This window comes from Stegodyphus dumicola, chromosome 8 (genome assembly GCF_044657685.1).
Source record: "Stegodyphus dumicola isolate Sdum_Otavi_A_Nest chromosome 8, ASM4465768v1".
NCBI classification, from domain to species: Eukaryota; Metazoa; Arthropoda; class Arachnida; order Araneae; family Eresidae; genus Stegodyphus; species Stegodyphus dumicola.
In genome coordinates, this window is record NC_140775.1 from 48,297,098 (window position 1) to 48,540,890 (window position 243,793).

The following is a 243,793-nucleotide window of genomic DNA, read 5'->3' on the forward strand; positions in this document are numbered from 1 at the left end:
TTTATACTCATATCTCATATTTACATTTTACTCCAAAATCAAACCATTTATCATGACCGTGGAAATAAACTGCTTGTATGTAAAGCAATATATTTTAGAATATTCGTTTGAAATTCAAACGGCGTGAAAAATGACACTGGTAGGAATTTCCTTTTCCAATTAAAGTTTATGAGAAAATACAACCACAAAAGAAAGGAGGTAGTCAGTATTCTATCAGAACTTTTTTATTTTTTGCTTTTTCCAGAGAAGGTGGAAAATTACGTGAATAACCCTTCCTTAAAGAAAAACTCCTCTTAATTCAGAATCAAGAAAAGAAAATTTTACTATCATTTACTATTCAGTTATCTATCTTCTTTTTTTTTTTTTTTTTTTTTTTTTTTTTTACGATTTTCCTTTTCACAGATATTTTCTGATTAGTTACGACTATTCATTCGTTAGTTACATACTTTCTTCTTCTGCACAAACTTTTGAAACTATTTTTCTCATTTCATCAGGGACTTTACATTGCAGCTATATGGTTTATATATTGCGACACAGTAAGGAGAATTTTACTGCAGCTACGTATACCATGTGTTTGGAAAATTTAGCTACGACTGTAATATATTTAGATATTCATCCAAAGCTAAGCTTCAGATTGAAACTTTCTTTAATTAAGGTGCAAAATTTTATGGTAACAGTCTTGATGGGCAAGGATTCTGTAAAAATAAATTCTGAATTTTGATGTCTTCTTTATAAATTAAAAATTCTTCATATACTGTTTACTGTGCTTGAATTAATTATGGTGTTCTACAAATTAAAAGCTATAAATTTGAGTTATTATTTAAATGCCATCATCTTGTTTAAAATGTGCATAAATTGTTGCGAAGCTTTCATGAGAGTTCAAAGATATCTATGTAAAATATTTTAAGATTCAAGCAAATATTTATCTGCTCATACATAATTTTACAACAATATCTTATTCTTAACATATTTTTTCCTAACGAGATTTTTAAAATTATATCGTGAGGTAAGAATGTTTTAAAAAGTAACAGAATATTTATCTTGAAATTACACAGAAAACATAAAATACTTCTCTCAACTTATTTAACTTATTTAAACTTTTTTTACGGTTACTTTTGTTACGGTTTAAATATGAATAAATACAAAACAATGCTCAATACATAATACAGATGCGTGCTATAGATCAACAAATGGAGGTTATAATGCAAAATAAAATAAAAAAATACGTTTAATATTCATTCCATATTCAATTTGGTATAAACTACACGCAAAAAACCAAAACCAGAAACATAGTGACAAGCTGTAAAAAATGGGGGGGGGCAACGATCTATTTCTGAACATATTACTTTGCTAGTTTCTCTATTTTAAAATCTTAAACTTATGCCTTTGTCGGTTCACAGACAGGTTGTTTTATTCATTTATAAGGTATTTCTCCCGCCTTCCTAGCACGCCTTTGTGATGTGGTGGTCTGCACGCTGTGTGGAGGTCCGCGGTTCGATTCCTGGCGAAGGCGTTGTTCCTTTTTCATCTTGCCTGCATCCAAAAATATCTAATGTCTCTAGACATTTACTCCTTTAGTTGACAGAACCTTGATGACGATGCAGCGAAAGATGTAAATTTCCTTTTCATTTTTGGTTTGGCATATTTTGCTCCACGATTTCCTGCAGTTCGTCACTGTGATTCTGTTTCTTACTTTTTGCATGTGATTTATTCAAACTGAGTACGGGAGAAATTTTAAACGTAATTTTTTATTTTATTTTATTTCATTATATATATATATTATGTGTGTGTGTTAAGTGTATATTGTATGAATGTAAAATGATTCATCTTTAATTTACACAATCTTAAAACGAAATTCTCGATGTAAGAAATAACATAACCTCCATAAGTGTAGGCAAATAGGTTCATTTTATCGAAAGTCATTAAAATTTCACTATGATAAAATTTCATATCTGTGCGTTCCAAAGTTTTCCACAAAGTAACAAAACAAAAGAAGTAGCGTTTTAAGAAAAATTAAGAAACAGTCATTTAATTTTTTTAAATGGTACATACCTCTTCCAAACTTTGTTCCAACATTTTATTATTCTCCGCTTTTTCCTCTTCCTTTGCTTTAGTTAATTTGTTTTTGAATGCAAACTTCTTTTGATAGATTTCAAAATCTATCAAAATTTTAGCTTATGTATTCCATATGCAATCTGTCTCGTGTTGTTTCTAGGTACAAACTCCATAGCCTGTATATGGTTTTTACTCGTAAGTCTAGTAAAAGAAATGATATTGGTAAATAGTTTAGGGTTCCAAGAACTGAAAACAGTTTTTATAAACAAAAAACATTCGAAGTAAATTTAAGTACGCAAATTAAAATTAAAACTATATATACCATCATTAAAGCGAGTAACAGCATCTTTTACACAAGTAGTCAGAGCAGTAATACGCAGTTTGTTTGGATACAAATAACTATAAATAGCTATTAAAACTTTCTTCAGATTCCGCAAATCATTGTTTCTAAATATTTTTTGTCAGTAAACATTCTGAAGACTGAATGTATTATTGATTAAATATATAATTAGTATTCATTTACTCTTCAAATTCACAATAATTTCTTTTAAGGAGAAAAAGGTAATAAATTAAGCAGCAGAATCTCTCATACAAAGTTTAAACATTAAATGAAAAAATGTATTTTTCGAAGTAATGTGTCATAACATATGTGACAATCTCAGGAAAATAAAACAAATAAACATTTCAGCAAATATACATGAATTAGCTATTAATTCGATGGAAAATAATTTTTTCTTCAAGGAAGCATATTTAATCTTCAAAACAAACAGCTTTTGTTTTATTAGCTTTTGTCTGAGTTTAACCTTATTCTCCAATACCCGAAATTTAATCTGGTAACAGGCATTTGAAAATGGTTAAAGTCACGACATTCGTTCTCGAATATACGAAGGGATTTCATGTACAAAAGTATGGAGCATTTTTCTCTTAAATTAATTAAAATGTAATGAGTATTTTGCTAACTGGTATTTTTACTTAACCGGGATATATACAAAAATTTAAACTATTTTTACAAAATGCCTTTCATTTTCGTTTCGCTAACTGAGTTTTAATAGCAGACACAACAGATCATTAGCTATTATTGCTCTTACAACGTATTATTGCTTAATTAAAAATCGTAATCACAAATAAATGTTTTAACTATTAGCACTTATCACTATATTTCTTTTAACACTTGTTGTTTTGAGATCTGCTGTGGTGAGAACTTATCCAGGATAATTCCAAATTAACCTGAATCCTTGGCAAGTAGCTAGATGTAAAGGCTAGACGTTAATTTGAAACTAAAAAAAATATTTGAAGACTAACCACCTAACATATTAAAAGGTAATTTTTTATGTAAACCATACGTTTAGTATCTCTATCTTATCTGTCTTCCTATTAATGGTTATGCAGATGAGCTATCGCCGTAGATGACATCAAAAGACTCAAGCTAAGAACCCACATCGCTGTGAATTACACTAACCACTGTTTCATTTATTAGTTTCTAACATATCGCCATTTTCTTTAGTCATATCAGATGCCTTCAATTCTCTGTCGTCAAGCTGTCTGAACTTTGAAACGCAAACATAAGCATTTAAGAAGTGTTTGGGAACAAAACACAAGCAAAGCTGATTTAGTGTTTTATTTGATTACGGCAAAGCACACGAGGACTATTTAAGGGAGGTGATACCTTCGGAAAAGCTTTGTAAAAGAAACTGATTCATATCCAAGTTACATATGGGAAAACCACTGAAACGCTCATGCAGCCAGCCTACTAAAACTACCAGTGTTCAGCTACTTTACCATTGGTGGGCAGCCAAGTTAGATTTCGCCCGAGAAAGTATAATACTACCATGATTAATATAGAAAAAAGAGCAGTGTTTAACACTAACATACCCGCTTTATAGTTTTTAGGATGTATAATAGGCTAATAAATATTTTTATCGCTTTTACATTGATAATAAACATATCACGACTAAAATAAGTTGCAGTTAAGATACAGTGTATTTTTTCATGTCATGAAAGGCTTAGTTTAAATACGGTAGCGAATAAAGTTTAAAATACCTTTAAATAATTGCGACTATTTAGTCGTATTACTATAAAAACATAGTTAATGTCTAATAGAAGTCTACTTATTTCATGAAGCATTCGAAAGAAGTATTTATTATTTTATCCTTGGCTGGGTGGCTTTCCTAAAAATTTTCTGCAGTTTTACAATTTCCATTTTGAACAGTAGTTAGGCATTCATTTGGAGCAGGAAATATAAAGAATGAGCTGTGTCTTCAACGGGTTTCGAACTGCAAATTTTTGGATTGCTGGCTGGGTGTGTTACCAATTACACCACGAGTGGACTCGGTGAGAAAGAATGCGATTCCTCACATTCCCACATAAGTGGGAAAGAGAGAAAGAGGAACAAGGTTCAGGCATCAAATCAGATGGTGACGAATTATAGTCCACCAATCACATATTAGTCGAGCTCCAGGATCGAGCTATTATTTAGAATTTGTGAAGCGAGAGAAGTAAGAAATTAGTTGGTTCTTGACGGATCAATAGATCTTCTGATTGCAAACTGTATGAGCTACCAAATGAGACCACGTAGTAGGGAAGGCGAAAATTCCCTATAAATTTCCTTCCAAAGTTCTTCCAGTTTACCAAATTTATATAAATAATAGTTTTCAAATTGTCTAAGGCTGATAATAGCCTGCTTTCTCTTTTGATTAACAGTAGAATCAAGTACTGAGATAAATGATGTTTCAAGGACATTTTTATTTATTTATACATTTTTATTTCTCTCTCTTGAATAATTGAAGGATCTTTAAAATGTTAAGTTTTAACTTTCATTAGAAAATTACTGATTAAACCTTTCAAACAGTTTATTATTAATTTATTTTATCGAATTAGTATCATTTACTGACGATTGCATTCGTCAGGAAAAGAACAGCTATTCTGTAAAGTTTTTTCTAAGAACTTGTGGAATTGATTACAGATATTCACTTGGAAATCATTGATGAATTTTGGGAACCATATTTGTTTATCTCTTGAGAATGCGTAAATACCGTTTAATAAAATGTGGGTATATTGGAAATTAAATCATATTTGTAGGTATGCAGATACTTAAATTTTTATTCGATTGTATTCCTATTTGAGAGTTCTTTTCATAGCTTACTTTCGATTTTAAAATTTTTACATCAAAATTCCAATTAAACGTAATCACAAACCTGTCTATCATCTTTAATAATGTATACAAATTCTCTATACTATTAGTGCAAAAGAAATTTAAGTGAATTTGAAAAACCGTCCTATAAAATTAACCTGCAAATTATAAATGGAATGTATTGAAGCTCTCTGGAGCAACTTCTCTTTTCACAAACATATAATGTTAGTTAGATTACCAAGAACCATACATAATGGGCAAAAGACAGAGGTTTTTATTTATCGCTCGAAAATGGAAAGCAGAGTGGATGCAGCTTTCGTATGTTAAAATGCAGGAAATAAATTCACACCCAAATGTTTCGCTTAAGTGGTTCCGCTATTGTATTCTACGTTAGCTTCACGCAAGGATGCATTATGGCTAAAAGTAAATTCAAGAGAAAAGTGATATGGCCAAAATTTACTCTGATAACCAAAGTATGCTCCAGCCTCTTTAAGAATTTAAACTTATAGTTCCACAAAAAGTTCTACACTATTCTTTTTTAAAAGAAATAATAAATAATGTCAACAAAATATTGAACTACTCTTTTGATGAATTTGAGAAAACTATCATCTAATTAGAGATGAACTGGTTGAACAGTCAGCAAAAAGTGCAGCATTAAAAGATAATAGTGATGTAGTTACTATTCTCCGAAAAAGCTGTGAGCAGTCTCTGAATATTCTCGGAAACGTCATGAGTCATCTCTACACCCTTTGTTTTATTTATTACATAGTTATCATCCAATTATTACAATACGGAGGACTAATTAAATGTCTGAAAGTGGAAAGAGAGTTTAGTACAGAATGTGTTCGATGCATCCACCACCTTGTTTCAAAACTTCCTGCAAGCAAATCTTTGCATTTGTCACAACCGTTCCGAAACTGCACGGTACAACTGTAGGATAAGAACTTTGAGTTACAGTCTTTTGCAGGTTTCCTATCAAATGAATTATATTAAAAAAATTCCTACGAAAAGAAATTGATATCCGCTTTACGGCGGCACTGTCTTGCTCGTTTGCAAATTTCAAGATACCAATGTGACAATAAACTCTCCTTAAACATCTCGTACAGGAACTCAAGAATAATATCTTCACTATGTGTGAGAGGGGGGAGAGAGGCCCCATTTTGAATAACCTGTTCAGTGTATAAATTGAGATTTGTTGCTATTTTCAGAGGGAAGGACACTTTATAGACGACATCGATTCTTCTCCAACGCAGAGTCAGTGACTTCCAGGTGTTGACATAGTCGATTCGTCTCATAGGAAAAATAACAATATATAAATGCTCTGCTTGCAAGCAGCCCATCTTGTTGTACCCAAATGTGAACGAAAATGTCTTTATGTCGCTGCTAAACTCTTCGTTTCTTCAAGAAGAATTACATTTGTTCAACACTCAACCAATCGATATCCGTCATCTTGAAAACAGCTAATTTTCAGAACAACTAATTTAAGTCCAGTATTACTTTCTGATATCTACGGGATTTTTCATGAACAAGAGTACCCGAATAGGGGCTTAACATTCAATATACAATATTAAAATTTTTATAGAGTGATTGAATAGTATGTGATTTTAGGCGCGATTTTCCATGTGAAACAAAAAAAAAAAAAAAAAAAAAAAAAAAAAAAAAAAAAAAAAAAAAGGGGGGGGATTTAAGAGAAATGACAAGATTTATCTACAAAACCTTTTTAAAGGTTAATACCAGAAAAGTTAAGACAGGGTTTTTCCATTTAGTTATTAACCACTAATCATGATAAATTTCTCACATACTTCCAGAGCTTTTTAATAAACACTTTAGTTGTTGTTGAGAAAGGCTGTCTTTTAAGGAATTGTTCTACGCTATATATTTTATGGTCCTGTTTTGGCTAGAAAGGAAAAGATATTCTTTCATAAGTCACTGTCAGTTTAAGGGGGCTCATACACCTTAAACCCCTTATGATCTTTGAATATGTGACTGTTGCAAGAATTGAGATATTTTATTTATTTAAAAATCAATTACTTCCAACGTGATTTTCCGCACTTCCTGCTACAAAAACAACCTGTTAGACTCTACAGTATTCCTGCTGCTTATTCATCTTACCTATTGTTGTATTTATATTGCAATATTTATGGTTGTGTATGATAGAATTAATCAAGCACTTAACGAACTGTTTGATTATAAGAAGTGCGAACAAGTAAAAATTTATTAATTGGTTAAATCGCTGTTTCTTTTACGAATAACCAGAGCTATGCAATTTACTGTAGTTGAATTTGTGGATGGGGAACCAGTGAAAAAGAAATTATTTTTTTCACAACAGCAGCTAAGAGAGCATCATTACCATTAGATAAGCTTAATTTGTCGAATGAGTATTTTTAGGTTCTTAATATTTTTATTAACCTTTCTTTCTAAAATAACAAGCAATGATTTCTTCTTGAAATTTTTATTCATCTTTCTTCCTTAAATAGTCAGCAACGATTTTGCAGCAATGACTATAAATAACTTAGATTTAGTTTAAAACTTCAGTTCCTAGTTCAAGTACTAATAAATTGAAGTAGGTATGGTAAAACCTCAGTTCTTTAATGTAATTCATTCTGGAAGGCCATTAGACATCCACATTGTTGATTTAAACTATTAAACTTGTGCAAAGTGTAAGATTAACTTCTACTTCACACACCTTTAACTTAGAACTGAAGGAAATCTTAGCTCTGAGACGAAAAGATAAGCGCAATATTAAGCAGACAGAACATAAGCAGAAACATTAAGCATAACCTAACGATGATTTTATGGTTTGCTGATTCTCTGTATGATTACATTAAGCATAATTAAATTTGATCGTGTTGTACTAATGAAAGTGGAGAGCATAAAGAAACGAAAGAGAAGAAATATTATTATTTAAAAGCAAGCTGTTTCATAATAACATCAGAAAACTAACATTTTGATTAATATTCTTTTATGGTTTCTTTGCATCTTAGGACACTCGATTCCTCCTCGATTCACAGGGTTTTGCTCAAAATTTGCCCAATGTGATTTGCTGTCTACATTTTGAAATATTCCTAAAGTGAGATACGGTATTGTCACAAAAAATGATTACGTCGTAAGTTGATTTTGCTTTATTAGGGTGATACTATTACACGGAAATTTTGCATCTTACCTCATTCCAGACATATATCGAGAGTGGATCAAAAACAAGAATATCATTTTTTCCTTGCTCTTCCCTTGAAGGCATCTCATCCAGAATCGTCTTTACTTACTTGCCACTTTAGAAGCTGTTCCAGTTCTATTTTGTTAAGCGCATTTTCATGGTCTTCGAATAACTCCTTCATTTTTTTAAGTACTAGCTTCCAACATACAGTTTTGCCTAGAGGCAAAATATCATAATTAACCAAAACATTCTCATTTTAAAGCTCTGAAGTATCTCTGCCTGCAATATAATTTGACCATAATATCCTTCCGGTGGAATTGATGGTCATCTAAATCCCTTGCTGCCAGAATTTGTAAATGGAAACTAAACAATGAAAAATACTCAGATACTTTCAGGAGTCCTTAAGAGCTAAATCTCTGTTAGAGATTATTTCAGTTTATCTTTCCAAATCATATGTTATGGTACGGATATTTACAGTCATTTATCCCTTTCCATTTTTCTGCGAAAATGCAAATTTTAGTTCGTGCGTATTAAAAGGAGATAGAAAGAGAGAGTATTTTAAGGGAGGTTTTAGATTGCTTAAACAGAGCGGGTTTTGCCTACTGAAGGCCACGTCATTGGTTGAAATGATACGTTAGCAGTCTGTCTTCTGTATTTCTTATTCTTGCCAAAAGTTCTTGTTACACCGGTGTAGGTTCCAGCAATTTGCGCGCTAATTATTTCTGTGTAGCGTTTGGATTAACTTAAGATTTAGCTTAATTTGAAGTTCCTTACTTTTGAGTTACGCCATAAATGCTGTTGGTTTTGTAAGCACAAAAAGTGCCTTCTATTCAACTCTTTAAGTTCTTAATATAAAGGTGTTCCATACACCCTTCTTACGTTTCTATGTAATTAACTACACATATCGGTAATTCGCTTAAGATTATTACAGGCTTAACTTAGTGTACATTATCTAAAAGAGTGGGACTCCACAAGTATTACTTCAAATGATTATGATTTAAAAACATATGCAATACAGCAAAGTTTTAATGTGCAAGATTTAACTAACAGCATCACGGAGAATAAATAATACTATTTATAATTCATATTTTTATTTCTTAAGCTTAAACATCTCTTTTGAAAATGGATGTTTTGCGAAATTGGTAGTACAGTTCTTTCTTCATTGAAATCACATTGTTAATGCACAGCTTCTTAAATAATTCCTGAAATATCTTCCTGCTCTGCATAGACAACAATGGAATTCCCCAACAAACCGCATGCATCGTCTTGTATGGTAATGTGCTATCTCATACTGTAGCTTCTGGAAAGAATCTATGAGCTTAGTTACTGTGGCTGATATTCAGACGTCCATTATATCTTTCAGACATAAAACCCATGAAACGTTGACCATTTCCCCACACTAAAAATCATTGAGTGAAATATTTTTAGGACTAGAGAAGAAATTCAGCTCCCGTGCATTGACATTACCACAAAATGGAACTCTGGAGATATCCACAACCTTTTTGGCAGTGAAGTAGACGTTTATAAATATTAGAAGAGGATACTGCATTGAAAGACTATAAATCTCTTGCGTTGCCTGAATATATGTTTTGTCACCAACGAACATGTTGTCAATATTTTACAGTGAGCTTTGGAATTTACAAATATAATAATGTATAATTACAATTTAGGTAGTTATTCTCTAAATAAATGCTAATTGGAAAATTTCGAAAACTACAGCTAAGTTTTTTAATATTAAAAATAACTACTTAATTTTAAAAACGATAAAACATGTCATCTTATCCTCATTATCAGATTTCACTGTAGCTATTGAAGAATTCTGAAATAGTTAAAATAAATTTTTTAATAATTAGAGATATAAATTTCAAGATACAGAGTATAAGATCATACATTTAAAAGGAAAGTCTACAGAACAGTAGTTTCAAAGGTTTAAAATAACAGTTTTTGATATTGTTTCGTCATAAATCAATGCTACATGGAAAACTTAAAAGTTTTTAATCAAAAAGGATTGAATTATTCCAAATGTAGCTGTGACTTGTTTTCTTTTTATCCCTTGTGAACAAGGTTTGCAATAAATATTTTATCAACATACAGAATCTCGCATAATAAAAATTAAAACATCTTCTAAGAGGGATTAAAAGAAAACGGTACAGAATTTCTTGTACTATTAGATTGTTCTTCTCATTATGCAACGTTTGCTTCATTTAGAACGATGTTTTCCATTACATCAACAAAGTGCATTCAGGATTTCTTGACACTGTAAGAATGGATTTTGTTTCGTGACGAAGAAATCAATCTGGCATTGCTATTTAAGCAAAGTCTTTTTTAGGAAACTCGAAAAGCTTTTACAGTTGCTTGCACTGGCATTCAGTCGTCTTTATTTGAAATTATTAAACATGGTCCACTTTCTCTTTATATGAAAAACTTCCACAGAAATCGTAACAGTACATTTTTATATTCTTGGCATAAAAAAATTAAAACATTAAATCATAAATGGATGAATTATTACTACCATTATGAGATCTTTAATATAGCTTTTAAACTGTGAAAGTACATTATTTGATTAAAATTATTAACATAGTAATACTTTGAAATTTATCAGGAGAAATAAGATTATTAATAAAATATTTACCTTTCTAAACAATGGTTCATACAGCAGCTCCTTTGTTCACCGATGAAGTGTCATTATTATACCTATTTATATTCTTCAAATACTACAACATAAAATTTTGTTGAAGAATGAAGAGGATTGATTTTTCAGATGAAGATAAAGCTATCCCAAGCGGTCGGGGGCGTTCCACCGCCCACAAAATTTATAACTAAATATCTCACGATAAGCATTAATTTCATTTAGATCTTGAAAATATTCGTTTCACAATTGCAGCAAGTTTTTTTTAGAAAGGAAGAGATAAACGTTTCCGCGTTGCCTTAGTGCCCATAAAACCTTTTCCGCTTAGTTAAACTTAAAATTCTTTCGTAACAATATGCCAATTAATCAGTGACTTAAAAAACTGAAGCTACATAGGATTTTTCTATATATATTTCTCTGTAAAACTGTACGTTTTACTTTTTTAAAGCTTAAATCTATAAAATCAGCCTGCTATTTCATAATATTTTCTTCAAATACAGCACTTTGATGTAAAAGTTAAAGAAGTGTCTATTTTTATCCCCAAAACTGTGTTTGTATACTTACTTAATCTAGCAGTTTCAGACGAGCAGCCCGATGAAGAAAAATACTTTTGTTGCACATAAAACAGTTCTTTTATTTGAGTTTTCCTTCTAGTGTTCTTTTTTGACGAGTTTATCTCATTATTCTTTAACAGATAATATTACAAAATTTTTTTTTTCACATTTATAGAATAATTTTGATGAACCACGTTCCATAATAATTATGTGACAATGATTTATCATTCTGAATCTGAATTGAAATTTGATGCAATTAAGTTGTGACTTTAATGATTCACGTTTTACTCAAAATTAGCTATATGTTAGTTTCTTTCCTTATTTCGACGCGTACTCACTAAGAATAAAGGCTTATGCAAATGGTACAACAAGGGGCGTAAGTTAATCTTTTTATGGTCATCAATGAGCTCAACTCGCATTCCAGTTACGCACCGCAGTGGGCGCAAATGAAGACAGCTCACATTACAAATTTACGACTGATATCGCTCATATTTGGAAAGAAATACTTACCTTATGTCGCAACGGCCGAAAGCCTGAAACTAGAATGAAATTTTAACGGAGTTATGGAGTTATGAGTAGAATTCTTGCCGATGCACGTTGCACAAGAGACCTAAAATTAGACTTTAATTTCTAGACGTCTTAAAATGTTTGTAAGGTATTTCCTGCTTCCTTTCCGCGTGCTTCGTCGTGACCCTGAAAGCACACTCGATTCTTGCTCCGGAGTTCGAATCCCGACGAGGGTATTGCAGATTTTTTACATTCTATTATCGATATAACCTAATGACTCTACATCTTATTTAGCGGAGTTAAAATGGTTTCAAATGATATTTTATCTATAAGCAAATAATTTAACACATTTTTAAGTGCTTTATTATATATAAGCTAATTTATTTTTCAGTGTGGACAGTTAGTGCAAAACAGAAGTCATTTGGAAAAAATAAGGATATTTTCACTATATCTATTAAATAACAATATAAACCTCCTTTTTGCATGCTAAATGTTTAGAATAAATCAGATATTTGTCCGAAAAATATCTTACATTTTCATTCATTTTGTATTATATACAATCAAAGTTTTGCATCATAACAACTGGTTATCAGTGGCTTTGTATAGCTGTCCCACCGCGAGTAATAAATCTATAAAACCTCGACAAGCAGATTGATATAGAAATCAGAGAGTAAAGGAGCCTGATAAGTGCAGCTATAATTTGAAAATTTGTTATTTTATGTTTTTGTGGCTAATTCTTCTTAACACTAATATTATTTTTAGATTACTTCCTGTTACCTTGATAGTTATTCGAATTGGATGTCGTAATTCGGCGCTCAAGTATACAGGCTGAATAATCCATCAGAAAGTTTTTTTGTCGTGGCAAAAATTTATCAAGCAGATTGTAGCATTTTAGTTGAGATTTCAAATACAGTGTGAAATTTAATTGGAAAATAAGGAACAAATGCGTACCCATTATAAGTGTATTAAGTCAATGTTTGGGTGTACTACCGTCGCGCTGGCTTATTTCGCGCTGCTTATCGACAAAATCAGAATTTCTAGACGATTAGGCTTAGTTAAGACTAAATTCTAGTTTTTCCAATCTAATACTTAAAGCCTTGATAAGAAATTAGTAATCAATAGATCTGAAGTTCCAGTGTTAATTCTCTGTGGAATCCAGGGGACTCGTATAATTTTGATATTTGATATTTAAATTTGATCCTGAAGAACGAAGAGTTAAAACAATGTTTATCTGTTTATTTTACTGTGCTTTCAGCATTTGGTTAAGCTATCAGCGATAACTTACACCGTAGTTTTTTCATAACATTTAGGGATGAGAGTTCAAATAATTAAGGAGTTAGAATTAGACTCCAAAATTGTTATAAGAGGTTCACTAAGATGTTTTCCTCTCTTAAGCTGTGATTTATTTCCCATTTATGTCCTATTATTTTCAGAGTCTGAATTTACTACATAAATGTCACACTGTATTCCAAATTATTCAAATTTCTCAAACATAAGAGTGTATGCTGTCTTGAAATTTGTAGTACTATATTTACCCAAAGTTTCAATTTCATTGTCCTAACCCTGTAAATATGCATAGCGTTCTTAAGTAAAAGCCTTTTATTAGGAGTGATGCATTTGTTACCGTGAAAGACAAAACTTAGAGAATGTCTGCATTCTCCGGTGAATGTCGACGGATGCCAAATACATCTGTGAAACATCAAATATTTCTTTATATTTTTAACATTTGGATCATCGTTGGTATATGTCGACAAGCATAGATAAGCTTTGATGGGACACAAAATGGCAAGCTGAGACAGAAGCGACAGACTTAAAAGGTATTTCTCCCGCCTTCTTAGCATGCCTTCGTGGTGTAGTGGTCAGCACGCTCGACGCGCATTCAAGGAGCCTGTAGTTCGAGTTCCGTCGAAGGCGTTGCTCATTTTTCATATCTTCTGCTTTCAAACTAGCCTAATGACTCTACAAACTGTTCAAAGCGGTGGTATCTTACGAACGCAAGTTCGTGATATCGGCCATGCTCGTACAGATGCCGAAATGTGTTGTCGGTTATTGTTGATACAGAAAACTGCGACGTCTATAAATTATTAAACAAAACTTTTACCCTCAAGCAACTTTAAACCCATAATCAGTTCTTAATTAGCAAAATACTTTCCATACATGAGGTTTCTTCTCAATATCGCTAAGAGATGTAGCTGCAACTAGTTCGAGAAGGGGGGGTAAGGCTATATACACGTTGAAGTTTAAGAAAGAAAGTTCCATGAATAAACGCACTTGTAAAAGCAAAGGAAACTTGTTCAATTCAAAGTGTCATAACAGTTTAAGCCATTGCAATAAAGAAGATTGCATGACGATAATCATATAATTTAATATTGACATTATTTTCTTATCTGATTTAAAATGTAGTGTTTGTTTTAGGTTCAACAGTTTGTTTACCTGTCCTTTCACTTAAGCTTTCTCCTAATTTGTCATATATCATAGTATGTTTTAATACTAAAGAATGATTTAAAAAGTTGTATTTTTGTCTTAACGTAACAAAATACTTTTATTCAGCATTCGCCATATGCTGATGTTTGTCGGTGCAAGTGAGAAATAATGATATTTAGCAAGTATTTTGGACAATCACCAAGTAATTATGTGAAGGCTAACATTCATAGGAGAATATCGACATTTACCAGATCTTGGTATTTCACAGTAACAAATATATGTTACCTAAAATGAATGACCTCTTGAACTTTTTTCTCTTTCGAAACACTTACAAGCAACTTCGTCACGCTATGATTTGAAGAAATTTATATTAACCGATACACATTCATTGTTCTTTGTAACGAAACATAAAGCAACTTTTTATAACTCAAGATTTTCTTTCGTTGTTGCGTGTTTCATACTGTTGTAAAGTGTCCTCTGCTTAAATGAAACGACGTTTGTTGCGACTTCTATTAAGTTTAGTATTTCCCGTTTATTAGTATTTAAGAGTTTGTTTTGTAATTTTGTTTGATGTGTGAATCTGGCAACCAGTTTCGAATGTTGTGATCGGGGAAATTCCCGTTCTTCTAAGCAAGCAGCAGTTAAGTTAGTTACGATACTGGAATACTGAATGCTTTTTCATTATTAAGATGTATATATACTAAACTGTACATGTAAATAATCGCATTTATCTATGTGTTTGTAAAGTGAAATAAATTCGATATAAAACGAAGTCTGATTTCGAATCAAAACAACGTTTAAATAATATATTATTATGGAAGCAGTGTAAATAGCCAGTTTTATATCTCTTTCATGACTCTATCTTTCTGTCTGATAAATTTTAACGACTAAAGTGCGGAATCGCCCACTTATTTGTTTGGCGCTTTTTACATGAGAAGAGTTGGACTTTTGTCAATTTTCTTTGACTCTAAGTGAAAATAGATCGATGTGTACATGGATAATGTCAAGAGTGTGAGCAATGCCGTTTTTGTGCAATTCTGGGATGTTTTTTTAAGTGAAAATAGGTCAACGTGTACATGGATACCGAGTATGTGCAATTCTTAAAAACGCGCCAGGCAGTGGCCGATTCTGCACTTTCCCCATTTTAACTATATGTTTGGTTTTCGTTTAAGCAAATTTTGGCTGTGTAGGAATTTACTGTACTGATGAAACATTAGAAAATGTGGTTACCTAAGTCATAAATAAGAATATACGCAATCGGTGGTTTGTTCTGTATTCCATTCAATAAACTAAAAAGTAAACAAATCTTACAATGTTTATATATTTTACAACTTGGCGGCAGGCATTTATTCAACATCCCGATATCTCATAAGTTTTGTTTCTTTTTTCTTTTATTCAGCTGCAGGATTTAAGCTTGTTGACCTGTGACTATTAATGTAATTTTTCTTCGTCTATTACATTAAAAAAGAATGGAATAATTTAACTAAAATTGATAGTTTTACAGTCTCTGAATTAAGGCCTGTTGCCCTCTTTTGTATCTTTCAGAAGCAGCATGATCTTCATAAGCATTAACGCTTCAATAGTTCACTCGTATCAAAATAATTTCTCACAGAAAAGAAAGGTGATATACTACAAACAGAATGATTTTGATAAATAAAGCATATACAGTTGCATTCAAATCAAAATAATTACCTACAGAAAATAAATGTGAAATGCTATGGTTCTTGAGAAAGGAAAATATGTATGTATGTATTGTAAATGCTCAAACATCTTGTAGCCTAGGAAGTACTTACACTTCAGAAATTAATCGAAGAAAAGAAACTCTCGATCTACACAATGCAGGACTAAGATTCCTCTGCCCTGCACAATGCTCCTTTTGTGAGTTTCTTCTTTTGCAGTTAAATGAGTAAATGATGCGGGCAAGATACTTAGTGAATATGTATACAAAACTAGAGAATGATAGAAACCTAGAACCATTAGTGTTTGATAAGATTGATGATGAAGTTTATAAATCAAATGAAACACCGAGGTTGCTTGTTAAGGGGACTCGGTACCCCAAAAATCAATGAAATTACCGATTTTTCAAATTTTGCTGAAAACGTAACTTAATACACTTACTACACTGAAGGGGATTTTGAAATGATCTGACTATAATAAATGCTATAAAAAGGTTTTTAAAATTTTGACACCCCTTTAAATGCCACACCCCCTCAGTCTTTTTTTTTTTTCAGTAACTTACTAAAAATCAGTGTAAATGAAAAGGAGTATAATTAAATATGACTCCAACTATCAAAAAACTCTATTTAAGCGTATATACTGATTTATTTAAATACAAATTGAAGTTTGAAAAAAAAATTTTTTTCGCCTTTAAACTGGCAAGTTTATATATTTATACTGAGCTCAGCAAATAATTTTATATGTATTATCAGTCAACAAAAATGCTATGTTTATTCAAAAGTTGAAATTATCTGTGATTAGATACGAACAGAGAGAGGTGATGTAATGAAAGTGATAAAATTTCTGACCGTAGCATTATTGAAATAGTGCTGGAACAAACATTAAACTTTTTAATTAATTAAAATGCACATAAATTAATTTTAAATGGAATTTATATACGAGAACAAATGGCTAAAACAAGAGAAGAAATCATATAAGCTGCTGAGTGCTTTTAAATAAAATGTTTTATGTCCGTTAAAATTTCAAATTTTGCTTTTTAAAAAGATGAAACCACAAATTAATATTATTAATAATGATTATAAGCGTTTTAGAAAATATATTATAATTAATTCATGCATTAAAATTGTTTTGAGCGTGTTTTAAAAAACAAAAACAGTTAAAGGAAAATTCTACTTGCATTTTATGATATTTTTGCAATATTTCTAGCCAGATAAGGTTTAAAACAAAAGCTTGTAATTTATATTAGTATTAAGCAGTACTAAGTTTTATTATAAATATATATATATATGTATTGAAATTCAGTAATAAAATTTTTAAGAAATTGGAAATGATTTAATGACCGTCTAGACAGTTTACATTGTTTAAACTGAGATTTCTCAGTTTGCAATTTTTTAATATATCCTTTTACTTAAAGTCCTAAAACTTGTTCAGATATGGACCAAATTATTTAATGAATTTACTGCTTATTTAAAATTATATACTAAATAGAATCAAGGATGGGATTTGAAAAATAGTGAAAAGAAAAATTATTAGAAGTAAAAATGTTACTCAAATCATACTTTTTTAAAGTTTTTATATAAAAATGTGCTTTTTATTTTTTTCTCAGAAACTAATTCATTAATTGAAAAATAGATCCGTAAAGTTATTAAGAACACTATTATGAACACAATAAAAAAAATTTGAAGCAAAAATATTGAAAATTGGGGAAGAAGAAAGAATTTTTAATTGTTGAATTTTTTTAAAAAAACATTCAAATTAAACAAAAATTAATAGCAATTTTTTTTTCAGCTTAAAACCCTTTTGGCTCATAAAACTATTTAATATTATTCGTAAAAAGTAGATGAACGTGCTTAAATAAAAAAAATCATTCAAAAGGTGCCGAGTCCCCTTAAATGTAATCTTCTTTACTCAATATAGTAAATACGCATCCTCTTGCACTGTCTTTATAAAATTAAAAGCTTCAAAGCCATTTTAGTGGTTAATGGTTATTAGAACGTGGCAAAATACATAAAATGCTATCTGCTTAAGAGGAGAGACGCTTTCGTGAAGGATTTTCTAAAGAAAACTGAATCGAATTCGCATGATACATGAAAACAAAACGACCATTAAGCTAGCTTATTCGCCTGTGATCGAACTCAGGTCAAACTCTTAGTCTTCAGCGGTCTTAACCACTCAGCCAGTAGAGAGGCTAAAAGATGGATTAAGCCATCTGAAAAAAATTCAGTAAATTTAGTGCGTATCAGAAGAAAGCTAATTTTTTTTCATTTTAACAATGTCATTTTTTTTCCTTTTAACAATGTCATTTTTTTATTTTTATATGCAAATTAGAATAGATATTTCTCTTAATGAAACTTATTACAGTTAACGAGAATGATTATAAGATTAAAGGATCCGAAAAATTTAGAAAAATTAAAAAAAAAAAAAAAAAAAAAAAAAAAAAAAAAAAAAACTGCTTGCTTGAACAAAAAAAGCATAAGAGGAAATCTATTGGTCAGAACTCAAGCTTTTTAAATATGAGTCGCATTTTGTTTCCAATGAAATCTTTAATGCTTTTATTAATTAAAGTCGTTATACTGTAGAGGAATACAATTGTATTCTTCTAGAGTATAATTATTTTAAAAGGAATTGTTTCATTTGTAAAGATGTAGATATGCATTATCAAAATTTTTCTTGTTGTTTTACATACGAACTTTCATGACATCTCTTCAAAAGGCATTTATTTGTAAAAATTCGTTCATACCTTTGCGAAATCCCTATCTGCGGCGAGATAGCTTCAGCGCAAAGCGGGATTAGGGTTGCCAGTTTTAGCGCCCATGGTGATACGCCATAGACGAAGCGAGAAATTCTAGAACGCATTCTTAGCAGTTTTCTTGGGAATATTATTGAAGGTAGATTTATGACATCATAGAACCATCCATGAATCAATGGGTATCTCCTATTGTTCATATTCGGAAGAAAGACGACTCAACAAGATTTTTGTGTCGACTACTGGAGACTAAATAATGTCACTACGAAAGACTGTTATCCTCTTCCTAGGATTGATGATACTCTACACACACTCTCAGGACACAATATCTTTCCAATGGACTTCAAGAACAAATACTGGCAAGTGGAAATTCCACCTGATGATAGAGAGTAAACTACGTTGACTACCGTCCAAGGAATCTGGAAGTTTAAAGAGTTATGCAATTTGACAATCCTGCAAATTTTAACTTCTGATCGAGTCAGCGTTTCGTGGCCTATCTTATGAATCCTGTCTGGTTTACCTAGATGAAATCATTATAGTGGGCCGTAGTTTCAAGGAACATCTATAAAATATCAGGACTGTGTTGCAGAAATTGAAAGACGCCAATCTCAAGCTGAATCCTTCGAAATGTTAATTGTTCCGTAGTGAAGTCACCTGTCTGGGACACATCATCTCCTCCGAAGGTGTCCGCACAGATTCAGAGAAGGGATCGGACTGGGAATGTGGATATTCTTTAACTACGGAGCTTTCTCAATCTTTGTACCTATTATAGAAAATTAGCGAAAGGCTTCTTTAACATGCTCTGCATTAATTAAAGAGAAAACAAACATTCTTGTGGAGTAAGGAGTACAAAAAATCCTTTAATCAGTTGAAGGCGGCATTAACATCTACACTTGTGCTCGCATATCCAAAGACTGACAAACAATTCACATTAGACACAGATGCTAGCAACGAAAGTGCAAGACTATGCTCTGACAAATGATTGATTTTCAAGAGCGAGTAATAGCCTATTGGAGTAAGTGTTTGTCCAAACCGGAAAGGAATTATTGCATCACTCGTAAAGAGTTGCTCGCTATTGTAAAAGCGTTGAACATTTCCAGCATTATCTATGTGGCAAAAAATTCTTGTGGCGGAGAAGAAATAGCCAGATGGATGCAAAGACTCCAGGAATATGACTTTGAGCCGAGGCTAAGTACAGGTTGGTGAATCCCAATATCCCGCAAATAACATCTTCAACATCAGCTTATCCAGATCCGTGGAGTGAGGAAAGATTTACAGGAGATCAATTGGCCGATCCTGACATTAAGCCAATAATAGAGCTGAAGAAATCATCCAGTAGAAAACAACAGTGGCAGGACATTTCCATCTTCAGTCCTGCAACTAAAAGGTACTAGGTTCTCTGGGGCTCACTCCATTTCCGAAATGGAGTCTTATATCGACTATGGGAAAGCGACGATGGAACTAATAAAATGGCAGTTGCTGCTTCCTCGAAATCGAATACCGGATGTTCTGAAAGAAATACATAGTACTCTAACAGGAGGGCATTTCGGCTATATGAAGACACTAAACAAAGTTCGAGAGAGCTGCGTTTGAAGTTCGGCGAGAACCAATGTTGAGAAGGGGTGTCGATGTTGTGATGCTTGCGCTGCCAAGAAAGGACCAAAGAGACGCAGTCGGGAAAGGCTACAGCGATACAATGTACGAGCAATTTTTGAGCAAATTGCCCTCAACATACTTGGACCATTGCCGGGGACCACATACGGAAACAAATATATCCTCGTTGTAATGGATTATTTTACGAAATGGCCCAAAGCGTACCCAGTTCCAGAACCAGAGTCTGCAACGACAGCTGATGCTCTGTTACAGAACTAGGTGTGCAGGTTTGAGATTCCAGATTCATTCCGACCAAGACAGGAACTTCACTTCGGCTGTGTTCAAAGCGATCTGCGATGAAACCCGCAGTATGATGGCATGGTGGAAAGGTTTAGCCATACAAGCCTGAACCAACATCTGTTCATGGTTTGTAAGATCGAAGAGGACTATAATAGCAAGCTGCCTCTGTCCCTGCTTGCATAAGGTAGTACAGTCCATGAGAGCATCGACTGTTCTCCATCCCAGGTGCTCTTCGGTCGCGATCTCCGTCAGCCAAGTGACCTGCTCCTCGGCCGCCCTCCGGATGTACATTCCTCTCCTGAGGACTACGTGCAAGATTTCCAAGCCCGGTTGGAAACGATATACAGGTGTTCCCGGGAGCGGATCAACATCTCGACAGACAGGATGAAGAAGAGATATGACGCAAAAGCCACAGAACATCAGTTCTAAAAAAACGACAAGGTGTGGCTGTGGAATCAGAGTCGCCGTAAGGGTATTTCTCCCGAACTGTAGTTAAATTAGGAGTGTCCCTATAGAATCCTCAACAGACTGAGCGACATTGTGGTTCGGATCCTTAAGTCCCCCAATTCCAAACCTAAGGTCATCAGCTATGAAAGATTAGCTCCATACTGTGGCCATAATATATAGTAGTTCTCCTTCTTAGGGGTACCCATAATTCTTATAGATTAATTTTCCTATATAATTTGCGTATATAACTTGTAATTAGTTACTTGTAAATAGAGTAAATATTTGTTTCTTTTACTTTTGCTTACTTTACTTGTTTGTTTTTTTACCTTTTTGATTGTGTTTGTTTGCACTGAATTTGGCTTCTGACCAAGGATTGTACTGCCCTGGGATGTGCAGTCCTTGGAACGGGGCAGTGTTGCGCAATACCCAGCTGCGGTGCGATAGCTTCCCCGCAAAGTGGGGTTATGGTTACCAGAAAGTAGCAGATTTGTCACAAAATTTCCCATTTGGCGATATTTGGCGACAAGAATTGGCGATATTCCATAGACGGAGCGAGAACATTCTAGAATGCATTCTTAGTGGTTTTCTCTGGAATATTCTGAAGAGTAGTTTAAAGCTATATATACCTGCCTATACGCGGAGAATTTACTGAGTTTTGAGTTCAGAGATTTGCTTAAGAGCGATCGATTGAGTTGGCAGCTCTACTTTAGTGCTTTGCCGTGAAGCTGTCTTCACTATTATAGCCTGAGGGCTGTGCTGCTGATCGTTTCAGCGAGTTTGTCGTAGGTTTTGACGAATGTAAACGTGTCTTTTGACCTGTCCTGCATAATAGTGCTTACTACCAAATAAATTGAGTTTTGATTCTTCATCAAGTGTCGTCATCAATTAATCCAAACTCAAGAACCCGTAAAACGGAGCAATACTAATAACATGCGCCTGCAAAATTTGATTTGCGAACACTTTCTTCCAGATTTATAATTTTTTATAGTTTTGAATTGGAAAATGACCTTGATTCCCTTCTTAATCATTTCTTGAATGGAGTATGCGGGCTTCAAAGACGCAATCAGATATAAAGCTTTTAGGAGAAAATATTACAAGCGTAGTTAAAACGTTTTTAAGTACTAAAGTTTTAAACGAAACTTTTTAACTCCTTAAGATCTTAACATAGTATTGAAGTTCTAAGTACATTTATTATGTCAAGCGATTTAACTTCGCAGTGTAGGTTTTTAAGCAGATTTTTGAAATGAAAACAGCTAAGTCTGCGATGATGATGTTTTAAATGATTTTATAGAATGAATCATTCACTTCAGGTAGCATTTCAGTTTTCCAAAAACTATCTGAAACCAGCGCTACATCCATTGAACTACTGCTCTCTGAAGATCATATTTTTTTAAGTATGAAAATGAAAAGTTGCTTCCTGGGATTTCAACTATATACCTAGAATAAAAACTGTTCTTTCATTTCATTTGACTGTCAAGGTTTCGCTCAATTATTTCATCGAGTACCTCTGTGACGAAATTAATTTTGCAATGGACTATTTATGCTTCATTTATATGTGCGGGCATTTGTAGTTGTTTATGATACTAATATAAACTTTCCCACAATGTATTAATGTTCTTCGTATACTAAATAATATGCAGCCACTGTGCCTTATTCTTTGAGTGTAAAGTTGTTTGCCTAGTGATATTACTTATTATGCAGTGAAAACTATTATTTATGGTTATCTTACTAAAATTGTGTTTTCTTTAATATACCAGTTTTACAATTTTGTTGGTATTGTTTTGTTTATGGCCACTACTATATGCCCCTCTCCTGCTTTTTCAAACTTTTCCTGTCTAGAGACAGAACTTATTTCATTTATGACAATCACAAACTTGTTGAGGGTTGCCCTAGTTAGGACAGTGTATAATATAATAATTCATGATTATTGGGATATCATTTTAAAGATTAGTTAACCTAAAACTGCAGAGAAGGGAAACAAACTTAATCTTTTATTAATTCTATTCGAATTACTTCTAGCAGAGAAAACTGAAATCACATCACTAAATGTGAATGCCAAGCAATTTAAGAATATGTATTTGAATTTCGGAGCCTATTAAAAGACTCGACCTGAAGATGTTTATGCATACAGCTTTGTTTCATGTCTCTTTGGACAGCAACTCTTCCTTCGCCAAAGAAATTTAAAAGAGCTTTTTACTCTTATTTTTAGCCCAGAGGAGCGTTAGCCCGGATTGCCTCCGTTCACTATAAACGGGGTATAATTTTAAAATTTTTGCCACTAAGTATTATCGCCCTGTATTATAGTTAAAGAAACTAAATAATGAAGAACCTGCATGAGTGTACGCATGTTTTTCGCATTGTGCAAAAACGACGGAACTTACATACGGACCTTGCTATAATTGCCAAAGTCGTCATTTAAAGACGCAGCGTACTAGTCCTATAGTTTGTTCAATCTTTAATGCATCTCGTTATTTCAAAACATTTACCACATCAGAAAAACATTGCTTAAATTGTGAAAGAATTGCTCAAACGAATGCTTAAATTGTAAGATGTCGAGCGAGCGAGGGTTATTGTCAGGTATACAGAGACCTTACAAATAGCAACATTCTATTCTCAAAAAAATAATTAAGACTTTATAAATTAATTTTCAAAGGTCTCATGCAGAAATCTGATTACTCCTACAGCAAAATGTTATCAGTGCATATTTCTAATTTACATTAAAATGCAAAGCATTTTATTCTAAAGCTAGAAAAGCAGTCATAGTCTACGAAGATTCAGTCTTTACTTTATAAGAGCTCTTTTACTTTATAAATTTGACTTTGCTGTTTTCATCCTCCTAGAAATTGTTTTATTATCTTTTGAACTCATTTCAGAACTTAATACTCTCAGTTGTTGATTTTGATCTAGCACTGCTGAATTTTCATAACGCTAAAATTTCAGAATGTAGGCGTGTAATTATAGCTGACGATTTTAATACTATTTGTAATTTATGAAGTAATCGCATGCAAGCTTTTAAAATGATGTATTACTCCACTATATTTTAAGTGAAATATAGCGTTAATTCTCCAATATCTAGATTAAAATTCTGCAGGATCTCTGTCATTCTGCATTTAAATTTAGATGTCTCCTTTCAAAAATTTCTGCACCATGATGGAAAGAATGGCTGGCAAGTAATAAAAAACGATTTAATGAAATTAAGGGTACATTTCAAAGATACCGAAAACATGACGTACATCTTCAATAGCTTATCTAGTTAAAGCTTGCTAAAGCAGAGTATAGACGTACTATTATGCCTGCTAATATTAACTCTTAGCCTACATATTGTACAGTATACAGTGTACTCTTAGCATTTTTTATGGAACAAGGCTCCGTCTTCAAGCCTCCATTATTTACTATCATTATGTATTCTGAAATTAATAATGTATAAAATTTACCTGATCGTGTTTTAGAATTTTACTTTGGTTTCTGCTAATACAGACTTTTAATTTATACTTATTTAATGTAATTTGTTTCATTTTATTGTTAGCACTTAGCATTGAACTAGTTATGCGTTTGCTGTACGTTAAAATAAGAATTTTTAAACCCGTGTTTATTTAATTTTAAAAATTATTTTTATTTTCGGTTTTATATTTTGTTTTAACTGTACAAATTGTTGTTGTTTTGAACATACAATTGTTAATTATATAACACATGAAAACTCTTAATAACTGCTTTTTATTATTTATTTATTTATTTATATTAAATTATTATTTATTTATTTATATTAAATTATTATTTATTTATTTATATGCTTTGCTACGATGAAGTCCTTATGCTACTAAGTTGAGCTTTTTAAAATAGCATACAAAATTATAAGAGACATTTAATTATATAGCTTGTGGATCGTCGATGAACTGTTTCTAATAAAATCTGAATATCATTACGCTTCTTTTCTCCAAGTGCAAACCTTTTTAAACAACTGTCTAAGACTGTAAAATCGTATCTGTATTTATTATTTTTATTTTAGCCTTTTGTTTTGTTGCTGATATGGACTCTCAGTTACATAGCACATAATGGTCTGATTCTTTAATCCTTACTAAAGTCTTAAAAGTCTTAAAAGTCTTGCTGATATGAAATTTTTAAAACAGTGTACCGAATAACATATTGTGGGAACTGTAGCTGTAACTAAGATTATGTAAGAGCGCCATCTAGATTAGGGTGTGGTTAGATGAGATGAGACGTGAACGATAGTGAGGACAGATGTGTCCAAAATGCTTTGACGATTATTCTTTTTACTTTTCTTTACATTATAATGTAAATAAATAAATCCTAGTTTAACTGCATGAGTTGTAGTTATGCTTTTCATCAATCCTTCCCCATAATATTATCAATTATTTAGCAAACTGAACTCAAATGAAATTATTTTGAAAAATATTTAAGTTTTACTATTGGCTATTTCTCTTTTAAAATCAGCGTAGAGCATTTTTAGATGTTAGCATCTAACATGTATGATTAACATTTTTTTTACAATTGAATTACAATATATATTTTTGTATTACCCACAAAGTTTTTAATATCGTTTCACGTTTTGACTCCCGAACACAACACAATCTTTTAAAACTTGTATATTTTTATACAGAGTGAGTATAATTGTAATTATTGTTTAACACGTTTCGCCAATTTAGTAAGAGTTTTAAAGTTTTAATATAAATCTGTTGTTACTTACAATTTGTACATGTATAAGGTAAATGTTAATATAATGCTACTTCAAAATTTAAGTAACTCGAAAGTGAGATCTTGAATTCCTTGTTACATGTGTCACCAATCGAAAACAGATGGGAATAAGTAATTTGCAGAAACACATCTGACAATTAGGTATATTTAAAATTAGACTTGCACAAGGTAAAATTTAGCTGTATTAATTACTCACAAAAAACGACCTGCAGGCTTTGATTTCCTCCGATATTGATCCTACGCATGAACTTCTAGACAGTGATTGTGTTTTTCCGAGCTTTTCTGTGTTCTCGAAATTCCTGAACTACCGCTTAATTAGTAATTAAATTATAACTTGTGATTCGAGATTGACTTTGGGAAATTCTTGACAGTCTCGAGAATCTAAAGTTCAAACAAGACTATATTTAGCAACAAAAAACAAATGAGATTATAAGGTATTTCTCCCGCCTTCTTGGCATGCCTTCGTGGTGTGCTGGTCTGCACGGGTATTCCAGAGGTCCGAGGTTCGATTCCCGGAGGAGGTATTAATTTTTCATCTTGCCTATTTCCAAAAAAATACCGAATGTCTCTACAGTGGCGCTCGAACTAAAAGGGTGGTGGATGATGATTCTCCACACCCAGGAGTTGGCGATTGGGTCCCATAAAAACCTCAGTCGCCCTTTAAAAAGGGGAATATATAAGTAAAATTTCTCCCGCCTTCTTGCCATGCCTTCGTGGTCTGGTGGTCTGCACGTTGCGCGCGTATTCCAGAGGTCCGCGGTTCGATTCCCGGCGAAGGCATTGGTAATTTTTCATCCCTTCTGATTAAAAAAAACAACCTAATGTCTCTACAACATAGAAAAAAAAACAAATAAAAGCAAACAATTCTGTTTCCTTTATTTTTCTTCTCCACTTAATCTCTTTAATTATGCATAATTAAAACCTAATAACTTTCTTATTCATATACTAATAGTTCCATAAACTGAAGTTATTTTAATAGCTTTCCAATATTCTCATTCCAGTGCGTTGATTTATTTTATAATCCTTCCTGTGTTTTGACACGAAAATTCCAAAAATGGAAGTGGGTGGCCGGTTGATTCAATTAAAGCAAAGTACGCGAAGGCTTGCTTTCAAGGAATGCCTTTTTAGAAGAAGTTTCAATAGAAATTTTGTGGTACCTATATTACGCATTGTTAAATGCAGAAATTAGTTCCTGGTTTACTTGATTTCTTTATAAAAATTAGAGTATTTTCGTTCTCTAACTTTACATTAGTTTAGAAAAGCCTCATATTGATTTTTATACATGATGAAATTAATAGTGTCCTCATTCAATGTGTTAGACTTATATTCTTGTATGTAATATGTACACGATATCGCATTCGTTTCCAATTTGTAATAAAATCCTTATTTTCTCGTAAAGCAATTACTAATTCTGTTTATTTACTTATATTACACAACTCTGGGTCTTATCTAATGTCATCGAAAAGATATAGCTTTAAAGTCTACTAATCGATATTGATCTACAAATTGATCAAAATTTTTGTGACTTACGATTTCAAATAATCTAATTATTCGTCTATCAAGGAGCTGTAGTCGACACTGGTTTATACAAAAACATCACTTTAGAAATGATTCATGTGAATTTTAGAAGAGAAATTACTTTAAATTTGCGAAACCTAAAATTCACATTATACCTGGACCCCGTGCCCATCAGTCGTCATCTGCAAGAAAATCAGATGCATATTATATAGTTACATCATCACAAGGGCGTTCTGTAGTGTGCCAAAAAACGCTACAAGCATGTATTTTGAACGGAAAAAAATGCTCCATGTACATTGCTTTCCGGAATACCATGGACACTGAGAAACTGCTAAAAAGGATTACATAAAATTAGTGTTTTAGAATGTTTAACAGTTTTTGTGCTACTGGTTGAAATCCCATGCGCTTTCTAAAAGATAAAATATTTTATTTTTTATTGGTATTTTACATTTTAAAAATCACATTTATGCACATTATGTATATTGTTAGTCAAGCTTTTGTGTGAGTGTAAATTTGTTTTTATTGTTTCTTTACAGTTTTTGCTTTACATTTCTTATAACATAGTACGCTAATAAAAAATTATGTAAACTTTTTTAATGAATTTTACTTAAATTTTAGTAATTTCACATTAAATTGTTCAGTAAACCATTAATACAGCATAAAATTTTAAAAGATCCATCATACATGTCTGGTGCGAAAAAGCAGTAAGAATTTTTTTCTAGATTCGAGACTCCCAAAATATAACAAAAATAAAATCTTCAAATTCAGAATTCGAGATTTTGTCGTAAATCTAGCGATTTTTCCCGAAGTGAGTATAAAGCGTAGCGGTAATTCATAATTAACAAAGCTTACTTAATGTAACATACAGAACTGTGTGAATAAAAATCTTCCTCTGTACATGAGTAATGTTGTGTAAAAGAAAATTTAATCTTTTATACGCTTGCGATAGAATAAATACCTTCAGGTCGAAAATATTCACAACGCTATAAATAATTTTAAGCACATATTAACATATCTTTATTTCACGGAGAAACATTCACTGATGCAAAATAAGGTAATGAAGATTCCCATCAAAAATAAAGAACGAGCAGTCTATTTCGTTAGAATACTTTTTTTTAACCTAGAACCAAATCGCATCGTCAAAACAATCCCCTTTGTAGATGCTCACCAAATTTGCTGTACTATTCGATTTAAGTAAATGCTCCATGCTATGAGACTCTCCTGTTACCGTCTGACATTAGATCTGAAGGAGCCGCCATAACACCCCAAAAACGTTGCTGTTTTTCTATACATTCATTTTCAAGTTTATTAAGTTTTTCTTTAGGGTGTCTAATATTCGATTACCACTTCAGACGGATGGTCAAAAGTTTTAGAGTGAAATCTTATATGTAGTGTTCTTACATGTCGCTTGTCTAGGCTTAATATCATGGTTTGTGCTTTGGTTCCTAGATCACCAGCTTATGGTTTAGCAACCAGTGTGCTAGTAGATCAATGGCAGCTTGCACATTTGTTTCATAGTCTTCCTTTGCACGGCCTAAATTCATATGGAAGTTTTTTTATAACGCCATTTCCATTGTATAGTGAAAGCGTTGAATCTGCTGCTATGATCCATAGCAGCAGACCCGAACACAAGCCTCGAGAGAAGTGTCTATTAATTTGAGTTGTGTAAAAGCCTTTGTCAGTGTAGCCTGGACGTAGAGATTATTTAGTTAGCTATAGATAACACCTAGCGGTACCTTAGAACACTCAATCTCTAGTACTTGCTTGAGCACATCGTTAAAACCACATTGAATGGACATCCAAGCGAATTATGACAGGTGCAATTTATTACAGTTGTTTGTGCTATAAGGGTTCTTGGGTGACTCAGAATATGGTCTACTGATAGATCAGTTCAAAATTCGTACAAGTGCTCATTCAAAAGATTCAGTCTTTGAGATATGAGCCTTTCAAGGACTTTTCCGATAGCGGAAAAGAGACAGATGAAGCGGTATCATTTTCTATTCGTAGAAGATTTGTCATTTTTTAAGAAAAATATAGCCTTTTCAGTTTTAGGGGCTCTATGGAAACACTGAAGCCACCAGCATGCTGTCTAGTATGCCTTTAGAAGAAAACAAATTTCTGGAAAACAACTGAAATGGCTCACATAGTGACAACAAATCATACTTAGAAATTCTCCTCAACGCAGGAAAAAAATCGCTAATTCCTTCGTAAGAGAGAAAGATCATTTTAATTGAAAATTATAAAAAATGTGGGATAATTGTTCAGTATAAAACAAAGGCAAAATGATTGGTCTGTAAATTCAATAATACTCCAGTCTACCAATAAACCAGAAAAATTTTTTAAAGACCACAGCCTTCTATTTGTACCACATTCAAGATGGGACGAGCACTATCAGAGCATAATAGAAACATCATTCCCAGGATCTTGAAAATGTGTTATCTGAAAAATTTGAAAATGTTGTTAAAATGGCGACAGAAATTTGTAACCAAGATACGGAAACTTCACCAGCCAGTCTCTCAATGAGCCATTTTTAACCGTTTTCCTTCTTTTATAAAAACTCATTTTCTTACAGATGAAGTAAATACATTCTCACATATGGTATTGAAAGCATCTGCATAAAATTCTGAATTTTATATTAGAAAACTTAGTATCTGGTAATGCATGTCTAGTATTAATAAATAACAAATGCAAAATTGCCGGAACTGTCCTTTATATATGCTCTGAATAGTATAATCATTTTAACATTCATCTTTTTTGTCATTAAACACATTGCTATCCTTTTTCACTGCTTTATTTATGCTGTTTATAAAACCATTTTAACTGTGACTATTTATTAGAAGCAAAATTAATAATTCGAAAAAAAAATATTTCCAAGAAAGATTAATTAAACTCACGATATCTATGAATAACTTGATGAATACTATAAACTAGAGATTTAATTAACTGCAAAAAAGCCGAAACACTGCAATCGGCCTGTTAGCTTTTGTTAAAGCTTAGCACAGAATTATAAACAGATAGCTCAGAAATACTTTTAATTATTGCTTAAGGACTAAAAATGCAAAATAATCAACATGAAAAAAGTTCATTTTGGATTAAGAACTCTAAAAGTATTTTTCGTAATATAATAGCACAGCTTGACGTCTTACTTATCAGTCATGCGCGCCTACCCGTATTAACTACTTATATTTCTAACGCTCTTTAAATCAAAATTTCCAAAGTGATTTAAATCTTTATCTCGATACGAAAACCTACGCAAAATTTTTACCTACGCAAAATTTCATGCAATTAAAATGTTTTGGGTCAGAAAATGTCATTAATCTTTCTCGCAATTAACATAGCATAAGAAATTTCTGAAATAAGAGTGTTAATTCTAATTCGTAATGTAATATTTAAGGAAACAACAATCTTAAGATAGTTAGTTTAAGTTGTCCTTCCTGAATACGTCGCGAACTTTAAAGACGTATGGTATCCGTTGATTAAAAAAAATAATAAAATTCCTAGCATTAGCAATTAAAACACATTTATAAAAAATAAAATTAAAGGTGTAATACTTGAGAATAACACGTGGTGAACTATTTATTATTTTGTTTCAAACTGCATACTATATGGAGTTAAGAAATAAATTTATTACAAAAGAATTAATTATAATTCTTTTGTAATGATATAATCATCATTAGGGTATGTATAATCTAGATAAAATAATTCATTAACATTCAGTTAAAAATTACTTTAATCTAGCAAATTATAAAATACATCTGTAAAACATGATGTATTTTATAATTTGCTAGATTAAAGTAATTTTTATAAAAGTAATTTTTATAAAGATATAAATTACTAAAAAATACCTATATTGCTTTCTGATCGTCCAATAAGTTATTAAATGTATTGTTTTACTCGGAATAGTTGGAAGATAAACGAAAGATCTTATAGTGTGCGCCATGGCATTACGGGCAAGAACTGCCGATTCGTTTGACTGAATAGATGATAAATTTTCTAATAGAGTGGGGCTAAGTAATGTTGAATCCATTGGTCTTTTAGGCGTAGCTTCACCGGCATCATTGCCCAAAATGCAATGTAGACCTATCTAACTTCCCCAAGAAGGGAGATGTTATATCTGAAAATTTTATGTTTTTTAATACTTTAAACTTGGATTCATGGTGCCTGACAAAATTAACAAAACAAAACAAAAAAAAAAAAAAAAAAAAAAAAAAAAATCCAATATCAAATAATTCATAATTCAAAATCTAATTAATAATATTCAAAAGATGAAGGTCACGGCACCATTGTTAAATAGAAAATTTTTATTTTGGTGTTTAAATACCTTTTAACTTTGGACTTTGACTGATGGTGCCGGACAAAAATAACAAAAAAAATCAAATAACAAATACATTTAAAAACTAATTCATAATATTCATATATCATATCGACATTCTTATAAATATTCGTATAGTAAATCTATCAATCAATCGTATATCATATCTATCAATCAATCAATCGTATAGTGGTATAGTACAATTTACTTTTAGGTTTGCGTTGTGAGTAACCTATGTAAAGGGAAAATCAATAACTCCAAATTCAATTAAACTCCATGTTTCTTAAAGCCTCCCGGCTCAAACAAATGGCGGGACATGACAGACCACAGTAAAATATACACTACATAAATACACAAATGCAATTAAATTTTAAACACACATTTATTAAATTCTTGAATATATATTATATAATTAAAAAATGGATAACTGATCAGCAATACATATTTTTTCTAAGCAAAATAACACATAATACTACACCAAATTACAGCTTATATTAATTAAGATTAACATTATCAAATTCTACTGTATCATAAGTGTAACACTAGTATTTTCTCCCATTTCATCTTCTAACTTTAAGTATTTATCATGGTAATTCACTTTAAGAACACTGATAATTTCCACATCGATTAATTAAATTAAGTAATTGCTCAAATTTCAACAAACATTAAAATGACGACTCTTGCTTGAGTATTAAGATAATTATTGAAGTAAAACAAATAAAAAAAAATCACTCACGGGGTGAAGTCCAAACTGCAACACTCACTTTACTCGGGAATACCTTCGTATACTGATTTAATAAGGTGATTTGACAGCTCCACAGATCGTCCAGCGTCCAAAGTTTACTCGAGCACCACATTATTCCTGCTGTCCTTTATTCACAAAATCATCGTTAATGGAGGCAGACAGTTCTTGCGAATTTTAAAGATGACTTGGTTGCAACACTATTGAAGCTGTCCTTACAATAAATAAATTCCAGAGCATGTATGATGAAAAAAAAAATCGACGCAGCTGGCACAGGCAGAATAAACAGCAATGCACACCTTAGAAGGGTCCTACACGAGTCTCTTTCATTCTGGAAGCCCCGAAACTCACCATAAGCGTAGAGCACCTTTGGAACAAAATCTAATTAGGAAGTCAAAGCCGGTAAAAAACAGGAATACCGCACCAGGATGTCAGGATCATCAAGAGAATCTGCCGTACAATTCTTGGGATAAGAGAAATCGAAATTCTTCTGCTGAGCTCTATGCCTTATGCCAACGCAAATTCTCGCCAGCTAAAAGCCTAGAGAAAAATCATACCCTCTGCCGGCTGTTCACGCGGCTCGCGAGAAGCAAGACCCGAAGGGTCAAGCCCCCACCTTTTCTCCTCTTACTCTTCTTGAAAATCAGAATTAGAATGATCTCTAGCCTGGTGCAAGCACCCAGGCCCGCCTCTGTGAGTTCATAGGCTTTCAAAAAAATCATAAAATTAAATCTTACTAATCCCAGAATTTTAAGTTATCTAAATTGAGAAAATGACACACCCATGACGAATCAAACACCAGAAAATCTGACAATGCAATCCGAAAAACATTTGCACTCACATAACGTGAGAAAAAAAATAGACCCCCCAACTAACAAGCGAAACTAGCTTTTACGAGTATCCAATTATTTAACTTAGTACACCTCCCACTGTCTTGAAGTAAGAAAACTGCCAAAGCGACAGGAAAAACGATTTCCGTTTCACACGCATTAGCTAAAAGGCGACAATACATACTACCTTCATTGTTGGAAAGGCCATAAACCAGATGTGTGTCCTCGCAACCGTCTCTCGCCTTTGTTACAATTCCCACTCAAGAATAATGAGTTAAATAAAACCTTAAGAGCTTAAGAATCCTTTTTTTACCAGATTAAAATACACATGAATACAAATAAAAATATTAGAATAATAATAATTTAAAACACATATTAATAATTGAAATTCTCGACATAACAGAGAAAAGGACACAAACATGCAGCGAAGTCTTAGCAGGTAACGAACTCTCAACCTTGGCCTTGAGATAGCAATCAGCCTCCACTAACCACTATCTTCTAGGGCTACTGTATAAAAATATGTTTTTACCCGAAAAACATGTTATGGATATATAGGTTGTACCTTGTATAGGTTTCCTAGAAAAAATGCAACAACTTTAAACGGTGGGATGATGGGATGATAGAAGAAACGACATGCCTTAAATGGTTTCGGTTCAATGCTACTTTCAGGATGCATGCGATATCAAAATCCCATGATGTTACTGATGTTACATGATGTTACTGATGAACAAAAGACTTTTATAATTTACTCTTGGTTCTCGGATAAGCCATAATTGAAACGCATTGATTTTTCTTGTGAAACCATGCGAAACGAAGTGTGTACAGGGAATTCTTTTGAAACTAAAGAGAAATTTATTGAGTCATCTTTTGAAAACATTCGGACCACGACATGTATCTTTGAATGCATCAGACACTCTTTAATCCAACGACACAGCGTGACTTAACGTCAATGGCTTGCGAGAGCAGCATATATGTCTGTGAGTCCGTATCGTTCAATAACGCAAAGTAATGCGTGTTGCTATATTACAATAAGTATACCATGGATTATTGCGAATAGTGAAGAGCATATAGTGATCTGTTGTTTGATATGCGTGACGTTTCATTAATCTTATATTTATAGCAGTTCTAAAGATTGTTCAAACACAAGCCCTACTTTCGCACTTCAGTCACAGTTACCGACAGACAAGAATCGCTTCCCGGGCGAACCTTACTTTTGTCACATTATTTCCGCTTGCTCGCGTCCGTAAGATTTTCTAGTACGGATGGAGGTTCGAAATAACAGCACCGGTTTCGGACACGGGACAGCATGAGTTCTTCATTCGTTTGGCCGAAAAGATGGCCATAAACATTTCCTGGAACGAAACCGTTCCAACAGCATTTTGTTTCATTAACAATTATATATGCCATTCATTAACAATTCTAAAATGAGTATTGTAGAGCATTAGGTATTTTTTAAAGCAGGAGAGATGAAAAAGGAGCAATGACCTCGCCGGGAATTCGAACCACGTCGAGCGTACTGACCACTACACCACGAAGACATGCTAAGAAGGCGGGAGAAATATCTTACATACTCCCCCGTTTAAAGGGCGACTGGGGTTTTAGGGGACCCTATCGCCAAATCCTGGTGGTGAAGAATCATCATTCACCACCTTTTAATTTGGGCGCCACTGGAGAGACATCAGGTTATTTCAAAGCAGGAGACGTGAAAAATGAGCAATGCCCTCGCCGGGACTCAAACCACGGACCTCTTGAATACGCGTCAATCGTGCTGACCACTACACCACGAAGGCATGAAAAGAAGGCGAGAGAAATACCTTATATTATAAATAGCTAATTTGACAATATTTCGAACTAACCTTTTGCTAAAAATATCGATTTTTACAATATTTCACAGGATTTAGAATTCACATATTTATCTGCGTTAATACATATAGAGAATAAGTAACTCGCATGAAATATCCTAAATCGAAACAAGTCTTAGCCATGGGACAGTATTGTCAGGTGGGCGGACCTCCTTTAGTTTGTACCGAAACAAGTAAAAATGCCACTGTCTGTGCGTACAGGTAATACAGAATCAAATACTTTCTAACATATAGATTCACCGTAGGTATTCAATGATTTCTTGATCCCGTCGGCTGCGCTATTATGACTTAATCACCATGCTTTCGAATATTGAACACTGCTCAGTATTCGGGATACGTTGGATTTTATACTCAGTATTTGCTGGGTTTTGTACTCCGCATTGAAGAAACCCGAAGTGACCGTAAAATAAAATCAATTATATCCACAAAACTCAAGGAAATTCACAAAAACGCTTATTTACAATATACATGTCACACAAAAGTGTAACTAATTTTTATATAGTAAACCAAGAGAAGATTTGAACTGCCCTCACCTTGCCACGCTTTTCTTTCAACTTCCGAACAGAACTGTCCTTGGTCGCCAGATTTTAATCCTTACCTTAGCGATAGCTCCTACAAGTTGGTTAAGCTTTGCTCTTCTTGACGCGTTCAGTCGAATCTTATACGAAGGGAGAAGTGCATCTGAAATCAAATGTTGTTTTTAACTGGAAGAACATACATTTTTTAATTCAGCTGTTGTGCATTAAAGTTTTTCGTTAATCTTTCAAACTTTATTTAAAATTTCATTTTAATCCTTCAACGAACTATTTTTAATCTTTATCGTTAAACAGCATATAAAACCAATCTGACATAATGATCCTCTAGTCAGTTCAATAATGAATCACACATTTTTTATCACTGCTACTAATCCTTCTATAAGAAATGTACTACTAAAATTTAATGAAAGAAATGAGTGAAGAAAATAATAAAGTTCTGTAAAGGGCGCCAACAGTTGAAAGATATTAAGCATTTTACCCATCTTCTCTGTACTTGTATAAACGAGCAGATAGAAACTGATAGTTACAGATGTAAAATATTAAATGAAATAATTCTAATTAATTGCATCATAGGCATTACTGTACCAAGTGAGAGTCTATACTAAGCAGAGCCAAATTGGGGCTTGCAAAACTGATAAATTTGGTTCGAATTGAAACTAACAATAGTTCTATTTTTAAATATTATTTGAATCATATATGCTCTATGTTGCTCTTTTCTTCGATGAGTAATTTGAGTTTTAAAAAATGAACACAATTATTTCAAAATGTAAACTATACGCTATAATAAACAAAACGCAAATAATTCCGTTTCTCTGACATAGTGCTGCGGGATGTACTTTGACGCATGTAACGACTATTGGAACAGCAAAAGGATTAATCATGTAACTATGTACTTTAACCACACAGAACTACGAATTTAAATAATTATTGTAACTTGCATTTTGGAAGACAAAATGTACCTTAAGACCTAGTTCTTAACTAACTAATTAATTAAATTATTTTAAGGTAAGTGTGGCCTTCGTATATCAGTTATAGAACTAGCAGTCTTCGAAAAGCTAAACTACATTTTACATCGAAATCCTGATAAGTTAAAAAAATATTGAAACGTAATTTTCGTGTAGCAACTGAAATTTCTGCAGCATATGCTATCGGACAGCCTTGATGTTACTCTTGTCAAGTATACGCATGAAAATTAAAAGAAAAATAGATTATTGTATTTTTCTATTCCCTCTACTATTATTCATCAGGTAAGCAAAAGTATTTTGCATTATTAAAGAGACAAATATGTCATCTTCCGACTTACAATGTACTACTTTTAAAATTAGTTCACTGTAATATTCAAGGAAAAAAGTCAAAATCAGAAAAAAATGCTTGGTTGGTAAAAGCATGCCATATATTATTTTGATTTTCTAAATACTCCAAGAACAACACAGACTGCTAACTTATTTTTACAGATAGTACTTTTATTTAAAAGTGATAACATTTTTATGAATTTTATTTAAGATCTTTTTTAATTCAAAATTTGTTCGTGATATCTCTAGATTATAATAATATGCTGTTCCTATTGATATGAAGTTTGACCATCCCTGATCTAGATATATATTCTGATAAATACTTTTATTTCAAAGCGCTAGTGAGTTCTGTGAAGACATGAGAGAAAGTGTAATATTTTATATGCAAACAGTGCGATTGGTTACCTTCCGCGCACGCGTAAATGTGCGCTATAACATTTCGGATGGAGGGCTCAAATTTGCTTGTCGCACTCCGCGCCAAAATAACGCGAGAAGTAGAAGTCTTATTCGAGCCTGTTGCGCCTGAGATCTCCACTTTCCCGCACAGATTCCGTTGTCATTGCTCAGTCACGGGTAAGTTTATGTTTATTTTACAAAATATATGAGTCTTACCAATTTAGTACAAATATAATTTCAGCGTAAAATATTTTTAAAGAAATTCTTAATAATTCTTGTAACATATCTTTTTTTTCATAGTAAAGTATACAAGAAATTACTTTCACTTTCCGTATTTCAGAGAAAATTATATAGAGGAGATTTTTGAACAACAGGAAATCAAAATGCATGGTTCCACTCATTCACAATTCTTTTTTAATAATTTTTGTTTTATCTTTATTAACTGAATAATTAATTTTTTTTGATTAGCAACTCAAAGTGAAGCTTGAACATGAACAGCGTAATCTAGAAAGTTTTGGAAAATTTAATGAAAGTTCAGTATGTCATTATCGCTTAATTTAAATATATAGACTGAACTCCAAAATATACTCCAATTTAATAAAAAAAGGTTTACTCATATGTTTAGTTGTGCGTAAACTTTTAGCTGCAGTGTAGTTATATTTAAGACTTGCACAATGTTTTATATCATTAAAGGCAGAATTGGTATGGATACAGACTGATAAATACAGAATTCACCTTCCTTACAAGTACATAAATTAAATATAAATGAATATACTACTCTACTATAATCGAATTTCTTCTTCCGAATGATTTTCGTAATGACAACTAGTTTTATCTAGTACGCTTCAATATAAATTTCTGTATCTTGCGCATGTAAAATAATAAAATGAATATAAAACAACTTTTTGTATTATCAAATTATTAATGCTTCTATTTAACGGAAGAACTTAAGAGTTATGTTTGACTATCTACGCACAAATTTCTTACCATCACTCTACACTACACACGTAAATTTTTTACTATGTTGAAGCTCATAATGCTTCTGTCATTCAAGAATGAAATGCAATCTCTGTAATTAAAATTCCTATAACAATATAATTTGAACGTTATCAGAGTAAAATTAATAATTCATTACTTTCCATTTTTGATGCTACAGTTGTGCATTTTTCCAAAAAATATATTTTAGGTAAAAATTTTTGATTGATTTTTAATGTAGAGAACCTTATTTTTTGTATGCATTATATTTTAAAATACATCTTTCTGGAAATAATGGCTCAAAAGAATCTGTATATGTCAAAAAACTGGAGTACTAAGAGCTTGAATAATCCGAAGTTATATATATAAATATATGAATAAAATAAAAATAAATAAATAAATAAATAAAAAGGAGAAAATTAAAAAAAAAAAAACTAAGTAATTCCCCTTTAAAGAAATTCTTAGAAAGATTACTACGGATCAAAGGTTTCTCAGATGAAATACTCTTTGTAGAATTTTAGATAAATTTTCCAGGAAGTTTCATCCAATCTTGGCATATTGGGGAATCATTAAATGAATTTAGGAAATCAACTGTGTATAGGTATTCGACAGAGAGGTAAACAGGTATTTTCACAGATTCAATTCTAAATGTGGAACAGTGTTTGAAAAAAAGAAAAGACTTACTTTTTATAGTGTATCCTTAGGGTAAAACGTCCAATTAACAAAATGCTAAGTTTTCGCTAATAAATTAAAAATTTCGTAACGACTACTGTTTTACCCAACAAGGATACACGCACCGATCATAATTTTTAAATAAAATTTGATATTACGTAAGATTTGCATTTAGTTACATTTCCTTCTACCAGTAGATCTCTCATGGGCATCGGCTGCTACACTTTTTCGATCTTTCATGACTGCAGCTGAATGGAGTTTTCAATGAATTTTTTAATGAATAAAACTATGATGAATAAAAAAATTCAAATTATTAATCTTTGTTTGGTAATGATAAGATCAAGATCCGTAGCAGAATTTACGCAGTTGTCCCAGCATTTAAATGGTAACACGTAACTTTCAACGTATTCTCTCATTAATTCACGCCCCCAAAAGCGATTTCCTGTACTGAAAAAAGTAATATTTTTGGTACTCAACAGATTTATCTTAAAGCTGTAATTTGTATATATAATTATGGTTGTTTTCTAATATGGAAAAATGCCTCACGTGGGTAAAATTCCTCGCTAGTTAAAATTTCATTTCATTAATTACTTAGTTTATTCCTTTTCCGTCAGGAATTCTTTTGCATCATTGGCCTAGTAATTAATGCAATCCATTGTTTTCGAGAAACAGCGGATGAATATTTGTAATTGTCAGGCATAAAACACGCAAAAAACTATGCTGAATAGAGAAAAAGGAAAAGGGGGGTAAAAGAAAACTCACAGTTAAATTTATATTTCTTTGCGGGCAAACTAGCGAATGAGCAACGGTAAAATCGATAAACACTGGTAGTTAGGTCCGCGGTTCAAATCCCAACGGGCAGACCAGTTGCCGGGGCGTTTTTGCGGTTTTTTTCCATGTGTAACGTATACACGGGTCAGTTTCCCTTATAACATCCTCCACGAAGGCATTCCTTCCCTTCAGCAGATAGTCTTCGAGTGCTGCGTCGTAATCAAATAAACCAAACCATGCATTTCTTCAGATTGATTGAATAGATTATGTAATCACTCATAAAATGCTTCGAATGTGCTCTTGATCTTATTCTAAACTAGAAAAGCTTGAAATTGATTGTATAAAAATTGTGCAGTAATTTAAAATAAGATCTTATCGTTTCACTTTAATAAGGCTGATTGTATATTAAAGTCCAAGTACGCTTAGCAATTCATTTCTAGATTTAACATTTAATAGGAATGTAACTGTAGACATTACATCCGAAATCTTTTCTGAAATTATCTTAAATCTTTTCACTCAAAGTATCCACAAGCAGCAACTCAAGATTGACGGGTGTTATTGTGTTACACGAAGGTAATGCTCCTTGTTCCGCAACAAAGTAAAGTGCAGAATGTCAATGATTTTGATTTAGTTTTTCATAGTACCCTATATTACGTTCTTTTTGCAAACGCATTAAAGACATTAAACATTTTATTCATTTTGTTCTTATGTTTGTTGGATATTGTCATACCGTTTATTTTGTTCTGCTTCTCTTTGCCTCAATCGCCTTAATTATTATTTCTTGAACTTATTATTAATTACTTTTGGGGAAATAAATTAAAATACAACAACATCACTCAAACACATTGACTGTCTACCAGACCACCTTGTCACTTGTCGAAATAAACTAAAGTACAGCAAACAACACACGAATACGCAGACTATATACGCGCGACTGTCTACCAAACAACCTTACCACTTGGCGAAATAAAATACAGTAAACAACACCCGAACACACTGACTGTCTAAACGCGCGATTGTCTACTAGATAACCCTGCTACTCACCGTGGTCGGAGATGTGCACGGAGCTTTAACGTCTCCAAAATTTCGCTATTTTTGACGGGTTTTTATGCGTTTAGACTTTGTTCAATTTTTAATTAGTGTGTGTGTTTGCTAATGTGCTCTTTCCATCTATCTAATGATGTATTTAGATTGATTGCAACACTTGTAATTTCGAAGATTCGCCCATACCTCAAACAGCGTCTTATCTTTTGCTTTACTATCACAACATTATGGAGGAACGTAATCCTGCTTTATAAACCGTTCTAGAAACTTCCATAGATACCTATTACTTTGTGTACGTATCGGTGGTTTTGATTAATGATGAAAATAAGTAGCATTACTATGTATTCTGTGAAGCTCATCTGTACCCCCGTTTTTGATACTTGAATACATAATTTCTTAAAATATCATTCTTGCATAAAGTATAACCGGCCTTTCAACTTATAATTTTTATTAACAAATGTATTTTAAATTTCGTTTCCAAACATAATATACTTCAGTCAAAAGTTTTATTGAACACAGATCACTTACATTGTTTTTAGTCCTAAAAGATATGGCTTTGAAGAAATCCATATGAGTAACTTTTTCACGTAAATCAAGCGTAATAATTAAAACAAATGATAACGATTCTGACTTTAAAAGCTCTTTAAAATTAACCTTTTTATACAAACTTTTTTCCTTTTCCGAAAGGGCGTGCCTTACACTTTAATACCTTAACTTTTGATGATTTAATATGCTTCAGAAAGATGACACGATTAAACGACCTCTAATGACTGGCTATAGATCCATGGTTTCAGCTTATAAAATGAATCAAATACAGTAGGCCTTCAGATTGTAATATATCTAGTTAATCGACTTTTTTTACTAAAAACTTACAAGATTTAAAATTTTATACATCTCTTAAAGAAAACGTATTTCGGTGATAGTTGTTTCCTGCAGTAGAATTTAATCAAGCTATGAAAACAAAATTATTTGAGATATCATTAAATAAAATTTTTATGGACCACACAATTATGCATGTTAATTTTACAAATATAATTTTTTAATATATCATAGAAAAATACTTTTTCAAAGCACTGGTTTCAAATTACCGCGTCGAGTGAGCTACCGTTACACCAAGAAGGCATGCAGAAAGGAGGGAGAAAATACCTTGTATACTCTCCCTTTTAAAGGGAGGCTGGGGATTAGGGAGCCTAATCGCCAAATCATGGCGGTGAAGAATCATCATCTACCATCTTTTACGCCACCGTAGAGAAATTAGGTATTTTTGAAGTAGGAAACAAGAAAAATGAACAATGTTTTCGCAGGGATTTGAGCCTGGACCTCTCGAATACGCATCGAGTCATTAGCCCATTTTGAAAGCAGGAGATATGAAAAATGCTCAGTGCTCTCGCCGGGACTCCAACCTGGATCTCTCAAATACGCGGAGTGTGCTAATGTTACAACACGAAGGCATTCAGAAAGAAGGGAGAAAATAATTTATAACCAAATACTAAAATGATGAAGTAGGAAAATAGCATTTAATGAACTTAATTTTAAATCCTAAAAATTCGATCTTTTTTCATCTGGTGAATTGGTAAATATCGGTTTGAACGAAAGTTTCCCGCCACCGCAAGTATCATCTGTACAAACAGTTTGCAATGGCGTGTTTAATCACACTGTTACGAAATGTCCAGCCGTGGTAAGATAGCTTCCCCGCAAAGTCGGTTTTTGGGTTGCAGAAAATGACAAGGGAAACCAGGGTTGCCAGATACGAAATCACCATTTTGGCGAATAAATTGGCGATATGCCATAGAAGGATGGACAGCATTCTAGAATGAATTCTTACCGGTTTGCCGCAGAATGATCTTAAAGGCAGGCCAAAGGCTATATAGACCCTGCCTGTACGTGGAGTGAGTTGGTCATCAGTCTAGTTTCTAAGTCTAGTCTAGAAGCGTCTCGTCAGAGTAGTGCATTGAGAAGTGTGCATCCTTGAGGCTATCCTTGATCGAGTGTATCTTGAGTGTCTCGTCAGTGTATCGCGAGTAGTGATCAAGAGTGTGCGCAGTTGAGGCTATCGTCGAGTTCGTCGCGAGTTGTTGCGCGAAGAGCCTCGATAGGACATTCAGTTCCAAGAACCACCGAACCGAGTCGGAATCTGTATTCTGGTGCTTTGCCGTGAAACTGTCTTCACTGTTATAGCCTGATAGCCAGAAGACTGTGTTGTTAATTGTTTCAGCGTGTTTATCGTGGTTTTTTGACGACTGTAAACGTGTTTTTGGAGCTGTCGTGAGTAATACTGGCTAATAAATTGTTTTTCGATTCTTCGTCAAGTGTTGTCATCAATCACTCCAAATCCACGAACCCGTCCAAATGCAACAATATTTTGTCAAACAAATTTTGGCGTTTGAAAGAAAGAGATTTGTTTTAGAACACTGAGTTATGAAATTTGTAAAAAAATATCGTTATCATTATGTACAGGGAGTCTGAAAGAGAACTATCATACTACCAGATTAGAAACATCATTTTCTTCCAGTTCTGTTGCAAAACGTCAGCTACAGAGTGTCACTAAATCATGTGTACAACTTTAGGTACTATGTACTATATGACATTATGAAGATTTGGTAACGAAAGTTCGGAAACAAGGACTATTAAACATTTTAAAAAGCAGAGCACTCTGGCAGGCCTACTGATGTTGATGAGGCCCACCTGCGAGAACTTGTGGAAAAAGATCAATATGCACAACTCGAAAGCTTGCTAAGGCGTTAGACGTTAGCATCATGTCCATTAATTACGCTACGCATCTCATGTAACTGACGTACAAGTTTAATCGCTGTGTGACGCACTAATCTGCTCAAATACCAACGCAAGGACAAATGAAAAGTGGATTTATTTCAACAACACAGGGCGTAGGAGGAATTTCAACAACACAGGGCGTAGGAGGTCTGCGTCAGGCGATCCCGTCAGCAGCGTAGCAAAAATGCAATTTGGATAACGAAAGATCATGTTTTGTATCTGACGGGATAGTCGTGGTATTATCCACGAAAAGTAGCTGAAAAAAAGTAAAGCTGTCGACTGGAAGGCGTACAGCAAAATGCTAGTCCTTGTTGATGCTGCTGTCAAGAAAACATCGAACTGAGCTTCGGCGCAAAAAGATAATGTTCCATCAAGATAATGGAAGACCACATGTGTCTGCATTCATCGGCGGGACTCTGTACGGACTCGAATGGGCAACCCACCATGTAGCCCGATGTCGCTTCTTCGGACTTCTACCATTTTTCTGGCTTTCTGACCGAGATTCTGGGCCGAAGGCTTTGAAAAACTGCCAAAACGTTAGCATAAAATCCCAGATTTGGGTGGTGATTCTTACCCGCACTGAAGGTACTGCTTTCATGTTCTTTTTAACTCTATTAAGAACGTTTTTTGGCGAAAAACATTCGTTACAACCAGATATAATTTTTGACGAGTTGTTTTCGGGCATAGTTTCACCTGTTAAGACTATTAGCCCGTGTAATGTGTTTGATAGAATTAGGGTGAGATGTGGATAGCAAACTGAAACCGTCTCTGCAAAAGGCCTGTATAAAAATTAATTTTTTTTACATTTTCACTAGAAGTTGTTAAGTGACCAAAATCTACACTGTCTAATAGCTTGCATTATCTCTTAAACTGGTTTGAGTTTATATCGTAAACTGGGTCTAAGACCAACTGCTTAGCAGATATTTAGTCTTATAATCATTTCAAAATTAGTACTCATACATTTTTAGGATCAGCAAAGTGCACTCTATTTCTAAACACATGATTCTTCTCACAGAAACACTAAACGTTTTTGGTACATGATGCAAAATAAATTTCTGTATCAGAGTATTTAATATAGAAATGCGAATCCTGGGTTAGTTCGCCGACCACTGAACGTTTAAGATAAGTAAGTAGATTAAGTACGTTTATGATTTTTTAAATCGGCTGTGTAATGCAATGTTAGGTGTTTCCATGACAATACTTAAGTCTGCTACATTCCACACTGTTAATAGCCGCACTCTTATATGTTATATGTTCTTTTTTGACATGCATTCTGTTTGATATTGCTTAAATCTCAAGTTATGAAAGAAAGGAGTTTAGTAAACTTTTGTTTATTTCATTTGGCTTTGAAATAGTTGTATTTGAGGCTTTTAACAATTTTTTCAGTTATGTAGGATCAGCAAATACTATGTGCAAATACGATATTCGGTTTCTACAGTACTAGTTAAAATCAGTTGTACAAGGATTTCCGAACTTTTCCATTAGCAGAATTTATTTGCTCTCCAAATACAACTTCTCGGGAAACAAAATAAAGAAGCGTTCTCCAAACCGTTTTTCAAATTTCCAACTTAATGAAACTCAATTGACCTTCAAATATTTCTAGTCCATTCATTACAGCAAGTTCATTTTTTGTGTACAGAGCTTTAACTTTCCAGTTTTGCTTTGGTATTGCATATAAATAAAAATAATGCATAAAATTGGATTGCAAATCCTTTTTACTTGCTTGTACGAAGTAAAGGAATTAAACCGCAAAAATTTCGGGTATCATGTTTCAACGAAAATATCCATTCTGACCGCTCTCCAATCCATTTGAATGATTATTTTTTGCATGAAATCTGTACATACGGACAGAAAAAAGGACTCGTTTTCCCCAAACGGATTGTAAAATACATTTAAAGTGGTTTCAGAAGATATTTCTTTCATAACGTCTGTACACTTACGTACATATGTATGTATCTAGCATAACTCAAAAATGACTAGCCACAGAACGTTGAAATTTTGTGCATGAGGCTACTATAACATCTTGCTGCGCATCTCCCATTTTTGTTGTAATCGGCCGCACCAAATGCATATATATATATATATTCCCAGCCTGTTACCCGGCTAGGTGAACTCAGAATTTTTATTCTTATATGTTGGTAAATTGTGGATTTTTTGCTTTAAAAGGAACTGAATTATGTTTTTGTTATGTTTCGGTTACGGTGTTTATGACTTTACTTAATTTGCATGCAATAGTCGTAGAATTATCAAAAATCTAAAAGTTTAAGTGACTCTAAGTCTAACGAGGCCATCAGTTGTTTACATTTGAAACCCTTTGTAGAATGGTGAATTAATCATTTGATGCACCAAATTCAGTGTCTTTTTTGCGCAGTGGGACCAAAAGTTAGTTTTCAGATTTGTTCTTAAAAAAAGTCATCCTACCCACTAACAGAATTGCTTGTCTTGGCGTAGAAACTTCAATTTTAATTGTAAACATTTTTTGAAACTATTTTTAACTGCACTTGGTGTTTTAGGTTCATCTGTATTTTACAGTTTTTAATGAAGATTAAGTTTTCATGTATTTTTGCTTTGCCGTGAAATGAGAATTGAATTGATTCAACTAGAAGTATATTTCTAATGAAATTCTAAGAAATAAGTTTAAATGAAGTGTAGCAAAAACTTTGTATAACTTAAAAGGCCGTGCAAGGAAGTCACGAGTTGCCCGCATGAAGTATTTAAATGGGGATTCCAAAAGCCAAGCATAGGAACTTCTCGTATTTGCGTAATTATATTTTTAAAACATTTTTCTGCTATCAAAATAAAACCTACGATATGAGATAGATATCCACATTTGTTTCCAAGCCCTATGCACTTGAAAAAACTTTTTAACTACTTATTAAATGTTATTGTTTTGGATATTTTCTTGAACCTCACTGAAAACCATCTCTTCCGCAGACAACAATAAAAGAAAAAGGCTGATGTGTACACGACATGATTTCCTTGTACGAAATATTAAATTATACGCCTTTTTTCCTGAATTTTATTTAAACTTATTAAATTCAATTAAATCTACTTCGTCGATAGCGCATAAACCACAATAGAATAAATGCAATCTTTAAAATTCCCTATATTTGCTTACTATAGCGACACTCTGCCGCTAGGTTCACATCACAGCGTTACATTTCATTCATTTTATAACTCAGAATGCACAAAAATTATAACATCGGAAGAATTGTATAATCGTTGCCTCGTGTTCTATTCAAATGCCATAATAAATCTAAAACGATATATAAAAGAAATTAAACAAATAAAAAAGAAACAGTTTTTCACAGACGATTTAGCGCCACTTACCTAATGCGCATGCGGTACTCGTAAGCATTTTCCTCTGTCCGAGACAGACTAGGGACAATATTTGATGCTAATACGAAACACTTATTTCCTCGAATTTCATTAGAGATATATTTCTCATTCAATTAATTCGGTTCTCACTTCGCGGCAAGGAAAAATACATAAAAACTGAAAATATTTTTCGTGACCGGAAGTTTTCGTCATTACGATACTTCCTTTATTCGTACAAGAAAGTAAAGAACATATAGAATGATTGCAAAGTTAGAAATACAACAAATACGCATTAAACGGAAATTGTACGCTGAAATAAGTCAAAACAATAAAATTCAAATCTGAAAAATCTTTGTTAATTGCACAATTTAGGCCAATTTTGCCTCCCAGAATTTTCCTACGCTATGCAAACATACGTGTAGTATTTAATGAAAACAATCATAACAGCTTGAGCGAGCTGCTGCACAATAAAATATCACAATAAAAATTAGTTTTCAGACTTCACTGGCTTAAAATTTCTTAAAACTTGAAAACGATTGAAAAAATAAAAATACATGTTCTTACTTCATAAATTAATTATAGTTTCCGATATTAATAGTTCGATGTCTTCCCTTTTGTCTAAATCGTTTTATCAAACTACATTCCTGTCTTGATTGAACTTTAGCATTAACAGCATAAATTTTATGACGACAAAATTGTTTAATTTTTTATATCACGGAAACTGAATTCAGCTTTTATACTCAGCTATTTCTTTATGTTGCATTTTGTTAATATTTACGCTCATATTTTCTATAGTATTTGAAAGGATTACATTGCATTTCACCTAATTAAAAATAAGATTTGACTTGAAAATTTAGTTTTGCTTCGCATGAAACTAACAGAAAAGATCAGAAACTATCTTAATCTCCAAAGGAAACAATGCAGCAACCACCACCTAAACTTAAATTATCGTAGGTGTTGCTGAAAATTCTCAAATTATTACATGCTTAATTTTTGTGAATATTTATTCGTGCATTTCATAATTTCGCGCATAATTTAATATATACATATACAGGGTGTCCCGTAAATTTTGCGAAAAACTTCTGGGTAAGGTAGGGCACATCATAAGGATTAAAAATTTCATAGGAACCCATGCCCTGAATTGTCAGGGGTAAGTGGAAGCAGAGGTAGAAGATGGGAAGGGAAACAAGCGAGTGATTAATTTGAAACATTTATTGGACATGGATACAGATGGTGTATGACAACTGAATGTTACAATAGATGTTCGAAAACTCCAGATGTTCCAGGCGTGTTTGCACCATCAGATGCCAAACACGCCTGGAACGCCAACGGACCATTGATTGCCGGACATGTTCAAACACACCGGCAGTTTCTTTGATTGCAGCAGCTGCGCAGGCGAGTTTTCCCACGAGATCCATTTCAGACACAACGGGATCGTGATACACGATACTTTTGATGGCTTCCCATAAAAAGAAATCAAGGCTCGATAAATCCGGTGAGCTTGGGGGGACCAGGAAACCGGTCCACCACGCCCAATCCACCGATGTATGAATGATCTGTTCAAATGGCTGCGAATATCCAATCCAAAATGAGCAGGCGCCCCATTATGTTGGAACCACATGTTTCACAAGCTCTTCGTTCGTATAGCGTTCCATGCTCTCCATTCGTATAGCGTTCCATGCTCTTCGTATGGTGTTTACCGCTCGAATGAGGCTATCCTCACTTTTCACTAGCACTTTCCTGTACAACACCCTCTGGCGGAGTACAGTGACGTTTCTGTGCAGGGTTTCCTATGCAATTCCTAATCCTTATGATTTTCCCTACCTTCCCCAAAAGTTCGTCGCAACATTACGGGACATCTTGTATATATATTGCTACGAAATGCCAAGCCACTTCCTCGCAAGGCGGGTTTAGGGTTGCCAGAAAATAGCAAGGGAAGGCAGGGTTGCCATATTTGGCGATAAAGTTGAAGATATACCATAGACGGATGGAGAATATTCTAGAATGAATTCATACCTTTTTGCCCCAGAATGTTCTAGAATGCAAATCGAAAAGTATATACCCTGCCTGTACGCGGAGTAGTAGTGCATCGTCGAGTTTTATTTTCATTGACGCACTGGGGAAACGGTGTAGCACCAGGGTGCCTGGGTCAAGGACCCTACCCCTTGTAAAACAGATATGTTATTTCGAATACTGTCATGAGTATATTTAGAATTATATATATATATATATATATATATATATAATTAAATCATGTTTTTAACATTTTTTTAATTATAAGAATAGAGATAAGATAAGAAATAAATTAAAAGAAAAATTTCTAAAAAGGCTAAAGTGTGCGTCAAGGTTCAATAGACCTGAAGTGCTATCTGGGAAGGCCGAGAAAGGAGGAATGAGCTGGCTATAGCCTGATGCAGAAAAACATTCGTATAAATAATAGGCAAAGTAATGTGAGTTTCTTGGTGCACTAGTAATAATTAAACCTTAAATCTATAACACAATATTAAGAGGTACATATTAGACTAAATAAGTTATACAATATGGGTACTAAGTATGGCCAAAGGCAGTTTACTGTTATTTGAGTCATTAAAGTCGTAATCGTAAATCCTTATAACTGGGTTGTTGATATTAACAAGATTGGCATAAAAGTTCCGGGTGAGCCGGTGTTTTATCTTCACTGTGTTGAGCTTCGAGAGTGATCAACTAAGTCGGGAGCTGTAGTTTACTGTTTTGCTGTGAAGTGGCTTCACCGTTATAGCCTGATAGCCTGAAGGCTGTGTTGCTGATTGTTTCAGCGTGTTTGCCGTAGTTTTTCGACGCCTGTAAACGTGATTTTGGAACTGTCCTGAGTAATGCTGCCTAAATAAATTGTCTTTTGATTCTTCATCAAGTGTTATTATCTATCACTCCAAATCGACGATATATAAATATATATATATATTCAGGATTATTTATAATTTTGTAAAACGCCCCAACGATATCTATATAAAGGAAGGGATAGTTTTATGGAAGATAGTCTAAAAAAGTATATTTTGTTGAAAACGAAAAACTTGTTCGCATTAACCTTACACACAGGGAAAGCCACAGATCCTTTCAAGCAACACGACTGTTCACTGGAATATGAACTCGAGTCAGTCGAACTATCAGTATTCAGAGTTTTCTAGCATCGTTTCAGTGTTGGAAGTAGAATGTAATCTATACGTTGTGCAGCGTGTTTGATTTAGAAATTTCGCGACTTAAGCTTTAGTTGAAGTGGCACATTAAATATTGCATCGGCGAAGAACACAGTCAGTCAGATAATGGTTAAATTTCCCAAATCTCCCAAACATAAATTTTTCAGAGTTGGTTAACGGGTCTAATTAGATCAATCGATTTCATAACATGTCTTCGGAAAGGTCTTGACCGAGTCTCAGCTTTGACTAGTCTAATACGGTGGCATCTGTTGAAGCGGAGCCCTCGGCAAAATTGAATGCCCCTCCACCACCGTTTTATCTGGTTTGAATTAATCCATCAATAATTAGTAGGCAAGGATGTAAAAGGCCTGTCCTGTCAATTTAAAAGCAAATACCATTCAAGTTCATATTGTACCATTCTCGTGGTTAACTAGATATTAGCTAGATAATTAACTAATAAATGGCCTTAATGGAAGAAAGCAAGTCTTGGGTCAAACGTTGGAGCTCTATCTCTAAAACGAAACTTTTGAGACCCATCTGCGACCGAATGAATAACAGCTCTAAACATTTATTGTTCTCTCTGCATTCATTTCTCAGAAAACAAACTGGCTGTGTGAGATTTAAGTTAATGTAAGTATTAACTATATTCTCTTAGAAAGTCCTTTAGGCATCCTTCTTAGAAAGAAGGTTTTTATGAAACAGTTTCCACATAATTACATATTATACAGTCTCAGCGTAGTTTGCCATTATCAGCTAAATTAGACTAACTAACCTGCACAAAAATAATGAATTTCTGCTTGCACAACATGGCATGCAAATGAAATAAATTATTGTCTTATTATTTTTAAAAAATAAAATATTTATTCTTCGCATTTTGCCTGCAAAATATCTAGAATAAAATAAACATTTAGTTGGAATTTTTGTAAAAATTACTGTGCAAGTTAGAAATGGTATCTTAATACTTGGAACAAAACTTTACCTCAAAGTTCATTTCTGATGCATTTCCTCCCATGTTTCTCCGTTATTTGCAAAGTATTTCAGTAATCTATGAGAATCCGTTATACCGCTGTTTTATTTTACAGCTATAAAATGTTTACAGCCAGCTGTCTGCATATGTCTCCGTGAGAAAGAAACAGATCCATTGATTCATTTCTCTGTCCGCTATTTCAAATCACACGTGGACTTTTTTTTTCACCAGAAAAATATGAGAAAAGTATCAGATTCAATTTTATTTTAATCCAGGGTTTACGTCTTCCATCATGCATTATAAAAAGTGAGGAATTGTGCAATTTTTGGTGAATTTCAAGAAAAATGCTTGAGTCAGCTGCCAAGAATATCATTTGAACCTTTTGACGATAAGACTGAAAAAATATAATTTAGTGCTTTACAAAATGTTTTGAAATGAAAAACTTTACATCTATTTTAATAGTTTAAATAAGGATATAAAACTGCTTCAAAGAATTAGTCGCATCAGTAGAACCTCCATCAATAAAAATATCAAATGATTGTATGTAAGTGACTCTCCCTTATTGTTCCTTTCTTATCGTTATATTTATCGTAATCTTAATTTTGTTCCTTAAATATGTGCAATATCCTTTCTTAAACGCATAATATTAACATAAAATTGAAAAAATCTTACAATAACTCATTACGAAAGAGAGCATATTAATATACACTTATATTATACGGAGTATATACAGCAAGATGCCAGTATATGCATATATAAGTATATACATGCATCTTGCTGTTAAGATACAAGTGAGACAGTAACAATGTCCAAGTGATGAGATGTAGCACATTGAAAAACATAATACACACCATCTTTATGCATTGTCACGAACTGCTGATCAAATGGCATTCGTTAATATAGATTATGGACGGCTATCTGTGGGCAATTTACATCCACAATACGTCACTGAAAGTTGAAAATGCTAACATACATACGACCTTACACACCAGCTAACATACATACCAGTAATCATATCACACACGTGACTAATTGGGGGAAATGATAATGAAGGGCAAGTAAGAGTTCTTACACGCAGGTATTAAGATGCAGGAGATACGATAAACATTGCTTGCTCTATTGTTAGTATCTTGGTTCTCTTGAAAGTTAACTTCGGATAGATTCTACAGACGAGGCAGAACTTTTGATTTCAACAACTTCACAGATGTATCGTTCACGAACGCATGGGATTCGTAGAAGGCGAAAGCCTGAATGAAAGGAGATGCTATCTCAAATTATGACGCTTTCTCTTAATCCATTATACAGCAGCGAATGAACACCCAGCCATATTAGATCCAGAGATTGTACCACGTTTCGTCGGAGATGATGTGCTCACACTTAGTATTTAATAATTATCATCCTTTTCACCACTGAAATGTTGGTGATAAAAACTCAAGGCACAGAAGCAGACAACAAGTTAAGAGCCTCGCTGTGTAGCAATGGAAAGTTTTCCCAGTGTTTCCTTTCTCTTGAGCCCTTAAACACTTCTTTAAGGTTCCCCTTTCTTTAATGCTTTGAGCGCGTGCTTATTGTATTTAAAAATTAGTTCATCTCTGCCCTCTACACAATGATATTTCATGACGAAAACGTTTACACACCGAATGGTATCTTTATCAAAAATTTACAGCAGTGAAATATTACAGCAGATTATTTACAGCAGAGTTATAAGTTTCGTATAGGAATATGATCGAATCATCAAGTTCTCCTTTATAAACACAATTTTCAATCTCGCATCAAAATCAATAATTGAACAATGAGCATTAATTTTGCTTCTAAAAGCTTTCTTCACTGCTTCAAATGTATCATAGCCAGGTTTGATTTGATACAAAAATTAAAAATTTATAAACTATTCTTAGATGACTTGACCCTAATCTTGGAACTAAATACCTTCATAAACACTGATAAATTATTAATTTGATTTAAAAATACCACTACATGCATGAAGGAGGTGAAGAGCACTTACATGTCCCAACACAGACATAGGGGCAGGGGCAAGTGGACGGAACACCAGGACTTCGTCAGTGACTTTTACAGGTATTGCTCCGCCGCACTACTGTACCCGCTGGACGTTCGGTTGGCCCGCATCAGAAGCCAGCCTAACAAGACGTTTGCTCTATTGTTACATTCAAATTCATTTTAATCAAACCTGGCTATGAGGAACTTTACATTAATTATAGACTTACGTATTGAATATACAATTACAAAAGACGGTATACAATTATTACAAAGAAATTAATCGATTAACAAAAGTTGGATTAAGGCATATTAATATAGCATAATTACTTCGAACATACATCATACAAACATTCATTGTATATCGGACATTGTATTGACACAAACACAGCAGAGAGACGCATAACATACATGGGTTTAGGTTCTCAGTCCCTACCTAGAAAAAGGTTCACATTGGTAGCTAACGAATACATCGCACGGATCGTCCTACAGTGGTCACATTCGAAAGCCGAGGCTTTATGTCATCTAAGGTCGAACGTTTTCCCACTCTCGTCCTTCTGCGCAACCATTTATCGTTGCTGAACAGCATTTCTGTTGATTATCATTTATGGAGCTATAAATTCAGCATTTCGCTGCGACGAACCTGTCGCAGATAGAAACGCTGCCCACAGATCGTTGCATAATCTTCGCAAGCCGAGTCTTTACGTCTTCTAAGACTGAGAATTTACAAGCTCACGTACTTCTCCGTCATCAGACATCTAATATCATTCTCCAACAGTGCTTTAGTTGATCGTCATTCACAAAGTCATGCAATCGATATTTCGCTGTGTCCAAGATATGGTAGTTATAAACATCGCACTAGGATCATTGCACATCATAATAGTCGGAGGCCAATACTCTACGTCCATAAGTCTAAAATTTGCATCTTCATGAATGTTTTCTTCTTTCACTCATTAAATAGCAGTCTTGAACAAATTTTTTGTTGATAATCATTCAAAGAGATTCGGTATTTCATCGCGTTCAACGCATAGTAACACGAACATAACACAGATCGTTACTACCTTAACTACACAGATCGTTACAGATCATATTCTAATTGATAATTCCTTTCAGTTAATCACATTACTCCTCCAGCAACGAACTTGCTTACTGTATTTTCCAACATTTCCTAGTTTTTAGCTCTCAGAATTTTCGACAATTCACGTGCAAGAAAACCTTTTCTCTCAAAGAAAAGACCGTTCCTCTAAGAAACACCCCACGGTTACGAAGCGATTTGCGACACTGATGACAAAAGAACAATTTATTCACAATCTGTTTATCTTTCAACCACTGTCTGCAGCTTAGTCATTTATATCCAAAGTTACTAACACTTCCTATCATGGAACTGAACAACAAATCAGTCCTAAAGTCAGATAGTTGCATAGCAGAAGAAAAATTTCAAACTCGGCATTCGGAAATGCGCACCCTTTTTCGAATGCTTGATCATTTTTTTTATGTTATAAATTTAGTGCCAAGAATGATTTAGAGCTTGAAACTGGAGTTACGTAAGAATGGTCACTTATCTGTAGCAAACTGTCAGTTCAGTAACTAAGTGCTCCATAATTTAGCTTACGTTATTCTATGATGCTGCACACTTTCATGCATTCATTATTATACCAGTTGTGAACTGTTCATGCTTCAAGTTCTTGTGAACTATTAAAATACCTAAAAGGAAAGTATTTAGCATTCTTCAGCTGACATACGAGTATTAGATTACATGAAGCTTCAAACGAAGAAGACTGCTCTACTCAGAAAAGTCTGTTATATTACCAACACCTTTAATTTTGAGTTCTTTTGCCTGATATAGATTTTTAACTTTCGGAAATAAAATAATAATGGACTCAAATATTTTCATTTTATTATCAGAATACAGGGAGATAAAAGTTTCATTCTAATCTTCTATAGGGAAGGCTTTTAAATCTGTAAATAACGCTTGGCTTTAACAGTGCTGCCGTATACTATCAAGAATGAACCGTCAGTCCAAAACGGTGAAAAAACATAAAATTCAGAATATTTAATTAAATATTAATATATTTTATATTAGAATCATATTAAAAATAGTTCAGCATCTAAAAGCATGCATTGTAAAAAGTGTTTAAATCAATCTGGAGTTCCTTTTGAAACGGTATCATTGCTTAGAGTGAAATTCTCCCATAAACTCCCGATTTCGGACAGGAATCTCCTTTTCGTTTCATATTTCAAGGTTGGAAATTATGCAATCTTTTTTTATTTCATTTTGAGAATTCTGCGAATGCAAATATCAGAGTTATTTGCATTCACAGCTTCTCTTAGATTTAATAGTTCTATTTCTTTTTTCATATTTCATTGTTGGCAGCTATGTAATATTTTTTTATTGAATACCCGACCTACTTCCTAAAACAATTTTCGTAACTAAATCAATTATTATCATTTCATTACATAAAAGTTTCATTTTTTCCTCACAAATAAAGACTTCGCAGCTTCTCTTAGATTTAACAGAATTGCTACATGATATATTCTAAGCAAAATTTTCCTTTAAGTTTCTTTGTAGTTGTATTCTAATTTATGAGATTAAATAAATTTGCATTTATGTTTTAATCATGAAACCTCCTTGCAATTCCGTTGAGAATTTCTACCAGATCCCATTCGATTTAGATTCTTATAAAAATGTTTAACGTTTGGAAACGAACTAAAATCACTTTTTTTATTGCATAAAAAGTACACGATTGAAATTAAAGTACGCGATTGAAAAGAAAGTACACGATTTTTGACCACAAACAGCGTAATTATAAATGTACATAAAAGTCAGAGGACTTTAAAAAAAGGACAAAATGTGACTGAGGATGAAGCAAGATTTTCGGTAAAAGAAATAATTTTAAATTGCAAAACATCTTTGGTATTTTTCGAAACTAAAATTACATCCGTAGAATACATTGCAAAATATCTCTTGTAATTTTGAAAACATGGGATTCCCCTATATTTGAATCATCCGTATGTTTTCTCAAAAACATTTTTAATGATTAATTAAATACTAAAACTCAAGGAGAATTTATTGAGATCATATTGGCCCAATACTGATATTAATTAAGTTCTAATTATCCAAGTTTGATTGTATTTGCATATATAAGATACAGATTATAACAGATTGACCACCTGTTATTATAGAATAATTTAATTGAAAATAAAATAACCATTTTAGAAATTTTGATACAAAAACTGGGTCAAGAAGGCTGTACTTCTAGAACAGCATGACGCTCTCAGCACGATAAAACACAATTATCCTTTTATGTTGAAAGATTAAAAAAATGTACTGCGTGTTTTATTTAGTTTAGATAACCAGTAATATATTAAAATGTTAATATACTTAGCAACGTATTACGCTTTATCCACATACCTCAAAAAAGTATGTTGCATTCTGTAAAATAATAACTTTCGAATAAACTAGTAGATGGTGAATATTGAATCAAATTTAGATCGTCTGGTTGGAACATTAAAAAATTCAGTAAAATTAAAATACGATATTCTCTTACAAAAACATTTGAAAATACGATGAGATAGCTTATTGAATATCAAATTTTGATATTGCATCGCTTAGTTTTGAAATATAATAATTTTGTGACAATCACAAATGGTTTCAGAATCAAAAACATTTTTCTAAGCTATGTTCAAATTTCCAACATTTTCTGTTTAATAAGATAAAAACCTCCTGTTTTCGTAACGGGTAACATTTGTGCCTTTTAGTTGCAACCAGAGAAGAATAAAAGGAGGTAAGGAAAACTGATCACTTTGGAATGCTGTCATTTCATTTCTAATGTTTGTAATCTACTTAGACTCGTGTACTAAACTTTGGTTTAGTAAATAATTTTTTAGTTTTTAGAACTAAGAATTTAGGGGGGCTCATTTGAGCACGCCATCTGTGTTAAGATATTCAAATTTCCCTTTAGCTCTTTTAAATAATTTTACTGAGTGCCAGTTCATCATACGAATGTTATTTTGAGGTATACACCGAAATACAATAAAATCAAACATTTTTAAGCTTTCAAATTAATATTTCCTATACTGTGCTTACACTGTGTTCGAAAAATCTTATTATGAGCTTTATTTCCTTGATCCGAAGGGCATGCATTTAATTACAAAGTTTGTAAAAATAATTCAAAAAGTTTCATAAAAAACAGATTCAATTCCGGGGTGGAAAGCGCAGGGCCCGATTTGCAAAACTGAAGAGCGAAGGTACCTGTTACCAAAGCCAAAATATTTCAGATTTTTTTTTAACATAGTAGATGCCACTGATACAGATTACTATATACAAAATGCAATCCATATAAAGCGTTTCGTGAAATAATTTTATGATTTAATATTTTTCATTCAAAGTTATATAAATAAAAAATTACATTTTACCACTTTATACGTTTTGCTTTCATAGATTCAGTTTAGTAGATGCTGCATAACGTATTGTTACGAAATGTACAGGATCGGACTCTATTCGCAACAAGTGGTGCCAGAAGAAAAAAAAACGCAACAATTGGTGTCAGAAAGTGGGATTTGCAAGTGAATGCCACTGACCCGCCTGCAGAGGAAAGCCATGGCGGAGGAAACGAAGACTTTAATGGACTTCTTAGCCGAGATCAAAGCCAGACAGGAAGAGATGAAAGCCGGAAAACCGGACTGAAAGATAAGAAAGCTGGGCGAGAAGAAATAAACGTCGGCCAAGAAAAGGTGCGAGAGCAACTCCAACAGGTGAAAGTGGAGCTTACAGAAAAAACTGAAGCTATGAAGACGATGTGGAAATGAGAGATGCGGCTTCTGAAGAATCAAAGGATGAAGAAATGAAGGAAGTAACTAACTGCCTGAGAAAGATCAAGAAATGATGGATGAAGCATCTAACGGGACTAATGAAAAAGAACGAAAACACGAAGAAATAAAAGACGGTAAAGAAGCTTTTGATTCCCAAGTGCCTGAAGTGGAAGTAGAAGAAAGTGAAAATGCGACTGTTGAGTTCTTCGAAACTGATAGTGAAGTTATGAAAACGCAGTTAGCAAGTGTTGAACTATCTGAAAGTTCATGTAATTCTGAGATTGAAGAATCTAATGTACAGCTGAAGCAGTGTGCTCCAGTATTGCAAGAAAATTCACTTACCTCACAAACTATGTGTGCGTCTCATAGTACTGATTGTGCAGACAAGGACTTGATTCTAAACCTGGATACTTGTGTTTGTGAAGAATCGGGTTCCGTTCATGACTCTGATGCAGAATTCGGAGCTAGTTCCCAGGGAACGGAGGAAAATAAGCATATACCAGCTGCTAAAAATACCGAGGTGAACTGTATGCATGCTGAGAATGAACTACGGAGTGGTGAACAAACTGTTCCACATTTTCCTGTGGATGAAAAGTCTGAAAGGACTGTATCTTCAGATTGTGATATGCAAAACAGAAATGCATCTGAGAATTGCAGCGCAAAAGTATTTGACCCGGGTATATTTTAATGAAAAGACTGAGACTGAAATTCATTCAGAACTTTAATTTGTATAATTTAAAATCGTTATGTGTTTAATTTGTGTATATAACTTGTACATAGTGTAAATATTTGTTTCTTTAGTTATGCTACTTGTTTATTTTATTATGTTTTGTGTGTATCGAATTTGGCTTCTGACCAAGGGTTGTACTGCCCAGGAGTGCAGTCCTTGGGAGAGGGCAGTGTTACGAAATGTACAGGCGCGGTAAGATAGCTTTCCCGCAAAGCAGGTTCACGATTGCCATAAAATGGAAAAGATAGGCAGGGTTGCCACATTTGACAAGAAATCGCCCATTTGGCGACAAAATTGGCGATATACCATGGACGGATGGAGAACCTTCTGGAACGAATTATTACCGGTTTAGCTTAGAATGTTCTCGAACACGAGCCAAAAGCTCTATAAACCCTGCTGGTCCGCAGTCAGGAAGAGTGCGTGCCTAGTCTAGAGTGCGAGATAGTTAGTATCAAGTTGGTGTCTCGTCTAGCGAGTCAATCCCTGCGGAGTCGATCGAGTTGACAGCCGGGCAGCGAGTGCCGATTGGGTAGTCGAGTTCACCGAAGGAGTCTGTTAGTGTATCGCGATTAGTGCATTGTCGAGAGTACGTGTTAAGCTCCGGGAACGACTGAACCGAAGAGTCAGGAGCAGTGCTCTGCGTGCGTCGCGAGTTGTAGCGGGGAGAGTCTCGAGAGTACGAGGAGTTCCAAGGACGACTAAGAAGAGTCAGGAGCTGTACTCTGGTGCTTTGCAATGAAGCTGTCTTCACCGTGATATCCGGATAACCTGGATGCTGTGTCGCAGATCGTGTCAGCGTGTTTAAAGTAGTTCTTGTACGACTGTAAAACGTGATTTTGGAGCTGTCCTGATTAATATTGGCTAAATAAAGTGTGTTTGGATACTTCATAAAGTGCCGTCGTTATTCACTCCAAATCCACGAACTCCGTACGAACGCGTGAAGGAAGAAAATAACGTAACAACTGGTACCAGGAAAAAAAAAGTAACAGTATTTTAAACCGTGATTTTGTTCTTTTCTGATAGAAAATTTAAAAAAATACTGGAACAGCCTAAATACTTCTTTTTCATTTTATACAAGCATTTTTAAGTTATAGAGATGAAACTAAATTAATTGAATTAATTTTTTTTACCAATTACCTAATCAATAAAGAATTTAGGTCTTTCAGGCAGATAAGAAATCACTTCTTCTGGTGGGTTCTGTCTTTTCAGCTATTTAATGAACCCAAAAGATTTAAATTTAGAATTTAAATCTGCAAAATTTTAGAATTACAGGTGGCAAAAAGACTAGCGTCCTCTCTAACACGGTGCTATATTTATGTCAAACTAGAAAGAAAGAAGCTGGTCAAGAAACATACGAGAAAATATCACACGCTAAGGTGATTTCGCCCTCATCAGTATGCCGTATATTGATAGAAACTTTAACTGCAAAGTTTCTGTTAAATTACGGCAGTGTATCCAGTTGCTTCCTCATTTTTTAATGCAACGTTATTGAAACAAAGAACTGATTATGAAAGTGAAAGCTTTCTAACTCGAATAACAATTACTGACAAAATGTGAATTAAGAACTTTAACCAGAATTGTAATCGTTGTCAAATCCATTATCCTCGCGACCACAAAACTTCAAGATTCTCAAACATTTCAAAAATAAATGATGATCTGTGCCTAGGAGTACTGGGGAATTATTACGAAAGATACGGTTTCTGTAGCACATTACTCTGAGTGATAGCGAAAATAGTAAAGAAACTGAAAAGAAAAATAAATAAATAAAGTACCAATCTTGCTTAGGAATGGGGAATTGATTTTGAAGGACACTCTCAAGTGAGAAAGTTGTGGAAAGTCTCCTAACGAGAGGTTAGGTTTATACAAAATACTCAGTGTCCGCCGAAGACATCGCGACAAAAGCATCGCGGACTAAAACGTCACGGAGTACAACGCAAGGCGAGAACGTCGGGGTACAAAACATCGTGCGAGAAAAGAAAGCAAAGAGAAAAGATCGCAGTTCTAAAACATCGTGGTACAAAATATAGTGGTCGAAAATAAAGCGATTAAAAAACTTTGCAGTTTAAAACTGCAAACATCGTCGTCGAAAATATCGTGGTAAAAAATAAAGTACCTGCAAAATCATCGCATGACGATAACATCGCACACATGCGTTTTCAGGTTTCAAAAGTTGTAAATGCATGTTCGCATAGTGATTTGCGAACGCAAAAGGAACGGAAGTTGATTTTACTTCCATGTTTCATATTTTTGAATGAATTAATAAATTTTGCTGAAAAAAATAAGAAGGAAACTTAAGCATTTAAAAGCTGAAAATGAGTAGAAATTAACGCAACTTATATAACTTAAGAGAATTTTAAATTTACATTGTTAATTAACAAAGATTAATAATAAATTAACCTTTTTTTATAAAGTTGTATTGATAATTTTTATGACAAATAGAGTCTAAAAATGCCTATATAAAGGAAGATAAATAACTGCATAAGGTTACCTCTATAAAAACTGCTTAGTTAATCATCAAATTATTTTCTTTTACATTTGTTAAATTGATATTGTTTTAGTGAAAATTATATTTTGTTTTGTTTCTGTTTATTCTTAAAGTGTCGTTTACATTTCCATGTATAACGTGAAATCAATTTTTTGAATGTCGATTTGCTAGTTATGATAAAAGTCAGTTACGTGATATGCCAGTATGGAATTTATGAAAAACGCATGTGTGCGATGTTAACGTCATGCAACGATTTGTAGGTACTTTATTTTTTACCACGATATTTTTAAACTGCGAAATTTTTGAACCACTTTATTTTCGACCACGATATATTGTACCACGATGTTTTAGAACTGCGATATTTTCTCCTTGTTTTATTTTTTCTCGCGATGTTTTGTACCACGACGTTTTCGGTTTGCGTTGTTTCCTTCGCAACGTTTTCGGCTGTAACCAAACACTCAGCTTTCAGATTTTTTTTTCAAAGCTGAAAGAAAGCCTGTGTGAAACAAATTTTGAAAATTAAACGACTATTTGTTGCAGAAAATCGCACTTAAGATGCCAAAGGGCTGCAATTGGCTAGCCTAACGTATATTTATGCGAGGTTCGATAATATTACATGACGGACAACACATTATTGGCAGTTTCAGAATAAAATTCTCATACTCTCTGTTTATTTATTTTTAAGAATAATAATTGCTAAGCTATAAATAAGCTGATCGGCTTAGTGAAAACATTCTACAGTGATGCCATCAATATCCTATGTGGCTTAATGGTTTCTAAAACTAAACTCAGCGCAAATATTTATCCTTAGGTTAATTTCAGAATAGGAAACAAGAAAGCGATACCCTCGCCGGCATATCGAATTCCAGACCTTCCGATTGCAACTGGACATGCTTTCCAATTCAAACATGAAGGCACGCAGTAATTAAGGAATAAATTCTTTATATTCTTCCTTACCTAAAGGGTGGGTAGGGAGTCACCAAATCCAGGTTGATGAAGAATTATCATACATCTCGTGTTTTTAGGGAGGTACTTGGGGAGTCATTAATTTTATTTCGAAGAAGGAAACATGAAACATCAGCGACGCCCTCGCCAGGATTCGAATTGTAAACCTTTTGAATGTCAGCCAGATGGGCTTGCCAATTACACTATGAGAGTACGGGAGACAATTTCTTACATATTAAGCGGAAAGCAGACATAAATGGATAGTTCCTTTTTTACCAATGCTCTCAAATTAGTTTTGCATCGAAAACGATAAATTTATTGGTCCTGTAAATAATGTTTTTAAATTTTAATTTTAAATGTAAAATGTTTAGTTTTAAATCTGTAATTTTTTGAGAAAATCTGAAGAAATTTTAACTCTATTTAGAAAATTTGAAGAAATTTGAATTCTATATTAGAATTGAACTGAAAAATGTAAACTTAAAACTTTCCATAAGGAACATTTTACTAATAACCCTGAGCTAAAAACAGAATATAACGGTAAACCACAGTTACCCACCCGCTTAAAATACCAAAGATAATGAAATTTACTCATCGTTTACCAATTAAAAACTGTACAAATACTGATATACTGATCAGATCTTCAAATCATGCTTGAATGATTTCTTTAACGATTATAAAGCAATTATAAATACATTTTTAAATGCTATAATAATTTTAAATGCATACGTTACATTAAAACTGTTTTTTATAGTTAAATTTGTTACGGAGAATAATAAAGAATAAGAACTTATGTAAAATTTTGATTTAAAAGAAGTGCTTTTGATTAATTTCATTAACTCTATTCAACTTCACTGCAATTCTGTTTGACTTTAAGATTACCGAATGTTCACTCTTCGTTAACTCAACATTCTAAACGTTCGCATATTCCTGATTCTGGGACATGATTTTGAATAATAATATTGTTTTAGAAATGAAATTGATTCTGAAAGAGGAACTTACTTTTTTCAGTAATTTGTATTGCATTTAGTTACAACACCCTCAGGATATTGCTGATAGTTAAAACTATCATATTACTAAGCCAGTCAACTGAAATGGTTTTAGGAAATCCTTTCGTTATTTATATATTAGAGACTGCAACTATTTTATACATAGCCAAAATGTAAATGCTATTTTATTTTTATTTTAATAGAATTTTCTCACGATTTCAACTTGCTTGAAGTACTATTTAAAAACATTCCTCTCCTGATCCATTATCAATGATTAGTTTGATTATCAATGATTAGTTTGTCTTTAAATGCTATTGGTGTAAGACTGAACTGGAGAACACTGAACTGAAGAACACTGACAGAAAGATGGAAGTTGTGTCATGAACTAACATAAAAACAATAATAATGGCTCTTGTAAACTACCAAATATGGAATTTTTGCTTCCGCTTTCTTTAGCTTATTCACTTTCACAGAGATTTGTTTCGTAACTTAAATTACCTCGACGAAAATAGGTTTCTACGAGATCAAGAATCTATACGCAATCAGAAGCATCGAAGTTCATTTGAAGGACATAGAATTCACATATTTTTGCATACAAATGTACTGCAAAGCCTTTTATACTATAAAGTATGATTAGGAAAGGAAAGAATTATAAAAAAAAGACTGGTGTTAAGCTTACCGATTCTGCCTTTTCAAAGAAGGAACATGACCTGGAACTCTCTGATTTAGCCTCACCCAAGTAAGAACTCGGAGGGAAAAAAGGGAAGGAAATTGAGTCTAAAATATTTTATTATTTCAATAACTTTTTTGTCGAATTCTCCGATAGTGTTATAATAAATTGCTATGAAGTACGAATTTTCACTTCAAATTTCACAACAGACGGCTGTGCTTTAAATTAAAATAATTCATTCATTCATTCATTTTTATATTAAAAGAAAAACAATTAATGGACTAATGTGGAAAAGTAATCTAACTTTTTATGAATATCTGTTTGCATAATAATTTATAGTACTTCGAGTTAATATATAATTTGTAAATTTTTTAAGTTCATCATTAAATTAATTATACATAATATTTAAATCCAAAAGGCATTATGAGGCATGGACAGCATTGAAACATTTTGTTGCCCTTGACGTACTCTTGTTACTCATGCCTACTCTTATAACAGATTCACATTTTCTTTCCTACAGACTGTTAGGTTTTTCGATACCAGGAAACGTGTAAAATCATTTATGTCTTCGACGGGATTCGAACTATTGATTTTGCTACTGCTGAGTGGATTTGCTGATTACTTACACTGTAGAATTGTTAGGTATTTTCGGAACAGAAGACATGAAAAATGTTCAGTGCCCTCGCCGGGACTCAAACTGGACCTCTCGAATACGCGTCGAGTGTGCTACCGTTACACAACAAAGGCATGGAGAAAGGAGGAAGAAAATACCTTATATACGCCTCCCTCTTTTACAGGGCGACTGGGGATTAAGGAAACCATTCGCGAAATCCTGGTGTTGAACAGCCATCATCCACCAGATCATACTTTTAGTTCGGCCGCCACTGTAGCAGTCATTAGGTATTTTTGAAGCAGGAGATCTGAAAAATGTGCAATGAGGTCACAGGGACTCGAACCTGGACCCCTAGAATACGCTCCGAGTGTGCTGCCGTTACACCATGAAGGCATGCAGAAAGGAGGGAGAAAATACCTTATAGCAGCATGAGAACATGCATTGGAAAAGGCAATAATTCTTTATATTCTTCCTCATTTAAAAAAAGAGGGACCACACTTAGTCAACCAAATTGACCTGCTGAAAGTTTATCGTCCACTGCATTTGTAGTTCGGACACCACAGTACGGAACATTGTCTTTTTCGGAACATGAAATGTGAAAAATGAATTGTGCTGTCGTCGGGACTCGAACCACAGCCTTCCATTTTCTAATTGGACATGCTAACCTCTTACACCACAGTGACACTACAGGGGAATTCTGTGATTCCTTACACCTCTCGAACTTCAATCATTTCCCCCTTGCAAAAATTTAAGTGATTCTGATCATTCTTGATTTTTCTGCAGCGTACAGACTATTAGTTTTAAGTATCAGAGCTTTCTATAATTTAGAAAATAGATTTCTTTATATTTGAGGTATTGAAATATATTTTGCGAAATGAAATTTGTAATAGTGAAAGTACAGATCTATGAAACGTTGTAGGCGATTTAGGGAGATACGTATTTTCACAAATATAAATGAAGTCTGCTTTTTCCTTGATATCTGAAAGCGAAGGTGCTCCGGTAAACATTTTAATTTATGGTTAGCCAGGATTTAATCAATGAACTTGATGCCAAAATAAGTTTTTAATATTTTATGATTAAAATAACTAAACATTGCCTTTTCTACGAAATTTTGCTATATTACTTTTCGCGTTACTTCTTTAAAACATTTTTTATCAATAAGTTTTGTTTCAAAAAGAAGTTGAAAAATTACTTATACTGATAAAAGCAGTAACAGTAGTACCAGCTGCGGATTTCGAACTATTTCTGAAGTTGCACAGTTAGGGTTATGCTATAAGGTCGACAAGAAGACTATTTATAATAACATAAATGCTGCTTAAAACTTTTCACCTAGATTTTCTTGTTTATACACTGGTTATCATAAATTAAGGAAAAATCACAATTACTGAAAACGTTACATGTAGAATTTTATGAAACTTACCCACAATATACACCACATTGTAAGGTATCAAATAACATAAAAATAAATTATCAGACAATTACGGTAGTACAGAAATTAGCACATGTTTAGAATGAACAAATCGAAGGTGTCAGTTTGCTATAGGAAAAATACCTTCAATATGGAATATGATCGCCTCTAGAAGCAATACAGCACATACAGCGATGTGTGATACTTTCAATTATGCGGTCTATCAGTTCCATAGGAAGCGACAGCCATTACTCTTGCAAAGCAGTTGCAAGCGTGGCAAGGGTCTGAGAAAGCGGATTGAGAGCAGCTAGACGTCTCCCTAAAGCATCCCAAATGTGCTCGATAGGATTCAAGTCCGGGGATCGAGCTGGCCACTCCATGCGCATAATTGGTTTCTGTTGAAGATAATCATCTACGATGCGAGCCCTGTGGGGTCTTGAGTTGTCGTCCTATAACAGGAAGGCATCACCTATTGTCCCGGCATATGGACGCACATAAGCATCAAGGATGTCATATAAACCTGAGCATTCACGGTTTCTGTTGGAAAGACATGGAGGTCTGTGCGTCTATCCAAAGAGATGCCATCCCAAACACAGACACTACCTCTTCCGTATGCATCTCTTTTACAGATGTTTGACGGACGATAAGGGGTTCCAGGTTATCTCCATATCAAATAACGCCTACTATCGCTTTCTAGACTAAACCTGGACTCATCCGTGAAGAGAACAGCCCTCCATTGATCAGGCGTCTCGCGGACATATTGCCGTGCCCACTGCTAACGGTGCTAACGGTCCCTCCTATGGAGTGACGTGAGCGGTGCGCAGATGGCTGGTCGCCTCGCAATCATGAAGCCTTCTACGCACTTCTTCACCTTCATGAAGCCTTCTACGCATAGTTGACGTTGACAACAACCTTTCGGGGGGTGCAGCAAGAGAGGTTGTAAGAAGCGTCAGAGTAGCGGTTCTATTCCTGCATGCACATAATGTCGAATATCGGTCATCGGCGCTCGTCGTAGTAGTGGCTGTCCTTGGCTAAACCTCTTAGATGCCGAATGTGTAGTTTGAAATTGCTTCCAAAATCTATGAACCACAGAAGGACTCACAGTTATCCATCTGGCTACTTCTGTTTGACTTTGTCCTGCCTCTAGTCTCCCCTGCAGGCAAATGATGTCTGGAGGGCATTGTTACCAATTGTTTATCTCAGATTTCTGATGTCACTATCACAGTGAAATATGTAGGCTTGCTCTCAAACATGGACTTTCATGATCCTCGCAGATGACGTATTCCGAGTGCAGCGCCTCTAATTTGCATATTGCAGTTTTACTCAGCTACTCTTACTTGGCAACATATTCAAAGTTTACACGGTTTGGCTTATTTTTGAGGGAGTTATCGCTATATTTGTGATTTTTCCTTAATTTATGATAACCAGTGTATTTGATAAGCGCGCAATTCATTATCATGTTCTCTGACATTAAGCAAAGTTAGAGCGAAATCGATAAATCCAAGATTGTTAGTTCCTCTTGTCATTTATTTTGACATTTCGATTAAGTGGGATTCATTTAACTGAAGGTGGATGAAACATTGTTTTACAGTAAAAGAACACGTCGTGACAAAAATAAAACTTTATGGAACTGTAAACATGGCAAAAAAACCTGCGTAATGATGGGATTTATTAATTCTACTGCAATGGAAAATCTCCATTGAATGTAAAATGGATATGCGCATATACTTTCATACTTTAAAAGAAAATGTGCTTGAAAATACTATGAGAGTTTACCTTGAGTACTATGAGGGTTTATTACTTTTTTAAAGATCCAAAACATGCAGCTCAGGCTCTTGAAGAATAGTAACTATTCAAGAAGCCTAAGTAATTGAAGAGTTATCCATTGCCCAAGCTCGAGTTACTATCAAATACATAACGAAAAATATCAAAACTGTGAATTTGAAAAGCAAAATATTAAGAAGAAATGCAAATTTTTATTTTCTATATTTACATTTTGGATAAAAACCCTACCGAAAATAATCCAAAGTACTTCGAAGACTCATAAAATATCCTATAAAGGCTAAAGAAGATCACATTGACTTTTAAATCAATGACTGACGAATGACCCATTTTATAATTTTAAATGCCTCAAATGTCCCACTTGGGTTCCAAAAATAAATTACAATACATAAATATAAATTATAAAGCATAAATATAAAAACGAGCACATGAATAACACACAAAAACATAAACCAAAAATAAATAATAACATTTTTGTTTAATTAGAATGTTATAGTAACGAACATGCATTTTATAAAGTTTAGCATAATTTCAAGGATAAATCGATATATTTGGAAATACCGATCCATAATCCATAATACCAAAAAAATGGTTTTGCAATTTTTGTCTGCATTATGTTCTACTTGTCCGAGCAAATACTTTTACCTATGAAATTTATTTTAAGAACAGGACCAGCATCAATACCGAAAATTCAGATCTTAGTATTCGTCTTAAGATGACAAATTATAAGCCAGACCGAACTAAATTGACATCACAAGTTCATCATCAGGAAAGCTATTGATATCGAAGAATAAAGCAAAGTTCGTTTAATTATATATGATTGTATAATAATTAGAATGATAATTTTAATTTTTATGTTTAAAGCATATTGTAATTATTTTCTCAGGAAAATTTATCTTATTATTCATCAAGAAAAACTGTTCTAAAATGAAAATACCACTGGCCCGAAACGTCTTCTACATGCATAACATTTTTGCTGAATTTTACCTGCAGCCAAAAATGGTTGCTGACGCCTGATATAGCTGATAATAATTTCTTTTCATCAATATTGTATCATGTTAATAATTTGAATTACTTTTTTTACTTTGCTTAAAGTAAAATTTCGATTCTATTTCAATGAGAAAATTGTGCATAATTTTGCTCGAGTATAATATTTAGCAGAAAGCAGTAAGGTCGTGCAGACATTATTTTTACCCTTTACCCGGTGCACATGAGAACCAAATGGCATATGCCGGCAGATTAACTAACTACGCACGAAATATAAGCTAAGGTTATTTAATTACAGAGAAAGGCACCTGGTAATAGAAAGCCTTCAGTGCTTTTACGTAATTAAATAACTTTACCTAGTAGTAACTGTCAGTTTACGAAGACATTAACAACCATCTCTTCTCATAAAATTTCCCATTCTCAGCTCTTTATTGATAATTCATTTTTAGAATAAAAGTGTACAAAGTTGGAAAGAAGAGGAGATTGGTGTGACAGCTGAATGACAAACCTCTCTCATCATCTATCGTTTCAGTGGAGAATGGAAGCGTTAATGGTCGAGAAATCCGTAACATTAACTCGTATCGTGTGATTGACAGCAACAGTTCAAATATTTGTGCCTGAAACATGGATTTAAAATGGTGCAGGTAAAATCAATAGATGACAGTAATGACAGTACACAGCTTAGTGTCATTTTACCCGCCATTAATATGTTCCAAGACTGACCGAAAATTCTAGCGAAGTTTATAGGTAATGCAATATCCATGTAATATCAATACATACGTTTAGTTTAGTTAATGAATCACATGCAATGAAGCAATTAATAGCGTTAAATAAAATAATAGCGTTAAATATAATAAAGTACTATGCGTTGCATTACACAACAGTGTTCTATGCACAGTGGTGATGCATTTTCGTATTTACACGTGAAATCAGAAAAGTTTTACATTTCCACTTAAGATATGTTCAGGAAATGGCAAATTAAACATCGGCACAATAATATAACCTCGCATATCATTTCAAAGCATAAAATATTTATAAAAAGTCAGAATTTCTCGAAAGCATTCCATAAGCAATTAAACATTTGTCTGAATTGTAAAAGTGGACTGCAACTGGGACTGCCATTGAAAGATGTTACAGAATAAGTTCAACTGACCGCATATCCAGGATTCCAATAATCCAAATTGTTTGTTTTTCTATTACGGTATGCTTTTAATTTGACATTCATTAAAATAATGTTGAAAATAGCACATTCATTAAAATACATATTTATAAATAGCTTTTAAATTAATTTAAATGATTGTATATCACATGTAGATTAGCCTACAGAGTTGAAGAGATTATGCTGCTTTTAATGGGATAGGGTTTACGTGCTTTGTGAACGTTTTTTTACGTAATCCGTAAGCTACTGGTTATTTTCTAAGGATAGACTAACCAAATGTTATGTCGTTACATCAATTTACGTTCCACATAAGGAATTTTTATATCGCATTTTATTATTTTTTTATATCGCGTTATGTAGTACAGTTACAATTAGTTATTCCTTTATTATCCCTTTGGTGCAGGTCACTGGTTTATATTTCTTATATTTTATCAAAATAGAGTAATTGTGTCATTTTTATTTAAATGTAATCTACAATATTTTTATTAATATTAGGTTACTTTTCAGTTGTAATATCACTGTTTAAATAAACTACAATAAATATAAATTTCCTCCTTTAGTTACTTTAATGAAAAAGGACAACCCAATTATGCGGATATTTTGAAACTCGAATACGTTGTGGTTGAAGTTCATACAAACAACTAAAGTTTTTCAGCAGTTTACTAAAATTGATAGTGCTTTAATTGCCATCTTATGGGCTATTCACAGTTATCACGTATTCTTAAACTATTGAAATGCTTACTTCTTTGATCTTCGCATTTCGGTAATATAAACTAAGGATAATTGAAACAACTCGTTTTGAATTTGAAAACTGGCGGAACGACTCCAATATTCATAAGCTAATACAGCTTAATATAACCAGATTCTTAATTGACAGTTTTATTAATCTTTTAACTTACATATCACAGACTTAAAGTTACAGTACTAAATAATTTAACGAAGTTTAAAAAAAGAATAGAAACATTCCGTAGAAATAATTAAGTGTCGCGCTGTATCTGCAGTTTCAGATGGTTTTAATTTAATTCATAATCAGAAGAAAGTAATGTGTATAAAGACAATCTTTTGGTTCAATATAATCATATAGGATATGAATTTATTGCTTGCATTTATAAATAAAAAACGTAATTAATTACATCCAAAATTTATAGCGGCAGATTTTAAAACTTTTATGGCATCGCATAAATATGCTGCTATAAAGTTTTATTGGTTCTAAATTTTATGGTTGCTAAATTTTACTAGTATTAAAATGTTTCTTGAAAAAAGTGACAAGTGGGATGCAACTGAAATTAAGAAATGGTTATAAATTTCCAAATTATAGTATTTGAGAAGTTTTTTTGAAGTATCGAAAACGTTCTAACCAGAAATCAGGGTATTTATAGATATTTTTCGTTTTTAAATTTCTATTATTAGCCCAAAGGGGCAATTTGCCCAGAAGGGCTATTAATTTTGTTTTGGCATTTTGCGTTGATTCACTATAAACGGCGAATCACTTTTTAAATTGTTGCCACCACATGTTAGAGCCCTGTATTATATTTAATTAAATTAAATAATGGAGAATGTACATAAATGTACGTATGTTTCTCGCATTGTGATAAAACAACGGTACCTAGAGCCATTAAATTTTGAATAACGTACCTCTCCACCCGAATATGGACATCTGGAAGCCCAGATTTGGAACTTTTAGATATCGTGTATCAAATATTTTCATATTTCATATCAAGCATTCATGAGTTGTGATTAAGAAACTCAACGATTGGAAACACTTTACGGAAAAAAAAATATCTCCAGCGCGCAAGACTGTGTATCTGAAATTCTAAAGATATGCTCTTTTAAATATTTTGCGATATTGCTGTTGAATTGAATTTTATGGTTTATGTGCGAAGAACATGATATTTAATAAATAAAGGTAACACAAAAAACGTTAAAAAAATGCCCTTTTAGGCCTATAATTTCTGAAAGCTCCTGAAAGAAATCTTGAAAGCTTTCAGATTATTTAGTTTTTATTATTATTATTTCTTTTTTTCATCTTACATCATTTTTATAGTAAGTTTTCATAGAAGTTGCTATAAATATCTTTTGCTGGAAAAATTATAAAAGTATTCTGTTTTCTAAATCTAAATTTTTATGGAAAACAATGAGATTTTCCGAGATTTTAATTAAAATTTGTCTTACCTAAAAGAGACCTAATTTCTTTGAAGTGAGGGAAAAAATAAAATCTACCTAAAATCCGATTTCTTTAAAAATTTTCATAAAATTTTAAAAACTCTTTTTAATGCTGTATTACATAAGTTAAATAAAAAAAAGTGGAAATTTAAAAACTGGGCGTTTTTAATGGAGCAAAAGTACTTTCTAATGAGGAAACAAAAGTTTTGAATTCATTTTGCTTATTTTAATGCTCGGTTGAACTATCATTTTTGTTAAATTTTCCTTATATTAACCCCTCAATAATGGCCGAGTTTATGATTAAATTAAATTCAATTAAAATGAAAAATGATTACTTGTTGATCACTCAATATTTTTCTAATAATTAGACCTACAAATGAGAAATAGATCAAAGCTCCAGGCCTAAGTGCCGAGCGGTAAAATCGCTGTACCCGGATTCGAACCCAGGTGAAACAGCTGGTGGTATGGCAATATGCAACAAAATGAAAAGATATTTAAAAAATGCTCTGAAATATTGCTAAGATACGCTTCAAGATATTGAGTTTGAGAAAGAGATAAATAAAATGAGATTTTTAATTATGGACAATTACACAACCTTACAGTATTCATATACACATTTATAAATACTGTAACTTTATTACATTCTAATAATTTTATATAATTATTAACTTTATATTATTATATTATAATAAATTTATATAATTATATTATAACTTTATATAATTATTAAATTTATATTATTACATTATTATATTATAATAATATACATAACTATTAAAATTACAAGGCATCCGATATTCTCGTCATAACGATCGTTGAGTTTAATAGATGTAACTCTGTAAAGACCGTAAAATTTCGGTCTCAATTTTAAACCTGTGCCGTACTGGATTCTCTGAATATCGGCTTAGTTATTTATCTTGTAAAGTTTAGGCTTCCTTGTCTTCTTGTTGAATCGTTTCTAATTTCTTCTTGTAATTTCAAATATAGTTGAAAATGACATATGATACAACTTTGTTGTATCATGTGTCATGTCATCAGTTTCCTTACCACTTTCATCTTCATAAATATTTTACGTAATACAGATAAATCACATAGTAAAGAGATAGTTCGAATAGCTATTTCTATTTTTGGAACTTTCCAGATTTATGCATAGCGCATTACAAACTTTAATAAACTCATTTAAAGTATACTGGTTTTGTAACGTGTCTATATTTTTAATGAATTCTTCCGAACTTGAGTGAAATGTCAAACAAGTATTCGCGTACGCTTTTCCTGTTGTTTCAGTCACCATCATCATTAAAAATTATTTTGCGCTGCAGAGACATTAGGACCTTTTTGGAAGCAATCAAGATGAAAAATGAGCAAACGCCTTGGGCCTTCGCCGGGAATCGAACCACGGACCTCTGGAATACCGGCCCAACGTGCAGAACCAGTACACCACGAAGGCACGCCAGGAACACCTTAGAGCGGAAGAAATACCTTATAGCGCAGAGTTCGTATTTTCGAAATTTTCTCATTTTATTAAGCGGGTTCTTATTCTGTTATCTCAACTTATTTCATGTTCTCCCTCCCCCCCCCAAAAAAAAAGTTTCGTACTCACCAAACAAGTAGGATGGCATGATGGTCATTGTGTACTTGGAAAGTTAAGAATTAATCCATAACAGTCCTTATTTGAGAATATTTCCATCCCACTTATATACTATATCAAAAACTTAATAAATAATAAAGTAATATAAGAAACTTACTAAAGATAAAATATATGAAACTTAGCAGAAAGTCTGCGGGAAAAGAACAAACAACATCCTGTAAAAGTCAAAATGACACTGTTCCTCATACCTTGCTGTGAACGCATGGCAACAAAGTTGCAAGGCTGCCATTTTCTGTGAAAGTCACCTAACTTCGTAATGTCAAAACTGACATGGCAATTTGCATAAGAAAACCTTGCCAAAGTAGCCTAAGACAGACGTAGGCTAGAATGTTAACTTAAGCTGCTAGTCTAGCATTACGCTTTAGATTTGAATTTATTGTATAACGATTCTTAAGTTCCACCATAAGTTATCGGTGTAATTGTAAGGCACGAAGTACGTGCCTTTCTATTCAGAGTTGAGAATAATAAAGGGTTATTTTCACCTTCTGTGCTGGTATTATTTCACGCCTGTGCGAGAAGCCGCCATGTTCCTTAGTAGAGTTTATTTGGCCAAACAGGGTAAGATCTTATAAATTAAATAAATGAAACAAAATAAAATAAATTCTGACAAAGCTTCAGGAAATATTTAATATAAAATATATATGTATATGAAATGTAATTTCTCATACATTATTTGTTTTGTGCAGCCGGGGCAACAGGAATGAGACAAATTTTGGAATATAAAGTGGTAGGTTTATTTTAGCATCCATCTCACAAGCGTTTCTTCTCGTACCTTGAGCAGAAGCCCTATTTATCCCTATGTGTGCGTCACGAAGCTCCTCCAATCAGCGATATTAATTGAAATCGCGAAGTGACGCTATCCTCTCATCAGGAGTGTTCTAAAGGACTTTATGTAATATGACAGATTTATGAGTTTGGCGATTTGGCGGGCGCCAACAGGTTAATATATTTTATACTAAAGAAAGGAATTCGCCAAAATTTAGGAACAGGGATGCAATTTAGGTAGAGAATCGCCAACACATTATTAAGCAATATTATTAGAATTTAATTTAATCAATTGATTTAAAAATATCATTACATATATATATGTGTGTGTAAGATATAAAATATGAAAATAAACTTCTAACGTTAATATGGCAAGAGTGTTTTTAATTTGGCTACGTCTCCTTCCCTTCCTAAACTGCTAATTCTTTAGAATATATGAATCTAAAGTACGTCATCCGCATCATGTTATCTAAGCGTATCAAAGCGGATATCTTTTATCCAATCACACATAAAATTTCAACAAAGAACCGAATCTGTATCTCTCTGAATCTCTCTGAACTGGCTTAATACGTATTTACTTTACTAATTCTCCTTACTAACACCTGCTGTCATCTCTCCGCTTCGTCCATTGTCCAAAGATGTGCTAATCTATACAAAATTTGTAGATAACATATCGTACCCATAATGATGTGTGATTGAGAATACGTACCTCAGGAATCTCCTGCAAGAAACATGTGAGGTTTATCCTACGTTTTTAACAGTTAATGTTTAGTTTAAGCCACTTTCCTATCGCTTCTTCATTTCAGCTTACCATTTCCGGCCAGAACTAGTTTTTAGAAGCTCGGTTAAATGCAAATGAAGGAAGAACAAGTATTTAAAGTTGAAGTTCTACTAACTTCGTTAGAGAGTCAGAGATTCTGAGCAGCGCGCGTTCGTCTTTTGGCTGTACTCTCTCTCTCTCTCTTAAGCTATTAATACGCTCGGCCGCAATTTAGGTCCTTCATAGCTTCGCCGTTAGTTAGCGTTAAAGGGCCAACTCTAGTAGAAGCTTGATAGCTTCAGCTATATCTCTTTAATTAAGTTAAATTTTATTTCTTAGTATTCTTGAGTTCAAGCCCAAGTGGAGGTTTTGCAGTAAACTCCAAGAAGGAGTCGACTGTTAAATTTATTTTGAATAATAAAGGGTATTTAACCCTTCTTGAGTTCTGCTCTTTATCTACCGAACTAAGCGATTATTCGCATACCAGTTCTTAAACATTCCTCATTTTTAGCTGTAACTTAAGAGTAGGAATCTTACAAACTATATCTTGTTATCTTCAGCCATGTCTGTCTGTGAATGTCATCTTATGCATCTATCCAGCTATCTTTTAATCATCAGGATATTTAAAGGATTTATTATGTGTATACTATGTGTGAGTAGTATACACACACATAGTATACACATAATAAACACATAGTATACACACACAAATATTGTGTGTATATAATAATTTGATATAAAAATTATAAAATCTGTTAGACTTTTATAGCACAAAATGTAAAAATTCAGCTATATTTTGGCGGAGAGTCAATCCACAGATATTTTAACTGCTAACCGCATGTGTTATGTTAACCTCTTCCCCACAACACCATGCATGGGAAAATTACCATAATTTCTTACTCTATCACACACTTAATAGGTGCTTCAGGAGAAAAGATTTTATCCAGGCGAGAAAATTTAAATTATAACACGTTGTTTGCTACCTTATACTTCAAGTGCCACTCTAAAGACTTTTAAGATCTTTGGAACGAAAAACGTAAAAAAATCCTTGACTTTGCCATGAACCATGAATTTCTCAGTTGCTAGCTAAATAAATGTCTTAATAATTACACCATTAATCATTATCCTTACGAAAGAATGTTTAAACGTAATTCGAAATGATATAAATTAGAGAATTTTTAGATAATAATATTGTAGAGTCATTAGGTATTTTTGAAGCAGAAAATAAGAAAAATATACAATGCCCTCACCGGGACTCGAACCTGGATCTCTCGAATACGCGCCGAGTGTCCTACCGTTACACCACCAAGGCATGCAGAAAGGGAGGACAAAATACCTTAAAATATTTTATTTGAAATTATTACATACCTTCTCTTTATCCGAAATTTAGTTATATGAAATAGAACAGTTTCACATTGCTTTCGATCATTAAAACTGTATTGGGAATCATGGATTGTTAAAGAACTGTTATTATTAAAATATTGATAATAACTTTATTTATTGTATATTACTTGGAGCTTACCAAAAAAATCTGATGTGAACACCATAACTTCCTTGTATGGCCTGTTAAATTGTATACATTTTTTCCTGCATTTCATTTAAACTTATTTTCTCGAATTTCCTTAGAAAAACACTTCTCATTCAATTAACTCAGTTCTCACTTCGCCGCAAAGCAAAAATACATAAAAACTCAGAACATCTTTGTAGAGACATTAGGTATTTTTTGGAAGCAGGCAAGATGAAAAATTAGCAACGCCTTCGCCGGGAATCGAGCCGCGGACCTCTAGAATACCGGCTCAGTGTGCAGAACCATTACACCACGAAGGCACGCCAAGAAGGAGGGAGAAATACCTTATATCTTCATCAAAAATTGTAAAATACAGAAAAACATAAACACCAAATACAGTTAAAACATTTAAAAAAGTAATTTTTACAATTGAAATTGGTTTCTTCTCAAAAACAAACAATTTGGCCAGAGGGTAAGATGGCAGATTTTTCGGTGCACAAAACTGAAAATTTAATTTTTGGTTACACTTGGATAAAAGACACAGAAACTGACTTAATTCACTATTCTGCTGAGTTTCAAATGTAAACAAATGGCGGTTCGTTAGGCTTAACTCCCCACTTAGCCTTTTAAATTGTTGATAATTGTACAAGTATTGCATGCAGATTAACTAAAGGCATAAAAACGTTACCGGAACGTAAAAACCGCATAACTCAATCACTTTTAAAACAAAAAATGCACTTTACCAACGTATAAGAATAAACAAACTAAGCAAACGGAGCCAGGTAGCAGAGTGGAACTATATATATATATATGACTAGTCCAGCCGATTGCAATGAAAAAAGGAGGTACACAACTACGCGTTTTTATGTTTTTATTCCGTCATCTTCGATACATGCTCTCTCTTCTCAAACTGAGAAATGACGGCTACAAATCTGACAGTCTTTTAAAGAAGAGGAACCAGCTATGCTTATTAAGCCTATAAACTAATAGTAGTTTTTAGATACTTGTTTTAAACTAAGTTTTGAACAGCTAGCCCGTTTATCATAAGATTCACGCCAAAAAGCTTTATCTACTTATTCCAACATATAATATACCTAGATATGATACATGTCAAGATTTGTTTCTCCTTTCGATGAAAATATAATTACTTCCGACGTTTAGAAAAATATAAAGATACCAAAAATGAAATTCTGTAGGTAAGAAATATTTTGATGCATTTTTTTCCTTGCGAAGTCTCATAGCTCTTCTTTATTAGACGTAAGATAATATAGTAAAATTTAGAATAGCGCAGTAATGTTCCGTCTATCTGAATTAATGAATCGGAGTATAATTGGATAAAATTTTATTTCAAATAAACTATGATGAGTGTTTAACTTTTTTCTTCAATGGAAGTTAAAAATATTATTAAGAAAAAATTATATCGCTGCTAGGGAAAAAAGAATAGAAGTTAAGAATATTACTGTTAAGTAAAAACGTATTACATTGCTGTATATGTTTAAAAAAGGCTACAGGCGTTCTAGTTTACTGAATTTCGGTTAAGTAATGTTTGGTTAAAGGGATTTACTGGTCTGACTTTTACCGAATCAGGGATACCTTTATATGGTATCCCTGATTCGGGATGGAATCTAATGTTTAGTTTAAGAAATGAATTTCCTACTTGGTTATTAAAATGTTATTTTAAATTTAACTAAACAATGACAGTTTTAATAAATTTGTCATAAGAACTTATGTCGTGAGAACCACTTGCTTATCTTCTAAGTGACAACTGTACGTGTAGAACAACTGTACGTGTAGACAACTGTACGTGTAGTACTACACAGGAGAAGGGTTAAAAAAACCCCTTATTAAACTCTTTAAAATTCACAATGCGTTAACTTGATGATAGCATACTACGCCTCACTTGGGCGGTAACTGAAATTACAGAACTAAACTAAAAATTCGAAGATATTCACAAGTAGTAGAAATTAAGCTACAGGGCTCAGAAAACTCCATTTAATTAAAAACGGCGTCGAAACTAGTGGCAGCAAAGTAAACGCTGTTATACCACGCAAACCAGCAATAACTGTGGAAATAGAAGGTCACCTCTACAGAGGTGACGGCAATAGCCTATCTCTCCAACTTTCCTTCTAAAACTTCGGTATTTAAACTTTTTCTCCTGAAAGCAGAATTTGCATTCCTTCACGCGCACTACTGACATTGACAATTACGGGAATGAAGGCTTATAGGAAAGAACTTAAAATTAAATAAAAATGGTTATTTAAAATAAATATAAATCCCTACAATGTTATAAAAATAAGACGAGTAGTAAAACTGATTTTTTTTTCACTGTAGGCAAAATAATTTTCCTTTCCTCATGCCTTCGTGGTGTAACTGAAAGCACGTCCTAGAGGTACAATGTTCAAATCCCGACAAGGGTATTGTGGATTTCTTCACATTCCTGACATCGAAAAAATGTTGAAGACTTTACAAACAAAGCAGTAATCCTTCCAACAGCAATATCTCTTTATATGAAGAATAATCTAGTTTTTCAAATCCTAAAGGAGGAGTCAAATGAAACGGAAAATTATAGAAAAGAGAAAGACGATGTAGAAAAAAAAGACGTACATTCAGACAAAAAGCTACGCGTACGTTATGCAATGGCTCAAATGTCATAAAATGGATTCCATCAAACCTGTGCATTTGCCTGTAAAGACTATTAGACATTTATAATTAGGAAACATGAAAAGTCCATTAAGCCCTCGTCGGGATTCGAAGCAATGATCTTCCAATTACTGAATGGATGGATAATTACTTACACTGCGAGAACACGTACAGGGTAGTGTTATGATTTCTTATATTCTTCTCCAGTTAAAGGGCGAATGGCGAAAAGCACGAGACCTAATTGCCCAAATCCAGGTGGTGAAAGACTATCATAAATTATATTTAAGTTTGAGCTCCACTATAAGGAGTGCTAGAGATTTCATATCAGGAAAGCTGCAAAATAATTGTTTTCCCACCGTATTCAAAAAAGTTTCTCTACTCATAAAAATGAAAGGGCTAACCACTTACACCATGAGACCGCGCATGGGCTAACGCAATGATATCTTACACGTCTACAATCAAAAATTGAATTTTACATAAAGGTTCAATTACAAATGATTGCTGAAAATTTTGGATATGCTTAAAAATGATTTTACAAAATATTCACGCGTGTTTCATATGCCTCTCTAATAAAAAGATGTATATGACATAATTTTGATTCATATATTCAGACATACTTAGGCTGTTTGCATATTTTTAGATGATTTTCATTGTATTTATAGAAATTTTACCTAAACGTTTTGTGTTATAAATGTTCTATTTGATACCCTTATTCTTCACTATCTTTCTATACCGTAATTTCTAAGACAATTCTTTCGTACTATCGAAAGAGGCATTTTATTCCATTCTCGAACAGCTTTCCAAAATCCAAGAAGGAATGTAGGTCGAGGTTTGGATAATTCGCTTTTTAAAAATCCAAAAGCACAAAAACCCGTGTGCGATGCATAAAGAGATTTAGTAGGGATATAAGTGAAGGGCCTTGACACCCGTTTCTTGTTCCATTTTTCTCCAGGAAAAATAGCAGTGGATTTTGGCGTGTGGCTCTTTGCTTTGTCTTGCTGTTTGTTTGACAGCACTGTTAGTAAAGAGAATGTATTTCATATTTGAAAACTGGGTTATGAAATATGTTCCTGATGAAATGTGCAGTTGATCTTAACATTTTTCTTCTTTCGCTGTATTCCTAAGTTGTTATATGAAAAATTATATGAAAAATTCCTTATGAAGTTATATGAAAAATTCCTTTGAAAATCTTTTTTTTAGATTCTTTGAACAATGCTTTAAGATTTCCATCTCCTCTTTGATGACAATAAATGGATCTCTTTTTATTGCAGTCATTTAAATACACCTAAGATTCACCTACTATGACAACACTTTTCCATTTTTCTCCGAATAAATACTTCTCATAAAAAAATTTGCGGAATATTCTACGTTCGGCGATATGTCGCAAAGGAAGATGACGCACTGTATGTTTTTTCGCCTTTTTAAGATCCAAATGAGCATTAATGATTTTTTACAGTTTGTAGGGTTTATATTTATTTTAACTAACATTTATTTTAAGTTTAAACTATCTTTCCTGTCAAGCCTTACTTTCCCCTGGAATTGTCAATGCCAGAGTATGTAAATTTTAGTAGAACGCGCAAAGTATTCAAAATTATCAGCGGAAGTAATCTGAGTAAAATAGAAGGGAAACAAGTTCGAAAGTGTGCTTTCTTGCTTCACGAATGTGGAGGTGGCGAGGTAGAAATTGAAGAACCACGCGTTTCAGCTTGTGTGCTTGCCTCGGTAGATAGTCAAATCTTCCAACGTAATATTCAGAAGTTTGCTGAATTATCAGCGGTATTTTAGAACGCGGTTAGGTTAGTTACGTTTAGAGACCCTCGTAGGTAGTCACTTGTTATTATTCATTTTTAGTTTCTTATTTTTAGTTTACCGCCGGGTCGGCGTAGTTTGTGAGCGTCAAGAGCACGCATCTGTAATTTCTAAAGTTGAATAAAAAGGGATTTAAACCCTTCTCAAGACTTTGTATACTTTCCAGTTCATAGCAGTCACCACTATTGTTGCGTGGAGGTTGGAAGCGCGCAACATTACATTGGCGCCCGAACACTTGTCGAACTGAAACGGCCGAAAACTGGATGGAAACTGCTGAACAACAACAAGAAATGGCAAGCCAATTCGAAGGATTTGGATACCTGGTCCAGACGATGAGAGCGTCAATCAAGCCAAACGTCAATTTCGATGGAAAATTTCGGTGGCGATATTTCTAGAAAGCCTCGACAATCACTTCCAGCTCTACCCTGTGCCTGAAAGACAAAAAGTTGCCATCGCCACATCTTCACTAAGAGGACAGGCCTCGCTATGGTGGAAGAATATAGGCAAATTTTTATTAGGGAAATTCGGAGGCCAGACATAGACATTTGAAAATTTCAAAAAATCGTTATTAAAGGCCTTCCCCATAGTGAAAGCCCGAGCAAGGCTAGAAGCCGAATTATATAGTTTTTATCAACGGAATATAGAAGAGTTGACGGACTTTATTCTGCGAAAAATTAAGCTGACGGATATGCTGTATGGGAAGAAATCCGACGCTGAGATTATTGAAATAATCTTATCAAGATTGCTACCTGCTGTTCAAGATTACTTCGAAATTAGAAACCCAAGCACATTGCAGGAGCTCTTCGAATTGGCGGTCAAGTTCCAAAATCGCAGAATAGCGGAAAAAGCTAGAGGGGCATTGTATTCTCAAAGTATCCGAAGGCAATCTTCAAATGAGCAGACCAGAAATGCAAACCGCTCTTATGGGGAAAAGAGCTATCAAGCTAACTCATCGAAGCTCGAAGGTCAAGGCCCAAAAAGGAAATTTGAAAACAACCGTCCGCGTACCCAGAAGGCAGAAGTTGAAAGGAAAGCTTTAAACGAGTAGAGGGGCCTGTGAAAGCGAGGATCCAGACCCCGGAAGTTTTGAAAAAACCCTCAGGAAGATACTTAAATACGGTCATCGTAAAAAACTCACAATTACCAATTATACAAGACTTGGTTGCCGATGTACCAGTAGAAGCCCTCATCGATACAGGAACAGAAGGTAATTTTATGAGTGATATTTTTTTAAGAAGAATTTTAATAGGTTACGATTATTTAAAAATAAAAACACAGAAATCATAGCAGCGCAAGGACAAACTTGTCACTGTATTGGAAAATTATCTTTAAAAATACAGATTCAAAACGAAAGCCTTAAACTATTAATTTTTGTTGTAAAAAACTTGCAAAGTCCACTTATTTTAGGTATGGAGTTTTTAAAAGTCGCGTAGGCCAAACTGAATTTTCAGGAAAGTTCTATTGTGCTGGAGATGGATCGGAGGGTGGTGGAACACTGGAAGAACCGCAAGTCGACCTTAGCCATTTGAATGACCATGAAAGCCAAGCCATCCAGCAAGTGGTGAGTACTTTTTCAAACTTGTTTTCAGAACGGCCTGGTAGTTGTCAAATAGTTACGCATACGTCAAATAGATACAGTTAACTGCCAACAAACCTTGTAGGACTAAACCTTACCGCTATGATAAACAGAAAGAGCAAATCATAGAAGAACACATTCAGGAAATGTTAAAGAACCAAATAATAACGCCCATAAATAGTGAGTACGCAAGTCCAGTCGTACTATGTAGGAAAAAGAACGAGTTTCCTCCTTCGGATAAAAGGGCTTGGAGGTTTGCTATCGATTACAGAAAACTTAATAGTGTTACTAAATTCCCAGTTTACCCTTTGCCGGTTATAGAGGAAATTATTAGAAAGATTAAATCTGCAAGATACATGACTGCGTTGGACTTAACGTCTGGCTACTATTAAATAGCTATGAGACCCGAAGACATACATAAAACCGCGTTTATAACAAAATTGGGCACTTATGCATTTTTACGCATGCCCTTTGGGTTGTGTGGGGCCCCGTCAACATTCCAGAGAGCTATGGACATTGTTCTAAAGCCTGTCCTAGGAAAATCGACTTTAATCTATCTAGATGATATAATTATAACGAGTAGTACGTTGGAACAACATATTAAAGACCTAGAAGAAGTTTTTAAATTATTAAAGGAGGCCGGTCTTACAATTAACGCCTCAAAATGCAAATTCGCAACTAAAGAACTTAAATATCTGGGTTACAAAATTTCGCAAAAGGGGATAGAAACTCAAGATTCAAAAATAAAAGCCATCAAGAATTTCCCACCTCCCAACACCGCCAAGAAACTTTCTTCTTTCCTTGGGTTATGTTCTTATTATCGGTCATTCATAAAAGATTTTTCTAATATTGTTGAACCCTTGTTAGTAATTAAAAGAAAGAAAAGTAAATTCACGTGGACAGCAGAAGCAAATGCCGCATTTGAAAGGTTAAAAGAAGCGCTCATCAATACCCCTGTTTTGAAATTCCCGGAGGGGGACGAAAACCTGGAAATTGCAGCAGATGGGTCGGACTATGCTGTAGGTACTGTTCTCATGCAAAATGGCCATCCTTTGGCATTTTTTAGTAAAACGTTGAACCCTACACAAAGGAATTATACAGCTACAGAGAGAGAAACATTAGCCGTATTAATGGCTGTACACAAATTTCGAGTTTATTTCGGCAAAGCGCCAGTAACAGTCTTTTCGGATCATGCGGCTGTTGGTAGACTTTACTCGGGGAAAAACCTAACGCCCAGGTTAATAAGATGGGCTTTAAAACTTCAAGAATATAATCTCATAATTAAATATAAACCGGGTAAGGAAAACAATGTAGCTGACGCACTTTCTCGTATAAAACTGGACGATGAAGGAAATGAACTCAAATGCGCTGTGTTGACTTCAAAAATTTTAGATTCTAGAGAAACAATTATTGCTGAATTGAAAGCTGATCCTGAATTTGAAAGTATCTATGCATATTTGAAAGACCCCGAAAGCTTTGAGCACACAGATATCGATGCGATAAGAAATAGAGCAGAAAACTATGAAATAATAGATAATTTATTATTTTATATGAAAAAAACGAACGAAAATCTCGAGTACAAACCAGTCATCCCAGCCTCGCTTCGATTAAGCATTTTGAAGGAATTATACGACGCGAAAACATCGGGTCATTTAGGGGTCAGGAAGACTTTAAAAAGGGTACGCGAGGCGGTATATTTCCCGCAATTTTACAAAATAGTACCTGCGTATGTCAGGTCCTGCAATCAATGTCAGTTAATAAATGATATTAATTACAGCCCGGCCGGGTACTTAAATAGCATTCGCGCTACATTTCCGAATGAAATTTTAGGCATAGATCTTCTTATTCCTTTTCCCCAGCCTGATTTAAATAAAAATCGTTTTCTTTTAGTAATTGTAGATCAAAACAGTCGCAGATGCATTCTTACACAGAGGCATTTTAAAATACGGTGCACCGATAAAAGTCATTAGCGATAACGGTAAACAATTCGTTAGTCAAATATTTGAAAACATTTGCATTGGACTTGGCATACTCCATATCAAATTGGTTCCGTATAGACCACAGGCAAACATCGCAGAAAGAGTTAATAAAAATATTGTAAAAATAATTCGAAGTTATGTTAGCACACATCACAAGCGCTGGGATGGCTACATAAATGAGTTAGCGTATGCTTTAAGAACGGCAAATCACGATACTACGGGAAAAACTCCAGCAGAATTATTTTTAGGACGGAAGTTAAATACGCCATTTGATAAATTATTCTTTGTGCAACAAAGAGAGCAAGAATTTAAACAAAAAGATGTGCAAAAACTCATTGACCAGGCGGTTAAAAGCTCGGATACGGCAAGAAATAGACAAAAATTATACTATGATAGAAAACGCCGTGAAGCAGATTTTAAAGTTGGAGATAAAGTGTTGAAGCGGAAATTTTCTTTATCAAGTGCCCCAGACAATTTTACTGCAAAGTTAGCTCCAAAATTTGAAGGCCCCTATGTAATTCAGGAAATCAAGGGAGTCGTATTGTACCTTAAGAACGAGAGAGGAGAAATCTGTAAAGCAAGTCCCGACCAGGTGAAAAAATATTATAATCAAAATGATTTTGAAATCCTTAAAAGTTTCTTGCAGGACTCAAGCGTAAAAGAAGTAAAAGGTCCTGAAGTAACGTCACCCGCTCCACCACCCAAGAAGCAGAGAACTGAAGAGAAACCTAGCCCTGCTACAAGTCATGCGACGGTACCGAAAAGAAGAAATGAAAACGTTCAGACTCCAGCATTTAAGAAATACAAGAAAGCAACGTCGCCGCATAAAGAAGCTTTGGTAAAGAGGAAAAGACCACTTACAACGTATCGCAGTAGAAATTCTGCATCGAGGAAAACGTTTCCAGGGCCAGAGTGTCAGGTGCAGACAAGGCCGCCGTTCCCGAGAACGAAAAGACAGCAGGAGGAACGAAAAGACCACCACCAACAGAAGAAATTCAAGCATGATTCCAGACCGGAAGACGCCAAGACCAGCCGTCCAGGGGTAAAACGGAAAAGACAGCAACCCGCCGACTACCACTCCAAGAGGCCAGCATGCAGAGGGCGAAAAAGAAATATCAACATGGACGACACTCGAAGGACACAAAGGAGACGACTGACGTCGATGATTTCCATATCGTGGGAGCAGTTCTGCCAGAAGAGGATGTCGGAGTTCCAATCATCGAAAACTCAAAGATAAGTTAAAATCTTCTATAATTTTTTTTTCTTTTGTTTCGAAATGTTATGCGTAAACACGAAGTTCTATTTTTTGACGGAAGTCAATATGTCTCGGTTGAGACTTAGTTTTGTTTTACTTTATTCAGCTAAGGCAAAAGTACTATTTTTTTTCAGTATAAAATCTAAGAAAGAGCAGTTTCTGATGGTCGAAAGACTAATTCTATTATGTTAAAGCCAAAATTTGGCGGAAGATAAAAATAACTTCGTATTCTTGTATTAATAAGAAATTTAGTTTCAGTGCCGCCAGCTTGGCGAAGAATGCGTAAAGTAAAAATTTATTTTTCTCTTATTCATTTTATGATAAATTGTAAAAATCATATGGATTAGAATTTTGTAAATATACGTAAATACTTGAAAGTTATGTAAAAGTAGAATTTAGTCTAGAAGCATAAAATTTTAGATGCTAAAAGTAAATGCTCAAAAGAAATGAATTCAAATTTAAGTATTAAACTGTAGATAAAATCATGCTTTAGAGCGAAAGCCTACATGTCGAAAGATGAATGAGGGGGAATTTAGAATGAATGTGTTTTGTAGAGTTCTCCACCTACACTTGAATTTTAAGAATGTTAAAATAGCTCATCGAGTTTTAGAATGTCGAGTAAGGTGTGTCTATTTGGTCGTTGAATTCTAACAAATCATTGTGGTTAAGGGAAGTGTTGCAATACTAAAACACGAATATTCCCGTTTGACACCACACATGGTGGAGAGCCAGCGTAAAGTTAAATTCATGTTTGAATACTTGAATGAATGTGAATTAAGCAGTAACTAAGGAAAATAAATCGATCAAAAACAAAAACTTATTCAGTGTCAAGAAAGTGTAAATTATAATGTATTTAGAAAGATACTGATACTTATTCCTTCCAGATGCTGGAAGGAAGAGAACAGATTGATTGCTGAAGTCCAGGAAAGGTTGCTGTAAGAAGAGAGGGTTAAATAAGTATCTACAGAAATTTATTCTACCTTTTGTGAGAAAACAGGTTTTTTATGTAAACGAGGCTCTTAAAGTTTAGTTCAGAATTGTGGAAACTTTTCAACAGGTCGTTTCTAGGACCTGCTTCCAAGTTTACCAAATTCTGGCAGCGGCAAATGTAGGGTTTATATTTATTTTAACTAACATTTATTTTAAGTTTAAACTATCTTTCCTGTCAAGCCTTACTTTCCCCTGGAATTGCCAATGCCATTGTATGTAAATTTTAGTAGAACGCGCAAAGTATTCAAAATTGTCAGCGGAAGTAGTCTGAGTAAATTAGAAGGGAAACGAGTTCGAAAGTGTGCTTTCTTGCTTCACAAGCGTGGAGGTGGCGAGGTAGAAATTGAAGAACCACGCATTTCGGCTTGTGTGCTTGCCTCGGCAGATAGTGAAATCTTCTAACGTAATATTCAGAAGTTTGCTGAATTATCAGCGGTATTTTAGAACGCGGTTAAGTTAGTTACGTTTAGAGAGCCTCGTAGGTAGTCACTTGTTATTATTCATTTTTAGTTTCTTATTTTTATTTTACCACCGGATCGGCGTAGTTTGTGAGCGTCAAGAGCACGCATCTGTAATTTCTAAAGTTGAATAAAAAGGGATTTAAACCCTTCTCAAGACTTTGTATACTTTCCATTTCATAGCAGTCACCACTATTGTTGCGTGCAGGTTGGAAGAGCGCAACATTACGAGTTTACATTGAGACATTTTAATGTGATTTTGCAATTGTGCTTGGCGGATTTTTTTAATATAAAAATCCTACCTTTGCAACAGTCGAAACAATCAGCTTTTTGTTTTCTGGATAAGTATTTGGAACAATTTTTCAGCTTAAAGCAAAACTTTGATTTATTCTCCTTTCGTGTGAACAGTATTACCTATCATAAAAAAAATTCTGGTTTTTCATAGCGTTTTTTAATAACTAGATGCAAATATTTTTTCTTCAGAAAGAGCACAAACCTAGCTTTCTATCCTTTGCTCCTTTAAAAAGCACCATTTTGCATGAAAACAAAAATTTCAAATAGCAGACGATAATTTGGACTTTCAAAAATATAGCTGCAGTTAAAAAGCATTTCCAAGCAGATGATTTTTTGCAGTAAAGCAAAATCATCTAAGAAACGTGCGAACAGCTTCTGTACATATTACGATCTACTTGTTTTTGCCTTTTTGTGTATTATACGTATTTTCAGTTTCCTATACTTCTTTCTACTTATCGCTTATGGCATGAAATATGTGATATGGTTTAAATTAATTATTATATACATGTAATTTTTGTTTTATTGTGTAAATATTTAATTTTTTGTTCCTTGTGCTTTACAATTTACAGAACTAATAATGCGAATTTAATTTACAGAACTCAAAATGCGAATTAATTTTAGTTCGCGATTCCCCGACAAGTTAAGCATATTATAGCGCAATTACACGCAATCAACTCCTACTTTCGCTTTTAGCACATGTTTATTGCTTCCGCTATATTCCTGTCTGTAAGACTCTAACCTAGAATATGCGGTTTTCCGTAAGAGTAATCCGATTACAATAGTTCATCATTTCCATCTCTTATCACTAAATCTACGATTAGCGCATCGAAGATATTTCCTTTTGAGATAAATAGGTAATTATAATTATTCCCTTTTGCGAAGGCAATTCCCATTGCTTCAGATTAATCTCAAATTATATGGTTTACAGCGTCGAAAAGATATTTTTGTATATGCGATGCTTATGTAATTAATATAATTCTACGCACTAAGAGTTTCCACTTGATGCTGTCTTATCTCTATTCATATCAATCGCTTGCTGATTTAGAGGTTTATGTCCAAGCCCTAACGTTCAAAGTTACATTAAGCTTTTTTCGGTTGAGTGCGTCAGATGACATGAATCCAGTTGATCCTATGCCTCTGCAATTAATATCGATCATGCATAAGAAAATACATATCGGACATTTTTACTGCTGGACGGATCTTACAATTAAAGTTCTGACCATAAAGATACCACTTTATCATTTATATTGACGAAAATAAATATTTCTGCTATAGGTAATTCCTTTCGAAAATGTCACATATTTTGAGTATTTTACAAATGATTCAAATAAAAATTTGATTTGAAACCATAGATTTACTATTATAGTAGTCACTCCGTGACCAACCGCTATAACTACGAAACAGTGATAATTCTTCCCAGCGGCTGATTGAATTAATTTGTATGAAGCATTAGTGGTTTTGGTTTTGATAATGAACAATTTCGCCTCAATTCTTCTCATTGAGTCTTCCGCGAAGTCTTGATTTGATTTGGTTTATTTGATTATGCCAAAACAAGCGAACGCTATCTACCTGTGAGGTGGGATGATTTCGTGCAAGATCTTCTAAAAGAAACTTCCTCCATGTATCTACGTGAACCGAGAAAAACCGAGTTATCTATGTAACTAGCCGAACTACCAGTTTTCAGCGCTCCACGAAATAAACTTTTCTCATAGGAAGATAGTTAAGATGTTCTTTCGTACAACAAAATAACCCAAATATAGGGTGATTCAAAAGTCTCGCACATTAAAGTTTTAAAAATTACGAAAATTCCTAAATGGGTATGAATGATAGTGGGCATTCCTATACTGTTGCAAGTATTGTACACTTGAAATTTCTGTTGTGATTTATGGTGTTAGCTTCAAAAACTGTTTGTTGGTGCAAGATGAGATGAGTTTTTCCGTAGCAAAATGAATTTTTAGAATTACCAGAAGTAAAAGTAATCGCGAAAAAAGCCACATGTCTGCTAGAATGAAAAGGCAGAATGTTATATAAAAGAAGTTTAAAAAGATCTGTGTTTATAAGTCTATAGTTACATCTACTTCGTTAATCATTTTCCAAATAAGGATGGATGCAAGCAAATCATTTGACCCACAAAAAGCTATGGAATATTAAAAAATAATAGTGGTGGTCAGACTGCAAACGATGAGAATCATTCTCAGACTGAAAACGATGTACAGAAATACAAATATACCAAATTACTTTAAATCTTAGACCTTAACTCAGGGCTGTGATTTCAGTTGAATATTTAACGACTGTTTGAGTGTGGTGGTCAGACAAAGAATCATTCTCAAACTGCAAACGATGTACAGAAGTACAAATATGCTATGTTACTTTGAAGCTTGAACTTCACTCAGAGCTGTGATTTCAGTTGAATATTGTGCGATTGTTTTACTGTGGATCTTCTCGCTTTATGATTACTACTTTAAACCTTACTTTAACTAGTGCGGTACGTATGCATTCAATCAGCAAACGAACTGACCTTATTTGATTTCTGTGATGTAATGAAGAGAGATGGAGCTTATGAAATTAAACTATGTTCAACCCTTATCCTTTCGTCTATAGATTCTTTGGACCAGGTGGTGAAAAAAAAGCAATTAGCAGTATAGCAAAAAATAATGATGCAAGAAACAGCGATGGTTTTTAGAGAAAGAATACATTTTTGAGAATGATTTGTTTCTGAAATCAGAAATATCGACATTATAACGAGAAATGTATGCATTGTAGAAAGCAGTAATCGACTGAACTTCATTGAAAAAAGGTACAGCATTTGTAGTGCTAGAACGGGAACTTCACATAGAATGGTTATCATTGCTAAGAAGTTTGAGTGTTAAAAAAAAAAAAGAAACTTAATTCAAGATGTGAATTAACAAAACTTTGTATGGCAGGTGCTTCTCAATCCTAGTTCTGCACATACATTTACTTTTAATCCAAGTTGGCGACTTCTGACTATCTCAAAACTACATATAGTAAATGTGATTCTGCATTACTTAGAGTTTTCTCGTGAAAAAGTTAACAATTTGCTTTAGAAGTTAAACCTAGCATTTTCCGAATATTGTATTTCATTAAATAATCGGTGAAAATTTCTCTTTTCTATTTATTTTAAATATTTTTCTGTTGAAATTTTATTCTAATTTCAATGAAACACCATTTTAAAGTTCTTTTTCTTAGGAAATGCATTAGAAGCTCATTAACAAACTGTAAAGAATTTTCGCTCAAGTCACATTTAAATTTAATTTAAAATCTCATTTATTTAATCAAGTAGGTAAACCAAACTTGAATAATGTATCCATTTGTATCGGTAAATCTTTGATAAAGTTAGTAAGCAAGAAGGATTTGGGGGTCATGAGTTCGGACTCGAAGGTAATTATGGTATACCCCATACAGTATTATACTGTATGGTACCCCATACAGTATTATACTGTATGGGGAAATGACACCCCATACAGTATGACACTGTATGGGGTGTCATTTCTTTCCCATTCTGTCTAAAACTTTCTCTACTCAGAGTTCCAACTAATGTATGTTACTAAGAATTTATTTTCATTAATTTTAATTTTCGTTATAAGAATTTATTCATTTTCGAAAAGTATAACATAACCGAAATTTAAAGCATATTACCTATATGAATGTCTTTATTTAACTTTCGTAGGAATACGAATTTATTTGTAATTCCTTTCGCACTTTTTATTTATGTAGTGAGAAAGTACTCTAAAATCACTGCAAAATTAAATTCATTTTGAATAAATTCATTTTGAATAAATGTTCCTGAGAAACGAAACTTCCAATAAAATTTCGAATAATTATGTTAAAAAAATTTCAGCTAAAATCTTATGGGACTCGTTCTCCGTTTTATCTCAAAATTAAGGAATATTTTTGAGTTTTAAGAAATTGACACCAAGCTTTTCTACATCCTATTATCTCTTTTATCTCAAAATTAGTGTATATTTTTAAAATATATTGTCTCGCATGACAAATGATTGCGTATATTAAAAACCCTTAGCACCAGCTATTTTCGGACAACTCACGTTATTAATTTGTTTACTTTAAATTAACAATACACTTTAGGTTTATTGCAGAATCCACTCATAAAAATCACAAAATAAGTGAAAATTCTAAAAATGATTTGTCTTTATTTAGACAAACTATATCACAACAAAGTAAGTCCTTAAGCCTTTGCGCAATGTTAGAAGAATCTTGCTGCCATTACAGTTGCCGGACGGTAAACTCTATCAGGAACACTTATACTGTTACTTAGGAACTGAAGTAACCGTAATATTGATATCAATCTCATTTCATCTCGGGTGTGCAATCTAATGCTAGAAACGATCTAGGCTGCTGATCGGATAGTGTATAAGCCTCACACATAACTCAGGAATCGATTGCAACGACGCACTGTAGAGTCAATATGCAGGCACCGGAACAACAAAGATATGGAGTCGATTAATTTATTCCACACATCTAATATGTTCCTCCCTAGTGCCGAATAGCAAAATGTTCTTAAACAGATTGTTAAACTTCTTAAACTGTTTAGAAAATGTTGCCAACGCTAAAGGTTCACGCTTGTGCTTGTAAGCATCATTCTCGCTGACATCACTTAGAGCTCCAGGGGAAACAAGAACACAGAACTCTAACAAGACCCAATTATTTATTAACAAATATTTAAGGCTACTAGAAACACGGAGAAAAATAAATTTTAATTACTTCATAAATAAGCTTATAAGCTATCGCAGAGATCCATAATATGCATTATAAGCTTACTAATTTAAAAAGTATTAATATGTTTTCATTTTGTTCATAATTCATAACCAGGATAATATAAGTTGAATTCAAATATCTCAAGAATACATGCATAAATCAAATTCAGATATCTAAAAATACATACATAAATCGAATTCAAATATCTCAAGAATATTCCATCAATCAATGCAGAGACATCTGGTGGCAATAAATGCAAATAACTTCTGAATATACTACATAAACCGATTTCCGAACGCACCTCAATAATGTTACCTATTCAAGCTTACGTTCATTAACTTTCCAAAAACATTCAACTTCAAGCGCCGAAGGGCCCATAGTTCTTCTGAGTTGGTAAAATTGCGCTTCGCACAGTAGACCTGCAATAATGCAGTATTATATTCGTATTTGTATTCGTACTGCAATGCTGATTACATACCACCATCAGTACTTATATTCTGCTTATGTACTGTTTTTATACTAGGTATACCGAATGTGTATATTGTTATACTATATATTGTTCATATACTATACAATTATGTTCATGTCTGTATTTAGATACTTTAGCTTAAGTCTTCTATTTTCTGTTAAAACCTCCGAAAGTATTACTGAGGCTACTCATATTTATTTGTTAATAACTGTGGCAGGTATCCCCACAGAAAGGTCATTGATAATGCATGCAATATACATACAGTAACCGTGTTATGTTACAGGAAGTCAGCATTTAGATACTTGGTTTAAATCCTCTTATGTACTGTTTTATATTATGTATACCGAATGTGTGTATTGTTATACTATATACCGCTCTTACACTATGCAGTTATGTTCAAACATGTCGGAACTTAGATACTCAGTGTAAGTCTTCTACTATCTGTTATAATCCAAAGTATTACTGAGGCTATCCATATTAATTTGTTAATAACTGTTTCCCCCATGGAAAGACCATTGATAATGTGTACAATCTATGTGCAGCAACCCCGTTATGTGATAGCTATGCATAATAGCATAACGGATTAGTAACGTCTGATCATTGTGCATTATTCTCAGGAATAATTCCACGAAAATATCCACAAAGGCACGATGGTATTTTCCTAGAAATTTGCATTCTCCATTTGTACTTTTACTATGACTATGGACTCATTTAGTGATTCAAACACGAAGGCATATTACTGTCTAAAGTAATCCCCCCCATGCATAATCGTAGCATTCCTATGCAAGGTGACTAAGCAACTAGAACCTACCCTGTCCATGAAACTCTTCAGCGACAACGAATAAATTTACGTCTGTCGGTCCTACCCTGAGATTCTTCCACTGAACAGGCATCATTCCGCATGGATTTTTTTTTTCTAGGACGGAAAGCCTGCTCCATGGCGTACAATAGTGCAAACAGTTCCACTGCTTGCAAAGTTTTTTCCTCCCAATGACACAACGCATACGCATCCCATTAATGGAAACTGAGCCTAATCGACGAAAAAATGTATAGTTGATTTCTTATTGAACTCTTTTTCATTGTAACTTCTAGAAATATTTTTTCAATTGCTGCCAATGAATGAGGGAGGAATAATATGGCTTTAGGTGATGTTATTAAATTAAGCACATCCGTTCTCCTGCAGTTTTTTTACTTAAAAAAGTATTTCATAAAACATATATTGATCTTTTTCCTCTGCACCTAAAGTTCTCAATACATGCCGTTCTTTACCAAACTCTATATCAATATTTTCGTAATAATATTTAGAGAGTTTAAGTCAAGAGACATTATACTATAAAAATATTTGCGCACTTCAAAATGCAGCATCGCTAAATACTTTAAACACAAATTCTTTGAAATTTATCCGCTTGAATCTTTGGCTACGGAACTTAACATATAGATACTTTAAACACAAATTCTTTGAAATTTATCCGCTTGAATCTTTGGCTACGGAACTTAACATATAGAAGAACAAATATTTCTCAATAAAATGTCGTTCGACTCTTTCTGAAATTTGATCTTTATCTAAAACCATTTTAGAATGGCTAAAACATGATAATTGTTACCTGACTTGATAATTTTTATTAATTTTTCAGTGGGTTCTCTTTTACTGCCAGATCAGTTGGGATATTTGTAATTTATCGAAATTTCCTAAACATTTTATGGGTTCACCATATATCTCTTGCCGGCGCAATTAGAAATTGAAACGACGTTGAAATTCATAACCCTGGTAATCTAAATTTAGGATTATTGCTGTGGATTTAGGATTGATGAATGTTAAGAAAAAATTTACCTTAATTAGAGTTTTTAATGCTGTGAAACTATTCTCTTGCTCGATATATCTTCTGTCGCATTGAATACGTATTATAAATTCATGCGTCTACGTCATGATGTTGTTATTATTCAAAAAAAAAAAACACTATAAATTTATACAAAGTTACAGATCTTAGTACGAAAGTGCAAGTGTGGTTGGTTACCCAGTTAGTAAGACGATGTTTCTTCAGTTTACTATTATAAAACTGAAACTAAGTAAAAAGTGCTAAAATATTATCGGTTGAATGTTCTTACTCTATCAGAAGCGGAAATTAATATTTTTTTACTTTATTTGTTCTTTTAGTGACGGAATTCTAAGACTTGATATTACCGGCTGAAAAGATTATTATGAAAGTATAAAACAAGAATTTTTATTCCGTTTTCACAACACGTAGTGAGAAAGTATCAATGCTTGTTAAATGCAATATATTTTTTTTAATATTTATAATAAATTTGGTCAATTGTTTTATTTTTGTAACTTGATGGCATGTAAATGTATGCAGATTATTCACTGCAATATATATTTACATATGTTACGACCAAAGACCCAAATTGACCTGTCATTTCGCCTATTGACCCATGTCGATGTATAATGACTACCCAATGTAGGCTCTTTTCTATACTTTCAGTTTTGGCGAACCAGTTCACGAATTGGCATGGGATGATCAGTTAAATTTGGAAGAAAAAATAATATTAAATTTATTTATGTATTCTTTATTTATTATCATCACGTATTGCAACAAGGTTAGCAATACAAATATGAAGAACGTAAGCACTTACAATGAAGCAAATATGTCAGATAAGAAGAATAAGTGACAGAAGGATGACTTCTTCCGAAAAGCATCCGACAAACGGAATATTGTTATCACAATATGTCATATTTTTGGTACTACTTGCACGCCATCTTCATACCAAAAGCAATAAATGGGCCGCTTTTCGACGATTTTATATCAGAACATCCAATTTTAGCAAGGGATTCGTAGCCGCTTTGCATAATAATCGGAGTTTGGCCACACCTTTTGATCAAAATGAAAATTGGGCGGCCAATTCGCGAACTCGACGGATTTGGGCTTTGGTTTAACAAATGTGTATTTTGATTAATACAATGATAATTGAAAAAGCTGGAGCAATTAATTTATTCTTACTTTAATATATATCCTTTTGCAATGATTTTGTTGAAATTATGTGCTTTTATTGATAATAATTCACTTTAGAACGTGAATCAGGTTTGTTTTTGCATCTACGATCACTAGCCAATTTTTGGAGGGAAACATATTGAAGGCTTTCCTGTATTTACAGGAAATATTCAAGCCTTATCTCTTATGAGTGTTTTATAAAGAGTTTCCAGTTTTTAGGCAGTTGGAGAGCAAAAACATACAATTCCAATCATTTTAATTTTAGATTTTAGACTTTTACTCTAATTTAAGAAGCATAACAAAGCGAAATCATGTAGAGAATTATTAACACTATGTTTTATTACTAAACAAATTCTAGAGCTGTAGATTCAAATTCATGCCCAAAAAAAAAAAAAAAAAAAAAAAAAAAAAAAAAAAAAAAAAAGCGTAAAAAATCTGAAAGGTTTCAGAATTTAAATTAAGTCCAAAGGGGCGCTTTCCTAACGTTTTGTGTGTTAACTTTATTTATTAAATATCATGTTATTTGCACTTAAACCATAAAATTCAGTTCAACAGCAGTGTCGTAAAATAATTTTAAAATGAGCCTATCTTTAGAATTTCCGATACACAGTTCCGCGTGCTGAAGATAAAAAGGTTTCTCCCCCCGCCCCGTAGAGTGTTTCCATCGCTCGCTTTGAAATCCTTGAGTTTGTTAACCAAAAATTCGTTAAAGTTTTACAAAATGTGAAATTGATAATAAAACAAATTCCAATTTCAAGTTTGGTTTTCCACATGCCCATATTCGTAGGAAGATGACGTCATTCAAAATTCGATGGCTGTATGTACCGTTGTTTTATCACAATGCGAGAAATATACATACCTTTATGCAGATTTTTCATTTTTAAATTTCTTCAAATATAATGTACAACTCTAACATTCAGTAGCAACAGTTTGAAAAGTGAAACGGACATTTATAGTGATTCAACGCAGAATCACAAAGCGAAAACAATAGTCCTGCAAGGACAAAGCCCCTTTAGACTAAAAATACATATAGTAATTTCGGTAGATTTAAAAAATGTCATTTTCTTACAGGTTATTTAAAATTTTGAGCATGCATAATTGACTTCATACTTTGTACTAATAGATGTGTATAATTATTAGAATAGATGTTAGACATACTTGCTTCTCACCACAGCGTCGTCTTAACACACAGGCCCTCTGAACATTTGCCCGAGACTCCCGAAACATAGCTAGCTAATCCATTTATAGTAAGTGCCCACCAGCGGCCAAGCGGTAACGTCGCTGAACACTGGTAGTTCGGTCCGAGGTTCGAATCCCGCGAACGGGCTGGCTGCATGGGCGTTTTCGTGTTTTTCCCCATGTGTAACGTGTATACGAGCCAGTTTCCCTTAGAAAGTCCTCCACGAAGGCATCCCTCCTCTTAAACAGATAGCCCTCGTGTGCTTTGCCATAATTAAATACACCATTACACACACCATTTATAGTTAATTTTTCTATGTGTGCTTGTTGTATTAGCGGCGGCACAGCATTTGTCTAGGGGCCCGTACTGCCCAGGCACAGCCGAATGCGACGCTTTCATACATGCAAGAATTGCCTGCATGATTTCGACATTAATCTCTGCAATTTCACTTCGAATATTGTTTTCCATTGCCCGTATGATGAGTGGTTTGATAGCATAAGCTTCTCAATTTAAAAAGACCAACAGAAAACTTCATTGGACTTAAACCAGAAGACCTTCGCAGCCATAAGCCTTTAAGTTAGTTTTTTTAAACTAACCAGTTTTGCTCCAATTAAGTGCTTTTTCTATGTTCTCTCATTTCCTGCCAGAATGATATTTCACTTTCGCGCGTTACGCAAAATACGGTGGAAAGATGCTATTTAAGCTAGTGTCTGAATTACTTCAGACGCAGAGTATCCTGCCTCTCGGCCACATTGTTTCGCTGATATTTAAGCTTGCTATTTTACGGCCGAGCATATTATTTGTCAGTTTGTCTACGTCGGTGTTAGGCTAACAGCAGCTCGCGTTAATCATCTCTGTGCAGCTTCGGCTGATTATTTAACTTAGGCTTAGTTTTAATTTTGTACTTCGATTTTTGAGTTACAGGCAAAAGCATTGGCTGACAGTGTAAGCACAAGGATTTCCGACTGTAAATTCTTTCTTGAGTTGTATAAAAAGGTCTTTTCATTCACCCCTAGTAAGCTTTGTCATTCATTACAGTTTGAACTTCACCGATAGTCGTTTCATAAGTCAAGTAAAGATCTAGCCAGCAAAGTAATTTTAATTTAGGTAGAATCTTTTCGAATTACTTCAATCAAAGTTTTTCATTTCATTCATGCTGTCGGTCATTTGATGTTATGATGACGATGCTCCCTTTTCCGCAATTTCTCTTTTGATGAAAATTTCATACATATACATTTCATAATTTGTTACATATTAGCAATTTCTTCGGTCTAGCTCCCAAAGAAGCATCCTGTGTTTTCTATAACGTTTAGCCACTGATAAGTTTATTGGTTCATTCGGTTCGATGTTAACGTAAGAGTTACTTAACGAATTATGCCACACTTAACCACTATAAATTTTAGTGGTCCATTGATCCATTGGATATCACTTATTATTTTCCTTTAAAACAATTGTTTTTTCATATGCTAAAAGCATCAGATAACTATAAAATATAGTGTAAACCAAAATTATTTTAAACAAAATGCAACATAAAACTTTATCAACGGACATTTTCTGCTACTTTACATGTGAAATAAGTAAATAAAAGTCTTTTCAAAGCAAAGTAATCTAATAATGAGGCTCGCTTAAGTAAAAGGTTTAATCAACAGTAAGACATCAGTAACTTTTTTTCACCAAATAAAGTATTTCCTCTTTTTTTTCGGTATTAAATGTAATTAAAGTTATTGTAGTGGTACATTAGCTCCTCTTTTTTGCATATTAGGAAAAGGTTACTGAGGCGTAAAATTAACTTAACTTTCTTATTGAATTTCTGAATCTTTACTTTGAAATCCTCGCAGATTATTATTTTACTCATTAATATACTTAATAATAATATTTTTTCGTATCATTAATACAACACTAAAAATCGTTTCAATTAAAAAAGACTTCTGCTGTTATAATATAATTTGGTAAGTCGAAGATTAATAATAAAATATTTTAATGTGAACAAAAGAAATATGTTTCATGTTTATATCTGAAATTTAAGAAAAAATGGGGCAAGTTGAAATAACTAACATCGCCTTTATTTAACTTCAATGCCCTCGTGTTTTTACTAATGCCTAGAAGGCAGACATGCATTTGATGTACGGGGATACCAATGGCAGTGGCTCAGTTGCGCTATGAATATATATAGAAATGATTTCCTTTAGATGAATACCGGACCATAAAATTATCAAGCGGTAACGCCGCCAATTACTTTGTGAAACTGGTTTCTTCGATCTCCGTAAGCAAGAAACGTATCGAGAGAGCTATATTACGTCCAGATGTGGGAAAACACATCTTGAAACTTATGGAAGACAGAATTGACACAAATACAAAAATATTTGGTGTCGCATGAATGTGAATCAACCTAATATTTGGGTAATGTTAATTTAAGAAGCATTACACCCATTTCGTTTTCGAAAACTCCATGTTTGAAATGAGCAATTACAATGTTGTACGTCGGATTTTGCTAATGAGTTTTGCAGCATAGCGCGTATACACCTGGAATTCTCAGCTCATGCGTTATTCACATGTAAGGGACGAGGATGTTTTCAGTGTGTACATTTGCCTCGTGTTGGCAACCTCAAACGCCCATGCTGAACGTCCACTTGCGTTCTAAAACATTGTGTGGGCAGATACTGTGAACGACTGCTTGATTGGCGTTATAGCTAAAACAATGCAAAAAGATGGCACACGTTTTCTATTTTAGCAGAATTGCTTCAAGATGTTCGATTATCTTCATAATATGCAGGAAAGGACGGCAACTTATTTTCGCATCAGTGTTCCCAATTATCTGAATACCGCTTCTGGAACTCCGTGGACAAGTCCGTTAGCCCTCCAGATGTCCCAACTTATCGAGCCTCAGTTAGTTCGTATAAAGAAATAGGCACTTGTTCACAAGAAGCCAGTTGGCTTGGTTTAGGAACTCTTCCTTCAAAAAACCATTGCACGCACGCGTATGGAAAAAATACTTGCCAGGGCTGACTGTTCGCTTTGTATGGTGAATTAGAATTCAAAACAAATAATCCATAGAATAAAAAGACTAACTATATTGAAACATAATATTAATAAGAAGTTACAAAATTAGTCTTAATATTGAATACATACTTTTCCTCCGCCTGTCAAGCGAACATCTTGTTCTCTCTCTTGTGGTTTCAGCAAATCTAAAACTGAATCAAGTTGAAGTGTAGCGTGCATGTCACACAAAATAATTCTACGGTAAAGTTTTTAAGTCTCTTCTTTTAACAAACATAGTAAAAGATTTAAATACATGGAGCGTTTCGTTTCTTGTTCGCTAGCGAAACTTCATTACTGACACAAAAGGACTGCGCGCGGCAACCGTGTGCATGTTCTAGGAGAATCAAAGACAGTTCTCAACAAACTGATATCGAGGTTACAACTGTTATATCGAGGCATGGCAGTTTTAGGGCCAAAAGATAGTTTTCTGAAATAAATAAGAATTATCTTGTCTAGAATATTCACTAATAAAGATACAGTATTTAAAAAAAGCTGCAGATATGCTATAATAAAACGTTGAAACTGCATAATAAGTGTATCTTTTTTAATATAAATTTCAGCGGTTATATAATACAGAAAAAAAGAAATATACAAGAATTGGGTATTATAAATAAGAAAGCAAAAAAGTTCGACATAAAATCTATTAAATTTGAAGAATTTGCTGTAAAGTGAATAAAATATAAGTGAGTAAATTATGCTCGAGTCTTTCTCTTTGCATAGCGGACAACTGTCTAATTTTAAATAAAAATTTCATAGAAACATTAATGAGTTGAAAACATCGTACAGCGCAATCGGTTTTGTGCAGCATCATACTGCGCTAAACCAAGTTAATGTTTCTCATAGTCTTTTTCAAGAAGCATAACATTGATTATAATTCGTTAAATTATAAATACCATAAGAATTACTAACCTGCTTTTGCCTACAAATGTGTTCTAAATAGTTTCTAATTATTTATTCACCCACTTCCAGGATTCCAATTTGTAACTATACATTACGATATTTTCAATCCATGTAGATGCTTTTAGGCAATTTTTATGTATAGACTGTCAAAAGATAAAATTTTATGTATAATAATTTAACATGTATAATTGCCCAATTATTACATAGGGAGATATAGATATATAGTAATTATATCACTATAAGTGTATTAATCTGTTACTAATGCTCACTTGTCTGACGCAGTCAGCCCAAGCCCACGAAGCCACGTGGCAAGGAGCGCAAGATTACCCCTGCCGTTGGCAACAGCCTTGAGCACCCTACAGGTGACAGTGTGATTTAGCTCAGTTCCGCCCCCAAATTTGATGGAGAGTACCCGGAGGAGGACTGGTCCAAGGGTCTCCACCTCTCTTCCCTTTTGCTAAACCATACCAGAAAACTTTCGGCTGCCCTAATATTTAGAGCGCCGCCATGCCGCACCGACACTATATATTTACAATCATCCATGCCTTCTCCGGGATTTGAACCCCGAGCCTTCTGCACGGCAGTCAGCAATGCCAACCTCTAAACCAGTTGGGCAACCTATGTTAATCTAAAATGTTTAATTTATATAATAAATATATATTTTAACGCATTTTTAGTACATCATATATAAATGCAAAAGTATCACACTGTTGTAATATTAAGTAATAATTTTATGTTTTTAGTCAACTAATTTAATTTTTTTAAAGTAAAATTAAATTCCTATGACCTAAATAATTTTATTTTGTTACTGCTACAATTTTATAGCATATGTGAGTTTCTTACATAATTTTAATAGCTCTGATTTTACTAAAATCGTGTTTGCTTTTAAGAACAGAATGTTTATCTAAAAAAAAAATCTTCCAATAAGTAATTAGTATTGGAAAATATGCAGGATGCTGGGAAAAAATGAACATGGATATTTGATTCCTGAGTTTATTCCGCTCCTAAATATTTAAATAATATTCTTTATTTTCCACACTCAAATTCTTTTCAGCCATTATTCAGTTTTTTTCCATATAATGACATATGCTTTTTTAGCTTTCAATTTATATTCGATATGATTACAAAAGCATGAAGCCAGACGGTATTCAAATTTTAATAAATTAAATAAGTTCTTGAGCCTCTGCTGGGAAAATAAAGTATATTTTTTTTTATTTATTTCATTATTTTCCATCTCTTTACAAATTATTCTGGTATGTGCACACTTTTCAAAACAATTTTCTTTTGAAAATAAAATTGAAAACAATTGGATTGGATAGAAGTCTTCACTTCATAGAAAATATTTTCCCTCGGTAGGAACAAACAAAAAATTTTCTTACGAATTGAAAAATAAACTGCTTTCAGTTTAATTTATTAAAAACATCAGTAATATTACAGTTGTTTCTGGAAAAAAATGCTTGCGAATATTCTCTTTAATTTAAAGTTACTAAATGGATTTCGAGAATTAGAAGTTTTCGTGTTTTATAGTAATTTGTTTTGCTTTATTTAATTTCAATCAATAACATTGTTTTTAAGATACTGGATCAGAATTTCTATACATAGGAATTAAAAAAAGGAATAAATCATAAAAAATTATAAATAGTATGTAGTTACAAATTGGTTAACCATTAGTAAATGGCCATTGAATCAGGACCTTTTGGGGAAAATGCCTATAGATAAAATGCTCATAGCAGAATTGCATTCATTCTTATCATCAACTAACCTTTTGTCAAAAATGGACTTACACCATTTTTAAAGAAAACAGCTGAAATATTTATTTCATATTAGAAATGTAAACTATTGAGTGAGTGCCGCAATGCCATGTTTATGCGCTACACACCGAGTCTATAAATCATATCTGATGATGCAGTAATAATCTAATAATAACATCTAATAATCTAATAATGTTTCTTCATTAATATACAGTCCTCTACATAATCGTCGCCTGCAAACTTGACTTCAAGTTCGAAATTCTTTTCATCACTATCAGTGAAGCAGCAAGCAGATAATCAGCGGTAATAGCTAGTAACACATATAAATTCTGCTGACATCTTATCCTACTGATATAGATATTTTTTAAGCCGCGCCTCTGGAATGAAAGCCTTCGCGTAGTGTGGTGCAGCTGAAATGTACTGAATAGACTTTGGAATATTTGCAAACCCGTGACTCTTGCCTAAAATACACTCATGTCTATAAATTAAGGATAATTCAGAGTCACGCGGAAATCGAACTCTAAAATAAATATATCACCTGTAAAATCACTACACACATCTTCAAGAATCATATGCAAATTTCAGGAAGTAACCAGATGACACCGATGGTACGTCACAATGACGAGAGTGTAAGAGAGTGATATATAAGGAATACAGGCAAAGAAGTAAAATTGTTCGCAGGCGCTTCATAAGCATTTCAGTGCAATAACCGAATAGTTATGACACAAAGGACGCATTTGGATGATTTTTTACGTGGCAGAATTATCGGCCGTCTGGAATGTGGGCGTACCCACCTGGAAGTATCAGACGAACTTGAAATTGCCCAGAGTGTATCTCCAGGCTTTGGCAACGATTCCAAGATGATGGTAATGTGAGTAGACGTTACAGCACAGGTCACCCCAGAGATACAACGCCGAATGAGGACCGGTATCTGGCAGTTACTGCCAAACGAAACAGGCGGAGCACAGCCTCAGACCTGTCTCGTCAGCTCTCTTCAGCCACTGGTACGACAATTTCAAGGCAGGCGGTGTACAGACGCTTAGGGAAGATTGGTCTATATGCTCGTAGACCTGTCAGATGCGTTCCACTTACTGCAACTCACTGTCGCCTGCAGTTAGCCTGGAGTAGAGAGCATGCATTGTGGACACCGCAACAGTGGGCTTGTGTGATGTTTTCCGACGAGTCCAGGTTTAGCTTGTAGTGTGATTCTCACCGGACTTTCATATGGAGAGCTCCAGGTACCCGTTACCACCAAGAAAACATCATTGAACGACACCGTTACGGTGGTGCAGGAGTGCTCGTTTGGGGTGGAATTATTCTGGGTTCCAGAACTGACCTGCATGTTCAAATTGGAACCATGACAAGCCAAATCTATCGGGACGTCATTCTGGAAAAACATGTACGTTTGTTTCGGGGCGCCATGAGGGCACAATTTGTTTTTATAGATGACAACGCCCGTCCTCACCGTGAAACATCGTAAGCGAATGCTTTCAATCGGAGGATATCACCCGTATGGACTGGCCAGCATTTTCACCGGACTTGAATCCAGTAGAGCACGTGTGGGACATGCTTGGCCGACGAGTTGCAGCCCGTCAACCTCCTCCTACATGTCTACCGGAACTTCGGAGAGCATTGCTTTTTGAGTGGTGTAATGTCCCCCAAGATCAGATCGATAATTTGATACTCAGCGTGCCTAAGCGTTGTACGCTTATTCACAAAGCCTACAGACCGTTTCTACTGCTGTTTGCTCCGATTGGTTAAAACAGGAAACGTAGGGTTACATAACCTAGTGCTTGGCGACTTTTGGTTCATCGCCTTTAGAATTTGCATTTAAGCGTGGTGTACCAAAAATTGTGCCTAACTCACAGGCGAAACCGCAGCTCAGCGGTAACGAGCGCGAAGAAAGTTCTCAGACTTCTTGATCGCCGGTTCTATCCCCGCTCGTAGCTTTCATGAACTCTGCTCTATACGGATTTATTCTTATTTTAACTTAATTGAATGACTTCATCATTATTTGTTTGGGTGCGGTGTTAAAAATTAAACGCCTTTATTTTCTCTACTTTTGTTAATTTTTCATATTTTTATTTACTGGTTTGTACTCTTTCTAGTAGGTAGCAGTAGCAAGATTACGATCCAAGATCCCGAAAAGCGTTTCAATAGAAATAGCGCATAATGGAATAAAATATAATTTTAGTTATACTTACTTTTCATAATTTAAGTAAAAAAGAATAGGTATTCGACGCCCTTAAATGTTTACTGAATGTTTTCATTTGGTTTATTTTTTAATATTCCTTTATTTGTATTAATTAATGCGCTATGGAAATTTACACAATAGGCTCTTTCTAACATAAAGGACGAAAAAGTGCATACGCTATCTCCATGTAAACACCTTTTTCTTGTAAAACAATTACGTACTTTTAAAAGTTTAAATTCAAATACAAATAAACTATTAATAAGATCAGTAAGTTATATAAAATATATTCCATACAATTCCTCCAAGCTTTCATTTATAAACTAAAAAAATATCGAATGAAATAAACGCTGTTTCCGTTTGTTTGGCGTTAATTACCACGCCTACAAGTCGATAACTCACTATTCCAAATATGACCGCCAAGCAGATGTTTCATCCAATGAGAGCAGACCTTAGAGAAATGGTCTGTAGGCTTTGTGAATATGCGCGTTGTACGGACTGTATTGCATCGTCTGAGAAACATACAACGTATTAACAATCATACCAACCATGTAATATTGTTTTTTTTTTTTTATTTTTTTTTTTTTTTTTTTTTTTTGTAATTTGCTCCAGGGAGAAAAAATCGCTAATTTTTTAAATAATATCAAACATATAGTATCTTTTTTTGCTCTTTACCTTTTGTTTAATAAATAAGCTTTACAAATAAGTCAAATTTGTTTTGCTTCTAACTCTTCCTTTGCCTGATTTTGCATTATCCTTAATTTATGGACATGAGTGTATAATTTAAAGGGCAAGTCGTGTAGTGCGGTCCTAAAAGACATGTGAAATACGTATACATATAATTGCAGGTATTAATCTTAAATCGCTAAATTTAAAATACCGCTAAGAAATTCAACTGGAATTTTTTATTCGAATTTATATAAAAATTTATCTGTTTTCACGAATTCAATAACTAAATAACAAAAAGCAAGAACATTTTCTGCGCAATTCCAGTATACAAAGAAATTTGTCTTGATTCTTCAGGTATGTTATTGTGAACATAAGTGCAATTAACTATTCTTAATCAGATATGCGGATATCAGGTATCATGTATGCAGATATCATTAATCCCAAATGCAAAGTAAAAGTCAAATTCTAAATTGTAGAAAATGATACAAAATATAAGACTTAAAAATTTAAATTTTGAAATTTCTGTTTTAATGGAATTTCCATTTAGAAACAAAAAGTATAAAAGAAAATCCTTCGAGAAGGTTCATAAATATTTACGAGCTTTTATCAGATATAAAAGAAAATTTGTTTTATGATCTCAAACACCCTTAGATCTCCGGTTCAATAGAAAATGCCATTTTAAATCTCATCGAACATCTGTATGTTTAACTTCCGAACAATTAATCCAGTTCTATCATAACAGAATTTCCTTCCAAGAAGCCTCGATTTTTGGTTCAAATGCGAAAGAGAACTCTTATTCGCAAAACAAAAAACATGAAAAACTAAATAAACTTGTCTAATACTAACTAACAGCTCTGAAAAATAACTCCATCACGCACATTACGTGATCTTTGCATCTACAAAAAAAATTACTTGATGTATTTTTAAATATTAACAGAAGGCTGAAGCAAAGAAACTACAGAATTCGAAATATGGGTGACCAATATTAGTAGAAATCATTTCACGAATCCAGATAAATGTTTTTCCAAAAATAATTTTTTTTCCTTGATGGGGAAAGGTATTTTAACTGGATAATTATTATGCACAGCAGTCGTACTTGAACTTCCGGAATTCGTTGATCCCTTTCAGGAGATCTACATTTTGTTAGATAACTATTCACTTTATGTCTTTGTTTAGCACAAAGTAAGCACAAAGTAATTCTCGCGTATGCAAGCTATTTATATTTCATGATACAAGTTATTAGAATCTGAAGCTCAATTCATAAAATTAGTATACATTAACTTTTAGTAACAAGAAATGTAATTTTTTAATTATAAACAAATATAAATGAACAATTAGAAAATATAACGTGTTTACAAAGTTGTTAGGACTGAATTCGTAATATATCACATATGGAGAAAACAAATTTTATCAGTAAGTAATCAGTGGCAACCTTCTCTCTGTGGTCTTCTAATTTCTTCTTCGTCTCTTATTATGTAAAACGGGCTTCTTAATGCCTTTGTACGAGGTGACAGATAAGGGCAAAGCCATCAGCACCTATCAGTGTTAACGGCAAAACTCAGTCCTCCTGACCAGCGAAGCCACTCTTATGACCCTCACAAGGTCTTTTGCACAAAGTAACTGAAAACGTTCATGCCCTTTTGATGTTCTGTTTGAAAAATCAGTCACAGAGAAGAAGCGAAGTGACTCATGTGCTCGAAATACGATGAAACGTTAGTGTAATCATGAAACCTTACTAATACAGGCACGCTGCACAAACGCAGTAGTCAAAGCTTCCCCGTTGTCGAAGAAGAGAAACTTGGTTATCAAAGTGGCTCCTTTGCTGTTGATCGCTGTAATCTTTGTATAAAACTTTTTTTTTATTTTTTATATATTCATTCATTTATTTATTATTTATATTTAATCAGCAACTTTGTTTTTATTATATTAAGTAACCAACGTATAACTATATATAGCATATGAATGCAAGTTGTCTTTGTTTATGAAATACTACTACTCTATGTACTCGCTGATTTTGTTAAAAGTATCGTTCTGCCAGCCCTACCCTGGTAACGGCGGCTGCTGGATTGTACTTGATCTCCCGCCGAAAAGGCACTATTCTGTTTGGTACAACCTTAGGTATATACCAAAAGTATACCTTAGGTATACACGCACAAACCACCTTAGGTATACACACACAAACCACCTTAGGTATACATACACAAAATAATAATTATTGTATCTTTTTTATTAATAATAAAAATAATTTTTGATAAACTTTTTAAACTAAACATGATTGATTATGATATTTTGCATAGTGAAAGTTATATATCTGATAAGCTCAGATGTATTTAGCATTTTCTCTTTACCTAAATAAAGCACAATAAATATTTTACTAATTCAAATTTTTTATTCTATGGAGACTATACATAAAGTTAATTTTCCTGTTTCAGAACTATACCAACAAACAGTCTTGAAACAGTTTTCATAAAATTCTTTACCTTGTTTTAAAACACTTTGTATTCGGAACTGTACGTGTAGATTAATTATTTAAAGCAATTAAGCCTATGGCCATTGTTTTAACATCCTCCATTCGTGTTTATAATCAAAACATTGTCACAAACTAAAAATTCAAAAATAGACCTCATTTCTACTATTTAAATAGATTGGTTTCATTATTTGAATAGACTGGTCACTTTTGTTCAATATAAACAAAGAATTTTAGTTATTAATATTCAGATTTCTGAGTTCATATGCTCCTTTACTGCAGCAGTAATTGTACATAATGGTGTATTATCTGATTCTCGTGACTCTGTATCTCTTTTCGCAACATACACTCCAGGGTTCATGGAGGAACGAAGATTATTTCTGAACAACAGCAATGGGAATTGACGTTACAAACTTAAGATCATTACTAAACATGTTGCGTTGTAAATATTCTTATTCTTCATAAATATCTTGAGCTTAGTTCAATTTTATTGCACTATAAACAAAGGGATTAATTACGCAATACTAAATGAAATTTTCGAAAGTTGTTCTATAACTGATGGCTAAGATAAAAGTTTCACTGATAATTTCTGTTTAAAAGCCTTGATTCAACATTTTGTAGAGTTCCTCACTGGGTAATTCTAAGTTACTGTTGAAAGTGAAGAATCTTAAGAACAAGTAAGCGAATAATCGCTTGAGTTCGTGTGACAGGAAACAACCAGATGGAAAGGTAAAATAACCCTTTGTTATTCAAAATAAGATTTAACAAAACTGCGTCTTGGAGAGTCCAATAAAGCTGACACTCTGGCTTGAACTTAAGAAACTGAGAATTAAACTAATTTTAACTAAAGAGATATAGCCGAAGCTATCAGAATTCTAACCGAGTTGGCCCCTTAACGTTAATAGACTGCGAAGCTATCGAGGGCCTAAAGTACGGCCCAGTGTGATAATAGCTTATGAGACAATAGCCTAAAAAGACGGACGCGTGCAGCCAGAATACCTGGAATCTTTCTCACTAAGACCACGGTTAAATACCGTACTTCCTCATTATGTATTCAGACGTGATTTTAAAACTACATTCTGACCGGAAGTGGGAAGTTGAAGTTAAGAATCGATAGAAAAGGAAATTTAACTCAAAATTTAGCTGTTAATAAAATTAACATAATCCTTACAATTTTATTTCTTCATTTAAAGACTTATACACAGCTTATTGAATATTTGACGGTATTGCAAAACACTGCTGCTTTTATTGACTTACTGTTACCCTGTTATTCAGTGTTTCTTTTGCTTTTCTTGTGAACTAAATTTTATTGATTAAAATTTTTAATTTCGACAATACATAAATAGCTTTAAAAGCTGCATTTTACAGCGATGTTAATTGATAGATTTTCATATTTTTCATTTCTAAATTGAAATTTGCTATTAAAAGTAAGACTTACTTAAGTATTTCAAATGTAGTAAAAGCTTTTTGTTATTGTCAAAACTACTACTGCTTTATTGATTTATTTGAAGCAATTAGCTGAAATATTTTCGAATTGCTTTTTTGCATAAATTTTCACTGTATACCAATGCTTTCAAATAATGTATCATGATAATACGATCTTGATCCGAAGTATCTAATGTTCGAAGTATTTCTGTTTTTATTACAGAGGCATTTTAAACTCGTCTGTTATGTACTCAATTGGACCATGGCTTGTCTGCCTCTTGATCACCGCGGGATCCCTTCTTCAAGTCTTAGATGGTTCGTTGCACCACTGGAGAGAAGGTGAAGCACCATCATGCGAACAACTAAGAGCATTTTGGGACATTATTAGCCGAACAGTAAGAATGAGTGAAATAACGAACGAAATTCCAGTAATTCCAATGGATTTCTTCTCTTCATTTGATCCTCAACTACAATTAACAAGCCAAAGGAGAAAACCAATGAAGGTGAGTGCACAGGGTTTTGTATAAATTCGCTTATATATTTTTGAACAGCAATATTTATAATCTCTTCATTCAAAATAAATTTGATTAAAAACTTCCCAATTAACTATTTCTGAAATTATAAAATTCATCGTAGGATTTCATTACTTTTATTGAGATCCATAATTCTTAGCACATTTTCTACAGAATAAATGAGCTTCTGAACTTCTCCCTGTATTATATGCAATTTTAAGCTACTTACGAGTCGCAAGTTTTAATGAAGCGAGAAATATAATCCACAAATATGCGACAGTTGTCGCAAAATTATGTTTATAAGAATTCATACTACAAAAGTAATGGTGTCTACTGAGACACCATGTGCAATGACTGATGCTTTATTTTTCCGCCTGATGCTGAGTTTTTTAATATCCTTCTTGGAAAGTGTAGAGTTCTTGATACTAAGCATTTCTTTCCTCTTATTTTATATCTTCATTCCTTGAAATCTCCTGTCATCAAGTGTTCCTTGAGAACATGCGACATTGGACAATAAATGGGTAACATTGTTCTCCAATTTCTTATGAAATGATTGCATTACTTGAATCCGCTACGAAGAATAGTGTGTTGAATGACTGAAGAGTAGAAATTTCATGAGGTGCTTGCATAGTGGGACCTGTGAGCTCTTTCCTATAACCACAAAGCAAACATACTAGCGCACACCTTGTCGTTTCTGCAACAGCATCCTATTCACTTCTAAGAATTTATGAAGTGTATTGTGTCCAGTGATAAGCCATGGGCTCCCTACAGTGTACAATACATTCATGGCTTCCCTACAATATTGTTGGCTAACTTATTTAGATCAGAAAAGACTTCTGTTTGCCTGATTTTTAGAAACGAAAGGAAAAATTCTTGCAATTGTGTGCAGTGTTGATCTAAAAAGTTTATGAACTGCTATCTGATGTCATTCTCTTGACATGCTGATCGAAACTGCATTATTTCTTGATGCTAATATTCACTAATCACTCACCAAACCACTTACACATAAGCATTGGTACCTAGTGAAGAATATTTCAAACAATAATTTCAGATATTATTTGCAATTTAATTCCAATCTAATTCAAAATGATTTTCTTCTCTATATGTCTTTCAACGATCCGACAACACGGTGAGTCGGTGTCCAGGATATCACATTTTACATGATCTATGACATCGAAATTTTGCAGCGTACGTAGAAAAATGCTACAGTTATGATTGAGACTATATTGAAAAAAAGGTTATTCATTCACCGTTTGCACTGTGCTGTGTCAAAATTAACTCTAGCCTTGAAGAAATATAATTCTTAAATTAAAATCCAACTTAAGAATATTTAAAATTTATTTCTGACCAACTTAGTGATTAGATGGTTTTAATTGTTTAAGAAAACACATATTTTATTTTTCAAGAAAGAAATCGTCTTGAACAGATAAAATATGCGCACCCCAGAATATGTGCACTTTCTCGATTTACAGAGGAAAATTTGTTCTGAAGAATATTAAAACGAAAATCAGTTTCTGATTGAAATTAAAAGCGATGCTTGTCAGTTTGTGGTAAATTAAAACGGAAGTATGTTTTATTTGAAACAAATAACATATTCAAAATATTCGTTTAACAGGTATCGTAAACAACTAATAACTTCATATAAAGCTGCTTCTTTCCACTGCTTTGAGAAGATACATTGAAAAGCAGTAGTGCAAGCAATCGTAAAATTCTGAAAACAATTCAAATTGCAACAATGATGGAAAGCAGGAAATACAAATATTCCAACGACTCTTGCCTATACCGATCATTCTCATAAATGTACAAAATAATGGAAAATGCATACAAAACGTATTTGTTTAATAAACACCGATACAATTAAATTTGGTTGTACTATAAAGCATCTCCTCCCACCTTTCATGCCTTCGTGGTGTGACGATAGCACACTCGGCATGTATTCGAGAGGTCCAGTTTCGAGTTCTGAAGAGGTCACTGCTTATTTTTCACTTCTCCAGCATCAGTAAACCCTAATGTCTCTCCAATACGTAAACTTAGTTATGAGTAGTATGTGTTTAATGAGTAATGAGACACACGAACAAAGAAATGTAATGAATGTAGAAATGTGTTAGTTTCTTAATAGTTAACAGCTTAACCTTAATTAAATGACGTTGTAGCATCAAATAAGAAACACTGATACATTTTAATTGTACCTGATTTTAGCGGATAAGCCGTCAATGTAATTTAAAAAATATGACTTAATCTTGTGAAAGGTTTTAATTTTGATGTAAGAAAAAAATACAAAACGTATAAAAGCCTCTTGCTCACATTATTAACGCAATTTTCTCTACTGTTACGTCTTGTCTATCTCTTAGGACCGAAGATTTTCTACAATGTGTTAATTGACGCCTGCATAATGGAGTGTAAACCAATCCACGTTTAGGCAGAGCAGTGAATATTTACTCGGTGATTTATGGATCTATTTCTCTCGAGTGTTTTCCACTGTTTCATTCTCATCTATCTTTATTTGCAAGAGATTAGCCTAGACAAAAGAGAATTAAGAAGGAATTTCTTATTTTAAATTGCATTTTTATACACAATAAAAACTTTGCAAATGCTGCTGTTTTATTTCTTTTACGCTTTATAAGAAGCTCTTATCAACACAGAAAAATTTAAATGTGTATGTTTAATTATTATTTGTATTTAGATTAAAATAAGGAAATGAGTAAAGCTTTTGTAAGCATATGTTTTTCTTCAGCATACAAGTTTTGCTCTCTAAAATATAGAAATGCTACAATTATTGCCATAACAAGCAAAGAAAAGAGAAACTGAAACAGGAACACATCAACTATAGCGTTTATTTTATCAAATTTTAATTAATAAAGAGACACACAAAGTGAAATTTTCAAACCATTGGAAGAAATTTGTTTTAAATGAAATGGATCGGAATTTTTTATTTATAAATTAATAGTGCCAAATTAAATTAATATTTTTAGTGCTTTTCACAATTTAATAACGTATACAAAGTTATAATTGTTTAAAATTTGTAAACAGCAGTTATATTTATCGTATGAAAGTGTTTATTCATTATATTAGAAAAAATAAACTTCTAACACACATAGATGAGTAATAGATAGTGGGATAAAGAAAGCAAATTTTACTTTAAAAAGAAAAACACCCTTAAAGGTTTCTTTAATACGATGTAGCTAGGCTTAGCATACAGAACGATAGCTGTGGATTAAGTTTCAAGTAGTAAGTACAGTTTTTATTTATTGTTTCGAAATGGCTTATTCAGCGAAAGTTTGTAAGGTTGATTTAATTGCATTAACAGATAAGATGGGTTTAATTAACCAGCCAAATCTGTCCAGTTATCTGTCCAGTCTGCTGAAAAGAAAAGTAATAATTTCTTGCAAATTTATTGAATGTAAATAAGCGTGCATTGAACGTTTATCTATAAACGAAAGAAGAAAATTAAATTAGAAGAAGCAGAACAGTAGTTTGAATCGTGAAAGGTGAAGCAAAATGCCATTTCTTTTGAAACTGTCAGAAATAATGTAGTAAGGATTTCCTAAGCTCAGAGTTATGATTTACAAAGGTAATGATACGGTATGATGAGAACAGTATAATCAGTATTTATTCAAAGGTATTTAGGAAGCGTACCAATATAATGGACATACTAAAAGAAGATTGGGTCTCATATATCTAAGGGCTACTCTCTTCAGGTATTGGAAATTTATTATCATATGCGACTGAGCAGATGCAAACAATTATGACTACGTTAAAACAATACTATTATTGAACTCTTCAAACTGAGTCTAGAGCAGTTCAAACAAAATTTTAGTTTGCGTCGCATTTTATTCGAGATTTCGCCTCTGAGGTGAATAATTTGATCGAGGAGTGGATATAAGGTTTAGAAATATAAACCCAATGACCATCGATATAAAAGAACTTTTAGTTCGCAATCAATTAAAATTAAAATGACAGAATCAGATACGTGAACATTTCGCAGACAGTCTACCCAATGTTAAAAAGATAAAAGAATTTGTAAACATACTAAATATGAAGTATAGCGCGTTCCAACTTATGAAAAGAAGCAAATAAAAAAAGGTTAAAAACTTTAGATGATAAAGTTAATCGCTTCCAAAGCTTCAACTAGAAATAGAGCTCGATTAGGTTGTTCTACTTAATCAATAAAGAATCAAAATTTTTCATTTGGCCGTAAATATTCTGATTTTAAAAGTAAAATAGATGGAATAAGATGTTATAAATGCGAATGTCTCGACCACAAGGCAACTGCATGCTGTTTGAAAGAAAAAAAGTGGAATGTTTATTCGCAGTTTCCCAACGTATCCACTGAAAACTCTTTAAGAATACTAAAATATTAAGAAATGAACAAATGCATCATTAGACACAGGAAATGATGTCACTATGTTAAGTTGTAAATGTTATCAGGTTCAATGTTCCGTCTTACTTTCTTCGGGAACATGCAAGGACCTGACTCGGAACAGAGAGCTTACTAAAGCTATGTTCAATCACTGTGGGACGTAGACAGGATACACAAGAAGGGTATACAAAACCCTTTATTTTTCTCTATTTACAATAACTTCCGTACTTCGGAATACACAGACCCACTACTTGTGGTCTAAACGTAAAAATATAAAAATAAAACTAAACTCTAATTTAAGTTTAAAATAATAAACGTGGAAGATTGGCCTTATATTAACAGGAAGCCGTATGTAGTACAGAGAACTGTGAACACTACAATACGTTTAAAAATTATCAAGAGGATTAAAACCTCTGGCCTGGAAGGCAACCAGCAACTGAGTGAAACTTCTAAGGTAAGCGGCCTGCTTCGACTCACTGCTTCCTCTCTTTCGCTTGGCAAAAAACCACAACTTAAGTACTTGGCGTTCGCCAGACAAACTTTGCATAAATACATTAACGCTTATAATTCTGGCCGGAAGTAGAAAATAAGAAGTGATAGTAAAGATTTAAAATAAAATAAACGTTAGTAAAACTTAAGATCCTTACAATGTTATGCTGAAACTGGATCTGCTGCATTAAACTCTAGTAATGTAATTTTAGTTAATAGTGATTATATTTCTTTAATGGAGGATGAAATACATGTTTTAGGGAAGTGTAATGATGCTCATGTGAATGACACTCAAACTGTCAATAAAAAAAATCTAAGTGCCAAATTAATCCTTGAGTTAATACGCCAGTAACTAACACCTTGAACTTCGAATCGATAAAAATGATAAACCTTTATAGAGTTCCAGATTTGAAAAGAATATTGCTTCCTTATTTGTGAAAAACAAACTAAATGACTGACTGTAAATAATGTTTACAGAAGAATGTTGAACAAGCAGAAGTGAAAACACCTTCTGAACGTGCGCCCACCAGCGGCCGAGCGGTCGCTGAACACTGGTAGTTCGGTCCGAGGTTCGAATCCGCGAACGGGCTGGCTGCATGGTTGTTTTCGTGGTTTTCCCCATGTGTAACGTGTATACGAGCCAGTTTCCCATAGAAAGTCCTCCACGAAGGCATCCCACCCCTTAGGCAGATAGCCCTCGAGGCTTTGCCATAATCACACACACCTTCTGAACGTGCAGAAACACCTAAAAAAAAGAAACTGCAAAAACACTGACGTTGCACAATACTCCAAAATCTTAAGAAAAGAGCTCTTCATGGAAGGCCGTTGATGAGGAAACAAGAAATAGAGATACAAGAACCTTCTGTCTAAGAAATTTAGCTAATTAAATCACCGTAGAAGAGATCAAAGCTTTTGCTTCTGATATTATAGATGCTGAATGCACAAATAAGATGAAAAGAAACGGAGAATATTACTTTTCCAGAATTTAAGATATTCCAGAATTTATATATAAGATATATAAATTCTGGATATAAGATATTCCAGAAATATATTACTTTTCCAGAATTTAAGTATAGAAAAATTGCAAGATATTGTAGCAGGCATCTTGAACTTAGTACCTTTAGTGGGCCAGATAATTATTAGTGCCTAATATTCCGCGTCGCAAGAAGAAAGCCATTTTCACCCTTAGTGATATATTTATGAAGTAAGTAAACATAAAAGCTCCTGTCCTATTACTTTAATTCTTTAAAAATAGAAGGAACATAAAGAAATTCTGGTGCTACATAAATGGATGCCTGTTGTTTCATTCTCGACAACTGGAATCAGTTTCCTGCAACTAGTGTTTGCACGCCTGGAAACATGCTGCTTGTACTAGAGATTTTCAGAAAAGAGGTCAGATGAATGTCCGTTAAACTGAATCCTCTGGGGACTTGTTCCTTTTCATAAAAGAGAACTGTTTTTCATACTGATACCTAGTATCGAACATGGAAGCCACATACGATGCAAATTTTCTGCCTTCTGGAAAAGGTGCACGCAAATATTTGTAAAATTAGCTAAAACCTGCTTTCCTGTATGTCTGCTTTAGAACTGAGTTTCAATGAACTTTTCCTAGTTTATTTTTTTTATTTATTTTTTTTTTTTTTTTGTAAATGGGCTGGTATATTCTCAACATCAACTGAGAAAATGTTTCTGAAAAGAGGCCACCCGTCTCAAGGCTCTTTTTTAGCACTCGAAATTTAAGGCCACGTTACTAGGTTTGCTATCCTAGATAAGAGTTCCTGTCTTCGGCATTGCATTACTTCTTGCTGGTAGTCAAATTCTCGATTAAATTGCTCTGTGTATCCTTCGGCTATTAAATATTTAAATTCAGCTTTACATTTTAATTTCTACTTTGAGTTTCTCACCATAAGTACTGGCGGATGACTTAGAAAAAGCAATACAGTGGATGCTCGAGATTCGAGCACCTCTATATACGAAAATCGAGATAAGAGAAAAGTATGAGCTAAAACGTTCGTCTCTAAATACGAGCATTGACTCGAGCAACGAGCCAGGCTGTTGAAATGCGTGACGCATTTCCCAATGCAGGTTCGACTCGGGGAATCCACTCGTCAGATCACTCATTGTTCTCTGATCTACGTGTTTGTGCGCTTGTGAGTTCATTGTTTTTACATTTAACGTGAAAATAATTATTTTATGTTCCCCCCCCCCGAGAAGATTGTGTCCTCAGATGGTGCTGAAAAGAAAAAGGAAGCCATGACCATTGAAATTAAGGAAGAAATCATAAATAAACATAAGCATGGTGTAAGAGTGACGAAACTGGCGAAGACTTACGGCCGTTCGACATCGACGATCTGCACTATTCTGAAAAAGAAGAAAGAAATTAAAAACGTGATGTGGCTAAAGGAGTTACCGTTACTGCCAAGCACCATCTAAAACTCTTAAAAGATGTTGAGAATCTGTTGTTGGTGTGAATTAACGAGAAGCAGTTAAAAGGCGGTTCGATGTTGGACGCTATAATTTGCGTTAAGGCTAAGAATCTATAATTGGATCTTCTCCGAAAAACATCAGGTACGTCGACTGAAGATGAGATGGCATTTAAAGCAAGTCGTGCAGATGGTTCTAAAAATTTAAAAAGGAGAACCAGTGTTCACAGTGTTGTGATACATGGGGAGGCTGTGAGCTCTGATACAGTTGCTGCTGATAAATAGCAGCCGGAGTTCAACAATTTATTACCAGTGAGGGGTTTCTTCCCCCGAAAGTATTTAATTATGATGAAACAGGTTTTTTTGGAAGAAAATGCCTAAGAGGGCCTACGAGTCATGCAAGAGGAGAAATCTTTTCCTGGCCACCAAGCCAGTGAAAGATAGGCTTACCCTCTTGTTTTGCGCCAACGCAAGTGAACGTTGTAAATCAAGCCGTTGCTCATCTACCACTCAATAACTACAAACGTTTCCAAGAGAGGAAATGTGCAGAAAAAACAAATGAATGTGATGTGGTTAGCCAACAGCAAAGCCTGGGTAACACGGCAACTTTTTTTCATCGAGTGGGTCAATGAAGGTTTTGGTCCTTCAATGAAGAAATACCTTCACAAAAATAGGCTGCCATTCAAGGATTTGCTCGTCCTTCCCAATGCTCCTGCACACCCTCCAGGGCTTGAAGATGATTTCCTAGAGGAGTTTCAGTTCATAAAAGTCAAGTTTCTTCCTCCCAACACCACTCCTCTTCTCCAGCCTATAAGTTATTTCCAAATTTAAGAAGCTGTACACGAAGGTTTGTTTCGAAGGTGTTTTGAAGTCACCGAAAATATATGCCTGAACCTCAGAGAATTTTGAAAGGATCACTTCAACATCTTAAATTGCCGAAAGTTCATTGATATGGCTTGGAAAGAAGTCTCAGTGAGGACCCTGAGTTCCGCATGGAAAAGACTGTGGCCTCAAAGTATTCTTGACTTACGTTTTCGATCTTCAACCTGTGGAAAACAAAGTGCAGCTAATCGAAGAAATTGCATCTCTGGGGAAAAATATGAGTCTGGATATGCAGGTGCTGATCTGGATCAGTTAGTTGAGGAACATAGTGAAGAACTTACAACGGAAGAACTTCACAAGGAGCAGCAGCAAGAGCTCTCGTTAGAGGAGGAGGGAACAGGAGATGAGGCCCTCCCTTCCAGTAAGATTAAAGAAGTGTAGGAAAAGTGGGAAGAAGTGAAAACTTTCTTAGAAGAAAATTATCTTAATAAAGTAATGTGTATGTGCCTCATGAACTTGTGTAATAACAACGTAGTGTTGCATTTTAGAGACATCTTGAAAAGGAGACAGAAGCAAGTGTTATTAGATACGTTTTTCGTAAAGCAACCTGCAACTGAAAGAAAGTTAAGTGATTCAGACCCAGAACCTGCTTCCAGTGGGGTAAAATTCCCAAGAAGAGAGAGCCTTCCTCAATCAGAAGGAGACTCTCCTTCCCCACAGGAACCCGTTTCGTCTTCTTCACATCCCTTTCCCCCTCTTCGTAAAGGTAAACTACGGTTACATTATTACTAGTATTCTTTATTAGGAAAATTGATTTATATGTTGATATTCTTGGGGGTTGGGAACGGATTAAGTGGATTTTCATTATTTTCGATGGGGACGTTTGTCTCTAGATACGAGAAATTCGCTATGCGAGCTCAATGGAACAAATTAAACTCGTATCTCGGGGTTCCACTGCAAATCGTTTTACGTCTATCAAAGATTTGGTCATAGTTTACAGTAGTGAAAGACGTTAAACGGGGTCCATCAAAGACGTGCCGTGCTCCTTCTGCATGAATAGTAGCCTAAATTAGGTTTCCGTGATGGATGACAATTAACACGATTTAGACTTTGATAATGACAACAAAAACGATGATGAGGATGCTTGAAACAGACGACAAAAATTGGCAAAATCGGAACGGAAGATAGGAAAATAATAAAACATTTAACTAATCGTCTACCAATAAAACAGCAATAAAGTACGTACTTATTTATCCTCGGTTCAAGATATGTTGTGGATAGCAGCGAACAATACGCAGAATAAAATATCAGTATAGTTTACGTAAGTTACGTGACGTTTAATTGATTAATTTGGCAATAAATTAATTTGCAATAAAAGTAATAAAATACACTTCAGTATATCATATCATATACCGTTAACAATTTAAAATTATTTTTATTAACAATATAAAGTATTGTTAATGCAATAATGCAAAATTTAATGTCCAAAATATTTGCTTTCTCATACATAGATAATACATCTCATGAATTTTAAAGAGCATTCTATCCTGTCTTCTTTCAGTTACATGACAAATATTTCCTCAAATCATAAGGGTATGTAATTTTAAGTCCTGCAATATGCAAGTTAAATAAGGCAAAATATTAGCTGCAATTAATACATCTGGAGCAGCATTGATATTTGACCATTTAAAGGTCGTTACAGATGTGATTTTATGAACTGGTTGAGACGTACCTTGCCTAATTGCAAATTCAGTATCACCATAAGTAAGCCTTTATTTTGTACACTAAATTTTAAGTTCTGTATCACAAACAGTTGTTTAATAACATCTGTGCTAACTTTAGCGTTTAGTTGCTAAAGTCTTATTTTATATTCAGATCGTTATGGTTTAGCTTTAGAAAAGAAATTCAATAAATATCCATTATAGAGTTGGTCTTTATTTAGTCATTACCTTCATACATGATAGAAAATCCTTCTTCTGTGAGGTTATTTGCTAGACAAATTATAATGTGAAAATGCTTTTAGACATTGTCCCATCTTTTTCCCCAAACAAACATATTGCTTTTAGGGCATGGTTTCTATTCCTTAGTAAGATTTGCTTGTTTGTATTGGCTCTACCTTCCCTTGAGAAAGCAGTTTCATTCTGTCGTGTGTGGTTAACCCAGCGCAGAGTTTTCGGTGGCATTTTTTTAAGACAAGTATGGATCGTGTTCGCGTTTTCTTTGGTGCGTAAAAATGTCCTCCAGCTTCCTCATTTGAATCAATTAGCTGCTATTGTTGTTATGTCATAACAACTCACTCACAAATAATATATCTTGTGAAGGCGAAAAAGGCAGATCAAATCCATACTGTGACCTAATTTCATCCTTAATTTGTTAAAATTTGACTAAACTCCTTTCGACTTAAAAGTTACTGAAGTCCTTGCTGGAAGAAACATAAACTTCCGGGTCTGATTTCAAAAGGATTATATTATGTTAGGAATATCTTTAATTACCAGAAATACATTACCATGCATGACCGTCAGCTCTCACAATGTTTGACTTAATGAGTTTTGGAACTAAATTCTTCAATTCTAAAAATACGAAATAAGATAATAGGATTTCATTTGTAATTAAGCTTTTCATTACATAAAACGTATCTTTGTCAACATCTCTTTACACTTACGCTCCAGAACTCGTGTTCTCTCCCAAATAATCAAAGAGAAATTGCGCAAATAGAATTATACATCATCTTCAAATATTTCGCTTTTCTTCAAAGTTGCATTCAGAATCTCTACATACATATATTTAAGAATGAAGTTATCATTCCCGCTCTGAATCTTCTATTCGCTGATTAGATTCATCGATTCTTCATAGTCCTTAATTAAAACAAGAATTTGGTGAAACATCTTTAATAATTAAATAAATGCTTAAATTTCTAGGCATTATTGTCTTTTAATTGTAGTTAAAATTTAAAATATAAGAATTTGCAGATGAAATTCATGCCAAAATTTCTTTCTTATGAAATGGACTGAAAGTCCCTTTGTTAAAAATAGCTGATTAAAGCAAAAAAGCACTAAGCTTTTGACAACATTCAATTTTTCAAATTATTCTAAAATATTATTTATGTAATAATAAATCAATCCTCTAAATTTCATATCAGTATCGTAATCAGAACTTCTGTTAGAAATGTTTTGATACTTTCAACCTTCACGTAATAAGATATCAAACAAGGAACTTACGCAGCTCCACGCTTTTAATTGTTTTAAACTATTCAAATTCTTGTAACCTTCAACATAGAACTTTTTACTTCTACTGGCATGAACATTAAGATGTATTTATTAGTCACATCATAGTGGTTCCCTAGAGCCTTTCACTGCAGTTAAAATATGTTTAATCGCAAACTCATCCGAATGGACGAAAAGAGAATGTCGTAAAAGGGACAAAGTAAAGGAATACACAAAATGAGATCTTGGAGATTTCTACTTCTGCCCTCTGTTGCCGTGAAAATGAATTTTGGTAGTACTCACTTAATGATCTAATTAAGTGAAATTTTTTTTAGAATAAAATATAGATGTAATGCAAAAATATTTACAGAGTAATAATTGAAACCCAAAGATCTAGGGATCAAGTAGAACTCATCTCATCGTTTGATAGTATAAGAAATGCTGAATAAACGCGATCTAGAATAAATTGTTTCTTGGGCAGAATGAAAAATAAATATATACAAAATTACCAGTATGCATTATGGTGAATAGTTCTTTGTCGTTTGACCGTATTTTCGATAGTGGGGTCATAGTCAATAACTCGCGTTATTGCAGGGCATTTTGCGAGTTCTTCAATTTGCTGAAGAAACTATGCGCTGTACTAAGAATATGATCAGGGAGAGTTTGAACTTCTTGGCGTGTATCTGGAAATTTCCCACGTACCAGAGAGCGTTATACTACGGAGGATATATATTTCGGAAAAATTCTAATTCTTTTCCGAAACGTTTAAGTTGTAGTTGCCCAGATAGGAACTCATATAAAAGTACTGTGTAAGTTAGCACAAGGTATAGTGTTCGCTTAATTCTGAGATGTAGTTCTTCTTATAACTCAGAAAATAATTTATGAAAAGCATTGAATTTTTTCTGCTTGTTATTTATAACATGCACTTTTATGATGAATTTACAGGATTAAGAAACTTGATAAAAATACTTATTTATATTCAGATGGATACTAATGAATAATTTCTTGCATATCATTAAAACAACTTTTATAAACCTTTGGAAACGTGGCAACTTATTAGTAAAATGTTAGTTTACAAATACGTAGTCATGATTGATTAATTAAGCCATCATATATCATCCAATAATAAACCTAATGATTTTTTTCTGAGAAATCTTTTTGTGCTTTTGTTCTCTCAGAATACTGAACCTGATTGACCTTTCCTTCGACATTTTATAATAATTTGTGTAATACTGTACATAACCTGAACAATTCTTTGCTATTGTTGCATATGATACCCGACGAAATTTTAATAACACTCAACTATTAAAAAACCTGGTCAGTTACAAATGATTTAGCTTCGTATAATTATAATATATAACTAGCTTTTTGTTAAGTGTTCTAATATTTAGGAATACTTGTAACAGTAGCGCAAAGTACGGGAAGGAGCATTAGTATTAACAAGCAATGTACAGTTCAACTGTTTTTTCAAGTTGCAGTTTTACGGTATTGAGATTATCAGATCATTTATTTTTGGGTAATAATGCTAAAAACATTATTTTAGAAATTTCAGAATTCTCTAAGCATGTAATAAAATGCTATAAGTTATATAAAAGAAATAATGATTGGAATCAGAGTTAAACATAAAATAACATTCTTTAAGTATTGCATAGCTTTAAGATACTTGGCGGAAGTTTACACTCTGTTATTTTAAAAGACACTTTAAGATCGTATCGACTCGCGCCTCATCTGTAATCGTAACGTTTGCCATCCTCAACAAGCAGATGGAACTTGGGGATTTCAGCAAATTAGAGGATTCGATTTTTTTCTCTTCTCCTCAGCATTCATTACCGCGGTTAAGATTCATGTTTTGAGAAGTAATTGCCTTAAAGTACCTATTCAAAAGTAGCAGACTATGTTAATAATGAGTAATTTTGATTTTGATATTTTTATTTTACCTCACAGTTCTATAATTTACAAAAAAAATCACAGCTTGAAAAATTCTTTAAATATTTCCTAGCTTTATTTTATGAAACAAAAATAATTAAAATATTTAAAAACAGGAAGCGATAAATAGATTATAAATGAAATTCATCAGGAAATAAAAATCTAAACAAAACAATCTAAATGAAAATTGTTAAATAATTGATACTAGTGTTTTTAAAGATATTTTGTTGCTAAATAGAAAATGCATTAAATAATATTTCATTGAAACACATTTAATTTTTTTTTCAAAGTGAACACTATTTAAAGTAAATTATTATAAATATCAAAACTTATTCTTATATAACATTTAATCAGATATGACTGCTCATAATATTTCTCAAAAACAACGCAAAAAATATTTGATTTAAATATATTCTTTTAGTTTAAACTTGCGTAAAATCTCGCCTGACAAGTAAGAAAAGCTTGAATTATCATATTTAAACAGACAAATAAAGTTCTCTTTCAAATATCCAATTATTTTTAATATATTCGTTGAATCCACATAGCGAAATCGCATAATTTCCCTTATGGCAAAAATATTAAATGCTAATATTTTCAATCATATATAAAGTCTGAAATTTGATTTTAAGATTCCTGATTTCGCACGTAAGCAGGTTATGATTCTTTTAACATACTGTTTAAAGGAATTTTATCTCAAATATAATTCTTTATAAAAGCTAAACCCGTTAAACAACAACAACAAAAAAAAAAATACATATATTTGTCTTGGAAAGACTATCCAGACATCACTTAGCTTTATTCCACATCCTTTCTTAACAGTTCGCAAGATTTGCGTTTGCATTACTCAACAGTTCTGTTTACAAAAACGTGATATTCAAGAAACAGACGAGATTTCCGACTGCATAATTCGTAAGGGTGGAATCTTATTATTTAATTGGCGCTGTAACCCAAATATAGCCTTCAATTTGATTTACAAATCTTTAAACGTCTTAACGTCAGCATTTAACAGTATTCAGCTGCTTTGTATGAGTGTTTTTTCGAATAGAAAAATAAAAAAAGACATTTAAAAAATACTAAATTATGAATACCTTTGAAAGGTATTATTAGCGTTCAAAATTGGAAACCTTTTCTCATAATATATATATATATATATATATATGTATATTATATTTATTGTACCTAAATTATTAATGAAGGAAAATGCATAAATAATTACCTAAATTATTAATAAATTATTCTTGAAGTACGTAATAACCAGTATAACTAAGCTGATAAACTATCATTGCTTCTATAACGTTTAGTAGAATAGGTTATGTTTAAAATTAAATAAAAAAATGGTTTTAAAGCATTAATAAACTTTCTGATGCTTAAGATACTTAAAATAATATTAATCAATTTTAGATGAAACCTGGAACAGGTGTTAGTAGTATCATATACTAAATAAAAACATTAATTTTAAATTCTGTTTTTAATTTCCACACTCTTCAAAATAAAATCTACATATTTAATTTTATGAAATATGAAACGCACTTCCTTGTCTTTTTATTTCTAAAATAAATGACATAATTAAGATAAAATAACACGCCGAACAAGTATTAATTTAGAAGTCAAACAACAAAATTCAGCGTTATTTGCAAATATAACGCTGATTTTTGTTGTTTAACTTCTAAATTAAAATGACATGATGTTCCTCATAATATTTCTAAGGACATTTCACCTTTTTCATGCTCTCTTATAGTAGCATTTCATTATACAAGTAATTTCCTATATTTGACTTGATAGAGATCTCTATATAAAATATAAACTGGTGCATTTAAAAATCTACAAGAGCATACACACAGCGACTATAATTGCAATATCAGAATTTTTAAAAGGCTGGCTAAAGATGTAAGGAATTTTCTCCCTCCTTCCAGCATGCCTTCGTGATGTAACGGTAGCACGCTCAGAAGGCATTTGAGAGCTCCAGGGTTCGAGTCATTGCTCGGGCGCCACTGGGAAGTCATAAGTTTTCTTTCTTTTTTTTTTCTTCTGGAAGCAGGGAGACGTGAAAAATGTGCAATGCTTTAGATGAGACTCGAACCTGGACCTCCCGAATACGCACCGAGTGTGCTACCGTTACACCATGAAGGCAAGCTGGAAAGAGGGGAAAGTACCTTATAAACGATATTTTCTCTAGGTAGTGTAGATATGTAAAATTAAATTTGATGAAAACTGAAGATTACAGAGTTTGACTTGCTTTGGAAGCATAAATTAGATCCAAATTTTTAACAGACATACAGCAAATTATCGCTGTGTCTGAAATAACAAAAGAGATTTGAAAACGTACAAAACGACCTTTTTATTCAAACATAAACTTGAACATAAATGCAATTTGCGTGCTAACAGGTGTTAGCTTCTTCTGTATTTGAATTAAACGATCATAAGGCCTTTTTTTAAAGACAAATAAACATTTATTAAAAGATAAATCGTACTCCTAATTTAACAACATACATGTAATATATTCTTAAACTTACATATCATAACAGACGTTCTTACTTTATCGTACCAATATACGTTTCCAATCGTACATCATCTGAATATATACAAGGTGATTCTAAATTGTTTTTACAAATTGAGAGGGGTGATAGTACTCATGCGAGCCATAAAACATAGGGTCGAGTGAAACATAGGGTCACTCTGAGAGGCAGAAAAGAGGACTATTAGAATTCCAACCTGAACTTAAACAGTGTTGGGAAAGCGAATGAACGAGACCAAAAACTGCGCACTCAAGTTTAGTGAACAACTCACAGAGAGTGCACAAAACGGATAAAACAGAAAACTTGGCTTTCGAGTGTTAGTTCGAGTTTAGACTTTGATAGCAAATACTCAAATGCACATCTTTCGTTCGCAAAGTCTCAGCCTCGCAAACAATTGCAAGAAGTTAATTATCTAATCAAAAGAGCTGAATATTATGAACTAATTCCAACTTCCGCTGTATGCCAAGATTAGAATGAAACGTCCATGCTGTGTTCCGGTTGTCAGAACTTCGTGTCCCATAAAATGGCTCTTCAAGTAGAATGAGTGCAGCACAATAAGTCCAGGAGGACAGGATAGAAAATGGCAAAGGGAAAGAAAACAGCTTCCTTGATTTGATAGTATCAAACCGACCGTGAGTAGGAGTTAGTTGATAATATTCAGCCCTTGATTAAATAATTAACTTGGTTGCAATCGTTTGCGAGGTTGAGACCTTGCTAATCAAAGATGTGCATTTGAGTATTTGCCATCAAAGTCTGAGCTCGAATTAACACTCGAACGCCAAGTTTTCGGTTTTTATCTGTTTTGTGCACTCTCTATGAGTTTTTCACTAAACAGCTTGAGCAACCTTTGGTCTTGTTAATTCGCTCTCCCAACACTATTGTAAGTTTCAGGTAGGAATTCTAATAATCCTCTTTTCTGCCTCTCAGAGTAGAGTGCAACCCTATGTTCTATGATAATTATTGCTCATCTGGATGAGTACTATCAACCCTCTTAATTTGTAAAAACAATTTAAAATCATCCTGTACAAATAGAATGACATCCAGAAATTAGCTGCTGCCATTTATCAGTAGATATTCTGTCTAATAACAATAAATAATTTACAATCGTGCTTACATTCGACCATCGTGACTTTTCAAGTGTCCTCAGTTGAACCAAATCTTAACATACATTAAAACAACAAAATATAATTATAATATAATAAGTAGGAGAAAAATAAAACGAAATATAATTTTTAAAAATTCTATATTCTATTCAGCTATCAATAGCTGTTTACAGGGGCTTTTGACCCAACATTATTAATCAAGCTCTTAAAAAATTCTCATCTCAACATACTAAAAGGCACACTCTTGTTTTAGGAGATTATAAAAATTCTGTTGTCATTCCCTTCTTTCCATCAATTAGCTATAAAGTTGCAAACATTTTGCAGAAATTTAACTTTCGGGTCGTTTATTCTCCCATCAATAAAATTCCGAGTTCCATAACTCAAGGACCCCATTCCGGATATGAATTCCTGGGATATTTATAGGATTCCTTGCAAGTGTGGTTTAATTTACATTGGCCAAACTAAGAGAGCCTTAAAATTTCGCGTCAAGGAACATGAGGCATATGTTAGAAAAAAAGAAACACAGAAGTCTTCTGTAGCCCAACATTGTTGGTCAGAAAATCACATTTTAAATTTTTCTGCTGCCAAAATTATTCAAAAAAAAAAAAAAAAAAATCTTACATTGGAGAACTGGATTTTCTAGATGCATTCCACATTCAAAAAAATCTTTCTGTTCTAGTTAACGATCCTAATTCCAATCCATCTTTGCCTTCGGCCTTTAAAGAAATTATGTTTTAGTTCTGGTTTCATCAACAGATGGCACCACTGGCTTATTTTCTGTCTTATCTGATCATTGTATCCTATCTCGTTCATTTGCGCTTTTGCAGCTGACGATGGTGGTTCGGTAAAACCACCGAAACTAGTCCTGTGAAAATTTGAAAATATAACGCTGATTTTTATTGTTTGACTTCTGAATTCTATAAGGTCCTACACAAAGTCTCTATAACACTTTTATCACCAAAGTTTCGCCATTTTTAATGTCTAATAAATAGACGATACCTTCGGAAGGATTCTCTGTCATAATTAATCCATTATCGAAAAAATCTGCTTGAGAACTGACAAGACTGGTCGTATTTTTCTCTAATACGTTTCCCTCAAGAGCTTTAACGCAGCGATTTATTTTTTCATCAGTTTGGAGGTTACTAAATAGCTCATCTTCCCAATATTCGAAGAGAAATCATTTTCCAATTCTGACACAAGCGATATGAGGGAGATCAAGCCATGTCCGTCCGGTTATTAGATTAACTGGCTATGCATTATCAGGAAGAAGGTATATATTTATGCCTTGGCCTTGTACATTATAAACTTCAATATCGGCTTTAATCATTCCTACAGAGGTCACTGCAGGCTCCCTTTGATTTCCAAAACCATATAATTCATTCACAGCAGGTTCGGTTTTCACTTAAAATTTCTGAACAAATGAAGTCCTCAAGAGACAACTGGATAGGAACTCCCCGTATTAATTAAAGATTTTACTTTATCAGAATTATTAAGTTTTGCTTTCTTCAAATATGAATTGCTCTCTTCTAAATTTTCGCCAACTTGCTTAACAGAATAATTTTTATCATTTGAATGATTGTTTTCAGCTTTAGTAATATAATTTTAAGCTTTAGTAGAGTTATGTTTTAGTTTTATTACATTTCCCGCATATTTCTATTGGTTTTGGCAGCGGACAGTCCTTTGAAATGTGTCCAAAATTATTACAACTGAAGCATTTTGGTTCACATTTGTCATTAAGTGTGATACAGTAGAGTTTTTTTCTTTTCTTCGATTGTAGCAACTGGACCATCTTTAAAAAAGTTTCGTTTGTCGTAAGGCCCTTCTTTACGCGGTTTTTTATTGTTGAAAGTTGACTTCAAGATATCATAATCATCTAGTTTTTCGACTAAATCAGTTGGTGAAATCAACTTAGACCAGACGTCAATAAAATGTTCTTTTACTTCTGGAGACACTTTACGTTTTGTCTGATCCGCTATAATAAGATCGCTCAATTTCTCAAAAGTATCTACTTTTGAGATTAACTGAACAATGTCATACGGCGATAAGCCAAGCAAATGAGTAACCCATGTATTTTCTGGGTTTGGTATTTCAACTTGTTTGGCCAAACGCTCAAACATAATTAAATATAAACTTATATCATTTTCATGAGTTTCGCATCAAACGATGAAGCTCTAACTTTGGATTCATGTTCGTATTACTAACATTTTGATTGGTGACAGAATTTATAGAACTACTTTCTGCTTCAATACTTAAATTTTCCAGTTCAAATTTCATTTCATACTTACTTTCGTTTTCGTTCCTCGTATTCTTCTTTTCGCCTACATTCTTCTTCTTGATGTTTTCGTTCTTCAGTTTCTTCCTGACGTTTCGGTTCTTCAATTTCTTCTTGACGTTTCCGTTCTTCAGTTTCCTCCCTTTTGTTTCTTTCATTTATTATAGTGTTTAACCATTCTTTAGCACATTCTTCATTGTACTCTTTGCTAGCCAAATTTATCTTTCTCAAATCACTGATTTTATGACCCTATAAGGTATATCTCCCGCCTTCTTAGTATGTATTCGTGGTGTAGTGGTCGGCGCGTATTCGAGAGGTCTGGGGTTCGAGTCCCTGCGAGGGCATCGTCAATTTTTATCCCTCGCTTCCAAATACTCTAATGTCTGTATAGTGGCGCCCGAACTAAAATAGGTGGTGGACGATGATTCCTTACCACCGGGGTTTCGCGACTGGTCTCCTAATCCCCAGTCGCCCTTTACAGGGGGAGTATATAAGGTATTTCTCCCGCCTTCTTAGCATGCCTTCTTGGTGTAACATGCTCGACACGTATTCGAGAGGTCCGTGGTTTGAGTCCCGGCACTCTCTACAACTCTCATTTACATCTTCTCCCAATTTTTCAGCTAATATTCTTTAATGGCATTTCTTGGTCTTACTTAAAAGAGACATTTTTGTACTTATCAAAATGCAAATATATGTAATATTGTGGCAGTCGGGCACATGAGTGAAGCTTGGCAATCTAGTCACATCAGAATTCTGGCCATTGTTGTGGCTGAGTGTAAGGCGTTATCCAATGACGACACAAAAGGATTTAAATTTATGGCTCCATATATTTATTCAATTCAAAAGGCAGATCATCATTCTTTCTTAAATAAGATTAACTTTAAATTCGCTGCGTCATAGTATTCGAAAGGGAGGCAGATGAGAGCAACAGCATAGGTCTTAACAACAGTAGAGGGAGAAAGCGGTTTCTGATGCAAAATGGGGTGAATTCTTCATTTATAGAAGCAGTTACGTAATATGCTCGAATGCTCTCGAAAGTACTGGTCTAGAGGGAAGATCCTGAAATTGCATAAAGTTAATTAGAAGTTGCTTGTTCGCATAGAGTAAAGCCATCGAATTTTTTATATTTGACATCTCTCCCCCCCCCTCAAAACGAGAGGCCGGGGAAGCAACGCATTAGTACATTAGTGAAGCAAGAAGTATAAGGAAAGACATGAAGAAAAACATCCAGGGAATAGCTTACGGGCTTTAACTATGCCCTATCATAATTCATGATCTTCCTCATATAATTATAAAATGCTTAATTATGTACTTTTTACACTAGAACCTATGATTAATAAATAAACATATAATTTATAAATAAACATCCAATTTAGATTTATAAAATAATAATATGTATAATAATACTAAATAAAAAATTATAATCATAAACGTCCAAGTTTCTTCAAAATGTCCATTGAACGTTTTGTTTTAAAGTCCTCTCACAATGAAATGTTTATGAAAATTTCTTGTTGTTACGAAGTCCACAAAATAAAAATGAGTCCACAAATAGCATGCACTTTTCACTGAAAATGGGCAATCCTACTCCCTCCCTCTTTCTCTGCCTATGCTTGGTTGATGAAAGACGTCTCTTGCTTGACTGCTTTTGTTAAGAATGTAATGCGTCATCATTAAAATTGTGGGGTGCACAATGGCCCCCATTGTGAAGTGCAACAAGTAATAAAGATATATCTGAATTATCGAGTGATTTTTGTGATTCTTCAAAAGTTCCCGACTGCCAAACTAAATTTTATCATCACATATATATATGCTATTATTATTAACTTCAAATTAGATAACTTAGAAGAACACAGTTATTGGTATTTTGTAAGTTTGTTTGACGTTCTGAATATATTTCGAAATTTAAATTAAAAAAATTAAACTCGCTTGCCAAAATAATAAAACAAATAACACAATTCAAATTTATAATAATTGTATACATCAATTAATGCATATACCTTGAAATTCAAATTCTTTACATCTTATTTACATGTAGCTAATCATTGTATTTATTGTATTGTGTAGCTTTAGGCTTAGGTTTCTGAATCATCCCGCTTTTGATTTCTGTTAGCTTCTTCTGTATTTGAATAAAATACTGATAAAGCGTTTTCCAAAGGTAAACAAACATTTATTAAAAGATAAATCGTACTCGTAATATAATAAACTACATGTAACGTATTCTTATACTTACTTATTATAACAGACGTACGTATCAATATGCATTTCCAATCGTAGATCGGCCTACCAATGTCCGAGCGGTAAAGACGCTGAACACTGGTAGTTCGATTCGAGGTTCGAATCCCGCGAACGGGCTGGCTGCATGGGCGTTTTTGTGGTTTTCCCCATGTGTAACGTGTATACGAGCCAGTTTCCCTTGAAAAGTACTCCACGAAAGGCATCCCTCCCTTTAGGCAGATAGCCCTCGTGTGCTTTGCCATAACTGAATAATCCAATCCAATCATAGATCATCTGAATATATACAAGTAGAAAAACATACAGAAATAAGCTGTTACTATTTCTCAGGGGATATTCTGTCTAATAACAATAAATATTTTATAATCGTGCTTACGCAGGTGTGACCATCCCTTGTGGCGATGTAACTAAGGTAACATTCAAATTTAATCTAAAATTTGGGCTAGTAGTCAAACACTACACAATTAAATTTAAATCGAAATTGGCTCGAAACTCTAGCCAATTTTACAATTTAAATATCGGTAGCAAATAACGCGAAGCCGAATAATTGCAAACTTAACGGAGATAACAGAACTAAAGTAGCCTGATCTTGAGAGGCAGAAGGACGCTATGTCTTACATTCCCAAAAATTTACATTTCTTGTAAGAAAACGGAAAGAAATATTTGTAGTAAAAAAATGAAATTATATCTAACTGGTTAAAACAGAAAAATACTAACCTTATAAGATGATAAGGTACGCTAAAGATAAGCTCAAGCTCCAGATTAACGAATCCTATAGAGCTACTCCTGATAATGACTTAGCCTGATGCCGTCCTACTACAGGCGAGCAGTAGAATGGTCAAAACTGCCCTGGTTGCATTACACCAGCGACCGTCTACGTCAAGGTTTGGTTTGGTTTGTCTTATATGATTATAGCAAAGCACACCAGAGCTATTTGCGTAAGGCGAGGGATGCCTTAATGTAGGACTTTCTAAGCGAAACTGGCTCGTATGCACATTACACATGAGGAAAATCATCGTCTACGTCAAGAGAAATTACGTTTATACTTCTTTATGTCTCAGGTGCAGCTTTCCAGAGGTCATTCCCTCGCACATCCTCTTGTGCATAGATTGTCTTAAAGACCAAATTTACTCCAGGAAGAATTTAGTCTGGATCATCTCAGATCTCACGAGCTCATGATCTTGATCTAATATTACTGTTAGGCTACTAAGATAAGTCATTACAACAAATTTTGCACAAATTTTGAACTTTTACCTGCATTCCCTATTTTTAAAACAATTTAACACAATTAATATGTTAAAATTCTTAAACAGAGAATGGCAGACTCTTTTTAGTACCTCGTTTGTCGTACCAGTTTCTAGGGTTATGAAGTTTGAATTTTGATGCTTTAAAGGTATGTTTTTCTTATTGTTTCCAGTACTCTCTACTTGAGGAAAATCAATAATTTCCTAAATAAAAGAAGACTACAGAAACAAGAAAAGGCGGACACATATAAATGAATATCGTTGTAAGTAAAATAAGAATGAAAATAGATGGCAATACCAAGAAAAACCTATAATGTCGGCCTGCTAAAAAATTAAAAAATATTGGTTTCAAATTCAAGCACAGCCTTGCAGAGTAGACAGGATTAATTAAATTTCCCAAAGCATTCAGAATAAATATAAGCGACATTTACCAAATATTCCAATTTAGAAAGTTTAGACCTATGACTTTCTTGAGCAATTTACGCCTGCACTATTTTTACTTTAAATCGAATTTATAATATTCGTTAGGGAACCGATTCGATAAAAAATTATTTATCAATTTTTAATCTCTCGCCATTTTTACTAAGAGGTTAATTGTTATTGTTACGCCTAGAAAGAAAGTTGCAAGGCTTTTCTGAATATATATGTATTAAAAAAGCCAATCAAAAAATGAAGTACATGAAGTCATCTCCCAGCAGCAGACGAGAATAGTTGATTAATAAATAATAGATTTTCCAGTACCACACAGAGAATAGTAGGTTCGTTTACCTTTCTTGCAGAATAAGAATTAGTTCTCGCCAAATTCTAATAGTCGCTGTAATGATGATTTGAATCACGTTCATATTTTACCTTCAAGATGCCATATATTATTATTTGTGCATTTTTTTTATTATTTTCATCATTATCTTCGTAATGCAATCAAATTACGACAGAAAAAACCCTTTATTTTCTCTCTATATACAAGAACTTCCGTACTTCGGAATACACTGACCCGCTACTTGGGGTCTAACGTAAAAGTATAAAAATAAAACTAAACTCTAATTTAACTTTAGAATAATACACGTGGAAGATTGGCCTTATAATCACAGGAAGCGTATGTAGTACAGAGACTGTGAACACTACAATACGTTTGAATTTATCAAGAGGATTAAAACCTCTGGCCTGGAAAGCAAACAGCAACTGCGTAACTTCTAAGGTAAGCGGCCTGCTGCTTGACTCACTGCTTCCCCTCTCTCGCTTGGCAAAAGGCCACAACTTAAATACTTGGCGTTCGCCAGACAAACTTTGTATAAAAACCTTAACGCTTATAATTCTGGCCGGAAGTAGAAAATAAGAAGTGATAGTAAAGATTTAAAATAAAAATAAACGTTAGTAAAACTTAAGATCCTTACATACTTCCCGCCAGAGTTAATTAGTTTGAAACTGAGGTCTAAAACGACCTTGTTGAAAACTTTTAGCTCTAGAATCTAACGCGAGGCCAATCTTTTACAAACATACTTCGCTAGAAACTAGAAATTTAAAAGAAAGAAATTTGTTACAATAGCAGCTCCCAGGATACAAAAATTTTTTTCATCTGTACTGCATCTAAACAGGAGCTTTTATTCGAATTTGGTTCCTTCCAGAGATCTGGAAAGAAAACTAGTTTAATGAAATGTTACACAATGAAATGGCAAGTAACATGTATAATTATACTTCTCTTAACATTCGTATTTCATTCATGACTATTTTAATTATCTCTCCCCGTGCTCTCTGACATGTGTTGTAAAAGAACACCAAACACGAATGTGTTTCTGTCTACGTGTGCCACACTTCCTCCTACAATCAAAACACTAACGTGTTAAAATTCAACATAACGAGACCTCTTAACACACCCTAATTTCAACTCTAAACCCTGAGGTACTATTCTAAAAGTGCTAACTCTAAAGTGTAGCGTCAGAGAGCCTAACTACATCATTCAACCTTTAACACATATTCACCATGATTTAGTCTTTACAGTCACACGAATAACAAATTTTTAACATTACTTTCACTTTTACCATATCACAGTATTTCTTAACATTTAAAATAACAGTTCACATGTATATAAGAACATATCAACATGCCGTTAATTTTACACATTTCAAAACATACATTAGTAGTACATTGTTAACTTCTATTCTTTTCAAAGCAAGTGCCAATTCTTTCTACATTGAAATAATACTACATTTCAAAAAGTCTTTCAGACTAAAACTTCTTTCTTGCTAGAATGTTTTAAATAAAATTTATACAATAACTTTTTACAATATTTAAGTCTTTACACAACGCTATTATACATCAACTTTAGTTTTACGGGCGAGTAATTGAAAAACATAATACCAAAATCGGTAACAACTCATTTCTCGCCCTTTTGGCGATAAAGGTAGACCTCGCATGAGGTAAAACTTCTTGAAATCTGCCACTTGCAGTAAGAATGAAAGATTAACTTAAGTTTGCAAAGTAACATAAAATTTTACTTATCTTTGTGATACTCGGACATCCTTTTCTGGGCCCAGTCCTTAAAGGTATTGCAGACAGTTGTTTGATTTATCCTCCTTCTTGTACGGGCTCGCCCTTCAGTGCCTTCCTCAGGAAGCTTCCTTTTTTCACCAGTTCGGTCGCCCTTGAATACCTTCTTTTTCTCCTCTGCTTGTGGTCTTGGCCGTTTGATGGCAGCTGGTCTTGGCGGACCCGGAAAACTTCTTTCGTGTTCTTGCTTGGACCTCGTTGCTGGCCGTTCAAATTTTCCTTGTACTTTTTCCTCCGCCGCTGATGGCCCTTCCGCAGTTCAGCGACTTTTGCTGCGGAGAGTTCTGTCGGATGAGTAGATCTTCCGTTTTAGAGCCGAGTTATAGTTGCCGTCATTTCTTCTGGTTCTCTTCACATACGTCGTCCTTCTCCCTTCTTCATTCTGGGGGTGTTCGTGAACTCTCTTTTCTGGACGGTGGAACGGCTTCTTTTCTTGTTACCTTCAATTTTTCCGCGGGGCAATTTTCTTTTCACTTGCTTCTGTCTCTTACTGGTCTGCCCTTGTACTTGTCGTTTTTCCACCTCTGGAGCTTGTACCTGCGGCGTCTGCCGTGCCGGATCCTGCAAAAGATCTGAAAAGATTTGCATTTTATTACGATCGAAGTAGGGCTTGATTTGATCAATGTTTGCGGAACAGGTTTCACCATTTCTGGCTTTTAACACTACTACAGCGCGAGTTATTTTTTCTATAACATATGGTCCTTCAAATCGTGGAAAAAATTTGGCAGTTTTATCTTCTGGTGCTGAAGAAAGTGAATGCTTAATTTTTAAAACTTCATCCCCTACTTTATAAGTTACTCCCCGTCGTTTCAAATCATAATAGAGCTTCTGTGTTCTTTGTGCTACTTCCGTATTCTTTTTTGCTTCTTTTATTAGTTTTTCTATATCACCCATTTTAAATTCTGGGGCTCTTTGTTGCACATAAAATAATTTATCTAACGGTGTTATAATCTTTCTGCCTAGAAATAACTCAGCAGGAGTTTTGCCCGTTGTATCATGTTTTGCGGTCCTAAGGGCGAAAGCAAATTCATTGACATAGTTATCCCAGCTTTTATGAAAATTTTTAACATAACTACGGATAATTTTCACTATATTTCTATTGACCCCTTCCGCTATATTTGATTGCGGCCGATACGGGACCATTTTTAAATGACGTATGCCCAGCTTTTGGCACATGTCTTCAAATATATTACTTACAAATTGAGGACCATTATCCGATATAACTTTTAGGGGCGCCCCGTATTTTAAAATATATTTATTTAAAATAGAATCAGTAACTAATTTCGCGGAGGCTCGTTTTAAGGGAACAATTTCGGTCCATTTACTAAAATGATCAACCATAACAAGGAGATAGCGACTTTTATTTAACTGACTTTTTGGGAAAGGGCCCAATAAATCGATGCCAATTATTTCATTTGGAAATTCGGATTTAATACTATTTCGAAACCCGGCCGGGCGGAAATTAATATAATTAACTGCTTGACATGTTGGGCAGGACTGGACATACGCCCTTGTTAACTTTTACAGTTCAGGAAAGTAGACTGCCTCGCGTACGCGTTGGGTAGTTTTTCGAATACCAGCATGAGAAGCTAAAGGGCTGTCATGGAGCTCCTGCAGGATATTTAATCTAAGACTAGCTGGGATAACAGGTCGAAATTCGTTGTTGGAATTCGTAGTTTTTGTATAGAATAATATACCATCTATTAGTTCGTAATGGGCCGCCCTATTTCTTATCGCCACAATATCTTGGTGGCTAAAATTTTCAGGATCCTTCAAATACTCATAAATACTTCCAAACTCAGGATCCTTACCCAGTTCGGTTATTACAGTTTCTCGGGAATTTATTGCTGTAAGCATTGCCACCTTTACGGTATTACCGTGTTCGTCTATTTTAATTCTTGACAGGGCATCTGCTACGATATTTTCCTTTCCGGGGGTATGCTTGGTTAACAGATTATATTCTTGCAGCTTGAGCGCCCATCTTATTAACCTTGGGGATAAATTTTTCCCTGAGTACAATCTAGTTACCGCCGCATGATCAGAGTATACTGTTATCGGCACCTTTCCAAAATAGACTCGGAACTTTTGCACTGCTAACAGAACTGCAAGTGCCTATCTCTCGGTCGCGGAATAGTTTCTTTGTGTTTGATTTAAAGTTCGGCTAAAAAATGCCACGGGCTGCTGATTTTGCGAAAGTACCGGTCCTACCGCATAATCCGAAGCATCCGCTGAAATTTCTAAATTCTCATTCTTTTCAGGAAATTTCAACACAGGGGCTTGCGTTAATGCTTGTTTTAATTTTTCGAAAGCACTATTGGCTTCGGCCGTGCACGAGAATCTTGCCTTTTTCCTTTTTCATTTTAACAATGGCTCCGCGATAGCCGCAAAATCTTTTATAAAGGACCTATAATATGAACAAAGTCCTAGAAAAGAAGAGAGCTTCTTTGCCGTGTTTGGAGTCGGATACTTTTGTACAGCGATTATTTTTGATTCATCTGTCTCGATCCCTTTTTGAGATATTTTGTAACCTAAATATTTTAATTCAGGGGCTGCAAATTTGCACTTTTCGACATTAACTTTTAGTCCGGCCTCATTTAATAAAGAAAACACCTGTCTTAAATCCTGTACATGTTTGTCGAGATTATCACTAGTAATAATGATATCGTCTAAATAGATAAATGTGGACTTTCCAAGAACAGGTCTTAACACAATGTCCATGCATCGCTGAAATGTTGCTGGGGCCCCTGAAAGGCCAAACGGCATACGCAAAAATGCGTAAGTGCCAGACTTGGTTATAAAAGCAGTCTTAGGCACGTCCTCAGGCCTACCCTTATTTGAAAATAACCAGTCGTTAAGTCTAAAGTCGTCATAAATTTGGTTGATTTTATGTTCCTTAAAATTTCTTCTATGATCGGTAACGGATATACCGGATATTTAGTTATGGAGTTTAATTTACGGTAATCAATAGCGAATCTCCACCTTTTTGGATGCTCCAAAGGATAGTCATTATTTTTCTTACATAAAACCACCGGGCTAGCATAACTACTTGAGATGGGCGTTATGATCTTTTTACGTAGCATATCGGTAATATGCCATTCTATAATTTTTTCCTTATTCTTATCATACCGGTATGGTTTTTGACGAACTGGCATTGCATCTCCGGTGTCAATACTATGGTTAGTAACCTGAGTAAATCCTGGAATATCACTAAATAACGAAGCAAATTCACTTACCACTTGTCGGATTCTTCCTTGCTCGTCATTAGAGAGGTGGTCAAGATTTACCATCGGCGGTTCAGCCTTTTCAGTACGAACTGGTTTCATTGTCAGCTTAAGGGACGCTTCATTAAAATCCAGTGTTACTTGTGCGTCTGAAAGAAAATCTATCCCTAAGATTAAATGTGCTTGCAGATTCTTTACTATAAAAAACATCACCTTTATTTGTTCGTCCTTGATACGGACATATAGCGGTACTTTACCTATACACTTACATAGTTCTCCTTGCGCCGCTAACACTGTCGTATTATCCGAATTATATATGCGGTATTTCCGAAAATATTTCCTAAAAAACTCTTCTGCCCCACAGGAACACTGCGCGCCTGTATTTAGGAGTGCGGTGGCTGGGATATTATTCACCAAGACTTCAATCTTCGGAAGAGTCAGATTTTTCACCATTACTGTATTTAATTTGTAGGAAGAGGGGTTTTCTTGGTCTTCGGATTTCCCCACCCTCCCGTCAGCAGAAATCCGTTTTAGTTTAAATTATTTTTCCTTTCCGTGCTTTCCTTCTTTTTCCACTGGCCTTAAGACTTTTATGCAAAGTTCGCCAGACAAACTTTGCATAAAAACCTTAACGCTTATAATTCTGGCCGGAAGTAGAAAATAAGAAGTGATAGTAAAGATTTAAAATAAAAATAAACGTTAGTAAAACTTAAGATCCTTACAACCCAAAATTTCTATCTAGGAGACACATGTAAATGACAGTTAGTAATTGAACATAATCCAACGTATTTTCTTCTCTCTCGAAATATATTTTTCAAACACACAACCATGGGACAGTGCACCCTCTAAGCAATCCGGTTTGGTGTTTTTTAAGCCTCTACTGCTGGTTTTCCTAACTTACAGTAAAATTAGATGCTCAGTCTCTGTTTCGGAAGAGAATACAAACAAGGATAGCTTTGAGTACCGATCTTCAGAACTCAAGAGGTCTTCCTTTTCTCAAATCTTCATATGTCCCGCAAAAGAGAAATTACGTAGTTACATTTGACATGTACGATATGCTTGTACTTCTGTCTTTAATATTAACAGAATAACAGTAACATTTCTGAATCTTTATTTTCAAACTTTGCATGATTACTTATGAACAATGAAACTAAATGAAAATATTAATATATTCTTTACAATTTCAGAGTCACTTAATTCATATTTTTTCTCTTTAGAACAGTATCATAAATGTGGAGCCATATATTTCCAAAAATATCCATAAAACTCAGTCACGCCTTAAGAATGGTTTTGAAATGCTCAGTCCCCATGATGATCATCAGATCACGTCCAATAATGACCTGAAAGGAGTATTTGGAGATTTCCATTCTCTGACAGAGGTACCTTCATCTGTAGATTCTCAGTGGCATTCCGAATCAGAGGCACCATTCATGGGCCCATCATCTGTGATACCCGGAGAGAAGAAGAACATGGACAATGAAGAATTTTTTGAACCACAATGGGGGGAACCAGAAGAAGTGGGAATGTTTGGAAGGTTTGTAGATCTTGTTGGCGGTTCTCTTCATCAAACCAGAGTACCAAAAGATTCGGCTGAGAACTGGCCTGAGTTACCATTTGTGATGGAACCTTCATTCCCAACTCAAGGAAATTTACAGGTAATAGTTTATGTTGACTTAATTGAACCAAAGTTAAAAACCAAAGCTGTTTTTATATCCGATCAACTAAGCAATTAGTTCAGTTGTCGAATTCGTACTAAAAATAAATTTAAATCTAATAATGTAATTTAATCTACAGTACATTACGAAACACTTTAGTTCCTTTAACGCGTTCATGAGAGTAAATATCTGATAACGCAATCGCGGTTTTTAAACATCTCGCTTTTCAACAACTTGCTGTTTCTGTTTTTCTTTATTCATAGCAAGAGCCTAGAACTAGACCCCATAGAAAGTTAACGCCACTGGAAAATTACTGTACAGTTCCGTATCCATTTAGGAAACTGCATAATTTTAAAAATCTGATAGCTTTATAGTATCAGAGTGTCTTACTTAAATTATAAATGTAAAATTAATCCATCAATTAGAAGATATCATTTTAGTATAAGATTAAATATTCCTTTTATTGTTACTATTTTACATTTCGTCCAAAATCACTTCATTTTTTATTCTTAAGAAAAACTCATTCGTCCTCCTTTTTTAAATCGCATAAGTGTAAACGTTACAAAATACCATCTACTTAATTATTAAAAAGTCTGGTTAAAATGTGTTTTGATTTCGAAAATGATCGTATAAGATATCTGAGTAGATAATAAAATTAAGATGAATTTATAACTAGAAACGAGCTAGCATAATCTGAAAATGTGTACTTTTTAAAATATATCTAGTAACAAAGCATGAAACTTTGATACGTTTTGCATTTTTCCCCTTTTTTACTTCCTTGTACGAAATAAAAAGAAAGTATTGTAATCGCGAAAAGTTTCAGGCAGCATATTTCAACGAAAATATCCATTTTCACCGCTATCGAATGCAATTTAACGATGTTTTTGCGTGATATCTGTACTTAAGGACAGAATAAAAGACTCTTTTGCTCCAAAAAAAAAATTATAAAACTGCTTTAAAATGAATTCTGAAGAGAATTTTTCGTGGCGTCTGTACGAACGTATGTACGTACGTACGTACTTATCCCGCATAACTCAAACACGAGTAGCCTCAGAACCTGAAATTTTGTATATAGGACTGCTATAACATGTAGATGTGCACCTCGTATTTTGGTTGCGATCGGCCGCACCAAACGTATATAAATATATTTATATATATATCCACTCTGTTACCCGGCTCAATGATCTGTCTCTGTACTCTTATATGTTTGTAAATTGTACATTTTTTGCTTTAAAATTATTGAATTATGTTGTTCTTATCTTCCGGTTAAGGTTTTTATGCCTTTAGTAAATCTGTATGCAATATTTTTCGAATTATCGACAATTTTAAAGTTGTTTAAGTGCCTCTAAGCCTAATAATTTTTTTGATGGCGGCCATTGCTTGTTTACATTTGAAACAGCAGAATAGTGGATTTGTTGCCAATCTAAAGAAACTTAGCTTCGCAACAACAAAAATAACGCCTTCATTTATTATTGCGAATTAAATCATGCTTAATCCTTTCCGGAATTTTTTCGAGGAATATGTTTAAAATTTACTTGTAATTTTTAATACAGATATTTTGAGTTTTTATGTATTTTTGCCTTGTCGCGAAGTAAGACCTGAATTAATTGAAAGAGAAATACTCAATCGTCTGTGAAAAACTGTTCTTTTTTGTTTTGTTTGCTTAATTTCTTTTATACATCGTTCTAGCTTTTTTATAGTATTTGAATAGAACATGTGGCAACGATTAGATAATTCTTTAAATGATATAAATTTTGTGCATTCTGAGTTATAATATAACTACGGACCGCGGCACAGGAGCTTCTGTCGCTAGTAATCTCTGAGTTCTAGCACAGCATGTGCACAAGTACTTCCATATTATTGGATACAACTTACTCGATTCCTCAAGCATTTAAAAGTATAATATATTGATAAAGGCCGTTAATGGTCGATTGCCTCTTACTAAATGATAAGACATAGACATAGAGATAGTTCCAATATGAACGAAATATAATACTGCTAAGTGAACCTAGCGCCAGAGTGTCGCTATGGTAAACAAATAGAGTGAATTTTAAAGAATGCATTTATTCTATTGTTGTTTATGCGCTGTCGGCGAAGTAGATATAATTGAATCCAATAAGTTTATTTGAAATGCAAGAAAAAATGCGTATAATTTAATATTCCGTACAAGGAAGTCATGTAGTGTACAAATCAGATTTTTTTTTTTTTTCTATCGGAACTGGCAGTATGATAGATCACAATAATGATAAATGTAGTAGCAGTGTAACATAACATTACGCAATTCTAAATTCAAAAGACTATAGATATCTTTTTGGCTTAACAAATATATTATGCAACATTTTTAGAAATAATATTTATTTATAAAAGTCAGAATTACCTAATTATTCCAGAAAAGATCAATCGCATCAGTTTTACTTGACATGCGATTTATAAAGGTGGCAGGCATATTTTTGCAAATACGTTTTGAAAAAAGGTATTTTTTTTTTTCTATTTCGTATTTAGTAATAAATTATCTACTAAATATGCTATACGAACATAAAGATCTTATTTACAAATTGATTAAGTTAAACAACTAATTAGAATGAAGGCTTTCAATTTTTATTTGTAGACATCAACTTGGGGAAATAATATTAAAGTCTTCCTCAGTGTGTTTAATCTGCTTGAAGCTTTTGAGATTAAAGGAGCTCCTATATTAAGACTACTGTATAACTCGGCTAGTGATACGCTAACGCCAGATAACGAACTTCTCAGCAATGAACGAGGCAGGTAACAGAACAACAGTTAACGTCGCTACCAAAGCTCTCTATTTAACATTCAAGAATTCTGTACTTATATAGGCGTATCTCATTTATATCCTGGTGAAAGTTAATGGAAAGTAGAATTTATAGTAAAATTCATATCATAAAGTAATCGATTAGTTAAACTAAATACTTTACACAATGAGCATCGACCGTGTTACTCCATGAGTTGAAGTAGCGGGAATCTCGCACAGAAGTTTCTTCTAGTGACCACAGAAAACGGCAAGAAAGCTTATAACTGCTGCAACCAACATGGACCTTCGGAAGAAGTGAGAAGAGATCCATGCCACAGACAAGAAGAGGTCTGTTAATCAAGCTGAGAAAGATCAGCTTTAGAAAACTTCTTGAAATGTGAATCGTTTAAAAAACCAAAAGCAGATATTCAAGGAGGCGAAGAACAAAACAGACTTCCGGTTATGTTACTTTTTCAACAGGTAATGGTCATTGAAATAAACTAATACAAAGTCAATCTAAAACTCAATGCTGATATTTTCGTTTAATTATTCTAACTAATGTTTGTTCCCTCAACTTTACTTCAGGCAGTAACTGATTACATTCCTGTGTGATCCCATCGTACACAATAGTTGTAATCCACCTGGAAGGCTGGTAGTTCGGTCCGAGGTTCGAATCCTGCGAACGGGCTGGCTGCATGGGCGTTTTCGTGGTTTTCCCCATGTGTAGCGTGTATACGAGCCAGTTTCCCTTAGAAAGTCCTCCACGAAGACATCCCTCCCCTTAGCAGATAGCCCTCTTGTGCTTTGCCGTAATTAAATAAACCAAACCACCTGGAAGATTTGCTATTCCTTATAGGGTACTACTTTTATTCAGTCCTTGAATGGCGTGTATAACTGCTAAGCGTTAATTTTTAAGCGACAGTTTCCCAAGTAGCTCACCCTATCGCAGCTAAACTCTCTATTTTTGTCTATTTCCATGTCACATAAAATAATGTTGTCAGCACTTTGGGAAGCATAAACTTTTATATTTTAGGTTTTTACAATCTTTTGAATGGACATTATTAATAACAGGGAAATTTTTGTTTCACTAAAACAAAAAACAACATTTTATATAAGAGTTTCCAAAACAAAGAAATTTCAAAAATTCAGCTGTCGTAAAACCCCTCTTAACCAAAATGCAAACATGTGGTTATTGGGTAAAAACTCAAAACTGCGAGAAACACAGATGGTGAGCTCTAAAAGAAGTTTTTATCGTATTTTATTTAAGTTCTCTATTATTTTATACTGGAAATATTTTGTTGTACTATTACAGATGTGAAAAAAAAAAGAGTTCTCTTTTTCAGATTACCTTAATGTTTTATTGAAAAAAATAATAAATAAGCCTGGAGCGTTTATTTTAAGGTTCTACAAATGATTAACCATGAACTAACCACTATCATATTTACTTTTGTTGATAATCATATGACTTCGTTGATATCACATGACTTTTGTTGGTAGTAAATAGTATTTCAGAAAGACGCTTACGCAAATATAAACTCACAGAAGAACTTTAAATGTAAGTGCAACTCAAGCTGTAAATGAGGTGGTGTATTTAATGATGGCAAAGCACACTAGGGCTCTCTGCCTAAGGGGAGGGATGCCTTTCGTGGAGGACTTTCTAAGGGAAACTGGCTCGTATACACGTTACACATGGGGAAAACCACGAAAACGCCCATGCAGCCAGCCCGTTCGCGGGATTCGAACCTCGGACCGAACTACCAGTGTTCAGCGTCTTTACCGCTCGGCCGCTGGTGGGCTCAGCTGTAAATGAGAGTTCAACTCAAGAAATTTTGTGAAGCACTTTCTTCCCTAGTAATTATTACAACCGAATCAACTTGTAAATCTAGCAAGTTTATTTTGGACAAGGATGTGGTGGTTTTGGAAGTTCTCGTCAAATTCTGTGCCATTTTAGATGTAAGAGATTCCCGTCTATATTTGATTAAGATCTAAGTCTATTGTTTTATGATTAATAGCTTTTGATATTTGTACATCTTCTAAGTACATCATCTAAATTTGGTTGTTAAAAATCTGCTGTTGAAAAGTACCAATCTTTTTAAGTTTTAATTTCCCTTTTTAGTTATGAGTAATTAGTAGTAGTAGATTAGAAATTTGTGGTTTGCGTAAGTCTTATTTTAGTTAAAATCATACCTCGCTGAATTCTGAGGGAATTTATTAAACATTAAGTAAATGGACATTTGAGAAAGATTTAAAGTTAAAATCTGATGTGCTTGTCATCAAACAGTAGCGTAAAATAAACAGAACCTTCTTTCACTGAAAAGAAAAAAAAATCAGAGATAAAAAAAAAATCTGAAATGTTTCAGATTTTAAATTACGTCCAAAGGGGCGTTTTTTAACATTTGTGTATTACCTTTCTTTATTAAATATCATGTTTCTCGCACTTAAACCATAAGATCCAGTGCAACAGCAATATCGCAAAATAGTTTTAAAACGAGCATATCTTTAGAATTTCCGATACAGAGACTCACGCGCTGGAGGTAAAAATGTTTTTTTCTGCACAACGTTGCCATTGCTCGCTTTGAAATCCTTGAGTTTGTTAATCAAAAATTCGTCAAAGTTTTAAAAAATAGGAAATCGATCATAAAACAAATTTCAAATTTCAAATTTGGTCTTCCACATGCTCATATTCGTTGGAGGATTACGTTATTCAAAATTCGATGACTCTATGTACCGTTGTTTTATCACAATACGAGAAATATACATACATTTATGCAGATTTTTCATTATTTAATTTCTTCAAATATAATGCAGGACTCTAACATTTTGTGGCTACAGTTTGAAAAGTGAACCGACATTTATGAGTCCGACGCAAAATGCCAAAACGAAACTAATAGTCCTTCGGGATTCAAATCCCTTTGGACTAAAAATTTACAGACTCCATGGTTATTGCTACAGAAACTACTTCCACTGTAGAAATACGACCTTATAAAGTATTTCTCCCACTTCCCTACCGTGCCTTCGTGGTGTAACGGTAGCATGCTGGGCCGGTATTCCAGAAGTCCGTGGTTCGATTCCCGGCGAAGGCGGTTACATATTTTTCATCATTTCTGCTTCCAATTGACCTAATGACTCTACAAGTGGCGCCCGAACTAAAAGGGTTGTGGATGATGACTCTTCGCACCCAGGATTTGGCGATTAGGTCCCCTAAATCCCTAGTCGCCCTTTAAAAAGGGGAGTATATAAGATGTTTCTCCCCCTTCCTTAGCGTGCCTTCGTGGTGTAACGGTAGTACGCTGGGCCGGTATTCCAGAGGTCCGTGGTTCGATTCCCGGCGAAAGCGGTTTCATATTTTTCATCTTTTCTGCTTCCAATTGACCTAATGACTCTAGAACCTTTTACTGCAAAAAGTATAAGTCTCATTTAATCCACAATGAAGAGAATTTTCTTCTAGTGGAAATTTCTAAAACATCGAGTTGAACATTTTGTAACAAACAGTCAAGAAATCTTAACATGTAAACATTTTATTCCTTCTAAGCTGGAGTATATTCTCTGAGGCAATTTTTTAAAATGAAAAGGTGGCGAATTTTAAAAACTTCAAAGGTATGGGCTGTTAATGTTAATTTTCTATCTTATTACCTTTCTAAAAAAGTAAAAGTCATTTGTGTTTAATTTAATATTATGAACACATATTTTCATTAAAATCTAAAATTTCAAAAAGACCCCGGCGTAAAAGCAAAAAATAAAATAAGTCAGAAGAAAAATAATTAAAATTAAATTAAAGTTTTTTGTCTGCCACTTATTTAATTTCCACTTTTCTTAATTAAACCCCATTTTTTTTTCGGAAAACAAAACGGTTTCATTTTAAAATTCAGTTTAATTACAACTTCTGTGAAAATCAAACGTGTAAGCATTTTGTTTAACTCTGCCCTAAATTTGCGTTCTTTTTTACTTGTCCTAAATTTGTATTCTTTTCTTTCTTTTTTTTTTTTTTTTTTTTTTTTTTTTTTTTTTTTTTTTACTACACTTTCTGCAGCAATCAACAGAATGCATTATAACATTAAGCATTATTAAACTTTCTATCTTTGATTTTTTAAATATCGGAATTTGCTACTTCTCACTGAAAAACTTAAAAAATGTAAATAACTCTATTCCTGTAAAATAAATGCGTAATACATGGAAATGAATTAATCTTTTTGTGATAGTATAAATGCTCATAACATTATGTACAGTAAAGAAAGTATGTAAAATATTTCTAAATTACTGAAGTTGCTGTACTAAAGAAGAATATATTGCTATATTTTTTTTAAAAAAAATCAAAGCTTTTAATAGAATATTCTTTATTAAATTCTTCAGGAAGGGGTCTTCTTTATTAAAAGTACTTATATTGAACTAAAACAGAATGAATAAAATTTGCTTAAAAAATTACGGAAAATTTAATTTCTGCCCTAAAGTTTTTCAAAATTGCCCAAACTAGTAGTGCTTCAATTGAAAGTAAATTTTTTAAAAAATAACCTAATAAATAAATTAATTAAAAATAATGCTTTCCATCTTTGACACTTAACGCTGCAAATTATACAAAACACTAATAGAATAACAGGCATATTTTTATAACATGAATAATCTGCAAGTTCTGGAATATATTTCAGAGAATAACTGTGCTCGTTTCCTTAATAAACGCCATATTAATTCGAATCTTATGCCGTCCAAATGGTGAGGTGTTTAGTGACTGTGAGTGTCGTATCGAAGGACCCGGGCTCGAACCCCGGAGAAGGCGTGGATGCAAATTGTCTGTCCCTTCACAGGGGGTAACGATGACTTCCTATTAGGTACCCGTATAATAAAATGACACCCGCTTCTGGCCTTAGTTAGTAACCAAAGTCTAAAACAGCCAGGTTTCGGCATAATTTTTTTTTTCAAAAAAATTGTTCAGGTAAGGTAAATCTCTGCACATATGAAGTGTTTTACTTTAAAGTCCGATCTTGTTATGGAGTACCTTATTTCCTCTGTTTTTTTCTCTAAAAAGTAGCAGACACTCAGTCACAGTATGAGCAAACTACGGTTACTTCACACTATTAAATACATATATATTTAATTCAGTTTTCTGGAAATGTGACATTAGGCTGCTTATATTGTCATCCTTCCACATGTATTATATGTTAAAAATAGAAGTGTTAAAGTAAAATTAATTTCTATGAATGAAATTTCTTTCCGACTCCAGTAAAACTCTCAACCTCTGCTATAATTGATGCCATTATCTCTTAAGCAATCCCACCTTCTAAATCCAGATAGTCTAAAAATAGTAATTTGAAACACCTTTTCTTAAAATAACATCAATGAATTTTAATGCCTGCAGATTAAACAGATGAACTGTTTCCTCACACCTCAGACTCCCTGAGGGTGGGGTCTTCTCAAATTAGATTTGATGGCAAATCTAAGTGGTCATAAAAGGCGATTATTTTTACGTGGTGTTTAATGTTGCGTTAATTCAGCTCAGTAATTTGACGCCTTTTGAATGCCATAAGCTTATGTTTCACTTGCAAAAGATGGAACAGCAAGCAAGAAGATGTAGACGTCATCAAATCAAATAACTAGTAACTATAAAGATAAGTTTATTATGGGCATTAATGTGACGGATGACTCGACTGTAAAAATATATTTAATGTTCCCAGCATTTAACGTATGAATTGCAGTGACACTGTATAACAAATCCGAACCTAATAAAAGATGCAAGACTACTAAATATAAGTAACTTCTGTTAGATGGGTGTTGTTAAGTTTCGATGTATTTTTGCTGCTTCAAACTTGATCCCGTGGGCCCTTCAAAAATTGAAGTAGGAAATTGTGCCTGAAGGATGTTATTCTTGTGTTTTCTTATATACAACAGTTATAAATAGAAAATCGCGACGTGCCTCTTGACCGTATTATTGGAAAAGAGGTAAATGATAATTTGTTTCAGTACTTGAAAGAGGCAGGTTTTTATTATTTAATTTGATTTTATTATATGTTGTTAAGTTAATATTTTAATGCTATGTATTTTATCATATAACATATTTTACATTTTACCTTTAGCCCTGTTTAGGATTTGATACTATACGATTTTTATGTATTTTTTATGTACGGATGTCTCATCCGTCATTTAAATTAAATAACTGTGGTTTTATCATAAATTTTTAACTATTTTTAGTTTGTGCTTGTGGTGTATTTGCGTTCGGTGCTAATAACCTATAAGGTTTTGCACCACGTAATCTACTATCACATCACATGACAATCCATTGTAATACAAGGCGTTAACTAATGAGTAAGCTTTTAAGGCTGTAGTTTGGAAAGTTTAAATAGAAGCTTCTTCTCCAGCTACAGAAATGAACTGAGGTCAAGAAACCTGTGGCTACACGAGAAGACAAAAAAGTTCAAGATTATAACTAGGAAACAAAGCAACTTGCGCCATCTATTTACTGCAACATGAAAGAAAAGTAGCTAGGAACTAATTTCTTGAAAAGCTGACAATGAAGAAGGATTAGAATTGCAGTCATTAATCAGAACAAAATGGTTTTTATCGTTCTGAAATGCCTCCAGAAAATCTAATTCACCAACGGAAGATATTTCTTGAATGATTTTGGCTGCATAGAAACTGAAAATTTGGTTATTTGAGCAAGAAAAATGGGCAGTAGAGGATTTACGAGATTTATTTTTTCTTATATTCTGATCTTATCTATTCTATCGGAATTAGAGTAGTATTATAAATTAAATTTTTTATTTTAGTCATATTGACACTCGACTCTAATTTAGAGTTACATAAGCGTTTCTTTGCATTACAATTTTTGGTTTGCAAAGTACTCATATTCATAAGCCTAAGAAGTATGTTTAACTTTTAAATACTTTTAAATTTCTGAATGTTTTGTTTAATTTTTGATTTTTATTATTATTATTGATTGATTGATTGATTTATCATTTATTTTGGACCTTTTTTTATAAATTTGATCATGTTTAATTTCCTTTCACTAAAGGTCTCTCGATCTTTCAGTTCTTTGTCTTTTTTCCATTTTCTACTAAATGTGCTAGTTATAACTTAAACTTTAGGAAGGAACTTAATCATTTAATGTATTTTTTCTACAAAGTTATACGCTTTTATTATAATGCCAAAATTATCTGTATATCTAAGAAATCATTTAGCATCACTGCTCATCAACATTATAATCAAAATCTGTAACCCACCAGTTAATCAATAAGATATCTGAATACTGGCAATCCAATCCGTGTTTGGTTATTATCGAATGAATGGGCTAACTGCATGGGTTTCATGATTTTCCGCATACGTAATATGGATAAGAGCCAATTTGCCGAACCCTTGAAGACATCTTTCCTAAAATCTAACCTATAGTGATTTGCAAGCGAAGTAAAAATGGAGCAGACGTAAAATGAACCGACTTAAGCCAGTTCAGTTTACGTCTGCTTCATGTGCCATCATTTAATAATATACATTACCAACAGTGTATTTCAAAACATCGATAATACTTGATAACGTAATCGACAAGATAGAAGATTTATTAAATGATTATTGAATACATTTATAAACAAAATTTTATAAATATCTCTTTATTTATTCATACTTTTGTATTACTAAAACTCGATTTAAATAATAAGCTCTATCAAGTCTATAACTTTTCTTAATATTTATAGAAATCCATTGTTAATTAAAACAGCCACAAGAAAAAAAAAGAATATTGAAAACTATAAAATCAACCTTTTAGAAATTTTTTAACAATAAACTTCGAAATATAACAAACTCTATCCGGCATTTGATTGACAAAATTTTTAGTGATCCGAGCTTCATGCTTTATGTACCTAATCATAAATGATTAATATGTACATCTGTATATACTAGAACGCCCGGCGGTCATACGAAATGGCCGCTGTTCTAGATATTATAAATTGTAATTAAAATGATTTGTGCAAAGGTGCCTGCTAATTTAAACTGAATTACCCAGGGCAGGCGGCGAGGACGCCCCTTTGCTTACTGCCCCACGGGGTACTCCCTTCTACTTGCTTAATTGCTTAAAATAAATAAAAAGATAAAAGCCCCCATTGATAAAAGCCCACATAGATATAAGCGCACGCTGATAAAAGCCCACACTGACAAAAACCCACACCGATATATATGCTACGTTAAAATTAATATTTTTTTTTTCTTTTTTCTTCAGCTTCACAAAGCAGATTCATGAATAAAGATAAAATAAAAAATAAATTAAATTAATAACAAATAATTGAACAATAAATTTAAGTAGCGGAACACATTTCATTTTGGGCTCCGGCTGAATTAAAATTCTATATGTATATAGAACAAGGAGTCAATCTAAATAATATAATTAAAAACATATACATATATGTGTAACTTTTTTTAATATTTACGCGACAAATGAAAGTGCCCTCGTATAAGTCCGACAAAGGGTATTGGATTGGATTATTTAATTATGGCAAAGCACACGAGAGCTATCTGCCTAAAGGGATGGATGCCTTTGTGGAGGACTTTCTAAGGGAAACTGTCTCGTATACACGTTACACATGGGGAAAACCACGAAAACGGCCATGCAGCCAGTCCGTTCGCGGGATTCGAACCTCGGACCGAACTACCAGTGTTCAGCGTCTTTACTGCTCGGCCGCTAGTGGGCCCGACAAAGGGAGGTGAAAGGAAATACTGGCCACACTGCTTCTTTTAATTCTACAAAATTATAAGAAGTATAAAATGTATGTAAATTTTCATCATATACAGAGAATAATTTATGAATAATTTAACATTGCAGAAAATTTTGCATATAATGAATTTAATATGGAGAATTAAAGCGAACTTTCATTTCAACGAAAAAATAAAAGTACCGTATTCTATTATGATTACGAAAACATTTGTGTGCGCTATCATAAACACCGTTTTAATGGTGAATTAAAAGCACGGTTTCAAATAATCCAGTTGGTTGAAAACGCAACCATATGAAAACAATTTATGAAATAATTATGATTTGTAAGCAATTTTATAGTGCTGACTTAATTTTGATAGTAAACACTGATGTAAACAGATCATGTTTGCAAACACCTCCTAAAAGAACATCATCTACATCACGCCTTTATCTACTCCAATATGTGATGTCATGAAACATGATGTTGTAGCCATTAGAATAAATAACGCCATAAAACATGCACTTGTATAACTATGTATCGTTATATATAACATGTAATGTAATGCATTTTACTGGATCTAATTTAACGCCCGGCAGAGGCAAAACTTGCAGTGTTGGCTGGAGTCACAATTTCATCATGACTCGAAGACGCCGGAAGGTTGTTGTTTTTCTAGTCAATGTGTAGAGCTAATGTCTACTTACTTCAGATAAATGTTAGGTTGCCCCTTCACTTCTACGTAACATAACACCACAAGCAGTGGCCCATATGTTAAGCACAAGGCGTACTCTTGTAAACAGTTCTCTTGAATAAAAGGTTTCAACCTTTATCCTTATTCTGTTGTTACTGAACATCAAGTTGATTAGTGAGTTTGGTTTGGTTTGGGGTATATGAGCACGGCAAAGCCTCGATTAGAGGGATGCCTTCATGGAAGACTTTCTAAGAGAAACTAGCTCGTGTACAAATTGCAAATGGGGAAAACTACGAAAACGCCCATGCAGCCAGCCCATCCGCGGGATTCGAAACTCGGACGGAACTAGCAGTGTTCCGCCACTTTAACGCTCGGCGGACTCTGTTGACTAGTGAGAAGTCACCAGCAATATTACATAGGTCAAAAGTCACTTTATGATTAAGGAAAGACAATTTGCATGCTTCCGTGAACGATTAGTCCTTATAACTTGTCCTCATAACAACTTACATATATTACATTCTAAACGTGAAAACATTTTTTTGATTGGTAGAACGTATCTCATCTAAGACTTAATCATTTATTTTCGATTCGCAAAACTTTCTAGACATTATTCCTTTGAAAACAAATCTGAGAAAAAGTTCAAATATCGGAAAAAATAAATAATTAGTTAGATAAATAAAAATTAATAAAAATCAATAAAAATGTACGTTAAGAAAGCGTCAGTCATCCAACTCTTAAGCTTTTCATGTAAAGGCTCACCAGCGGCCAAGCGGTAAAAGCACTGGTAGCTCAGTCCGGGGTTAAAATCCCGATGGAAACGCTGACTGCAATGGTTCGTGGTTTTCCCCTTGCGTAACATGTATACGAGCGAGTTTCCTTTAAAACGTCCTCCACGAAGGCATGCCTTCCCTTGGCTTAGTGTGATTTTGTCCGTTCTCTTTTCATGCCGAGTTCGAAATAGTGCCGTTTGTCCGCTGCCGTTCGCACTTATTCTGTCTTTCCCGTTTCATTCGCTGTTCGAAAAATCAAAAAACTTTATGATTAAGAAAAGATATATTAGACAAAATGACCCTTACTACTATGACCTGACTTAGCCTTTGAGTTCTAATTTTTATTAAACATTTTCTTTAGATAAATTTATTCCGAGCAGAATAATGAATGTCAGACATGTTCAAGAGGTGTGTTTTTGAATCTAATTCCATTTTTGTCATATAGTGTCCATTTTTTTAAATTTCATATACTTCTAAAGAAATAGAACCGGTGTTCCTCTGCTTTGACAGAAATTCAAAATGTAGCAAGTGTGTAACGAAGATGTACATGTTTTATTAAAAATATAGTGAGACCTCTATAAACTCAACCGTTCACGGTTTTAAAGGATTTTGATTGTAGATATGGTGATCTTAGAAATGTTATATTCACTGGCAATGTTTGTTTATGTTCACAAAAAATACAGGTCTCTTTCATACGGAGACCTCTTAGAAATGTCGTCCATAGATATAATTCACTATAATTATTTTCTAATGGATAATGGAATTAATTTAATCTAATGTCAACTAGAAAACGGCTATTTACAACAGGGAGATTTAAAAGCACTATAACTGTAATTAAGAGCACTGTAATTTTTCTTTCACAATCAGCTGTTATATAAGATTAGCTGCTTTCCTGTGTATTTTTCATCCATACATCATGAACAAATATACAGCAAATGCAAGACAAATTATTAAAATATTACAATTTGAAATATCAATACTAATTTTCTATTACTATACATTATACTATTAATGAATGATGAATTTATATAATATGTATATTTAGAATCTAAAAACGATGAACTTTGAATCTGATGACTGTATAAATGTATATTTATGTAGTTATAAAATCTTATTAGATCTTATTATATGCATAGTTCTTTATAATCTTCACTAATTACAAATTAGTTCTTTGTAATTAATTTCTAATAAATTGCTTCATATTTAATACTATATTTTGAGGTGATTGTACTTAAATTCGCAGATATGTTGACTTCTAAGAGTTGTTCCATCTCTCCCCCCCAAAAAATTAAATAAATTGAAAATAAAAAACACTATTCCAAATTGCTGTAATTGAAAGATTAAGAAATTACATTTGGAATTCATTTTCTGACAGAGTGTCAGCTGACAGTTTTAATTTATTCAGAAATCTAAAAAGAAATATCTCTAGAAAATCGCCAAATTATGATTGTTACATTCAAAAAAGCTTTCAATGAGAAATATATTTAAACTTTGATAATAAGCTCAGTCTAAAGTAAAGAATAAAATATCTCTTAGCCAAGTTTCCATTGCACTTAACTGTTTTAATATTCCTAAACTAAAAAGGAACTAAAAGCAACTAAAGGACAAACTAAAAAGAAATAAAATAAAATTCAAGTGTTTTTAATTAAAAAGTTAATAGTTTTAATAATGAAACATAATTATATTTAATCTCAGCAATATTACCTTAAAAATAGCATGTGAGAAACTCCACAATGCTATTTTTCATTTTCACATACACATACCAAAGTTAAATAAGTAAATAAATAATAAAATGCAATTTCAGATTTATCATCGAAACGTTATAGCTAATCACTTAATCAGAGAGTAAAAAGTTTGCTTTCAACCTAATAAATTAAATAAATAAAGTAGTGATAAAATATACAAACAGACATATATTTGAGACATTAAAATTTAGATCTGAATACTCCATTTATTATAATTAAAATTATAAATACATGGTATTGTAATAAAACACCATAAGTCCCTTTTGATTATGTGCGCTTTTATCAGTGTGGGCTTTTATCAGCGTGGGCTTATATCTATGTGGGCTTTTATCAACGTGGGCTTTTATCAACGTGGGCTTTTATCAGTGTGGGCTTTTATCAATGTGCGCTTTCATCGCTGTGGGTATTCGTCGCGTGGGCAATTATCATAGTGGGCTTTTTTCTGTGGGCTTTTGTCGCGTGCGCTTTCGTCCAGTGGGCTTTTGTCTGGGAACAATCCACTTTATATCTCAAAAATAATAACATTCTTAAAATAAATCTTACTAGGTTATTTTGAAACAGGAAACGTGAAAAATGAACAATACCCTAGCCGGGACTCCAACCTAGACCTCTCGAATACGCGCCGAATGTGCTACCGTTACATCACGAAGGCATGCAGAAAGGAGGGAGAAAACACCTTATTTACACCTTTTAAAGGGTGACTCGGGTTTAGGAGGCTTAATCGCCATATCCTGATGGTGAAAAATCATTATCCACTACATTTGTTTAGTTCGGGTGCCACTGTAGATGCATTAGTTTTTTTTTTTTTTTTTTTTTTTTTTTTTTTTAATGGCTGGAGGCATGAAAAATGAGCAATGCTCTCGCCGGGACACGAACCTGGACCTCTCGAATACGCGCCGAGTGTATTACCGTTACACCCTGAAAGCATGTAGAAAGGGGGGGAATACTTTATATACTGTCCTTTTTAAAGGGCGACTGGAGTTTAGGGGACCCAATCGCCATATTCTCGTGGTGAAAAACCATCATCCACCACCTTTATTTATTTATTTTTTTTTTTAGTTTAAGCTCCACTGTAGAGTCTTTAGTTTTTATTAATATTATTATTATTATTATGCTGCAGACATAAAAAATGAGCAATGCCTTCGCCGGGACTCGAACCTGGACCTCTGGAATACGCGTCCAGTATGCCACCGTTACACTACGAAGGCATGCAGAAAGGAGGGAGAAAATATATACTAACCTGCGTAATTTCGAAATTAATTCTTGTCGTATCATTCTTATATAACGCTAAAGATGCAGGTACTTACAAATTGCCTCAGCCAATAGTATTATTAAAATCCGCGAAACTGAAATTTCAATTAGCTAAAGGAATAAAAAGCAAACTAAAATTGTTTCCTTCTTACACTAACCTACTCCCCCCGGGGGTCGACGTAGAGAACTCTGCGAAGCTACTGGCTAGGATCTGTACCTAGGCAGTCTCGGCCACGGGGGTATAAAATCACGAGCCTGGCGGTTCCAGAGCCCGGGGTTGGGTCATCTGTATATCCTGACCTCGGGGGAAAGGCGTAAGACGTATACCAGATGGTTCTGTAGCTTGGTGTTGGACGGCACCACGGTGTGGGACGGCACCGAGTTTGCTAGGTAATATCCTCATGTTACGCGCTGCCCGTGTAGTACTGGCGGGAACATTTAACGACCGGTCAAGTCCATCAGGTTTTCAGGTCACGCCTCCGCCGAAGTGCCGAGAACAGGGAGTGGTGACCCCTCGGGCCCGGCCCAGTAAGCGGAGGATGTTTGGAGTTATTTCAGTCTGGGGAAGATCCGGTTTGGGGCCCGGCTCCTCAAACAATAAGGAATTAGATTAAAACTCCTAAGTGGTCTTCGTAAAAGTTGGGTTGAGGCTAAGTTATGGATTGTGTCCCCACAACTCCAGCCCATTAAGTCGAATTCGATTTGTGGCCAACCTGTCACGACCTTCCCCTGCCTGATATGGGGGTTCACAGTAGGTCGATTCTCCCAGTTGCGCAACGGAGCGCAGGAGGGATGTACAAATGTTGATTGATTACACTAACCTACGAAATGTATAATATACACATTTCGTCTCCGCTTCTCTGTCTTGTCAGTTTGGTGTAGTCTCTTTCTTTGCTCACTTTAAAATATGCAAAAAGCAGAATTTTTTTTTAAAGAATCGGGGCGTGTCTTAGCCAGCTTAGCCATGTGTAGCATCAAAAATATTTTCCTTTCAATAAAAGAAGTGTTCAAACGACCATGATTCCTGCTACAGCCTTATCCATGATTATGCATCCATGTCTTCATCAGAAATTATATCACATATATATTTTCTGTATACATTGAAAGCTTAGCCACCATAATACAGAACACTTAATACAGAAATACCACTTAATGCAGAATACCACTTAATACAGAATACGTGGCTTTCCATTACAAAAAAGTTCCACATGTCTAGTACTTTATAAAATATTTTCTTCAATCTTTCCGCATGCCTTCGTATGTACCTGAAAGTAGGCTCGACGCGTATTCGGGAAGTACGGAGTTCGAACCCCGGTAAGGGCACTGCACATTTTTTATATTCTATCTAATGATATATTATTTTATTTGTAATATTTATCTAATGATAACTATGCCTAATGATTGAACTAAGCTTGGACATCAAAAATGAAGATGTTAAAAGAGTTAGTTGAATCTTCTGTTAAATGTACACTTAATTGAGAAACAAGAGTGAAATAAAATGTACAATTAAAGTGAGCAAGTAGCTCATAAAATCGTTAATACTTTGCCATTTAAAAATATGTATGTGTGTGTGTGTGTGTGTGTGTGTGATTATGGCAAAGCCTCGAGAGCTATCTGCCTAAGGGGAGGGATGCCTTCGTGGAGGACTTTCTAAGGGAAATTGGCTCGTATACTGGTTACACATAGGGAAAACCACGAAAACGCCCATGCAGCCAGCCCGTTCGCGGGATTCGAACCTCGGACCGAACTACCAGTGTTCAGCGACTTTACCGCTGGGCAGCAGTTAGAAACATGAATGACGCTTTCAGAGAAAGTATTTCGCAGGTACGTAGGGCGGTTGAGAAAGACAAAACATATTATAGAACTTTGTATCAAAGAAAGAAAAAAACAAAGTAGTATTAAATTCTCTTGACAAGTTTATATATATATATATATATATATATATATATATATATATAAAACCCTAAAAGCGCTGAAACACACTTCATTAACTTAATTATGTATATTGAAAAATAAATAACGTTATAATTAAATATATTAAAATACAATTTCAACAGACTTTTTTTTAATCCCTGTGCTTTCGAACATTCAACATACATAAGGTCGAGAGTCGTCTTTATCAGCAAACAGAGATATATTGAAGATCTGTAAAATATGTAAAAACTATTTAATGAATTTAAATATGTTCCAGTGTAATGAAATTTGATACCGGTTGCGTAATTCATGTATCAATAATACTTAACATATTTCATGGAATTTTGAATAATCTTATGTTTCATATTTCTTTGGGATGAGATACATGTTTTGTGGCAAATATGTCCTAAATTTATCCTGATTTAAGAAGAAAATGAACAACTCAGCATAAATAGATTATATTGTATCTTTTGAAGCAAATGCTATTAGATGAATTAAGACGTGAGCAATTTGTGTTACTAACAACAATTAAAATCAAAGACACTTAAAATCATCGCAATAAATTGAACTAGAAGTTGTAAAATGTGGATGAATTTTTTTCATTTACACCTTGCTCATTTCGCAGATTAAGGTATACTGCATCAAGATGAATGAATTCTGCAGCAGCTTCGACGACGTATTGTTGGATGTAAAGCCAAATGATTGATTTTGGATTTTCAGCTCACTTCTTTCAATGCATAAAAGCAAAGAAAAAGTTCCTTGTCACCTTATTCCTATTCACTAACTACATGTAGGTACGCAAAGTTAATTTTTACCGCCACCCCCGCATTAAAAAATAAATAAATAAAATAACATTCGAATAACGAAGCAAGCTGGCCGTGTTACTTACGACAGACAGCTTTCGAGCATTATATTGCTTATTTCAGCGTGAAAGATCCCTTGATCGAAAGGAAATTGAATACGTGCTTTCATTTCTCCTGAGAAAGAGGAGGCAATCTTGCACTATTTTCGATTTTATTCTCAGCAAAAAGATCTTTTTCTGATTGTACCTACTGAAGCATTCTGCAATCACATTTATGACATTACCACTATTCTAACTCTGCAATAACCATAGTCAGTGGTATGATTTAGAAAGCAATTTCTTTGCGGATATTCAAATTCTGATAGAATATCCTGCGTTATTAGTCTCGGAACACAAATCATCGTATCAGAATTTGTAATAATAAGGAAATTAATAAAGTTATGTTTGTTGTAACATTAATAAAATCGTATGTATAATGATAAAGAAATTAATAAAATTTGCGAAACTGCTTTAGAGACATAGTGTAGAGTTTGAACGCAGAACTTAATTCAACAATTAATTATTGCGCGCTTAATTTCAGTTGAAATAAAATAAGGTATGTGTAAAACTTGTGTACGTTTACAGTATGTAACTTGAAGTAAAACAGTATGTAACTTAAAGAAAGAATTTCCTAATTAAGTTTGAGATTAAAAGATCAAAAACCAAAATTTAATTTTTACTTGACATTTGTAATTCGTGACGGCAAGCGTGCGTGTATATGTGTAACAAAATTAAATAGAACTACTGGGTATCAAAGAAAAATTATAGAACAGTTATTAATTTTCAAATTTATTTTAACTCAAATGGAACACCAAAATCCTTTTCCGTAGACATTGTAAAATACTTAAATAAAACTTACACATCAATTTCATGATGAAAAATTATTTTGCTTTCGTAATAATACCCATAATTTTCTCTACTTTTGATTTTTGAAGATGAATTTTTTTCTCGTAGGGAATGAATGATAATGCCTTCCGTATGGATTTTTGTAACTCAGTTATGAGACCATAAATCGAGTTTAAAAAATTTTTAATTTCTTTAAAAAGGACAAAAAAAAATCTCTTGCATGCTGAATAAGATCATATTCTTGATCGTCTGAGAAAATTGAGAATACAAAGTGAGATAAGAATTTTTCCTTACCTAAGACTTAAAAGTTTGACGAATCATTTCCATACAAGATTCATCCATCATCATTCTCAGATTCAAATAACGATTCTTTTGCACTATTGTATGAGTTTTGCAATTAATTCCTCATTACAAATAGAATTCGGAGATTCAGGCTTAGCTTCATCTTCAATCATTTCTGACACTAATTTTTGGAATCGTGCATGTCACCTGAACACCTGTGTGTGCATAAGAATTATTTTCGGGGAAAGTGAAGAATCACCCACTGATTGGCGTGTTTTTCAAAATCGCCAACTTGAAAATAACAAGTGAAAGAATTGCACAAACTCGGTATCCATGTGCACGTCGGCGAATTTACACTAAAAAAAAAAAAAAAATCAGAGAATTGCACAAACTTGACATTACGCACTTCCTTCACTTTGTCCATGTACACATCGATACGCGCCAAATAAGTGGGCGATTCTGCATTTCACCCTTACTCTCATACACTTACTTATCATATATAAAATTGATGATGCAGCCTTTTCCTTCCGAGTTTAAACCTGATGCTCGCTTTTTACCCCATTCTGCTTATGTAACAACATCCACTCATAAAGTAATTATAATGGTGCCATTTTTCGTACGTGTTTGGTGCTGTAGGAATATTTCCAGATTACCAATGAAAGTTAGCCATTTCGATCATATGCGTTGCTTTGCCAATAGCACTTTTATCTTGGCCAAATCAATATAATAATCAAGCTTTGTTTAACCGCTGAGCTGAGAAAAGGAGGTTTTCCTACAAAAATAATATTTATTTCATTTGCGTCAATATCTAGAATTTACACTAATTACTTAGTAAACTCCTACTTAATATTGCTAATAATGCAATAAGCATTTAGATGGATATTTGTTAAAAAAAAAAATTTAAATGGCTATAAAATGAAAAGGAACAAACGCCAAAGATAGAAGGATGATAATTAAATTAGTAATCACAAGTTTCTGTTTAAAAAACATTAAAAAGAAATTTTAGAACAATTCTAAAAATGAGTAAAATTCCAGGAATACAAAAGGTTTGGGAGGATGAAAAAAAAAGGCACTCAGACATGCGCAGCAATGGAACATGCTTAGCTTTATCAAATAAAGAATAATAAAACTTCCGATCCAAAATTTGTTTTGGCTCTTAAAATTAATAGCAGATTAAAAGCCGATGATTGAAGAATAAATTGTTGCTCAGAAAAAATTCAGGAAGGTTAAAAAAAAAAAAAAAGAGAGAGAAAGAGAGAGAGATTCCTAAACTAAGTGCTAAAATGCTTGTAACAAAAATTAATATAGGTATGTAACGCGCAGAGAAGACATTTTAAGCGCTAAATTTGATTAAAATTCTTTAACTGTGGCGTAAAATACATGCTCTTCGAAATATTTTTCATCAATTAAAACTAACGGCATAATTTCTATAAATTATATTTGTAAACATTTATAATTCTGAATCATTTACAGTGGCCCGCGAGCGGTCAACACGTTGCCCGCCGAGGCCTCATCAAAATTTTGTTGTGATTCGACATATAGGTTGATAGTTATTTGCCATGATGAACGGATCGAAAGCGAAAAGAAAGTTAGTGGACGATAATAGGAAATTTTCGGAGGCTTGGACTTCGAAATACTTTTTTGTGGAGCAAGATAATAGAATTACATACTTTGTAAGGATCTTAAGTTTTACTAACGTTTATTTTATATTAAATCTTTACTATCACTTCTTATTTTCTACTTCCGGCCAGAATTATAAGCGTTAAGGTTTTTATGCAAAGTTTGTCTGGCGAACGCCAAGTATTTAAGTTGTGGCTTTTTGCCAAGCGAGAGAGAGGAAGCAGTGAGTCGAAGCAGGCCGCTTACCATAGAAGTTACGCAGTTGCTGTTTGCCTTCCAGGCCAGAGGTTTTAATCCTCTTGATAATATTTAAACGTATTGTAGTGTTCACAGTTCTCTGTACTACATGGCTCTTAAAATTAATAGCAGATTAAAAGCCGATGATTGAAGAATAAAATGTTGCTCAGAAAAAATTCAGGAAGGTTAAAAAAAAAAAAAGAGAGAAAGAGAGAGAGATTCCTAAACTAAGTGCTAAAATGCTTGTAACAAAAATTAATATAGGTATGTAACGCGCAGAGAAGACATTTTAAGCGCTAAATTTGATTAAAATTCTTTAACTGTGGCGTAAAATACATGCTCTTCGAAATATTTTTCATCAATTAAAACTAACGGCATAATTTATATAAATTATATTTGTAAACATTTATAATTCTGAATCATTTACAGTGGCCCGCGAGCGGTCAACACGTTGCCCGCCGAGGCCTCATCAAAATTTTGTTGTGATTCGACATATAGGTTGATAGTTATTTGCTATGATGAACGGATCGAAAGCGAAAAGAAAGTTAGTGGACGATAATAGGAAATTTTCGGAGGCTTGGACTTCGAAATACTTTTTTGTGGAGCAGGATAATAGAATTACGTACTTTGTAAGGATCTTAAGTTTTACTAACGTTTATTTTATATTAAATCATTACTATCACTTCTTATTTTCTACTTCCGGCCAGAATTATAAGCGTTAAGGTTTTTATGCAAAGTTTGTCTGGCGAACGCCAAGTATTTAAGTTGTGGCTTTTTGCCAAGCGAGAGAGAGGAAGCAGTGAGTCGAAGCAGGCCGCTTACCATAGAAGTTACGCAGTTGCTGTTTGCCTTCCAGGCCAGAGGTTTTAATCCTCTTGATAATATTTAAACGTATTGTAGTGTTCACAGTTCTCTGTACTACATGGCTCTTAAAATTAATAGCAGATTAAAAGCCGATGATTGAAGAATAAAATGTTGCTCAGAAAAAATTCAGGAAGGTTAAAAAAAAAAAAAGAGAGAAAGAGAGAGAGATTCCTAAACTAAGTGCTAAAATGCTTGTAACAAAAATTAATATAGGTATGTAACGCGCAGAGAAGACATTTTAAGCGCTAAATTTGATTAAAATTCTTTAACTGTGGCGTAAAATACATGCTCTTCGAAATATTTTTCATCAATTAAAACTAACGGCATAATTTCTATAAATTATATTTGTAAACATTTATAATTCTGAATCATTTACAGTGGCCCGCGAGCGGTCAACACGTTGCCCGCCGAGGCCTCATCAAAATTTTGTTGTGATTCGACATATAGGTTGATAGTTATTTGCCATGATGAACGGATCGAAAGCGAAAAGAAAGTTAGTGGACGATAATAGGAAATTTTCGGAGGCTTGGACTTCGAAATACTTTTTTGTGGAGCAAGATAATAGAATTACATACTTTGTAAGGATCTTAAGTTTTACTAACGTTTATTTTATATTAAATCTTTACTATCACTTCTTATTTTCTACTTCCGGCCAGAATTATAAGCGTTAAGGTTTTTATGCAAAGTTTGTCTGGCGAACGCCAAGTATTTAAGTTGTGGCTTTTTGCCAAGCGAGAGAGAGGAAGCAGTGAGTCGAAGCAGGCCGCTTACCATAGAAGTTACGCAGTTGCTGTTTGCCTTCCAGGCCAGAGGTTTTAATCCTCTTGATAATATTTAAACGTATTGTAGTGTTCACAGTTCTCTGTACTACATGGCTCTTAAAATTAATAGCAGATTAAAAGCCGATGATTGAAGAATAAAATGTTGCTCAGAAAAAATTCAGGAAGGTTAAAAAAAAAAAAGAGAGAGAAAGAGAGAGAGATTCCTAAACTAAGTGCTAAAATGCTTGTAACAAAAATTAATATAGGTATGTAACGCGCAGAGAAGACATTTTAAGCGCTAAATTTGATTAAAATTCTTTAACTGTGGCGTAAAATACATGCTCTTCGAAATATTTTTCATCAATTAAAACTAACGGCATAATTTATATAAATTATATTTGTAAACATTTATAATTCTGAATCATTTACAGTGGCCCGCGAGCGGTCAACACGTTGCCCGCCGAGGCCTCATCAAAATTTTGTTGTGATTCGACATATAGGTTGATAGTTATTTGCTATGATGAACGGATCGAAAGCGAAAAGAAAGTTAGTGGACGATAATAGGAAATTTTCGGAGGCTTGGACTTCGAAATACTTTTTTGTGGAGCAAGATAATAGAATTACATACTTTGTAAGGATCTTAAGTTTTACTAACGTTTATTTTATATTAAATCTTTACTATCACTTCTTATTTTCTACTTCCGGCCAGAATTATAAGCGTTAAGGTTTTTATGCAAAGTTTGTCTGGCGAACGCCAAGTATTTAAGTTGTGGCTTTTTGCCAAGCGAGAGAGAGGAAGCAGTGAGTCGAAGCAGGCCGCTTACCATAGAAGTTACGCAGTTGCTGTTTGCCTTCCAGGCCAGAGGTTTTAATCCTCTTGATAATATTTAAACGTATTGTAGTGTTCACAGTTCTCTGTACTACATACGCTTCCTGTTATTATAAGGCCAATCTTCCACGTTTATTATTCTGAAGTTAAATTAGAGTTTAGTTTTATTTTTATACTTTTACGTTTTGACCCCAAGTAGCGGGTCGGTGTATTCCGAAGTACGGAAGTTATTGTAAATAGAGAAAAATAAAGGGTTTTGTATACCCTTCTTGTGTATCCTGTCTTACTTCCCACAGTTTTGAACATAGCTTTAGTAAGCTCTCTGTTCCGAGTCAGGTCCTTGTATGTTCCCGAAGAAGGTAAGAAGGAACATTGACCCTGATAGTGCCGCCCAACGAAGAAGAATAACCATGGCCGAGTTTCAAGAAGAACCTGTGCTGCCTGCAGAAACGGCTCAGAATCCAGAAATGCCAGCTGCCGCCCTGGAAGGATTTGGTTACATCGTCCAAACCATGCGCGCTTCGCTGAAATCAGAAGCAACATTTAATGGAAACTCACCAGTAACCAGTTTTTTGGAAAAATTGGATGACCACTTCATGCTCTACCCCGTGCACGAGTTTCAAAAAGTTACCTTAGCTACCAGCGCTTTGAGGGGCCAAGCGCTTAACTGGTTCAAATGCATAGGCAGAAGTCTCTTGGGTCAAGCAGGAAGTCCCACCTATACTTACGAGAATTTCAAGACTACCCTACTAAAAGCCTTCCCTGTTGTAAGGGATCGTGCGAAATTAGAAACGGAACTTTTTAGTATATATCAACAAAGAATCGAAAACCTCTCAAGCTTTATTTTAAGAAAAATTCACGTCTTCAAGCTCTTGTATGGAAACCGTCCGGATCCTGAAATAATTCAAGTGATTTTGCCGAGGTTACTGCCCCAAGTGCAAGACTTTATTGAATTAAGAAATCTGACTACACTGGAAACGTTATTTGAGCTAGCAATCCAGTTTGAAAGTAGAAGAACGGCGGACGTCGAAAGAAGACGCCAATATCAACAGCGAAACCAATTTGGTGCGCCAAGACTACAGCAAACTCAAGCACACGGCTACGGAAGCAAAGCGAATCAGTGGGCAAGGAAACCCGAGCATTCAAAAACAGCCGGCGAACGTCGACAGTTCAATAGCAACCCAGGAAAAAAGTCTCAAGGCCAGTGGAAAAAGAAGGAAAGCACGGAAATTAAAAATAATTTAAACTAAAACGGATTTCTGCTGACGAGAGGGTGCGGAAATCCGAAGGCCACGAAAACCCCTCTTCCTTCAAGTTAAATACAGTAATGGTGAAAAATTTGACTCTTCCGAAGATTGAAGTGTTGGTAAATAATATCCCAGCCACCGCACTCTTGGATACAGGCGCGCAGTGTTCCTGTGTGGCAGAAGAGTTTTTTAGGAAGTATTTTCGCAAATACCGCATATATAATTCGGATAATACGACAGTGTTAGCGGCGCAAGGAGAACTATGTAAGTGTATAGGTAAAGTACCGCTATATGTCCGTATCAAGGACGAACAAGTAAAGGTGATGTTTTTTATAGTAAAGAATCTGCAAGCACATATAATTTTAGGAATAGATTTTCTTTCAGAAGCACAAGCAACACTGGATTTTAATGAAGCGTCCCTTAAGCTGACAATGAAACCAGTTCGTGCAGAAAAGGCTGAACCGCCGATGGTAAATCTTGACCACCTACCTAATGACGAGCAAGGAAAAATCCGACAAGTGGTAAGTGAATTTGCTTCGTTATTTAGTGATATTCCAGGATTTACTCAGGTTACTAACCATAGTATTGACACCGGAGATGCAATGCCAGTTCGTCAAAAACCATACCGGTATGATAAGAATAAGGAAAAAATTATAGAATGGCATATTACCGATATGCTACGTAAAAAGATCATAACGCCCATCTCAAGTAGTTATGCTAGCCCGGTGGTTTTATGTAAGAAAAATAATGACTATCCTTTGGAGCATCCAAAAAGGTGGAGATTCGCTATTGATTACCGTAAATTAAACTCCATAACTAAATATCCGGTATATCCGTTACCGATCATTGAAGAAATTCTAAGGAACATAAAATCAACCAAATTTATGACGACTTTAGACTTAATGACTGGTTATTTTCAAATAGGGGTTAGGCCTGAGGACGTCCCTAAGACTGCTTTTATAACCAAGTCTGGCACTTATACATTTTTGCGTATGCCGTTTGGCCTTTCAGGGGCCCCGGCAATATTTCAGCGATGCATGGACATTGTGTTAAGACCTGTTCTTGGAAAGTCCACATTTATCTATTTAGATGATATCATTATTACTAGTGATAATCTCGACCAACATGTACAGGATTTAAGACAGGTGTTTTCTTTATTAAATGAGGCCGGTCTAAAAGTTAATGTCGAAAAGTGCAAATTTGCAGCCCCTGAATTAAAATATTTAGGTTACAAAATATCTCAAAAAGGGATCGAGACAGATGAATCAAAAATAATCGCTGTACAAAAGTATCCGACTCCAAACACGGCAAAGAAGCTCTCTTCTTTTCTAGGACTTTGTTCATATTATAGGTCCTTTATAAAAGATTTTGCAGCTATCGCTGAGCCATTGTTAAGATTAAAAAGGAAAAAGGCAAGATTCTCGTGGACGGCCGAAGCCAATAGTGCTTTCGAAAAATTAAAACAAGCATTAACGCAAGCCCCTGTGTTGAAATTTCCTGAAAAGGATGAGAATTTAGAAATTTCAGCGGATGCTTCGGATTATGCGGTAGGAGCGGTACTTTCGCAAAATCAGCAGCCCGTGGCATTTTTTAGCCGAACTTTAAATCAAACACAAAGAAACTATTCCGCGACCGAGAGAGAGGCACTTGCAGTTCTGTTAGCAGTGCAAAAGTTCCGAGTCTATTTTGGAAAGGCGCCGATAACAGTGTACTCTGATCATGCGGCGGTAACTAGATTGTACTCAGAGAAAAATTTATCCCCAAGGTTAATAAGATGGGCACTCAAGCTGCAAGAATATAATCTGGTAATCAAGCATACCCCCGGAAAGGAAAATATCGTAGCAGATGCCCTATCAAGAATTAAAATAGATGAACAAGGTAATACCGTAAAGGTGGCAATGCTCACAGCATGTACAATAAATTCCCGAGAAACTGTAATAACCGAACTGGGTAAGGATCCTGAGTTTGGAAGCATTTATGAGTATTTAAAGGATCCTGAAAATTTTAGCCACCAAGATATTGTGGCGATACGAAATAGGGCGGCCCATTACGAACTAATAGATGGTCTATTATTCTATACAAAAACTACGAATTCCAACAACAAATTTCGACCTGTTATCCCAGCTAGTCTTAGATTAAATATCCTGCAGAAGCTCCATGACAGCCCTTTAGCTTCTCATGCTGGTATTCGAAAAACTATCCAACGCGTACGCGAGGCAGTCTACTTTCCTGAACTGTAAAAGTTAACAAGGGCGTATGTCCAGTCCTGCCCAACATGTCAAGCAGTTAATTATATTAATTTCCGCCCGGCCGGGTTTCGAAATAGTATTAAATCCGAATTTCCAAATGTAATTGGCATCGATTTATTGGGCCCTTTCCCAAAAAGTCAGTTAAATAAAAGTCGCTATCTCCTTGTTATGGTTGATCATTTTAGTAAATGGACCGAAATTGTTCCCTTAAAACGAGCCTCCGCGAAATTAGTTACTGATTCTATTTTAAATAAATATATTTTAAAATACGGGGCGCCCCTAAAAGTTATATCGGATAATGGTCCTCAATTTGTAAGTAATATATTTGAAGACATGTGCCAAAAACTGGGCATACGTCATTTAAAAATGGTCCCGTATCGGCCGCAATCAAATATAGCGGAACGGGTCAATAGAAATATAGTGAAAATTATCCGTAGTTATGTTAAAAATTTTCATAAAAGCTGGGATAACTATGTCAATGAATTTGCTTTCGCCCTTAGGACCGCAAAACATGATACAACGGGCAAAACTCCTGCTGAGTTATTTCTAGGCAGAAAGATTATAACGCCGTTAGATAAATTATTTTATGTGCAACAAAGAGCCCCAGAATTTAAAATGGGTGATATAGAAAAACTAATTCAGGAAGCAAAGAAGAATACTGAAGTAGCACAAAGAAAACTGAAGCTCTATTATGATTTGAAACGAAGGGGAGTAACTTATAAAGTAGGGGATGAAGTTTTAAAAATTAAGCATTCACTTTCTTCAGCACCAGAAGATAAAACTGCCAAATTTTTTCCACGATTTGAAGGACCATATGTCATAGAAAAAATAACTCACGCTGTAGTAGTGTTAAAAGCCAGGAATGGGGAAACCTGCTCCGTAAACATTGATCAAATCAAACCCTACTTTGATCGTAATAAAATGCAAAAATTTTCAGATCTTTTGCAGGATCCGGCACGGCAGACACCGCAGGCACAAGCTCCAGAGGTAGAAAAACGACAAGTACAAGGGCAAGCCATTAAGAGGCAGGAGCAAGTGAAAAGAAAATTTCCCCGCGGAAAAATTGAAGGTAGCAAGAAAAAGAAGCCGTTCCACCGTCCAGAAAAGAGAGTTCACGAACACCCCCAGAATGAAGAAGGGAGAAGAACGACGTATGTGAAGAGAACCAGGAGAAATGACGGCAACTATAACCCGGCTCTAAAACGGAAGATCTACTCATCCGACAGGACTCTCCGCAGCAAATGTCGCCGAACTGCGGAAGGACCATCAACGGCGGAGGAAAAGTTACAAGGAAAATTTGAACGGCCAGCAACGAGGTCCAAGCAGGAACACGACAGAAGTTTCCCGGTTCCGCTAAGACCAGCTGCCATCAAACGGCCAAGACCACAAGCAGAGGAGAAAAAGAAGGTATTCAAGGGTGACCGAACTGGTGAAAAAAGGAAGCTTCCTGAGGAAGGCACTGAAGGGCGAGCCCGTACAAGAAGGAGGATAAATCAAACAACTGTCTGCAATACCTTTAAGGACTGGGCCCAGAAAAGGATGTCCGAGTATCACAAAGATAAGTAAAATTTTATGTTACTTTGCAAACTTAAGTTAATCTTTCATTCTTACTGCAAGTGGCAGATTTCAAGAAGTTTTACCTCATGCGAGGTCTACCTTTATCGCCAAAAGGGCGAGAAATGAGTTGTTACCGATTTTGGTATTATGTTTTTCAATTACTCGCCCGTAAAACTAAAGTTGATGTATAATAGCGTTGTGTAAAGACTTAAATATTGTAAAAAGTTATTGTATAAATTTTATTTAAAACATTCTAGCAGGAAAGAAGTTTAGTCTGAAAGACTTTTTGAAATGTATTATTTCAATGTAGAAAGAATTGGCACTTGCTTTGAAAAGATTAGAAGTTAACAATGTACTACTAATGTATGTTTTCAAATGTGTAAAATTAACGGCATGGTTATATGTTCTTATATACAATGTGAACTGTTATTTTAAATGTTAAGAAATACCGTGATATGGTAAAAGTGAAAGTAATGTTAAAATTTTTTTTATTCGTGTGACTGTAAACAGACTAAATCATGGTGAATATGTGTTAAAGGTTGAATGATGTAGTTAGGCTCTCTGACGCTACACTTCAGAGTTAGACACTTTCAGAATAGTACCTCAGGGTTTAGAGTTGGAATTAGGGTGTGTTACGAGGTCTTGGCATGTTGAATTTTAACACGTTAGTGTTTTGATTGTAGGAGGAAGTGTGGAACACGTAGACAGAAACACATTCGTGTTTGGTGTTCTTTTACAACACATGTCAGAGAGCACGGGGAGAGATAATTAAAATAGTCATGAATGAAATACGAATGTTAAGAGAAGTATAATTATACATGTTACTTGCCATTTCATTGTGTAACATTTCATTAAACTAGTTTTCCTTCCAGATCTCTGGAAGGAACCAAATTCGAATAAAAGCTCCTGTTTAGATGCAGTACAGATGAAAAAAAATTGTGTATCCTGGGAGCTGCTATTGTAAAAACAAATTTCTTTCATTTTAATTTCTAGTTTCTAGCGAAAAATATTTGTAAAAGATTGGCCTCGCGTTAGATTCTAGAGCTAAAAGTTTTTAACAAGGTCGTTTTAGACCTCAGTTTCAAACTAATTAACTCTGGCGGGAAGTATGTAAGGATCTTAAGATTTACTAACGTTTATTTTATTTTAAATCTTTACTATCACTTCTTATTTTCTACTTCGGGCCAGAATTATAAGCGTTAAGGTTTTTATGCAAAGTTTGTCTGGCGAACGCCAAGTATTTAAGTTGTGGCTTTTTGCCAAGCGAGAGAGAGGAAGCAGTGAGTCGAAGCAGGACGCTTACCTTAGAAGTTACGCAGTTGCTGTTTGCCTTCCAGGCCAGAGGTTTTAATCCTCTTGATAATATTTAAACGTATTGTAGTGTTCACAGTTCTCTGTACTACATACGCTTCCTGTTATTATAAGGCCAATCTTCCACGTTTATTATTCTAAAGTTAAATTAGAGTTTAGTTTTATTTTATACTTTTACGTTTTGACCCCAAATAGCGGGTCGGTGTATTCCGAAGTACGGAAGTTATTGTAAATAGAGAAAAATAAAGGGTTTTGTATACCCTTCTTGTGTATCCTGTCTACTTCCCACAGTTTTAGTATAGTATATACTTCCCATAGCTTTAGTAAGCTCTCTGTTCCGAGTCAGGTCCTTGTATGTTCCCGAAGAAGGTAAGAAGGAACATTGACCCTCATAACTTGATATATATATTTACGGTTAGTGTGAGCAAGGAGTATCATATGAAGCTACGCTGTGACACGAAACAATATTTTCAAAACTTGAGGAACAGGATCGAAATCGTAAAATCGAATCGCTTCGCCGTTCTCTCGTTGCACAAAAGAATGTACACTTTGCAAAGAAATTAAGAGAATTTTCATATTTGATCAACGATCTCCAGAACTACTGGACAGATTTTAATAAAATTTGGTGTGAACATAGGTTGATATAATACAAACAAAATAAACATTCAACAGTTATAATAGACACACATGTTCGTGTGTAACACTCATGGGAGTCTGAAGGTCTGAAACAGCGGTTGCAGAAGATACAAAAGAAATGGATTAATAGGGGGTATGGTCCCCTCTTACATCCATACAGGCCTCGCAGTGTGATGTCATACTGGAAATAAGGCAGTTTATCAGTGCCTGTGGCAATTGGTCCCACTCATTCAGCAACGCTGTTTCCAGTTCCTGGATGGTTCTCGGAGGGGATTTGCGACTGTAATTGCCCTCCCTAGAGCGTCCCAGACCTACTCTATAGCAGGGGTGGCTAAAGTGCGGCTCGCGAGGCTGATACGGCTCTAGCACTCAATTTGTGCGGCTCGTGCATATAAAATATATGTATGAAATATGGTAAACTAAAACTATTCAGTGTCAAAAAAGAAGTAAGTAATTAGTTTAGACTCTTTCTACAAAGTTATCAGGGATTTCTTTCTATTTAAAAACCTCCTCCACTACTTCTATAATGATGTGAATATGAATTTGTAGCTTTTAGAAAACCTAGATGCGGCTCTCGAACATTCCTGAATTCAAACGTGCGGCTCTTACTGACATGAAGTTTGGCCAACCCTGTTCTATAGAGTTCTGGAGACCTGGCTGGCCAATCCATCTGAAGAAATTCCTCACTCTCGAGAAATTCGTCAACCAAAAGACCTCTATGTGGCCTCGAGTTATTGTCCTGTAAGATGAACTCGGAGTCCATTGCAAACCCGGAAAAGGCGAACATAAGGCTCCGAGACCTCATCCCTATACCTCACACCAGTCACGGAGACTCTATCAAAGACGTGGGGAGGTGTGCGGCAATCCAACATGATGCCTGCCCAGACCATTACACCGCTACCGCCATAACTGTTGATTTCGCGGACATTGGAGGGGAGGTAGCGGATCCTTGGCTCTCTCGATATGAAAGAAAGTATGGCGAGAATCGCTGTTTGGGCTAAAACGGAAATCGTCGGTGAACAGAACGGTCACTCATTGCTCACTGTGCTGCCTGCACCATGCTAATCGGACTCTCCTGTCCGTAGACGTGGGCGGGACACAAACAGCCGGTCTTCTGGCAAACAACACTCCCTCATTCAGTCTTTTGGAAACAGTCACCCTTGTTACACGGGTTCCTGTGGCCAGAGTCGTAGCTAGTGTTTGCCAAGGATGGAAAACATTTAATTCTAAAATGTCGTAACATCAGTTTGGCGCCCCTTGGATTCTGCGCCCGGGGACAGATGCCCCCTTGCCCCCCTCTAGCTACGCCCTTGCCTGTGGCTGCATACAGGTTCCGAGAGAGCTGAAAAGCTGAAGCCCTTTTGATACGCCTCGCTGAAATGGACAGAAAGCCATCTTCTCTGGCCGTCGTGGCTCTTGGATGACCTTGCCCAGGCTTTCTCTCGATGGATCCAGTATCCTGGAACTGTTGTCATAGGTTACACACGACGCTGGGCGTTAAATTGAACTCTCTGCATATCTGGACTTGCAATTGGCCTACCTCTAGCCTCCCCACAATTCGCCACCTCATTCCATCATCTAAACGTTGGTGGTTACTGTTTCGATGTGAATTTAGCAGATTCCTACAAGATAACACCAAGAAATTCGCCTAGGTGTGTTAATGAACGCAATTCGTCTTACCCTCCACGAGCTTATAAAGCTTGTTTTTCTGCTGACTCCGCCTACACACACGTATACTCTGACGTATTTGCCGTACAAGATTTGCCTTTCTATCTAGAAGCAGTGGTTTTTCCTTCAGTTCAGTTCTTTTCATGCAATTCGATAAAATATGCAAATTCTCTTCATTTATTTCACCAGTGTATTTAAAAAGGCATCTTCACAATTAGATAGCTGTGAAGTTAGTTTGGGAATCGCAGCCTTAATTGCTAAAAGTGGCTCCCCATTTACTAAAGGCGATTTTTCAAAGGAGTGTATATTATTGGCGTCCGAGAAAGTATTGTTTACGAAATGCCCAGCTGCGATGAGATAGCTTCCCCGCAAAGTGAGGTTAGAGTTCTCAGAATGTGGCAAAAAAGGCAGGGTTGCCAGATTTGGCGCGAAATCGTCCATTTGGCGACAACATTGGCGATATGCCATACATGGAGCGAGAACATTCGAGAACGAATTTTGACCGGTTTTCCCGAGAAGGTTCTCGAAGGTAGATCAAAAATTATATATACCTTCCTGTACGCTGAGTAGAAGAATATCTTCAATAGTAGTAGAGTATGATGAGTTAAGTAGCAGAGTTCAGAGATTAGTCTGAGAGCGACCGATCCGAGCCGGGAGCTGTAGTTTAGTGCTTTCCCATGATTCCTCCACCGCTGTATTCTGAAGGCTGTATTGCGGATTACTTCAGCGTGTTTATAGTAGTTTTTCAACGATTGTGAACGTGTCTTTGTAAGTCTACTGTGTAATACTGGCGAATAAATTCTGTTTTCTTTCTTCATCAAGTGTTGTCATCAATCACTCCAAATCCACGAAACCGTAGAACGCGACAGTATGCTCTGAAGCTACAAAGAAATTTAAAAATACGAATCTCAGAAGAATGACAGTTCAAAGAAGAATTGAAAATTTATCTGATGATGTTAATGAACAATTACAGATTGCTGCCGCCAAATTTAAGTACTTTTCTGTAGCAGCTGATGAGCCAGTAAACATCTCAACTCCTTTGTTTGTTAAAGGAATATCTGAAAATTTTGAAGTAATTGACGAACTTGTTGTAATGAGTTCAATGAAGGGGCATATAACTGGAGCTGATATTTTGTCCTCCATTTTAAATTTGTCTTCTGCACATAATTTGGATACTAACAAACTTGTTTATATCACTACTGATGGAGTTACAACTATGACTGGAATTCAGAATGGCATACTGACAAACCATTTGGATGATCGAGGCAAGGATTTGCTTGGGAATCTCTGTATCATACACCAAGAACAGGTGTGGGCGAAAGAATTAACACCTGGCAGCTTAATGAAGGTACTGAGGGATACAATCAATTTTATTCACTCACATGCAATGTAAGGAACACAGGCAATTTAAGGAAATCCTAGAACGCACAGATGCACCACATAATGATCTCATATATTATTCTGAAGTAGGGTGGTTGAGCCGTGTAAAGGCTTTGAAAAGGTTTGCTGATTTGATTGATGACTTAATGCCATTTCTTGAAGAAAAAGGCAGGCAAACTAGGATGTTAAAGGAACCATCTTTCAAGTGTGACTTAGCATTTTTAGTTGATGTGACAGCCCATCTGAATGACCTAAAAAACAATTCATAAGTCAACTGGCCAATCCAGTATCTGCTTTCAAGCTTAAAAGTCCAGCTGTTCTCAAGGCAGCTTGGCTGTCCAAATTTTGTCAATTTTCCTTACCTAAAGAAACTCAAGGAAAATTTTCCCGATAAACAACTGGATTGTTTAGATCAAATAAAGATGGTGCTTACTTCATTTGAAAAGCGATTTACAGATTTTGAGTTGCATAATGTTAAATTTAAGCTGTTTGGAGATCCATTTTCTGTTGTTGTCGAAGAAGCTGCAGAAGATGTTAAAATGAAACTTATTGATTTACAAACTTCTGACTGATGCAAATCTAGATTCCGTAATTGAGACATTCTTGATTTTTATAAAATTCTACTTGCTGAATTTTTGCGCTTAAAATATAATGCAGGCAGATGTGCTACCATATTTGGTAGTACTTATATATGTGAACAAACATTTTATCTTATGAATCTAAATAAGACAAAATGAAGAAATAAACTGACAGATCAACACATTCAATCTACCTTAAGAATATCAACAACTAGCTTTCAGCCAACTATATCCAAAATTGTTAATAAAAGTCAGTCTCAACCATCACACTGATGTATTTAACTATGGCTAACTTGTACACATTTTTATTAAAATATTTATATATTAAATTATCATGCACAAACATAAACTGTAATTCTTTTTTCAAACTGAACTGGCTGCGTTCGTCCCAGTAGCACATGCAACGGAAAAGAGTATAAGGTATTTCTCCCGCCTTTCTAGCGTGCCTTCATGGTGTAGTGGTCAGCACACTGAGCCGGTATTTCAGAGGTCCGTGGTTCGATTCCCGGTGAAGGCGTTGCTAATTTTTCATCTCTCCGTCTTTTTCAATTAATCTAATGTCTCTACAGTGGCGCCCGAACTAAAAAAGGGTGTTGGATGATGATTCTCACCCAGAATTTGGGGATTGGGTCCACTAGAAAGCCCAGTCGCCCTTTAGAAGGGGGAGCATATAAGGTATTTCTCCCGCCTTCCTAGCGTGCCTTCGTGGTGTAGTGGTCAGCACACTGAACCGGTATTTCAGAGGTTCGTGGTTCGATTTTCGACGATGGCGTTGCTAATTTTTCATTTTGCCTGTTTCCAAAAAATACCTAATGTCTCTACAGAATAAAGAATAACTTCTCCATCAACGGAACATTTGCGATTTTACAAAGAAGTATAGATTTCAGCAGATGCCAGATCTTCTTAAAATCTTAATGTGACCGCATGCCTTGCTTGTTTTAATATGAGATTATCATAATCTATTACAATATTTTATTCAAATTTTTCATAATGGTATTTTCTCTTTCAGATAAGATGTTCTGAAATAATAAACAAAGACTGCTTCTCTGAAACAGAATGTATATGCAGCGGGTGGCTTTTCCTGGAATGTTCGCAAGGAAAGTGCCGGGTTTCCAATAATGGTAAATATTACAAGTTTCCAAATTTAACTCTTACTTTGGAGAGTGTTTGCTTTTAAATTAAAGTTAATACGCGATGTTCGTTAATTCCAAATTCTATGACTCAAAATTTGGATGAATTCGAACAAAAACCGAAGTTTCCAGAATCTCAGTTTTTAAAGTATAATTTTGATAATTCTAATTCTTGGAAATTCGAACAGTTTTACTAATCCACGTATATGTATGAACTAATGCAAGTAACTATAATTTCAAACAATAATAATACTTTTAAAAAGAATTCTTGTGTCAAAGGTATTATAATCAGCTTGACGATAAAAATTAAAATGAATTAGTCCAGTATCTTTAATGTATCTATTTACACTTGATATAGGCAACTCAGATATACTTGTATTGTAATTCTGAAGAGTTATTTATGTTCCATATAGCTAAAGCATGGTTCAACTAATATTGTTGTGCTTCCGCATAACGAGTACTTAGGACAAGGGCATCTTTCATCCTTCATAATCAACCATATGCACTAGGCTTTATCTTAACTAACGAAGAAATCTTGGCGCAGCCGATATAGCCTCAGGTGTTAAATAAAAAAGCAATTTTTCTTTAGTTGAAAAAAAAAACTGAACTTCACGTATAAAAGCTACTCGGCACATGGACCCGACTCCGTTAGCTCATATAAACACCACTGTGAATGGGCCTTGACGAACACAAGTACCAGCTTGAAAATTACCCGCATAAGGAATTCTGCCCTGCTTTAGAAAACTACATGCGTGGCGAAATTGCACTTTTTATTTTTTTTTTTTTAATTTATTTTTTTTTTTTTGGTATGTCCAGTAAAACCTGTATAACAAGAGAAGGTACTTACCTCGTCAACCGTAAAAGTTGGCTTTCACAGAAGCATAAAAGCTGGAAGGAACTGCACCAATCTTTCCTGACGGATTCTGAGCCACATTTCTTTCTACAACTCTTACAATGCAACATTCCACAGCACAATTTAACAAACAGCCACTGTTACGGAAATATTCGACCTGCTTCACTGTCAAGCTAAGTAAAAAGTCTTTCTTCTATTTTCACTATTTTGTTATGCCCTCTTTTTTCACTGAAAGCTCGACTTAGAATGCTATGAGCACAAAATTCCCGCATGGGATTGTTCCAAACTGTTACTGTTTTGTCGATGAGTTATTCTTTTTCCCCATTAAATAGATGTTAATTTTCTAGACAAGCTATAAAAGAATCGGAATGCGATTCCAAATGACTTCGAACTCTTCTTTTGTCTAAAACACAAGGGGAAAAATGCATCTGTACCAATGTATTTCCTTGTATAATGTATTTTTTTCTTCATAAAAACAAAAACTGGCTCATCTAGAATTAATCGGAATTACATCAAACCAAACCGTAGATGTTGGCAGTATCCAAACTAAGGATAAATCACGCTGCTTGGTGACACTTCACAGTCGATTGGATAATACGATTTCCAAAAGAAGAAATCATTTTGTGTAGGCACAAGCCTATGTAAAATTGATTTACATCCTTCCTTTTTCTTTATGCATCTGAAGCTGAAGCCCCTACAAGTTTACACACGTTTCGAAACAGCCTCATTTTTTTTAAGAAACATGATATTATTAAATTAAAGTTCGACTTGTAAACCTTTGTTCACACAATAAACATTTTAATGGATTAAGATGTTTGCATCTCAGTCAAAAAATATCTAATACAGAAGTATTTGTTACTAAAAGTTTTGCTCATCCAATAAACTGGTAGATGATCGTTAAGTTCACGAAGCTGAACATAAAAGCCTTCTTCAGAAAGTGCTTTGAATAAAAAAACCTTCTTCAGAGGCCTGATTTCATCTAATATGAAAATCATAAAATTCTGAAAGGATAGATTCGATATAATTGAAGTTAGTAGAGCGAACTAGGAGAAACTGTCTAAAGTCAATCCAAGGACTTTCAACTCAGCTTAGAGGGTCTGCGTCGTACGGTTCACCAACATTGGAGGAGAATGATAAAGACGATGTGATCGAATCGATAGAAGAGTATCAAGAAGAATACAAAAGGTTTACCACTTATGAACTATGAAATGTAAGCCTTACTTGGCCAAGAATATAAAGAAGTCTAAAAGAAAGTTTCTTCTGAGGAGCAGAACACAAAGGGATGAATACGTATTGCAACCATCAATAATATTCTCAAAAGATAAGAAAATGTTTAGTAGTCTCTTTATGTAGCGAAGGGACGGTATCTCAAGTAAGCTGATATAAACAGAGTACCGATTCGTTCAGTGGCAGGCCCACCAGCAGTGGATATGACCGTTGAACTCTGATAGTCTAAGCCGGCTTCAAATTTCTGCAAACAATCTGGTTACGTGGAATTTCTGTTGTTTCTTGCCTAAGAAAGGGATGACTTCGTGAATCATGTCCTCGTATGCTTTGCCTTAATCAAATAAACAACCAATCAACTGTTCAATGACAACGTCGTGGATTAATCCAAGGCTAACTGAAAAAGCTGGTGGAGAAACCACTTTATATGATTTCTTTAAGCTTAGATCCACTAAAAATTCGTAGGCAGATATGCAAAAGGTCAAGGATTGGCTGGGTCTACCACTGCAAGTAGAAGGCTGGAAAGAGACTAAACTGAGCTGAAAATCTGTCAGATAGTGTTCATAGATAGAGTATGTGAATAGTTTTAAAACTAATAAATTTATAACTCCCTGCTATTTCAAACGCCACTGAGTCCGTTAATTTCTTTTTATGTTTCGGGATTTTTAATTGAGCTTAGAAATTATTATAAAAATTATTCTTTAATAATCTAAAGAAAATGGCATTCCGCATAACGAATACTGTCCAAAAATGTAATTCTTTCATCATGTGAGATGGCCCACCAGCGGCCGAACGGTAAAGTCGCTGAACACTAGTAGTTCGGTTAAAGGTTCGAATCACTTGAACGGGCTCGCTGCATGTATTAGTGGTTTTCCCCATTTGTAACGTGTATACGGGCCAGTTTCCCTTAGTATGTCCTCCACGAAGTCATCCCTCTCCTTAGGCAGATAGCTCTGGAGGCTTTGCCGTAATCGCATAAACCGAAACCATCATATGAGATACGAATAGTACTTTCTTTCCTAACCCATTTCCCTTAGTCCATGGTTTCCACTTAACATTTTATAAAGTGGAAGGTTTGATTTAACCTTTCTGGTAACTGAATATATGTAGACCATAGAATTGCAATACTGACAGCTGATCAGCAAACGTGTTGTCCTAAAACGGCTTCAAGGGTTACTTGTGCATCCTCCGTGATGATCTTTCCTATCCTCCGTGATGGTCTTAGTTTTTGCTATCGATTTTATTCTCGGTCGTTTAAACTTGAAATTACTTAAGGTAATTAAGGTAATTCCTTCGTCAGTATATTTTGTTTGGAACACTTTCACGTATTACAAAAAGCCTTTCATGAAGACGAGCAAAGGAACTAAAATATAGCACTAAAAAGTAAATTAATTTGACTTATACGCATAAGAAAATTAAAATTTCTTAAGCGCTACCGCCAGTGGTTGATAGGTACAAGTTGAAGCAAGGTAGGCACCCGTACATCCGTTTTGCCACATTCGGTATCCCTCAATCTTGCTAACTGTTCTGCAAAAATTATCACTATTTCAGCATACAAATAATAAAATATAAGAAAGCAACTTACATATCAAATACATTCAACTGATGTAAATATAAACTGCAAAAGGAAATTCTATAAAATAAACAAATATAGTTAACTGCATCAACTCAAATGTTACTCAATACGTAAATATTAATTCAAATTACAAACAGTAAATTATTAGTAATAACTAAACTAATTATCTAAAATTAATGTTAGTGAATATGAAATAAAGAAGTAAAATTAAAAGGTTACAAATTTAGTTCATTTTCAGTCTGATAGTTCAAGGGGGTATATCAATTGCACAGGTCTCTTAAGGTCCCCTTTTTTAGTTTTTACCACACATGATCGTACAAGACCATCACGTCCTTTGAAGACTTGAATTACTCGACCTAAATCCCAGAGGAACTTAGATTTAGTTGTTCCTTCAAGTAAAACTATATCACCAATTTTAAGATTTTTCTTGGCTTCTGGTGTACCGAAGAAGTGAGCATTTCTTAACTCAAGGAGATACTGATTTTTCCATTTTTTCCAGAACTGTTTTATAAGTGTTGTCTGATATTCTTTTCGTTTTATTAGACTCTTTCTTGTTGGAGAGTTATTCAGGATCTCAGCAAAGTTGTATGGATATTCATCCTTATGTCCGATCAATAGAAAATCAGCCGGTGCAAGCGGTTCAGGTTCATGTAAATCGTTGTAAACGTAGGTCAAAGGACGTCTATTCACAATATTTTCGACCTCTGTCAACACAGTCATAAATTCTTCAAAATTCAATTGAGCTCTGCCTAATATCTTTTTCAACGGTTCCTTTATGGTTTTCATAAGGCGTTCATAAAAAGCTCCCCACCATGGAGCAAGCTCGACGATAAATTTCCAAGTCAAGCCTTCATTTGCTAGAAAATTTTGAAAGTCTGTACCTTTAATTATGCTGTAAAAATACTGTAAATCTTTGGCAGCATATTTGAAAGTTTTCGCGTTATCTGAATAAAAGGTACGACAGTTTCCTCTTCTCGAAATGAAACGTCTGAGAGCCAAAATGAATTTGTTTGCAGACATGTTGGAAATGAGTTCTAAATGTAACGCTCGTGTAACAGCGCACGTAAACAATACGATGTATGATTTCTGAATGTCGTTTCCAGACCTGATGTAAACTGGACCTGTGGACCACTAATCCACTTTAATATTAATAATTTAATGATCATATAATCAAATAAATATGATCGTTTTGTAATGTTATTATAGTTTATAAAATCACTGCCTGAAAATGTTCATTAAATTTAAAAAGAATTATCAGATCTTGTTTAATTTTACCTTATTTATTTCAAAGCGTCGCGTACTATCAATCTTATTTAATTTTACTTTATTTTTACGCAAAATTAAGTTCATAAATTTTGTGCTTAGAGTTTTTACCGTTTTACCAAAGTAAAGTTGTTTGTACAAGAATTACGCGAGAAAAAAATGCGCGAAATTCAGTAAAAAGTGCTTTAATGAGATATATTAAATCCTATTTCGAAAAAACTGTGGCTTTCATAATCTCATCACTATATAACGTATCACATTTAATAATTAAAAATAGTTATGTGGTACAAACGCCGTAGGTTTCAGTGTTACAGTAAACCAGATCGTCCCTACTCTTTCTTGCCGACATTTCGGTGACGGGCTCCCCGCCCACTGGGTTAGTCTATCTCTTATAAGGTCCATGCTTTTACAAGTATTGCTCCGCCGCACTACTGTACCCGCTGGACGTTTGGTTAGCCCGCATCAGAAGCCAGCCTAACAAGACATTTACAGAAGAACTTTACATTAATTCTAGACTTACGTATGGAATATACAATTACAAAAGCACGGTATATAATTATTACAAACAAATTAATCGATTAACAAACGCTGGATTATAGCAGATTAATTTAACATAATTACTTTGTAAGGATTATGTTAATTTTATTAACATTTAAATTTTAAGTTCCTTTCCTGTCAAATTCTTAACTTCAACTTACTACTTCCGGCCAGAACGTAGTTTTGGAATCTTGCAGAATATTTAATGAGGAGAAGCGATATTTAAACCACGAAGTTACTTACAGACACAGAGAGAATCAGAGTTTCTGATTTACGCGCGTCTGCCTTTTTGGCCACTCTCTCTCTCAAAGCTGTTATTACGCTCAGCCGTACTCAAGCCCTTGCTAAGCTTCGTAGTCAAATAAGTTAAGGGGCCAATTCGATTTCAATCTTGATAGCTTCGGCTATATCTCTTTATTTAATCTTAGTTTTAGTTTAATTCTTAGTCTCTTAAGTTTAAGCCAAAGTGTCGGCTTTGTTTGTTCACTTCCAGGCGGAGTTTTGTTAATCTTATTGGAATAATAAAGGGTTAGTTACCCTTCTATCTTGTTGTTTCTTGTCACCCGAACTTAAGCGATTATTCGCTTATCAGTTCTTAAGATTCTTCACTTCCAACATTAACTTAGAATTACAAAGTGAGGAACTCTACCACTTGGAACATACATCATACAGGCATTCATTGTACATTGTCCTTCATACAAACAATGCAATTACATTAGAATATCTAATTACATTAAACATCTTTTTAAGGAACTAATTAGTGAAGAATTTTTTATGCATCTCCTAGTACATGGTCGTATTCCTATGGCAATTATCTTGTCAATACATTTCCTTTCACTTTTTTATCATGTAACAGGCAATTGTATCATTGCTGAAGTACATTATTTTGTAAATTAGAAGAGAAATTTTAGAAAGCTCGCCAACAAGTTACCAAAAACTGTGGCTCCGAGAAAACTCCATCATAAGCATATTTAGTTACTATGAAAAGTGTGAAAGAGGAGGAAAAAAATATTTAAATATTTACAATTTGAGTTAACATATTTACTATCTATGAAAAGTGTGAAAAGGAGAAAAAAGTTTTTTAAATTAATAAAAAAAACTGTTTGCTAAACTAATTAGGAATTTTAACATAGTAAACATCAGTTGAACATGGTAAAATAATTGGCTTTATGTTCAATAAAAGTTAATTATAAACACAGAAAAATACTAATCAATTGAACAAAGTAAAAAACAAAAATATTAAAATTAAGAAGCGGAAAATGGTTAATTAGCCCAATTCGAACTCATTTTGGCTTTTCAAGGGAAATTTCTATAAAATGAACCTCGGACTAAGCTAACCCCATTATGCGTTTCGCCGAAACAGACAAGTGATACTTTGCGCTACAAATTTTTAACGGATTAAATGAGCTATGTCTAAAAAACTTTAGTCTCAATTCTCTGTTCCAATTTCCCGACGCGTCCGCATACATTGACACATTAAGGTGTAAAAATGGAAAAGCAATTCTGATGTTCAGTAAAAATAAATAGCGGTATGCTATGCTATTAGTCAAAATATACAAAAACTTATGGGCAGGACCTGCTAGTTTAAAGGATTATTACTTAGCAAAGAAACCGTACATAAATTTAAATCAAAAAGGAAAAAATAAACAAAACGACAAGCAGCATGGGTCTTGCCAATTTAAATTTAACTTTTTTGATTTAAATTTATTTACGGTTTCTTTGCTAAGTAATAATCCTTTAAGCTAGCAGGTCGTGCCCATAAGTTTTTGTATATTTTGACTAATAGCATAGCATACCGCTATCTTATTTTTACTGAACATCAGAATTGCTTTTCCATTTTTACACCTTAATGTGTCAATGTATGCGGACGCTTCCGGAAATTGGAACAGAGAATTGAGACTAAAGTTTTTTAGACATAGGTTATTTAGTCTGTAGGGTTTATATTTATTTTAACTAACATTTATTTTAAGTTTAAACTATCTTTCCTGTCAAGCCTTACTTTCCCCTAGAATTGCCAATGCCAGAGTATGTAAATTTTAGTAGAACGCGCAAACTATTCAAAATTGTCAGCGGAAGTAATCTGAGTTAAAAAGAAAGGAAACGAGTTCGAAAGTGTGCTTTCTTGCTTCAAGAGCGTGGAGGTGGCTTGGTAGAAATTGAAGAACCACGCGTTTCGGCCTGTGCTTGCCTCGGTAGATAGTTAAATCTTTCAACGTAATATTCAGAAGTTTGCTGAATTATCAGTGGTATCTTAGAACGCGGTTAGGTTAGTTACGTTTAGAGAGCCTCGTAGGTAGTCACTTGTTATTATTCATTTTTAGTTTCTTATTTTTATTTTACCGCCGGGTCGGCGTAGTTTGTGAGCGTCAAGAGCACGCATCTGTAATTTCTAAAGTTGAATAAAAAGAGATTTAAACCCTTCTCAAGACTTTGTGTACTTTCCAGTTCATAGCAGTCACCACTATTGTTGCGTGCAGGTTAAGAGCGCGCAACATTACATTGGCGCCCGAACACTTGTCAAGCTGAAATGGCCGAAAACTGGATGGAAGCTACTGGACAACAACAAGAAATGGGAAGTCAATTGGAAGGATTTGGATACCTGGTCCAGACGATGAGAGCGTCAATCAAGCCAAACGTGAATTTCGACAGAAAAAATTCGGTGGCGATATTTCTAGAAAGCCTCGAAAATCACTTCCAGCTCTACCCTGTGCCTGAAAGACAAAAAGTTGCCATCGCCACACTTGCACTAAGAGGACAGGCCTCGCTATGGTGAAAGAATATAGGCAAATTTTTATTAGGGGAATTCGGAGGCCAGACATATACATTTGAAAATTTCAAAAAATCGTTATTAAAGGCCTTCCCCATAGTGAAAGACCGAGCAAGGCTAGAAGCCAAACTATATAGTTTTTATCAACGGAATATAGAAGAGTTGACGGACTTTATTCTGCGAAAAATTAAGCTGACGGATATGCTGTATGGGAAGTAAACCGACGCGGAAATTATTGAAATAATCTTACCAAGATTGCTACCTGCTGTTCAAGATTACTTCAAAATTAGAAACCCAAGCACATTCCAGGAGCTTTTCGAATTGGCGGTCAAGTTCCAAAATCGCAGAATAGCGGAAAAAGCTAGAGGGGCATCGCATTCTCAAAGTATCCGAAGGCAATCTTCAAATGAGCAGACCAGAAATGCAAACCGCTCTTATGGGGGAAAGAGCTATCAAGCTAACTCATCGAAGCTCGAAGGTCAACACCCAAAAAGGAAATTTGAAAACAACCGTCCGCGTACCCAGACGGCAGAAGTTGAAAGGAAAGCTTTAAACGAGTAGAGGGGCCTGTAAAAGGGAGGGTCCAGACCCCGGAAGTTTTGAAAAAACCCTCAAGAAGATACTTAAATACGGTCATCGTAAAAAAATCACAATTACCAATTATACAAGACTTGGTTGGCGATGTACCAGTAGAAGCCCTCATCGATACAGGAGCAGAAGGTAATTTTATGAGTGATATTTTTTTAAGAAGAATTTTAATAGGTTACTATTATTTAAAAATAAAAACACAGAAATCATAGCAGCGCAAGGACAAACTTGTCACTGTATTTTAAAATTATCTTTAAAAATACAGGTTCAAAACGAAAGACTTAAAGTATTAATTTTTGTAGTAAAAAACTTGCAAAGTCCACTTATTTTAGGTATGGAGTTTTTAAAAGCCGCGAAGGCCAAACTGAATTTTCAGGAAAGTTCTATTGTGCTGGAGATGGATCGGAGGGTGGTGGAACCAGTGGAACAACCGCAAGTCGACCTTAGCCATTTGAATGACCATGAAAGCCAAGCCATCCAGCAAGTGGTGAGTACTTTTTAAACTTGTTTTCAGAACGGCCTGATAGTTGTCAAATAGTTACGCATGAGATACACTTAACTGCCGACAAACCCTGTAGGACAAAACCTTACCGCTATGATAAACAGAAATAGCAAATCATAGAAGAACACATTCAGGAAATGTTAAAGAACCAAATAATAACGTCCATAAATCGTGAGTACGCGAGTCCAGTCGTACTATGTAGGAAAAAGAACAAGTTTCCTCCTTCGGTGTGTATTGTGTGTGTGTGTATTGAGAATACGGCAAAGCACACTAGGGCTATCTGCCTAAGGGGAGGGATGTCTTTCGTGGAGGACTTTCTAAGGGAAACTGGCTCGTATACACGTTACACATGGGGAAAACCACGAAAACGCCCATGCAGCCAGCCCGTTCGCGGGATTCGAACCTGGGACCGACCTACTAGTGTTCAGCGACTTTACCGCTCGGCCGCTGGTGGGCGTTTCCTCCTTCGGATAAAAGGGCTTGGAGGTTTGCTATCGATTACAGAAAACTTAATAGTGTTACTAAATTCCCAGTTTACCCTTTGCCGGTTATAGAGGAAATTATTAGAAAGATTAAATCTACAAGATACATGGCTACGTTGGACTTAACGTCTGGCTACTATCAAATAGCTATGAGACCCGAAGACATACGTAAAACCGCGTTTATAACCAAATCGTGCACTTATGCATTTTTACGCATGCCCTTTGGGTTGTGTGGGGCCCCGTCAACATTCCAGAGAGCTATGGACATTGTTCTAAAGCCTGTCCTAGGAAAATCGACTTTAATCTATCTAGATGATATAGTTATAACGAGTAGTACGTTGGAACAACATATTAAAGACCTAGAAGAAGTTTTTAAATTATTAAAAGAGGCCGGTCTTACAATTAACGCCTCAAAATGCAAGTTCGCAACTAAAGAACTTAAATATCTGGGTTATAAAATTTCGCAAAAGGGTATAGAAACTCAAGATTCAAAAATAAAAGCCATCAAGAATTTCCCACCTCCCAACACCGCCAAGAAACTTTCTTCTTTCCTTGGGTTATGTTCTTATTATCGGTCATTCATAAAAGATTTTGCTAATATTGTTGAACCCTTGTTAGTAATTAAAAGAAAGAAAAGTAAATTCATGTGGACAGCAAAAGCAAATACCGCATTTGAAAGGTTAAAAGAAGCGCTCATCAATGCCCCTGTTTTGAAATTCCCGGAGAGGGACGAAAACCTGGAAATTGCAGCAGATGGGTCGGACTATGCTGTAGGTGCTGTTCTCATGCAAAATGGCCATCCTTTGGCATTTTTTAGTAAAACGTTGAACTCTACACAAAGGAATTATACAGCTACAGAGAGAGAAACATTAGCCGTATTAATGGCTGTACACAAATTTCGAGTTTATTTCGGCAAAGCGCCAGTAACAGTCTTTTCGGATCATGCGGCTGTTGGTAGACTTTACTCGGGGAAAAACCTAACGCCCAGGTTAATAAGATGGGCTTTAAAACTTAAAGAATATAATCTCATAATTAAATATAAACCGGGTAAGGAAGACAATGTAGCTGACGCACTTTCTCGTATAAAACTTGACGATGAAGGAAATGAACTCAAATGCGCTGTATTGACTTCAAAAATTTTAGATTCTAGAGAAACAATTATTACTGAATTGAAAGCTGATCCTGAATTTGAAAGTATCTATGCATATTTGAAAGACCCCGAAAGCTTTGAGCACACAGATATCGATGCGATAAGAAATAGAGCAAAAAACTATGAAATAATAGATAATTTATTCTTTTATACGAAAACAACAAACGAAAATCTCGAGTACAAACCAGTCATCCCAGCCTCGCTTCGATTAAGCATTTTGAAGGAATTACACGACGCGAAAACAGCGGGTCATTTAGGAGTCAGAAAGACTTTAAAAAGGGTACGCGAGGCGGTATATTTCCCGCAATTATACAAAATAGTAACGGCGTATGTCAGGTCCTGCAATCAATGTCAGTTAATAAATGATATTAATTACAGCCCGGCCGGGTACTTAAATAGCATTCGCGCTACATTTCCGAATGAAATTTTAGGCATAGATCTTCTTGGTCCTTTCCCCCAGAGTGAGTTAAATAAAAATCGTTTTCTTTTAGTAATTGTAGATCATTTTTCAAAATGGACAGAAATTGTTCCACTTAAACGCGCGTCAGCCAAAACAGTCGCAGATGCATTCTTACACAGATACATTTTAAAATACGGTGCACCGATAAAAGTCATTAGCGATAACGGTAAACAATTCGTTAGCCAAATATTTGCACTGGACTTGGCATACGCCATATCAAAATGGTTCCGTATAGACCACAGGCAAACATCGCAGAAAGAGTGAATAAAAACATTGTAAAAATAATTCGCAGTTACGTTAGCACACATCACAAGCGCTGGGATGGCTACATAAATGAGTTAGCTTACGCTTTAAGAACGGCAAATCACGATACTACGGGAAAAACTCCAGCAGAATTATTTTTAGGACGGACGTTAATTACGCCATTAGATAAATTATTCTTTGTGCAACAAAGAGAGCAAGAATTTATACAAAAAGATGTGCAAAAACTCATTGACCAGTCGTTTTAAAGCTCGGATACGGCAAGAAATAGACAAAAATTATACTATGATAGAAAACGCCGTGAAGCAGATTTTAAAGTTGGGGATAAAATGTTGAAGCGGAAATTTTCTTTATCAAGTGCCCCAGACAATTTTACTGCAAAGTTAGCTCCAAAATTTGAAGGCCCCTATGTAATTCAGGAAATCAAGGGAGTCGTATTGTACCTTAAGAACGAGAGAGGGTAAATCTGTAAAGCAAGTCCCGACCAGGTGTAAAAATATTATAATCAAAATGATTTTGAAATCCTTAAAAGTTTCTTGCAGGACTCAAGCATAAAAGAAGTGGAAGGTCGAGAAGTAACGTCACCTGCTCCACCACCCAAGAAGCAGAGAACTGAAGAGAAACCTAGCCCTTCTACAAGTCATGCGATGGTACCGAAAAGAAGAAATGAAAACGTTCAGACTCCAGCATTTAAGAAATACAAGAAAGCAACGTCGCCGCATAAAGAAGCTTTGGTAAAGAGGAAAAGACCACTTACAACGTATCGCAGTAGAAATTCTGCTTCGAGGAAAACGCTTCCAGGGCCAGAGTGTCAGGTGCAAACAAGGCCGCCGTTCCCGAGAACGAAAAGAGAGCAAGAGGAACGAAAAGATCACCACCAACAGAAGAAATTCAAGCATGATTCCAGACCGGAGGACGCAAAGACCAGCCGTCCAGGGGCAAAACGGAAAAGACAGCAATCCGACGACTACCACTCCAAGAGGCCAGCATGCAGAGGGCGAAAAAGAAATAGCAACATGGACGACACTCGAAGGACACAAAGGAGACGACTGACGTCGATGAATTCCATATCGTGGGAGCAGTTCTTCCAGAAGAGGATGTCGGAGTTCCAATCATCGAAAACTCAAAGATAAGTTAAAATCTTCTATAAAAATTTTTTTCTTTTGTTCCGAAATGTTATGCGTAAATACGAAGTTCTATGTTTTGACGGAAGTCAATGTGTCTCGGTTGAGACTTTGTTTTCTTTTACTTTATTTAGCTAAGGCAAAAGTATTATCTTCTTAAAGTATAAAATCTAAGAACAAGCAGTTTCTGTTGGTCGAAAGACTAATTCTGTTATGTTAAAGCCAAAATTTGGCCGAAGATAAAAATAACTTCGTATTCTTGTATTAATAAGAAATTTAGTTTCAGTGCCGCCATACGTAATACTTGAAACGTAAATACTTGAAAGTTATGTAAAAGTAGAATTTAGTCTAGAAGCATAAAATTTTAGATGCAAAAAGTAAATGCTCAAAAGAAATGAATTCGAATTTAAGTATTAAAGTGTAGATAAAAGCATGCTTTAGAGCGAAAGCCTGCATGTCTAAAGATGAATGAGGGGAAATTTAGAATGAATGTGTTTTGTAGGGTTCTCCACCTACACTTGAATTTTAAGAATGTTAAAATAGCTCATCGAGTTTTAGAATGTCGAGTAAGGTGTGTCTATTTGGTCGTTGAATTCTAACAAATCATTGTGGTTAAGGGAAGTGTTGCAATACTAAAACACGAATATTCCCGTTTGACACCACACATGGTGGAGAACCAGGGTAAAGTTAAATTCATGTTTGAATACTTGAATGAATGTGAATTAAGCAGTAACTAAGGAAAATAAATCGATCAAAAACAAAAACTTATTCAGTGTCAAGAAAGTGTAAATTATAATGTATTTAGAAAGATACTGATACTTATTCCTTCCAGATGCTGGAAGGAAGAGAACAGATTGATTGCTGAAGTCCAGGAAAGGTTGCTGTAAGAAGAGAGGGTTAAATAAGTATCTTCAGAAATTTATTCTAAATTTTGTGAGAAAACAGTTTTTTATGTAAACGAGGCTCTTAAATTTCAGTTCAGAATTGTGGAAACTTTCCAACAGATCGTGTCTAGGACCTGCTTCCAAGTTTACCAAATTCTGGCAGCGGCAAATGTAGGGTTTATATTTATTTTAACTAACATTTATTTTAAGTTTAAACTATCTTTCCTGTCAAGTCTTACTTTCTCCTGGAATTGCCAATGCCAGAGTATGTAAATTTTAGTAGAACGCGCAAACTATTCAAAATTGTCAGCGGAAGTAATCTGATTTAAATAGAAGGGAAACGAGTTCGAAAATGTGCTTTCTCGTTTCACGAGCGTGGAGGTGGCTAGTTAGAAATTGAAAAATCACGCGTTTCGGCCTGTGTGCTTGCCTCGGTAGATAGTTAAATCTTTCAACGTAATATTCAGAAGTTTGCTGAATTATCAGCGGTATCTTAGAACGCGGTTAGGTTAGTTACGTTTAGAGAGCCTCGTAGGTAGTCACTTGTTATTATTATTCATTTTTAGTTTCTTATTTTTATTTTACCGCCGGGTCGGCGTAGTTTGTGAGCGTCAAGAGCACGCATCTGTAATTTCTAAAGTTGAATAAAAAGGGATTTAAACCCTTCTCAAGACTTTGTGCACTTTCCAGTTCATAGCAGTCACCACTATTGTTGCGTGCAGGTTGGGAGCGCGCAACATTACAAGTCCATTAAAAATTTGTCGCGCAAAGTTTCAATTGTCTGTTTCGGCGAAACGCATAACGGGGTTAGCTTAGTTCGAGGTTCATTTTATAGAAATTTCCGTTGAAAAGCCAAAATGAGCTTCGAATTGGGCTAATTAACCATTTTCCGCTTCTTAGTTTTAATATTTTTGTTTTTTACTTTGTTCAATTGATTAGTATTTTTCTGTGTTTATAATTAACGTTTTATTGAGCATATAACCAATAATTTTACTATGTTAAAATTCCCAATTAGTTTAGCAAATAGTTTTTTATTAATTTAAAAAAAAATGTTTCTCATTTTTACTCTTTTCATAGATACTAAATATGTTAACTGAAATTGTAAATATTCAAATATTTTTTCTCCTGTTTCACATTTTTCATAGTAACTAAATATGCTTATGATGGAGTTTTCTCGGAGCCACAGTTTTTGGTAACTTTTTGGCGAGCTTTCTAAAATTTATCTTCTAATTTCCTTAATTTTTGCAGCACAATGCGCAAAATTTTGACCTAAAATGGTCTTTTTTCGTTTGTTCTTACAACCTTATAATAATTTTTGTAATTTAATGTATCATAATTACATCAAATATACATTAAAAAATCACACAATACTTACATTTAAATTAATATATCTAATTACGTCAAATTATATATTAATTTTTTAATTAATGATTTTATTATTATAAGATGTTTTCCCTCATCTCCTAATACAGTACAAATTTTTAATGTAATTATTTTATATTAAAAATTGGATGCAGCAGAATTGCATGAAAGTTGTGTAATGGCAGAATAAAATGATGGCAATTTTATCGAGGAAAACTAAACAATGAGTTTCAAAGAACAAAGATGAACAAAAAACAAAGATGGCGTTGTGCAATGTAAACTATTGGCACATGCAAATTTGGTAACCATGGTAATCCTGTGCGCACACAGCAACCCTATAAAGATGCAAGAGGATAACCTCAGTCATACTCGTTTCCAAGTCAAAAAAGATGACGTTGACTCCCCAGAAACGTGCTTTACTGGTGAATTTGTTTTACCAAAACGCAGACTCTGCTACCGAAGCTTTGAGGAAATTTTGGTCTTTGAAGCGGTTATGAAAAGGTCCACTCACTAGTCTAGGACTAACAAACAGGATTAAGAATTTTGAAGCAACGGGAACATTGGGGATTCAGCCAGGAAGAGGACGAAAGTGTGTTGCAGCACAGGTAGTGGATGTAGCAACGCAAGTGGTAGAAGACAGATCGCAAACCATCGGCAGCAGTAGTGTTCGGCGCATTACAGTATCCGTTGACGACCAACCTCGTTCCACGGTTCATAAGATTCTTTAAAAAGTCTTACACTACTATCCCTATAAACAATCGCAGTGCAGCAGTTCTTAACAGCTGATCTGGATAAAAGACAAAGTTTTGCGTTGCGGTTTCATGCGTAAGTTAAGCTCCAGGATGGATGGCCATGGAATATTTTGTAGACCGACGAGACCTATTTTCATATGGAAAGTGCGGTTAACCCGTAGAATTGCCGTATTTGGTCTGCTACAAATGCCATTACACTCTTCGCATGTAACGGTTTGGTGCGGCTTTACTGCAACTTCATTGTTGGGTCGTTCTCGGAACTCCACGGACTCTCGAGACTCTCCACGCTACAACTCGCGATGCAATCGGCGACACACAGAGCACGGCTCCCGACTCTTCGGTTCAGTCGTTGCCGGAGCTCAATTCGCTCTCTCGACCATGCACTAACCGCGATACACTAAGAGACTCTTTCGGTGCACTCGACGACAAACTCGGCACTCGCTACTCGGCTGTCAACTCGCTAGACGACAGCCCAACTCGATACTAACTCTCCACGTACCAGTAGGGTTTATATAGCTTTTGGCTGGTGTTCGAGAACATTCTGGGCTAAACTGGTAAGAATTCGTTCCAGAAGGTTCTCCATCCGACCATGGTATATCGCCAATTTTGTCGCCATATGTCGCCAAATAGGCGATTTCTCGCCAAATGTGGCAACTCTAAAACTGCTTTGCGGGGAAGCTACCTTACCGCGCCTTGACATTTCGTAACACTGCCCCTCCCAAGGACTGCACGTCCCGGGAAGTACAACCCTTGGTCAGAAGTTAAATTCGATACACACAAAACATAATAAAACAAACAAATAACATAACTAAAGAAACAAATATTTACACTATACACAAGTTATATACACAAATTAAACACATAACAATTTTAAATTATACAAATTAAAGTTCAGAATGAATTTCAGTCTCAGTCTAGTCATTAAGTTATACCCGGGTCAAACACTTTTCCACTGCAGTTCTTAGATATATTTATGTTTTGCATATCACAGGCTGGAGATATATTCCTATCAGACTTTTCATCCACAGGAAGACCTGAAAGAGTTTGTTCACCACTCTGTAGTTTGTTCGCATCATGCGTACAGTTCTCCTCGGTATTTTCAACAGCTAGTACCTGTTCATATTCCTCCGTTTCTTGGGGACCAGCTCCAAATTCTGCATCAGAGTCATGAACGGAACCCGATTCTTCACAAACAGAAGCATCCTAGTTTAGAATCAAGTCCTTGTCTGCAAAAACTGTACTATGAGACGCACACATAGTTTGCGAAGTGGGTGAATTTTCTTGCAATACTGGAGCACACTGCGTAAGCTGCACATCAGCTTCTCCTATCTCTGCATTACATGCAATTTCAGATGGTTCAACTCTTGCTAACTGCGACTTTCCTAACTTCATTATCACTTTCTACGATCTTGATAGCCGCATTTTCACTTTCTTCTATTTCTACTTCAGGCACATGAGAATCAAAAACTTCTTTCCTGTCTTTTGTTTCTTCATATTTTCGTTCTTTATCTTTAATCCCGTTAGTTGCTTCATCTTTTATTTCTTGATCTTCCTCAGACAGTTCATTAGCTACTTTCTTCATTTCTTCATCCTTTGATTCTTCAGAAGCCACTTCTCTCATACCCACATCGTCTTTTATGGCTCCAGTTTCTTCTGTAAGCTTCACTTTCACATGTAGAAGTTGCTCTCGTACCTTTTCTTGGCCGACATTTATTTCTTCTCGCCGGGCTTTCTTCTCTTCCAGTCTGGCTTTCAACTCGGCTAAAAGGTCCATCAAAGACTTCCGCCATGGCTTTACTCTGCATATTTCTTCCGCCATGACTTTACTCTGTAGGCGGGTCACTGGCATTCACTGGCAAATCCCACTTCTGACACCAATTGTTGCGTTTTTTTCTTCTGACACTAGTTGTTACGTTATTTTCTTCCTTCACGTTCGTACGGGGTTCGTAGATTTGGAGTGAATAACGACGACACTTGATGAAGTATCGAAACACACTTTATTCAGCCAATATTAATCAGGACAGCTCCAATAACACTTTTTACAGTCGTCGAAGATCTACTATAAAGACGCTGGAACAATCAGCTACACAGCCTTCACACTGTCAGGCAATAAAGGTGGAGACAGCTTCACTGCAAAACACCAGAGTACAGCTCCCGATTCTGCTCAGTCGTTCTTGGAACTCCACGGACTCTCGAGACTCTCCACGCTACAACTCGCGATGCACTCGACGACACACAGAGCACGACTCCCGACTTTCCGGTTCAGTTGTACCCGGAGCTCAACCCGCTCACTCGACCATGCACTAACCGCGATACACTAAGAGACTCTTTCGGTGCACTCGACGACCCACTCGGCACTCGCTACCCGGCTGTCAACTCGCTAGACGACAGACCAATTCGATACTAACTCTCCACGTACCAATAGGGTTTATATAGCTTTTGGCTGGTGTTCGAGAACATTCTGGGCTAAACCGGTAAGTTCTCCATCCGTCTTTGATAGAAGGTTCTCCATCCGTCTTTGATATATCGCCAATTTTGTCGCCAAATGGGCGATTTCTCACCAAATATGGCAACTTTGTCTTACCTTGCCATTTTATGGCAACCCTAAAACTGCTTGCGTCAAGGCGCGGTAAGGTAGCTTACCGCGCCTTGACATTTCGTAACAATATGTTCTCAATAAAGCTATGACACGCCACCTAGGGGTGGTTTCGGAAACTTATTTTTTCCCTCCATAAATTGCTATCATTTCATTCTGCCGTTACCCAATTTTCATGCAATCCCGCTGTATAGTTTTAGCTATAGACTGCTCGTAAATTTCAAGTTTAATTATGGTCACCCTATATTTATCCCACGTCTTGCATATCTGAACTTCTCTTTTGAGGTTCCTAAATACGCTGTATTGGGAGTATATTAACAACAGATCCATACATAATTATGGAGGTGGCAAAGGTTCTGCTCATATACAATACACCTTCTAGAATGCAGCTAGACAGCTAGCCGTTTCTCGTTCACAGCCGACGCAATTCGAGCTCCTCCCATTTGCGCGAAAATCCCACTATTCCAATGGCGTGCGCTTTCATAACAGGTTAAATGATGTTCCTTTAAACCTTCTGAATACTAAATAAAAATATACTTGAAAATGTTTTTTGTTTAGAATGTTAGAGAACTATTTTAGTCCGTCTACTTTATTGACGGAACACCCCGATATATTTACACTGACGAGCCAAAACATTATGACCATCCCCACTTTTTTTTGTGAACTCTTCTGGATGACGTGCGGGACACATGATTAAGTGGAAATGGTATTTAACTGCGGTTGAAAGGTAAGCAATCATTTATCGCCAACACATCCGCCTGTTAGGGCACCATCATGTGAGCCTAATTCCGGGGTGTTGGACTTATTTTCAGGGCGCAGGATTTTGATTTTCAGTGCGAAGATGGATGCAGTGCTAGGTGCAGTGGAAGCGCAGATTAGTGAGCTCGATCATGTCAAAGAGCAAAATGGAGCATTCACTGTCACAGAAGGCAAGCTTTACACATTCTTACATAGTCTTGTCGATATGTTACAAGTGTTTAACACACAAATTAATCATGAGAAAACTAATACCAGTGAAAACACGAATACCGTAATGGATGTCAGATGCATAAGTCAAAATTTAGAGGATAATGATAGGGGTAGAAGCTCAATTAAACTTAATGAATTTTCACACTTAGATAACGATAAAACTCTCGATCAAGAAACTAGTTCCGAAGACGAAACGCAAAATAGACGCAGTGGTGATCAGACTGTTAGGACCAAAAACCACAGAGTGCAGTATAAAAAGCAAAATTTAAGTGATAATCAAGTTATCACGTCCAGTGTCACTACTGCCTCGGATAACAATTCACAATCAAGCACATATAGCTCAGTTAAGAAAATTACAGAGCAAATTAACAATACTCCTATTGAGAGTCATGAAATGGAAACAAATGATGCAGACATCAATCAAAATGACACTGCAAATATTGCTACAACATCAAATAATGTTGTAAAAACATCTAATGCTAAAATCCCGCCCATTACTCTCAGGAAGACAGATTTAAACTAGGGGGAATTAGCAAAGTATTTGATAGAAATAAATTTAAATTGTATGGACAGCAAGTCCCTGATGGAATTAAAGTCATTGCAGAAACCCCAGATGATTACAGGGTATGGTAAAAGTTTTAAATGATCTAGAAGTAGAACATCATTCGTTCAAGCTACCAGAAGAACGGGATTTAAAAGTGGTAGTGAGAGGTCTCACACATAGAACGCCTATAGAAGACATTAAAAGGGATTTTACAGAATTAAATTATAAAGTAGAAGATGTAAAACAGATGACTAGCCGTAGGGAGGGAGTTGTCACGAAACTGCCTCTTTTTATTGTCACCTTGCCTAAGTCGGAAGACTCAAAAAGAATTTATCATGAGCAATTCCTTTGTGACATGAAAATTAAAATAAAGGAGTACAGAGGACATCAGGGGCCCCTGCAGTGCTTCCGATGTCAAGGCTTCAATCATACTCAGGAAGGCTGCAGGTATCTCCCTAAATGTGTCAGATGCGCGAAAGATCATTTCTCTCGTGAATGCCCTGATAAAGGCAAGCCAGATGTATCCTTACGTTGTGTGAACTGCGGAAAGAAACACACTTCAAGTTTTCGTGGTTGTGAAATTTTTCCTAAACCGAAAGTAGCCAAAGAGAAAGCTTTCAGCAGTCGATTTGTTGAAAACAAGTCATACGCGAAAGCCTTCTCTGCAGGAGTATATCAAGAGCAGCTCTCAGAAGCTAAGAAAGTCTTTGCAGACCTCGCGGAATTGGCGACCGTGATTAAAAGTGCAGGTTTTCAAATTAAGCAACAAGTAAAGCAATTAACTAACCTAAGTCATGAGAATAACTCCTCTAAAAATCCAAATAATGGGGAACAATAGAAATTTAAAGGCTCCTATTAACTTAATGATTTGGAATGCTTGTGGCATTCACAGCAAATTAATGAAATTCACCGATTTTCTCAATAACAATGACGTAGACATCGCAATGATAACTGAGACTCATGCAAGTCCCAGTATTAACATCAATGTCATGAACTTTAAATGCTATCCACTGATACTCAGTTATAGAGGAGGTGGAGTAGCGATTTATGTGAAGAATTCTCTTCAATCATGTATGATCAAAGAAGTCAGAAATAATAATCAAGAATGTGTCACTGTTTCAATACTTCTGCCCTGTTATGGAAATACATATTTCACTTCTTTTTACAATCCGCCAGGTTATCCTCTAGATGCTGATTTGCTGAAAGAAGTCTTATTTACCACCGTTCCTGCAATATTAGCAGGAGACTTAAATGCTAAGCACGAAGAGTGGAACTGCCGCAAAACGAACTTAAACGGTAAACACCTCTTGAAATTTTTAAATAACTATCCTGTGTACCCCAGAAGAATTCACTTATCTGCCTCTCAATCCTGTTAGAGGCGACATACTAGATTTGATGATCACTTCAGTCGCTTTCTCTGTTTACATAGATGTCATCAATGATTTAAGTTCAGATCACTTACCCATATTGGCCACTTTAGGCATACTTAAGGATAAAGCAAAGGAGAAAAAGATCACTGATTGGAAATTGTTTAACAGTATTTTAAGCAATAGCACCTTTCCCCGCTCGCCACTCAGAACCGCTCAAGATATAGAACTTGCCGTCCATCAGTTCACTTATAGCATTATGAACGTAATCAATTCAGCTACCAAGAAAGTCCCTATAAATAAAATTTCGGGGAAACTTACCCCAAAAATTAAAGAGAAAATCAGAGAAAGAAATACGTAGATTACGCAAGACTTGGCACAGAAATCTGGAACCTGGAGAACCTGAAATTCTAGTACCAAAACTGAGATAAGCAGATTAAATAGGGAAATCAAGCAACAAATCCAACAACTCATAAATTATCTGTGGGATGAAAAAATTATGAATTTCAATGAACAAGATAATGCATTCTGGGCATTTGTGCGTAACTTAAAAGGAAAACTAGTTGTAAACAAGCCCCTTTATGCTCCTAATTCTATAGCTCTCACGAACAAAGAAAAAGCAAATGTACTAGTAGAGCACTTCGAAAATCAATTTAAACCTTATGCTAGTCCATGTGATCTGGATTTCGCTTATGATGTCAGATACTGTATTAACGATTGGCTAACCTCACCAGAAGACTTTCGAGAAAATTTAGAGCTCACCTCCCCGAGAGAAATACAGGATATCATAAGAAAACTTAAAAACCGAAAAGCTCCTGGTTATGACGCAATAACAAATATAGCAATTAAATATCTTCCGATGAATTACGTAGTCAGATATACCAGCATTCTTAATGCTTGTTTATACAAAAAATATTTTCCGATGGCCTGGAAAAGGGCAAAGATGATCGTCTTACCAAAAGCTGAGAAGGATACTTCACGACCCGAAGATTTCAGACCTTTTAGTTTGCTTCCAGTCTTAGGGAAAATTTACAAAGGGATTATTTATCACAGAATGCAACCGTACTTAGAAAAACTACCAGAGGAATAGTTCGGCTTCCGCAAAAACTTATCTACCACAAAGCAATTGGTCAGATTGGCGGAATATGTTGGCGAAGCCCTACAGAATAAACTGAACGTGGCCTTACTCATGCTAGACGTGGCCAAAGCTTTTGACCGCGTCTGGCATGAGGGTCTTATTTTCAAGCTTAGATCACTCAACTTCTCAAAAGAATTAATTTGTCTCATACATTCTTTCCTCAAAGGCAGAAGCTTTCATGTCGCTATAGGAATCGAAATTTCAGATGTAAAGAACATTCATGCTGGCGTCCCGCAAGGGTCAATTTTAGGGCCTGTACTTTATCTATTTTTTTGTCACTGACTTCCTCAAGATGGGTTTAAACTACAGTTACTTTTTGGGCTGCTACGCTGATGACACGGCCTTAGCCGTCAAATCCATGTGCCCAGACCTCGCTATCAAGAAGCTGCAGCTACTTATGCCACAAATCGAATTCTGGTACATAAAGTGTCGCATTTCAATTAATGCCGATAAATCGAAGCTACTTATAATCAGGAAGAAACGCACAGCTGCCCAGGTTGCAGAAAAACTCACTCTCTTCAACGTGGAAATCCCCAGAATCCGCACAGCGAACTATTTTAGAGTAATCATCAATGATAAATTCTCTTGGAAAGACCACTTAATTCACGTGAGAGGTAAAACTCTTGGTGTTATCCGAAGTCTAAACCCTATCCTGAATGAATTTTTTAAATTAGATCTGCTCTGTAAAAGACACCTATATGTCTCAGTTATTCGACCCATCTTCACATATGAGTCCCCAGCTTGGGCGACGATCAAAGATAATGATATTTATAAGCTACAAGTCACGCAAAATAAACTGCGACGCACTTTCACAAATGCTCATTACTTTGTTTCCAACAAAACCTTACATAAGGATTTAAGGATTGAAACGGTCTTAGAACATATTCACCGACTAAACTCAAATTTCTTTCAAAAAGCACTCAAGTGCCCCCACTTAGAGAAACTTAGGATATTTGATTACATCATATTACCAGAAGATAAAGAACTACGGCCGCTTGCGGCACATATTGCACGAAACACAAACTTCCCTACCTAATGTAGGAAAATACTGCAAAAAAATTGTAAATAGTGTACATAGATTTCGTATTTATCCTTTGTATATCATTAGTTAGTATTTATCTCATATATTTCCTGTAGCCATGTGTAATATTGTATTATGTATAAATAAAATGTGTCTATTGAGATCTTGCAGGTCTCGTGCAATGTCGTTTTGTCAAGTATTATTTCACTGTACAACAGTACATACTCATGACTCAACTGCCCAGCACTTCTTCGTCTTGTCGCGCGCTCTTTGTTTGCCTTCTTAGGCTTGCGGCCTCTTGTTGCCTCTTTTCTTAATCACATCAATGCCGCAGCTTTCCACCTCAGAATTTCTAAAGTCATGTGCCTTTTGGCAATTCCTCATGAGCTGGAAACATCGCGCTATCCGAGCAATAATTTGTTTGATTGATTGATTGATAAGCAATCATTCTTTCTCTTACTTTTGGCGAGTAATGGAAAAGGCTGCTGATCTAAGCGAACCACGCAGAGGGCAAACTGTAATGTCCCGAAGACTCGGAACAAGTGTTTCCGAAACTGCACGACTGGTAGGTTGTTTACGATCTGCCATTGTTAGTTCTTATGCAAAGTGGATAAATGATGCTGAAACCAGCAGTAGACGCCAAGGTGTTGGATGTCCACGTGTCATCAAAGAAAAAGGACGTCGAAGACTGTCCCACTTGGTACAGTAAAATCGGCGCCAGACAGTGGCTCAACTGACAGCATAATACAAAATAGTTTATAACAATAAATAATAAAGGTTTTCCATATTGGCTCGATGGAGTCGGTTCTTAAGGATATAATAAGGAATACGTGCTGCAGCACAGAGTTCACAATGGAATCTGCGACTTCAGCCCGATACCACACAATCGTCTCAGGCTTTAAAGTCACGAGCCTTTCAAGATATGCAGCTGGGTGCATTATCCGATTGATTTTTAAGCCCACACGATGATACTGCCACTTTTAAATTGCCGATGTTCTCGGCCTGATTCCTTGTGACTTTTTCTCTCCCGATCCTGAAACGCTTATTATCTGATTCCAGTGTAAATCAAGTTGCGCCGATCTAAAGGAAGTCCATTTGAGAAGTTGACGATACAACCTTAATCTTGCCGCTCTGGACTGGACAGTTAGTAGACCACGAAAACTTAATACTCGAGCGTACATCATGTAAAGCCTTGGACTCACAGTGCTGATTCGATTCACAAATACTGTCAAATATTGCCTTACAAAGTGATGCTGCAGTTATGGATATAACAAGTGTAGAATGTCTCCGGTCGATTCTGCTTGGCTACTTTAGTAATTTAACGGTTTTCAAATTGTGTGGTAACACTTGATCGACCATGTAGAGGTCTCCGGACAACTATTTCACTTGTCTGAAATTGCTTCCACATTTAAAAAACTGTCGAAAGAACAACGGGAAAGAAAAATACATGATATTTGATTAACGATTCTGCTTCATTGCGTCCAACAGCAATTATTCTGCCAGACGAATTATCGAAGAAAGTTGGGTTTTGTCCCGGAGGATACGTGTAATAGGAGAGAACGGCCAGGCCGCCGTCAACGGAGGCACTTCCAGCAGATAGACGATTTTAAGAGGGGTATGGTGATCGGACTGAGAAGGGCGGGTTGGTCCTTACGTCAAATCGCAGCTGATATCCACATGGATGCGAGCACGCTGCATCGGCTATGGCGAACATGGTTGGAATAAGGAAATGTGTGAAGAAGGATGGGTGCAGGTGCAGCTTGAGTGACGTCAGCACGCGTGGATTGACGTATCCGCCGACAAGATGTGGCGGTCCCGCAAGTCATTTGTACCGCGATTCTGCAGCATGTGCATGATACAACAGATGTTCCCGTGTCGACCAGAACGATTTCCCGTCGATTGGTTGAACATGGCCTGCACTGTCAGTTAACTGAGAACGTGTCCGTTAAGAAGACTGCCATTGACCCCACAGCATAGACGCCAACGTTTAGAATGGTGTCGGACTGGAGCGATGTGGATGATAGAATGGCGAAACCTCGTTTTCTCAGATGAGTCACATTTCTGCTTATCCAGTGACAGTCGCCGCATACGTGTGTGGCGTCGACGTGGCGACAGATCTAATCCGGCAGTAACTGTGGAACGCCCCACCGCGTGACAACGTGGCATAATGGTTTGGGGCGCTTTTACTTACGATTCCAGGTCTCCTCTAGTTCGTATTCAGGGCACTATGACGGCCCAACGATACTTGGATAAAGTACTGCGGCCGGTGGCAATCCCCTACCTTATGGGGCTGCCTAATGCAATTTTTCAGCAGGATAACGCCCGACCACACAGTGCTGGTATCTGACAACATGCTCTGCAAGGTAAACAGATGCTTCACTGGCCACCGTACTCTCCTGACCTGTCACCAGTCGAACAAGTGTGGGATGTGATTGAAAGCCTTTTGCAGCCTCTGCCCCTGCCTCGTTCAGAAGACGAACTGTGGCAAATGGTTGAAAGGGAATGGACAGCCATCCCTCTGGACACCATCCGAACTCTTATTGACTCCTATGCCTAGACATGTTTCTTCGTGCATCGCTGTCCGCGGTGGTCCTACATCCTACTGAGCAGGCTATGTTACGGCCGGGTCGTCGAAAGGAAAAGACGTCTTGTTTGGAGCTCCGTGATTACCAGCGCTAATTAGCGAAATTAATGCCTCAGTATTTCAAATCTTGTTTTTAAAGTGTGCGTGAACCTGTAAGGAGCATTTTGATATAAGTTTGGTGTTTGTGCGTCCAAACAATTGGTCCGAACCCTGTGTAAATGTAACTGTGTATGCCATCCAGCAATTTCGACAAATCATACTGGAAATGTCTACGAGGGTTACAGCCGGAAACATCGCGGCAAAAACATCGCAGACGAAAACGTCGCGGAGAAAACAACGCAAGGCGAATCGTCGTGCTACAAAACATCGTGGGAGAAAACATCGCAAAGAGAAAACATCGCAGTTCTAAAACATCGTGGTACAAAACATCGTCGTCGAAAATAAAGCGGTTCAGGAACTTCGAAGTTTAAAAACATCGTCGTCGAAAATAAAGCGGGTCAAAAACTTCGCAGTTTAAAAACATCGTCGTCGAAAATATCGTGATAAAAAATAAAGTATCTACAAGTCATCGCATGACGATAGCATTGCAAACATGCTTTTTTAACTATAAATGGATATTCCCGTAGTGATTTGTGAGCGCAAGATGGAAAGAAGGATAATTTTTACTTTCATGTTTTATATAAATCAATAAATTTTTGCTGAGAAAATAAAAAAGGAAACTTAAGCATAGAAAATTAATGCAACTTATAGCACTTAATAGAATTTTAAACCGACATAGTTAACTAACAAAGGCCATTAATGAATCACTTTTTATAAAGTTTTAACTGGTAATTTTTCATGAAAAGTATAATCTATAAGTTGCATTTAATTTTCTATATTTAAGTTTCCTTCTTACGTTTTCAGCAAAAATTTATTAGTTAATAAAAAAATGTGAAAGTAAAAATAATTATCCTCTTTTACATCTTGAGCTCACAAATCAGTATGGGAATATCCATTTACAGTTATTAAAACCTGAAAAAAGCATGTCTGCGATGTTATGTCATGCGATGATTTGTAGATACTTTCTTTTTTACCACGATATTTTCGATGACAATGTTTTTAAACTGCGAAGTTTTTGAACCGCTTTATTTTCGACGACGATATTTTGTACCGCGATGTTTTAGAACTGCGATGTTTTCTCCCACGGTGTTTTGTATCACGATGTTTTCGCCTTGCGTTGTTTTCTCCGCGACGTTTTCGTCCGCGATGTTATCGACGGACACCGTCTAAGAGTGAGAAAAAAATGTATAAGACCGAAGAGAGCATCAGTTTAATTTTGCTCAGAGTATTGAGAGTTCCGAGTATTGAATTCAGAGTATTGAGAGATTATTTCGCTTTTTGATGTGCTTTATATTGTTTGTGTTCAATATTCTTAGTTGCTTGAAATGGTAACGACTGATTGTGCTCTGCCACACGGAGAAGTACACAGATGTACCAGCACATCTATGCGAAAATTTCTAAAATTCAGAAGTGTTTTTTTTACTTCCTTGTACGAAGTAAAAAGGAAGTATTGTAATCGCGAAAAGTTTGACGCAGCATATTTCAACGAAAATATCCATTTTGACCGCTATCGAATGAAATTTAACGATGTTTTTCGTGATATCTGTACGTAAGAACAGAATAAAAGACTCTTTTCCTCCAAAAAAATTATAAAACTGCTTTAAAATGAATTCTGAAGAGAATTTTTCGTGGCGTTTGTACGAACGTATGTACGTACGTACGTATCTCGCATAATTAAAAAACGAGTAGCTTCAGAACGTTGAAATTTTGTATATAGGACTACTATAACATGTAGATGTGCACCTCGTATTTTGGTTGCAATCGGCCGCGCCAAACGTATATAAATATATTTATATATATATCCACTCTGTTACCCGGCTCAGTAATCTCAGTTTCTTTACTCTTATATGTTTGTAAATTGTACATTTTTTTCTTTAAAAATGATTGAATTATGTTGTTCTTACTAACTTCCGGTTAAGGTTTTTATGCCTTTAGTAAATCTGTATGCGATATTTTTAGAATTATCAACAATTTTAAAGTTGTTTAAGTGCCGCTAAACCTAATAATGTTTTTGATGGCGGCCATTGCTTGTTTACATTTGAAACAGCAGAATAGTGGATTTGTTGCCAATCTAGAGAAACTTAGCTTCGCAACAACAAAGATAACGCCTTCATTTATTATTGCGAATTAAATTACGCTTAATCCTTTCTGGAATTTTTTCGAGGAAATAAGTGTTTAAGATTTACTTCGTAATTTTTAACACAGATATTTTGACTTTTTATGTATTTTTGCCTTGTCGCGAAGTGAGAACTGAATTAGTTGAATGAGAAGTACTCAATTGTCTGTGAAAAACTGTTTCTTTTTTGTTTTGTTTGCTTAATTTCTTTTATACATCGTTCTAGCTTTATTAATATATTTGAATAGAACATGTGGCAACGATTAGATAATTCTTTAAATGATATAAATTTTGTGCATTCTGAGTTATAATATGATCGAAATATAATACTGTTAAGTGAACCTAGCGCCTGAGTGTCGCTATGGTAAACAAATAGAGTGAATTTTAAAGAATGCATTTATTCTATTATGGTTTATGCGATGTCGGCGAAGTAGATTTAATTCAATCCAATAAGTTTAAATGAAATGCAAGAAAAAATGCGTATAATTTAATATTCCGTACAAGGAAGTCATGTGGTGTACACATGAGATTTTTTTTAATAAATTTCATCAAGCTTTCATCGGTTCTATGTGTTACGTAAGCATGTACCAATTTTTGTGTCAGAAGTGGGACTGAATGCCTGTGACATGAGCGATGGCTGAGCAACTAAAACAGCTAATGACAGTCTTTGTTACATTCCAAGAATAAATGGAAAGGATCTCAAGTCCGCTACGGAAAGCTGAAAGTACGTCAAGAAAAGATATGGAAACGGGACAGGTACCAATGTCATTCATCACGATTTCATATTTTAAATTTTATCATTTCCACATGCCACTTACTAGGAAGGGATGAGATGGTCTGTCAAGTACATTAAGGAAGAAATACGTTAAGGCAAAGGAATGTAATGGGCCGTAAAGTCTGTTAGAGAGCGAAACAAGAAAAATGGAAGGGACCCTAAAGTCTTCAAGAAGAGATTGAAGCACGTCAAGAGGAAACGAAAAGAGAAATTACTGGCGTAATTGAAAACAAAATTCGAAGCTATGGAAGGCCGAATAGACACGGTTGAAAGTTAAGCTCAAAAAATCAAGAAAGCGTTTCTCCTGTAGAAAAACAAATCGAAGAAGCAGTTCCTATTGTCGAACAACAAAGGTCTGCCCGCCTAGTGTAGGACGAGTGTAGGTTGTTTCTACGAAGCTCCGGCATTTTCCTCATCAGAAGCGGAAATATTCAGCGGGTTGTCTTAATTTTAATTGCTATGTATAGCCAAGACGTTCAGCTTTAATTAGACACCAAGTTCGTCAAGATCGGATCATCCAGTAATTACTAAGAGACTAATTACTGCCTCAACGCGTAGTGCACGTGGTAATTCATATCGAACTGTGCTTTCAGATTCGCATAGCAGCCGCCGTTGCCCGATGTCACTGGTGTTTAGTATCGGTATTTTACGCTGAGCAATTTGACAGTAATTATGTATGTGTGCGGTTAATGGATGCCGAGTAATTGATTTTTAATTGCTTTTACAAGTTTTTCACCGTGAACTTTGACCTTTGCCCCGTCCCTACGCTCAGTTAGAAGCATTCGACCCCGCGTCGCCTGTTAACCCGAGTGATTTCCTGTTGTCAACAAAGGGAGAAAGAGGTACTGGAGGCAATTAAACGAATCGCTAATTAAGCCCCTAATTGGCCTAGCGATTTTGTTCAAACGGATTCTTCTGATTCAAGCCATGGGCTATATGAGATTGTAAATTTGAAGAAGATCGGTCTGCTACTTCAAAAGTTACTGTTTTTCCGGCATTTCCAGGACTTAGGATTATCGTCTTCTACAATAGTGATTAATGCAGTGTGTGTGTGCTTTTTAATTAATTCTGTGCCTGTGTTTATCAATTGGATTACTTCGCAGAACTACCTATAGTGTACAGCTGATGCACAGAAGAAGTATCGCAGCCAAGTGCATTTCTCTGCAATTTGCTTGCTAGTCACTATTGATTATAGCACTCAACATTTATGTAATAAAATGTACCTGTTACATTCAACCCAGCAATAATACCAGTATTTCCTAATAATATACAAGGCATTTTTGCGGTGTTTTTAAAGTGGAAGTGTGTTTTTGTGTCAAATTAACGTGAAAGTTATGTACGTGGTACAGGTGAAAAGTGATTTAAAGTGTTAACGTGAAAGTGTTATTAAGTGTTGATATTGCATGGTGAAAGTGTTTTCAAGTGTTAAGTGATTTACGCGAAAATTGATTTAAGGTGTTTACGTTCCGTCAACGGTGATTTATAGTGTGATTTAAAGTGATTTAACGTGATTAAAAGTGATCCAAAGTGTTAACGTGTCTGCAATTTGCGTGCTCGTCACTATAGATTATAGCACTGAAATTTATGTATTAAAATGTACCTGTTACATTCAACCCAGCAATAATACCAGTATCTCCTAATAATATACATGACATTTATGTGGTGTTCTTAAAGTGGAAGTATATTTTTGTGTCAAATTAAAGTGAAAGTTATGTACGTGGCACAGGTGAAAAGTCATTTAAAGTGTTAACGTGAAAGTGTTATTAAGTTTCGATATTGCACGGTGTACGTATTTTCAAGTGTTAAGTGATTTATGCAAAAAGTTATTTAAAGTGTTAACGTGAAAGTGTTATTAAGTTTCGATATTGCATGGTGTACGTATTTTCAAGTGTTAAGTGATTTACGCAAAAAGTGATTTAAAGTGTTTACATTCCGTCAACGGTGATTTATAGTGTTATTTAACGTGATTAAAAGTGATCCAAAGTGTTAACGTGTCTTCAATTTACTTGCTGGTCACTATTGATTATAGCACTCAATATTTATGTATTAAAATGTACCTGTTACATACAACCCAGCAATAATTCCAGAACTTTCTAATAATATACAAGGCATTTATGTGGTGTTCTTAAAGTAGAAAAGTGTGTTATTGTGTCAAATTAACGTGAAAGTTATGTACGTGGCACAGGTGAAAAGTGATTTAAAGTGTTATTAAGTGCTGATATTGTATGGTGAAAGTGTTTTCAAGTGTTAAGTGATTTACGCGAAAAGTGATTTAAAATTTTACGTTCTGTCAACGGTGATTTATAGTGTGATTTAAAGTGTTTTAACGTATTTAAAAGTGATCCAAAGTGTTTACGTGAAAGTGATATTACGTGGTGAATTCCATCAACACTGATTTAAAGTGATTAAGGTGATACAAGTGTTAACGTGAAAGTGATATAAATGTGTTATTAAGTGAAAAGTGCTCAACGTGTATCAGTGATTCAAGAATGACACGTAACTCATCTGCACAGTCGGAAGGAGAGCCTCAGATGCAAAGGTCGGATTTCGATCCGCAAGAGATACTCGACAGTGACCAAGACCATCAAGGCAAAGTTCACCTGCTCTACGAATTTATAAGAAAGACAGCCAGCACTTATAGAAGGGGCAAATTCCTCCTACCTCAAGATCTTCGTGAGCGACTGCTATGTGCTCTGGACGCTCTGGAAACGCTAGCCTTGAGAGGCCCACACCTTGCAGAGAGTCCAACCCTAGCAGACATAGGAGTAAACACGTCGACGGTTCTTTGTTGTGAACTTGCTCACTCGATTCAGCAAAATGCAAAAAGACAGGTGAAGCAGCTCCATGCAAGCAAAGATACTATACAGCAGGATGAGCACCCGGTTATAGAGGGCAAAGATGGCCAACCTACGTACGCGCAAGCGGTAAAGCGGAGATGGAAAAGGAAAGTCACGAACATGCCGACACTGCTGATCCTCCCTAAACGTGATGAACAGAGTGCGGATATACGCGGGGTACTAGAAAAGCATGTCCAAATTGAAGATCTGTGTGTCAACCTTCGGGGCATTACGAACTTAAGTAGTGGAGGTGTGGCGGTGCGATGCAAGAACAAGGATGAAGTACAGAAGATAAGTCAGTTCCTAGCTCAGCACGATAACCTAAAGGATACAGTACGCACGCGTATACCACGGAAGAGAACACCGAAATGCACAATCGACAATGTACCGTACGGCACCTCGGAGTTGGAAGTACAAGAAATGCTACAAAAGTCTTGCAAACTTGGGAATGAAGAGTGTAGTGTCCTCTTCAAGCGCCCGGACAGAAGGAATAGAGCCACAAAGTGGGTGATTGAATGTACCCCTGGTGCCTTTCATGTCCTCATGTCCAAACGAAGATTGTTCCAAGGATGGAGGGAACATAGTATCTACGAGTTTACAGGAGCCAAGCGCTGTTTCCGCTGTCAGGACCTGGAACATACGTCGAAAGACTGCTGCCACAGGCCTTACTGCGCTTACTGCGGAGGCTGTCATGACATTAACGAATGTAAGGCGGACTGCCCTGAATGCATTAACTGCATCATAGCAAACAGAGATTCAAAAGTTAAAGTGGATACACACCATGCAGCGTACGCAGCAAACTGCCCAACATTCCATGCGCACATCCAGAAGATTAAAGCACGTACTGACTACGGCGAGGACAACTAATTTAATAGCCCAGCAAGCAAGGCATCGTCTACCTACTACAACAGCCAGTTCACTTAATAACAAGCGCAACTCTCTAGGAAGCAAGTCAAGTATTTTCACAGTTAGTAATTTTACCTTAAAAGTCAATTAATTTACAAAAGTAATGGAAGTGAATTCAAGAACAGAGGAAAGCAATGTGCTCAAGTTTGTCCAAATCAACCTCCAAAGAGCGCGCGCGGCTACTGCACAGCTGGTGCAATATGCTATGGAGGAAGAGGCGGACTTCCTTTTAATTCAAGAACCTTTTCTTTATGCAGGGCAAGCAGCAGAATTACCCCTCCAATGGACCGTCATCCAGGATTCAGGAAGTGAGGGAACAAGAGCGGCAGTAGTTTGTTGCCACAGCAGATGGTTGCCAGTTGTGCTAGCAAAGTCAAGAGACATGGTCACAATTGCAGTCGAGGCTATGGGACTGAGTGTCCTGGTCACGAATGTTTACATTCCACCTACAGTAGACGTTTCTCCCACATTAGATGCCTTGCAGAATATCCTTACGTCCTACCCGCATGCACACCATGGCAGGAGATTTTAACTCTCATGCGGAGGACTTCGGATATCCGACCACAGACCCAAGAGGTAGAGAAGTTGTGGACTTCATTGCATGCAACGGACTCATTCTTCATAACGTGCCGGACAGTCTGCCGACCTTCGAGACCCAAATGGGAAAAGGATGGCCCGACATCACTCTGTCAACAGCGCGTCTGGCTCAGAAAATACAGCACTGGACCGTAAGTGACACTCCCTCAAACTCGGACCATCGCTATATAACGTTCCAGATAGGTCAGCCACATGCGCAGTTTATGAACAAGCGTTATAGAACCAATGGCAGAAAATTAAAACAACTTGTAAGCAGGCTAGGACCAGTACTAGAGCAGGTGGACGAGGCACTTATGAAATGTCAGAATATAAAGGATGCTGACGACTTAACCACCAGTATGATACGAGATATTCAATCTATCTGTGATGCCACCCTAGGCCTGAAATCACCAAAAGTTTTAAGAGTGGCAAACTGGTGGTCGAAAGAGCTCCGTGCACAGCGCAGTCGCACCAGGGCATTTAGGCGTAAGATGAAGAGCGAAAGAGAGCCAGACAGGAGACAAGCCCTTAGTGTTCTTTATAATAAAGAGCAAGCTCAGTACAAAAGGGCTATTACAGCCGCAAAACTTGCCAGCTGGAGGGAGTTCTGTACTAAGAATGTAGAAGTCTATGGTGCTCTCCACAAGATAGCTTCGAACAAAGTTTACAGACCACCGGAGCTAAGAGCCTTTGCAGTGCAGCAGGCTGGACACATAACAGAAATCACGCTCAGGACAATTCTTGACGCCGTACTTCCGGAAGAGGATATTACAGATCCGTCCGACCACCAGGCTTATACGCTGCACACATCTGTCCCAGATGATATGCCATTTACGGAGAAGGAAGTCTCCGCAACGATCAAAATTCTCCCGAAAAGTAAAGCCCCTGGTCCGGACTCAATAGACTATCCAATCTTGAGAGCAATACATAAAGCAAGATCCGGCTTTCTCACGCGTTATTTTAACAAACTGCTAGCACTGCAAAGCTTTCCGGAACCTTACAAAACGGGGCAGGTTGTGCTCTTTAAGAAAGAAGGGAAGGATCCAAACAGCCCATCCTCTTTTAGGCCGATTTGTCTTCTCCCGGTAATAGGGAAACTCTATGAGAAGCTCCTAGTCCAGCGGCTTAAATTTCATATGACGCAGAGTGGGGCAATCTCTGACGCACAATATGGATTCAGAGAGCTACGCTCAACGATTGCTGCCCTATCAAAGATAAGAGACTATATCAGCCTGTTTATGTGAGTATCGTTTGCTTCATTTTATTGTTGCAAACAGCGTGAATTCCTTTTGTTTTTCTTCCTTTAGTTTTGAACTTTATGTGTGGCAACAAGATAAATGATTGATAGAATTGTGTTTGTCACAGCCATGTAGAATGGCTCGCTTATTTTGTATCAATTATTTTGCATCGCTGACAAGTGTAATTTAATAAAAGTGTAGGAATACAGTCCATTTGTTGATTGATTATAGTTTGTGAAACATATTATTTATAATTAGTGTATAGAAAACATATTGTTGGTCAAAAGTCTAGCCGGAGAGCTAGTGAAGATAGTGACTGTTCTAAGTGTATTCTAGCAACGCAAATATGCAGATGGTTTGTGAAAATTATCCACTTTGTGAGGTAAGTGGATTTTGAACAAAAATTCGTTTAATTTGTTGTTAAATTTTAAGAACAATGTTGTAATACAACATAGAATTCGATTTCATTTTAATAATAGTGTTAAGTGATTTAAGAACAATTTCTGTTTTTGAATTGATCAATTATGAGTGAACTTATAACTTTTAAAACAAAAAGAGCGGTCTTACGCAGGAGTGTTACTAATTATGTAAAGAAAATTGAAACTATTTTAACTGCAGATGAAATTAATTTAATAGAACTAGAGGAATGTGTCGAATTATTGAAACAAAAAGAAACTGAGTTAAGGAAGCTTGATTCTGAAATCGAAAGTTTAATTACAGATACTAAAGAATTAGAAAACGAAATAGATAATGTTCAGGAGTACACAGATAAAATTTATTTGTGGAAATTTAAAGGTGAAAAAATATTAAAAAATCAAAATAATAAAAAAAATTCTAATGGTGTAATTTCAGAACAGGTTCTTGACAATATTAAATTACCCAAGTTAACATTACCGACTTTTGGTGGTAATATTACAGAATGGATAGCTTTTAAAGATCTTTTCAGTGCTTGTGTAAGAAATAATACAAATTTATCTAATGCTCAAAAATTGCAGTATTTGAAGGCTTCGTTGAAAGGTGAAGCATATCGCATTATTCAAACCATTCAAATTTCGGATTGTAATTTTGAAATAGCATGGAATCAGTTAGACGAAAGATATTCAAATAAGAGAGAACAAATTTTTGCATATATTAAACGTTTTTTAAATTTACCAACTATTCAAAATGAATCAGCATTTGCTATTTTAAATTTAGTTGACAATATTAATGAAATAATTCGTTCTTTAGAAGTATTGAATCAAACCATTGATAATTTTGGTGACACTTTAATGACTTATTTAATTTTGCAAAAATTAGACCCTGCTACAAAATTATGGTGGGAACGTCAGTTAAAATCTAATGAAATTCCAAAACTTACGACTTTAATTGAATTCCTAAAAAACTATTCAAGAACACTTCAAAATAGCAAATCTACAAGTAATAAGGTACCTAAATCTGTGTTTCAAAATAAGAATAATGTTCTGGTTGCTACTTTGGGTTGTGGTTATTGTAAAGAAGATCATAGTTTAGCCAAATGTTCGAAATTTCTAAATTTATCGGTTCAGCAAAGGATAGAATTTGTAAAATCTAATCGTTACTGTTTTAATTGTTTATCTAATATGCACTTGCTCAAAAAATGCAACAGTTTAAATACATGTCGACATTGCTTTAAGAAGCATCACAGTATTTTGCACATTGTAAATAATTCAAAGAATAAAACTCAGTTAAACAGTATATCTCCGCCTACGCAATCTATCCCTAAAAGAGATGAATTAACGAGTCCTAAGGACGTTTCAGCCACAGTTTGTGCCCCTCATTATGATTCGAATGCAAAAGGTAATCAAACCAGTCACATTTTATTGTGTACTGCTTTAATAAAAGTTCAAAATTCTAAGCAACAATTTGTGAAGTGTAGATGTTTATGTGACACTGGATCTCAGAGATCATTTATTTCAAGGGATTGTGTGAAGAAATTAGGATTACGAGTGAAAGATAATTCCATTTCTGTATCATGTTTAGGAGAATTTAATACTATAAGTAATGGGGAAGTCGATTTAGTATTCACTTCTCATTTTAAAAGTGATATTCATGTATCAACATCAGCGTTTGTACTGGACAAGGTGACAGATAACATTCCCTATGTATCTTTGCCATCAATCATCTTCGATAACTTCAGTGATTTACAATTAGCTGATCCATTATTTTACAAGTCACAACCAGTTGACATTTTATTTGGAGTAAATGTATTTCTGCATTTAATGACGGGAGAAATTGTCAAACGTGGTCCTGATCTACCATTTGCTCTAAATTCGAGGTTGGGATGGATAATTTCGGGTACTACAAATTTTGAATCTACAAATTTTGAGCCAGTATATGTAAATCATTTGAATACAAACACAGATAAGTTAGTAAATTCTTTCTGGGAGTTAGAAAAGTTTCCAAATGTACAACCTTTAACAAATGAAGAAAAGCTTTGTGAAGAACATTTTAAAAACTCGCATTTTAGAGACACATCAGGTCGTTATTCAGTTGCATTACCATTCAAACATAATAGAGATATTCTAGGTGACTCCCGTGAAGTGGCGTACAGAAGATTTCAATACTTGGAGAAGAGGCTGTTATCTATGAAAGAAATTTACAACCAGTATATTCAGTTTATGAAAGAGTACTTTTCACTAGAACACGTAGAATTAGTGCCAGACACAGATTATAAATTAGAGAATAAACACTATTATATCCCACATCACTTTGTGTTGAAGGACTCTAGCTTAACAACAAAATTGAGAGTTGTTTTCGATGCGAGCGCTAAAACAACCACAGGTGTTTCTTTAAATGATACACTAATGATAGGCCCAAAAATACAAGATGACTTAATTTGTATTTTACTAAGATTTAGACTTCATAACATTGCAATAACCGCTGATATTAAAATGATGTACAGACAGATAAAGGTTCATGAAAAAGATAGAGATTTTCAGAGAATATTATGGAGAGATAGCCCGTATAAGCAAATACAAGTTTGTCGTTTGAAAACAGTTACATATGGAACTGCAGCTGCTCCATATCTTGCAACCAAAGTGTTGAGTCAGTTAGCGATTGATGAAGGATTGAACTTTCCAAAGGCAAAGAATATAGTTTTAAGAGATTTTTATGTTGATGATATGTTAACTGGTGTAAAAGATAGTTCGGAAGGTATTGCATTGATAGACGAATTGCAACATCTGCTAAAAAGTGGTGGCTTTGAGCTTCACAAATGGTCGACAAGTGAACCGTCATTGTTAAAAACCTCTGGCTTAACAAACACAGATAGTGACAATATTCATCGTGTAATAGAAGACAAACCATTGAAAGTTCTGGGATTGGAATGGCATCCGGACAATGATGAATTCAAATGTAATGTCGGTGTAATAGAGTATCAAAGTGTTCCGACTAAAAGAATTATTTTGTCATTCGTAGCAAAACTATTCGATCCATTGGGGTGGATAGCTCCGTTTGTAATTCTCGCTAAAATGATCCTTCAGCAATTGTGGAAATTATAGTTATCATGGGATGATCCTGTAACAGAAGAGATTGATCGAAATTGGAGAAATCTATGTAGAGAAGTTAAACTTTTGAATTCTATAAATATACCTAGGAAAATTCTGCTACCTGATTATTTTCGATGTGAACTTCACGGATTTTGTGATGCGTCTGAAAGAGGTTATGCAGCAGTTATTTATATCAAAACTTGCAATAACTCTGACATTAATGTTAAACTCGTAACAGCTAAAACTCGTGTAGCACCATTAAAATCTATTACGATTCCAAGACTGGAATTATGTGCAGCAGTGTTATTGGCACGCTTAATTCAGTCTGTAAAAGCTGCATTAGTTATAAATTTTGATTTAGTGCAAGCTTGGAGTGATTCACAAATCGTGTTGTCATGGCTAAGGTCAGATCCTAAAAAATGGCAAGTATTCGTATCCAATAGAGTTTCTGAAATACAATCCATCTTACCACCTGAGAACTGGAGTCATGTTGATGGAAAGGAAAATCCAGCTGATTGTGCTTCACGTGGATTATTTCCTGCAGAACTATTATCTCATCAATTGTGGTGGAATGGTCCTTCTTGGTTAAAGTGCAGTGAGATTGCCTTAACTAAAAATATTCTTATAGATGAAGAGGCATTACCAGATGCACGTAAAACAGTCTCATTTGTAGTTTCTGAACCTGTACAGGAACTTGCTGTTATATCAAATATATCTTCATTTCCAAAGTTACAACGCATATTTGCTTGGATATTAAGATTCATATCGAATTCTATAGTAACATATCTAGAAAAAAATACGTCTTTTTTATCTAGTAATGAAATTCAAGCTGCAACTTTCTGTATTGTCCGAATAATACAGCGATTTCACTTTTTTAAAGAAATTCAATGTTTGGAGTTAGGAAAGGACTTACATACAAACAGCAACCTCCTTAGCTTGTGTCCAATTTTAGATGACAACAAAGTGTTACGTGTAGGAGGAAGACTGAAAAATGCGCAACTATCAGAAAATGAAAAACATCCAATCTTATTACCTTCAAAACACAATCTGACAGAAATCATAATTAGAAACTTTCATGTCAAATATCTGCATGCAGCACCGGAACTTCTTCTATCTTTAATTAGACAGCAAGTTTGGATCATAGCTGCTAGATCTGCTATCCAAAAAGTAGTAAAATCTTGTATCACGTGTTGCGAACTTAGAGCTAAAACTGCAAGTCAAATAATGGCTGATCTACCGGAATCTAGAGTAACACAATCACGACCATTTCATCGAACTGGAATAGATTTTTCTGGACCGTTCATGATTAAACATCGTGCAGGACGTGGACAAAAATCATTTAAATATTACGTATGCTTATTTGTGTGTTTTGTAATCAAGGCAGTACATCTTGAAGTGGTAGAAGATTTGTCAACAAAAGCATTTTTAAGTGCATTGAAACGATTTATTGCAAGAAGAGGGAAACCATTTGAGATTTATAGTGACTGCGGTACTAACTTTAAAAGTGCAGACAAAGAAATCAGAAAATGTTTTTTGCAATGTAAGCAAAATCAAGAAATTCACAAATTTTTGTCTTTAGAGGAAATAAAATGGATATTCAACCCGCCATCATCTCCCCATTTTGGTGGACTATGGGAATCGGCAGTAAAATCAATGAAATTACATCTAAAAAGACTGTTGGTGATACTGTGCTGACCTATCCGGAATTTCAGACCTTGATAGCGCAGGTTGAGGCTTGTCTCAACTCTAGGCCATTGTGTCCAACATCGGCTGATCCAAATGATTTAACTGCATTAACACCTGGTCATTTCCTAATAGGAACGTCTTTAACTGCCATACCTGAACCAGACCTAAATTATATTTCCTTCAATCACATTGACTGATGGCATGTGAGACAGTTTATTTTTCAGCACTTCTGGAAAAGATGGAGTCGAGAATACATGTCTCAGCTTCAACAAAGACCTAAATGGCAAAAAAGTCAAAACAATTTAGAAGTCAATGACTTAGTCCTCATCAAAGAAGACAACCTTCCGCCTCTTAAATGGAGGTTAGGGAGAATAATTGCTGTTCATCCGGGCTCAGATCAAAGAGTCAGAGTTGCTAATATTAAAACTGGTCATGGTGTCATAAAACGACCAGTCGTGAAATTGTGTCCTCTTCCTATTCAGACTAAAAACTATGAACTGCTTCGCATATAATATTTTGTATTATTTTTTCTTATGTTTATCTTTATTACAGACTAAGAAGTTTCAAAATGCTCCAACTGTTGAAATCCCCTGGGATTTCAACGAGGGCCAGGATGTTTATGTGAGTATCGTTTGCTTCATTTTATTGTTGCAAACAGCGTAAATTCCTTTTGTTTTTCTTCCTTTAGTTTTGAACTTTATGTGTGGCAACAAGATAAATGATTGATAGAATTGTGTTTGTCACAGCCATGTAGAATGGCTCGCTTATTTTGTATCAATTATTTTGCATCGCTGACAAGTGTAATTTAATAGAAGTGTAGGAATACAGTCCATTTGTTGATTGATTATAGTTTGTGAAACATATTATTTATAATTAGTGTATAGAAAACACAGCCACTTGCATGAAAGGAAACAGCATGCAGCGGTCCTAAGTCTGGACCTGCAAAGCGCATTTGACTCTCTGTGGTGGCCCTCAATTTTAGAGGCACTGCACCAGGCAAGGAAGGATCCCTGATAACCTCTTGCAGGTTTTCAAGCAATACCTGTCCAATAGAAAGTTCATAGTAACACACACTGGCGGTGTCATAACCAGAAGCCAGACAAAAGGCTGTCCACAGGGATCGTGCGCGGGTCCAGACTTGTGGAACGCAACTTTCGAATCCATCCTACGATACGAATGGCCGTCCCATACACAGATAGTAGCCTTTGCGGATGACGCGACCTTTGTGGTGGGCGGCAAGAGTAGAGATGAACTGCAGCAAAACTGCAATGATGTAATTGATACCTTCTCTCGGCTATGTCAGGAGAAAAAGCTAATAATTTCTGAGGCAAAATCGAAATATATAATTTATCATAAGCCAGGCCAAACTTTAATAAGAAACCCAACCATCCAGCTTAATGGGAAAACCATCAAAAGTACAGAGAACTAAAACTCCTGGGTATTATATTGGATGAAAAGTTCACCTGGCTGCCTCACCTTAAAGCCCAAAGAGAAAAGGCTCGCCGAATCGCAAACAATCTGCAAAAAATGCAGGGCCCGCACTGGGGCCTTCGGCCCAATATCTACAAGATACTTTACTCCACTGTCGCGGAGAGGGTCCTAACCTACGGAGCAGCCATCTGGGCAGCCCCGATGACAGTCAGAAAGGCAAAATTGTTAAGTAGTGCACAGCGACCATTTGTCCTGGCCATAACGAAGACCTACAGGACAACGTCGACTGCGGCCGCTTCGGTATTAGCAGGGCTTATGCCGCTCCCAATCAAAGCGCAGCAAGAAGCCTCAATTGCAAAGGTGACGCAACTCCAACAGCCATGCACATATGGGGATACATGCTATCTGCCAGAAGTCTACGAAACACGCAGGTCCAAACTAAGCACACATCCGTCGGAATATGGACTGGGCATAAGGACTTTCCACTCACCAGCGTTAACCCCGCGCTTAGACGGACCAGGGGCCGTGCTTTATACAGACGGGTCAAAAATTGATAACGCTGTAGGCAGTGCCTATATAGCCTATATAAATGGAAACATAGCAAAGGAATGGAAGGGCCGTCTGGGAGCACAGAACTCAGTGTTCCAAGCGGAAGTAGTTGCCCTCACAAAGGCAGTGAAATGGGCAATTGACACACGGCAGAGTCGAGCTACGATATTTACTGACAGCCTGTCAAGCATTTATGCTATCAACAACCCTCTCCAGCGCTCCGCACTAATCTCGCACCTGCAAGAAGTCCTCCGTCTACAAGAAAAGTCAATGAGAATCCAAATTTCCTGGGTGAAGGCGCACGCCGGAATCCAGGGAAATGAAGCAGCAGACGCTCTTGCCAAGAAGGCTGCCCAAAATGAGGAAACGGAGCAGATTCAGGTGCCCCTGCCCCGGTCATGCATAAAGAGGCAAATAGAGGAGTCCGCCATTGGAAACTGGCAGAATGAATGGGACCAAATCCCGCAAGGCCGCAGAGCATATGAGTTCCTGCCCAAGGTAGAGGTGGACCGGCTCATCTCATCGCCCTACCTCACGCGATATATAACAGGCCACGGCCCCTTTCCGACGTACTTTGCAGAAAGGGGTCTAGCAACAACTGATATGTGTGTTTGTGACAACGTGGGCTCACCAGACCATTATGTCACGGAGTGCCCCTTAACAGCAGAATGGCACATCGAATTCCCAACTACCAATGTCCTGCCTTTCAAACGCCTTCTCATAAAACATCGAGGCACGCGGCAAAAGCTTAAAAGCATAATGGCCAAACTAGAAAAAATGGGCATAGACCTCTGCAGGCCGGAATAGGGCACATGCAATAAACACAATTGGCATAAAAGCATCTTACAACTGTGAAGTCTCTAGATGGTTGCAGGGCCAGGGTAATACCCGAGTAGTCATATAAAGCCGTCCGGGTGCCCTCTCCTGCTGTCACCTGTCACCTGTCGAACAACAAAGCGAATAACAACAAACTGATGTCAGATTATCGGCTGTCCAACATTAAATCTGTGACAAAGTTTCTCCTATCGCCAAGGAAGTTGACAGTTTGAGGAACTCCATAGTGACAGCTGGAAACAATTCTAAAGGTTTTAAATCCCTACGTATATCTTCTCAACCCTATCTAACGCTATCCACGTATGACAGAAAGACCTTCTGGCAAGTGTATAAGACTTAGGTGTCTCTACTGGTGGACGCAAATGGATGAGATCAGTGCAGGATTTACGTATAAGCTACACAAGCTATAGCTTAGGGCCAAAAAAATTCAAATGTAATATAACAGACTTATAAAGGGCTCCATATCTCAAATAGCTTACGGCCTTATCAAGTCTTAAATCCGGCTGTGGATGGGATTCCAAAACTAAGGCCTGAAATCTCGCCACTTCTCTGAGAGTAGACGTGCGGATATCCTTCAAACTCTGCCCGAAAACCACAGGCGCTAGACTTCAAAACTCTATCAAGCGCATTGGCGAAAAGTGCTTAACTGTAACAGGCTTCAGTTAAAATCTCCCCAACAGAGGCCCACGGAAAGTCTCCAGGAAATCGTCACAGAAGTTGAAACCCTGTCGCATCCCGCGTTTTCGGATTGTCCAACGGAGAAAAGGGAAATCCAGGAGAAAGTACGAATGTTTGTTCATACACTGCTCGACATTGAAAATGCAACACCAAGAAGGAGTGGTCAGAAAGTGATGAAATTTGGAAAAAAGACAGAGACAGCAAGGAGCAATAAGTGATCTTTATTTCAAAATTATAGTCAGAATACAGAGCGAGAACGGTGTCGGCTCAGTAGGATAAGTGATAAGTGACGGAGGACGCGAGCACCACCCCTCTACCATAGCGGTTAATTGGTATAGCGCCACGTTCCCCTTGTCTAGAGCACCCCAAGATGGTATGGGGAAGGGTGAGGGGACACATGAACCCCTGACACCAGTCACCGATTTAAAATACAGAGCCATACAAGGGCCTTGGCAGATAGTACATTGCCATACAATAATATTTTGGTTCATACAGCATGTTACAGTTGAGGTACATATTACGTATGATGGCGTATTACAAATAAGGTACATAGTACATAATCTTACATATACAAAGACAAATACATTTAAAATATGCATATTACATTACATTAATTTGATTATGTGCATGGGAATATTTTAGATATAGGAAATTATATTAAGATTTACATGTGATCCAAGGGCAATATCGTGTTGCAATGGTTCGTATGTCTTACATCAGAACTTATGACATGTAAATTATGCATACATTATACGTTATATACACTATACTGATACATTATACATTATACTGATACATTATACACTATACTGTTACATTATACACTATACTGTTACATTATACACTATACTGATACATTATATACTATCCTACTATATACATTATATTATATATTATATACACTATACTGATATATTATACATTTAGCTGAGATACATAGCACAGTTGACTTTTTATTATATATACATGGTTTTATACTGACCATTTAAACACCAATATACTCACAATAACTCAATGTGTACTCAATATATGTACATTGTAATAATTGTGCATGTTAGAAATAGCACGAAATATACTCTGTCTTGTTTTGCATCGACCTGAATAGTATGTTTGTATGCTGCTGCACACCTTTAGGCTGTTTGAGACAGATCTGTGCCAAGCGCAGAGAGTTTATCCATTACTTTTGTTAGTTTGTATATGAAATGACGTTGCTTTATAAGAAATTTACAGAACGCTTGGCGATTGGTCTGCGGGATGGGTATATGTAGTCCAGTTGTTAGTGGACATGTTGGGACATAGCGTTCCGGATTTCCCATTTCTCCGCTGCTGCATATATCCGTCTCACTGATGCCTGATGCCGCGTTTTGCAAAGTACTTCGGGAAAGGACCATGCCCCGTAATGTAGCGTATGAGCTGTGGATTACTTATAGTCCTTCCCGTATCAACATATGATAGGTGATAGTAAGTTCTGCGTCTTGTCTCTCCTTGGTCCCATTCTTCCTGCCATTTAGACGTAGCGTGGAGTCTCAAGGATTTTTTGAGGTGGGATATGGGCCAGGGGATGTTGACTGGACCTGAAGTTCCACCTAGAGCCGCGTCCTTAGCTAGGCTGCCTACCATCTCATTTCCGTAATTTCCTACATGTGCCTCAGTCCATTCCAGCATGTAGGACTGTCCATTGTTCTCTCGGAATCTTTGTTGTATGGATGCTATGGTGGGTGATGAATGTTCCTCATTATTAATGGCGTGTAAAACGGATAGACTGTCTGTCTTAATGGTTGCTTCCCTAATTTGTTGTTGTTGTAGATATTGTATGGCCTGTTCCATGGCTATAGCTTCACTTTGGAAAACATTATTAAAGTCCCTAAGGGCTCCTTGCCATTTGTGTATTATTATTGGTGGACACAAGGCAACGAAGGCACTGCCCACTTTGTTGTCAATTTTAGAGCCGTCAGTATACACTGTGATATCTGACGGTTGTTCCAATACCGTAGTGATACCCTTGATTCGGACGCCTCTGCCCTTCGTGCTAGGATGAATGTGCAGGTGTGTGGCCTGTGGTTCGAAATCCACTAGTACAAAAGCTTGTCGTCAAAGGTTACTGGACGTTTCAGTTGTTTGACGAGCTGCCGTGCGGCTTCTTCTTCGATACGTATGTGTAGAGGAAGCAATCCTGCTACTGCGTTTAATGCGGATGATGATGTCTTGAGATAAGCTTCAGTAATATTAAGGGCGAAAGGTCTTTGTACTGTAGATAGGTGCCTTATCTTTCTGCCGTGCATGGGGTAGGCCCATATCGCTGCGCTTTAGGATGCTATTTTCTCAACTACTGTAAGGTACAGTGTTTTTTGTATGTGGGGGTTTAATCCCCATTGAAAGCCTTGATGTCGACGTAGTTGTTTTGCGATGATGGTCATACGCTGTTTGATGTCTAATATGTGGGGTATTCACGTCATTTTTTCATCAAATGTGAGCCCTAGATACTTCAGGGATCTTACTATCCCTGAAGGGTATCCTTTGATCGTTGATAGAGATCCTTGGCCGTGTGTCAGAGAGCCTCCTTTTGAGGGATGAGAAGTATTTTTGATTTCTTCTCTGCTATTTGCAGTTTTTGGGAGTTGCATAGTGACTGGAATTGTCTGCAGACTTCGTTAGAGTGTGTCTGCAATACTTCTCTTGTTTTGCCGCTGACCACAAGTGCGGCGTCGTCGGCATAAGCGAATATTTTTGTGTGCGAGGGCCATGATGTTGTAAGGACGTTATTGAACGTGATGTTCCATAAATGTGGTTCGGCACATGAGCCCTTAGGGCAGCCTCTTGTTTGATCTTTTTGGATGATTCCGCTGTTATGGATTACTATTAAGCGGGGTTCTGTGAGATAGTGGAACAGTGTATGGTAGATGTTGGATGGACAGTTTGCCTGGCGTAGTCCATGCTTGATGGCCGGCCACCATAGAGAATCGAAAGCGCTCCGAAGGTCGATACTTATCAATGCTCTATGGAGGCCATTGTTTCTGTTATGCAAAATTGATTCTTTGATGTCATGCAGTGCGTTCAGCGTTGAGGATCCTGTTCGAAATCCGTACTGCCCTTGAGCTCATATATTGCATTTAGTGTACGTGGTGTCATAGCCGGTTCATAAGTAGCTTTTCATAAATTTTTCCCAAGGCTGCGAGTAGACATATCGGCCGATATGAACCAGGATCTGTGAGGTCTCGGTTTTTCTTTAGAAAGACCACCTGGCCGATCTTATAAGCTCTGGGAAAGGTACCTGTGACCAGAAGTTCATTGAAGTAAACTACGAAGAACGTGAGATGTGCAGTCATGGCGACTTTTGTAATGGCGTAATTAATCCCGTCTGGGCCGGGAGCTTTCTTTCGTGGGAGTTTACGTAAGATTTGTTTAATTTCAAGGTGATTGAATTCTGCATCTGCTGGAGCTGTTGTATTGGTGTCGCTATTCCTTACTGCTGCATGCCGAACAGTGTCATCCGCCGCATTGTCCTGACTAAAGACTGTGTCCATAACTCTTTCCAACGTGTCTGTAGTAAGGTTATCCGATATATTTGTTGTGGAGAGGAGATGAAAGTGCGTCGGTTTGAAAAGTTTTCCTGTTGCAATTTTATGATGTATTCCGTATGTATTTGTGGTTGTTGTGCAGAAGTTCCTCCATGCATTTATCTTGGCCTGTATAATCATGCATTTATAGACAGCTCGTTCTCTTTGAAATGTTGAAAGGGTGTTTGTGCCTTGATTATTTCGCCGTTCCTGCTTGAGGCGTCTCCTTAGAGCTCAGCATTTGCACTGCTGTGTACGCAGTTCTCCTGACCACCAGTTTAGAGTATGCAGTCGTTTTGAGGTTCTGACTGGAAGATGTATTTCACACGTGGCCTGGATGGTTTCCATTATTTTGTTTATGAGCGTTTCCATGTGCTCTTGTGTATAAGCGTGATCCAGCAGGGTTTCTAGGGACTTGAGTTTTGTGCGAATGTCTCGTGTAAATGCGCGAATTTTCCTGCCCGGAAGGTTATATCTTCTGATGATGGTGACGGAAGTGGCATTGTCAATATTGAAGGTAATATATCTGTGGTCTGATAGGCTGATTTCATCTGCCACAGTCCAGGCTTGGACTAGATGTGCTGCTGATGAGGTAGACATCGTGAGGTCTGGCCAGCCTTGTGCGAATAATGTGTCAAACGTTGGTGGAGCGTTGAGTGTGTTATGCACTACGAGGTTTTGTGAGGAGATGTAATCCTTGAGCAGACGGCCTTTTGAGACTGTAGTAGCATAACCCCAGCCAGTGTTATGTGCGTTGTAGTCTTCTGCCAATAGTAACTTGGATACTTTTAGTGTGATTTAGGATCTTGTTGGTCGATTCCAGAAGGATGTCTAGGCCTTCTGCTGGAGATGAGTACTGTGAGGCTAATGCTATTGTGAGACTATTAACTTCTAGTAGAATAGCTACATTGTCGCGTTCTAAGGTTATTATCATAGGTAACTAGTCTGGGTTGCAGCAAAACAATATAGCTCTGGCGGGTTGTTCGGGGTTTGGTATTTGGAATATATGTCATTGTAATGGAAAGCCCACTGCCTGTCCATTTCGGATATAAGGCTCTTGTATGAATAACAAGTCTATCTTTTACTCAGTTGCGAAGACAACTGCTTGGGCAATTGCGGCCTTTGCCCGTTGTAGATTGATTTGGAGACATTTGATTGGCTGAGGGTTAGTTTTGACCATCCTGTTAATGATGTCTTGCTTAGCTGTTTGAGGAGTTGAGGTATCTTGTGGCTGTCTCCGCAGTATCTGAACAGGTTGTTCAGTAGTCTGTGTTGTCTCGCTGAAGTTGTGCTGCCCGCTGGTACTCAGGGCATTCTGGATGGTAAACAGGGTGTCGCTGGTCGTGTCTTGTTCCAAATTTGAGATTGGCTTCGCTGCAGTTAATGCATTCCGCAACTTCAGAGCTACATTCTCGGACGCTGTGGTTTCCAGCGCAGTAAGTGCAAAAGCTCTTTTTGCTTTTGCACACTTCCTGGGTGTGCCCCAGTTGTTGGAACTTGTAACAACGCTTAATTCTCAGAAATTCCGTGACTGTGTGCGTTTGCCAGCCTGTGAAGATACTTCGTGCTCGGATTGCCGCAGCAAAACTGCTGGGTTCACAATTTAGTACCCATTTCCCTCTGTTTGGTCGTCTGTCCTTGAGTCTGAAGGCCGCTTTGAAGGTAGTTGCTGAGACATTGGTTGCTGCGCTAATTTCCGCGGTAATCTCTTCTGGCTTGACCGTGTCTGAGACATTATGGATAACACAGCGGGGTTTTCGTTGCTGCCTCCTTTTGACTTCTGCCTTTAAGTATGTGCTCCTCGAGTTTGTGTACGTCTGCTGCTGAGTTGCAGAATACCTCTAGTCCGCCTTTGAAGGTGGGAGTGATCTTTCCAACCGCGACTTGTAGTTTCCCGATTGAAACCTTCTGTTGTAGTTCCTCGAGTAATTCTGATTGTGTTCTGCTACCTTTAGGTTGGATGATTAGACTTGGTTTCTTGTGCTGTCGCAATGCGTTGGCGAAAGATTTAGGCTGTTGCGTTAGTAAGTTAGAGATGAAATCAATGGAATCAGTTTGAGATGTATTTGTAGCCGCGTCCGTAGCGGGTATGCTGAATGTGTTTGCAGCACAATCTGTCACTTCTGGTGGTACTGTATAATCAGGGCCCCGTAGTGACAATGTGTTAAATGCCTCTAGCTTTGCTAGGATCCGGTCACGTAGATCTTGTGTTAGGCAGTATTTGCCGCTTCGAATGGTCTTCGCGATGACTGCACTCTCTTCAAACAGTGTCGCTACCTTTTTCTCGTTCGTGATGGTGTTTGATTTTAATAGCAAGGTGAGATTCAGTCCGCTATCGCGAATTGATGTATTTCCTTTAGGCATTTTGCATTAGGTGTGAACAGCGTATGTTAAGCACTGAATTGAGATAGTTACAGAACACAAGGTAGTTATAAACAGAGTATGAATACAAGTAGGCTAATTATACTTGAGTAACAAAATTCTGTAAAGCGGTGTATTTGAATAAACTTTCTGACTATATTACCATAATTACACTTATGCTATAGATACAAAAATACAATAGTCTATCGGTGCACTATCTGAATAGTGAAAACAGGAATGAAAATAATAACAATAACAGTTATCGAATATGTATGATGATGATTATTTATGAAAAATCTCCAAGTCCCTTATTTGGTGTGGGCTAGAGAAGATAAGACTACTCTGAAGGGGTGAAAATGAGAAAGGCTTACAGAACGGCGGCAGTTGAAAGTGAGGAGAAAGGGAGGATGAATAAAGGTTGTTCGGAGATTCTAGGATTGAAAGAAATTGAGTAATTAGAGGAGGGAACTGTGTTAGAGGGGGGTGAAAAAGAAAGGGGGTGGCAGAGGTTAGACAATAGTGTCGGTCCGAAGTGAATTAAGAAAAGAGTACAAAAGAAGTTAATCGGAGGACGAAAGTGGGGCGAGAGGTGAGAGAAATAAAATACAATTAAAGAGGGGCGGAAAAGAAGGGGGCGGCAGAGGTTAGTGAAGAGTGTCAATAGGTAGGGAATTAAGAGTGGAAGCTAGGAAAACAGGTTAGAACATTCTAAGTTAATTAGGAGCTGAGAAATCAGAGAAATAAAAAGGTATAAAACTCAATTAAAAGGGGGAAAGAATGTTTGGAGGGCTTGTGAGGTGGTTAACTGTATGATGGGTGTCTACTGAAAGAGAATTGGGAGGAAAGTCAGACAAAAGTATTTGTAGAGTGTTACGAGGGTTAGGAAGAGAGAAATAAGAGAAATAAAGTTTAATTAAATGAAATTAAAGTGAATTAAAACGTTAATAACTGCATAACTATGTTAGGATGGTGATAATTGCAAGTTAATCAATGGGATCTAGAGAGGAATTAGTATATGAGATTTGGAGTCTCTAGATTGATAATTAAAAATTGGGTGGGGGCTTAGTGTAAAATTAATTAAAAAGTGATTCTGAACCTAACGTGGTGATCGATAAAAATTTTCCTTAAAAATGGGGTGCGGGACTTCGAAAAATTTTCTTGTAGATACAGGAGCTATACAGAATAGCCATTTCATATGCAAATAAAAACAAAAATATACAGTAAAACATCAATGCAAGGTACTGTTACAGAGAAATAACATATATTTGGTAGACAGTAATTGAAATTAGAAGACAGAATAACAAAAAGCATGTACCGGGCACTGTTGAACTGCGTATTAGCTCGACCTTTCTCAAGGACTAGTTGTTGTTGCGTGCAAGATGGCTGACACAAAATGTCAGAGCACAAAAGTCAGAATTACGCAAAGTTCAAATTATAAAATTACGATGGTACAACCAGTTCCACTAATTAAAACATAAAAGTACGCAGTTCATCAGATAGAACAAAAATTGCCTACCTTGGCTGTAAAGAATGGGGACCATTAGGATGAGGTAATCCCCTGATATGAATTTTATAAAAAAAAAGCTACTATTTTTGGACTTAGAAAATATCCAATTCACAGCACCCACACTTGCATAACACAACACAATGCACAAGTCCCAGAACTCTGATTTCAGACAAATCACTGCACGCACAAACACCAAACTTATATCAAAATGCTCCTTACAGGTTCACGCACACTTTAAAAACAAGATTTGAAATACTGAGGCATTAATTTCGCTAATTAGCGCTGGTAATCACGGAGCTCCAAACAAGACGTCTTTTCCTTTCGACGACCCGGCCGTAACATAGCCTGCTCAGTAGGATGTAGGACCACCGCGGACAGCGATGCACGAAGAAACATGTCTAGGCATAGGAGTCAATAAGAGTTCGGATGGTGTCCAGAGGGATGGCTGTCCATTCCCTTTCAACCATTTGCCACAGTTCGTCTTCTGAACGAGGCAGGGGCAGAGGCTGCAAAAGGCTTTCAATCACATCCCACACTTGTTCGACTGGTGACAGGTCAGGAGAGTACGGTGGCCAGTGAAGCATCTGTTTACCTTGCAGAGCATGTTGTCAGATACCAGCACTGTGTGGTCGGGCGTTATCCTGCTGAAAAATTGCATTAGGCAGCCCCATAAGGTAGGGGATTGCCACCGGCCGCAGTACTTTATCCAAGTATCGTTGGGCCGTCATAGTGCCCTGAATACGAACTAGAGGAGACCTGGAATCGTAAGTAAAAGCGCCCCAAACCATTATGCCACGTTGTCACGCGGTGGGGCGTTCCACAGTTACTGCCGGATTAGATCTGTCGCCACGTCGACGCCACACACGTATGCGGCGACTGTCACTGGATAAGCAGAAATGTGACTCATCTGAGAAAACGAGGTTTCGCCATTCTATCATCCACATCGCTCCAGTCCGACACCATTCTAAACGTTGGCATCTATGCTGTGGGGTCAATGGCAGTCTTCTTAACGGACACGTTCTCAGTTAACTGACAGTGCAGGCCATGTTCAACCAATCGACGGGAAATCGTTCTGGTCGACACGGGAACATCTGTTGTATCATGCACATGCTGCAGAATCGCGGTACAAATGACTTGCGGGACCGCCACATCTTGTCGGCGGATACGTCAATCCACGCGTGCTGACGTCACTCAAGCTGCACCTGCACCCATCCTTCTTCACACATTTCCTTATTCCAACCATGTTCGCCATAGCCGATGCAGCGTGCTCGCATCCATGTGGATATCAGCTGCGATTTGACGTAAGGACCAACCCGCCCTTCTCAGTCCGATCACCATACCCCTCTTAAAATCGTCTATCTGCTGGAAGTGCCTCCGTTGACGGCGGCCTGGCCGTTCTCTCCTATTACACGTATCCTCCGGGACAAAGCCCAACTTTCTTCGATAATTCGTCTGGCAGAATAATTGCTGTTGGACGCAATGAAGCAGAATCGTTAATCAAAGATCATGTATTTTTCTTTCGCGTTGTTCTTTCGACAGTTTTTTAAATGTGAAAGCAATTTCAGACAAGTGAAATAGTTGTCCGGAGACCTCTACATGGTCGATCAAGTGTTACCACACAATTTGAAAACCGTTAAATTACTAAAGTAGCCAAGCAGAATCGACCGGAGACATTCTACACTTGTTATATCCATAACTGCAGCATCACTTTGTAAGGCAATATTTGACAGTATTTGTGAATCGAATCAGCACTGTGAGTCCAAGGCTTTACATGATGTACGCTCGAGTATTAAGTTTTCGTGGTCTACTAACTGTCCAGTCCAGAGCGGCAAGATTAAGGTTGTATCGTCAACTTCTCAAATGGACTTCCTTTAGATCGGCGCAACTTGATTTACACTGGAATAAGATAATAAGCGTTTCAGGATCGGGAGATAAAAAGTCACAAGGAATCAGGCCGAGAACATCGGCAATTTAAAAGTGGCAGTATCATCGTGTGGGCTTAAAAATCAATCGGATAATGCACCCAGCTGCATATCTTGAAAGGCTCGTGACTTTAAAGCCTGAGACGATTGTGTGGTATCGGGCTGAAGTCGCAGATTCCATTGTGGAACTCTATGCTGCAGCACGTATTCCTTATTATATCCTTAAGAACCGACTCCATCGAGCCAATATGGAAAACCTTTATTATTTATTGTTATAAACTATTTTGTATTATGCTGTCAGTTGAGCCACTGTCTGGCGCCGATTTTACTGTACCAAGTGGGACAGTCTTCGACGTCCTTTTTCTTTGATGACACGTGGACGTCCAACACCTTAGCGTCTACTGCTGGTTTCAGCATCATTTATCCACTTTGCATAAGAACTAACAATGGCAGATCGTAAACAACCTACCAGTCGTGCAGTTTCGGAAACACTTGTTCCGAGTCTTCGGGACATTACAGTTTGCCCTCTGCGTGGTTCGCTTAGATCAGCAGCCTTTTCCATTACTCGCCAAAAGTAAGAGAAAGAATGATTGCTTATCAATCAATCAATCAAACAAATTATTGCTCGGATAGCGCGATGTTTCCAGCTCATGAGGAATTGCCAAAAGGCACATGACTTTAGAAATTCTGAGGTGGAAAGCTGCGGCATTGATGTGATTAAGAAAAGAGGCAACAAGAGGCCGCAAGCCTAAGAAGGCAAACAAAGAGCGCGCGACAAGACGAAGAAGTGCTGGGCAGTTGAGTCATGAGTATGTACTGTTGTACAGTGAAATAATACTTGACAAAACGACATTGCACGAGACCTGCAAGATCTCAATAGACACATTTTATTTATACATAATACAATATTACACATGGTTACAGGAAATATATGAGATAAATACTAACTAATGATATACAAAGGATAAATACGAAGTCTATGTACACTATTTACAATTTTTTTGCAGTATTTTCCTACATTAGGTAGGGAAGTTTGTGTTTCGTGCAATATGTGCCGCAAGCGGCCGTAGTTCTTTATCTTCTGGTAATATGATGTAATCAAATATCCTAAGTTTCTCTAAGTGGGGGCACTTGAGTGCTTTTTGAAAGAAATTTGAGTTTAGTCTGTGAATATGTTCTAAGACCGTTTCAATCCTTAAATCCTTATGTAAGGTTTTGTTGGAAACAAAGTAATGAGCATTTGTGAAAGTGCGTCGCAGTTTATTTTGCGTGACTTGTAGCTTATAAATATCATTATCTTTGATCGTCGCCCAAGCTGGGGACTCATATGTGAAGATGGGTCGAATAACTGAGACATATAGGTGTCTTTTACGGAGGACATATAGGTGTCTTTTTATATTAAATGTACTCTCATCAGCAAATATAACTTCATTCCAGTAATCAGAATTCTTATTTATGTTGGATTTTGCGAAAGCCGGTCTGAGTTTTCTATTCTTTTCACTTACGAAGAATTTTTTCCTGGCTGCTCTACCGTGATATCCAGTAGATCGAATTACTCTTCTAATAGTCTCAGAATTAACAATTACTCCATATAATGCTTGTAAATCAGCAGCAACTTTAGGAGCCCTCATTCTTGGATTTTTTTTAAATATTTCGAACGATAATTCGCTTTATTCCATTGGATAGCTTTGATGGTCGGCCAGGTCTTCTTTTATCCTGAATCATATGATTCTTTTTATATCGTTTAATGATATTGAAAACTGTTGAATGACTGAAGTTAACTGTTTCAGTAGTTTCTCTAATAGATTTTCCACGTTCAATATGCAAATTAATAACTAATTTTCAAATTCCAGGCAAAGTTTCTTTTCGTTTAGCATTTATGGCTGCACAGAGCTAAAAAACACAAAAATTCCAAAACAAACTGGAGAGAAATACTGCAGACAATTTTATAAATTATTGACAATTGGTTTTGAGTAAAAATAAATACCCCAAAAGATATTTTTATTGCTTACTTCAAACGATTTTTGTTGCATAGTACGTAGTGTCCCATCACTTAAGTGAGCCATTTTCTGCTCCGTTCTAAACAATTGTATTTTTATTAAATTAATATTTTAATATTTTGAGAAAATGTATGTTATTTAATAATTGTTACTAAATTTAAGTATGAAACACACCCACAAAAAATTTTACATGTTTTTAAAATTTATTTTATTGCAGTTTCCTTTTGTAAAGTATAAGTGTCCCATCACTTTTTTGAGACACTGTATATGATAGCTTAGAAATTGAAATTAGAAGCCTTGATTCCCTTAACGTTACTTCGAATTCTTACAGCTATTTGTTATGCCCACTGTTAATGAGGATACTTCCTAGCGAATTAGTTTTAGAGTTTAATCGATCTTTAACCCCTGACACAGAAACCACAGTGACTAACATTTTGGAATTTCTGAAGAAGGAAGTTGAAGGCAGAGAGCGTACGTTTTTCCAAACATCGCCAAACTATTCCGAGTTTAACATTAGAACCGAACAACATAAACATCAATCGCGAGACCTTATTAAAAGTGAGAAATATCATACTGCCTTCAAAAACAAACATTTTATTCTAGCAGTTGCGTCGTTGAATACGAATACATCAACAGCCGATTGTATATTTTGTGGGAAGATAGAAAATGAATCTTTGAAACATTCTACTTCAAATTGCGCAATTCCAATTGAGGAAAAAAGAAAAAAATTAAAATTGGCTAACAGATGCTATTTATGCTTTCGTAAGTCTCATACATCTGCCCGTTGCAGCTCGGATATACGCTGTGATTTATGTTCATTAAGGCATAATACTATTTTACATGATAATAAATTTGAAAATAAACGGGAAAATAAAGGTGAGCTTAAAACAGACACAGTGGTGGCGTCAATTTCGGAAATAGATAACAAAAATAGGGTTTATTTACAAACTGCAAATGCAATAGCTTTAGGTCAGAATAGAAGAAAAAATGTAAGACTCATTTTCGATTCTGCCTCTCATAAATCTTTCATCCTGACAGAAGTATCAAAACAATTAAAATTAAGTGTTGTGGGGGAAGAAGAACTTCAGATTTACACCTTCGGCTCTACTGAGCCTACAGTTAAAAGGCTAAAAAAGGTTAGGGTTATTCTTAAATATATATGTGGACCTGGGAAAATAATAATTGAAGCTCTTGAAACTCCAGAAATTAATCAAGCTGTTATTGGTATGTCAGGAAAGGAAATACTTAATTATTGTAAGGAAAATTCGATAAGACTTGCTGATGCTACAGATATAGGTGTCCATAACTCTCAAATATCAGTATTAATTGGTAATGATTATTACTGGAAAATAGTCACTGGGAAGGTTAAAAGATTATCAAAGGGTCCAGAAATTAATCAAGCTGTTATTGGTATGCCAGGAAAGGAAATACTTAATTATTGTAAGGAAAATTCGATAAGACTTGCTGATGCTACAGATATAGGTGTCCATAACTCTCAAATATCAGTATTAATTGGTAATGATTATTACTGGAAAATAGTCACTGGGAAGGTTAAAAGATTATCAAAGGGTCTTGTTGCCTCTGAAACCTTATTTGGTTACACTATAAGCGGAACTGAAGCATTAGGTAATGTTTCTACACTACATTCCGGAATTACGGTAATGAATGTTGTTGAGAATACTTCACATATGAAAATTAGTGCAGCTCTAAAAAGGCTATGGGATTTAGATGCAATTGGAATACATGACTATTCAGTAAATGAAAATGACACTGAAGTTATGCGTAGATTTGAAGAAACTATTGAATATAAAACCAATCGTTATGAAGTTTCATTACCTTGGAAGGACAATATGAACAAAATAGGTAGTATTATAACATCGCCTTAAACAGATGGAACAGTTTACTTAGAAGGTTTAAGAAAAATCCTGAAATTTATGATAAGTAGTCAAGGGTAATTGAAGATTATCTAAATAAAGGAATAGCTGAAAAGGCTCCGAAGAATTCTGAAGAAAACATCTATTATTTGCCACACCATTGTGTAATCAGAGATCATGATTCTACGAAATTAAGGGTCGTATTTGATGCTTCCTCGCATACTCATGACAGTCTATCTTTAAATGATTGCTTACATTCAGGACCAAATTTAAACCCTGAATTATTAGATTTGCTAATTAAATTTCGTCACCACAAAATAGCATTTGCTGCAGATATCGAAGCTGCTTTTCTACAAATTCTGTTGAAGCCTGAGGACAGAAATGCAGTAAGATTTCTTTGGACTTCAAAGGAAAAGGAGCAACCGACGATTTTAAGAATGACGCGTGTAATATTCGGAGCAACCTGTGGCCCCTTTTTACTAGCAGCAACTATAAAGCATCACGCAAGAAAGTTGAAAGCACAATATTCGAAGATCTGTCAGCTTCTTGAAGAAAAGTTTTACGTAGATGATTTGATTCATGGTACAGATGATGAAGAAGAAGCTGCAGAAATGTATGAAGATGTGAAAAGAATTATGATGCTTGCTAGTTTCAATATGAGAAAGTGGAGGAGCAATAACGCCCAATTACATGCGATTTGGAATGCAGCTGAAAATACGAAGTTTAATGGAAACGGAATGAATAGCACTTTGTTAGGATATATTTGGAATCATGAAGCAGATAAACTGAAATTTCGAATCAAAGATGAATTACTCAAGGATCCGGCTGAGGAAATAACAAAACGGAAGATTCTTCAAGTTGCGGGCGAACTATACGATCCTATCGGTTTCATATCTCCCTTTGTTGTTGCAGCTAAAATGATGATGCAAGAATGTTGGCAAAGAGGTTACCAATGGGATGCACCACTTGATCAAGAATTGCAGAATCAATTTAAAACCTGGTATAACGAAATTCCTAAATTAAAAAATGTTGAAATTCCAAGACATTATTTCAACAATCTGTCAAAAGGAAATCTGAGGAATATTCAATTGCACTGTTTTACAGATAGAAGCCAAAAGGGATATGGTGCCGTTGTATATTTGAGATACAATGAAAATGAGTTAACAAAAACATCATTTGTTATGTCCAAAGCAAGAGTTGCTCCCATAAAAAGGGTTACGTTACCTCGACTGGAGCTTTTAGGAGCAGTCATAGGAGCTCGACTCATCACATACATCCGACATTCGTTGAAAAACATAGAAATGAAGATTTATATGTGGACAGATTCAGAAATTGTATTACATTGGGTCAAGGCTGATCCGACAAAATGGAAACAATTTGTACGAAATAGGTGTCTAGAAATCCAAGAGAAAACTGATCCAGATTGGTGGAATTATTGTCCCAGCCATGAGAATCCTTCGGACTTATTGACGAGAGGACAGAAGGTAGAAACCCTTTCAAAAAATGAGCTGTGGTGGTATGGCCCACCTTGGCTTGTCAAAGATAACAACGTTTGGCCCAGATCTTCGAGAAATTTTAAGGAAGATAAAATAACAAATTCTGAGAAACGAAAAGGAAAGAAGCAAGAAATCTTAACAGCAAACTGTATTGTTGAAAATATCATTCCTATCGAGAACTTTAGTGACATATAAAAGGTATATAGAATAACATCTTATGTTTTCAGATTTATCAATAATTTGAAAAACCCAAAACTAAGAAGAATTGGACCTGTTAAGGCTGAAGAGATGAATGAAGCAGAGAATTTCTGGATCAAGAAAACTCAGGAAGAAAATTTTAGAGAAGAAATAAGGAAATTAAAGATGAAACAAAGCATACATAGTTCGAAAATATTTACATTAAATCCATTTGTAGACTCAAATGGAATACTCAGAGTAGGAGGAAGGCTTCAAAATGCTGGGTTAAGCTATAATCAAACATACCCAGCAATACTACCTGAGAAGTCTCATTTCACAGACCATATCATTAAAGATTGTCACGAAATGCAAGCACACGCTGGTGCAGCTGAAACTTTAACTCAAATTAGGGAAAAATTCTGGATACTTAAGGCTCGACAGCGTGTAAAAAGTAATATTAACAAGTGTGTGATTTGCTACAGATTTAAAGCTAAGCCACTAAGTCAGGATATCGCTCCTTTACCAATCGAAAGAATAACAGAGGCAAATCCCTTCGAAGTTGTAGGACTTGATTTTGCTGGTCCTATGAGTACAAAGGATGAAACTGGGAAAGCTTATATTGCTCTGTATACATGCGCTGTAACCAGAGCAGTGCATCTGGAACTTGTGTATAGCCAAACAAACAATTTTCTTCTATCCTTTAGAAGATTTATTTCAAGAAGAGGAGTATGTCGAATAATATATTCAGACAATGCAAAAACCTTCAAAAGAGCAGACAAGAATTTACAAAAACTATGGAATACCATCAAGGACGCAGAAGTTCAAAATTATTTTGGTAATAAAGGTATTGAGTGGAAATTCAATGTGGAGAAGGCGGCTTGGTGGGGCGGTTTCTGGGAAAGGCTTGTTAGATCTATCAAGTCATGTTTGAAGAAAATACTCATGAAGGCTTCACTTAAATTTGAAGAGCTGGAAACAGTTTTAATTGAAATTGAGGCGATATTGAATTCGCGTCCACTGACTTATGTTTATAGTGACTTATGTTTATAGTGAAGTTGGAGAACCAGAACCGCTGACGCCAGCTCATTTTCTAGTTGGACGAAGACTGACATCCTTACCATCTGGCAAAATTCTTGAACCTGATTCAACTAAAGAAAATTTAACAAGGCGATATAAATACCAGCTAAGGTTATTAGAAGAGTTTTGGAAAAGATGGAAAAGAGAATACTTACTTGAAATTAGAAACGTGAAACAAATTCAGAGAGGTAATGCCGTAACAGATCTTTTGAAAGGCTCTGTAGTTCCAGTACATGAACAAAAATTACCAAGATTATTATGGAAGATGGGAGTTGTACAGGAGTGTCATCCAGGACGAGATGGGAAAATAAGAGCTTGCACTGTCCGTTTAACTAATGGAACTCATCTTCGTCGTCCTGTGCAGTTATTGTACCCATTAGAAATGACTTGAACTCTTTGAACTCAATACAATGAACTTAAATTGCGAACACTGCATGTATGAACATTTAAACCTGTAGAACATTAAAAACATTTAGTGTTTAAGATAACTTCAGAATCCAATCCTTTGATGAACCAAGAGTTCATCGAGCGGGAGGATGTTACAGTTTATGTAGCTGGCCACAAGAGGGCGCAGCGTTTTTTACTTTTAGCTTGTTATATTTTTCTTACCGCATTGCGGATTTTTGAGATAGATGTAGTAGCAACCAAAAAAACATGATAAATGTTCTAATGTAAGCATACAATTCTTGTACATAGATGTAAATAAAGCTTCTGTGTGATAAAAATGAAAAGGAATTCCAAGCGTTCCTGTGGAATGGAGTCTTCAACTGTCTCGATGTTTCACCTTTAGAATTATTTTCCGCTATGCAAAAATTACCTTCACTGCTAGCTCCGGTGTCGCTACAATAGAATGCTTCATTTGGCTTGTGTCTACGACCCTTGAACATGGGGTCAATGGCAGTCTTCTTAACGGACGCCGTGAGTGCAGGCCACGTTCAACCAATCGACGGGAAATGGTTTTGGTCGACACGGGAACATCCAGGGTATCTTGCACATGCTGCAGAATCGCGGTACGACTTCCGGGACCGCCACATCTTGTCGGCGGATGCGTCGATCCACGCGTGCTGATGTTGTGTAGCAAATTTAATATAATTACGTGAATCATAGAAATCAAAATTTTAATTTGTAAATATTCAAAATTTTAGCTACACAACAAGTTTGGATATATTCATTTATTTGGCTTATTAATTCTATTGCAATCTATTTCGGTTATTTGGTTTTACGCGAACAGCGTCTTCAATCTTGTACACTCAGACAATGGATATAGGTGAATTTTCATGTAATAAACTCAATTTTTCATGATAAAAATTAAGTTAATCTCTTAGTATTTAATATCAAAAGTTGCAGAAAAACTAGCTCTTTAATTTGACATAACTTTCGTTTTCCTAACTTCAATTGCATTTTAGTTATGAGCTTTAATTATTAGATTTTTTCCGTTGTCATTGTGATTTCTATTCTGGGGGAAGAAGTTTCCCTCTTTCCTGTAAAATGGTCGTTTTTTCGAGTTTTCAGCGCACTTTCTTTGGGACTGCGTACAGGGTTATTGAAATTCCAAGTTTCTCCCCTTCGCGAGGCGTGGCTGATTGGCGATTTAGAATTTCCGTTGCGGTTTCATTTTTGGCGGGGCGTGAGCACTGCCAAGTTGGTATTCCCGCGCGTTCCCTTTTAACGGGCTGTTTTGAGGGACGAGGTCACTTTTCTGGACTTTTGACTTACCATCGGACGCTGTACACGCCGGCAGCTGATTTTTCCGAAAAGATAAAAATTTTTACCGTTGGATCTACGGGCTTCTTGCCCGTGCTTTGAGCGAGGGCCCTAGTTTTAGGCATCATGTCCTCAACCTAATCATTTTCTCATCAGTTTTTGTGTTTGAATATTTAACGTTTAAGTTACTCAAGGAAAATAATACAGAAAAATGCAACGAAAAATGATACCTGGTATTTGCGCTGTTAAGAAGAAAATTTCAGCTTCTCCTCCAAGAATGGAGTCTTCAACTGTCTCGATGTTTCACCTTTAGAATTATTTTCCGCTATGCAAAAATTACCTTCACTGCTAGCTCCGGTGTCGCTACAATAGAATGCTTCATTTGGCTTGTGTCTACGACCCTTGAGGAATGGTTCGTCGTTTCCAATAACAAATTTCCTGATGTAAATTCTGAAATTCTTCTCTTTGCTGAACGACTCGTAACTTCAATCCTGGATTGTAATTCAACTAGCTTAAGGACTTGGAACCTCCATGGTGCATCCTAAATCAACTAGAAACTTCTCGGCTCCATTGAAAAATTCATCTACTTACGAACTCTTTTCTTCTTCCACATGCTTGCAAGCCGTCCTCCTTGGCTTCAATGGTCATTCTTTCCATATGAAGGATTTCCTTTTCCTCCTATTCACCTGCCTGCCGTGATTACTCAGATAAGTTTTTTTGTTTTCATTTATTTGTCAGGCTTATGTTTAAAAAAATTCTGCAGTTAATAGTGATATAAATAACTTAATTTGTGGAATTAAAATTTTGTAGTTGAGAAAATTAACCTAATTCTAATGAAATCATTTTGTTTGTCGATAAAGTAAATTATTAGATTGGCTAAGGAAATATAACCTTATTTAATTGAAACAATGAATGTAACTTGGTTAGATTGGTTAAGGAAAATAAGTTCTTCATGAAATTATTTAATGGAATTTGTGAATTTCTTTCATGATGAAGATTGATTTGTAAAGGTGTCATTATTTGAGCTTCTTTACTCCTCTTAGGGACTAACTTTGCGTGTAGGATGTAATAGCCTGAATTCAATTAATATTTTACCCGGTTAAATTATTCTTTTTGAAAATAGAAAATTACTATGTGCAATAACTTGAATTCCATTGGTTTTGTAAAGTGCAATAACCTGCATTACATTGCTATTGATGAAATGCAATGTGAAATGTTTCTTTTTTTTGGGGGGGGAAGTGTAACTTGTTAATTATTCTTTTTTTTTCTCCCCGGGGAGGGTATTGTTAATTTATCCAAAGTTTTATCTGATATGTTTACCTGATTGTAATAGAAATAATAGTTGATATTATAGAAGCTAAAGATAAAAGTAATATTACTCTGTAGGGGCATGCAATTGTAGAAATCAATATTTCACAGTTCAGCTTGAATATAATTTGTTTACAAAGTTAATTATACATAGTGTAATCATCAATATGTGACAGTTCGGATTGAATATAATTTGCTTTCAAATTAATGGATTAAGTAATTGTTGAAGAAGTTAATAAATTGGCTCACTTTTCTAGATCAGTTAATTTTATTTATTTTGTGTGCTCATGATTTTCACCAGTCTACCTCTCAAATTGATTTCAGGATTATTCCGAAAACACAACGCAATGTTCAGATTTTATTGATACTAGTATATTACTCTTGTTAAAAAAATTTTAAGTGTTATGGTCAACTAAGTAGGAAACCCTTCACCTATCTTACTATCTAACGAACCATAACATTTTTGGTGCCGTGACCTCTCGAGCCATAACACTGACGTCACTCTGGCTGCACCTGGACCCTTCCTTCTTCCCACATTTCCTTGTTCCAACCATGTTCGCCATAGCCGTTGCACTGAGCTCGCATCCATGTGGGTATCAGCTGCAATTTGACGTAAAGACCAACCCGCCCTTCTTAGTCCGATCACCATACCCCTCGTAAAATCGTCTATCTGCTGGAAGTGCCTTCGTTGACGGCAGTCTGGCATTCCCTCCTATTTTACACGTATCCTCTGGGACAAAAACGAACTTTCTTCGATAATTCGCCTGGCAGAAATAACGACACGAATACTGCCCATTCTTCACGTTCCTTCCCTTATATCTTACTTCACGTGCGTCGGAGAGCTGCACATTTCACATGATTCGCATAACTCAGTGACGTGCATCTACTCTAAAATTTGCATAAATTTCTGATCACTCCTTCTTGGTGTTGCATTTTCAATGTCGAGCAGTGTATATATAGTCTGTGCGATAAGTGAACGCTTAAATACCAACAACATTCCTCTCAAGTGGTTTGTGTTAGGGAAAGAGGGATGGGATCCATCCCACGGATCGCCCTCTATCAAAATTGAGAGGTACTCCACACTTTGTATAATGGGACTATATTTGTACAGTGGTGAAATTCTGGTGTCATGCTTATTTCTTTCTGTCTTGTCGTGTTCCTTGAAAATGTTCCTCTCGTTACACGTCAATGCTTATAGTACAGGTATGAGAGAAAGACCGCACATTTTGCATAGAATTTCTGCATCACCAATGACATTAGATATACTGAATGTGTCCATTAAATGATATTTGCAGAAAGCCAAAGTTTGTACCTGGATATTCTAGCGGTTTTATCGGACGAATCTGATAATATATTGATGCACGCTGTCCAAAATATTCCAGGCATCTTGGAATATAATCACCAATCTCTCTGAATAGGGCCGATCCTGGGGGAGGGAGGCAAACTAGTGCACAGCCAAAATTAAGGCAGCGAAATGATTATCAAACTTATTTCTATAAAAAGGGGCGGCCAGTTTTAATTTGCATGCGGACAGTCGACGGTCTAGGATTGCCACTGTAGGTGAAGATGATATTCTGCTTGCGTTTCAAGCTTAAATCCCGACCATTTATTGTAACATCTGCATTCGTAAATAATCTTTCCTTATTGTTATCTATCTTTTGTATTAAAGGTATCGTACGTTTCTCAATTTACGCACTGCCCACGTCACACTAACACTCACGGATTACCACACCCTGCACTCGCCTTTTAACCATCACAACCTTGCATCCTACTGTTGTCATATTTAAAAATCTTTGATATGCAATCAATAACACTATTTTTTTAGCTTTTTTTCCTGCCTGAGCACTGTTATTGTAAGAGTGAATGTACTTACTTTTGATTTTGTGCCTACTTCAGTAGAATGCAATGATCGCTATAATGAAAGATCATGTATCCGTATTTTTATTATTTCCTCCAATTTGTACCAATGTCATTCATCACGATTTCATATTTTAAATTTTATCATTTCTACATTACATCTTACTAGATTACTAGATGTTCAAATATCCGGAAAAATCCCAAATTTGGAATCGCCGAAGTCCTGACGAGTACGGATCTTGGACTTTGTACTGTATATACTTTCTTTGGGATGGCAATCTCCCCAGTTTACCAATATATATATATATATGTACACACACAGATACAAAATATAGAAATTCCCTAGTGCAAAAAAGTATCAGATATTATTAAATATTGGAATATCATCATGAATATTCTACATGTATGCATATGTAGATATCTTATAGATGGCTGTAGGCACAAGAACTATAGTCACAAGTACAACTTTACAGGAATGAATGCACTACTAAGGCAGCACTATTTGGCAGAAGCATTACAGATTTGATAAACTGAACAGCATTTCTTTTGCCACTCTGTAAAATTTATAAACATGCCTTAAAAGACCCTCAGTCAAAAGCTAACCTATTTCATACATACTCTTTATCTATCAATAAATTGCATGCATGTACTTTCTATTCTCCTACCTTAAATAAGCTCTTTATTATCATCCACTATGCATGAATTTAAAGTCATACCTACTGGTCGACAATTTTCTGCTTCATTCTTCCATTAAGCTCCAGCATACAAATTGCAGTAAACAAGCACCTAACTAGCACATTCTCTTGCTTTCTTTGAGGTCCCACAACTCGCAAACAATGCATTTCCGGCTATATAGTTACAGGATATTTTTGTCTTATATATTCAGCCACAGGATTCATCCTCGGCATTTGGCAAACTTATTCTAGAACATCTCACATTTACACCAATAGTAGCAAAAGAACAAACAGCATTAAAATTTTGAATAATTGAAGACGCAGGATTATTTCTTATCAGCATTTATGCCCATTGACAGAAATTTAGAGAAAAATAAAGATTTAGTTTATGTAACTTCAATGATAAAGAAAGTATTATTATAAAATCATACAAAAAATTTGTAATAAACTTTCAACTTTTATTTAACTAAATCTGTATTATAAAATGTACGACAAAAAATCGGTAACTCAAAATTATAATCTAAATTAGCTATAGCCCCATTCCTCATTTTAATTTGTGTATCTTCTCTTTCTGATCTAACTCATTTATAATAATTTTCCCTGCCTGCGTCTTTCTGTGATGTTTGCTTATGTAATCCTCCTGCATTGCGACAGCTCATATCAAATCGTAGATCCAGAATTTAAGCAAAGAAATCAAGTATATAAATATCACTGCTACTAATGCACAGCCCTTTTTTCCTGCTTTGGCTTGCTGCTAGGATATATTTCAGGGCCAACTAATTTTTCCAGGACTTTGCATTAAAAATAATGGGGGGAAGAAATATGCAAGGGGTGGCAATATGCAGATAAATAATGTATAACAAGCTCTGTTTAATGCAACTATATTTAGCATAATTAATAAGCATTCATTAACATAAGTAAAAATTTGATTTACAACTTCAATACACAGACTGCAAATCTAGTAAATAATGAAGGGTTTTTGATGAAACAATAGCAAGTACCATCAAAAGTAAAGCAATACTCTGATGCAGACAAACTTTATCAGGAAGTTTTGCCTCCGAGGAAAATTTTTTTATTATTATTTCCAGAGATTATCTATATGGATTAAATAGCTAATTTCCCATATATTTTTGGTTGTTAGACATTTCTTATCAGCAAAAGCCACCGCCCGAAACATATGGTTAATATATATAAAATAAATTTAAATTTTTTTTTCTCCCCCTCCAGATAACAGCAACCACTACAGCACTTGGCATGATGGACCTCTGCCCAGATCGAAGCTTGGACGTTTTTCAAGACTTAAAAGACGAAATATTCGTTCGATCTTCATGTGAGAAAAAGAAAAGCAGAAATCTCTAGGTTCCTGTATGTTTCTTCAATGTTAGTATAAAGTGAAAAATATATACAAAAAAGAAATTATTTCTTTTCCACAAAATTAATAACACTGGACAAAATAATACAACATAACGTAATTAAAAAAGGGGGAATTACCAAAATTATGAGAATTCTTGTATATTTCTTTACTCTCTAGGTGTTGGAAATCATTACAATAATAAAACATTTTTTTCTCTGTTTTATTACTGGTGTATATCACAAAATACAAAACAATTAACTCAGTACATCAATTTTTCAAAAGATTTCTCCTTCAAAATATTTTTAAAAAGCTAGTTGACATGAAACTTAACAAACATAAAAAATACTTGTACAATGTTGATAATCACAAAATGAGCTTTCGGTGCAAATTTGCAGTGCATCATGAATTTGAAGTAATAAATGATTTAAACAGAATTAGTATAATTTTCTTTTCAGTTTTTAAGTAAGATTAGATTCATTTTTCAAGTATTTAACAAGCAACATTTAAAAAAGATAAAAATTATACTGATACAATTGAAAAATTTTTAATCATATTGAACAGTACATCCAATTCATCCACATTTCTACAGCGAATTTCTTGGCATGATTTTGATTTAAGAAGATTAAAGAAACGAAAAAAATCCAGTTTTCTTTCTTTAGAATTACTTTTAAAAAAACATTGCTCAATTGGCATCCTTTTAAAAATTTCCACCTGAATTTAATTCTTACAAAATATGCAAGGTGAAGGGGGATTTAGAATCTGCAACAGTAATGAAGATAATTATACAATTTTTTTAATAATTTTAATTTAAAAATACATATTTTAGCACAAAAAATTCCTCAAATAAATACTACTCTTATGTAACTGCATAGCAATTTTTCTGCATTTTATTCTAGGGAAAAAAACATTTTTTTCGGTTTATAAATCTTTAATATACTACTTTTAAGTACATTTAGAAAAATTTATTTAATAATGTTACAATAATGTTTTAATTAGTACAATATGTTAATGAAAAAACTGTGCAAAACCTACTTCCTTCTGATTGAAACGTGTGAAACTGGTACAGAATAAAATATTATTAGCATACATTTATGTGAGTCATATGTTTGCGATAATTTTTGAATTAGTGATATTGTTTCTTTATAAAAAAGATTATTTACTTTATACATACACAAATGAATTATGATCTATTCTTAAAAATGTGCTTCAATGGTTGAATACCTAATTAAAAATAAAATACCTTGAAACATATTGTTTATAAACAATTTTTTGCTCTAGCATTTTATATCGAGGACAAATTTTCTAATTTTTTCATACACAGTGCATATTTTTTCCTGGAAACCTATTTATCATATCCATAGAAAACTAAGTATATTTTGATATGCAGTACAAATATTGTCAAACAATGTAAATATATATTAGGAGAAACATTGAGCTATTTATGAAATTTTATTTTAAATTTTAGGCTTTATTAAAAATTAAATGTACTTTTTCAGAAAGCAAGTTTTCTACTTTATTGATATTTTATTTATTGGCATTTTGTAATCTAAATCAAGACTTAGTTTTATTGCTGCCCTCAAAGAAGGAAAGTTTACTTGTCATTAGATGCCTATAATTTGCTCAACTAGAAGAAGTGCAGAATCTAACTTCATGTTTCAGTAGTTGATTGTTTATTTAGCTAGTTACTTGTTTGCATGGGATGAAGGTATATACAGAATTTTATTTAAGACATACTAGGACAACTGATGACACAAAGATACATGTACTTTTCAGCAAATTTCTGAAAGCAGGCATTTAGTACATATTTCTCTGTTATCAAAAGATAAAATATTCTATGAATGATTGAAATTTAAAAATATTAAGATAAATTTAACTGTTGAATTAATTAAATTAAACTAATATATAAATTTAACTTTTGAATTAATTAAATTGTTTCAGTTATGAAACAATTTAATTCATTAAATACTGAAACTGTTAAAACGAAAATTAAAGAATTAAAATTCAACAGTTTT

The 243,793-nt window shown here is 35.1% G+C and overlaps 1 protein-coding gene across 1 annotated transcript; it reads left to right on the forward strand.

Moving 5' to 3' along the window:
- The first annotated feature begins 37,462 nt into the window (after nucleotides 1-37,462).
- Nucleotides 37,463-241,833, forward strand: LOC118199477 (uncharacterized). The gene is made up of 5 exons (XM_085821824.1): nucleotides 37,463-37,594; nucleotides 109,558-109,837; nucleotides 139,419-139,856; nucleotides 175,558-175,669; nucleotides 241,655-241,833. The coding sequence occupies exons 2-5, from the start codon at nucleotides 109,580-109,582 to the stop codon at nucleotides 241,759-241,761; spliced, it is 915 nt and encodes a 304-aa protein (XP_085677950.1). The 5' UTR covers nucleotides 37,463-37,594; nucleotides 109,558-109,579; the 3' UTR covers nucleotides 241,762-241,833.
- The last annotated feature ends 1,960 nt before the right edge of the window (nucleotides 241,834-243,793 follow it).

Excerpts from the sequence above, each read along its gene's own strand:
- LOC118199477 (XM_085821824.1), top strand. The coding sequence starts at position 109,580 with ATGTACTCAATTGGACCATGGCTTGTCTGCCTCTTGATCACCGCGGGA. Across the intron at positions 139,857-175,557 it reads CAACTCAAGGAAATTTACAG|ATAAGATGTTCTGAAATAAT; the intron begins GTAATAGTTTAT and ends TTTCTCTTTCAG. Across the intron at positions 175,670-241,654 it reads GTGCCGGGTTTCCAATAATG|ATAACAGCAACCACTACAGC; the intron begins GTAAATATTACA and ends CTCCCCCTCCAG.